Below are 288,358 nucleotides of genomic sequence, written 5' to 3' on the forward strand. Positions count from 1 at the left end.
TTTTTCTCTTTTTTCCCTCTTTTGCAAAGCAAAGAGTTTGTAGAGGAAGAGAATGAGCAGGCACACAATTTGGAAATCCAAGATGTGAAATTGATTAGTGTTATCAATTATTGACAGGACCAGTAGATCTTGCTATCCCAGTTCCAGGGTGAGGATTCCAAAGGATAGGGAGTGGGAAAAGGAAAGCACAGTTGCAATCGTGATTTTCCACTTAGCAGTCATTTAGCTTAACAATATAGCTAACAGTTTCAATTGTGCTTGCTAAGTGAGGACTACCTCATTTATCTGAACTAGATTTATTTCCTTTTCTCTTATCTCATTTAATTCCTTTGACATATTACTTTTTAATTGTTTTTATGAGCTTTGGACAGTATCACCTACCCAAAAATGAATCAGCTTGAACAGTATCTATGTATAATATTTTAAAAATAATAAAATCAATGCAAGTTAACATTAATTTCTTTCTGAAGTGACATTGGGGTCATCCTTACTTCCCTTTATCACCACGTGAAGATATCCTGTTCACTATTTTTAAATGAAATCTCAGGATGTTACCTTCATCTCATTCCCAGTCCACTAATGCAGGCAGGTTAAATAATTCACTTTTACCTGTTCAATTCTAATGTTTTTCTTCTTCCTTTGATACAATTTTGACTATGGATACAATCTACAATACTTCTTGATGATTGACAACGATTGCAGTCCAAACATGTGACCTGTTTACAGTGGTGAGTTACGACTGGTACGCCCTGGTGCAGGCGTCTTGGTGCCTGCCGGGAGCACTGGATACCATTCCGGTATGGTGCTCCGGAGGGCCCACCCACCCGCCCATCCACTGTCCTTACCTGCATTTGAGCTCTTCGGAGCTTCCGCACACGGAATGTACGAGGCCTGCGCAACACTCCACCAAGCAGCTGGATTGTTGCCGAGGCATTGCGGAGCGTTGCAGACGGTAAGTACACATGCACGCGCACTGTGCACATTCATGTGGTGAACACCAAGCCTCGTTGCATTGTATCAGTTGCAATGGGATCCGGAACCCACCACTGCCTGTTTAGCATTATTGGCCACTTCAGATTGCAGTGGGTCATGCCCCTTCCCCTCAATTTCTGGGCTTGTTCTTCTGTGGCCCATTAAAACAGCACAACTGGCTTCTTTAGAGGCACCTGCCCTCATACTGTTGAGGACAGATAATAATAATTCTTTATTGTCAGTGCACAACACATGTACAATGAGATTGGTTGAGCTCCCTCAGTGCATCCCCCCCAACACAGTACAACTAACAGTGAAGACAAAGAAAAAAGAAAAAAAAATCCCTAACCCAATAAATCATATTAACAAACACCCAGTCCCATTACACCAGTGTGAACATGTTACACGTTGCTCCAGCCCTGCAGTCCATCGTACTACTTAGTTATGATGTTACTTCACATTCAGGAGTCTGACAGCCCATAGATTAAAAAAAAAAACTGTTCTTCAGCCTGTTTGTGCGGCTGGCTATGCTTCTATATCTCCTTCCTGATGGTAGGAGGATAAAGAAGTGCTGACCAGGGTGTGAGTCGTCCCTGAGGATTTTCCTCACTCTTCTAAGGCAACAAGCCCTAGAGATCTCATCTAGTGGTGTCAGGGGGCAGCCCATGATGTTTTGTGCTGTGCTCACCACCCTCTGTAACGTTTTTCTATCCATGGCTATCAAACCGGCATGCCATATCGTGATGCAATAAGTGAGGACGCTTTCTATTGTGGACCGGTAAAAGGAGGTCATCAGTTGTTGTTCCATCCTGTTTTTATGCAAGATCCTAAGAAAATTGAGTCTCTGTTGAGCCTTCCTGGACACCTGGATCATCTTGTTTTTCCAGGTGAGGACTGCCAGGAATTTAAAGGAGACTCTCTCTACACAGCCCCCCTCGATGCACACCATGTTCTTTTAATATGATTTATCAATATCAATAAAGCACAATATTGTGCTTTATCACTCTTCTTTTTCCTTCCTATTTCCTTCCTATTTTTTCTTAAAATCGTCTTTATTTTATCATTGTCAACTATACTTTCCCACCTACATTGATCAGTTATGGCAAAATTTACATAGTGAAATGCCAAAGAAGGCAACAACACTTGTCTTGGGTATGATCATTAGAAATCAGTTGGTTTGCTTTATAAACAGCTGAATTGGGGGGGGGGGGATTTGTTTTTCCATCCACTGAAATCTACCCGGGCTCCCTTCCCATAAAATTATCTTTCCCACTTCACCCTGTCTTGATTGCATCCTTGAATATGTCAGCCAATTTGGGGGGGGGGGTTCTTTTAAACATAGGTTTTACTACTGTTTCAGATTATAAATGTTGTGGAAGAGTGCTGTTACAGATTAGCACTAAATCCATGTCAAAAAGGAAGTTAACACTTGTTCAAACCCAGATCAAATTTTGAGAGATGGCTAAACTCAACAATCTAGACATCTGTTAAAACTCACTCCCTTTTCAACCCTAGCTCTATTCTATATTAAGGAAAATGATTGGCCAGTCCTTCTTTCCCTGCCTCTTCACGCCTGCAACCAGATGGTGATATTGGGTAGCAAGGCAAATGAAGCCAGAAGAATTTACCAATTGCTTTCCTTAATGTATCCTGCATTAAAACCCTTCCTGATGTCTTTTTTTGGGGGAGGGGAGCAGAATCAGACTTAGTGATGAGATCAATGCAAAGTTACCCAGCTTATTTTTCTGCTGCTTCAAGGACTGGAAGAAAGCACAATAATATGGCCATAAGCACATTATCATACGTTCTATCACATACTGATTATTATGTCTTAGGTATCCAACTATGTACTTTAATTAGTTGGAATAATATAAGTGATCAAATGATGCTAGAATAAATAAGTTCATTCAATTATTATAGATAACAATACTGGTGTGCCAGGTGACACTTTCCAGGCACTCTGCTGCACCTGGTTTAATTTTATGTTATATATTTCTTTAATTACAAATAAATAAAAGGGAAACTAGAATGTGGCAAAGCAAACTTCCAATTTCAAGCATAACCTTTATAACTAAGGATGTTTCTTGGCTCCATTCAGTTCCCAGAGGCATTCTTAAAACATAAAATACATACTGTCTGCAGCTCAATGTTTTCTTTTGAAAGTGTGCTCCTCTTCTCTCCCAAAAGGCAGAGTTAAACTAAAATAAACTAAACTAGTCTCAATAAATTATAAGGAAATAGCAGGAAGCCAATTCACCAATTTTATTTTTATTTATAGACCACTACCACCACCACCCTATGTCATATTTGGCCTTTTGATCTTATTGATTCGATTAGTATAATTAATCCTATTACAATCTACAATTATAGAAATTGAAATATTGAAATATCTAAGAAGATCACATAATTTTTGCTTGCCCTGTTGCATTGTAGATTGACTAGATGATTGACTAGAGACAGATAGTGTGAACCTCTTTCCCTATGTGTGCTGTAGATAAAACTCAATATGCTTTTATGCTTTCACATAATGGTTCAGCATTGTAATACAGATTTAAGGAAATATATTTTTTGAGTCACCAAAGGGTATACTTGACATGTTTTCTTTTTCTGTCCTTGTTAAAACATCTGTGTAGAGTAGGATGATTTTTCTCATCTTCAATCCAATTAACCTTGAGAAGCAGATACTCCTTAACTGTGAGATGGTGTCATCACCACCTGGTATAAACAAAGACTCCTTAGCCTTTACAGTCTCATTCTTGGCAGAAGAGCAAAGCGTTTCAAGATAAGGTAGACTTATCCTCCTTGTCCTTGGTGAAATCCAGTGAGATGAGACCATTGAAAAGCAGATGTGCTTAATTACAGTTCAGAGACTATATAAGTTAATAAAAAGTCTCAAGGTATGAAATTTTGATGCAGACCTATCTTGGAGGATGCTACAAGTTTGCTGGTTTTGAAGAGATCGATGCTTTGTCATCTTTCTGGGGTTCCCTGACTGACAAAAGGGATGTAAGGGCTTTGTTTTATTGTATTCTTATATTTGAACATTTTAATTGCAATATTCTTTGATTGCTGTCTCATGTAATGTTATATTCTTTCTTACTACCTTGGAGTAAAATTTTAAGTACCCGTATTTTTCAGACTATAAGACGCACCCCCCCAAAAAAGTGTGTGGAAATGTCTGTGTGTCTTATAGAGCGAATGTTGCTGAAGCCCCCCCCCCGCCCTGCTCCCCTCATCCTTCAGCCTCTGCCTCCCAGCAATTTGCCTCCTTGCAGCAAGCAGAAAACAGCCTGGTCAGCTTCAGCACAGCCCGATTTAGCAGGAGCAGCTGACTGACAGTTGGATTGGCCTCCCGTAATACCACCGATCAGCTGTTCCAGGCTGGGGGGAGTGGCATCATCCATTGGCGTCGGTGCCGCCCAACGGTGCCTTCACAACCCCATTTTCTGTCTCTGCACTCCCCATTTTTGATCTCTGTGAAACCTGTTTTTGGCCCATTCCAAGCAGCGGAGATAGGTAGTGGCAGTGATCCCACCCCCAAAAAATTGCTGTGAGGCAGAGGCAGGTTTTTTTCTTCTTTTCCTCCCCAAAAGCTAGGTGCGTCTTATAATTCAGAGCATCTTATAGTCTGAAAAAAACGGTACTCATTTTATGTGGTCATTGCACCCAAATCCAATGACAATCTTGTTGGGCTGGAAACAGAGCAATAGACTATTACAAACCAGGGTCTTTGCTCTACAACCAGGTAAAAATTATTTTGCTTTGCCATGTTCACTTTTCTATTTGTTGTCTGCCGTCCTCTAGGCTCTTCCACTAATCTGTGTAAAGGACCTTGACACTTCTACAACACGTTTTACATTCTGCTGAGTTTCATTCATCCTGCTCCTTCTGTGTTGGTTTTTATTGTACATTAAAAGTTGCACCTTGTATCTTTTTTACTTCTTTCTAATTTCTATATAATATCAGTGACTTTGTACATTTTCTACGCTATTTGTTTGATAATTAAAATAAGTTATACCTGACAGTTATTTTGAGAGTGCCCATAACATGTTCCTAAAATTCCAAATGGGAGCCCTGGTTGATTACAATAGTGACTGGTGTAGGAAGTTCTGTTAATGAAATATCATTGAATGGATTAATGATATTGTAAAGAATAAACCCTATTGCTCCTTAATATGTATTTTATGAGCATTTAAAAGTTTATAAGGTTTTTAAATTAATTTCTTCAAATCTTTTAGTTTCTTTGTCTCCAACTCTAGCAGGAAAAACTTGACCTCAAGAGCCTCTCAGACACTTACCACGTTGAGGCTGCCTAATTTTGGAAGCCAAGTTAGTATATGACAGCCAAAAGGAGATTCATTTCAAAAGCTCCTGAACTCCCTATTTTCTCAGACTAATGAAAAAGTATACTATTTCTAGAATTTCTTCCTTAAAAGTTGGCCTATAGGTATATAATATTCCCTCCATCTTCCATTAGTTTAATGTGATTTCTATAGCAATGTTTTCATTTCCCCTCAACTATTATCTATCCTATCTATCTATCTATCTATCTATCTATCTATCTATCTATCTATCTATCTATCTATCATCTATCTAATCTCTCTCTCATCTATCTATCATCTATATCTATATCTCACACTTCTTACTGCTCCTCTCCCACAGAGGTGGGCTCTGGATGGTATACAATTTAATCAATAAAATTAAGCATTAAAATCAGAATAATTTAATATTGCATAGGTTGTGCATTAAGAGTAAATTATTTTTTGAATTTTACTAATAGTCTATGGCTGGGAGTGACCTTGGAACAGGGTTTTCTCTCCAGGACAATATACTATTTGCTTCTCTCTGATAGCAGGAGTGTTGAAGGTCCTAGATGTTGCTAATGATCACACATGGAGATATTTCAAGGACAATTTAATAGCTATGTTTAAGTATAAGTATTTCCCAGACAGCCTTTCTAATCATTTAATCTAAACAAACAATGTGAGTAGTAACTGAGACATACCTATTCTGAAGTAAATACAAAGTTTAATGGTGTATCCTTCAAAGTGAATAAATAGAACTTGGACTTCCTTGAGGGTCCTATCCTTTCAAGTCAAAATAAGAAAGAAAGAAAAAACATGGAAGAACTGACTGGAATTATTGCCCAAGGGTTTGCATTGAAACAAACATACTGATGAATTAGCTATTATATGGTTATTTCTTTCATCTTTCATGTCTATATGGGTATTTCTTTCTGAATCCTGCCACCTGGGCTTCATCACACAAAAGGTAAGGGTGGGGGGATTCAACTTGTGGTTAAATTCACCACATCAAAAGTAATTAACCTCTTGGACCAAGTTGTTTGAGTTATTGACATTATTTTTAGACTTCCTTGTTCAAAATGATGAATTCCTGCTGCTAATTTTAAATATGAGCTCATGAAGCAGAAATAATTATAACAATGAAATATTTTTAGAAGCTGAAAAACTGATTTTTTTTCTTTGTCTATTACACGGTAAAGTTATTCCTGCTTTCTAGAAATAATTCTTTGGATCTAGTTTCACATTTGATAACACAGATACACCGGAAAGGCCTAACCATCAGCTGGGACCCATTGCCAAGTTCACAGGAAAGATACAACACGTGCACTGTCTAAAAAGGATGTGTTGCATCCTGTTATTATAGTAGCCCTCAACAGCTTTGCTGAAGTGATGGTTGACAAGCTATTATGAATGCTTCCTTAAAAGAGTTCTAATCCTCTGAAGTTATCATGCACAAAGCCTCACATAAGCAATAGGAACTGCACGGTGGGGTTAGTGTTTGTTTTTGGTTTTGCTTTTTGCTTCTTTGTTTCAGTGGGGATATGTAGGAAAATGTCCCAGTGGATTATAGCATGCACATTTTTATGGCCTAGATTTCCCTAACCAGGTGTTTTTCATATGGATTGGACTGTTATAATTCTCAGTCATCCTGGGAACACATCTGGAGAGCACTAGGTTGGGGAAGCCTATTAACAGCCAATAGAAGATTGCTATCTCTGAATATAGGAACATTGAGTCATTTCATTGCATCACCAATGATGTTCTGATTTCCCTAGAGCTTTGCCTTATGAGTTAAAGTACTTTTGTGAAAATCATCTGCACATCTCCATCTGGATTCTTGGCTTTTAAAACCTTCATGAAGATAGAGACTCTCCATTCAGCTCAATGGAAATTAACATGTTTATCCAAATATGAAATTGTAGCAATGGATCAGTAATTATATTATTTCACAGAGCAATACTCATTTTGCAACCTAATTCAGTACTTTTCTGGAGGCGGGGGATTACAATGTCTTCAGTGTGACTCAATTGCATTTGTGTGCATAGGATTAGGTGACAATCTAATTTCAATCTCAGATATATTTATTAATTACTTTAAATAATAATTTATAATTATACACAAAGCACACTAACATTTATGCACTTAGGAACGTTTTACTACTTTGTTTGTCTATTTCAAAGACCTCTGATCTAGTTTGCATTTTATCGGCTAATAGATGTATGAGGGCAGAATTTTACTTTGAATAATTTCCTAAATTTTGGAATATTTTCTGTTTGCATGTTTTCTTGTTTGTGAATAGTTTGTGAAAGTTGGTACAATGGTACATTTTTCATCCATTTTTTTCAATGGCAAGAATGCCTACTTTTCCCTTTGATCTTTAATATTTGTTTCAAGCCTCCTGCTTGTGCTACTCAATAAGATTATAATTATAGTTATATAATTATCATAATACAAATTAGGCTTATACAAATTACATTTTATTATTTAACGTCTGATTTTCATGCCTTCCCTTCAAAAGTTTGAAAAATGTTTTAAAAATCGTTTCATTAATTAATTAAGCAGTTATCAGTTTAGCATTTATTATGAATAGCTATAACTACGCTTTTATTCTGTGTGATATATTGAAGATAACCAAATAAGAATAAAAATATGTAAGATATCTTTCAAAGTCAGCAGATGGCAGTCTTTTAATTGCCTTTTGGTCAAAGTTAAACAACTTGTAATATGGACACATTTCCTGGAATGATAGTAAATTTTGCATAGAAAAATATATGTAATATGTATCTGTAACATATTTTCATACAAGTAATATAATGATTTGAAAAAATATTAAATTATTAAAAATTACATATATTTTTAAAGCATAATTTGAATTAGGGAAGGAATACTTGCTTTTCCAAATCTTGAATTATGCCATTTTGCATATTTGGCAGGTTCCAAATTTTGAAGGACTCTCTTTTTTGAAACTTCTTCCTTTGGTCTTTTAGAATAATTATATATTGTATATTTACTTAGTTATATTGCCTTTAGTTACTTGTTGATTTGCTCAGTCAATTTAGCCAAGACTTTACTCTTATATCTGGTTCAGAATTAATATAAAACTATTATATGAACATTTAAATGGAAACCAGGATTTGCACATTGGATCATTTAATAAATGAAAATGATGAATGCTTATTAGGTTTCACATTAAAAGACAAATCTTACGCTGTCCAATGTCCAATCTTACTGACATTCCAATTTGGGCTTTGGGCATCTTTGATTTTGGTAAATTTAATCTGATACAAACAATCATGACATCCTATGACACAACATCTCTCTGCAACTATAAAATTTGGTTGATGATGAATCAATTTGATTTGAAGTCTTTAATGGCTGAATGGAATAAAGAAATTTTTATTCTGCTCAGGCTATGGGGAAATATGTGAAGATTGATGCCGAAAAAACCTCAGTAGAACTTAGATTACAAAAATATAATAATATTGCAGTCTTAATGTATTTAATAGAAAAGGCATGAGTAAATGATCATGTTGGAGATGTTGTAAGATTAATTGAATGATTGAAATATACAGATATTTCTGTATACAGAAATATACAGAGAATCATAATTATATGATTCATAATTATAACAGTTTGGAAACAAGTTTATATATATATATATATATGTGTGTGTGTGTGTGTGTGTGTGTGTGTGTGTGTTACAACCCCTGGTATGCCTAAATATGTAACACAAATACATACCTATTTCCCTGGCTCAACTGATAAGGAGGAGAACCTGTGGCTTAGTGGCTAAGACTCCTGCCTAATATATAATACAGCCCAGGTTCAAATCCCAGTAAGGGTATGGCCAGGTGATGAGAGCTAATTAGCTCGAAATAGATCTATACTAGTCTCCCTTTATTTATTTATCAGTACAAATACAACACAAATATAAAAAGGCAACATTAAAAATAAAAATATGGTTTTCTGCCTGCATGGTCTTCTGTAATGAGCCGAAGGACAGAAAGAGGGAGTGGTGAGCTTCCTCCCATATTTAGGCATACCAGGGGTTGTAACACAAATACATATACATATACATATACATATACATATACATATACATATACATATACATATACATATACATATACATATACATATACATATACATATATCAAATAATAATTTATCAAATTTGATAAATTATTATTTGATATATATATAAAACTCAAATTTGATTTAATAGATAATATTCTCAGGTGGTCATATTTTTTAAATTGTTTTCCTATCACATGGAATCCTTGACTTCTGGACAGGTAAAGTAGATTTTTCATGCTCTCCTTATAATACTTGTTCTTCAACATTGCAAAGATAAAAAACAGAAGACAGCAGAACTGACTATATTAAAATAAATTAATGAAAGTCTGATCAGTTTAACTTAGTTATGATTATTACAATGAGAAATGGCTATCGTGCATTGAAAAGTTCATGTTTCTTTTTTTCTTCGGTTCTCTTTTTTATTATTACTCCTTTTTCTTTATAATATTATCTCTCATTTGTTTCTCATTCTGGGTTAAAATTGGTGGTTTTTATTCATTTAATTAAAACATAACCAAAAAATTTTCAAGGAAACAATGTAATTGTAAGATATTTTGTCAATCTTAGAGAAATTTTTTAAAAATATTATGGATTAGAAAGCAAAGTTCAACAATGAAATATACTGAAATCTGAGCAACTCCTTAAAAATGCCATTTGTAATCTGAATGGAGGAAAAAATGGACAAAATCAGAAGTCTACATAGATGAAAAGGGTAGAGTCAATACAAAATGGTTTTCTGAGATTACATAACTGATTTTTCTTTCTGACCAGTTCCTTCCTCCTCTCTGTTTGGCTGCTAGGAGGGTTATTTGTAACTTTAACACATATAACCTTTCTTGGACATTAAGTTATTTATGTTGTTGACATTGTGATAAACTTGCCCATTGAAACTCCTCTCTGACAGAACAAACCCAAAGTTACATTTTAGGTTCCGTCTCCCCCCCCCCCCCCCCCAAAAAAAAAAAAAAAACCATTGCAGGCCTTCATTTTTGAATGTAATCAAGACAACATGCTCAAGACTAGTTTGTCCTTAGAAAGCAAAGTAAAAGCAGATGAAGGGTATTCATAGACTCATCAGCAATGGATGGATGAAAAGGAAATAAAAAAATTAATGGGTATATATCAGCAGAAAGGAGGAGGTTTTGGATATGTGAAGTTCATGTCCAGACCAACTATAGAGTTAATTCCACAGGCAGAGGTCTCTTGATTTACAAAAGAGGAAGAAATGGCATTTTATCTGCAATTAATTTTAAAAATAAAAGAAAGGAAAAGCCAGGCTGGTTGAGCTTTTAAAATCAGAGCTGCAAAGGCTTGAAAAGGAAGGTAGCGATTCAGGCTGGCCAGCTAAGCATATGTCTCTTTGATCTGGCGTTTTAACATTAAAAAGCTAGAAATAATTTGAAATGAATTGTAGTCTATTTGCATCATACAATATCAATGAAAAAGAGAATGGGGGGAAAGAGGGGGGGGAGGCTCAGTCAGTCTCCACCTGTCAGCAGGAAGATAAACTTAGTTCTGTCTTATTCTGTAAATCTTTTCCCCATCATAAGCCAAAATAATTTCATATGTGAAAACACTTTTGAACCTCTCTCCTGCAGTTGGTGTGCATGTGTGGGAGAAATATAGTTTTGAATGCACTTGTGTCAGTTTAAGCCTACATAAAAAGAAAGCATTCATGAAGTTTGGTGTCAAGAAAGAGTAACCTTTCTTTTTGAAGAAAATTAAAACACTAGTAGCTCTAATAATATTTCTTCCATTTCTAAATCCAGAATAAATGGGATAATGAAGAAATTTGTAATGAATGAATGGACAGGTAATACAGAAAATGGATTAATGCACATTGTCATATTGTTCCTATTCTGCATACTAATGAAACTCTATATGAAATCTGGTCTTTTCTGGCTGGAAAACAGAAAATAAGAGTGCCAATTTGGGAAATTGCTGGGTTTTGGCTACTTCCCTGTCTGTTATCCCATGCCAGATTACACCACCGAAATGGGTCCATGGACCTTCAGAAACACTTTGGGAGTGGGGGTTGTGACATGAGAGGCTAAAGCCAGATTGAGTATAAATGTAACACCCTACTCTTTTATGCTTGCATATATAGTTCTACTAACATTCTTTTTACATGCATAACTTATTCTACTCTGATGGCTGCATTGAATAGATATTATCTACGTATATTTGACACTAGTCTTGCATCTACAAAATCTAGAATATCACCCTTTTAAGTAAAGACACGAAAAATCATGATCTTGAATTCTGCCTTTAATATATATAAGTTGCTGTCATGTGCTCTTTCTTCACAACTATAACATGGACAACTACTTGGAGACTAAACTAACTTAGATTATTTTCTAATCACCAGTAACAGTAATCTCTGTAATTTAAGCAGAAGTCTTTTGTCATTGAAATGTAAGTATGTGTTTCAACTGAAAGCTACTATAGCATAACTCCTAAATACAATGAGCTGCATAATTGGGTTTAAACGTATAATATGTGCAACACAAATAGTCCTCCCTTAGCAATCACAATTGGGACCAGCAACTCTGTCCTTAAGCAAAGTGGTCACTAAGTGGGAAATCACGTGACTCTCACTATGCTTTCCATTTCCCCACTATCAAATATTCATCCTGGTACTGGAGAGCTGAAGAAGCTCCTTGGATGAGATGTGAAATGTCTTCAAAGAAAAACCAGAAAGTCCAGTTGCCTCTTGAAAAGGGACCTTTGGGACAACCATGACCCGGATGACTGAGAATCTCCATAGACAAGAGATTCAATGTTTGTATGCATATTGTTTTCGGAGGAAGGGATTACAAGAGAGAAGCCAGCATATAATAGAGTATACACATTACAAGGGACCCAGTGTCACTGGCAGCACCAAGAATCATATAGCTCAATGTATTTCTCACTGTGCAGCAGATTACTCTCTCATAAACTTTTGCTCTACAATCTATTTGCTGTGCAATGGGGGCAAAAAAAGAAAAACAATAGATCAGGCACAGGACAATTCCTAATTATAATGGTGATCACATGAATGAGGGATACTGCAAAGGTTGTACATGAGGGTATTGGTTGTACATGAGTTATTTTTTTCAGCATCGTAACTGAACTATCTTACTGAATGAAGCAGTCAGTAAGCAAGGCTTATTGTATATTGTATCATTTATTTAATACACTGCAGTTGAGTTATTTATGTAAGACAGATCGCAAGGAATATATTTTTAAAACACTGTCCTGCTGTGTTACTGCTGCCTCCTCAGGTAAGTAAGCCTATGCCTGCGACTTCGTGGGGTGGGGTGGGGGAAGCTAGTGGGAGCGCCATCCGGTTTCCCAGTCTACGCGAGGCCAGGGAGTCACTGAGGCCTTCCTTGCAGCAGCTCCCCAGCCCTGCGTAGAATGCAGAGCCGGATGGCACTCAGTGGGCAACTTCATGGGGCACGTGGGGAGGGAGGCGGGAAGCTAGTAGGAGCACCGTCTGGTTTCCCAGTCTACGCGAGGCCAGGGAGTTACTGAGGCCTTCCTTGCAGCCACTCCCTGGCCTCTCGTAGACAGGGAATCTGGATGGCACTTGGCTGGGACCTTTCTTGCTGTCCCCCCATCCAGTCCCCAAACTCGCCTGGCTGGCTAAGCCGCCTCGGCTCCATGCCAGGCAGGCCTAGCTGACTGGGTTATCCAGTCCAGCTTACCTGCCTGGTCACGTGCCTGCTGCATGCATCCATCACATCGAAGAGCAACTGATTCTGCCTGCTGGTTAGTGACTCGGTTTTTTTTTCTCTTTATGCTTTTATTGGTTTTTTACAAGGATATTTTATTGTTAATTTTTTTGAGGAAATGTTTTTTTAATTGTTTTTAGGGAATGTTTTTTAAAATTGTTTTTAGGGAATGTTTTTTTAATTTATTGTTTTCAGGATTTTTTTAAAAATTGTTTTTATTGAATTTTTTTTATTTATTGTTTTCAGGAAATGTTTTTTATTTTTTTATTGAATGTTTTTTATTTATTGTTTTCAGGAAATTTTTATTACAAGAAATGTTATTGCTTTTTGGAAATGTTTTATTTGTGATGCTGTAGGTCATTTGATGATGCTGTGATGCTGTAGGTGATGCAGAATAGTCATTTGCAATAAGGATAACACATTTCATGATATGCTAATTCAGGGACCAGTTAATAGCATTTTAAGTCAAAGCTGAGAAAAGGCCTATTCTGTGCTAAATTCAGGCTAAAGAACTAAAATAGTTTTCCCTAAAAGCAAATTAGATGATGTTACAATTCTGCAATCCCAGCTCTTTATATTGTAGGAAGTTATCACCCAGCCCTCTCCCAGAAAAATGAAATATCCTAGGAAAATTGAAAAGGCAGAATATTATATTTTCCTGGATGAGAAAAAGGGAGAAACACATTTTAAACACAAAGTAAATTCCTGCAGCTTCCTGCCCATCCCCACTTTGTCAATGGGCCATTAAGAAGGCCAAGCTAGTCCACTTTACATAATAAAGAGTTCTCCCCATCAGCTCCAGGGGGATGGGATTAAGGCAGGATAATATTGCCTTTTACTCAACTGACCACATGGCATCTGAGAACTCAACCAAACCTGGATTCAAAACTCAGCCTAGAGGGTTGCCCTTGCACGGGCCCATGGGAGTCTGGCAACCAATCAGAATACATTTCTTACACAGGAACAGGAAACAGATAGATGGGGCCGAACAGATTATAAAAAGCCCTGCAAGCCCTTCTTCACACTCTTGCTCTTCTCTTCCCTTCTCTTCTTCTCCACCAACATTGAAGCATGTGATCACCTTTTCTGTTCAGGACTCAAGCCATGTGGTCCTGTCCACCATTAAAACCATCTTTCCAAGCAGCCTCCATGTCTCCCGTGTCTTTTTCCCCACTTGGAGCCAAACCCAGAAGGCCATTTCTTCCAACAATGCAATATGTTGCTTTTAAGTGTGCATGGTTTGCGAGATTTTGTGTGTTTATTTCTGTACTGAATTCACTACAGAAAAACACAAAATCTGGCAAACCATGCACCAACCTGTCCATATAAAAGCAGCCATTTTGAGGCACATAATTTTATGTGCCTCAAAATGGCTGCTTTTATATGGGCAGGTTAGTGCAAGGCACCTTTGCAAGATTTTGTGTGTTTCTGTGTGATACCTGGTTTTTGAGGTAATTGTGAAGTGGTTGCTTCTTGCAGCAATCACCTTTTATGTGACTCCATGGCTGCTTTCATATGTTGAGCTGTGTGCTGCTTTGTGAGCTTCTGCAGCTTGATGGGTTTTGATGGTTTCTGATTGCCCTGCTTTTGTTTTCCTGTTTTCCTGGGTTAATCTTGGTCCCGGGTCTTTTGTCTTTCCTTTCCTGGGGATTAGTCTGCCAGGAAACAGGAAAAGGGGAGTTCCAGGTGAGCTATTTTTAGCCTTTGTCTTAATGGGTGTACTTAAGAATATACCTTTCAGCTGGTGTTTTTGTCTGGTGTTTTCTGAAAGGGGGGGGGACCACTGTTTTCTGTGGTTTCTGGTTCTGTGAGCTTTCTGGCACTGTCCTTTATACTTCCCACAATTCCTTGATGGTTTTTATTCCAGTGGCTTTGTCTTTCCTGTCCTTGGGAGTAGGGGAAAAACTGGTTTCATCGGCAGTCTTTTGTGGGGGAAACTGTTATTCTTTTGGTGTTTTCCTGGCACTGTCATAGTTTGTGTGTGTGTGTGTGTGTGTGTGTAATGCCCTGCAGTTATCTACACATTAATAATGATCAAGTTCTAATATTTGCTTATACATTTTAGTGATCTTTCCTTACATAGTTGATGTTTTCTTTCATACTTTTAGATGTCTAACTTTGGTTTCTTTAGTTAGCCCATTGGTAAAACAAACCCCATGTGAAAAAGTATTCAAAACCTTTTCCTTGATTTTAATTGTCAATTTATTCATTCCTTAACATTCTAATATTTTCTTTATTCATTTTCATATCTTTGCTTTTCCACTGTTGTGCAAACAAAATTCCAGCAGCTATTAACATTGTAAAATTAAATATGTATTGTATTCCCTTTGAAATACCCAACAAAATATTTCAGGTTTTAAATCCATACCTTGCTTTACCATTACTTCTAACCACGACACCACTAACTCTTGAATAACTATTTGGTACTGAACCTAATTACTGAATAAGTACTGAACCTAATTCATATATTCCTGTTTTTTGAACTGAGGAATAAATTTCAGAAAAAGAAATCTGTATTACTCTGTAAATCTACCTATGACAGTCATTCTTCTTGATCTAACTTCTTAGATGAAAAACTATATATTTCCTGTTTGTTGGGGGACATCCTTCCTGAAAAGACTGTTCATTGTTGGGTGAAAACAGAGGTCCCTTTTGTTACCTGTAGTCCTCAGCTTACAACCACAATCAAGTCCAATATTGTTTTATTTCTTTTTGCAGTTAGTATTGTTTAACAGGACGAAGAAGAGGCAACAGAGTATGACCGCTTTCTTCTCCAAAGAACCAAGACAGGAGCAATCAGCTGACCCACAACAGTCACCGGCACCACCAGCACCACCAGCACCAGCACCACTAGTTCCAGCACCAGCACCACCAGCACCAGCACCAGCACCAGCACGACCACTTCCACCACTTGAAGTCGGAGAAAGCAGCAAGTCAATCTCCTCCATTGAAGTTCCAAAACTTCCTAACTGGTGGAGTTTGCAGCAATACAGAAACTTCAAGGACTTCAAGTATGATGGACTGACAGTATTCAACAAAAAATTAGGTTGTGAGTACTGTGCGAAACATGGGTTCTCATTAGAGAAAGATATTCATGTTTCTAGAGAATGGAAAAATTTCCAGGTTGAGGCAGCAGGGACAAATAAGGAGAATCAGCAATTATCTCTCAGAAAAAAATGAAGGAACATTTTCAATCAAAATCATACATTATTTGTAGAGAGAACAGTAAACAATGGGAGCAGGATGCTGTAACCAAATCCATAGATAAGTCAACTGACAAACATTTATCCAGTACTAGCAAAATATTTTTTACTGTTTACAATTTGACACAAAGATGCAAACCATTCTAAGACATTGAAGGGCAGGTAGATTTGCTAACTGTGATTGGAGTAGATCTGGGAGTAGGCTTGCATTCACAGAGATCTGCAGTGAAGATAGTTGAATTCATTGGAAACAAAATTAAAACCACTGTGTTTGTCAGCATTATTGCAAAGAATCTGAAAGTGTGTTTAATAATTGATGAAGCCTCAACGCTATCAATGAAAGCAGTCCTGATAGTTTTTGTTAAAGTTGGGGATTCAGAATGCCCAGCAACCATTTTCGTTGAGCTGGTGGAATTGGAGAAACAAGATGCGGAGACCATATGTTCTGCAGCGATGGGAAGCTTACATAAAGTTGGGTTTACCACCAAATTTCTGCAGAAGAATTTAATAGCATTCTGCTCCAATGGTGCCAGCATTATGCTTGGGAGAAAATCTGGAGTCAGTACTAGAATAGTTAAAGACTTCCCAAACGTTGTAATCTGACACTGCTTGAACCATCACCTCCAACTTGTGCTGGATGATGCGATAAAAGAAATCAAACAAATAAACCACTTCAAGATATTCCTTGACAAGATACACACCACTTTCCATAAATCCTGCAAGAGCAAGATGGAACTTTTCCAAATCTCTGAACAATTGGGCATTGAAATTGTGAAGATTGGCAGAGTTTTGGGACCAAGATGGGCTGCCTGTAGTTTAAGGTCAACCATAGCTGTGTGGCGTGCTTATCCAGCACTACATCAATTTTTTCAGGCATGCCTGCCCTTTTTGAAAATTTAAATTTTTTGAGTGATTTGGCCCTCATGATTGATATTCTAAATGAGATTTCTCTTCTGTCAAATGCCCTGCAGGAGAGAAACACAGATATCATCAAGGTTGAAAAATTGGTTAATAATGGTTAGAAAGGGCTCATATGAAGAAAAGGTTGACAGGTTCAGAAGCCTTCAAAAACATAAACTTAGTTCAAAATCAATGATTTGTTGCCCTTCCTCATGAAAATATTTTGGCAAGCATCATCACCAATTTGAAGAAAAGGCTGATGGATTGCGAACATCTAAAAACAGGTAGCCAATTGCCAGATGCAAACAAATTACAATTTCTCACATATTTGGAACCAGATTACTGGATCATTGAAGATGTAGTCGTTCCATGGGTAAAAGCAGAGGAAGGATTGATTGAATTTGGTGAAATGTTTAATTATGAAATTGATTTGAATGACTACAGAGTTTTTTTGGAAGATGTACTCAAAGATCCAAAGAACTACAAAATTCCTGACAGTATCAAAAAAGCTAGAGATATTGTCAGGACAATTGCTGTTAGTTCAGCAGAGGCGGAAAGAGGGTTCTCAAAAATGAACCTTATGTGTTCAGAACAAAGAATCCGCCTAACTGTTCCAAACATTAGCAATCTAATGACAATAAGCATTGTTGGTATGCCTCTTAAGAGATGGGACCAAATTCCTACAGTCAAAAAGTGGCTCAGAGCACACCATCACATTACTAATGATCCATGAATGAAAAGCAAGAAAAGTGCAACTGGGGAGTCTGGAAGCCTAAGAACATCTGGAAATGTCTTCAACCACAAAACCAATAACACAAGTAAGTACTTGAGTGTATTTTTTTTCATTTGAACTTTCCTGTGGCTGGTGATTGGAGCTGCTGGCTGGAAGGGGGGGAAGCAGAGAGACAAAGAGGAGTAGGTAGTGGCCCTTTAACTCCATTTCATTTGAACTTTCCTGTGGCTGGTGATTGGAGCTGCTGGCTGGAAGGGGGGGAAGCAGAGAGACAATGAGGAGTAGGTAGTGGCCCTTTAACTCCATTTCATTTGAACTTTCCTGTGGCTGGTGATTGGAGCTGCTGGCTGGAAGGGGGGAAGCAGAGAGAAAAAGAGGAGCAGGTAGTGGCCCTTTAACTCCATTTCATTTGAACTTTCCTGTGGCTGGTGATTGGAGCTGCTGGCTGGAAGGGTGGAAGCAGAGAGACAAAGAGGAGTAGGTAGAATCATATGTCCATAAACCAAAATAGTAATAATACATTCTGGATTAGTACGCTTAAAATTGTGGTTTTATTTATTTCAAAATGACTGGTTTAGTAATAGCTATCTTGCACCTGTCTTTCGCAGTACTCTTTTCAAATTTGGATACTGTCCCCTTTAGTCTACATAGACAGATTACCTATCTAGAATCTCTAATCTGTGCTCTCCAAGCAGAAATTAGGTGTCCAATTCGGCCATTTCACTCTACGGAGATGCCATGCTACCAGCTCCCCCTACCGCAAAGATCCTGCAGGAGAAGAGCAGTCTGGACAACCATGGGATCTGGCAGGGTGAGAGCTGTGAACCATAAACACAAAGCTTTTGCTGTGACCCAGCATAACAGATATAGCACCCTTGCTGACTCTAATGGGGACACTAAAGAGACAGGTCAAGGTAGTTGTGATAATGATGACTCAAATAAGCAGGGGATCATGGTCCAAAATGAAGAACTTACTTCGGAAAGGCGAAATGGGGAACCAGGTATCACACATCAGTTGCACAAGAAGACTAAAGTATGCAAAAAGAGAAGTCACCTTCTGGTTGGTGATTCAATCGTAAGGGATGTAAATTTAGGAAAGGATATGGAGTTTTAAAAAGAGGTCAGGTGTCTGCCAGGTGCTACTGCCAGCAGAGACAAGAGGCGTATTCTTAAGATAGTCAAGAATGCAAGTAAGGACTGTGATGTTGATGCTATTATTCATCTTGGCACAAATGATCTACCCCAAAAAGATGTACTTTCTGTGAAGAATGATTTCCAGAGCTTGGGGTATGAATTTAATAGTATAGGTTGTAGGCTTATCTTTTCAGAGGTTTTACCAGTATATAAGGAACAAAAAGGGAAGGGCCAGTGAGTAGCAGAGTTTAATGTGTGTCTAAAGAAGTGGTGTAAAAGAGAAGGCTTTGGTTTTATTAGTCATGATGTCTGCAGCTGGTCCAATGAAAAACTGTACAAAAGACATGGTTTGCACCCATCCAAGAAAGGGACTGAGTTACTTGGCATTAAATTCACAGATTTTCTGGATAAACATTTAAACTGAACAGCGGGGACAGAAAATTAATTGATACAGAACATTTCTGTCCCCAGCAATCTAAAATTCATAGGGTTATCAGTGCATGTAAAACAGATGTTTGTGCGGGTAAGATTATCACTCCCGCTGTCAAGCAAAACCAAGCATTTAATGGTGAGTGCCATACCATGTGCATGAATCATACAGGTGGCAAGAAAATGTGGGCAGTCAGGCATAACACAGGTTATGTAGACAGTAAACACAGGGTCAATCAAAATGGACTCAAATGTCTATACACCAATGCACAGTGTATGAGGAATAAACAGGGCAAATTAGAAATTCAAGTAAAAGAGGGCAGACACCATATTGTTGCCATTCCAGAAACTTGGTGGGATGAAACTGACAAATGGAACATACAGCTAGAAGGATTTAAATTATTTAAAAGAAATAGACCAAATAAAAGAGGAGGTGGAGTTGCACTATATATAAGAAATAATTACCTCTCTACAGAAATAGAGCACAACAATGATGAGAACTATCTTGAATGCATTTGGGTCAATATTAAAGGTTGGGGGGGGGGGAATGACATTGCCATAGGTCCATATTACAGGCCACCCAACGAAGCAGAGGAAGTAGATGAACTTTTTGCTAGTCAGCTAACTAAGGTATGTAGGAAGCACACCACAATAGTACTGGGGGATTTTAACTAACCTGACATCAACTGGGAAACAAACTCTGCACCAAGTGGAAGATCCAACAGGTTCCTAACAAATCTAGCAGACAACTTTGTTTCCCAAAAAGTAGAGAAGGGAACAAGGGGATCAGCCATATTGGACTTAATTCTCACTAACAGAGAGGAAATGATAGAAGGTGTTGAAGCCACAGGAACCCTGGGGGCAAGTGACCATGCAATATTGGAATTCAACATTATGCAAACACAAGTAGTAGAACAAAGTGAAACTAGAGTCTTGGACTTTAAGAGAGCTAATTTAAATAAACTTAGAGCTTGGGAAAATTCCATGGATGAGAATCCTCAAGGGGAAAACAATTCAAGAAGCTTGGGAAATTCTGAAAAAAAAGATTACAAAAGTTCAGTCTAGCACAATACCAATGAAGAAGAAAAATAACAGCTCCCAAAAGAAACCAGCATGGCTGCATAAAGAACTCTCTGACAAATTGAAAGACAAAAAAGATAAGTATAAAAAGTGGAAAGGGGAGGACATAACTAAGGCAGAATATCAGCAAATAGCCCAAGCATGTAAAGATGAGGTGAGGAAAGCTAAGGCTCACAATGAAGAAAGGCTTGCCACAAAAGTTAAAAATAACCAAAAAAGCTTCTTACAACATGTTAAAAACAAGAAAAAAGTTAAGGAAACAATTGGTCCATTGCTGGGAGAAAGTGGCAAGAAGGTGACAAGCAACAGGGAAAAAGCAGAACTATTTAACTCATGTTTTGCATCTGTCTTTACACAAAGGGATAAAACAGTCCAACCTATCAAAAGCAGCACCACAAAAATCAGATTAGGAACACAAGTTGAAATAGGGAAGAAAATGGTAAGTGAGCACATGTCTACCCTAGACGAGTTCAAATCACCGGGACCAGATGGATTACACCCCAGAATTCTGAAGGAATTGGCAGACGAGATCTCAGAACCACTGAACTATATCTTTCAGAGATCCTGGAGCACTGGGGACTACCAGAGAACTGGAAAAGAGCTGATGTGGTTCCCATCTTCAAAAAAGGGGAAAAAAACAGATCCAGGAAACTACAGACCTATCAGCCTGACCTCAATACCAGGAAAGATTCTGGAAAAGATAATCAAGCAATGAATTAGCAAACACCTAGAAGCAAACAAAGTAATAGCCAAAAGCCAACATGGGTTTGTCAAAAACAGCTCATGCCAGACTAATCTTATAGCATTCTTTGACAAAGTGACAAAATTAGTGGACCAGAGGAATGCCGTCGATATAGTTTACTTGGACTTCAGTAAGGCATTTGATAAGATAGACCATAACCTACTACTAGATAAAGTAGAAGAATGTGGGTTAGAAAGCATCACCACCAGATGGATTCGTAACTGGCTGACCAACCGTGCTCAATGTGTAGTCCTCAATGGAACTGCATCTACATGGAGGGAGGTATGCAGTGGAGTTCCCCAAGGCTTTGTTTTGGGCCCAGTACTCTTCAACATCTTCATCAATGATTTGGATGAGGGAATAAATGGGGAACTCATCAAATTTGCAGATGACACCAAGCTGGCAGGAATAGCCAATAGTCCAGAAGATAGGCTAAAGATACAGAAGGATCTTGACAAACTTGAAAATTGGGCACTATCTAATAAAATGAAATTCAATGGTGAAAAGACTAAGGTTCTACATTTAGGCAACAAAAACGAAATGCACAGGTACAGTATAGGTGGTACTTTGCTCAACAGTAGTAATTGTGAAAGGGATCTTGGAGTCCTAGTAGACAACCATTTAAATATGAGCCAGCAGTGTGCAGCAGCTACCAAAAAAGAGAACACATTTCTAGGCTGCATCAACAGAGCGATAGAATCAAGATCACATGAAATGTTAATACCACTTTATAATGCCTTGGTAAGGCCACACTTGGAATACTGCATTCAGTTTTGGTCACCACAATGTAGAAAAGATGTGGAGACTCTAGAAAGAGTGCAGAGAAGAGCAACAAAGATGATTAGGGGACTGGAGACTAAAACATATGAAGAACGGTTGCAGGAACTGGGTAGGTCTAGTTTAATAGAAAGAAGGGAGACATGATAGCAGTGTTCCAATATCTCAGGGGTTGCCACAAAGAAGAGGGAGTCAAACTATTTTCCAAGGCACCTGAGGGTAGAACAAGAAGCAATGGATGGAAACTAATGAAGGAGAGAAGTAACCTAGAACTAAGGAGAAACTTCCTGACAGTTAGAACAATTAATCAGTGGAACAGCTTGACTCCAGAAAATGTGTCAATGCCCCAACACTGGTAGTCTTTAAGAAGATGTTGGATAGCCATTTGTCTGAAATGGTATAGGGTTTCCTGCCTAAGTAGGTGGTTGGACTAGAAGACCTCCAAGTCCCTTCCAACTCGGCTATTGTATTGTATTATATTGTATCTCTTTCATTGTGTTATTCTTATGTAAGGTGTAAGAGCATGCAATTAAAGTCTTCCTTTCTGTATCTCTTCTTTGTGCAGGTCATTGGAGCAAGATAGTGAGGTGGTGGTGTTGAAGACCCGCAGGATAATCATCTTTCCTTCTGTAAGTAGCTGTTTTATTGTTTTGTATGCTTGTTTCATCCTAATGCAGTGCATGCAATTGAAGAGTTCATTTCTGTGTCTCTTCTCTGTGCAGGCCATACATTGGAGCAAGATGATCATTTGATGGTGTTGAAGACCGGCAAGGACAGTAATCTTCCTTCTGTAAGTAGCTGTTTTATTGTTTGGGTGCTAGTTTTATCATAATCCAGTGCATGCAATTAAAGAGTTCATTTCTGTGTCTCTTCTTTGTGCAGGCCATTCATTGGAGCAAGGTGGTCAGTGATGTTGAAGACAGGCAAGGACAGTCATTGTCCATCTGTAAGTAGCTCTTTTTTTGTTTTGTATTCTTATTTAAGTAGTAAGTGCACAAAATAATACATACTTTTTTTTATATCTTCTTTTTGTAGGTCATTCATTGGCGCAAAGAATTCAGTGACATCAATTTGGCCACTCCCAGCCAGTCACATGACTGCCAAGCCACTTCCACCCGGTCACATGGCCGCCAAGCCACTCCAACAAAACAGGTCACACCCACAGAATAGGTAGTAAAATCTTTTGAAACCACTGAATCTAACATCCCAAAGGAGCTTTTTCAGGAGCCAACTGGACTTCTGGTTTTTTTTCTTTTCTTTCTTTTCTTTTTTTCTTTTATCTAACATCCCAAAGGAGCTTTTTCAGGAGCCAACTGGACTTCTGTTTTTTTTTCTTTTTCTTTGAAGATGTTTTGCTTCTTATCCAAGAAGCTTCTTTAGCTCTGACAGGATAGTATCAGAAAAAAACAAGGAAATCCAGTTGACTGCTGAAAAAGCACCTTTGGGACAACCATGGCCTGGATGATTGAGAATCTCTACAGACTTCCAGTAACTGCAATATGATTATAAAAATTACATTGCAAATTTCTATAAATACAAGCGGAATTTTGCAAACTGCTCAAACTGCAAACTCCCTGTGGCAGAACTAAAGTAATTTTGGAGATAGAAAAAACAAACAAATTGCCAATTTTTTGCTTACCATGCGCTTTGTATAATATTTTTTAAAAATTGAAATGCAGCATAACTGCTTTATCCTAAAGGTGAAAATTTGATGACAACTGTGGAGAACTTAATTTAAACATTTTAATCTGATCCATAAATTTAATTTATGAGCAAATGTTTTGATACAGTGTTATCTGATGCCTTTCTATATGCACATTTAATTTGTCACAGTAACATTTTTAAATAAACAAATCTTCTAATTTCACAAAATAAACCTTTGTTAATACAGCTGACCAAAAGATGAGTGATGACGGCCCTACTTGGGAAGGGCAATTACTCTGCGCCCCCCCGTAATAGATGAATCTATTATTTTCACTGGAAAGCAATATAATTACACATTAAAATATAATACTAGGAGTTATTTCAATGTAATGGCTTCCCCATACATTTCCATTTATTGTGCCATTGATATCAGTAGGAGAAAGGGGAAATTATATTGACAGATATCCAACTAGAAGAAAATGGAATGTGGGGTGGGAATAAAATAAACATCTATGGTATCAATATAACCATTTAGTTTTAATGCAGTTCATTGTTTTGGCCTAATTTTCTCTCTGTATTTGTATTTTATAATTTGGAAATAATCTAACCTTAAAAAAATATTCACAGTACCATAGATAATGCTTTCAACATTTTACAATAATTTGCATTATTAATTAACACATTAATAATTGCACAGAGCAGAAAGCAAAAGCTTCACACCCTGTTATTGGTGAAATAAGTGTTAGAAAACACTGCCAAAAAATTAGAGGCTAGATAAAACCCAAAACAAAAGAATGAATAGTTCAGTCAATGATCCTCTTTTAGTATAGATCCTCAAAACCCGTCATACATTTCCTTTCCTTTCCAGCAACATAAGCATCTTAGAACCTCAAAATATAGGGCCCACTGAGATGTCAGCTGAGTGGGAAATGAGATTCTCCTTTAGGGATTGCCTCACTTAGAGCCATTTCACATGATAATCAGTACTTTGTAAATGTATGTTAAGAGCCACTCTTGGTCTTCCCCTTTTAACCCTGACTTTGGGAGGGAAAAAAAATCCTGATTTATTAAGGATCTTTTGAGTTTTATCTTTGGATTTTATGGTAAGCAAGTCCTGTATTTCCTTCTGTTATACAACAGCCATGTTGTGAAGTATAATATATCAGATTGGTAGTTTTTAAAAGAAACCACAGTTTGAACCCAGGGAAGCTGCCTAAGGGCTCTTCCTCCCAGCTGAGTTAAAGAGCTATCCATCAGTACATTAAATAGGCGATACAGTTTGTCCCAGTTGGGTGACCAGAATTGGCACCAGCAATGTAGAGGCTAAGTGAAATGGTGAATATGCTTATTATGGTACTTCAGCTTTCCTTTGATTCAGGATTTGTGATTTGATGTACCATATTATAAAGATAAATTTGTCATTTATAGACTTTTTCATATTATTGTCAGAAATCATTTAAATAGTAGCTTTAATAAGTGTGACTATTATCTTTTATAATATTCTCTTACACAATAACAGAATAATGGAAGCCTGAAGTTTCTAGGATTCTTTGATGTAAATTCTATTTGCCACATGTATCCTCCCTTTACACATATCCCTTGAGGATCAATTGCCTGCATAATATATGAATGTGCTGCAAATAAAAATACTTAGATTATATCATTTCCAGTGCATGGAGCTGAAAGAACAATGTTTTTTTCTATCCAGAATTGCCAGTTTGGTGGCATTTTTGCTTCATAATAAATTCCAGAGTGCTTCTCATGGTAAATCTAAGTCTGCTGTAAAGTGATCTTATGGACTGTAAAGACTGTTGGAATTTTGTCCTTGACTTGCAAGCAGAAGCTTTTAGAACGTTTACGTTTTCTTTGTTAAATTGTTTTGAAACTGACTTTTCTTTTGTGGAGAAGAGCCACGCTGTGTAGGAGACTCCTCAGCGCTAGACTCAGGTCAGCATGAGCCGCGGTCCCCTTCATGTTGGCTCAGGAAGGAGGGGAATGGGACCGCGGCTCGCACTGACCTGAGTCTAGCACTAAGGAGTCTCCTGAAAGAGAGCTGGAAGGAGAGAATGGGAGAGAGGGAAAAGAGAGGGAAACAAATTAGAGAGAGATGGGGGAGAGGGGGAAAGAAAGGAAAGAGAGCTGAAGGGAGAGAATGAGAGAGAGAGAAAAGAGAGGGAAACAAATTAGGGGGAAAGAAAGGAAGAGAAAAGAAAGAAAGAAAGAAACTAACTTTCTCAGACCTATGACGAAAGCAATGGCAAGCTAGATCTCTTGCCAAGAAAACTGCACTTTGCCAGAAGGCACAAATTGGAAGCAAGTCTGATTTTTTAAAAAGAAAATAACAGATGGCAAAAAAGTGCATCTGAAAATAAGATTACGCTCTTTCCCACCACCCCTTCGAAACGCGCAAGGATGGGACAAAATGGCACAGATCCTTTTATTAAAAACCCCTGTATTACAAAGGCATTTTAATAAAAATATTGTGATGACATCAGTGCCTCACCAACCATAAAACTCACCGCACGTCACTGCTTCCCCTGTTATGCCCACCAAGCCACACCCACAGAACTGGTAGTAAAATATTTTGAATTTCACCCCTGGTCTGGTTGTCTTTGAAAATAAAGCTATGCTTCTCATTTAAGTTTAGTTACAAAAACAATACGTATATATCAGATTCATATTGAAAAGTTAGTACAATGATCAAAGGTATTTGCAAGGGAAGAAAGAAAAGTCACGTAGCATGAAAGGCATGTAAAAAATGATGTGCCCGTCTAACTCTTTTGCAGACCACATAATAGTGACTTAGGGCAATAGTGACATTGGTATCTTGATTGCTTCATTTGTAAGAGGTTTTTTAAAAATGTAATGGGATCCAGAAAATATTTAGGGCGTGTCATTTAATGGGATGAAAATTAATGTTTGCATTTTTTTTCAGATAGTGTTTCTAAAAATATATGCTTTTACACCAAGAATTCAAATTGCTGTTATTTTTGCATTTGCACAACACTTAGCTTGGTATGGTAAATCCAAATCTGATCATATATCCCACAAAAGTATCTTGTAACCCAAATATTGTTCACTTATGTTCTCAAAATTATACCTTGTGCTACAAAAAAAGTTCTGCATGAATCTTATCTAGCTAAGCAAAAAATAAACCATGCAATTATAAGATAAATTCAGAAAGCAATTCTGAGTTACAAAAATGTTTAAGTGAGTTTCATCAAGTCTTGTTTTGATTTGTTCTTTGACATCAGCTGCTGACTTGCTTCTTGGCCTCGGATATAACCCTCATGTTTCTCATGTGTATAAACTCTGCTTGTTGCCTCTGTGACCTGTTTCACACACCTCTTTATTGATTGAGCATGACAGGGCCACTGTGGTACTTGCATTGGTTCGTCAATGAATTTCTTTATTTCTGTTGTAATCACTTTGCATGTAAAAGTTGGCTCATATACACCTTAAGTCCAGTAAATTGAGAAACATTCCATTAGCACTGCAATGAGACAGACTGGAGGGACCCGTGGAATCCAGGGCTGAAAAAACATTGCCTGGGGGTCTTTTAGACTAGAATCTTCTTGGAGAGAAGGTGAAAAAAGAGCGGCATCTCAAACAGCCTAGAGGGAAGACACTGGTTCCTCGAAAGCCAGAGATTAGTTCTATGACCAGGCGATGGGGGAGGCAAACATGGCAAAATGTCTGTCATAAAGTTGGAGGCAACTGGGTTAAGCACAAGAACAGGAGTGATGGCTGGACAAAGTGACAAGATCGGGTGAGAAGATTTAAAACCCATCAATAGAATAAAAGTGGAGTTGTGATTAGGAGAGAATTCAAATGTAAACTAGTATAAATGGAGGAATTGGGAACTGCGTGGCAAAACAAAGAGAAAGGAAAAAAGATGCGGTTTAAAAACATTAAAGCCCAAAGAGTACGGAATGTTTATCCAGCTTAGGAGGTGGAATTAAAAGAAGGACTGAATATTTTATTAATATCGGAGGAAAAATCTTCTCTCTAGTTGAACTTGAAACCTGGAAAGTCTTTGGATTAATAGCGGGTAATTGATAAACCCCAAACCCCACAGAAATGTTACAAAGGAGCTGAAGGGGAGGGGGAAACAACAACAACTACGATTTAAAATTGAAGAAAAATATCCCCCTCCTGCTTCTCTGCTACAATTTCTATTCTGTGCTCCTGTGGAGTTAAAGATTAAAGATTAAAGTTTACATTTAAAACTTAAGACATCTGACTGTGGGGGGGGGGGAACCAAAGCTAAGAAGCGGAGGTACTTACCAGAAAACAACCATTACTAGGCAGAGATGAAATTGGGAACTGAAGGAGCTGGCAGCCAGAGTTTAAAAACAAGAGCCAAGAGACTTGTTTTCAACATAATTTCAACACAATTTTAAATCTAAAGAAGAAACCCCCCCCTCTCTCCTACTCCTTTGTTACAATTTGCATTTTGTGTCTTCTTGGAGTTAAAGGTTGCATTTACATTGCTACTAGAAAGAACTCATTTGGAAGAACAAAAGAAAATGAAAGAGCTGATTTTGACAGGTAGGATTTTGGAACTTTGAATTGAGCACAAGTAGTTTGACTACTTTCTTTTACAATGAAACCCTTTTCCTTTTTTGTTTGAAAGGGGGAGGTTTGAAATGTAAAGAATTGGGATAAGACCTGAAGAAGGAAAATAGCAAATTAAAAGTTGGGCATTATGGAGGGGTGGGATCTTAAAGAAATATGGAAAATGTTGAAAAATATGCGTGAATCATTTGGGTTGAAAAAGGATGATAGCTTGGATATTATGGAAAGAATTGAAAATAAAAACCCAAAGATAGAAAAAGCAAGAGAGAGCCAGGGAAATAATAAGCAGATAAAGGATCACATTGGACTTAATAGGGGCACAAAGAAAAGGGAAGAACATGTGCCAATAAAAAAATAAAAGAAAGGAAAAGAAAAGAATGGAGCAGACAGGCAGCACGATGAAAGAAAGAAAAGAGTTTATTACAGGGGGGAAATATAATAAGAAAAGAAAAAGGGAAACTAGACTGAGGACACGAAAGGAAATCCTGAAGAGGGCACCACAAATGGTACAGCAAAAAGCTATAAAAAATATTGGGAAGAAAAGATATATAAATAGCAGAAAAAAGGAGAAATTCAGAGATTGGGATTTAAGATACTTTAAAAATAAATGGAAGGGAAAATAAAAATTAGTAGATGAAAGGTGGAGGAAAAGTGGAAAATGTTTGTAAAGCATATTCTATTGTGAACTTTAATTAACTGCAACACTGAAATGTAATATGTGTGTATGGTATAGAAAGGATTGCAAGCAAAAAAGAATTAAAGATAAATTAACTAAGATGATTAAAGATAATAGGCTAGCTGATAAGTATTAATAATGGAAGGTGAAATGATTAGGCCGAGTTACAAATAAGAAAAACATTAGTTGGGAAAGTTATTAGAGGAGGGGGAAAATGGAGGGAAAAGGTGGAAATACACCTAATAATATATAGTTAAAATCATAAGATGAGATAAAATAGGAGTGCTTAATGATATAAAAGTATGTAACAGCATTATGAGGATAGCGGAAAATTTGAATCCGTCTTGCACTGCGTCCAAAAAAGAGGTTGTTACGGGGGGTGGGGGGTGGAAGAGGAAACAAATGATATTCATATAAAGGTATACCTCTAAAAGAAAAACTAGCAATATGGAAAATATTTTTTTCTTTGGGAATACAATTATCAATGCCATTGATACTAAATGGGGTTTGCTAAAAGGCGGAAATGCACCATGTAAAATAGAGAATGGATGGGGGATAAAGAGAGGGAAAGAGAGAGAAAAGAGACAGGAGAGAGGGAAGTAGAAGGGAGGGAAAGAGTAACAGAGAGGGAAGGTGTGGAAAGAGAGGAGAGAAGAGGGAGAGAGCAAGGGGAAGTAGAGAAGAGAGAGAGAGTAGAGAGAAGAAAGAAGGTAGGGAGAGGAGAGCTGAAGATGAAATAGACTAATATGGTGTATGAAAAGCAGAAAAACAAATAAAAATTGAAGTGGCTTAATGGCAAAAGGAATTGATATATTATTGAATACTCAAAAATGCTTGTTAAGATGTATTGGTATACTTTGGATTATATTATATGTATGTTAAAAATAAAAAACTTTTGACAAAAAAAATCCAGTCAATCAGCTACAGCAGAGTGTACAAGTCCTGTATTTCCTTCTGTTATACAACAGCCATGTTGTGAAGTATAATATATCAGATTGGTATATCTGATATCTGGCCTTGATTAAACTCATTTTTCTTGCATATACAGAAAAATCTCCCAGCGCGTCATCATCTGTACCAGGGGTGGGTTGCTGCTGGCTGCTGCTGGCATCTGCCACATGTTGCTTGCTCATGTGTTCAATCATCTGTTTTGCGCATGCACAGCACTTTAAAAAATGACTAAAAATCATTCCGGCAAAGGCATGGGTGACCAGGGGACTGGTTTGGGTACTGGGCCAGTCTGCCATCCCTACTGGTTTAGCAACCCATACCCAATTTCCACTATGGGTTTGCCCAAACTGGTGCGAACTGGTAGCAAGCCACCTCTGAACTGCACCCTTCAAGTCAATGATGTTTTGCACACCAGCTCTCCTCTCTTGAATGGCATCTGAACACAAGAATGTCTGGATTGTAATTTCACTGAAAGTGTACCATGCTGAGCTCTGAATGATGGCAAAACAGCATCTACTACAGCCTTTAGTCAGTTTGCAGTCTGACTTGCTGCAGCTGGAACAACACATGATGTGGGCCTTCAATCCAGGAATGTTTTACTTTGATGTTGAATCAGCAGTGTGCAGCAGCTGCCTAAAAAGCCAACATAGTTCTTTGCTGCATAAACAGAGGGATAGAATCAAGATCACATGAAATGTTAATACCACTTTATAATGTCTTGGTAAGGCCACACTTGGAATACTGCATCCACTTTTGGTCACCATGATGTAAAAAAGATGTGGAGACTCTAGAAAGAGTGCAGAGAAGAGCAACAAAGATGATTAGGGGACTGGAGGCTAAAACATATGAAGAACGGTTGCAGGAACTGGGTATGTCTAGTTTAATGAAAAGTAGGACTAGGGGAGACACAATAGCAGTGTTCCAATATCTCAGGGGTTGCCACAAAGAAGAGGGAGTCAAGCAATTCTCCAAAGCACCTGGGGGTAGAACAAGTAGCAATGGGTGGAAACTAATCAAGGAGAGAAGCAACTTAGGAGAAATTTCATGACAGTTAAAACAATTAATCAGTAAAACAACTTGCCTCCATACCTTGTGAATGCTCCAACACTGGAAGTCTTTAAGAAGATGTTGGATAGCTATTTGTCTGAAACGGTATAGGGTTTCCTGCCTAGGCAGGGGGTTGGACTAGAAGACCTCCAAGGTCTCTTCCAACTCTGTTATTTTATTCTATTCTATTTCAATGAAACCTGCAGATCTTCTAGTTATTTTGAACAAACCGATAAAATATTTTGGGATGTTATTTCATTACATGCAAGGATTGTTTATTCTAAATATTGTGAAAAGGGGACACCAACGGTTGAAGAATGGACTTTAAAATTGACCAAACTGGCAGAGATGGAGAAATTAACCACATTTATTAGAAACCATGAATCTGACATGTTTATAAGAGATTGGAAGCCATTTGTGGACTTTATACATGTTAAATACAATAATAAATGGCTTGCAGAGGACTTTGAAGACAAATTTTACTTTTCGGGTTACCTGTTGATTGCCTTTTTAATATAGTGAATAGATGATGGGTCGACTTGATTGGCAGATAGATTTTCATAGCAGTGACATCTTTCTATGTAACATAATATTTGCATTAAATACAGATGGGAAAGTCCATTCTTATTTGTAGACGTGTTGTGTAATGGAGGGGGGGGGGGAGAATGTACCAGATACTTTAGATATATTTTTTAGCATTGAACCTGGTGGACATTTTATGTTTAATGTTAATAATATAATTGTCATTTGTTATTTTTTGTACACACTTCTTAATACTATTCTTTGGTTGCTCTGTTTGCAGTTGATGGTTTTTTCCCCTTTTCTTTCTTTTTCTCTATTATGTATTTTAACTTTTAAATAATTTTTTTTAAAAAATACTTGTTTCATGTTCACCTAGTCTACCATTCTTGCCATCTCCTTCAATCCCATTCTTTTCAATTGCTACATGGTTTTTTCCTTGTATGGAATAGTATGAGCTGCCTAGAGCTGTTGGAAAATGGGTAGCATACCAGCCTGCTAAATAAATACATTAGGAACTCTGCTACTAGGGATTTTATTTTACATTTGTTGAACAGAAAGCTATGGCAACGCACTCTCAGATAATCACTTGTCTTCTGTACCTCTTTTATATAGAGTGATTTGTAGTTTATTGTTTTGAGATCCACAATGGCAACAAGATTGAACTTAACATATATTCTGTTTGATAATTGGCTTGATAATGGGTTTTAATAGAAATGACCAAGAATGGATTTGGGACAGGCAAGCCCTTGGAAAGTACCTAAACAATTGAAGATTGAGAACTTCTTATCAGTCCAAGAGTTTACAACTGTAAGTGACAATGATTCATTCCCTTTAAGTAATAAATACAATTTATTAAAACAGCTTAGTTCATCTGGGCTTGAGGACATTAGCCCTCTTTAATCACTGCAGCCAGGTTTACTGACACAAGGGTACGAACTTTCATTAATGGAGTCACAACAGATGGCAAATTTATCAGTCCATGAGGTTATGTCCAAGAAGCCCATGACAGAAATAATTTCAGTTGATTTTATAGCAAAAAGTGCCTCCCTGATGGCAGAAACTGACTTCAGTTTCAAAAACTATCTGTTATCACAGAAAAGCTAGATAAGCTTCAACACTCTTTTAATTGCTACTATAAAAGAAAAAATAGAGGGGATATAGATGACATAAATAGAAAGGATTACAAGTTGAATCACAACAAAGAAACAGATCCTTCGGTGATAAAGTAGTTAGGGGCCACTCAGATGTAAGGGGTATCTCATTTTCATGTATTTCAATCCGCAATTAATGTTTTTCCCCAAATATAATAACATTAACAATGGAAATTGGTTTACTTACAAAGCAATCATTTTTAACTTAAGTCAGCTTTTAACAAATGTTCCAGGTTGACTTGGAAAAGATGGAATGGTTTCCAAGGACAATAATAGCAACAGAATGCAATTGAAGTTCAAATGTTCAGTTATATCCTAATGTTTTAGAAATGAGAATATTCTTGGGTCTTCTTTAATTGTATCTAACTGGATATTCCAAGGTATTGGTGTAAGATCATTCTTATCCAAACTGTAAAAGAAAAATGGCAGGTTTCAATGACCCATAAAGAGGTAAATAATTCTGATTATAGTTAGATAAGACCTTGAGGGGGGGAAATTAGCAGAGCTCAAAATAATCTTAAAATTGTCCCTATGTAAAGTTTTTTCTGATGATATGCTAATAACTTGTATTTTATCATTGAAGGACAAAGAAGCTGATCCTTTTTGGAGACTGGAAGATTTAAAATAATCTCTCACATTTCTATACATGGCCTTTATCATACTAATACCTTGCTGCATTTCAGAATGCAAGCAAGGAATGTGGAAGTACAAATATAGCAAAACACAAGATTACAAAGCAGTTAGTGTCAAGTTCAAACTGAACCTGGCAGAAGCCATTTTGTTGGTTCTCAGTAGCCATTCAGTATGGATGGGGGGAGAAGAGGCTGGAATGCACTGCCAGACACAACACCGATCTTTCTCTTGGGAACCAAGGTCATCTCCACAGGAGTAGGATGAGAATAGAGGGGAGTGCCTAAGGATGCCCTAAGCCATCCAGGCATGTTCACCAGCATGAATTCAACATCAGAAATCAGAAGGAGGGCAAGTTGATTAACGAGTATGTTGCTGCGCTCTGCAAGGCCGCAGCGTACTGCAAATTCTGAGACCTAGACGAGCTGATTCTGAACCGCATAATTTGCGGCGTATGGGACATTAACTTACAGAGGAGGTTACTCGCTAAATCTAACCTCACTCTGCAGATTGCCTTGGACGAAGCCAGGACGTCAGAAGCGGCGGGCTGGCGGGGGCGGCACGGGCGGTGGGCGGCAAGCCTCCACAAGGAAAAGCCTTTGGGCCTTCCCTCACTGAAGTGGCGGGCTGGCGTGGGCGGTGCGGGCGGCGGGCGGCAAGCCTCTGCGAGGAAAGGCCTTCAGGCCTTCCCTTGCCGAAGAGGCGGGCTGGCATGGGTGGCGCGGGCAGCGGGCGGCAAGCCTCCATGAGGAAAGGCCTTCGGGCCTTCCCTCGCTGAAGCAGAGGGCTGGCATGGGCAGCGTGGGCGGCAAGCCTCCGCGAGGGAAGGCCGAAAGCCCCCCGCCCCCCCCTCTCCAGCCTCGTCTGGCTGGCTAGGCCTGCCAGGCGACCTACTTAGTGACAGTCTTACCTGTCCTGCTGCCTCTCTGCCTGTCTGCTGCCTCTTGCATCCATCCATCACATCAGAGTGCTGCTGATTCCGCCTGCTGGTAAGTAACCCGTTTTTTTTCTTTTATTTTTTTAATGTATTTTAAAATAATATTTTATTTATTGTGCATAGAATTTTTAAAAATAATTTTACTTAAAAGTATTGAGCATAGAATATTTGAAAATGGTTTACTTCAGTTTATTGTGTGTGGGTTCTTTTTTTAAATTGTCTTAGACTATTTAAAAAAAGATTCTATCCAAAATAAATTAAAATAAACCATTTTAAAATATTCTATACTCAATACTTTAAAATGTATTGTGCATAGAATTGTTTTAAATCATTTTATTGTAATTTATTGTGTATGGAATATTTTAATATTTTTAATATTTATTTCATTATAAATTATTGTGTGTGGAATAGTTTGAAATGGTTACAGTATAAATTATTGCTGGTGGAATAATGGTTACAGTATACTATGGCTGGTACAATACTTTAAAATAGTTACAGTATAAATTATTGCTGGTGGAATACTTAACAATGGTTTTTAATGATTTTTTAATTTATAGAATATCTTTTTTAAATTATTTTTTTGGGAATATTTATTTTTTAATTGTTTATAAAATATATTTACTACAAGAAATGTTATTCCTTTTTGCAAATGTTTTCTTTGTGATGCAATATATTGCTTAAAAGTGTTCAGACCAGGTTTATGTATCTCAAAGTGGCTGCTTTTCTATGGGCAGGCCAGAGTGATGCAAGGCAACTTTGCCAGATTTTGTGTGTTTCACCCTCGTTTATGTAATTCTGAGGTGGTTGATGGTTCTGTGAGCTTCCTGGCACTGGTTTCATTTGCAGTCTTTTGGGGGGGGGGATTCTTATTTTTTGGTGTTTTCCTGGCACTGTCATAGTTTTGTGGGTGTGGGTGTGTAATGTCTCGCAGTTATCTACGCATTAATAATGATCTAGTAATATTTCATTATACATTTTAAGGACCTTTCCTTACATAATTGGTGTTTTCTTTCATACTTTTGGATTTCTAATTTCTGTTTCTGTTAGCAATTGCTAAAACAAATCCCACGTGAAAAAGTATTCAAAGCCTTCTTGATTTTAATTGTCAATTTATTTATTCCTGCACATTGTAATATTTATTCATTTTCATATCTCTGTTTTTCCACTGTTGTACAAACACAATTCCAGAAGCTGCTAACATGTGTAAAATTAAATATATATTGTACTCCTTTTCAAATAGCCAACAAAATATTTCTGGTTTTAATTCCATATCTTACTTTACCATTGCTTCTAACCACTAACTTCTGAATAGCTACTTGGACTGACCTAAGTACTGAACCTAATTCATATATTCCTGTTTTTCGGAACTGAGAACTAAATTTCAGAAAAAGGAAATCTGTATTGCTCTGGGAATATGAAATTCATTCTTGAACTATCTTCTTGGATGAAAGACTATATCTTTCCTGTTTGTTGGGGGAAAACAGAGGTCCCTTCTGTTACCTGTGGTGTAGTCCTCAGCTTACAACCACAATTGAGTCCAATATTGTTTTAGTTCTTCTGCAGTTAGTATTATTTAACAGGATGAAGAGGCAACAGACCGCTAGGACAGTCATCTTTCCTATGTAAGTAGCTCAACCTTCGCTGGATTGTTCTCACTTGTAGTTAATAAAGAGCTGTTGTTACCCTTAAGCCTGTGTGCGCCTATCCATTACCCAATCTAACAGGTGTGATGCTATTATACTTTCCCAGATAGTTTGCTTGGTAGTGAAAACTACTCAATTAGCTGTTTTAATGCTGGAGATATTTTATATATTTCCAAGATCTATTAAGATGTTGTCTATCAAATAAGCTTTTGAAATTATTATTTTTATGACAGCAGTGTATGAAAACATGATATTTTAAATGGAAGACTTTATAGGCAGCAAATATTTAAAGAGTCTGTGAATGGGCTTTGTATATATGTCTTGGTATTTCATGAAGTATATACATATTTTTATCTCAGTGAGTGAAAAGGTCAGTGGTGAAGTTACAATAACGAAGGCAGGATTTATATGAAGTTTCTATATCCATGCTTTTGTTGGGTTATCTAGGAAATTTTCCCATGCAAAATTTGTTCTTGGTCATTGCTTTGGCTAATTAGGAAGGTTTATTGTGCTTTGAATCTCATCAACTAAATGAAAATGTCTCCACATACTACATGCTATTCCAGGTCTTTCCTGGCATATTTTATATATAATAACAAAATGATTTGTGCAATTGGCATTGCCATTGTTTTTCAAAGCAAGCCACCACTGGGGGTGCGCATTCCTGAGGTGATATAGAACCATGAATATATTTATAATTTAGAGCTTGGAAGATGAAAAGAGTACATTTGTATTCTGAAACCCACAATACACTGTTTTGAGAATGAGGAAAATGTAGTGCTCAAGGACATTTTTTCCCCAGGTCAAGGATAATTACTAAAATGACTGGGAACAACTCTGAAGTTGTTAATGGAAAGCAGATAGAATAGTGTAAATGTTTCCTGTGTTCTATATAAAATGAAAAAAGTACTATATGTCTTAAAACATATTTCCTTTGGAACTCAAGAGATGCATCATATAACTTTATGTGTCTGCAAAGGAAAAGGATTGGCTTCATATCAACTACATTTGTGTTACACCTATTTTCTAAGGAAAAAATATGGCTTTTGGAAAGCCTACTACATCAAGTAGTTGCTTGAGGACATTGTTATTAATACAAACTGAATTTAAACACATTTAGTTGAAAGAAAAATCTTCTGATTTAAATGAAAGGTTCATTTGTACTTATGATTGCATGCGTGGTGCATTTTCTAGACATTGCATATGAATGGAGCTTTGTTTGCAACTTCTAATATTTTATTTAAGCATGAAACGTAATGCAAATAGTCCTGGATGAAATAGAAGCTGCATTCATACACTGTATTAGGCTATAATAAAAAAAATTGCATGACAATGTGTGAACGCAGGCCTTTTTGTTGGTTAATTTAATTTAATAAACCATAAGTAATAAACCATGGTTTAAATATATGTAAAGGCAATATTTTCAGAGTTGAAAATGGATGAATTGAAAGAGAGGAATCCCAGGAGATGAATACAGGTTAAGAGCTGAAACAAAAGAAAATTCAGAGTATATCATCAAATGTACCGAAAAAGTAATAACCATAAAATGAAAGTTAGAGAAGAAAATTAAGCAGAATCATCAGAAAATGAGGTGAGGCCTCATGTCATGAAAATAGAAAAAAAATATCAGTTATCTTATTGTAGAAGAAAGCAATATACTCTATCATAATAAAAGCTGGGAAATAGAAACTTTCATTTTGATTTAATAAGAATAACATGTGCCTAGAAGCACAATTAGTCAAACTCACCGTTTTCTGATAACCAATCAGACATGGCAATAGTTGCTTTGGGTAGGAGCTCCATGTGGTTTATCCCTGCTGAAGATTGTTGTGTTAGGCCCAATCAGGTCACTTGTTTTGTCTGTAGTATTCTGCAAGATGACAATTGGGGTTCCTCTTCTATCAGAACAGATAATTATTGGGGAATTCCGGGGTGGAGTCACGCTGGTGCGGAGCAGAAGAACAGGGCTCTGTTCTTTCTGCCCGATTTTCCATGCCAGGAGGCTTGCAAAGGCAGAGCTGGGTCTCGGAGGGACCAGAGACAGAGAGGGGAAGCTTGGAGGACAACAGGGAGAGGTGCGGTCCCCTGTTATAGTAGGAGAAACCTCTCAAATCTGATGCGGGAGAGACTGGCCTTTATGGCCAGATCTGGAGGCGTGACAGCCCTTTAAATGGAGAAGAAAGCAAGAAGAGGTAAACAGCTGAAAGTATTGGTGGATTTTGAGGAGTTGGAATGAAGTACTGGTGTGACTCTCAGGAAGTGTAAAGCTATAGCCTAGTAAGTGAGTGAGTCTCCAAGGCAGAAAAAAAGGGGGCACTGTAGCGGTGGGAGCGGAACCTTGAGAAAACAGAGTTAACATTCAGAGAAGGAATGGAGGAAATTTACTGAAGGCTTGAACTTAGTGGAGAATTACTACAGGCAGAAGGAACATGAGCTGAGATTATGATTAGACTGGGACTAAACATTGTGGATTGCAGAAAAGGAAAGAAAAGCCAGAAGAAGCTTCTGCCTGGGAAGAATTCAGTGGAAATTTGATCTGGCAGGGGAAGCAAGAGAACTGTGATAGTGATTGTGCTAAATAGATAGAAGGCAACATCCTGGACTTTAAGAGAGGAGAAGCTGATGGAACAGTAAGAACAAGGAAAAATAACTTTTTAAGTTTCCAGAAATCTGTGCAATCTAAGTAACCTGATATAAGTATATAAGATCCCGTATAGATATTATTTACTGTATAGCTGTTCGTTTAAAACTAGAATTGGAACTTTACATAGAATACCTTAAAGATCTTCATATTTTATACTCTCTGACATATATATTCTCATATATATATATTCTCATATATTCTCATAGATACTTATAGATAATACCCAGTGGACATATGCATATGTGAAAGCAAACTTATATAGATTTATATAATATACTTATATATATTTATATAGTATATTTATATATCTTAGATATTTTTAATAACATAATCAATTTAATAATCAAATTAAAAAACCATTACATATATTCATTAATATTTATATTCTTATAAGTAGACTTAAGGTATTAAACCTGCAATATAAGTATTATATTATAAGTATTACTCATAGTAAATGCAATATCTATAATTTTTATATTTCTCATAATTAAATAAAAAATTGATTAAGATTAGTATAACTGTTTATGTTAGTAGTCAGAACTGTTAGACCATCATTAGATTATTATTAGATCATTAATTGTCACAACAGTTACCAAAATAGGGGAGGGAAATAACCACGACGATAGCATCCTCATCAGGACCACGTTCAGTGGAAAGCATGCTAGGAGGTGAGAAATCAAGCTCCACTATAAATCTACAGAATGTGCAATCAACCCTAACATCAATTCAGGAGACAATGATGAAGATGCAGGAGGTAATTACAAAAAGTCTTGAAGAACAAGAGTGATATGGGGGAGGTGAAGGAAGAGATACGCAAACTATATGTTAAAATTGGTACAATGCAGGAAAAGATAATACAAAATGAGCAAAATATAAAAATAGTGAAAACTAGAATGGAACAAACGAAAAAAAACCTAGATAAAACAGAAAGTAAAATGATGGCGGTAAACAAAGAAATGGAAGAGGCCATTATAAATTTAGAGGTGGAGAGATCAATGTTTTATCTTAGATTCCAAAATATAGTGGAAACTAAGGAGGAAGATCTTTCAAAGTTAATGGCAGAACTCCTGAATGAACTTCTGCAAAAAAGCAAGCAGGAACTGGAAAAAGACTTGGACGAAGTGTATAGTGTTCACACAAACTATGCACAGAAACATAAACTTCCAAGAGAGATACATGTAAGATTTACAAGAAAAAAGACAAGAGATGAAGTCTATAGCAAAACAAAAGAAGAGTCTTTGGTTTATAAGGGAAAAGAAATCATAACATTAAAACAGATACCAAAACAGAGAAGGCAACAGAGAAGAAACTACCATTTCCTATCGATCCAACTGCTCAAATATAGAGTGATGTTTAGATGAGGGGATGCTAATAACCTGGCAGGAAAAAAAATCCTTATTGACTTGCTGGAAAAGGCACAGGAATTTTATGATCACTATATAATAAGAAAAGATGAACAAGATAGTAGAGAGGAAGCAGAAAATAAGAGTCAGGAAGAACAGACATCAGAGGAAAAACTTATGGGGCAGGATATAAGGGACTGAAGGGAAACAGAACGACAGGAGAGAGAAGGAGCCAGGACAAGAACACAAACCGAGACAAGAACAAGGAAACCAACATACAAATAAGATGGAAGACGAAATAAAGTTGATATCCTTGAACATCAATGGTATCAACTCACCGGCCAAGCAAAAACAAACATTAACAAGACTTAAAAGACAGAATATGGATATTGTCTGCCTACAGAAGGTCCATATCAAAGAAAAATATGGTAATATTCTAGAATGCCCCAAATTAGGAAAGCTGCATCTGGCGTTAGCACAAAATGAGAAAAGAGGGATTGTAGTATACATAAAAGATTGTGGTATACATACATTCGAGGAAAATATTTAGCAATAGAGAAGGCAGATTTTTAATGACAGAAATAACAACAAATAAAAAAAGAATTATGTTGGTGACAATTTGTGCTCCAAATATAAACCAAAAAGAATTCTATAATAAATTACACAAGAAAATAATTGAATCAGATTGGGAAAATGTCTGTATAATAGGCAATTTCAATGCGGTGGCAGACAACAAAATAGATTATAGGAATACAAAGAAGAAGAAGAAAAAGAAAAGACGATAACTACCAAGTACCTTCTTGGAAATGGTGCAAGAATAAAATTTAAGGGATGCATGGAGACAGATAAATAAAAAGAAAGACAGTACACTTTTTTCCCCATCTGCAGAATTCATGGTCGTGAATTGATATGGCTTGGATGAACCCAGAATTGATCAATAACATAGAAGATATGGAGATTTTGCCAAATACATGGGCAGACCATAATCCACTAATGGCAAAATGGAAAGGTCAGAGGAAAAAAATTCAGATGGACTCTAAATCAGAGAATTGTAAAAGAAAAATCATACATACAAATGATGGATAAGGAATTAGATATTTTTTTTAAGGAAAACAAGAAAAATCAAACAACACTACAAAACCTATGGGATACCACAAAAGCCTATGTGTGGGGTGTAACATATACGGCAAGGAGAAATAAGGAAAAAAGGAAACAGCAAACATTATTACAGGAAAAGCTTAAAGAGTTGGAGACGGTATTGCAGAAAGAACCACAAAATATTAAAATCAAAGAAGAGAGAGATTTGGTGAAGCACAAAATCAATCTAACACTTCAAGAAGAAATGATATGTAATATAAAAATGGTGAAACAAAACTATTTTGAAACAGCAAATAAACCAGGTTAGGTGGCTGGCCCACAAATTGAAGAAAGAAAAAACAAAAAAAAACCTAATACAGCAATTACAGGAGGAACACGGGAATTTGTTCCATAAGACAGAAGAAAAAAAATGTATAATCCAAAACTTTTTTCAAACTCTATACAGTCAGGAAAACATCTCAGAAAAAGAAACCCAAAATTATTTACAAGAGAGAAACCTTCCAAGTATTTCAGAGGAAGCAAGAGAAATGCTAAATGAGAAAATAACTCTAAGAGAGATAAAGGAGGCAATTAAGAAAAAAAAACAATAAATCACCAGGACCAGATGGTATCCCCGCAGAGATATATAAAAAATTTCAAGAAACTTTTGAGGAAATCATTTTAGAACTGTACAATGAAGTACTAGAACAAGCAAAAATGCCAAGTTCATGGACTGAGGCATTTATAACATTAATTCCAAAAGAAGAAACAGACAATCAATTGATCCAAAACTATAGGCCAATCTCGCTGCTAAATGCTGAAATATTTATATAAAATATTTATGATGATCATTGCAGAAAGACTTAAAAACATATCAAACAAAATTATTCATTCGGATCAAAACAGATTCCTACCCAAGAGATAATTAAGAAATAATACAAGAATTATAATGAATGTATTAGAACACTATAAAGCTCATCCAGAAAAACAATTAGCATTAGTATTGGTAGACGTGCAAAAAGCTTTTGATAATTTAAATTGGTAGTTTCTTATCACACAATTAGCTATTATGAAATTTGGAGAAAAATTTAATAGAATGATTAAGGCAATATATTCAAACCAGATAGCTAAAATAATGGTAAATGGAGATCTAACAGACAAAGTCAATATAAATAAAGGGGTCAGACAATGATGCCAACTATCTCCTCTTCTATTTATCCTCTCATTGGAGGTTTTAGTAACACGGATTAGGGAAAAAGAGGAAATAAAAGGGTTAAAAATTAAAAAAGAAGAATACAAAACTCAAGCATTCACAGATGATATGGTTTTTATAATAGAAGACCCTCTTGAAACAGGGAAAGTATTAATTCAAGAAGTAGAGGAATTTGGTAAAGTTGCAGGCTTAAAAATAAATATAAATAAAACAAAGATAATTACTAAAAATCTCACACAAAGGCAAAATGAGGAATTAGAGACAGTATTGGCAATGCAAATAGTTAAAAAGGTAAAATTTCTTGGAATCTGGCTAATGGCTAAATGTTCTACCATAAAAGAAGACAATTATTCAAAATTATTACAACAAATGCGAAAGGACTTGGAAAATTGGGCTAAATTACAATTATTGCTGATTGGAAGAATTGCGACAATAAACATGAATATCCTACCAAAAATTTTATTTCTATTCCAAACTGTACCAGTAAGATTAGGGATTTTTTTTTCATGGAACTAAATAAAATAATTTTAAAATTTATTTGGCTGGGGGGGAAAAGCTAGGATAAAATTAAAATTACTACAGAACTCTAGAATCAAAGGAGGATTTGGCCTCCCAGATTGGGAGCTTTACTATCAAGTAGCACCAGTAACATGACTCAAAGAATGGATAGTACTTCAAAATAAAAGAATATTGACGATAGAGGGTCATGATTTATAGCTGGGCTGGCATGCTTTTATCTGGGAGGGAAAGAGTAAAGTCCATAAATATTTCCAGAGACATCAGGTAAGAGGAGCCTTACTAGAAATATGGATGAAAATCAAAAGAAACTTCTACACAAAAATTCCTAGATGGATATCAACCATGGAAGTAATTATCTACCCCAATGTAATAGATTTGAATAGGATATTGATATATAAAGAGTTATTGGATGGGCAAGGAAAACCTAAAACAAATCAGGAGTTAAAATTACAGGGAATTGAATTAGGCTGATGGCTGTACCTACAAATTCAAACAAGACACAAAAGGGACTTAGAACAGTACAGATTTCAAAACGAACAACAAGGACATGGACAAAATATTAACAGGAACAGAAGAAAAAATGATTACAAAAACATACAATTGTCTCTTAAAATTCAAAATGGAGGAGGAAACCGTGAAGGAAACAATAATAACTTGGGCTAAAAACTTCAGGTATATATTGAATTGGAGCATTGGGAAAAAGTATGGGGAAAAATTATAAATTGACAATGTTGGCATCCTATAAGGAAAACATTTACAAAATGTTTTATAGGTGGAGAGATCACTTCCGGTTCCTGTAGGTGATGGACGTGTTGTCCACTGCTCGTGTCCCCGGTGAGCTCCTTTCAGGGCGGCTTGCTGGAACCCCCCAGTTTTGGCGGCAGCCAGCGGGGATTTTTCCAGCCTCGCCTCAGATGCCGGGGAGCGGAGTGGGGGCATGAAACAGCTTCTGGCTGTCTGCCCTTTCGCTGAATGGGCTCTGGGAGGAAGGAGATAATCGAAGGAAGAGCAGCTGGAATGCCGGTGGGGAGAGATCCGTCCTAATCTCCTTAATCACCGTTAACGAATAAGCAGCAGAATATTGTAAGTTTCTGTTCAATCTATTTGAAACTGGAAGATTAGAGGGGAGTGTTTCTTTCTCTTTATCCCCCCCCCCTTGGACAAAGTGCCATTTGAACTATCTCTCTCTATATCAGAATGGACAGAGAATAAAGGCTGACTTGCCACTTGTACTAACTATGTGAGAAAGATCGATATCACAGCTGCAAGAGGTGATTGCCGAGCTGTTTTCTTAAAAGGAAAAAACTTTATGGAAATCCTTGTGTCAGGCCTGTAGTTATGTTTCTTTTTAGGATCTTTGGCCTGCCACACTTTTTATTAATTTCCTATGCTGTTTCATTAGTGTAGTAGTTGGGAGGGGGGAATAGAAAGGAGTAGGATTGTGGAATGTATTGCTGACATTCTTTTATAGAAGCCAAGGTCATCTTTTGTCTCTGCACCTCGACACCTGACCGGAAGCAGAGGGGTGTAGATGCCAGCGTGGAAGATGATGATTGGAACATGTGATGGATTTGTGGGTGTGGGGATAAGATCATGAACGTTCAACTGGGTGGAATTCCAGGAAGAACATTGGAATTCCATAGACATGCTAACTTGCCTGCATGAATAAATTGGACCTTTAAGGATAACTTTGCCTTGGACAATTATTTAATTCTGCATGGTATTTAGAACGCCTGACACCTTGTTCTTCTCCCTGTGAAAGGAGGAGCCAAGATGGTGCCCCTCCATCTTCGTTTTTGTACTTATAAATGAAGCCTGCCTTTTGAAACTACCTTTGAAAAAAAAATCTCTGGTATTAATACCCCCTCTGAAGGTGCTCTGGACATCTCCTGTTATGTGGTCTTCCTGATTAATTTGATTATTTGACTCTTTCCCTTTCTGGGGTACCTCTGTGCCTTGGAACTGTGAAGGAGAACTAACTTTTCACTTTTGGATTTGCCTGCCTCCTTGGACCGGCACAGCTGCGCGCTCCACTGACGCCATTCTCTTTGTAAAAGACTTATTATCCCTGAACTCAGATAAATGGGGCCCAAAAAAACCACCAAAGGGCAAGTCATTCTTGGCTCCTGCTCCTGCCACCTCCAGTCCAAGCATGCAGCAGATGAAAATTACTTCATTGTTACAACAAGAAGGGACTGGAGAGAGCTCAAAAGAACTATCTGTTAACCAAATGTTTCAGGAAATTATGAGGGGTCAAAATGAGCTGAAAAAAGAGGTGACAGATCTCAAAGATGAACTCAGAGGTGTACAACATCATATAACAGAAAATAAACAAAGAATTGGGGTGTTGGAGGAGGGGGAAGCTGGATTGGGGGAGGGGGTTAAGGCAGTCCAGAAGGGAAATTTAGAATTGGAAAATTTTATGGCAAAAATAGAACTCGAAAGAATGTCCTTTTTTCTCAGATTCGAGAACCTACCAGAGACAGAAAATGAAGACCTTAAGGATATTATGAATACAATTTTAGCAGAATATATTAAGAGAAACAAAGAACAGTTGTGGTGGGATATGGATCTGGTTTACAGGATTAATTCAGCATATGCTAGAACACACAATGTTCCAAGGGAGGTACATGTTAAGTTTCTTAGGAGGACCATGAGGGATGAGGTGCTAGGGGCCCAAAGGGAGGGACCATTAAAATACAAAGATAAAGAAATTACCATTCTTAAGCAAATTCCGAAAAAAATAAGGGAAAAAAGGAGGAAGTATTCCTCCTTATCAAAGAAATTATACAACAAAGGAGTTTGGTTTAGATGGTTATTGCCAGAGGGAATGTTGATTTTTTGGGAGGGAAATAGAATTAGAATTAATACAGTGGAGGAGGCAGAAGTCTTCATTAAAAAACATATTTCTCTCCTAGAGGATGAAAATAGGGGAGGTGGTGAAAAAGGTAGTAATGTACAAGATATGAAGGAGGGGGGGCTGTGGCTCCATCTGGGGACAGGGAGGAGGGAGCAATATTGAAAAGGCTCAGGTCACAAAAATAAAGGTATTTGAAATATTATGGTAATTGTTGATATACTAGAAAGTGACAAAGAAAGAGATGATTGAACACATGGTTGATATAATGTAGAACAAGACTCTGTTTATGTTTATCTTTTATACGTTGTTTTTAACATTGTAAAAATTGTGAGATTTGGAGGGATTTCTACCACTAGCACGGGAGCTGCCAAAATTTTCTATATACTTGTTTACCTTTCCCCATAAATGCTTAAAAACTAATAAAATTCTTTTTTAAAAAATGTTTTATAGGTGGCATTTACCCCCTGTGAGATTGGCCAAAATGTTCCCAAATAGATCTCCAAATTGTTGGAAATGTAACCACCAACAGAGGACCTTCTATCATATGTGGTGGACATGTCCGAAAACCAAAGAATTTTGGACCAAAATTCAAAAATGGTTAGAAGAAATAATAGAACAAAAAATTGACATGAACCCTGAGCTGTTTCTTCTAGGAATAATAAAAAAAATATTAGTAAGGATATCCATTATTTAATGCTTCATATAATCACTGCTGCCAGAATTTCATATGCCCAAAGTTGGAAACTAAAAACTATTCCATCAAATGCAGAAACCATAAAAAAGGTGTTTGAATGCTCAGAAATGGACAAACTAATGATGGAACTAAGCAATAGAGAGGAAACAGAGTACTACAAGATATGGAACAGGTGGTATAACTGGCTTGAAAAGAGATGTAAAATCAATGCATAAGAAACACATAGCAAACAGAATAAAAAGAGATGGCATATATTTAGAAAGCAATAGAGAGAGACAGAGAGAGATAGAAAGCAATAGAGGTGGAAATATTGTATATAGATACATATATTGTAAAAGTGAGAAAGTATGAAACAAAGAAGAATATGTATGAAATAATAGAATGGAAAATGGAAAACCCGAAAACAGAAAAAAGAAACAGAATAACCAATAACAGAAAGCTGTAAAAGTGTAAATGTGATTTTAATGTTTGGAAAATGTCAAATAAAAAAGATTAAATAAAAAAACAGAACGGATAATTATTGTAGTGCTGTGAACTATTTGATTGATGAGAAAGTTTGGAAGATCAGATAATTCTATTTGTGATTTAAAATTCACAAACAGCTAATAGTGACTGGCTGGGAAATTCTCAGATTTGAAGTCCACAGATCTTAAAGCTGCCAAAGTTGGACATCCCTTGTCTAGATGGTAGACGGAATGGAAAGTCAACATATATTGTTTGAAGTTCCATGAAAGAATGATGAACTACTAATTTAACTACACCTGTCTGTCATTTATCATTTCACACTGTCTCTCATTTGATTAGGATCAGCACAAAATCAATGAAACTGTACAAAATGAGTGTAGAAAAAGCTATGGTGGTGCAGTGCTGTGATGGAAGAAAAGTAGCATTATCATTTCTATTGAAATTTATGATAATAATGTTTTTAAAAACTGTATTAAATACTCTATGTGTACTGTATAATAATTGTGCTTTCTGACATACATTGGAAACTGGCTTTTTCTATGTGCCAGTAAATAGGGTTAGGGTTTATAATGACTTAGGCAACAATGTGGCAACATTTGACTTCAGAACACCGGATTGATTTTTCTGTGGCATAAATAGTTGTAAATGGAACCTTCCTCTTCATGTTTATGTTTGTACTAAATAGCAGTGACGTGCAGTGAAGTTTATGGCTGGTGAGGCACTGACACAGTGGTGGGTTTCAAATATTTTTAGACTTGTGGACTTCAACTCCCAGAATTCCACAGCCAGGCATGCTCAGTTCCGATTTAAAATGACAGCATTTGTTTTCTCCTTTGCGAAATAAGTTTCCTTTTTTCATTTTCTTTTTCTTCTCCCTTCCCCTCCTTCTTCCCTCTCTCCCTTCCTCCCCCTCTCTCAAACACACACACACAAACACACACACGCAGAGAGAGAAGTTGGATTAGACTATCTCTCCTACCCCCTTCCCTCTCTCACTCACTCACTCTCAAACAAACACACACACACAAAAGTTGGATTGGATATCTTTTCCAGTGGCTTGAAAGCAGCTCCTCTGCCATCCCCCCCATTCCCCTGCTGCCTTCCCGAAACACCTCCACCATTGCAAATGCAGCCTGCTGTCTGGGTGGGAAATGCCTGGAACGCAATAAAGCCCACCCACTCACTCCTGCTGGCAGGCTGGGGTGAGAGGAGAGCAGTGGTGGGTTTCAAATTTTTTTAGAACCTCTTCTGTAGGTGTGGCCTGCTTTGTGGGAGTGGCTTGCCGGCCATGTGACTGGTGGGAGTGGCTTGCTGGCCATGTGACTGGGTGGGAGTGGCTTGCCAGCGGTGTGACTGGGTGGGCGTAGCCAACTTGTAAAATGTGGTGAAACTCACTTAACAACGCTCTTGCTTAGCAACCCAAATGTTGGCTCAGAAACTCTGGCATTTGAAGCACACAAGTCTTAAAGCTGTAAAGATACAAGACCCTTGCACCCCTAACCCTTTAGAAAAAAAACCCCAGGGGTGTTCAAACCTGACAGCTTTAAGACTTGTGGACTTCAACTCCCAGAATTCCTCCTCTCGCTCTTCATCTTGATGATGTGCAGACGGGCAGGGGGGGAGCTGGAACCGGTTCTAAATGGCACTGTAGATTTCTGGAACCTTTTCTATAGAAGAGGTTAGAACTGGCAGGAACCCACCCCTGGAGGAGAGGCAGAGAAGCCGGAGGGGAGCCGATCTGAGCCTTCCAAAAGAAAGAGGCTGGGGGAAAGTTTGTGTGCTACAGCATGGCTCTTTGCCTGGCTTCCGTGGATGACTCTGCTTAACTGTTTAAAAAAAGCCTCTAAAAAAGCGCCCTCTACTATGAGGCAGGGGAACTGTGTGCCTCACCTACACCAGGAATTTTTAGGCTTTTAACCCTTGCTTAACTCTGCTCGAGTGATCATAAAACACCTAAAGTCAGACTAGATGAGGCATGCAGTTCTCCTGCCTCATAGTAGAGAGCGCTTTTTTAGAAGCTTTTTTTTAACAGTTAAGCAGAGTCATCCACGGTGAGGCAGCAACTAGCTCAGCTTTTTCTTTTTACATTTTTTTTCTTTTCATGATGAGAGTGGTAAGGCTGTGCCTCACTTGCCTCACCTAACTGCATGTCACTGCTACGTAGGCTGGGATTCTATGGGATGCTGAACAGGGCTTGACTAATTCTTAGCTATTCAGAAACCGGGGAAATTCTTACAGGGAGCTGCCAATTAAGATGAATGCTACTTTGATATGGGTGGTGAATTCAGTAAACATCTAAATAGTAAAGCAAGTCAGCCAAGTACCCATACTATTCTGATAGCTGATAGGTAATAAGAATTTACTACTAACCACCCTGGGGTATTATCAAAATATCTCAAGGTAAAAATAGATTTGGGGGGGAGGGGCAAAACTCTGACTTATAACCTTGCACCTGTCTTTGTGGGATGTCTAATACCTGTACTCTCCTAAAGATTTTATAGGGGGGGGGAGGAAATATAGAGGGTCTTTGGTTAATTGGTGGAATGCTTGTGTTCTATATAAGTCTCTGTCATGTGACAGATTGTATAGACTGAAAGGAGAACTCCACTTCATTGTCACTGTTCCAAAATTCCAATAGACTGATGACAAGCAAACATAAGAGGCTGTGACAGTGATGAAAGACAGTAAGCTATTCATTTTCTTACATTCTAGTTAAAGCCGATTCACTCATTATGTTTGGCTGTTAATACAGTTAGAGAGATATACTGTAATGTATTTGGATCCCCAAACTGAATATGTTTTGTAATCCATCCTCTCCAGGTATATAAAACAAATGTTTTTACAAAGGTTTCAGCCTGTGGGGAGAATTTTAAAAATGTTCAGTGGAGGTCTTGAAATCTTCTCCCTGCTATAGGGTGTATGTCAAGCCAATGTGTTAGCCAACAATAGTAATGCAGTAGGAACCAAAAATGCTTAGAAGCCACAAAACAACTTTACTTTGGAAACATTATTCATCATCACGTTCTCATATTGATGCTACTGTAAAAACCACCCCACAGCAATCACTGAGACAATATGGTCATTTTTACGAGGGTTACTAAGAATAATTTGTGTTCAGACATTAGTTTTTGGTTAAGTATATGATCTGTTCTAGGATTTAAGATTTAAGAATTTGGAAACAGAGAAGATGGGACCACCATAAAGTGCCAACTTTAAATGGCAATGCAAAGCAATAGCATTTGTTGAAGAAAAACTGGTACAGCTACTTCATGTCCTGTTTTTCCCTCCTGGAGCATCCCTAAGCAGCTATGATACTTAGCTGTATGTCTCAGCCTGTGGTGAGTTAAGTGATGCCAAGTCCTCCCTTTCACAGTGCCTGGAGGCTGTTAGGGGCTGGATGGGGAGCAACGGGTTGAAACTAAACCCTGGCAGGACGGGGGAGGTGGCGGTTGTGGCCAAAAGGGCCTTTGCCCAACTGCAGGTTGTGCACCAGTTATGCCCTTTCCTGCACCAACAATCCCTACTCATGGTCACTCATGCCCTAGTCACTTCATGTCTTGGCTATTGCAACATGCTCTACATGGGGCTGCCCTTGAAGAGCATCCGGAAGCTCCAGTTGGTGCAAAATGCAGCAGCCTGCATGGTTTTGTGCAGACCTTGATGTGCACATGTATCACCTCTCCTGCGGGTGCTGCTTTGGTGCCAATTTGCTTCTGGGTGCAATTCAAGGTGCTGGTTGTCACCTTTAAAGCCCTTCATGGCTTGGGAACAGGTTATCTGAGGGACCATCTCCTGCCGGTCACACATACCTGACCCACCAGAGCGGGGAGGCAAGGAATATTGTGGGCCCCAATCCCCAGGGAGATACACCTGTTGGGACACAGAAGAAGGGCCTTCTCCATGGTGGCTCCCTCTCTCTGGATCATCATTCCCCCAGCAATTAGAATGGCCCCCACTCTAACACTCTTTTGGAAGGCACTGAAGACCTGGCTCTGCCTACAGGCCTGGGGAACACAGAGCAGTATGGAACCCATTAAATGGCTCATGTGATGTGTTGTCGCCAGAGCAGGGGGTTATTTTATTATATTATGAATCTATTATATGATTCTCTCTTTTATTAGTTTTATTGTTTTTATATGAGATATTTATATTCCTGTAAGCCACCTTGAGTCGCCATGTGTGAATAGGCAGCAATATAATTTCATAAACAAACAAACGAACAAACAAACACTGTTTTGGGCAGTATAATCATCACTCTTTTTGTGCCTTGTTAAAAAATAGTTGGCTTTATTGTAGAAGGTGGCTATTGGAACTGGTCCAATTGTTGTCATCAATTTCGAGGCTCCATTTTTGGCCTCAACAGCCTCATGCAGCCCTCTGCTAGTGAAAGCAGAGCTTGAGGAAGGCACACATCCCCCCCACCCCGGGCTCCATTTTTGGCTGTGATGGCTTCCTACACCCCTCTGCCAGTGAAAACAGAGCTCAGGAGACTGCACATGGTCCCTCCTGATCCCATTTTTCCCTGCAGAGGCATCATGGGCCGGTCCTTCGCTGTTCCCAGGGCAGACCCATGGGCCTGATCTAAACACCCCATTGGCCGGATCCAGCCTTCAGGCCTTGAGTTTGACACACCTGTCCTAGATCTTGAACGATTATGACAATTTTGTGACTGAATTGGCAATTAGAATGCCAGTTTGGTAGATTATCTGAATATGCTCAAGCATTGGAGGAAAAATAAATTTTATCTTGCAGTGGTGATGGTGACACCTTTGCATCCACTTAGTTTCATTCAATTTAGTAAAAAGTCAAATGAGCAACCATCAGTCTAGGTCCATGATGGCAAACCTATGGCACGCAGGGCTATTTCTGAGGGCACGTGCGGCATTGCCCTGTCAGCTCCAGCGCACATGTGCACCCTGGCAAGCTGATTTTCAACCTTGATTTTCGGCCGTTTTTCCCCCTCCCCAGGCTTCAGGAGGTTTCCCTGAAGCCTGGGTAGGGCAAAAAACAGCCCAATGGGGCCCACTGGAAGTTCGGGAACAAACTTCCGGGTTGCCCATTGGGCCGTTTTTCTCCTTCCGGAGGCTTCAGGAGGCTTTTCTGAAGCCTGTGGAGGGCAGAAAATGGCCCAATGTGCCTCCTTGAAGTCCAGAAAGTTCAATGAGCCCTGCGCGCATGAGTGGTGGTGGTGGTGTTTGTGCGGGTATGTGGAGTGCGTTACATTATGGGTGTGGACACATGTGCGAAACCCCCCCCCAATGCTCCCCACGCTTTTGGCATGCCTCGACAAAAAGGTTAGCCATCACTGGTCTTGGTTGTGGAATGTAGCAGCTTGAAACCTTAAATGCCCGTTTTGATTTGTTTCTTAAATACTAGGTAACATATATAATAAACTGCTGATACCAGTACATCTAGTATATCCATGCTGTTATGGATTGGATATTTTTATTTTTGTGCATTCTGAAGCATGGAGTATTACATGCTTTTTTGACTTTGGCTTACTTTTCCTTGTTAGTGAAATTTCACAGGTTTTCTTGGAAGTGCTGTTAATAACTAAGCATCTTTATCTTATTTTTTAAAATAAAATGAATGCACTTTTAATTATAATTGCAATTATTCTAAGGTGTTTTTATGGTGCTTGCATTCTAATTACTATGTTTCTTGTGTATCAGAATGGATAAAATTACATTTCACAGACTAAGCAATTACAAGTTTTTCTGCCTTTATGCAAATTAGAATGCTTTAAGTAAAATTTCCATTCAGGTGAACTAGTTCCAGCAAATCAGCAAGTTCATTAATATACCCATTCAGGGTTGTTGTTTTTTTTAGTAACAATATACTGTCGAAGTGGTATGACACATATTTTTCTGAGATGTTCCTTCCCTTAAAAGTCAACCAGTTGCTACCAATAAGGTAAAACACCTTAACAGTCTTCCTTGTGAGTGTTACTTTCTGCTCTGAATACAATCAATGCTATAAAGATATTTATGTGGGTATCATTTATACATTACCTTTCTTTATGCTATTTTCTGATTATTCTACAGATAATTGAATATGCATATGAAATATTTTCAATTCTGTATATCTATATTTTTCTTTAACCACTATCTGAATGTTTATATCATTCAATTGAAATAAAAATTAACATTATTTGGGAGTGTAATTCTTTATAAAAATTGCATTTCAATTGAAGAACATAATTACATTATTGGAATGTGATTTATAATCATTTTCCAGTTGACTTTACTATTGAAGTTCTTTGAATTGCTGGTATCAAAACTGTCTCTGCTTAACTATTTTGTTATTTTTATTTTGTTCTTTCTTGAAACAGTTCAGAAAAGTATACATCCTGCTGCCTCACTTTTATTATTACTTCAGTCTTGTGAGATAAGTTAGGCTGAAGCAATGAGTGTAATTTACTCATAAAGATTAGAAATTAATTGTCTACAGGTGCTCTGCAATATCCTTATCATCATATCATTTTGGCTGTATTCATGTTATCTATTGTTTAATACACTTAAGGTTAGAGATCCTTACCGCCACTTTTGAAAGCCAGGCTGAAAAAATTACCATCTACTCATTTGAGATTTCATAATTAATATCCTTTACCTTTATCTAAATAGAAGGCAAGATTAGAGTAACTAATTATTCTCTCTGTATTGATAAGAATAGAATAAAATGCATAACATTTAACTGACTAATTTTCATCAGGCATTTTTTTTAAAAAAGAACCTAAAACTTAAATACAAGTTTATGGCTCTGGAGTTTAACATTTTTCCAGCAAGTTATCCAATTTCTGTTGGATAATATGTATCACTTAACATTTCTTCTAGAATTAAGATAAAAGAACCCATAAATTCATGAAATTTATATCTATATCTATATCTATATCATCTATATCTATATCTATCTATATCTATATCTATATCTATATCTATATCTATATCTATATCTATATCTATATCATCTATATCTATATCTATATCTATCTATCTATCTATCTATCTCTCTCTATATATATATACACACACACACACACACATACATACACACACACACACACACACACACACACACACACATATATATATATATATATATATATATATATATATATATATAATGTCTGATTGAGTACTTTCAACAAGGACACAGCAATTTCCTTTTCAAAACAATGGAGAAACCAACAATGGTTTCCACTTTTTGCTATACTTTGATCATTACATCAGATAATTTAGAAACAGCAGCAAGTACAACAGATGGTACAATTCTGCTCACAATGGTTATCATATGTACTTAAAAATCATGTTGGGACTAGAACTCACTCTCTCCTGGTTTCTAGCTTGGCACCTTAACCACTAATTGGTTCTCCCTTTCATGTGTCATATATAATATGTAGTTTGAATGCAGTAACATTTGTACAGCATTTTAAGTATTTTTTAAAATAAACTTGAATCACTAAGACCAAACTTTATTGCTTAATTATGAAGTATTGACAAAATACTAGCAATTGAACATGAAGATTACATAAACTATGAGTTTATTGTGCTGAACAAACTGTGATAATCAAGCAAAGTAACATGCAAGCAATTCAAAATCATAGACAGCAACTCTATATGAATAACAAAGCAACGAGCTAGAAAACAGTTGAGGAAAATAGAAAAAAACTGTAGGTTTTTGCAAGTATATCAATTGCGCAGAAATGGCAGAAAAAATAATGTCCAGTCTTATTTATGAGCGACCAATGACAGCAAAGAACAGTCCTATAAAATTTATCTCCCATAAAAATAAACTATATATAAAAAAATTTTATGATGTTCCTTCTGTTTCAATGGCCACAAAGTTATTTTCAGTCTGAAAAATGAGGTATAGAAGACCCTGAGAGGTAGTAATGTGTTTTGATTGTTCTACAATATACAGAAAATGTAAGATTTCATCAAACCTGTCAATAACATTTAGTTCATCTCACATGGTTAAACTGATTCAGAAACTCCATTATAAGGATACTGAGGTTCACACAGAGTTCTATGTAGGTAAAGTTTACTTGATTTCCTTCAGTAATTCATGGTATATTCCTATGTGCACAATAGGGATTTCCTAGTAGATCCACACCATTCCTTAAGATTAAATCCCTTTAATCTAATTACATCCCTTTTTCTGGATGGAGCTTTTGTACGTACTAGAGCCGTGGAATTAGGGAGTATGGTCTATGTCAGGGTTTCTCAACCATGGTGACTTTACAACATTTAGTCTTCAACACCCAAAATTCCCCAACTGGCAAGGCCAGTTGGGGAATTCTGGGAGTTGAAATCCGCACATCATAGTCACCAAGGTTGAGAAACACTGGTCTATGCTATTAAAATCCATAGTCTAAAGAAGCAAGGCACTTTTGGAATCTTGACCAAGTGTTCCTTATCAGTCACTAAGCATTTTTCCAATAATATTCCTTATGTCTCATGACTTTCTAAAGGATTTGTTTGGGAGGGAGGGAGATCAGTTGGCTGCACCCAGAAGGAAAAATCTGTGCACTCCCATTGTAGTTTGTCTTTCAGGCCACAGCTTGAATGGTCATGACTAAGTCCCATATGCAGTTGTTGAATAATTATTTACAAATTAGGTAACATTAGGACACCTAAAATACATTTTTCTTATATGCTCTTTTTCATTGATCCCTAACGCAAGGCACTCATGTTACTGGAGCTGGTGTTTGTTCTTAACAGTCAATATTGTGAAGCAGCCAGTAAGTAGCTCTCCTTAGTTGCATTTGACTAACACTAAAGTCATACCAAAGAATGTTTTCCTGAGAATCTACCCCTGGCCCAAATAATAAAACAATGTTTACCAACAGATATATCCACTGAGGGTGAGATAGACAGACAGACAGAGGAAATAAAAAGAAAGAAATCAAATAAGTCAGAAAGTATTAATCTAATCATAAGAAGCATTTAAAATAAATCTGGTTGACACATATTTTTAAAAAAATCACATTTGTGAAAAAAATGAAAATACTTGAGAGTATTGTCATATAATCTACTAGTTTTTTACACACAATACACACACACAAACATACGCACACTTATTTGTGATTGCATTATGCAAAAAGCTGAGCTTGTTGCGTCCAACCTACAAAGATTCAAGTTTCTTTGAGGGGTGGTTTTAATATGAAACAAATTAATATGTGTTCATTTCCCACAAAGCTCTTTTACAAAAATAATTCTAATTGGGGGTTTTTTCTTGCTTGCTTTTGTTTTATGTTTTTGCAGTCCTAAATGTTTCAGTCTTCCCCAAAACAAATGTTGACAGAAACAGCAAGTTCATCCATTAATAGTCTGGAGGTAGGTCTTGTCAATCGACTAGTCTATTTCTTTTTTTAAAAAATCAATTGAGGTACAAACCTGGACAGTAATATTTAAACACTGCAGTTAATTATTTTTATGTCATCTAGTGTCAATGAAGGAAATTATCATTACAAACCTTATGAGCAATTTGGTACAAAATATATTCAAGTTAATGGTACATTATATAGAAATTTAGCAGAGAAAGGCATAGCGTACTTTAAAAAGAAAAAAAATGTAATGCTGAAAAACATTAACAGTATTGTGTTCTTAATTGCAATGAAGTGACAAAGTAAAAAAAGGATTGGGGGGAATGCAGAATTTATGATTACTTATGCAATATCAAGTTCTTGCATTGAATGATCATAGCAGCAAGTGTTTATATGATTGTTGAGTTCAATGTAAATAACAGAGGTAGTACTGAAAAGTGGGGTAATATTGCAGTTGTTGTTAAAAGTGCTGCTTTTTAGTGAAAATAAAAAAATAAAAAATGGGGACATATAACTGGACCAATCTGCCCAGATAAATATCCTATGTCAATGTATATTGCTTGAAAGTAATAAGCCCACTTGAGGTACATAGTATTGGCTCTTGAATGAAGATGTATTAGTGAAGATGATAATACCATTCCTTGAAGGAGTAGAATGGGCTGGCAGCACAGTAATAAATCAAACTAAATATCTAAATTATTTCCCTTGGTTCCAGTATGGTATGATTTAAAATCATTCTGAGGTATTGTTTAAAATTCACTAAAATCCAGATTTTAGTTGCTAAATTTCAGTCCTGAAAAAGAGTCTGATGTAAGTCATTTCTAAACAACATGACGATCTATAGAAAGCAGATTCCACCTCAGGGTGTATGAACATGTTTCCAGAGAGGGTGCTGTTGAGTTCCATTTGGTATTACTTCAGCAGATACAGTATGTGTATTGCTATTATACAGAGTATCTTTGTCATTTTTTCCCTTTTGTTGCAAAGTACCTTTTTTCTTTTGACTTTTGCTTCCTGATTATCAGCTGAATTAATTGAAAGAAATTAAACTTTGATGTGTCTCAAAAGAACAGTAACACAAGAAACAAATAAGCACAAATCTAGTCCAAGGCTAACAAAATAGTATCTTATAGGGCTGGGCATACTTCAAAAATTATTTCAAAGAAGCACTTCAGACCTTCCAAAAATAAGCTCTCTGCTGTTCACTAAAGTTACCTATTTCTTTTTGCAGATTTCTACTCAAGCCTAAGAAATTATACAGTGCTTTAAAGACCCGACTCACTGAAATTAGTGTGAGACAAGCACAACACTAATTGGGTAGTCATTAAAGACATTTGCATTTTGCTTTCAGGCTGCTTTAATGAACAGCAGAGAGGTGCTGGGTTTGCATGAGGTGTGAAACCCTCCTGAATCATTCTGAAGCATACACAATCCTAGCATCTAAATCCTTATCTTTGGTGTTCTAAAGAGAGAATTCACTAAGATAGGGAGTGGGTTGTCAGAGATGTTGTAAAAACTAGTGTCAAACACCAGTCCTTCCAATTAAAATGCCCATGGTAATTAATATTTTAAAATAGTCATATATAGGCAGTGCAGTAAACAACTTGAAACCTGCTTCTGAGATTTACTGACCCATTCACCCTTACTTAGCAGCTTAAACTATTAGTAGGTTAAAGAAAAATAAGAGAAAACAGTAAGAATATGTTGCGTTGTTAATCTGTTCCCCCTGTGTTACAGCAGTTTCAGGAAACCTGGGACAATGAAGGGATTGCAATAACAATTATTAATAAGTCCTTTTTAAGGTTATGTGGATTCCTTCCCTCCTCCCCACCCAGGCCAAAGTAGAAGATTGTGGAAACAGAAGCAAGTGGTCATGGCAGTGTCTTCTCCCTTCAAAAGATCCAACTGCTGATGAGGTAGAAATAGAAAGGTGTGGTTTTCTAATCATCTTCTGCTGATTCTTGTGAGGATGTCTCTTCAGGCTGATCCTGGAATGATCAATCAGAGTAGTAAATTAATTACAAAACTATTAAAAATACTTTAAGTTGAAGTTAGTAATGGAGTCAGTTCAAATAAATAAATTTTAACAATAGCAATAGCACTTAGACTTATATACTGCTTTACAGTGCTTTTTAAGTGGTTTACAGAGTCAGCATTGGAAGGGTGATTTGTCTTAGGTTGTTGAAGAAGTCACAATGATTGAATTCATGTAACAAACTGCATTAAGATTGACAAATTGCATTGTGGATGAACAAGGAATATGATATGTGGCTACATTTTAAGATGTGAGCTAAACTGGAACTGCTAACAATGGATTCTCTCTTGGGAAGGGAGGAAAGGAAACTATGTTTGAATTAATTCCTTTGCTCATGTTACACAATTCAAAGAGGCTGCAAAGTCATTAATATTTTAACTCATTAGGAACTAGTTTATGCTGTTTTTAAGCTGTTTTCCATAAGTACCAGAACTTAGAGACATCTTTCACAATTAATTTCTGCAACTGGAGGTGCTGTTTCAATTGTAAACTTTAGGTCATGCCATTCACATATTTCTCCTTTTAAAAATATTTATGATTCCAAATATATAAATATGTAACATGTCCACAGAGAAATGTAGGTGGCAAAAATGTGTTAAAAACTTAAGTTTTCCAGTTAAAGAAAAGGCATGTGCATCTCATGTGCATTGTTCTCTTGATATTAATCACATCTTCAGGACTTTTAAACATACGAAGTACTTTACTGAGCTTATCTCATTTATCCACTCAGCTAAGAGTCCTTGGAAGCAGGTTATGCTGGGAAATGAAAAGCTGCCCAAGGCCACCCAACAAGATGCAGAGCTAAGTGTGGATTTGAACTTTGGCCTCTCATAATCCCAACCTATCACACCACACATGACAGCACAATAGTCTTCCAGTTCAGCTATTACTGAATTTTTTAACCAAATAGCACACTAACATTCTGTCTGAAGCTTAAAACACATGTAAGCATAACTCTGTTTTGGGAGGCAATGTCTAAAATCTAGGTTAACATACAAAACCAGAAACTGTCGGAGGTTTGTTTTGCTATGTCCTTCATTCTTAGCCCCAGTCTCCCCCTGCCCCTTTGGTCTTAAAATACGTAGGTCCATCTTCTGACCTTGCTCCACTGTGCCATTCTTTTTACACTCCTTATTCAATTAATGTGCAATACCTTTCAGGATATGGGTGGTAAACTGGAGACAATAAACACTGCTGATAAAAGGGGCTGTTAGGGAGAAGTTGATTTTTATCAAATTCTGCACATCATCTTGTAAGACAGCATGTGAAAAAGATCTAGGGTGAATAGGTAAACATTTACCCGTATAGCAAACTGAGCCCTTTTAAGAATGACCAGCTTATAACAGTCTTCATACTTTAATAGATTTGATTTTCCACATGGCTTCATTTTGTCTGGGTGGCTAGCTGACACAATTTATAACTCTCTTCCTTTCCCAGGCCACTGCAGTACACCACTCAGCAAAGCCTGAGGTACAGCTTGTCTGCATTATGTGACCAAACTTCCATTCATTAGTGTTTGAAACACTTCAGCTGTGAAGGGGATGCTAAATGCTACCATGTGTGACACTACTGCACAAGAGCAGCATGGCCAGAAAAAAACAACAGTAGGCTTTAATCATAGGCCACTGCTTTCTGCAATCCCTTTTCAAAAGGTTTCAAACATTCACCCCCCAAAAAGGCTTGAAAAAAGCTGTAAATCCAGGGAATAAACACAAGTACAAATGAATGGATGACAGCTTAAAAAATATAACCATAGCAGCATCAAGTCATGAGATTTCACACTGGTTTTGTTTAGTCTGCTCTGGGTTATGTGGGAAATGGGGAAAGCATGAAGCAAAAAGGCCCCCCTGCTAAACTGTGGGCCTCAAATATTTAAGCCAGTAGGTTTATACCTCTTGACTAGGAAACAGGCCATGACCCTGAGATGGTCTCTGGAGAATGAGGCAGAAAGAAAGATGTATCACGATCAAAGCCATGGACAGGCGAAAGAGAGGGAAGCCAAGTGTCAGCTAACCTCTGGCCTTATTTTTTCAATTAATATTTAAATTACAAAAAGGCACTCAACTATTACAAAGATATAGCATTTTCCACAATCTCATTTCCAGTCACCTTCATGCTCCCAGGCTGCACAATTACAGAGGATGTATGAATACATAGAAACTGTGGTTGGTATGAATGTTATGAGTTACTGTTTATTATTTCAACTTATTTCCTAAACTTTTCAAAACATTTCACAACTATTGTTCAAAGTATTAAGTCGGGAATTTTTGATTTGCTGTGGTATAATCTAACAACTAAACTAAATTACTCATTACTTCCTCTCTTTTTCTTTATGACACTGCTAGCTGTTCTGTTGTATGTTTCAGTTTCAGCTGTTCTGATCTTTTCAACTGCCTCCAGACATCAATCTTATGCTTATGCTTAGCCATTGGATTACTGTTATTGGATCTGGCCTACAAAAAAAACAACAGATCATGGCTAAACAGGGGCAGGAAGTTAGATATGTTTGTATCTCTTTGATACCAATTAGTGGTCCTCCAGATTTTTGCAACCCAGAATTCCTAGCCGGATGAATGGTCACCAGCACCTATTTTCAAATACATGCAACAATCTTTCAGTCTATTTATCTTGTGTGCAGAATCTAAAAAAAAACCTTAGGTGACAAAAATATGAGCAGACAGTTGTTCACATACTAGTTCTGGGGTTATGTTGAAGCACTAATATACATTTAATTGATGTACAGGGAATCTCAAGGTTCACAATATGAATTGTTTAAGAATTCTTGAAATAACTTTGGCTCACAAGAAATCCCTAACTTCCCCACATGTAGGTGAAGCAGAAAGAACTGGCAGCTGGTATATAGACATGTTGTTTTTATGATCCAGGAGTTAGTTCTTTTAAGTATTATTCAAACAGAGAATTTAAGCCCTGTCTGTAGACACCCACATTTTCGCATTGCTGTTTGCAACAACAATTTAAAAAAACCTTTGCATGACTTGATACAGATTCAAATTGTAATCTCTGCAATCTCAAATGCAATCTGTGAATGTAAACTGTAGTCTAATTTTGTCAGCCAATTATAGGTATGCAAAAATATGCAAGTTATCAAGGTTTTAAAGTTGTTTCGTTAGGTAAGAGGTTCATGCATCAAAAGGGTGGTGATCTAATATTGACTTAAAGTCATGATTTTGGACTCAATGGCCTAAACAGTCATTTTTGAATTGTACAATTATTCAAAACTGTATAATTTCTAAAAACAATTCATATAAATGATTCAGGAAGACGATATGTCTGAAACTTGCCCTGAGGTCAAGAAGAATAAACACAATTGCATTCTGCCTATCTAATCCACAACACAAATACTGGGGCAACCAAGCTTACTTCCATCCCAAAATAAAGCTTTACCCTGGATTAACATCTCTGTGTGGGATTCCCTTTAATTCTTAGCTGCTGCAGCTATCTTTAGAAAGTAGATGTTTCTAATTTGTTCTTACCACATCTGCTCTCTCTATGGCTGCTGCAGGATTATACAACAAAATGGGGTCTTTGGAAAGATATTTCTAATGATCAAGGGTCAGACTAGATGGGGAGAAAAGGCTACAAAGGTGGTTACTGCTCCTGTGTATACATGACTAGGAGTGTCTATGGAGATTCTCAATCATCCCGGTCATAGTTGTCCCAAAGGTGCTTTTTCAAGAGGCAATTGGACTTTGAAGAGGTTTTGCTTCTTGTCCAAAAGCTTCTTCAGCTCTGATTGGATAGTGGGGAGTAGATTTATATTCCTTGCAGACAGCTGGTCAATTGCATTGTTTTACAGAGTTGTTGAGGCCACTTGGAGGTTTATCTGTGTCCTCAGGGTCACCTGAGTAGTGCCTGCATCTCAAACTGAACTGCAAATGGTTCCTGTAGTCTGCAAATTTTCTGGAAATCCATTCATACTCCTGCACCATTTGAAGGGTGTTAGTCCCAAAGTGCATAGCTAATCTCCATTGTTATTTAGCTATGCACTTTGGGATGAATACCCTTCAAATGGTATGAGAGTATGAATGGATTTCCAGAAAATTTGCAGACTACAAGAACCATTTGCGCTTCAGTTTGAGATGCAGGCACTACTCAGGTGACCCCGAGGACACAGATAAACCTCCAAGTGGCCTCAACAACTCTGTAAAAGAATGCAATTGACCAGCTGTCTGCAAGGAATATAAATCTACTCCCCACTATCCAATCAGAGCTGAAGAAGCTTTTGGATGAGAAGCAAAACCTCTTCAAAGAAAAACAAGAAAGTCCAGTTGCTCTTGAAAAAGCACCTTTGGGACATAGGACTAGGAAAAAGATCTGTTGAACGCCTACTATTTACTTGATGGTAAATATACTTAGAAATGGATTTCAAGATTGCTGTGCTGCATGTAGGAAAGAGGTGGAAGGCACATTTTATGCACTAAAACCCTCACTACATACCTCCCGTCAAATGTTAAAGGAATTGCTTTGAAGTTAAAGAGAAAGAGATTGAACATCTAAATCCAAATGCTGTGCACACCTCATTAGGACCTAGCTATGTGAAGACCAAACTGTCCCTTCCAAGTCAAGCATGCTTACCCATTGGAAAGGGGGATCAGAAATGTAGATAAAAGAGCCTTTCAAAGTGGAAATGCTTAGTGACATTATTGTGAGTCAAGAAAAGTTTCCTAATACTGAACAGCTCACAATGCTACATACTCTACTAAACATGTAAAAATGGAGAACTGCTACAACAGGCTATAATCATATTTTTGCTGGTTGAAGAAGAAAAACTGTTTTTAAGTCAGCGCAGTATAAATTATGATCATAAATACAACTGCTTGAAGAATGATCAGGGGAAAGATATATCCGAGGTCCAAGACTGCCTCAAGTGACATGTTCATGAAGAATTTGGATAGTGTGTTGTGGTACTTCAACTTGGAAGGGGGCAATGTTTTTGATGTCAAAAAAACCATACAATGTCAGCACCACAACAGATCACAATAAGAATAATGACAAATATGTGAGATATGCTCATGAAAACACTGCAATTAAGCGTTTTGATCATAAAGAGAGAAACAAGTACACAATTTGTTGCATATAAGTGATATTGTTATGTATGTATTATTATTCACCACACCTTCAGACCCCTAAATGCTTTTTAAAATAGCTGAGTAGCTTTGACATTTGTCCCACAGACATTTGTCCCAGCAAGAAAAAAGCACCAAAGTATGTTTTTGTCCTACTATAAACTATAGTGAAGCATACACATTTGCTAACTAGCCCAGCACTATTTACTTTTTTAAAAAATAAAGTGTGTGACAAGAAAAGAGATAAGAACTTTTCCAGTGCCTACTAGATGATCCTGTGTGAAAAGATTCTGGGGACTCAACTTGAGTCCATTTATGTGCAAAGTAAATAATATCCCAGAGCAATGTATCAGCTCTTGATTTTAAATTATTGCTGATGGGCAGAAACGCAGCCCACTCCTTCACATAATTTCCTTCCAATAGTTTGTTGGGTTGGAAAGAACTGGTTGATAGCCTTCAGTTCACTGAATACTACTCAGAGTAGTAGTGTTTTTTATCAATAATGGAAAGAGGTTTCAGAATAACTACAGAAGTCAAAACACCTAAACATTGGTATTCCTAAATGTTTTGATGTATACTAAATTAAGACTTTAGTCTTCCAGATAATCAAGACTATTCATTTATTTACACCCAAATACCAAAATAGTGTCCAGTATATAAGTGATATAGATAAGACTTCATTAAAAATCATAATAAAATAAATTGGAATCACCAGTGGAGACCCAGCGCTTCCTGATGGAAATTCCATTATAACAGAATTTAGCCCTAATGAGAATAATAACAAGTCAATTGTGTAATAGAAATTATGATTGATTGACCTAAGTATTTAGGAGGGAATAGAGTAGCTTAGAGCTCCAGCTACCATAAACAGGATAATGCTGCAATATATGAAAAACTGCTACCATAGCATTATCTAGGCACAGGCATAAATATTCCAAGCTGGAGCACTATATTTCTTTCCTGCAGCATCCCAGGAGCGAAATATTACCAATTGCTATAATAAAAGCACTTCTGTAAGGTCTCTCTCTCTCTTTGTGTGCATGTGTTAGAGAAAGGCCTGCAAAAGAGGTCTTTGTTGCAATGGCTTCAGGCCTTATGGCTGCCTTTCTTCAGATCCAAGTCAAGGACTATTTGACCATCATTAAGGCCTAGGAAAGGCAACATGATGAGAAATTCTACAGAGAAGCCACAATAGGCAAAATTCTTGGCTATATTTGTTTCCCACAATACAGCTAACAATAACAACAGCAACAAAAGAAGACTGAGCCAAGAGCCCAACCGAAAGACTAGTTATACTCAACATTTTAATGACAGATCCTCATGCAAACCTTAACAGGGGCAAAACCAGATTCCAAGCAGTGAAGTGCATTAAGCACCAAGTAAAAGTCTTAAAGCTTTGACTGCAGTGCATTCAAGTCTTTACAGAGACAGGCTTTTTCTGTCTATAAAATGAAGTCAGTATCTTTGCTTACAAGCACTTGGTGGCAGCAGCTAGGAAGAATATATTGCTGTTTCATCTGGCAGAACTCAGTGTAGATTTGAAGGCTTCTGGGAACAGGTTGAGGGGTAGAAATTGATATCACCACAGAGTGAAGGATTGAAAATAGATTCCCAAATACTTGAATAGCTTTATTCATGTTCCACTTGCATTAAGAGTTTGCACAAAGGTTAATAAATAAGACAATTTTTGTTTTAGCCTACTTGATTTCAAGTTCTACTTCAAGACAAGGTGTCAACTGAATTGCTCTTAAGTCTCTTGACATTTATGTCTCTTCTTTTTTTTACATTACTCTCCCCCAGATGGAAATAGGATTGTTGTTTAGGTTTGGGGGAATTAGGATCAACCTACTTAGAAAGAACATGTTTACTTCCATTGTGGTATTCAAATATCTTATAAATGTACACACACACACAATTAGTACCTAGCATTCTGAAGGCTTTCAGCCTTTTTTCTGCACCGGACTTCAAACTATCCTAACTATTTCTTAAATGCATATTTTTAAGTTTTAGAAGTTTTAAAAATTATCACTTTGTTAATCACCATGTTTCTCTAAAAAACAGCTAAAACAATTCCTTTTGTATTATTTTACAATGTAATTCATCCATATAGTATGGCACTTTGCATATGGAACACAGCTGTTGTAAGCTGCTTGTAAATGAACAAACTGACATTATTTTCTCTTTGTTTATAATTTAACTAAGAAATTAACTATTGAATTCACTTGATAGTATCAGTTCAACTTTAGTGACTGAGAGAACAATGATATGGGTATCTCCTACTCTAAATCCCCAAATAAGTAAGATTCTTTTTTCTATCTGGATGAATTTACTAGTGAGCTATAAGATGATATGGTATCTTTTCTAACATAAGCTCAGTGCTATTCTTCTGTCATTCTAAATCATTCCTCAGCTTTCATGTGGATGTAACATAATTTAACAGTTTGTAATAATACAAATAAGGAGAACCTGTTATGAAATTCTCCAGCTACAAGGTGGAAAATCTTCAGGTTCTGTAAAGGTCTGAAGGCAGATTTAATACAAAATCTCCATGTCTATAAATAAGAAAGCATACGTCCCTAATAGTAAATAATTTTGCTTTCTGCATGTGAAAACTGAAATATAAGATCTGGAAGGTATAAAGGCATTTCAAATATTTTATCATCCTTAGCGGACATATAAAAAAGTTAAAAAATTGGATTCACATATATTCAAATACAGAGGATTTTATGATATAAATGTCAACAATTTACATATATGCAACCCTCAGAAAGATTTAATCTTGATCAAAGTATTTCTGGTTTTGAACAAGATAAAACTACATTTGAAACTGAGTTATGTACTAATGCTGTGATGGCAACCCTATGGTACATGTGCCAGAGGTGGCACGCAGCACCCTCTCTGTGGGCATGCAAGCCGTTGGCCCAATTCAGCTCCACTGCGCATGTGCGCATGTGCGCATGCCTCCCGCCTGCCAGCTGACCTTCAGGTCTCTGCCACACATGCGTGGGGGTGCATGTGGGGTATGCATGCACACATGGGGGTGGGGCACATGCGGGGACTGCACGCACATGCATGGGGGGAGCATGTGGGGGGCACATCACATTTTGGGGGTTCGGATGCGCACACAAACATTTGCGCGTGCTTTGGGCACTCGGTCCAGAAAACGTTAGCCATCACTGTACTAATGGCAAATATAGCTAAAATGAATATTTCTATTAAGATTGGACACAGAAAATGAACAAATGTAAAACTATATGTATGATAAGTTAAAATTAAACTTTTTGAATATAATGAATAAATGCAGCAACAGGAAAATATCTGGAGCAAAAGCTTGAAATTTATAGTTTGTTAAAATCTAAAGGAACAGTTCCATAAAATGATGTGTGGATGGCATACATCACCAGAGAGATTTTGTGTGTGTGTGTGTGTGTGTGTGTGTGTGTGTGTGTGTGTATGAGACTTTTAACAAGTAGGAACTTTTTATTATCTTGATGGACTTGTAAACAAGCTAAAGGTTTTTGGACTGAAATACATATACATTTTATTATGCTTGGTGAATAATGAGGATTTAAAATATTAATATTTTAAATGCCAGAACTTTTCCTTTTAAGGACTAATGGATAAATAGTTACAAAAGAATCATGGAAGATTATTTCAATATTTTATAACATGATGACTAGATTCATAATTGGCTTAACCTTATCAGAGCTCCTTTCTTTTGGTTCTGGCAACCCAGAGTCATAGTAACTAGACCAATGGCTACTATTTGAAGGAACTCAAGAGTCCTTGCACATCTTTTCCTATTTTTCCTGTATCCCTTGATTCTACATCAGCAAAGAAATGGAAAGAGGTCAATGGCTTCTTTCTGATCGCAAGGCAAGGCCATAGTGAATGTGACCTAAACATAATATTTGAATGTGATGTTTTATGTTGCCAGGCCTTGGCAGTGAATATTGTAACATAACCCAACTGTATTTTCAGCCATGTCATATCTCTTTCTAATTTCTTAGAAAAGTGACTGGGCAGAATTGTTTTACTATCTCGCAGATGATTCTTTATTTTAGTATGGTACAACATAGCTGTCTGGGACAAACTAATTTGACTTGCAACTGCCTTAGTATAAATTGGATCAAAATTGCCCTAATCTTGTCCCAATAGTGATAGGCTTAGTAAGTTCATACAATACATTGAATTACATTACAATACATTCTTAACTAAGGACAAATTGTGTGGATGCTGCCAACATATATATTCTTGCAACAGCTGCTAGAAAATGGTGCCAAATCTACTTGCAGGGCATGTTAAATCAAACTGTACAGAAACATGCATATGTACAGTATTTTATAATGGCAGAAACACAGGAATGTACTTTGGTGGCTGGTTAATTTAACTAAATATTTTTCCTCAGTCATCTGCTTTCAAATTTAAACTATTCTTGGATTTGTTTTTTTTTCCTCCAGCTTGATGTTTTTCAGATAAGGAGGATTCAGCTCCTATAATCCTATAGACACCACAGGTGGAAACTGAAGTCCAACATTTTCAAGTGGTGGAATTGCGCTCTAGACTATTCTAGCCCAATAATTAAAAGGGCAAAAAAAACACATTCTGGATTTATGAACACTGGGTATATAACACCTCAAAGCCTCATTGATGTCAACTCATTGATGAATATATATTTCTGACTTAATACAAAAAACATTATGGGGAAAAACATCTGTGAAGATATTAGAAGGAAACAGATGGAAAAGGAAGTGACTCGTCAGAAGGCAGCAAAAGATTTACATTATTCTCCATGAACTTCCATGAGTCCTATGTTTATATTTTATCACTACTTTCTCAGATAACTCAGATTAAGAAGTCTGCATGAACTCATCTTCTCAATCATTTTGAATATGAACTATATTTGCCTTTAAAAAGTATTTTGATAGTAGGAAACAAAAGGGAGTAGTAAAGCACTTTAATGTAAATTATGGCAGGATTCACATCCCTCTTAGGTATGTCATCCCTTTCAGGCTTATCCTGTTCTTGTCTATAGAAAACAGTTATGACTGTTTAGGGGCCCAGTTGAAATTCAGAAAAGTAAAAAAAAAAGATTAAAAAAAACAGAACACATTTGTCAGAGTCTGACATCTTGACAATTTGTTTCAAGGTTTTTTCTTTCCTATGCATTTTTGAAAAATATTTCTAAAATGTGTCTTTTTAGTGTTTTCTTTTCTATTATACTTTTAACAGACAGAACGTGTGATGAAAAATGCAGAAGAAAGCAGGAAGTAAAATGTAAAATGTCCCTTGCCTTTTGATACTTTGCTCTGATATTAATCTTTTTAAAAAATGCTGAGAAACGGTTTCAAACTTGATATTTTGGGCTAGATCCTATGGTCTTAATATTTTGTCAAATGGTTTTCTATTTCTACATACTTTCTACACGATTATTATTTCTAGTAATTGTGATTAGAATTGACATTTCAGTTCTCAAAATAAGGAATGTGTTTGGTCATAAATTAATAACTAGAACTATTTTGAATTATTGGATTTAATCATTCAATGAAAAAAAGCCCTATCATTACTAAGCAATAGTACAGGCAATTCCAACGTTATTTTTGTAGCAAATTATTTTTAAAAAAAAAACAGTTTGTGACAAATTGAAATAGTAATTTTTAAAAATGTTTTGCTCGTGAATGTGTGGTGAAGGGAAAACTCCAGCCTTCTTGTGAGTACACCAGAGTAGTAGAATATGAGTATCTGTATACATTATAGAGACATATGGTCTAGTGGTTAAGATACCAGGCTAGAAAGTGGGAGACCTTGAGTTCAAGTCCTGAAAGTCAGCTAGTGACTATGGGCCAGTCACACTCTCTCAGCCCATCCCATCTCACAGGGTGGTTGTTATGGGAAAAATTAGAGGAGAAAGATGTGTTGGATATCTTTGTCATCTTGAGTTGTTTCTAAAAATAATAAGCTAGAATACTAATTAATTATATAACTAAATCTTTATGCCTGCTAAGCAAAAGGCTGCTCTCATGAAGGAGCAGGTGTGGAGCTGTAGAAGGAGAGGATAAATGCTAGAGGACAAGGAAAGAAATTTCTACATGAGAAAACACCTGTTGGATTATCCTTATCAGGCTTGTGCATCCCTTCCTCCCCTCCTTCTTTATTGCTTGTCCTTGTCTCAGCTCATTGTCCAGGCAGAGAAGAAAGTTGTTTCCTCAAGGTCTTTCTCAGAGGAAAAAGAGGACCAGAGTCTACTCAAGTAAGGAGCTGCTTATGCACCCACAGCTGAGGCTAGATGGCTTATTTTGATTGCTGCTGATGGAGCAGGAGAACAAGTTTCAAATTGCTACTCCAGAAGGGTTTAACTTCCTGGTTAGGCATTTTATTTTGAATGTTACTTTGAATTCTTAGTTTGGATTGAGGAGATTCCAACAGCCTATTTTTATTTTCAGGCCCATTCTGTTCAATATTCTGAACTTAGTATGGATGCCAGAATAACTGAGGCTCAGGCAGGAATAAAGGCTAACAATTTTATTCCGTAACAATAACAGCTAACAGTCAAACGCACCAGTTTATTGACAGGCAACAGCTGAAGCTGCCTTCCGACAGCTTGCTTTTATATGAGCTGTCAGATGGCTCCACCAATCAGCTGTTAGCTGCATTCCCACTGAAACTACAATGTGCTGAACATGCTCAGAACACAACATTCCTTCCCACCACTTTTGTGCAGTCGTAGTCCTGTAGATAGGCCGGTCTGCACCTGACCCGGCCTGATCGACGCAGTTCAGGCGTCGTCTCTGGCGCGGATGGACAGGCCTCCGGGGATTCTGCGTCACAGGACACCAACGGTGGCTCAGGATGAAGACGGAGTTGGCCCGGCTCCACAGGTAGGTCGCTGTCCGTTGCCTTGGGGTGGACCTCCACTCTGCCAGGCCATTACTGGCCGGGTGAAAGGGGGAGATAAGCGCATGCCGAATTCCAAGAGTTGCCAGAAACCCCTCGAAGGTGGCTGAAGTAAGCTGGGGCCCATTATCAGACACCAGCAAGTCAGGAAGGCCATGTGTGGCAAACAGTTGCCTGAGGGCCCCAATGACAGCCCCATAGATGGTGGATGCCATTCTCACTAGCTCCAGTCACTTTGAGAACGCATCCACCACCACTAAGAAGACCTCCCTGTGGAAAGGTCCGACAAAATCTATGTGTATTTGAGCCCATTGGGCACTGGGGCATTCCCACTCCATGGATGGTGCTTTCGGAGGCATTGGGCATGATTCTTGACATTGGGGGCAGGTGGCAACCCAATCCGCTATGTCCTGATCACGTTTAGGCCACCAAAAGTAACTTCTTCCTAATGCTTTCATGCGGACAATGCCAGGGTGGCCGCAATGGAGTTTCTTCAACACTGCCGTTCGGAGTGGGGGTGGACCTATTACCCAGTGTTCCCATAGAAGGCAGCCCCCCTGAGCGGAAAGCTCCAGTTGACAGTTGGAACTCCGCTCCTAGGGAAGAACCTGTGGCCAGCCTCGCTGAACCCAATCTAAAACCTGGGCAATTACTTTGTCCTTAGTCGATTGCCGCGCAATGTCTGCAGGTGACTGGAAGCTCTAGGTCGTCAATCAGGAGGACCGATGATGCTGGGGCAGGGTCTTCAAGCACCTCAGGAAGAGGGCAACAACTTAACACATCAGCATGGGCAATTTGCTTCCCTGGGCGGTGCAGCAAGATGTAATTGTACGCCACCAAGAAGACTGTCCAGCAGGTCATTCACGGGGACATCACTTGTGGCATTTGTTTGTCACCAGCCAACAGGCCCAGCAATGGCTTGTGGTCCATAACAATGTTGAACTGGTGGCCATAGAGGTAATGGTGAAAACAATTGCCAACGCCTCTTTGTCTAGTTGTCCATAGTTTCTTTCAGCAGCCGACAGAGTTCTGGAGAAGAAGGAGACTGGCACTTTGGTGCCATTGGGTAGTTGATGACACAGTACTGTGCCCACTCCATAGGGAGAGACATCGCAGTTGAGTAACAATGGCAATGGTTCATTGTATTGCGAGAGGATTGCATTGGAAGTTAGCAGTTGTTTAATGTTGTTTGCTTTGAAAGCCGCAGCCTCTCTTTTGCCGCACTTCCAGGTAGCTGACTTGTCAAAGAGATGACGGAATACAGCATAAAAATTAAGAAGTCCAAGGAGGGCTTGGAGTTCAGTTTTGATAGTAGGAGCAGGAGCCTCCAAAATTGCTCTGCTGTTTGCAGCCATGGGGCATAGACCTCCCGTGTCGACGAGGTACCCCAAGAACTCAACCTGGGGCACTGCAATTTGGCAGTTTCACACTTTACCTTCAGGCTGGCTTGATTGAAGTGTTGGAGCACTGCACGCAGTCTGGACATAAGCTTGGAAAGGCTGGTCACGGAAATGAGGACGTCATCGAAATAAGGGACGACGCTCTTGAGTCCATGGAGCAGCCGCTCCATTAACTTTGAAATAAGCCAGGGGCAATGCTTACCCCAAACTGCAACCGCTGACATTTGAACGCCCCGCGATGCGTGATGATGGTCTGGGCTTCCGCTGCTGCGTCGTCTACCCGCAACTGCTGGTAAGCCTGGTCCAAGTCCAATTTTGCGAAGATGGTGCCTTCGCCCAAGGTGTGCAGCAGGTGATGAACGACTGGCACTGGGTAGGCATTGGATGGCAAGGGACAGTTCAAAGAGCATTTATAGTCAGCGCACATCCTTACGCTGACAGTCTGCGAAGGGCAGTCTGTGCGGCTTCAGGTGGACCGGTGGAACCTTTGGATCAATATTGGATCAATATTGAAAGAGACGGGAGTGCCTTTGTAGGTGCCCAGCTGGCCGTCAAAATTGGCGGGAAACTCTTTGGCTAAGATGTTCAGTTCGGCTGATTGCACACAATTGATGCCATTTATCTGGAGGCCCAGGGCGGCAAACCAATCAAGTCCAAGGAGGCGGGGCAAGGCTCCTTTGACCACAATCAAAGGCAATCGACCATTGAAACCATTAAACTGTACTTGTACAGTTCTTGTGCCAATTATGGGGATAATATTCCCTTGATAGTCCCTTAAATTCAGGTTTCAACGTTGCAAACGCCACTTGGGCAGCTTTGGCAAAACATGCTTAATGGTGCTCCAGGACACAATAGAGATTGCAGAGCCTGTGTCCACTTCCATCATGCAGGGCACCCCCTCTATTTGGACCGTCAGGTTGATTTTCTTCATCAGAAAAACTCGAAATGCATAATATACATTTCCCAAGACTCAGTGCCCTGGGCGAAAGGCGGAAACTTTAAGGTAGCCATTCCTGTCAGCAGCAATCACAACGTCGCGTCGTGAGTGACTTAGCTCAGTAGCAAACTTCAGCGACAAATAGTGACCAACAACCTGGCCTCAGATCGGCATCCCATCCTCGTCGCCAGTGTTCAATATTCTGAATTTAGTGTGGGTGCCAGAATAACTGAGGCTCAGGCAGGAATAAAGGATAACAAGTTTATTCTGTAACAATAACAGCTAACAGTCAAATGCACCAGATTACTGACAGGCAACAGCTGAAGCTGCCGTCTGACAGCTCACTTTTATACGAGCTGTCAGATGGCTCCACCAATCAACTGTTAGTTGCGTTCCCGCCGAAACTACAATGTGCTGAGCATGCTCAGAACACAACACATTCACTGAATGCTCAAGAGACTAGGGAGAATAAATTTTAACAATTTATCTATATTGTTGGAATCCAGAGTTTTCTTTTTGTTACTTGCTGCCCACTTCTCTGACTATTAGGTCTGCCATATTGGGGATCAGGAAACAACCAAGTAGCTGACCTATGAATATCAGAGGAGATCCCTTGGGGTTCTACCTACCTACCTACCCTCTCTCTCTCCCTACCTATCTACTGTATTTCTCTCTCTCTCTTTCTATTTCTCTCTCTCTATCCCACTCCCTCCCTCCCTCCCTACACTCTCTCTCTCTACCTATTTACCTACTGTATTTCTCTATCTCTTTCTCTCTCTCTCTCTCTCTATCTCTCTCTCTCTCTCTCTGTCCCTTTATCTCCCTACCTACCTACCTACCCTCTCTCCCCACCTACCTACTATATTTCTCTCTCTTTCTATTTCTCTCTCTCTACCCCTCTACCTACCTACCTACACTTTCTCTCTCTCCCTACCTACCTACTGTATTTCTCCCTCCCCCTCTCTCTATCCATCTATCTACCTACTACCTACTCTCTCTCCCTACCTATCTACTGTATTTCTCTCTCTCTCTATTTCTCTCTCTCTCTCTCTCCCTACCTACCTACCTACCTACCTACCTACCTACACACACACACACACACACTCTTTTCCTACCTACCTATTGTATTTTTCTCTCTCTATTTCTCTCTCTCTCTCCCTTTATCTACTTACCTACCTACCTACCTACCTACCTACCTATTCTCTCTCTCTCTCTCCCTGCCTACTGTATTTCTGTCTCTTTCTCTCCCTCTCTAACCTTCTATCTACTTACCTACTTTTTTAAAAAAATTGCCTCTTCTAAACCTTGGTGCGTCTTATACTCCGAAAAATACGGTATGTCCTAAAATCCAGGCTTATTCTCAGTTGGTCTAGCAAAAAGATTAGCCACAATTGAGAATGTGAATGGAAATGTGAGGTCCCCACCACTGAAATTCTGCCAAGCTTCTGCTGGGGTTGGAGTTATCTACAAAGTATCTGGCAAACACAACGAGGTAAAGCTTTACATATTCCTTAGCAGACTGAATTTTGAATTCCCCACATATTTTTTTCCTGGGAATTGAAGGTGTTACCAGGATTTAAATCAGTAAAACATATAATATAAAAATAATCAATGATATTTCATAAGATTATTCCACTGAGAGCCCTATCTTTCTTAGCATTTCACCAGTTCTGGTACAGAAAAGGCTATCAATTTTTCATTCAAAATGTTACATTTTTTCTTTTTTTGCAGCTTTATTTCAACATACATTTCCAAGCTAAGCTTTATCAGGGAGTTCCTCACTTACAATTAATTACTAATATTCTAATTTATATTCTATCCCAGCGATGGCAAACCTTTTTTGGCTCGCGTGCCACAAGTGGGGGGAGCGCAGGGGGGTCGTGTGCGGGTGTGCTGCACCCATAATGCAATGCATGACCCCCAGTGCGCATGTGCGCACAACCAGCCGCCCCCCCCCCCATTTTTACATGCTTCTTTTGCCCTCCCCAGGCTCCAGAGGCTTTATAGGAGCCTGGGGAGGGCGAAAAGAGCCTCCCACACACCCCGGAGGCCCTCCGGAGGCTTCAGGGACCGTCCGGAGGCTTCCCTAAAGCCTTCGGAATGCTTAAAACGACCCTCCGAGCAAACCAGAAGTGACTTCCGGTTTGCTTGGAGGATCGTTTTGAGCACTCCGAAGGCTTCAGGGACCGTCCGGAGGCTTCCCTGAAGCCTTCGGAGTGCTCAAAACGACCCTCCGAGAAAACCGGAAGTCACTTCCGGATTGCTTGGAGGGTCGTTTTAAGCGTTCCAAAGGCTTTAGGGAAGCCTCCGGACGGTCCCTGAAGCCTCCGAAGGGCCTCCAGGGGGGTGGGGGAGGCTCTTTTCGCCCTCCCCAGGCTCCTATAAAGCCTCTGGAGCCTGGGGAGGGCAAAAACTTGCTTTAAAATAGTGTGAAATCAGCTGGCCAGCGCCTCGCGTGCCCTGACAAATGGCTCGGCGTGCCACCTGTGGCACGTGTACCATAGGTTCGTCATCACTGTTCTATCCTATGCCCTTCTCATCAATTTTACTTCAAATGCACACATATCAAATATTTTTCTATTCTAATTTTCAGTAAAGTGAAAATTTTGCACGAAAGTGTAAGCTTTCATGACATTATGCCATGTTAGTAAATGGCCAGAAAAGGTTCACGTGCTGACTGGTAATTAAATTATATTTATTTTGAAGGTGACTGTAGTTTTGAGTTTTCTGATTTCTCATTGCCCCTGGAAATGGAAATAATTTGATTTTGAGCTTCTCTTCCCAATTGTACTTTAAGACAATCAAACCAAAGTAACCATAACCTGCTTCTCCATTTCAAAACAATTAAATGGAACAGAACATTTTTTGCATATTGTTTGAAAATATGGTTAATGAAATAATACAGCAAAAAGAAGTGATTAGGAATCTAAACTGATAAATTGGTGAAATGATATGGTATATTTTTAGTCTTTGCAAAATACATTTTAAAAATATGCATAGAATTATTTGGTCATTCTGTTGTAAGTACTTATAAAATATATATTTCCATTCATTTTATATCAATGTTACAAGTAAAGAAGCATGACAAACAATTACAAGGAACTGAATTAACTATCTGGCAAAATAATTCACTTTTTACCTTAGTTGGCTTCTTCTGGACCACTTGCTGTGGCTGCAAAACAATAAAACAAAATATTTATTTATTTATTTATTTATTTATTAGATTTTTAGACCGCCCCTTTCCCAGAAAGGGACTCGGGGCGGTGTACAGTCAATACAAATAAAACCAGTCATAATAATAAAATACATTTAAGATACATTTGGAGGGGGAGATAGGCTGTACTAAGAAATAAATATATTCTAATCCTAAAAACATCACAATTAAAACCCCAAACCCAATTAAAATAAAATAAATCCCCGGGAGGTAAACTAAGAAAGTGCCAGGCCAGCTGATTGAAATAGGTGAGTCTTTAACTTTTGCCGGAAGGAACGGAGGTCGGTGGTAGTTCGAATGTCTGGGGGGAGGTCATTCCAGAGGGTTGGGCCCATCACAGAGAAGGATCTACTCCTAGGTGTCGCCCGCTGGCATTGCCTAGCAGACGGCACCAGGAGGAGCCCCTCCCTGTGTGAGCGGATAGGTCGCAGGGACGTGTGTGGTAGGATGCGATCCTGCAGATAACTAGGTCCTATGCCATGGAGCGCTTTAAAGATGGTGATCAATACCTTGAAACGCACCCGAAAGGCCACAGGTAGCCAGTGCAGCTCGCGCAGGAGAGGTGTTACGTGGGAGTAACGTGTACTTCCCATAATAACCCGCGCGGCTGCGTTCTGAACTAGCTGCAGTCTCCGGATGCGTCCCAAGGGAAGCCCCATGTAGAGGGCATTGCAGTAGTCCAGGCGAGACGTCACCAGCGCATGAGTGACCGTGCACAGGGCACTCCGGTCCAGTAGGGGGCGCAATTGGCGCACCAGGCGAACCTGGTGGAACGCCCCCCTTGCCACGGCTGCCACATGGTCCTCCATTGACAGCCGGGCATCGAGGAGGACGCCCAAATTGCGCGCCCGCTCCACGGGGGACAGTTGTTCGCCCCCTATGGCCAGCGATAGAGTCAGCTGGCTGAACCGAGGTGCCGGTACCCACAGCCACTCGGTCTTGGAGGGGTTGAGTTTGAGTCTGTTGTCCCCCATCCAGACCCCGACGGCTTCCAAACACCGGGACATCACTTCGACAGCCTCGTTGGGGTGGTTTGGGGTTGAAATGTACAGCTGAGTATCATCAGCGTAAAGATGGTACTCAACCCCAAAACCACGGATGATCTCACCCAGCGGCTTCACATATGCGTTGAACAGGAGAGGCGAGAGGACCGACCCCTGTGGCACCCCACAAGTGAGTGGCCTCAGGGACGACCTCTGCCCCCCTGTCAACACATTGCTTCCGGTCGGAGAGGTAGGAGCCGAACCACCGCAAAACGGTGCCTCCGACTCCCATCCCCTCCAACCGGCGCAATAGGATACCATGGTCGATGGTATCAAAAGCCGCCGAGAGGTCTAATAGGACCAGGATAGAGGAACAACCCCTATCTCTGGCCCTCCAGAGATCATCAACCAACGCGACCAAGGCTGTCTCGGTGCTGTGCCCGGGTCGGAAGCCGGACTGGCGTGGGTCTAGATAGTCGGATTCGTCTAGGTGTCGTGGAAATTGCTGCGCCACCACATTCTCAACAACCTTCGCCAAGAAGGGGAGGTTGGAGACTGGACGATAATTAGCTAGCTCCATTGGGTCGAGCGAAGGTCTCTTGAGCAAGGGTCTCACCACCGCCTCTTTCAAGGCGGTTGGTAAGTATCCCTCACCCAATGAGGCGTTCACCAGGCCCAGGAGCCAGCCTCGTGTCACCTCCCAGGCTGCCAGTACCAGCCAGGAGGGGCACGGGTCCGTTAAACATGTGGTGGGTCGCAGCCGTCCACGCAACCTGTCCAAATCCTCGGGGGCAACAGAGTCAAACTCCTCCCAGAATGGTCTCTCAAGACTCGCTGTTGGCGGCTCGTCTGGTCCACTGACGGAGGTCCACCCGCTCCGGATCTGATCGATTTTGTCCTGAAGATATTCCCCAAACTCCTCTGCTCTACCCTGTAAGGGTGCCTCCCGCGCCCCCTGCGATAAAAGGGAGCAGGTCACCCTAAACAGGGCGGCAGGGCGGTTATCCGCGGACGCAATAAGAGCAGCACAATGTCTACGTTTGGCCGCTCTTATTGCCACAAGGTAAGTCCGCAAATAGGTTCTTACCTGTGTTCGGTCAGATTCGGAGCGTGAGGACCTCTACCTGCTCTCTAGACGTCTCCTGTGGCGCTTCATCACCCTAAGCTCCTCAGTAAACCAAGGAGCCCGGGTGGGTCGATGCCGCAGGAGAGGTCGCAAAGGCGCAACCCGGTCCAAGGCCCCAGTCGTCGCCCTATTCCAGGCAGTCACTAGGTCCTCGGAGCGGGAGCGGGACAAGGCTACAGGTATTGGCCCAAACTCCGTCTGGAATCTATCAGATTCCATCAGGTGCCTGGGGCGGTACCAGTTTATAGTCTGGTTCCGCCTCCTCGCAGTGGGGGATAGCGCCAGGGAAGTCCAGCCGGAGGGATGAGTGGTCTGACCATGACAGGGGCGTGATGACTAAATCCCCTATTCCCAGATCACTCGTCCACTGTTCAGATACAAAAATGAGGTCCAGTGTGTGGCCCCCTTCGTGAGTGGGGCCCTGCACTAATTGGGTCAGGTCCATGGCCGTCATGGAAGCCATGAACTCCCGAGCCACCTCGGAAGCCGCTCCCGTTGACGGCAAGTTGAAGTCCCCCATGACCAAAAGTCTGGGAGTCTCAACTGCCGTCGCTGAGATTAGCTCGAGGAGCTCGGGCAGGGCTGCTGATGCATAGCGAGGAGCCAAGTATACAATCAGCAAGCCCCACTGCCTCCCTGGGCCCCAGTTCACACCAAGGGACTCACACCCGGGTATCTGAGGGACAGTGAACTCCCTCGGCTCTAAACATTCCCGCATAACCACCGCCACCCCACCACCCTTACCCAGGGCCCGAGGCTGATGGAATGCACGGAAACCCGGTGGGCACATTTCCACGAGGGGTAAACCACCCTCGTGGCCCAGCCAGGTCTCCGTTATCCCTGCAAGGTCTAGCTCCCCCTCTGAGATCAACTCATTAATGAGGGGGGCCTTGTTGGTGACAGACCTTGCATTGCAAAGCATCAGCCGCAGGCCCTGGCTCTGTAGCACCTGTCCACCTAGACTGCAGGGGTTGGTACAAGCGACCGGGCGTAACCAGCAGCCACGGTCTCCCAAATAAACCCAGGTCATATATATGTGTATATTAAAATATCATTTAGACAATTTACATGAATAAAATGTGCTCTATTTTCTAATGCAATATACATAGAAAAATGCTATTGTAGCATAATATGCAAGATGACTTATTTATCCTTGCTTACAACTTACACGTTGATGCATTTACAGCACTGAGTTTTACATTTACAATAAAATAAATAGAATGTCAGGCAATTTGCATATTCTAAACCTGGGATGACGAACCTATGCCACGTGTGCCACAGGTGGCACATAGAGCCATTTGTCAGGGCATGCGAGCATTGCCCTGTCAGCTGGCCAGCTGAGTTCAGCTTTTTTTAAAGCCATTTTTCGCCCTCCCCAGGCTCCAGAGGCTTTATAGGAACCTGGGGAGGGTGAAAAGAGCCACCGCCCCTCCCAGAGGCCCTCTGGAGGCTTCAGGAGCTTCCCTGAAGCCTCCGGAGAGCAAAGAAAACGGCCCTATGGGTAAGGTGACCAACCGTCCTCCTTTAGGGAGGACAGTCCTTCTTTTGTAAGTTCTGTCCTCCCTCGAAAAGTGTCCTCCTACATGTCCTCCTTTTCGATATTTGAAGGCTAATCTGTTGCGCGTTATGTGACGTATTTTATTAAACAGTTTTTAATGGTGTTTTTTTTACTTCATCGCAAGTATATTGAACAGATATTGAATCTTGTGTTGAATTTTTATCTAAAGAAATGCTAGACATTAAAATAGACGACAATTGTCTCTTTGAAGAAATTAGAAGACTGAATGTATATTTAAATTCTGAACAATTAATACAATGGGAAAATCAACACGTTGAAATTGATAAAAGATGGGTGGATATTTTCAGCCATTTCAAAAATGAACATATTCCATGTGAACATTTATTTATACTTGTTCAATTTACGTTGTGCTGCCCTGGAACTAATGCAGCAGTTGAAAGAGTTTTTTTCAATTGCCAATGATTTTTGGACAAGTGAGAAATCGAGATTGAATGTTGATACTCTAGCTGCAGCACTTGCCGTAAAATTCAATATGAAGGATATTTCTTGTTCAGATATTTCCAATATATTGTTAGAAGATGATACATTGACAAAAAATATTAATTCAATGGAAAAGTACTCATTTAAATAATATTTAACAGGCATGTAAACATAATTACAATATAAAATGTTGCAAATGTTTTTATTATGCATATATCATATTTTAGTGTATTATTGTTGCAATGAATAAAATATTTCTTTTATTTACGATATATTTTTTCCAATTTATTTGTCCTCCTTTTCATTGTAAAAAAATTGGTCACCTTAGCATTTTGGACAATAGAACGTGTTTTGTCCTCCTTTTCATTGTAAAAAAGTTGGTCACCTTACTATGGGCAAACTGGAAGTTCGGGAACGGACTTCCGGTTTGCTCGTAGGGTCAATTTAAGCCCTCTGGAGGCTTCAGGGAAGCCTCCTGAAGGTCCCTGAAGCCTCCGGAGGGCCTCAGGGGGGGGACGGGGAGGCTGTTTTCGCCCTCCCCAGGCTCCTATAAAGCCTCTGGAGCCTGGGAAGGGCAAAAAAGCATGCAAAAAATGGGGGGAGGGTCGCGCCTCTCATGCGTGCATGAGCACTGGGGGGATCGTGCATTGCATTATGGGTGCAGCACACCCGTGCACTCCCCCCCTGCACTCCCCCCCCCTTATGGCACGCAAGCCAAAAAAGATTCACATGGCTGTTCTAAGCCATGTCTAATTTAGCTGCAAACATTTTACACACACACACACACACACACACTTCAGATATGTCATACTTAACTTTTGCATCTCATTTGGAAACCAAGGACCCAGAGTATGGAGGAAGAATGGAGAGGCCAATCAAGCACAGTAATCCCACGGTCATTGAACCAGGTTTTAGTGCTTTTGGCAAAAGTTGCTCTCATCAGAAAAGAGGACTTTGGACCACTGAGCAACAGGACTTTGGACCACTGTGCTTCATTAAGACCAGGGTCAATGCAGCTGTCTATCAGGAGATTTTGGAGCACTTCATGCTTCCTTCCGCAGACGAGCTTTATGGGGATGCTGACTTCAAAACCTGGTTCAATGACTGTGGGATTACTGGGCTTGATTGGCCAGCAAACTAATCTGACCTGAACCCCATAGAGAATCTATGGGGCATTGCCAAGAGAAAGATGAGAGACATGAAGCCGAACAATGCAGAAGAGCTGAAGGCTGCTATTGAAGCATCCTGGTCTTCCATAACACCTCAGCAGTGCCACAGGCTGATAGCTTCCATGCCACGCCGCATTGAGGCAGTAATTGCTGCAAAAGGGGCCCAAACCAAGTACTGAGTACATATGCTTGCTTATACTTTTCAGAGGTCCGATATTGTTCTATGTGCAATCCTTGTTTTATTGATTGCATGTAATATTCTAATTTTCTGAGATGGTGGATTTGGGGTTTTCATAAGTTGTACGCCATAATCATCACAATGATGACAAATCACAGCTTGAACTATCTTGCTTTGCATGTAATGAGTCTTATCTCATATATTAGTTTCACCTTTTAAGTTGCATTACTGAAATAAATGAATTTTTGCACGATATTCTAATTTTTCGAGTTTCACCTGTATAATATACTAGTAGCTGGATACCCGTGCTTCACGATGAAACTATGTGATCGAGCTATGCAGGAGAAATTTGGTTCACAATCCATTGTCTCAATGGTGGTCGGTGATTGAAACACATAAGGAAATATCGCTCCCGCTACCTTGAGTCTGGAAGCAGTTCCATTGGTGGAAGGTATAGACATTTTGGTGAGGTACTGATGTTTAGTACTGTAAGGAGCCCCAGACTGCTCCTGAGTGAAGGAGTGGAATGTCTGCCAGTTTGAATGTGAGGCAACTGATAACTGGAACAGAGTTCTTTTCAGGTGGGGAGGGGAAGTAGAATGTCTAACTGCTTAGCATCAGAGCATGTTAATATAAGGCAACTGGCGGTTGGAACAGAATTCTTTTCAGGTGTGGAGTAGAACTCCTTAGCATCAGAGCGTATTAATTACAGTATAAGAAATACTAATGATCTGATGGTCATTTCAAAAAATCCTTTCTTAGCGAGCACCTAGAATCCAAGAGGAACATACGTGCCAAATTTCAAGTTTGTAGGCTTTACGGTTCTGGACATTTTGCGATAAGTGAGTGGTACTTGCCTTTTATATACATAGATAATCAATTCATTTTTGTTTTGTTGTTTAGCTCTCACTAACTTGTTACTGATTAAGCTTCAGGCTTGAGCATCAAGCAAAATGTTCTGTATATATCAAGTTCATGAAATAGTGAAACAGATCTCTAAAGAGATACAGCGGATACTATTTGCCATATGTATACATTTATGCTGAGGATATCAAAATAGTAAACTATTTTCCAATACAATCTCTTAGAATATGGCCAAATCTCATAAAAGTGTGGGTTGATTTTTTTTCTATATGAATGCCTAAGTTTTTAGTGGAAAGTTTAGGACACAATGAATTACGGTATGGGAATAAGCACGAGGAATAAGCATCCACTGCCATAATAAAAGGAAATGTTTGATAACTATTTTGAGTACTCATTTGTTCATGACAAATTTTCTTTAGCAGTTAATATGTAACCAACATCTATATAATCCCTGATTTTCAATTTTTACAATGGAATCTTGATCATAATGTTATCAAAGACTAAAATTTAAATTATTATGTATCAGCAGCAGCAGCTAAACAATTTCTCCTTATCTGACAGATACCATTTTTCTTTATAAAATTAGACATATGTAATCTAAATTTAGAAACATATTTACCCCCTCCCGGGCACATACACAAAATCTGGAAGCTTGCTGAAAATATGAAAATGAAACTGTAAAAAAAAAAGTGAACTTTCCTCAAAGTGAGCAGGAGAAAGAATAAAAATGCAAACGGGAAAAAAAAGAAGGCAGAACTAATTTATAGAAGAATAACCAAACCATCTCCAATCACAATTCTATGCTTTCTAAATCATAAACAGTAATCTAGTTGGCAAAGCTTTTATCGGAGCTGTTAGGAAAAGCCCTGCATGAGTAAGATTCCTCTAAACTTTTGTCTGTATCCAATCAAAGTACAATGTTTCCTTTTGCTTTTTTTCCATGAATGGCTGCAGTATTGTGCCTCGGTTCAGTCAGACTCCTCTTCTGCAGTCATTCATAAAAATAAAAACAAATCAAAACAAACGCCTACAAAAACTTTCTGAGCCCAGTCTGGAGCCAGTGGATGCCAGAGGCTGAGAAAACATACTGGCAGCTCCGAGCCTAAACAGCATTTAAGTAGTCAAGGATCTGCTTGGTGGTCTGTAAAGTATGAAGTGTTGTGTGGAAGGGCAGCTGGTAGAATTATGTGACACATACTAGGCAGTAAGCCAGAGCTGGCCTTATTTCAAACATTGTCTTTCCTCTCATTGAAGTGTCAGGACCTAATTCATGGAAAGTTTGGTGAGTTGGCAGCTGTTTCAGAGGATTTCATTGAGTTGCAGTGTGCAGGAGTCACATGAATGCCAGGAAAACTGCCAAGAAAAAGGGGATTTCTGAGCAGTAGAAATCAGTTAGCCTACAAGAATGTACATGGGTTTGATGTGGTTTTGCAGTAAACATGTCGTGTACAGGTGTAATCAGCAGGAGAGAGGCAAGAGGCAAATGGGCTTGTATGATCAAGATTATTAGAAAAGAGCTACAGTACTCATATGACAGCATCTCTTAGGTCTCTCGAAGTGATCAAAGTCATGGTTTGCAAAATACTTACGGGCAGAACTAGTAAAAATTCTGGATCTGCATATGGCTCATTACTGAGATATAACTGGATTATAAAAATAAGCAGTTTGTTGGGATTTAGAAATAAAACATTTATTTTACCAAACATGTTGTTTATACTTGCAAAACTATTATGAATAGATAGTACTTTGAATTAGCAAGTACTCTAATTTTGTGAAGGTCATCTTTCATCCTAGCTATTCTGCATTTTCAGGTATGAATAATAAATCATTAACGCTCAGCAATTTAAAGGGAAAGTGAGATCAGTTCCTTGTGACTTAGTTCCAAAACTGGACATTCCAAAATTTAGTTCCAAAACTAGGCAGAAGTTGGAAGATGAATAAGATATAGATAAAAATGAGGAAAAAAGACAAGTTATGACAAAGGACCTTTAGAGAATTGAGAAAGGGCATATTCCAAATATTGCATTGCTCATAAACATTCACTTACAAAAATACTTGAAAAAATAATATAAAGATATTTTATAACACATTTCACATACAACAGTCGTTTCTTATTATTACATTTTGGAAACAGAAACTATATCCCTTGAATGCCAAGTCCATAAGATGAATGAGGAGAACATTCTCAACATGCTTTAAAACAGTTTATTCATACATGCATGCTAAGGAATAGCAAATCAAAAGCACTGGTGGATATGGTAATGTATCTCAAATAGAGGAGTTTACTCAAATCTCCTCAATAATCTGTTTTAGATTTGGATTTTAGAGTAGTATTTTTCCTAAATACTAAACAGCTACAAATTGTAAAACAGCAGTCTTTAATCATCATCTTCCCTTTTTAAATTTGTAAGCATGAATGTAATAGTATACATGCAATAGCATCCATATAATAGGGAACTTCAAAGATGAGGTCAAAAAGTAATCCACCACTTAAAATTCTCTTGCCCTAAAGACTGAATTGCTGATCTTTCTGCTGATTATTGTCATTTATCTGACGAAGTAAATCACTTGCATTTTACACCAGATTCTAATAGGAGCTACACCAAAATGGAACTGGATGTCAGAATTCCCAATTGCCAAATCATTCAGGAATGGTAGTGTTTTGTTCTGCATAGCTGTAATTAAAACCAAATGGTGTTATTCAGAATTCCAAAAAAGTTTAAATGTGTAGTCAGAATCTTTTTTAACCTGAGCTTGCAGTGGCTGGATATAATACCATACTTAACGAAAGATGTATAAAAGAAGGGTAGCTATGCTCCAGACATTTAGTAATTCACAATTAGTTTTATTTCTATAGATTTCATTTTGTTAAAAAAGTACTGCTTTCTGGAACAAGTGGTTGCAAGTTCTGCTCAAATTCTATTTTTTCAGTTTACTACCCAACCTAGTATTCATAAACCATCACAAGCAAGCATAATATATTGTGAATTAATTTTTTTCTATATTTTCATTCTACTTTGCATTATTTTCTAGGTTTTAATTAAGGCAAATGATATAAAAGAATTGTACAACTTATCTTAGTGAGTTTATGAAATCACTTCTTCCTATCTTTTTAGGACAATTCATCATAAAATGGGAAGCCATGGTGGTACAGTGGTTAGAATGCAATATTGCAGGCTGACTCTGCCCACAGCTTGGAGTTCGATCTTGATGGGGCTCAAGGTTGACTCAGCCTTTCATCCTTCCAAGGTCATTAAAATGAGGACTCAGATTGTTGGGGACAATATGCTGACTCTGTAAACCACTTAGAAAGGGCTGTAAAACACTATGAACTGGTATATAAGTCTAAGTGCTATTGCTATAATGTCTGGCATTGCACAGTGGAAATATGCCATTGTTTGGTCAATTACAATATAAATATTATAGTATGTATGCAACTTTTGGGGAGAATAATATTATGGAAAACAATACACCTCAAAATTATTTGTAAGGATACTCTTTACAAATTCAAGTGCATTCAAGTTCAAGCAAATAGAAGAAAGTAACTAATTGGTATTGGAAAATACTGTCTATAAATTTTTATTTCTTTCTCATTTCAATTTATATAGTTGCCCTCCCACATACATGACCTTGGGCAGCTTACACAAAGTTAAAATAATACAGAACAATCTAAAATTACAAAACGATACAAAAATTCACAGCTGAGGTAATTACATCTTTAAACAACACTAAATATAACCACTATAACAGTGCTACCACATTCCCTGGGGCCCATGCTTGTTGACAGAATCATCTTTTCAGGTTCTTCGTTTTGGGCAATCTATGCCACTCTTGCATATTGTTGGAATCATGTCTTTGGTCCAGGGTTGAACAAAGACTATTCTTACTGCTTACTGCTATTCTTACTAAAACAAATCTTCCAATACAGAATTATTCTTTTCAACTGCATTCACAATGTAGTTGAACTGTCCAGCTTTCTTCCAGTAGAAACTATGTGCAAGTACAATAGTTTAGAATACATGTCTGCCTATATTTTACTAATGCACTCATCACATAACTTTCTTTTGGCAAAGTAACCACCATTAAAAAATGCCAAACATATTTAATGGATTAGTTTGATGTTTCAGATATATCAAAAACAGATACTTCTTGAGGATTCTTTATTATTATTTTGTTCAGAGAGAAAGGAGAATAAATAATTGAATGCTAAACACACAATTATTTGAATGCTGCAAATATTTTGGGATTGAGGAAGAATTATTTTACAGAAAAATATGAACTTAACTTTGTTTCAGTTTTATCTTTTGGAAAAGTGGATACCCGTTAATGATTTATGACTATCTCCTTGATGTTGGTTATAGATGAGAGCTGTAGTTCATCTAGAGGGCACCAGTTTATGGAAGACTGGTTGATGGCATCATATCTTTCAAAACAATTCCAGTTATATCTGAAATTTCTCATGGGACTATCATAAATTTTATTTTTTATTGGTTTGCTTATTTTAAATAGATCTATTAGGTTTTAGGAGTACTTTATAGCTCCAAACATCAGTATCAAATGGTTTTATAACTTTTCATAACGTTTTCCACATTTCCTTAAGTGATGAATTAAATTGTCTTTAGATGATACATGTAATTATTGTTTAGTTTAATTAAATAGAAGGAGAGATCTAGCTTAGATCCTTGATTTTTGCTGTACTTTGTTCCCATTCCTGTCTTTATGAAGCTGTTGGGAGTAAAGGCACCTGCTGACACAGGATGAGATATTAGTACACTGACACCCAACTACACCCCATGGACTCTGATCACCCAGGTTATATTATCAAGTAGTCGCCCCCCCCCTCCAGTTTCTGTAGGCCATCGGCTTGAATGGGCTTAAGCTCACTCCTCCACACTGAATGGCTGTAGATTCTGAGACCTCCATGAAGACTTTCCATCTTTAACTTTGAAGAGGCTGGCACTCATCCAGAACTTATGGATTATGATTAAACAGCATTAATGGATGGGAGCCCTTTGCCAAGTCCAGCTTATGTGACAGTCGTACCTATTTCTGGATTGGAATGATCTATTCATGGCTGTTCATGCTTTAGTCGTGTCCCTGTAACTACTGCAATGTGTTGTACACAGTGCTGCCCATGAAGATCACTAAGAAGTTGTAACTTGTCCTTAATCTTTCCCCCCTTTTTTTCAGTAAGGTCAAAGAATTTGAAAGAATACAATGAATTTTGTAAATAAAAATGGTGACAGTTCACAAAGATTACTAGGTGCAAGTAGAAATACACATTATTTCTATAGCAGGGAAGATAAAGCAGGAATGATTAAATTGATTGTTTAATTCAAAGAGGAAAATATGCTTTCATCTGGATATCCCTTCTGGAATTTGTGCTTGTGAAGAAAAAAAATGAAACTTTGACTTCGGTTTTGTTGATTAGAAGGATTTGATGTTATAGGAATGGCTAGTTATATTAATGTGTAAAAGCAAAAAAGTTGAGGTTGGAGTGTGTTTATCTTGTAATGTGCTATGAAGAGTTGGAAGTCAATGCCCCTTTTCTTTCTTTTTTCTCTTTCCCCTTATGTCTCACATCCCCTTTTTCCTGCTCCTTTTCCTTCCTATCTTTCCCTTCTCCTCTTTATAGTTTATATAATTAAAAAATAAAAAATATTTTGGAGATAAAGAAAAAAGAAGCTGCCGCTTGTGGAGGGCAAGGCTTATCAAGGTGTTATCTACAAAACCTTACAAGGACTAATAATTGAAGACCACTTGTTTTCAATTAATTCTTTTTACCACGATCTAACAGGGTGGACAGGAATTCCCTGGTACCAAACCATATAAGGCTTTTGGAAATTCAATAAGTAACTTAGGGCAAATCACTTTCTACCAAGTCAACCACATAAAGTCAAAGGAAAAGAGTGAGAGGATATCCCCATCTAAGCCATCCTGACCTTATGAAAGAAAAGTGAGACATGAAAATCATCATCATCACCATCTATTTCAGCCTACCAAGACTGTACAATACTGTGTCTGTTCAAAAAAAAAATGTTGCCAGAGTTCACATTCCCTGCAAAAGAAGTATGATTCTTTTGCACCTTTTAAAATTTCATTTAGGTATTCTCAGGATGTTGCCTAGCTGACCATCTTAATGCCCTCTAGTACAATGGAATAGTATCCATATGGTAATAATTTTTGCTTTCTGGCAATATAAACCACATTTGAATTCAGAGACCTAAGCTGAAAAGGGTGGTGTCTTATTACCACCCTCTTTCCTTATTTGCTTAAACTTTTGTATTCTTTGCTTCAGGCTTCCTTCGTAAAAAGAAAAGATGTGTCCCTCCCGTCCCGTCCGTCCCACCCCATCTCCTGTGGTAAAATCAGAACTGAATTAAATTCATGCAATTATCACATTTACCAGAAAGAAGAAATTAAATTTAAGACAACCCTCCCAGCCTCACAAAACAGGGAAAAGAATAAATTTGATTGACAAATGAATATACATATAAGAAAAGACAAAAACCCTCTTCAATACATCTTTCCTACTTATTCAGTTTAGGATTGCCAATACCAACTGCAAACAATCCTGAAGATCTTTCTCTTCCCAGTAAATGTGCAACAAAGCTGAGCATGCATACGTTTACATGCTTGTATGAACGTGCAAGAGTTTGCATTAAAAAAAAGTATAGGGCTAGGACATCCTGCCAAATAACAATAATTGAATTAATATATATTGATTAAGAATGAATTGCTATAAAATAATATGTTCCATACTATAAAATTAATTCCACATCGATAGGTCAAACAACATAAATCTTTCTCACACAACCAGATTTCCTTCCCTCTTTCAACAAAGAAATTGGGATTGAGTTTCTTCATGGGGAAGAGGAAAATGAATAGGGAAGGGGAGAGAAAATTGAAATTAACTGGATGAGATAAGGTAAAAGAAAGAGATAAGTAAGGAAAATGTTCTTTATGGTGTTCCAGAGACAATTACAACAAACTAAGAGAGAGAGCGCATGGGCTAATTTTGCTTTTGTTTTTAACATCTTCCTTCAATCTTATCACAAGATAATCTTCTCAGTTCATAAAATGATTTGGGAGAGAAACATTTAATTGCTCTCACAGTGGATAAAAAAAGTGTTTTATATGTGTATGTGAGCACACATACAGAGAGAACATAAAATGGCTTCCATTCTTCTTCTGCCATATTTAATTATTTGGGGTTTAAGGTTGAGTGATAATAATAATGGAAAAATTGGTATTTTATCAATTTTTTCTTCAAATTCACCTGTTTCAATTCAGCTGCTCCTACTACAAATACTCTACAAAATGGCATTGTAGTTTGTTTTTTTTAGTGAAATTTTTTCTTAACAGATTTCCCAGGGGAGGAAAGGCCAGAAGCATCGTACTCAAAGAACATATGTGATGTACAACAGAGCAACATGTGGACAGATCCTATCCAAAGTAAAAATGTTTAAATCAGCCTATACTATAATAATTTCAGTTATTTAAACATAAGAAGCAAGACATTAGAAATATCTTTTCTTCTTTTAGCAGATTAGAACATGAAAGACACAAAAATCAAAACTCATGTTAATCACATGTTGGTTAAGACACTATCTGTTTGAAATGTATATGTTTGTTTAAATATATGCCTACATTGAAGAAAAGATATGACTCGTCAGTCATATCTGAATAGTAGACATTTTTTGTCTCATCTACTATTACAAACTGCTGTTTGTCTGCCTTACCAATTTGGGGTTAATCACAAAGAGGTTAGCTGTATCTCAAGCTGCAATTTGGTCCACAGATGGCTGTTGTTGTCCCAGCTATGACCTAATGAGGAGCTTTTTAGTTGCAATGAAATATGGTTGGCTTACTAGCATGTGTTAGAGATGACGCAGCCTTTGAACAAGATCCAGAAACTCTTGGTGGTTCAAAATAAATGTATGTTTTAATGGGTTTTAGTAGCTATTATCACAGTATACACAGGCTTTCAATTGATTTTTGAGCCCAGTTCATAGTGCTGATACTAAACAATAAGGCCCTAATTGCATGAAGCCAAGATATCTGAATATGACATCCTTTTCTTAAATAGGTGCAATTCCTTTTCAAAGTCCTGTAATTTAAAAAGGTGGGTAGCATTTACATGGAAGGCCTTCTAAATTATGACACTCAAGTTAGATGATAGCCTATCCTTTGTGCTTTTTGTGGCATTAGACAACTCCTTTAAAAGTTTTGTTTAATTTTTTTTTTTTTTTGCAATAGTGCAATGCCAGGTTTCACTAAGTATTATGCGCAGTAGCAAGACCATATAAAATATCAAGCTTCCCTTCTCTGTTTCTTCCTTGTATTTAAGGAGGAAAAAAACCCCAACTAATAATTTTAAGCACATTTCTGAATTGTGTAACTTCATTTTAATGCCACTGTAAGCTAATTTCAATCCTTATACTCTTTTTCTAGTTTATTTAGTGCAAGAGGTTCTTAAGAGAGAGGGAATAGCTGGTTAGCCTGTTTGCTGGCACACAAATCTCCTATAGATAAAATAAGTACTATAGATAGTCCTCAACTTGTAACTATAACTCAGACCAGAATTTTCATCACTAAGTGATGCAATTGTTAGGCTATCTTGTAAGTGCACCGCTTAATGATGTCAGTTCCAGTAATCCCAGTTGCAATTGTTAGTCTAGGAGAGTGCTATTGTTAGATGAGGACTTCACATTTATGTCTGCTGTGCTTGCCTTTGACCAATTCTCCCAACCCACCCATTTCCGCTGATCTGTGCTCTTTTGGTTGCCCTGCACTTTGGCTGCCTACCCTTGCCACCACTGCTGCCCAGAGCTGACTTTCACCCTGTTCTTCCTCCTGCAGCTGGACCGGGATCCACGTGATGAGAAAGGAATGCACAAGGTGAACAAGGTAGGACATGTGGAGTCTCATCTGCCAAAGGGAGTTTGCCAGGCCTGGCCAGGGAGGAGGCAGAGACAGAGAGGCATAGCTGAGCAAAGCAGGAGAAGGATGCAGGTTTGGGGGAGGTGCAGCACATACTATGCAGCTCAGGTTGGAAGTGCTTATGGAAAACTGGCCTATGGACTTAGTGATGGGCTCAGTCTCATTCCAGATTTACTCCTGCAAAGCCACATAAACCATCAGTAATTTCCAATACGCTAAAGCATGAGACCAATTCTGCTGGGGCATATCCCTCAGTTCTGCCATCACCCCAAACAGTGTCTATCACACAGCCTTCACCTTTGCCCAGGGAGCAGCTATTAGCTCTGCTTCTCCATCCAGTAAAAGTGAGTGCCATATCTCACTGTTGCATTGTCTCCTTCATAGCCAGGCCTGGCACGCTCCCTTTGGCAGACAAGGCTCTGCTTCCCTCACTGTATATATTGTATGCTACACTCTTGCTTAACACATAGATCTGGGTCAGAAGACAATGACGTTCACCTGGGAGAAGTGTTGTTGGCAGGAGGGCATGTAGTGGAGTTCAGGGCACTCAGAAAACAAAGATGAAAGGGAAGATAGGTGGGCAGGCGAGTTGAAGCAGCCCTGAGGTTATAAATGTGGGTAGACTGCCAAGCAACTGAACTTTGATCACATGACTGGGGAAGCACTGCAAGACCCGTAACTTTGGAGATTGGTTTTAAGTCCCCATATTTAGTGCCTTGAATTCTGAACAGTGGTTGAACAAATGGTGGTAAGCCAGGAATTACCTATGCAGCAGTTTATTCTTTCTCCCAAGCACACAAATACACTTTCTGGGGTAAAATATTGTTTGACCGTTGTAAAGCAATTTAGAATAGATGAGTTACAAAGTTTATGTTAGATATAAACAAGATAAATGTTTGCATTCAACAGGAATAATTTTCCCCCCACTTCCAGCTATTGTTTCCCTTTGATAGCATATTGGCGTACTTTGTGGCTCATATAGAAGAAATACAAAAGAGGGTTCAGCTTGTTTCCATTTATAGTTGAGTAACAAGAGAGCCTAATCATGTTCTTTTTTTCTAATGTTCATAATATTTTTATCACTAGGTTTATTGTGGCTGGATCTGATTTGTTATTCAAGGGAAGGACATTAGTATTTTTTTTAATACACTGCTTTATTTTTTCTTAGTTGGGGCAACACTTTTTGCAATCAGATGTTTTAAGATTCTGTGGGAATGGACAGATTTTGTCATCTGTGCACAATCTGTTGCATTAAAATTAGCTACTAAACTCAAATAAACTGGTAGGTATTATGAATTAACAGGTGCTGCAAGGACCATCCATCCACAAAGCATCTACTAATGATAAGCTAATTTATTCTTTATTCTTGAATAATGAAGGTATACTTTACACCTTTACAGCCTATTCTTTCAATATCCATTTTAATGTCCATACTAAATTTTTGTGTTTAAAATAAAATATAGTTCATCAAAAATTGTCAGTCTTAATCTTGACCATATAAGAAACAAGAAAGGTTCAAATAACATATACAGGAAATAAAGTTATGGTAAATAAGTAACTGAAAAAAGCATATTCCTAATTATGGAGAAGTGAAAATTTATCAGAATCTTATACTTTTATTATTTCAACTTTTGAAATAAAATTCTACATTTTATGAAGCCATATCAATTTTTGTTACATAAAATGAAATATTTAGTTATTTCAAATGAAATTATCTTTCTTTAGATTATTTTCAGTGTATATTCCCATTTAACAATAGGACATGTACAATTTTTGTTATTTCTTCCTGTGCATTCATGGTTATTTCCTTTGTTACAGAGTTATGAAGCCTTAGGGAAAAAAAGTCAGGGAAAAGGGCATTTTTATGTTTATTTCTGTATGTTTCTGGATTTTTGAATGTCCCCCCCCCCAAAAAAAAGTAAAAAAATTCTTACGAATATTCCTTAACAATTTCATTTAAAATCAACATAAAAGGTTTAAGATGTACAAAAAGTTTATGAAAATTGACATATGAAATGAAAATATAAATTAGCATGTAGTATAATAGTTTCATCAATGCTTCTGTTTTTATAACTGAATAAAACTGGCAAAATGATTAAAAATATAGAACAGAATATCTCAGCGGTGACTTGTGGGGTCCTTGATGCTCTCTGAGCTTGGTTGTTTTCTTAAAGATGTTTTATTACCAAACAAGTAACATATTCAGTGCTAGGAGGGAGGGAAGTTTGCTCTCATTTTAAATACTAGTGGCTTTGGTTCGTTTATTAGTCTGTTGTTTACTATTAAGTGGTTATCCAACTCAAGACAAATTCTGAGAAAATAAATTACGGGAAATAAATCCTAGTTTTTGCAATACACAATGAAGACAAGACATTTTATGATATTAAAAACTGGATACTGGGCAGAGGGAGAAAAATATAAGCCTACTTTTTGTGTTAATTAACTGGGACCGAGAGAATAATGAAAAACATTTTGACATTGAAAATACTAAGAGACTTTTAGAAATATTGTCCATCAAGCAATATTTTACTTTGAATAGATTTAAATCTCCAGAGTCAAATGCATTACATTCTGGGATATTGAAGGAATTTGTCCCTAACTTCAAAAAGGAGGAAATCTAGAAAACAACACAGCAAGCACAGAGAGACCTTGACATAACTATATGTTAACAAATTATTCCTAAACTACTACTGACAGATTTTTTATACTTCCTTGGAGAAAACTCCTTCTACCTTTAGATATTAATCTCTTCCTCTGCTAACTGCCACTTAGCTACCAACTAAAAATAACATTCTTGCACTGTTCACCAATTATGAAACTTCTTTTTTTATCCAAAAAGCATGAAGATACTTTTGTTTGTGCTTCTTAATTCAATAAAATAATAGGTATTTTCAGACCTTAGCTACTAAATTCTCTTCCCCCTTACTTTGTTTTTTTTCTACTCAAAGCGTTATTAGTTGAAAGAGCTAAAAACCAATTCTAAGCCATTTACAGCAACCTATTATTTCATTAATCAATATTTTATTGTCTCTTTGCAGTTAAAGCATACCATCTTATGTTAATGTCAAAAGAATATATACTTTTTTTCCTGACCCAGGACTGAGGGCAGAAATAATGCACAACAGTTTCTTAGCATTTGTCATATTTAAAAAAAGAAGAGGAGCATTTTCAGCTAAAAATGCTCCTCTTCTTTAAGCTGTGACTATTTTTATTATATGAAAGTGATACGTTTTCAAGTATCTGAACTTGTATACATTTAACTTTCTAGGGCAGGGGTGTCAAACTCAAGGCCTGGGGGCTGGATCTGGCCTCTGGAGTGCTTAGATCTGCCCTGCAGGGCCACCCTGGAAACAGCGAAGGACTGGCCACAGTGCTTCTGCCAGCCAAAACTGGCTCCCGAACTCCGTTTTCAGCTGCCACAGCCTCCTGCAACCCTCTGCCAGTGAAAACGGAGCTTGGCAGAGTGCTCTGCCAACCTCCGGGGTACGTAGATCTGGCCCGCAGGGCTGCCCCAGAAACAGCGAAGGACTGGCCCACCCTGCTTCTGCCAGTGTAAACGGGCTCCCGGACTCCATTTTTCTTCCTCTCCTAATACATTGCTTTTTGTTTTCTTTTAGTCTTTTCTCCACCATCTTAATTTTGGTGGTATTCTCCATCTGGGACTTGTTTAAATTTAATTGATTATATCCAATTTGAGGAGGGATTCTATGAGGGATCAACTTAATGCATAACGTTGTTGCTACAGAGCCAGGGTGACACAGTGGTTAGAGTGTAGTACTGCAGGCTACTCCTGCTGATCACAGGCTGCCAGCAGTTTGGCGGATCTAATCTCACCAGGCTCAAGGCTGACTCAGCCTTCCATCTTTCTGAGGCTGGTAAAATGAGGACCCAGATTGTTGGGGCAATATGCTGTAAACTGCTTAGAGAGGGCTATAAAGCACTGTGAAGCAGTATATAAGTGCTATTGCTATTGCTTGCTCTGTTACAGGATGGAAGCAGGCTAGAGATAGCTTAATAGCTTAATTCCAGAGCTCTTCTTGAGTCTTTTCTATTAAAAAATAAAAATCTATTCCTGTTTATCCAGTATTTCCTTACTTCTACAGAATGTAAAAAGGGAGAAATTAGCCATTTAACTGATATTATTTCAATTTGGCCAAAAAACATTTTAATGGAAAATTAGCTGATACAGGTAGTCCTTGATTTACAACCTCAATTGAGCCAAAATTTCCATTCCTAAGGGAGACAGTTGTTAAGTGAGTTTTGTTCCATTTTAAAGCTTTCTTGCCACCTTTGTTAAATGAATCACTGCAAGTTAGTTAAGTTAGTAAGAGGGTTGCTAGGTGAATCTGGCTTCCCCACTGACTCAGGTTGTCAGAAGTTGCAAATGATGATCATATGATCTGGCACACTGCAATATTCATAAATATGAGTCAATTGCCAAGCATCTGAATTTTATCAAGTGACTATGGGGATAGTCTATTGGCTGGCATTTAATACGTGCGTGAAGAAGAGCTGATAGTACACATGCCATGATTAAAGAGTTTGGAATGTCTAGTTGCTGATGTTGCCATGCAGGTAAAACAACCTACAAAGCTGAAAATGCAGAATCACAGTGGGAACATGGAGTGTATAAGAAAAATGAACATGAGAAAGTTCAACATTGTGAAAGATGAACAGAATCAACTTCACATTGACAACAGGCATGAGTAAATTTCATTTTCATTTAGAAGATTATACTGTTTCAGAACATGAAAACTAAAAAAGAAATGGCATTGCTTATATAATCAGAAAGAATATTGTAAAGACAGCCCTGGGACACAATAAAATCAATGACAAAAATATTAATTAGATTTCATGGGAAAAGACTAATGAAGAGGAGGTTGATAAATTTGAAATTGACAGAACACGCAAGCAAAAAGTTCTGACTGTGGTTGAAAGATAGAATTCCAAATTTCAAATTTGTAATGAGGAAAATGCAATTAAACATGACCAAGAAACAAAAATGAAGGAAAATATCAATTTTTGCCAGTGATTACTAGCACATTCTTCAAGCAACCAAAACAGTGCTTCAAACATAGCAATCAAACTGACTATATTAGTGGTACAGAGAGGTAGAAGAGCTCAGTTATAACAACAAAAATGTGGTCAGATCAATAATTGCACATATGCAAATTTCAAGTCAAGCTAAAGCAGAAGACTAAAGCCAGCCAGTTTTCACAATATGATCTTGAGCACTGCCCATCATTTTCAACATCAGGAAACAATTTGAAGTCCTGAACTTCATTGATAGGAAACCAGAGAAACTGTGGAATAAAATCAAAGATGTTGTAAAGATGAATATAAAACAGAGTGCCAGAGACCTTGAAACAGAAGAAAGTAACCTGGATATCAGAACAGATGATGGAAATTGCCAAGAAAGAAAGAAAAATGGAAGGAATTTAAAAAGAATTTTAAAAAGGTTAAAAGAAACAGGAAGCAATATTACATCTACAAAGACATTGAAAATGGAAAAATAATGGAAAAAATAAGTAAGTCTGAGAAGATATTTGAATTCTGAAGGAATTTTCAACCTTGAATTGGTAAAGAATGTGCTAAAATAGAATAGAGATATCAATATCCAATAACCAAGATACCTTAGAATATATTCCTTTCTTATTTATACTAGAAGATGAATTTTAAAATTAGAGGAATTTGTGGAATATCTGCAGATGTAGGGCAAGAAACTGAAGCAGAATCAGTAAAGACTCTACCCAAACTGTGCCAGTAAATCCAACACAGTGGATGAATATTTGGGGAGATTCTCAGTCATCTACATCATAGTTGTCAACACAGAAAACAACACAGTGGATCGTATATTTCAAATATTACTCTACAAACCAATGCCAAAGAGAATCAAGAGAGTATGCAAATAATTACACAGGAATATGCCTAATAATGCCGTAATCCTAACCCAACACAGATTAGAATGCTACAATAAAAATGAGATTTCAGTTGTTCAAGCTAGATTTAGAAAAGGCCAAGGAACAAGAGATATTTATAAAGATGTACCCTGGTAATTAAGAAAGCCAACATCAGAAATACTGTAAGTCAGTTTTTATTTCATAGATTGTACAGTAAAAGCCTTTGATTGTGTTGACCATATTAAGATGAGCAGGTGGCAACCAATGACTAGGAGGGCCTTCACACACCTTCAGTTAATGTGCTGTTTGCACCCATATTTGGATCAAGAGGCCCTGCTCACAGTAACTCATGCCCTTGGTACCTCTCATGCACTGTAAGAGGCTCCATAGGGGGCTGACCCTGAAGATCACTTGGAAACTTTAACTGGTTAAAAATGTGGCTATGCTTTCTGCACCAGTTGAAGTAAATGGTGCCAAGTACACAACACACGTAACACCACTTCTGTGTGAGCTTCATTGGTTACCAGTATTTTTCTAGGTGTAATTCAAGGTGCAGGTGGCTTACCTTTAAAGCCCTACACAGCTTTGGGTCAGGGTACTTGAAAATCACCTTTGTCCAAAAGTCTTTACCCATCCCACCAAATCTAGCAGAATGGGTATGCTGCAGATCCTGTCAGCCAAAGAGCGTCAGCTGATGGGGACTAGAAGGTGGGCTTTTTTTCACAATGGAAGATCTGCTCTTCGGAGATTACAATGCCCCAACCAAGTTTGCCTTTTATAAAGCCCTAAAAACTTTTATATTCCCATGTCTGGGATGCTGATGTGTCAAAGGCCCCATTTCCTAGCTGTACTGCTAATTGGCCACCCCAAGTCATTGATTATGATGAGCAGCTACAGAAGTTGAATGAATGAATGAGCTGCATGAATGTCATTAGGAACATCTTATTTTTCTCATCTGAATTATAATCATAGAAGAGGTGGCCACAGTCCAGGTGGAACATGGTGACATCCACTGATTCCAGAAATCGAGATGCTTGCTATCTGTATATTGAGGTAGGTTGGATTGGGAGAAGTTGAAATTGGATAAAGAAATATCAGTAATGCACACCATGCTGAAATGCAAATGATCTAGTAATCAAAATCAAGAAGCACAGTGATACAGCGTAACTGTAATTAAATACAGATACAGCAACCAGCCTTAGATCTGACAATATAGATATTGAAGTGGTGGACTGTTTCTGTTTTATAGGATGGACTAGTAGCAACCATTCAATAAATATACCACAGACTACAGTTGGGAAAATAGCATGGGGGGCTTGGAAAAAAAATACTCATATGGCATTATGTGCATATGCCTACACATTTCAGAATGGTGCAGTCAATGGTTTTCCTTGTGACATTCAATGGAAACAAAATTTGGATTCTGAAGAAAAACACTTGTCAGCTTTGGAAGCCATATTAACAGTATTGATGCTTATGAACTTTAGAGTTGAAGAATACTATGGATAGCCAAGCAAACAAAATAGTTGCCTTGAATCACAAGATGGGCTGCAAATATATTTAATAAATAAAAATGGACCAAATCAGCAATGTGGACTGAAAAGAATACAGTAAATTATTTTTATGTTACCGAATAGTGCAAATGATTAAACACTGTGCTCTCCTTCATGGATCAAAGTACTATTTTAAAAATAATTTGCATTATTATTTATTTCATCGCAATTTTTATAGAAAAATTGCAAGGTAAAAAAAAAAGAAATATGTGAAAAATTGTTTTATTTTTGTAATTTTGTAAAAAAAATCATATTTCTTTCCTTTTTTGTATTTTCTAATCTTTTTATGACATTTGTTAAGAAACAAATAAAAATAGTTAAAATTAGGCAGAGATCTATTGAATTAGCCCATTATTTAAGATCTAATAGTGGCATAGAATGCATTTTATCAACTGTAGGTGTAATCTAAAAGTTCTATGAGTTAGCCATTATACTGTTATTTGCACACCACTGTCAGAAGGACAAGTCAGACCTTTTCTAAGCAAATTGTTTAAAATGGATCTGTTCAAAGAGAAAGAATAATTTACCATGGATCAAAGTAACAAAATGTTTAAAACTTAACATATTTTACATTTGGAAGAACTTACCTATGTTTCCTATTGTGAATAATAACAACAACAGCAACAAATACAAATGCCTACAAATAGAAATAGAACGACTATTTGCAAAGGCAAGCAGGGGTAGTACCAATAATAATAGGTATGTTGGGTGCAGTCCCAAAACAACGGGAGCACCACTTGAGCACCATAGGCATTGACAAATTTGCCATCAGTCAATTGCAGAAGATGCCTTTACTTAGAACTGCTTCCATCCTGCTGTCGACTTGTAAAGCATTTCCATGACTATTATCAAGTTGCCATAGAAAAGGGAGGGGAATTCCATGCATATCTTCGACCAGAGTCGGATCTCATATTTCTACAACTGGCATGTGGGTGCAAAGTTCACAGCCTGCTGCAGCACCTCGTTGCTGGATATGATTTATGACACAGACTGAGGGGAGGGGAGACACAGGGATAAAGTGCAAAGACCATTAGCCGGAAATCAGTTTCGGCTCCGCATAAGTACATGCCAAAGAGAGCCAAAACTGACTTTTAAAATCTATCAAAATTTCCGGGTTTCCTGAATCCCGGGCTCTCCAATCACTTCCCGATATTTGGGGTGCTTGGAGGGAACTTCCATGCATACCATCGACAAGAGTCGGATCTCATATTTCTACAGCTGGCGGGTGGGGTGCAAAGTTCACAGCCTGCTGCAGCACCTCGTTGGTGTATATGATTTAAGACACAGACTGAGGGGAGGGGAGGGGAGACACAGAGGTAAACTGCAAAGACCATTAGCTGGAAATCAGTTTCGACTCCGCAGAAGTACATGCCAAAATGTTGATCCTAATAAATGACTGGATTCCTTTTGAAAGTTGTCTCAAGGCTCGTAAATTAATTAGGTCATCTTTTGGAAACTTCACACCTGCGATGATATCTGTAACGCTGTCAAACATCCAGATTTGCCTATCCCAGGTCCTTGGTAAGGACTCGAAAGGTAGACAAAAATGGCAAACTCAGTCTGAACATCTGGCTGACTGTGCGATGACTAACAATAGTTTAATAATTTAATAGTTTGATAGTTTGATAATTTGATAGATGGAAAACCAAAGCTTTGCATGGACAGCACTTGAAAAACATTGAAGGAAAATGTGATGACAACTTGACATGGACATGGCTTAAGATGGGAACCATCAAGAAAGAAACGGAAGGTTTAATACTGGCTGCTCAAGAACAAGCACTACAAACTAATGCCATGAAAGCGAAGATACAAAAATCCACTGCCAACCCAAACTGCTGACTTTGCAATAACAAAGTCAAAACTGTTTCACATTTAATATGTGAATGCAACAAAATTGCATAAACTGATTACAAATCTTGGCATGACCGAATTGCTAAATTAATCCACTGGTCATTATGTAAAAAATATGACTTACCTGTATCCAAAAAATCATGGGAGCACAAAGTTGAAAAAGTTACCAAAAATGAGAATGTGAAGATCTTCTGGGACTTTCGAATACAGACAGATCATCGTTTGGAACACAACATGCCAGATATCACAGTTGTTGAAAACTGAAACATACAATTTATTGACATCGTGGTACCAAGAGATGCCAGAGTCGAAGAAAAAGAACTGGAAAAAATCATGAAATACCACGACATGGCCATCAAAACTATGCGATTATGGATGAAACATGTAACAGTGATACCGATTGTCATCAGGGCACTTTGCACCATGTCCAAGAATTTTATAAAATACATCAACAAATTGCAGCTTCCTGCAGTAACACCAGTGGAACTGCAAAAAACAGAACATCGTATATTTTAAGAAGGTACTTGGTTGATACCTAGAACGCTGGCAGCAACCCATATCAACCATTAGCACCAGTCAATGGTATTTGTGATGCATTTTTGAATATTCAGCTGACTGAGTTTCATATTTAATAAATAAAGTATAACAACAATAATAACAATTAAAAAATAGCTCCTAGTGATAATCTTTGTATAGTTGAAAACTAGAATCAGAAAAATTAAAAAATGTGCTGGATCCAACCACAAGGTTATCTAAGGAGTATTTTGTTCCAATAGAGGCCAGATAGATCCCTGTGGAAAACTGAGTGCATCAACACCATCCTATTAATATTTTCCTGGATTTGGAATGGGAGATGAAACAGCCACTAATTCTGGCTATAATAAAGCCACCAGCTTAGTCTTGGTTTTCCTTTAAAACTCTCTTGTGAAACAGGACCATTTTAAATGGAACTTTAAACAATTAATTATTTTTATGTTCAACTTGCCTGAAAGGAAAACTAAAAATAGGCACTGCTTTCAAGTAGATTCTGGGTGTAATTTGAACATATGCTGGCTGAGCCACTGTTTAAACAGACAAATATTTTATGAGTTTACTCATATGGAATGTAAAATGACCACTGGGGGGAAAGATCAAGTGAATCAATGACTACTGAGTTCATTTCATAAATAAATACTTTAAAAAAATGACTGAATAATTTCTATAATTGCCATCTAAAGTGTAATTCATGCTCTCTAAAGAAAATCCAACTAATCTAAGATTTTATTGCTATGAAAATATATTGTAACTATTTTATAAAACTATTTCACTCTTTTGCCTATAAAAAGTTATTGAAACTATCTTACTTGTGAAGAACATTTTAGATATTAATTTGTCTGATCTAGATTGATTCAACCTATTTCTACTACAGGTGGTCCTCAATTTATGACCACGATTAAGCCCAAAATTTATATTGCTAAGTAAGAAATTTGTTAAGTGAGTTGTCCCATTTTACAACTTTTCTTGCCCCAGTTGTTAAATCAATCAATGTAGTTGTTAAATTAGTAACATAATTGTTAAGTGACTTTGGTTCCCCATTGACTTTATTTGTCAAAAGGTCATAAAAGGGGATTATCTGACTATGGGACACTGCAACTGTCATAAATATGAGTCAGTTGTCAAGCATCCTAGGCTACATCACATGACCATAGGGATGCTGCAATGGTCATAAGTGTGAAAAATGGTCATAAGTCACTTTTCAGTGATGTAACTTTGAACGGTCACCAAATCAACTGTTGTTAAGTTGAGATCTACCTATATATCATTCTGAATATAAAGAGCTATAATGGCTGGTGGCAGGGTTTTTTTTTCCATTTGATTTGGTTTTGTTGCCTATGTTGGCAAGAAGACTCTGAAGACTAATCTTTTTGTTTTGTTTTCCAAACTAGGAAGATGAAAATTGTTTATTGCTTTACTCTAAAGGAAGGCTGAAAAATCTAGACAACTACAGTTAGCTTTAATCCTCTCTTGCCTCTGACCACCAATTGTATGACTGGGGTTGACTGTAATTCATTGTTAAAGTTTAGAAGGCAACATGTTTTTCACATTTTTTGCAAATACCATTTTGTTTTAAAGTTGTCAACAGTGTAACAGGAAATGTCATATTCTGTTCAAAGATGTTTCAGGAATATTGTGTTTTTATATTTTATATACTTGCTATTTTGAATTAGCAATATCACATCAACATGTTAGAATATTTGACAACTACAGAAAAAAAAATAGGAAAAATGATGGCTAAATTATTATACAGATCAAGTTGTATGCACGAGATGACAGTTGATTGGAAACATCTCTATATTCTGATCATTGCTTTTAAGTTTTTTTAAAAATATGGTGGAAAGCCTGCCTATTCACTTCTTAATGTTCTCCATGAATAGGTTTTTGCTGAGAGCTTTACTATGGCACAGAGTAAGTCATCCCACACATTTATGGATCATATGGTTTAGGAAAACCAACTGGGTTACATGGTAGTCAAAATAGGAAAATGGCATTATAAAGCAGCCACTGCCACTAGAGAAATAAAATATATCCAAAGATTTTCATCTATGTTTATGTGACTAATAATAATACATTTGTATTAAAATGCATATTTTGGAAGCAAACACAATTTCGTGTGATGGAGATGGTCTCTGAGACTGACAATCATTTTGATAACTCACAATCTTTAAAGCAGACAGGATTAAAAAGCATCTCATCACAGTTATTACTCACTAATCTAGTGGCAGGTGGAAATCAAGGAGCTATCCCAAAATGCAAACCTTATATTTTGGGTAGGATGAAACCTTATCCAAAACTTGCTTCATTGCAGTCTCAGACTAGCCTCCCCATTTCTTTATCAACAGTACCTGAAATCTGTCTAGATTTAATTACAATTTGCTGTTTTCATGCAGACTACTATTAAGAGTATGAAACACTTATACCTACCCTATTTAACATTTATATGAAGCCACCAGGACTTTAGGATAGGAAGTTCTCAATGTCTTATTCTAGTAGTTTTATGTACAGTACATGCTAAACAGCATACATAAAAAGATAGAATCCTGAGGAACACGGGAGATCACTTCCGGTTCCTGTAGGTGACGGACGTGTTGTCCGCTGCTCGTCTCCTCGGTGGGCTCCTTTTAGGAGCACAGGAGGCCCTGGAGGGGTCTTCTGCCGCACGGCAGCTTGCTGGAATCCCCCAGACTCGGTGGCAGCCGGTGGGGGTGTTTCCAGCCTCGCCCCAGGTACCGGGGAGCGAAGGGGGGCATGAAACAGCTGCCGGCTGTCTGCCCTTTTGCTGAATGGGCTCTGGGAGGAAATAGTTAAGCGGAAAAAGAGCGGCTGAAGTGCCGGTGGGGAGAGATCCCCTCTAACCTCCTCGATCATCGTTAACAGATAAGCAGCAGACTATTGTAAGTTTTTGTTCAACCCATTTGAAACTGGAAGATTAGAGGGGGGGTGTTTCTTTTTCTTTATCTCCCCCTTGGACAAAGCAGCATTTGAGCTATCTCTCTCTATAACGGAATGGAGAGAGAATAAAGGCTGACTTGCCACTTGTACTAGCTATGTGAGAAAGATTGATATCACAGCTGCAAGAGGTGATCGCTGAACTGTCTTCTTAAAAGGAAAAAACTTTATGGAACTCCTTGTTCTTTGCCCTGCAAAAGAAGGAGCCAAGATGGCATCCCTCCGTCTTCATCTTTGTATCTATAAATGAAGCCTGCCTTTTAAAACCACCTTTGGAAAAAAAAACCTCTGGCAATCATTTTAATACCCTCTCTGAAGGCGCTCTGGATCTCTCATGTTACGTGGGCTTCCTGATTAATTTTGACTACTTAACTTTTCCTCTTTCTGGCGTACCTTTGTGCCTTGGAACTGTGAAGGAGAACTAGCTTTCTACTTTTGGATTTGCCTGCCGCCTTGGTCCGGCACAGCTGCGCCCTCTTCTGACGCCATTTTCTTTGCAAAAGAATTATCATCCCTGAACGCAGATAAATGGGGCCCAAGAAACCACCAACGGGCAAGTCATTTTCCACTCCAGCTTCTGCCACTTCCAGTCCAAGTATGCAGCAGACAAAAATTACTTCATTGTTACAACAAGAAGGGACTGGAGAAAGCTCAAAAGAACTGTCTGTTAACCAAATGTTTCAGGAAATTATGAGAGGTCAAAATGAGTTGAAAAAAAGAGGTGACAGATCTCAAAGATGAACTCAGAGCTGTACAACATCATATATCAGAAAACAAACAAAGGATTGGGGTGTTGGAGGAGGGGGAAGCTGGACTGGGGAAAGAGGTTAAGGCGGTCCGGAAGGGAAATTTAGAACTAGAAAACTTTATGGCAAAAATAGAACTTGAAAGAATGTCCCTTTTTCTCAGATTCCAGAACCTACCAGAAACAGAAAATGAAGATCTTAAGGATATTATGAGTACAATTTTAGCAGAATATATTAAGAGAAATAAAGAACAGTTGTGGTGGGGTATGGATCTGGTTTACAGGATTAATTCAGCATATGCTAGAACACACAAAGTTCCAAGGGAAGTACATGTCAAGTTTCTTAGGAGGACCACAAGGGATGAGGTGCTAGGGGCCCAAAGGGAGGGACCATTAAAATATAAAGATAAAGAAATTACCATTCTTAAACAAATTCCGAAAAAAATAAGGGAAAAAAGGAGAAAGTATTCCTCCTTATCAAAGAAATTATACAATAAAGGGGTTTGGTTTAGATGGTTATTGCCAGAGGGAATGTTGATTTTTTGGGAGGGAAATAGAATTAGAATTAACACAGTAGAGGAGGCAGAAGCCTTCATTAAAAAACATAGTTCTCTCCTAGAGGATGAAAATAGGGGAGGTAGTGAAAAAGGTAGTAATGTGCAAGATATGAAGGAGGGGGGGCTGTGGCTCCATCTGGGGACAGGGAGGAGGGAGCAATATTGAAAAGGCTCAGGTCACAAAAATAAATGTATTTGAAATACATGTAATTGTTGATATACTAGAAAGTGACAAAGAAAGAGATGATTGAACATATGGCTGACCTAATGTAAAATAAGATTCTGTCTATGCTTATCTTTTATATGTTATTTTTAACATTGTAAAAATTGTGAGATTGGGGGGGGGATTTATACCACCGGCCCGGGAGCTGCCAACATTTTCTATTTACCTTTCTTACCTTTCCCTATAAATGTTTAAAAACCAATAAAATTCTTTAAAAAAAAAAAGAATCCTGAGGAACACTACAAATAAATGACAAAATAATACATTTCACAAAGGTCAGCATTACAGCAAAATGGTGGTTTTAAGATACACCTTTTCCAGAAAATACAGACTGAATCATGGCTGATGGCATCAAAGGCTACTGTCCAAAAGAACGAGTATGGCTGTATTCTCTTATCTAAAAACCAGCCTGCAGTTATTTACTGACCAAAATAGGTTAAATACCATATCATGAATTCAATTCCAAATGAAACTGGGTTTGCTATTTGTCTTTAACTAAACCTCTATTGCTTAGCCCATGCAATTCTCTCTGTTCGTCTCCTTCCACAGGTGTAGATGAAGTGAAAGAGGGAATCATCTTTTCAACCTTTGTACTAAAATTTCCAAGTATATAGTTTGCATGCTTTCAATGCCATGGAAGATGACTGTCACAGGTCCCAATCTGCAGCACAATATCACTTTTCAGAAATGGCTGGATATCATTTCTTCATTGGCATCAGAGGAATTATTGCCAGCACCCAAACATTTATTATAACACTTAGTATATAAATAGCTTCTATATTTATAGACGTTCAGCTGTATCATTTACATAACGCCCTCCTATATTAAAATATATTAAATACATAAAACTAATAGTAAATAAAATATAATTAAGGTTCACATGGTTAAAGTTATTACATTTTTATGAATTTAGTCACACTTTGCAGATCTTTAATAGATCCCAGGAGGTTAGCTAAGGAAAATATTCTGAGGAATACATACACACACACACGTAACTGTTTATGTCTCACTGATTCAATTATATGGTCATTAAAATAATGTAGTTTTTGAAAACCAAGTTGGGAACATGTATTGTTCAAAATATTGTCCAATTTTCAAAAAGTTCTCTGGGGAAAATGTATTTTTATATCTCTTCTTCAATATATAAATATGTATGATTCAGTCTAAAAGAACTTCCAGGATGCCCAGAAATCTGAGTAATAGGAAATTCAGCAAGGAGAACCCTTAAATGTCTTTCTATACTGGCCAGAAATGTTCTTCAAAATGATAAAACCACAAAAAAGTATGTATTTACAACAAATGTCAACATTCCAGCACAAAGCAAATCAAAACGTATATAGGACAAAATGTTCCAGTTCCTTTTCTTACTCACCAATTATTTAGAGGAAGTGAGGCCTCTAGAAGCAACAAAAATATTGACATTCTACAGTAAGTTTGAGCACTGAAGATTCAGAATTTACACTACAGCTTCTATAATCCTTACCCATTACCATATTGGTTAAGACTGAATGTTAAAATTTTGAACACATGGAAGTCAACACTTTCAACCATCTTCTTCAAATAGTTCATTCCTGTTTACTCATTTACAAAATATTGATTTTGACAGAATGCAACAGTGTGACAAAGGCCAGAATACATTTGCACATGTAGTACAAAATGTTTGCATATTGTTTATAACAGGGGTCTCAAACTCAATTTCATTGTGGACCACATCAGGGTTGTGCTTGACCTCAGGGGGACAGGGGTAGGCGTGGCCAGCTCAGCTTCACTCGCGTTGGGGGTGCCTGTGGTGGCCCGACTGCTCTGCCAGCAAAAATGGGCTCCCAAGCTCCATTTTCGGCCGCAACGGCTTCCTGCAGTCCTCTGCCAGTGAAAATGAAGCTTGGGAGCGCTGCCCACGGACCTTGCGAGATCCATTTTTGGCCATGACAGCCTCCTGCAACCCTTTGCCAGCAAAAACAGAGCTCAGGAGAGCCATGCATGGTCCTCCTGAGCTCTGTTTTCAGCTGTGATAGTTTCCTGCAACCCTCTCCCAGCGAAAATGGAGCTCGGGTGAGCTCCATTTTCACTGGCAGAGGCACTGTGGCCTGGTCATTCGCTGTTTCAGGTCAGTCTCCGAGGGCCAAATCTAAGCACCCCATGGGTCAGATCTGGCCTGCGTGCCTTGAGTATGATACCCCTGCTTTATAAGGTGTTTTTTATGCTATTCTCAAAACAAGGAATTTAGATAGCTTACTCTAAATTTAATTTCTTTTTTTCTTACATTTTCCTATCCATCTTTGTGCATGAGGGCAAGGTATTTGACAAAAAGAGACCCAAATTAGGGATTTATTTTAGATATGGACTGATACATGGCCCAACATATTAATAGCTACTCTTGTAAGAATAACCCCATTCCCTTTTAGCACTGATGATGGTTTGGTAATGAAATGTCTGCAAGAATAGAATTCCTAGACTCCTGGAAATTTACAGAGGAGGAAAGGAATATTTGATACCTGGTGACTGTGAATTTTAACTGTTTATTGCCTTACGCTTACCAGAAGTGGAAATAATAAAGACATTTTATAAAAGAGACTCTGGGAAGCTAGAAAAGATTAAAACAACAGAGCACAACTTGGAAAATATCTTGGACTATCAGAGCATTGAGTAAATGCTGGAACTGGCTCATCTACATAATTGACTTTGTTTTGAAAGAAATGGATTTTGATTGAAATAAATACCTGCTGGAAAAAAGGCAGCATGGAAATCTACTAATCTACTAATCCCATCTACTAATGATTGGAAAATAAACCATACTACTATAATTTTGGACTCTTTCTGAACTAGATTGAGACTTATTGTTTATTCTACTTTTATCACTATTATGGCTGTTGAAGGAATAGCTGTGGAAATGAGAGAACTTTTTAATGAAATGTTCCAAAATATTTGTTGTTCAAAAAATATTAAGGATTCAATTGATGGTATAGATGAGAAAATGGAAAACATTTTGCAAAGAACAATGAATAAAGATCAATCGGCCCATGAACTGGTGGAAGCCAGATTAGATGAAATGGACTACACAAGCCAACAAATTGAATACAATCTGGGGGAAAATATGGATCAGAAAAATCAACAAATGAAGCAAAAGCTCAATGAAGAGGAAGACCAGATAAATGGCAAGCAAAAGGAGCAGAAAGAACAGATGGATTGGCCACATCAACAAATAAATCAAGGACTGGGTCAAAAAACAGGACTGACAAATAAGCTGATAAAGGAAGAAAGACCAAAGAGAACAAAACAGACAAATCAATAATTGGAGAGACAGGAAGATACCTTTGATAAGGAGATTGGGACAAAAGACATCTTTTTTAAAAGAATAAAATAGAATAGAATTCTTTATTAGCCACATGTGATTGGACACACAAGGAATTTGTTTTTGGTGTCAGCATAAGATTGTACTGGGAGAAATGTTTAGATTGAACAAGAAAGAAAGAGATGAAGATAGAGATAAAGATGAGGAGTGTGGAAGGCGAATTAAAAATGGATAAGAATTGAAGCACCAAAGAGGAGTAGATATGATGGATAGAAAGAATTGCCCTTTAAATATTAAAGCATCTTGATTGTAAGCGGAAAGAGGCAGAAATAAAATTAGATAAGGGAAATATTAGAATATAATTTTTATAGAATAAAAAATAATAATAGAAAGATTAAAAGTTTACAGATGTTAGACACTTTTTAAATGTATGTTTAAACAATATAATGGGATTACTTAAATTTGATAAATGTGAGAGAGATTACTAATATTGTTATCGTGAATTGGATTAATATGAATGATACCCAGAACCAACTTTGTTCATACACAATAGAGCAGTTATGGCAAACTTTTTTTGGCTCACGTGTCAAAAGTGGGGGGAGCGCAGGGGGGTCATGTGCAGGTATGCCATACATACACATGCTTCCCCCTCTGTGTGCATGCATGCATGACAAGCGCTCCCCCCGCTTTTGGCGATCTTTTTTTGCCCTCCCCACACTCCAGAGGCTTTCTAGGAGCCTGGGGAGGGCAAAAACAGCCCTCCCGCCTCCCTGGAGGCCCTCCAGAGGCTTCAGGAGCTTCCCTGAAGCTTCCAGAGCACAAAAAAACTGGCCCTAAGGGCAAACCGGAAGTTTGGGGATGGACTTCTGGTTTGCTCATAGGGCCGTTTTTTGCGCTCTGGAGGCTTCAGGGAAACTCCTGAGGGTGAAAAATGGCCTCAAAAGAAGGCTGAAGTCATCTGGCCAGCGTGCGCATGCATGTTGGAGCTGACAGGGCAATGCCTTGCGTGCCCTGACAAATGGCTCTGCGTGCAACCTGTGGCATGCGTGCCATAGGTTCGTCATCATGGCAATAGAGAAACGTTTATATTTAACAAGAAAGATAGAGATGAAGATAGAGATAAAGATGAGGAGTTAGGCATTTTTTGTTTGTATGTTTAATCAATATAACGAGGATTACTTAAATTTTAGAAATGTGATATAGATAACTAATATTGTTACTTTAATTGGATTAATATGAATGATACCCAGAACCAACTCTGTTCACACACAATATGGATGTATATATTTTTTTAAATAGTAATAGAAAAAAGAATGCAGTATTAGTTAATGAATATCTAACAGTTGGGACCTTCATTCTATGTCAGCTATGCAAGTTGTGTGTTTTCAACACAGGGCTCATCTCATGAACGAATACATAAATACAACCTTAGAATACCTTGTTAGCAAGCTCCTAATTGTACATTTTCAACTGAAGTGCCACGGTGACAGAGGTGGTCTCTATGGTTGATAATCTCAAACCATTTCAAGATTTATAGGCTCATGCTAACAGCTTGCATCTAGAAACCCATTAAAGCCAGTACAAAGTATAATGTGCTCCATATGGGAAAAACTGCTAAGTGCAAAAACAGGCATATCCCACGGAAAGTAAATTTTCCAAACGGACACTCTAGAAAATGCACTTGACAGTGACCTCACTATGGTCACACACAGCTAGCCACTTCAAACCAGAAATGGATAACTGTTTTCATCAAACAAGGTTGATGCCAAGTTACATCAATAAATAAAGTACAAACCCCTTTCCACACGTTATTTTTCCGAGACATGAAGTAATGATTGCACATGATAATTTTTCTTTGTGAATGTGCAGGAATTCTGGCAAAAATTATATTCAACTGTACAATCTGATTATAATTTTGAAGCTGTTTACAATTCTTAAGTAATTTTAATAAGATGTGTTAAACATGGCTCACATCCTATTTTGATTGTTGCCTGTATAAGAGGGTGAGACAAGTACCTCGGTCTATATACTAAAGGGATATTGGGAACCCACATCAAAACATCTTACTTTATGTGCAGCCAGAATTTGAAAACATTTAATACAGTACAGTTGTTGTTGCTGTTGTTGTTGTGGTTATTCATTGCAAAGTCATGTTCGACCCATTGCGACTCCATGGACAATGTTCCTCCAGGCCTTCCTATCCTCCTGTCTGGAGTCAATTTAAGCTCACGCCTACTGCTTTGGTGACTATCCAGCCACCTCATTCTCTGTCGTCCCCTTCTTCTTTTGCCCTCAATCTTTCCCAGCATTACACTCTTCTCCAGTGAGTATTTTCTTCTTATTAGGTGGCCAAAGTATTTGGCCACAGTACAGTTCTTGAGCAAAATGGTTCAGTTGAGATCGGCATACATGGGACTGATTGGGGTAGATTGTAGGGGTGATGCTGAAATATAATTTTATCATATTTTATTTATCCATATATAAATTATTGTATTTTATTCCAATCATTTTAAATTTTATTTTATTCCAATTCCATTTTAAATTGTTTTTATTGGATTTTAGTAATACTTTGTGTTTGGAATTCTGCACTTTGATTTAGCCCGTGGGATAATCAATAAAGTAAGTTAAAAAAAATAAGATTTGTTATTATCTAAATATGTGGATGAATGCTCTACAATTTTAGAATTACTTTAACATGAATCTTTTGCATACTGGATGCATTATGGCATTCAGAGCACACATCTTAGATCCTCAATCTACGTCACAGGGAATAGCATAGCATTTTTTGACAGGTATAATTTGCTTGTGTTCCATCAGTATTCCTTAGAAAGACATTAACGTTTTCCTGTGGGCTGCCAATACCCATACTTGTAATAACAATATTCTTTTGAAGCGTAAGCATTCCATGAAAGTCTTGATACCTCAGATATATTCTGCCACATGTGCAATTAAGTGTACATATGTGAAGAATATATGCATTATATCAAACAATTAGTATCTTAGAAACTATTAAGATGAAGTTAAAGATGCCAACGACTTTTAAAACAGATTTATATACCATTTTCATGAGTTTATTCAATACTAGTTTATTTAACTATGTATTGTGGGATATAATTTTATCTGCAGAGTTTTAATGTTTTAATTACTTTTCTATTTATCTTTTTGTTACCTGTAAGCCTCCCAGAGGAAGATGGGCGCATTAAGATTTAATTTCTCTCTCTCTCTCCCCTCCCATTCCCTCTCCCTCCCCCTCCCTCCCTCTCTCTTTTGTTATTGTCTGTGAATCATCCCAATGTTATACCTGTGAATGAGAATGCTAGTTTGCAAAACTTTGCTAGCTGCCTAGTGGGAAAGAAAGGTTGCATTGTTCTTGTCTCATTTTTATATATTAGGACCTAAATGGCTAACCTAAATTTACAGAGTTGGGTAAAAATGGCATTCTGAAAAATATATACTATAGCAGTGTTGGTGAACCATTTTGGCACCAAGTGCCGTAACAGGAGCATGCGCACCGGGGGGGGGGGAGCACCAGAAACTGGAAGAGCAGCTCTCTGGTTCACAAGCACAGAAGCGCCAGAAACCAAAAGAGCTTCCTGGCGTACATGTACAGGAGAAATCAAAAGAGCAGTTTCATGCATGCCGGGAAGCTGAACTTCCAGTTTCCAGCGGTAGCATGTGCGCTGCTCACCTGGTTTTTCGGTTACTGATGCGCATGCATGCGTGAAGACCAGCTGGCTGGCATGCATATGCATGCTGGAAACTGGAAGCTCAGTTTCCCGACGCAAACATGCACTCCAGGGAGCTGCTTTTTTGGTTTCCAGTGCTCCAGTTTCTCACAAAGTCAATGGAGAAGGCAACAGGAAGTAAGAAGTCATGAACACATGAAATCCTCACTTAACCACCCACACAGTCCTTACTTTATGCTGGCAAGCAGGACAGCTGGAATTGCTGTCTGTGTGCAATGTGGTCACCTGATATCACACTTTATGACCATGCCACTTAGCTATAAAAAGAGATTATTAAAAGGTAATGACTTCTTTTGAACAGTCCATCAAAGTTAAGCAGGCTAAGGTAGATATATAAGCATCAAGACATTTATATTACATTATTCCTTCTACTATATTATTTAAGGATTTACATCCTACAATTGCATGTGTACCCCTCTTTAAAGAACTTCCATATTCCTGTTATTTATAATCTAACTTATTTCTGTCTTTGACATACAAATCTTTTTAAACTTTAAAGTGAATCATGAACTACTGTGAATCAAAAGCATGAAACAGCAAGAATAAAGAATCTTTTTTAAAAAAAGGAATATAAACCCTGCACTTTGCTGTTTCAAACTGAAGTAATACTTTAACACATATTCACGCATCCAAAGTCTGCTATCTTTTCAGTTTTAGTGCTGTGATTAGCTCCATTTCCCTATCACTAAAGGTTAACAGAATTTTTTTCTCTCTGTAGGATATCGAAATTAGAATTCCTTTCATTTCTGAGAACCCTGCTGTGCTAACCTTTTTTTAATACACAATTGCTGCTCTGTGGTCTTATGCTAATTAATACAGTTCAATGTTTTCTCTGTGTGTAATGCAATCAAGGGCTGTACATTAACAGTTTAATGTATTAAACAAGAGGAAGAGTTTGGAAGTTATATACATATTTATTTTCTATGTTACAACAAAAGTGCATATGCCACATGGATCGTGCTGCAGTCACAATAAAAGTAGGTCATGTATATCGTTTCAGATTCCTTTACATTTTAAAAAGCAAATAAATGTAGTCACATCTGTGTAATACAGAATTTCAGTTTTTAAATTAAAATTTGTGGTTATTCACAGCTCTACAGCAATATGGGTACTATTTGCTCTTGCTCTCAAAGGAAACAGGACACTGACAAGATAGCTACAATTCCTTAAATATCCGATGCAGGAGAAGGAGTGGCAGAGCCAAAAGAGGAATCAGCCTAGAGTCTCTACATTGCCACAAGCAGAGTAGGTCCAACCCCTTTTGAAGTCCATCCAACCCCTTCCCCTTGAATTGACTTCATCTTTATCTGGCGCCAAAGGTAGCGTTGTTAACAGAGAATAAATTCCCATGCATAGGCATGAGCAATAAATCATTTTAACTTGAACTTAGCATGTGACTTATAGCCCTGGTCTTTTCCACAGAACATCTTCTCTCCTTTCACCAAAGTGAAGTTGTGTTAAAGTTCAAAAATAATTTGACCACCTTGAATATACACCCATAGGAAGTATAATACCACTAGGTTAGATTCAGTGGTCAACGGCAATCAACTTTATTTTTTTTTATATAAAAAGAAAAATAAAGAAAGCAAAGAAAATAGAGGAACAATATCAAGAAAAGAGAGTAAGATATATAGTGAGCCAAATCCTACACTTTTATGAAAAAAGCAGGTGTTTATAGGAATAGTCATTTTTTAAAGGACAGCTTTCTACTTATGATTTTTGTACCTGCTTTTATAGCTATTTTTAAGGAGAACTACCCTTTTACACATACTAAAGCTTAGTCCACACCTCCCTAATAATTCAAAGTAAATTGTAGAAGTAGACAGATAAGTGCTAGTCTGGCAAGATTTTGTCTATAGTTATGAAATAATAAAGAATTCAGCTTGAAAGAATCACCATGTGACAGTAACAATGCTACCTCTGACAGATGCCACAATCATTGAGGCCAAAAGCACATTAAGACAACAGTTTTTACATAGAAAGGATGAGATAAATCATGCCTTAGTTGAGCATATTCTCAAAATCCCCCCACTAGTCTCACACTGCCAATAGGCTATCTTTAGATGACATCCATATTCAGTTCTTGTGTTATCTGGTGACTTCCAGTGTTAAATAAAGTGTATAATTGGCATCCAACCCCAAATGCTTGCATTTTTCAACGAAGTCATTTTTCCACTGCCATGCTGCAGAAAACTGGATCCAATATGCACAAAATCCAAACCTAATAATGTTGAACTCAAACAACATGCCAACCTACCACAACAGTCCATCATCAAGACCTACAGGTGACACTCGAAAAATTAGAATATTGTGCAAAAGTTCATTTATTTCAGTAATGCAACTTAAAAGGTGAAACTAATATATGAGATAAGACTCATTACATGCAAAGCAAGATAGTTCAAGCTTTGTCATAATTGTGATGATTATGGCGTACAACTCATGAAAACCCCAAATCCACAATCTCAGAAAATTAGAATATTACATGCAATCAATAAAACAAGGATTACACATAGAACAATATCAGACCTCTGAACAGTATAAGCATGCATGTGTACTCAGTACTTGGTTTGGGTCCCTTTTGCAGCAATTATTGCCTCAATGCAGCGTGGCATGGAAGCTATCAGCCTGTGGCACTGCTGAGGTGTTATGGAAGACCAGGATGCTTCAATAGCGGCCTTCAGCTCTTCTGCATTGTTTGGTCTCATATCTCTCATCTTTCTCTTGGCAATGCCCCATAGATTCTCTATGGGGTTCAGGTCAGGCGAGTTTGCTGGCCAATCAAGCACAGTAATCCCATGGTCATTGAACCAGGTTGATTAGAGTGGGACACTTTAAGCCTAGACTATTGCACCTTTTCACAATATTCTAATTTTCTGAGATTGTGGATTTGGGGTTTTATGAGCTTTAAGTCATAATCATCACAATTATGACAAATCATGGCTTGAACTTTCTTGCTTTGTATGTAATGAGTCTATCTCATATATTAGTTTCACCTTTTAAGTTGCATTACTGAAATAAATGAACTTTTGCACGATATTCTAATTTTTTGAGTTTCACCTGTACCTCATCACTTCAAATTAATGACACTTTTAAAATCCATGTCAATGAATGCACAAAACCTACCCTGATACTAAGAACAAGATTATCACACCTTCCACAGAGATGGCACGCCCACTAATTACAAAAGCAATAATAACATTTTCTTAGAAATAAAGGAATTTAAATAATTTCAGAACAAACTTCTACCTCACCCTAAACTGAGCTGGTAAGAGATCAGTCCACAGCCTCATTACTGGAAGGAAATGCAACAGATTCTGGATTCAATTGTTTATCTTGTCTTCCAAGTGGTGTACTTAAAGAGTATATGAGCCACTAACATAATCCTTGCTCACAGTAAGTTGACAATATCTGTCAAAATTAGCATTTCTTCCCATTACCAAAAAGGTAATTAGAAAAAAAAAAGATAAATGTCAATAAGGAAAATGTAAATTATTTTGCAGGACCTGTTTGTCATATGCACCTCAAAAGAATTAGTGGATGAGACAATAGAATAACTACACAAAGTACATTGTGAAACAGTGCCTAGAGTGGAATACAAATGCCACCACTGTTGTTTCTCTTTTTGAAAGAAAGGAACAATGGCTGTTTAAAAAATATTCACAAACGAAAAAAGACAAAGGAAGAGGAAAATCCACTCATTGCTATTGTATGAAACTCCCAACTGCTGCGGGAATCTGAGGGGAAAAAATGAAAGCCTTGCTGTAGGCATGCTATATAACATAATCTTGCAAGTCTAATTGTGTTCCTTCTCCTGTCTCTTTTATAACCATGTAAATTAGGGAGATGATGGCCAATGTTCCCTCTAAGGTGCGCGGGTGCGTGACCACGCACGTGGCAACAAAACACAGCAGAGCAGTTTCCAACTGCCGTGCAGTGGTTTTTGTGAGACGCCTTCCACGATAATAGGAGACGAGAGCCAGCCTGGAGACAGTAATCAGTTCTAGGTTCACAAGGCAGAAAGTAGCTGAGAGAAGGGGTGTGGAGGTTGGGAGAAGGTATGGGACGGGCTCCCAGCAGCGGCTGCTCGGATTTGCCATTTGCCACAGAGAGAGACAGAGAGAGAGAGAAAGAGAGAGAATCCCTCCTTCCTTCCGCCCAACACTCTCACTGGCATCCCGGCCAGACGAGAGGGACTGCAGAGAGGGTCTCCGCAGCCTAGAGCAGTGAGTCATTCAATGGGAAAGTTGCCTCTTGAAAGGAATGACCCGGCTTGGCTCCCACTTCGTCTCTCCTGCCTCTTCGCTTCTCCGTTCGGTCGTTGGGCAGCTGGTTGAAAGCGAGAGCCAAGCCAAGTCATTCCTTCCAAGAGGCAACTTTCCCATCGAATGACTCGCTGCCACAAATGGCACACAGAGCCATTTGTCAGGGCACACGAGGCGCTGCCCTGTCAGCTGGAAGCCTCTGGAGTGCAAAAAACCGCCCCTACGGGCAAACCGGAAGTTCAGGAACGGACTTTCTGTTTGCTCGGAGGGTCGTTTTGACTGCTCTGGAGGCTTCAGGGAAGCCTCCTGAAGGTCCCTGAAGCCTTAGGAGCGCTTAAAACGACCCTCCAAGCAAACTGGAAGTGACTTCCTGTTTGCTCAGAGGGTTGTTTTTGACTGCTCCTGAGGCTTCAGGGAAGCCTCCTGAAGATCCCTGAAGCCTTCGGAGCGCTCAAAATGACCCCCCGAGCAAACCAGAAGTCACTTCCGGTTTGCTCGGAGGGTCATTTTGACTGCTTAGGAGGCTTCAGGGAAGCTCATGAAACCTCCGTAGGGCCTCCGGGGGGGGAAGGCTGTTTTTGTCCTCCCCAGGCTCCTATAAAGCCTCTGGAGCCTGGGGAGGGCAAAAAAAGCATGCAAAAATGGGGGAGTTGCGCCTGTAGTGCACGCATGCGCACTGGGGGTGTCACACATTGCAGTATGGGTGCGGCACGCCTGCACACTCCCCCCCTGCACTCCTCCCACTTATGGCACGCGAGCCAAAAAAGGTTCGCCATCACTGGCCTATAGAGCTTACTTTACAATAAATAACTACTTTAGAATAAATAAATATGTACTGAACATTTTAAGTTCCCATTTTTGTTCATTTTAAGTAACAAAAATACTCGTGAAATTAGTGTAGCACATATGCTTGCAATGCTAAATAAAATTATCCAATCACATAACTCACAAAAGCCCTTACATATAGAACAAGGCACTCAATATTAGCACCACAATTGTTATGTATTGCTACACAAAGGAATGCCAAAAAGAAAGAATTCTTCTTGAGCTCAAATGAATAGGATAAGGCAATAAATTAAACAAACTGCTAGATATAAAAAGATCTGAGCAATTTAAAATTGGCTAAACAAAAGTAGAACCACATCCTTTCTCCTATTCCTATGTTGTCCTGAAGCTATTGCTTATCTAACTGGTAAGATGGTATTTTGTTGACTGTTCATATTAAAGCATTGCATTTATTTTTATTTCAAGATTCAAATGCACACCTACAAAAATTGAGCTTGTTCTTGAAGTTTCTGACCTCTTGATTCCATTCTGGTTTCCAACAGAACACCAGATGAACTTCACTTCAATCATCTAAATGTGACCTATAGGTGATGTTCCTTGTATGAATTTAGCTATAGAGTCATTATCTTAATGTTCAGACAATAGAAAAAATAGATTATTAGATGCAATCAAGAATTTCAAAGCTCTATTCTCTGTCATTTGAAATGAATACATCAAATAGCAATTAAGCAGTGACTGGCATTTTATGGCATTAATCTTTTGAGAAGAGTAACTTTTAATGGAACTATAATAAAAAAAGACTGCTCTTTTAAGTGAGCACTACATTCCAAACGAGTTATAAATCAGCTGAATATAATTATAGAAATGTTGTGGATAATACCTTATGGGAGAAATTGGAAATAAGATGATATGTACCATAAGAAGCCCCTCTGAGCTTCTCATGGGTTGCTGTCTAAGATCGTACTTAGACCGGCTACACCCAAACTACTCTGCCACATCGCCCCCAGACTCCACAAGCAAGATTCGAAACTTTAGCATAGGGGACTCAGTATACGCCCACAACTATGCCAGGGGAACTCTGTGGATTCCTCCTATCTATTAGAGCTAGAGGATGGTAGAAATTGGAGGAGGCACATTAACCAACTCCGTGGTCGCCTCTCCCACTCCAATCTTAGGGCACCAGATGAAAATCCGAAACAAGGCAACCAAGGCTCTACCCAAAAGGAGCAATCATTCACTTCTTCCACAGCCAACTCAAACCCGCAAGGTCCAGAAAACTTATCTGAGTTTGTTGCAGGCCCACAGCGAGCTCCAAGCGAGCAAAGCCAGGGAACTCCAGCCGCGGCCTGGGGTAAGTTCCAGCAGGTTCCACAGAGCGGAGCTGGAGAGCAGACACGTCCATCTGACCTGCCTGAAGAACCGGTTCCAAATGAACTGCGCAGGTCTGGTAGAGTGAAACAAAGACCCACCTACCTCAAAGACTATGTGACCAATAGGAACATACCAACCAAGAGGGGAGGGGTGTTAGATATTAATACTAGCTACTGTGGTTTCCACTCTAGTCCTCTGTTCTGGCAGGAGCAGAGGTTTAATCTGATTGGCTAAGAGGTCTGACAGCTCCCTATAAAAGGAGAGCTGTCAGACTGAACAGTTGCTGGATTGTACATACTTGTTCCTCTGTAATAAAGAGCTGTTGTTGCGTTAAGCCTGTGTCTGCCTTCTCATTGCCCTATCTAACAGAAACCTTATTGGACAATTGGTAATTTGAATGGAAGTGTTACTAATCTGATTCTTCAAATTATGCATACTGTCAAGCCGTTCTCCCTCAGCAAACAAGAAAGAAACCACTTAACTCCGTTTTGCAGGATTAAGAGTACTTTTACTGGTTATGAAAAGATAGCAGCTAAGCAAAGCAAGATGTGAGGCAAAAGCACTTGAAATCATACATATCAATATGTGACCAAATCCCCTCCCCCTGGTAATCCTCATCCCAGTGTCCAATCTGCAAATCCCTTAGATGTCATGTGAGTTCCATCTTCAAGGAGCATCATCAGGTTGGTATGCAGGACTGTTGGCCTTGACCTACACCAAGCACTAATCTCCAGCATGCGCAATAGACGGTGAGACCAAAACTCCCTTTTTACAATCTCTCCTGTACTTACATTTCTCCTCCCAAATACCAGCCCCCCCCCCTTCAATGGCAGCCGAAAGCAAATAGCGAAACAGAGGCTGATACATACATTGTTTGTTAACTGCTGGCCTTTAAAAGGGTGTTAAACTTGGGATATTCCCCTCGACTTTGGGGTCAGACCAAGTAAGTTCCTGCTGGGAGAAAATATCAATGTGAACCAGGTAGCCTATTACTTATTATTGGTTACTGTGGATTATTTTATCTAGTTGTTTTCTGTTTTAAGCCACCTAGAATCCATCATTCAATTTTGGTGGCCACCCACCCACCTTCTTTAAATATATGAATAAACAATCAAACTTGACATGAATCATTCTGCAATATCAAAAAATAAGAAAACTTTAGACAATCTGATTTAAATGTATACTACCCATTATTCATGTGTCCAATACAAATTAAGTTGTTAATCATAGGGCCTTTGTCATAGGACAAATGCCTTGCAAAAGGGAATACACGGTCATGAATAATCAAGTATACAGTCGATCAGGCATCCTAGGTACTATGCACTATAATTCAGTTAATTTTACATTTTTTCAAGCATTCATAAAACATTAATTCACTCACATTTATTTTAATTAATATGACTTTGAAGTTGCAGCTGAGCTATTTAATTCATAATTCAATTTCTTCCCAATTTTCAGTCAGCTAAAGACATTTCTGTTCTACATCAAAGTGACAGAATACTGTTTCTCCCACTAGCCTAACCTCTAATCTCTAGTCTACATGAGAAAACAAGATAATGGAATTCTATGTCTAGGAAATATTTTGATTATGATCAAATTTAGATTTCAACATCAACTCTTTTTTCACTTATAAAAATGATTATGATTTGTCCTTATCAATTATAATTAGGTAAGCTAAATGAAATAGGTATCAGCAACCTATTTGGTAAATACTATTACCGTATTTTTGGAGTATAAGACGCACCTTTTTCCCCAAAAAAAGAGGTTGAAAATCTGGGTGCATCTTATACACTGAATACAGCATTTTTTGCCTCCCAAAATCCCCCCCTTCACCAAAATGGCTGTGCAGAGCCTTTAGGAGGCTTTCAGAGTGCTCCTGGGATCTGGGGAGGGCAGAAATGAGTGAAAAACGGGCCATTTTTTGCTCAATTCCCCCCCCCCCCATCCCTCAGGAACACTCTATAAGCCTCCCAAAGACTATGCATGCCCTTTTTTTGACAAAGGGGCCTTTTTTGCTCGTTTGGGGGGGGCATCCCCCCAGGTGCACTCTAAAAGCCTCCTAAAGGCTATTCATGCCCTTTTTTGAAAAAAAGAAACAGGCCCGTTTTCACAAAAAATGGGCTGTTTATGGGAGGTCTGCAGAGTGCAAATTTTTTAAAAAAATTTGCCTCTTCAAAATCTTGGTGCGTCTTATACTCCAAAAAATACAGTAATTTGATTCTGCTTTACACTAACTAGAGAATAAAAATAAATAATCCAATTTCCGTGCAATTATTTTTTTAGTATTAGATTCTGATATAGTATTTAAAAAGTCCTTAATTGAGATAACATTTCAGCTATTAAGGTATTTGATGCTAATTTTAGCCAGACAATGGAGTCAAGAGTATTTTTTTATTAAACCCGTTTGTTTTTGAACTTGTGGATTCCAGCCTCCTATATACAATACTTTTAACAAAACCCAGGAATTCCATCAGGATTGTGGTTGACGTTGAAGGATCAGAAGGGGTGAAGTGGGCGTGGCTGGGGTGGGCATGGCCAGCTTCCTGCCTTCCTGCCTCCTCATTCCCATCTCCCTCCCTCCTTCCTCTCCCCCTTCTTTCCCTGCCTTCCTCCTTCTCATTCCCATCTCATTCCTTCCTCCGCACTCAGGAAGGGATGAGGGGAGGGGGAGAGATTGGTAGCATTGCCAGTGGCCGTGCTTACCACACCTGTAGCTTTCCCCGCATGGTGGTGGAACGGGGCCGGAAAGGGAAGCTGCACAGGCTGCAAGGCCAGGCCAGTGAGCAGGCCAAGGAGGCTCTGGTGGTGGTCTGGTGGCAGCCATCCAATGCCTCGGTCCCGTCCCTGCCCCCTGGCCATGCACACAGGAGGCAACGAGCACCCAAAGGGCAGGGCTGAAGCAGTGGGATCTAAGGCTGGCCTATTCCACCCTAGATGGCAGCCATTAAGTTATAGATTAGTGTGTGGCTGGGTTGGGCTGGGCTGGGCTGGGGCTGAGGCATTGGGGGGCAGTCCTTTGCTGTCTCAAGGGCAGCCACCGGGGGCCAGATCTAGCCATGTTGCAGGTTGGATCTGGCTCATGGACCTTGAGTTTGACACCCCTGCTTTAGAGTGCTAATGGTGTTTATGATTGGCTAGATTTGGAACTTGAAGATGCCATGCTGGAAAAGAAATGTCAAAGCTCCAAGGCAGACTTACAGAGGGGAACATGGAACATAAGCATGAATATGTGGAAGCTCAGTGCAGTGAAGGCTAAATGAATCAACTACACATTGGCATCTTCATCATCTGTGAACTGAGATGAACTGTAATTGGATGCCATCAGTCAGAACATCATATTATTTACCACTAAGAACATGAAAACAAAGATAGATTGGTGTTGCTTCTATCATTAGGAAGGGTATAACAAAAACAATATTTGAAGATTATCCAAGTTTATACTACAGCCTCTGGCACAGAATAAAAGAATGTTAATAAGTTTTATGATCAATTTCAATTTGAAATCGATACAAAATGCAAACAAGATATTCTGCGTTGTAGTTAGAGATTGGAACACCAAAGCTGAAAATATTAAGAAAGAAAATGTTGTTGGATTATATGACCTAGGTCCTAGGAAACCAAAGAGGGGCAGGAAAATGGCATCAATAATTGGATTAACAGAAACAAAAACTGATAGATCGTTTTCCTACCAATCCAATGATTTTGTCATTTCAAGTCTAAGTGCTCTTGCTAGCACCATTTTAAAACAACAAAAATGATGCCTACCTGGGCATTGCCAAATGGAGTGCACTGAAATCAAATTGTTAGAAAGAAGGAGATAAGCTCAGTTATAATACCAAAGACATGACTAGTGTCTGAGTGTGGAAGAAATCTGTTCCTATGCAAATTCCAAGTTAAAGCAGAAGAAAACCAACCAGTTTCCAAGATATGCTCTTAGCTGTAAACCCACAATTTTCAAGGATATCAAAAATTACTTTTAAATCCTGAGCTTCATTGATAGTGAACCAGAGGAAGTGTGAAATAAAAGTAAAGAGGTTGTTAAGTAAGAATGTGAAAAAAGACCACCAAAGATAAAAAAAAACAGAACAAAGCAAATTGGATCTAAATACAAGCCATGGAAACTGCCAAGAAGAGAAACCAAAATCAAGAAAGACAATGGCCTCAAAAAAGAAACATAACAAATAATTTCAGACAGCTTTTATAAATGGCAAGAAGCAACATTACAACATTTGTAAAGATACAGAAGGAAGTTAACATGGAAAATCAAGGGAAGTATTTCAAAAGAACTCTGAATTCAGAAACAGGTTCCAATTTCAAATTGGTATGCTAAATGATTCCAGCGGACAGGTGGTAACTGATTCAAATAAGATCAAACAAAGACGGAAAGCGTGCACTGAAATTCTGTACAGTAAAAATGTCAACATCCAAATGACTACTCATTGGAAAAGATCCTGATATTGGGAAAAATTGAAGGCAAAAGGAGAAGGAAATGGTAGAGGATGAGATGGCATGGATGCAATGAACATAAAGTTGGACAAACTCCAGGAGGCGGTGGAGGACAGTGAAATCTGGTGCTATGGTTCACGGGGTCACAAAGAATCAGACAAAACCTAGTGACTGAACAACAATTAGAAGATGAAGCTAGATCAGCATTACCAAATTGGAAGGCTACAGGAATTGATGAAGTATCTGCAAAAATATGGCAGTCAATAGAAAAAGAAAATGTAAAAAGAATATGACAGCATCAATGAAAGTCTATCCGCAAATCTAAAGAATGACATAGTATCCAATGCATTGGAAGAGTTAATCTATATATCACTGCCAAAGAAAAGAGACTTAACAGAGTGCACAAACTATTGAACAATGCTTTTAATTTCAATTAATGTTTAGAATCATTCAACACAGAGAAGATCCTTAAATGGAAAGCAGATGCCAGATGTTCAAGATGTTTTAAAATGCCAAATAATATAAGACATTATTGCCATGCTGTATAATTGAGAAAGCCAAAGAATAACAAAAACAAGTCACTTATATGCGTCATTGATTATAGAAAAATATTTGATTGTGTCAAGCACTTGAAACTGTGAAAAATGCTCAGTCACTGAAGCACAAATGATCACATTCAAATTATCATACTTGGGGCACACTACTCAAATGCTTAGCTCTCTGGAAAAATCCATAATTCTTGGAAAAATGAAAAGAAAGAAGAGGATCACCAGCAGCAAGTTGGATAATGGCAATTTGTACACTGGTGAAAGTAAGAAGTAGACTGGAGACAGATTATCTTGGGGAACATTTGTCTATGGGGTTGCTACAGTACACCAATGTGATAGTATACAATAAATCTATTAAAATTATGTAATTTAAAAAACCATACTAGGTAACCACAATTCCACTTCCCTTTTTAAAAGGGACAAAAGCTCCAAAACAGACTCTACCCATGCTTTGATAAATTTCATTTGGAGAAGGAAACAAGGAATAAAAGAAAAAGATTTATCCAAATCTTTTATATGAGTTTGTAAATCAAGAGGATACTGATCATTGCTTTTAAATTTTTCATTTAATTAATAATAATAATTAAAATGAAATAGAATAAATTCTCTGCCTAACCTAAAAATAAAAAGGAAACATATTAAGCCAGTTGAGAGGTCTTAGCTATTTCATAGAGCTAATAATAACCAACAAGTCAGGGAGCAAAGATAGATTATTCCATTTAATCTCAATAAAGACAATTACTTACATTATTCCTTCTCATTTCCAGCTGGGAATCAAGTCACAGATTCAGTGTCTTCATTTATCTTTTCAAATTTCAGCTAGTAAAATAATCCATTTTTTAAAAATCCAAATCTAATTCTATATAAAGCTAAATTCTGAGGCTACAATACTACGAAGTAAACAATTTCAGTATTTATCATGGATCCTTGTATGCACTGAAGATACCACTGTCACGTTTTTAATAAGTTGTCCCAATGTCTGCTACTCCATGTGAACTTAAAACAATATATTCAGTAAAAACAAAAACAAAAAAGCAGAGATAGATTGAGGAAAGAGGAAAACATGGCCCTTCTCTGAAACAGAAAATCTGATTCTTTCACTAAGACTATTGTTTTATTTATGGTGAAAAGTTTCCATTAAAGCCTCAGCCCCATCAAACAGCAGACCAAGACCATGAATGACACCTATCATAGGCCAGACCAAATCCATGATTAGATGAAATTTGCCAAAGGGCCTTTGTAACTGATAAAATGCCTACTCCAGAGAGGAATGCAGAACATTCCTGGAAGCACAGGCCTGCCTTTGTTGGCAGTCTGTGTTATTCAGAGGAAAATAAAAGCACATAAAAAAAGAACTTAGATGCTATGAAGAAAATGTCCAAAGCATTATTCAAAACTTGCTATTTTATAAAAGGGTTCCAATTCTGTTTGGAATCAATTTGAAAAGTATTTTCCTCAAATTGCCATCCATTAATTTAAATGTTTCTTTTGCAAAAAGAACGTATTTCCTTTTCTTTCTATTTGCCTAAATTAAAATAATGCATTAGTCTAGTCTTTTAATTACAAGCCACAGATTGTCTGCCAAGTATTAATTCTGCATCTATGCTGCTTTCTAGCTATCTATATCAGGTTAACATCAAAGTAATGTGTGACACTTCTTTACACCAATCAGATGCAACAAATATTTTAGTGGGGTAGTTTAGTCTCATCAAACAATATAGAACTGAATGTGTAACTAACAAAGCATGTGCAATCATTGAAGAAAAAGAAAAACTTCTCCTTCAGTTGACCACTTAGCCTTAGAAAAGCAATAGATTTTCACTTTTTGTTTTACTAAACTCTGCGATAAAAGTATTATAGCTATATATTTAAAATATGGATTTGCAAATTCAATAATTACTTTTTCAGAATAATATAAAAGATAGTGTGTGTTAACATATTTCAATCAAATTAAATACTTTTTAAATCAATTTGATTGTTTGAAATCTGAAGTGGGATTTCTGAAAAGCTATCTGAAATTTTCTTAATCCTTTAACTTTGTTTATTTCAATTCACTTGACAGGCAATTTTGCATTTTTCTCCTAGATATCTAATACATTTGACAAATCAAACGCAATTATGTGATTATTCAGCTACCAAAATAATGCTATCAAAATGTAAATTGAGAATGAAAAGAGATAGAGATACAACAGTTCATTTAGTGACCATTAAAAGTTACAACACTGAAAAAAGTGATTTATGTGATTTACATTTGGATGCTTGACAACTGATTCACATTTATGACGTGTGCAGTGTCCAAGGTCATGTGATCACTTTTTGCAACCTTTGACAAGCAAAGTCAATGGGGAAACCGGATTCACCTGACAATTGTATTACTAATTTAACAACTACGGTGATTCACTTAACAAATGAGGCAAGAAAGGTCATAAAATAGAGCAAAACCTAACAAAGTTATCATTCGACAACAAAATTTTTGGGCTCAATTGAGGTCATAAGTTGAGGACTACCTGTAATTCTCCAGTTGATGTTTTGATATTTTGTTCTATCTCTATTTTAATAATCCCAGAAGCAATAACCCTGCTAGATAATATTTCAAGGAAACTAGATGTTCTTACACCTGAACCATCTTTTCCTATGTATCAGTATTCAATAATGACATATTATTTCTAAAAGAAATCCTGCTCAACTAAGAACAATTCTTACTCTAATAATATGAAGTGATATTAACCTTTCACTTTCAAATGAAAAGAACACCAAATGCAGAGCACAGTTAATTAAAACCAAGCATATTTAATTTATTTAGTTTGTCAAATATGTACAAGATAACAGATTTAAGTATAAACATGGACATGAACACAGGAAATGGGTAGGAATAAATGGAGACAATAGGAAAGGGATGGTAGCAGTGGTGGGTTTCTATTTTTTTCACTACTGGTTTGCTCAAGCACAGAAGCATCCAAGAGGGTGGGCGGAGTCTCCTGACGCCGCCACTACTGGTTTGCCCGATCCGGGATGAACCGGGAGCAACCCATCTCTGGATGGTAGGCACGCTGGTGCGCTTATGCACGCCCCTTACAGACCTCTTAGGAAAGGGGTGAGGTCCACGCGAGACAGTTTAAGGTTAACATTATGGGGGTTTGAAGATGTAACGACAGTCGGGTAGTGCATTCCAGGCACTGATCACTCTCTTGCTGAAGTCATATTTTCTGCAATTGAGTTTGGAGTGGTTTACCAATATAGTAGTATTAATTCTGCAATCATATTGCTATGATTGATTTATTACTGTTTCTGAATAACTCATTCTATTGAAAGACTGAGCTTCAAGCAGATCAATCGATAGCTGTGGTGGCTCAGTGGTTTGAATGCAGTGTAAGGTTGAGTCAACCTTCCAGCCTTTCGAAGATCATAAAATTAGGATCCAGATTGTTGGGGGCAATATGCTCACTCGGTAAATTGCCATTCACTGACCTAGGGGGTATCCCTAAGGTGCCAAACCATGTGGTGCTCTGCCCGCCCCCCCAGCTCCCGCGGCTTGGCACATTCGGGATACCCCCTAGGTCAGTGCATGGAGCTCTGCCCAGATGGAGAAGGGGGTTGCGCGAGTGCCTGTTCCGCCTGCAGCCTCACCAAGCCCTTGCGCAGCTCTCCCAGGCCACCGCCGCTGGCCGCTGCTGCCTGCCACCGCCCCGCTCCGAGCATAACTTCTAAACTCCACAACTCGGGGCCGAGTCTTCCAGCATCGGACAGAGAGTCTTCCAGCAGCCGGCCCATCATAGAGAGCACTCCTAGAACGGCCGATGCTGGAAGCTTTCAGATTTGGGTTTTCCCAGATGTGCCATCATGACATCTCTAATAAAGTGGAACTTTGAAGAAACTCAAGCCTCAGAGTTTTATTTTAATTAAAAAAAAAGAATTCACAGAATTCAATGTTTCAAAGGTATTCATATCATTTTAGCCATTTTTGACATAAAATTGCCAGATTTAAAAATTCTGAGTGTTTAAACATTTCATGGAAAAGTCTTTTTATAATACTACTATCAAGCATTGTACATTAGGCTTATCAAATTTCTTGTTTCTGATCAGATTGCATTTTACAATGTTTCAAGTGTATAATGGCTTATTTAATTATATTAACAGAATAGATATCAGTAAAATTATACCTTTATAGAAAAAAAGTAAGTAATCCATAGAAAATGGGGTGGGGATGAGCAAGTGGACTCCAAGATGCTAGCAAAGCAGCTCCAGTCTGTGGAGATCCAGTGGAGCAGGATGGGATGGGGGAAGCAATGGTGGGGACCCCAGGGAAGCATGATTGGGGGAGGTCTTGGATGGTCTGCTTTAGCACTAGGCCCCACATGCTGTTTCCCAGCTTGAAATATCTCTTGTGCATTTAAAGACCTGCACGGTCTATTAACAAATGCATTGGGGAAAGCAGGGAGTAATCACATTCACTTAACGTGATTCAATTAAACAAATCCCTAGGTTACAAATGTAATTGGCAGGCTATATTACATTTGTAACTGGAGGATTACCTGTATGAGAGTGAGTGAGGGTCTCAGGGAAGTCCTGCCTTAGCACCACACAAATCCTGTGTCATGCCCACTCTGGACATGCCCACCCAATCACATGGCCACCCAGCCACCTCTACCCAGTCAGTCATTAGCGCAGAGAACCAGTTGTTAAATTATTTGAATCCCACCACTGGTGAAGATCATATATAACTTGAAATACCAGGACAAATTTTTGCTTAGAGATCTATAGTGGCAAGATATTAGTACTATCTACTATTAAGTACAATATATTTTACTACTATTATTTGATAAACACAGCTGAAATGGATGCTGATTAAGCAGGCTTAAGACTCTCCAAATGTGGTGAATTGTGTAGACTCCTTGGAAGAACAGTTGCTTATTTTTCAGTTAGCAAACATTATGTTTTTATGGGGGGAAATATTTATAAAAGAAATGTACAACAGAAAGAAAGAATTCTAATAATGACAACTACTAAGAGGATAGACTGCCTGCATGCAAGATATAGCTTCAATAGGTAACAACACTTAGCTAACCATTACCATCTCCAGAAAATTCAATAAGGTCTGAACTGGTTAGTACTTGGATGGAAGATTATGAACTATCAGGGCCAAGACAATTTGAAAAAATCTAAAAAACAAACAAACCACAGTAAGCCACTTATATCCTGTTGCCCAGAAAACTATATGCAGGCACCCATGTAATCACTAGGAGTAGAACTTAACTCAAGGGAGTTTTTAACCTTATCTCCATTTCTTGTTTTATTTAATGTAGCTAAGCTGTATAAATACAACCATGTAATATCAAATCAATTATTTAGTAATCAGACAAAAAACATGGTGCCTGCATGTTTGAGTCGGTTGGGTTTTTAAAAATCTAGTCCCAGCAGATAAAATTCTTTAAATAAATTAAAGCCAATTTTAAAGGAGATTTTATTAAAACAATTAAACTCTATATGGCTGTTTTAAGAACAATCTACATAGGCTCATTTGTTTGTATAACAAGACCTAAAGCCAAAAATCTACTCAAAGAAAAATTTGCCCCTTCATTCCATTAGAGAAAGAATAGCAAGAACTGGTATGTCTCTTCAGTACAGTTTGTACTGAAAAAAATTCTTTTTAAAGGTTTAAGGACTATCTACCTCTAAAGAGCCAATTGCTTACATTTCTAGATACCTTCTACCACTTAAAATAGGTTGCTAGTGGTAGAAGGCGCAATGATGCACAGAACTCAGATCAACCAATTTCTTGGAAAGAATAAGAGCAATTGGTGAATTTTATGACAAAACAGAAGACTTGAGTGGAGAAGATCCTATATACCATCCCTGCCATTTCAAAGTAAAGTAGTATATGATAGGAATAATCTTAGCATTCCACAATCTGGTGTCCTTCATGTCTGCCAGATTACACCCTACAGTATCTTCAGCCAGGATATGAAGATCATCCTGTTGGTAAAGCTAGATGAGAGAAATATTGTTATTCAGATCTGACAGGACTGCGATTGATGGCAAACCATCTGACTTGGTAAAAGGCAACTTCCTGTCATCAATTAATGTAAAGATGTGACACAATTTAAGAAAGAGAGTAGCTCAATTCATACAGAAGCACATTAGGCAGTCAACTGAAAGTGTGGTTTCTCTGGGCTCCAAAATACTTATTTTCCTCAGCATACTAATGTGTCTTGACACAGAACTGGGGAATTTCTGTCGATAACTGTAAACAAACGCAATCTAAAATTATGCTAGATTTATGCATGAGTCGTTTGACTTCATATTTGAGATAGGCAAGGTCCCATTTAATAAAGAGCTTAGACACACCCCAGAACCCTTGCATCGGACAAAGCTGAGCTTACAGGCTGTTAAAAAATGTTCATAGCTTCACGCAGACTGGTGAAAAGATTGCCAAGGTAGCCTTGAAAACACACTAACATACCCAACACAAAGAGGTCCTACTATATTTCTCAAAGGTTTTCCTGTGCTGACAGCAATTAGAAAGTTCAACTGTAATTTCACCCCTTGTTCAGGCAGGACCTTGTCTCACTTTAAACAGGAAATGGGGACTGAGCTAGCAGAACCTGAATATAATGGAAGTCTGTGATGGCAGTGTAGGTAGCACAGCCATCAATATAAATCTGTCATAGACATATTCTTGGAGGCAGAACTTACATATGCTACGGACCCAACAATTTCTGATGGTGCTAGATTTATGGCCTTTGAGAAGTAAGAAGTCTTTGAACCACCACTGCCTTTGAAAATATACAGTGTGTGTGTGTGTGTGTGTGTGTGTGTGTGTGTGTGCACGCACACATGCAGAAGTTGGTATTATTAGAGACCATAACTCATATCGTATTAAAGGATTTCAAACAGAAAAATAGATGGTTTCAGTGCTACTGTTATAAGATGAAATTGCTTTGTTGTTCATGAAAAGAGACCAGATGAAAACATCATTTTTCCACATTTCTGATTAAGGCATTAAAATAGCTAAGAATTTTTAGGAGAATTATGGTCTTGGAATTTCCTTTGTGAAGTTCTCATAGGAAGAAATGAAGGAAGGAGGAAGGAAGGAAGGAAGGAAGGAAGGAAGGAAGGAAGGAAGGAAGGAAGGAAGCAGATGTTTCCTTGATGCTGTCATTATTATTTTTTAATTGTACCAGCTGAAAACATTGTTTATATTATTTGCTCTTACACTGGATGTTTAAATCAGATTTGCTGTGGTTTGTTAACTTGTCTGGTATTTTCTATTATCTTTTTAGATTTATTGTATTTACCTTTCTTCTTTTGTTTCTGCCCATTCGATTAGGTCAAAGAAGCACATGCTCAGGCTCTAGCCTGAAACACGGGACCTAGGAAACAGGCCCTTTTTGATTGTTTTGAATATTGGAGTTATCTTTTCCTGATGCACTGTATGTATTATGGGTTTTTGTTGTTGTTTGTATTACTTTTATCCACTGTTTTTAACATTAATAGTTGCCTAGATACATTCCAGTGACTCTAATTGCATATATGTCAATAAAGAAAATAAATTAAACCAGCTTTTGAGAGATTTACCATCTGAATGTGTACTACACAGATGGCTCAGGTATGTCAAGATTATACCTAGCACTACAGCTTACCAAATGATGATTTATTTGGCAGACCCAGCTTGTCTGCCTTATCTGAGAAAAAAAAGATTTTCCTAAATTTATTTAGCATGTATTTAGCAGGTTCAAACAGCACCTGCGCGATGCTCCGCAGAGCAGCTGGAGTGTCGCGGAGCGTTGTGGAGGTGCTAAGACGCATGCTCATGCTACGCGCATCCATGAGGACGCTGCCAGCCCCGTTCCAACCATACGGTTGGAACGGGATTTGCAACCCACCACTGATATAAACTGATATTTCTGTACATCTTCTATAGCTAGTTTCATATGCATACTGCAAATACTTATAAAGCATCATGATTTTTTTTAAAAAACAGCCATCTATAAGCCACTCCTGATATCTGTTATCAAAGACCCTCATATTTTGTTAGATAAATATTTTGTGGCCACAGCATTCAAAGCTAAATATTAATTCTATATACTTCAGCAAAACAATAAAACAAGTAGAACCAGTACACTGCCATAATATAATACAGAATATATTTCTATTCGCTAAGTAAGGATTACTAGGGTCAAGGACTAAACAGAAGTTGCAATGGCTACTTCCATAAACAAAAAACAAGTGCTCTCCTCTTTTAAATTTCAGCATATTATTGGAAATGGTTTAGAATGAATGAATAAACTGCTCAGTGTCACTATTAATTAATTTTAAACCATTTTTCAAAGTTTGCCTTAATAAAAGGTTTCCTATGTTCTACCACTAATTGATTAACTGAATGACTCAAGCCCGTAAAATCACAATTGGGCCTGCTATCTTCCTGCTGGCAGGACATGTTCAAAAAAAAGTATGCGAGAAATGACTGTACTATAAAAAGAATGTGATATTTGAGTGTGTCACTTCTCTCTCGTTATTGGCACTAACTTCTCTCCTAGGCCTTCTGCCATATTTCAAGAGTACTGTATGAATCATACTCATGTGGGACACCTCACTGCCAAATACTCTTTTCAGCAGCTACCAAGGCAAGTTTTTCTCAGGTCTTTGCCAATTGTGATGTCCTTCAGCCAAGGCCCTCAAGTGTATGTGTCAGTAGGAGTATTTTCCTGCATACCTTTAACCCTCATGTAGAAAATAAGCAAGCCACTTGCTATAAAATGGTAATTATGTTACTAATCAAGTATATATGAAAGCATAGTTTTAAAGGCAAAAAAATGAGACAAAGAATAGAGAAGCAGATATAAATATAGAACCCTTTTTATTCAGACTTGTTTCATGTAAGATGGTTGTCTAATTTTCATATCTGTGTTGCAAACACCCAGCTGACCATTAGATGGGAGCAAAAAGATATAGAATTCTAATGTTTTTTAAAACATGTTTTATTTGCAGTTTTCTTTTCACACCATACATATTTTGTGGACAGTGTATTGACTGGGTCAAATCTTTTTTAAACAACGTTAACAATAATAATATGAATAAGTATGTGTAATCCTAATCTTCTAAATTCAACAATACTATTTTCTCGTTATAATTCTTTATCATTTTCCCCCTTAATTCATTTAAACATAGATAACATTTCTTTCTGCCATGTATTTGTTATTCTCTACTAAATTACTAATATTTAATATTTTAAGAATTACTCATTATTCCACCATAACTTCAATATTCCAAATGTGTAGGATTACTAATAAAGCCAAATATTAACAATGTTTAATCTATCCTGCGAGTGTATCTCAAAATTCCCACAATTTCTAATCCTTAATATTTTAAATTCACAATATACTTTAACACACTATTAATGTTGATAATACAATTAGATTACCTAATCCTAAATTTCCATCTACTAAGATTAATTTATTTTTAATTATAATGAGTTTTATTATCTGTTAAGATATATACTACAATTTTCCCTATTTGTATTTTTCCATTTTATTAATATATTTTCTCTATCCATCATCTCTTAACCTTTTTAAAATTCCATCATTGATTGACTTTTTAGTCAGCCTTTTATGTCTCTCTCTTGGAATCTTGTAGCTCTTTTTGGTATATTTGTGCCTACTGAACATTCCCTTCTGGGCGCCCTTTGTCTCTTTCTGCTGTATTATTTGAACACCCATCAACAAAAAACTTTTTTACAAGAGATTTTTATTTTCCCCCTCTAAATCTTTCCTGTTCTATTATAAATCTTTCAGGAGTTATCTAATTGATTCCTACTTATTAATCCTTTATCTTCTTTATTTTTATCTTCTTGCATCTCTTTTTGATTTTCCCTTCCACTGCTTCTTCTAATTTCTCATCTATTTCCTGAATATCATGTTGCTCTACCCCCCACAATTGTTGAGTGACTTCTACATTCATTTCTGTGTCTTCAAACAATTCCCTTGTCCTCTTATTGTTCTTTATAGATTCACACATACTTTTTAACATCAAGAATATTTCTTCATATGCTTCTATTGTCCCCTGTAGATCCGTTTTATAACAATTTAATAAAAAATACTCAGTATATTTCTATGGTTCCAATGTCTCAATATTTAAAAACTCCTGCTTAATAAAATTTCATCAATCCCATAATTATACCTCCAAAACTCCTAAATTTATAATCTTTAAAATTCTTACAGCCTTATAGTTTTCCAATTATATATCTTCCCAATTGTCCAAATATTAAAGTCTTATTTAACTTTCCTTCTGTTCTCTTTTCTTCTATGACCTTTCTTCATTTGTCTCATAGAATATTCTGTTAACTAACATTAATAGTCCAAATCCAAATTAATCCACTAGATTCCTCCAATCTTTCAGATCCATAATCCAATAGCCAATTTTAATAAAATATAATTATTTGCAAGTTAGTTCCTTTTATAAATCTTCAGAAGGGGAAAAACTGTTTAAGTATTCTCAAATTATCCAAGTCATCTTCTAACATAAAGACAAGATCAGGTCATCTTTCCAGATGTTGTTACTTCTATTCTATGTATTAGACTTTATGTGTATTGCGTTCACTTTCACTGGGTATACTGCAGCTAAAGTGCTGTAGTACTTCTCTTCTTCCAGGAGATGGCTCTCTTATGCTAAACAATCTGTCAAAAACAGATTCTCTGATAAATCCAGGGGGGGTTAGAAATACAAATAAACAAGACAGTTTCTCCCGAAAATCCCCTTTCAAATTGTTTAAGCTTTTTAAGCTTTTTTCAGGCTTTCTGTGTTTTAAAGCTTCCCTTGGGCTTCTTTTGCCTCTTGATCTTCAGTTCCCCTCCATCTGTGTATTTAATCGCCGCTTACTTTAGCCTTACTTTAGGCTTGGAAGTTCTCTTTTAGAATTCTTGTACTTAAATCAGGTCTTTAGAGTAAAAGTTGGTAATTATCTCACCCAGTTTCAATGCTCTGTCCATGGACTGCTCCAGCACAAATCTTACAGTCCCAGTTGTCCCAGCTTTGTGACTGCCCAAAATGGCCGTCATCCCTGCTGCTGTCTGGAAGAGCTTGCTTTGGACCTAATGAGGAAATTGCGAGTTCCTAATGGTTAGCGAAGCACCTCTCCTTCCTTCACTGCTCCTACAAGGTGGCTATGACCCTATAGGATGTCCTGACAGCGGCTAAAGGGTGGATTTTGCAAACCGCATCGGAGCCCATTATTTTCTAGCCATTCTCACCACCATATCAACCGGAAGCCTTCACTGTTTAAATTTTAGCAGGCCAGTATACATATATATGATAAGTATATATAGATATGGATACTATATGTATGCATATTACTGATTCATACAACCTGCTTTCATTAACCCTGTGATTTCCATAAGAATTGTTACACAATTTTTTTAAAGAGAAAGCCATGAAAAGAAGAAAAATTATAAATATGGATGGAGGCATCTTTTAATTTATAAGGAAATTCAAAGCTTTTTCTTAGATAAGGTAAGGATGCATATGAAAGATACTGTGTTGCAGTTGTATGTAGACTAGAAGGAATCAAGCATTGTAACTATAGTTATTTCTCTCCTATCTGTGGATAAAGCCTTCATTTCTTAAAATTGCTTCTTGAATAACGAAAACACAGTAAACCTTCCCCAAGTAATAAAAGGATCTCAGTCTACACTACAAGAAAAAAAAGATGACTATATTAGTTATGGCAATATAATAAGCATTTGTAGGATATAAACTAGCTTAATGGTTATACTGCTGCAACAGGAAGAAAGATGGAGGCAATATTCTCTTCTATTGGAATAATTGTAAAACTATTTTTAATTCATCATATCCACACTTGGCAAACACTAAATCAGTCTGAGACCGAATATAAAGATTAATGCACAATTTATTCAAAACCAAGGAAGTGAAGAAGTTGCTGTGAATGATTATCCAGGCTCACTTTGCAAGCTGACAAAAAGATTTGGCTACTTCCTGCAAATTACCTTTTGCAATCCTTTTGAAAAGCTAGAAATATGGAAATGTAATACTCTGAATAACCCCTTCCGGTCATGGTTGCATTCCAGGAAGAATGAAAGGGAATGCCTATGTTTTCTCTCAGTTTAACCTACTAATGTGTTCTCAAAGAGAACAGTGTTGTCTAAATACCTAAAAAATCTGAAATTTTAGATCAAACTAGAAATAGGGCAAATTATTTTCTATTTTTACATATAAAACAATGTATGGTCAATGATTCTTCCTTTCTACAGAACCATCTGTTCATTTGCAAAAAAAGCAATCTAAAATAACTAAAAGTGCAAAGTTTTATGTTTTAAGGTCAACCTGTAAATTAAAATGAACCACGGATTTTGCTTTAAATATAAATGGCAAGCAAACTATTCTCAAAAACATCCTTTTTTTTAACAGGCCAACCAGCCTGATTTATTTTTATTGTCTTAGCTAATAGCCTCATAGTAAACCTGATTTAAGCACTCATACAGTACTTTTTCCTGTGATCAAAATATAGTCCATAATTTATCTCAAGTAATCTACTGCTGATGTTGGAGCAATCCTTAACTTTGTTCTTACAGGACCATTGTCTATAATTGTCATGGATCATCACAAAATGGCAAGCTGGAGGGAACCATCCCACATTTTCATTCATTTCAAAAATGGAAACTACATTAACTTAGAAAAAAAATACAGAAAGAGCACAAAAAATGTAACTATAATATCAAGATGAAATCAATTCTCTAAATAATCAATTGCAAATGTCTTCATGTTTATCTGTCCTTAAAAGCATCATAATAAACTGTTCAATCCTTCTGCTTTTTCCATTTTATATTCTAGTATTGCTCCAGATCACATTTAGTTGCAAGATTAAATCTACAACTCAAAGAAGCATTTAAAGCAGCGGTTCTCAAATAGTGGGGCGCGCCCCCCTGGGGGGGCGCGAGGCTCCATAAAGGGGGGCGCGAAGGCTCCCTTTCCATCTGGGTGCAACGGCGGCGGCGTGGGCGAGGCATAATATATCCCGCCTGGAAGTGGCAGCACTTCGGACTGTGGATTTTCATTGGAGCCGCAGGCTGGAGCTGTGCAAGAAGCCTGCTCGGGAGGGGTTGGGAGGGAGGGAAGCATGGCTGTCCCAGGCTTCCTTCCCTTCCCCCCCCCCAGCCCAAGCAGACTTTTTGCACAGCTCCAGCCCGCGGCTCTGATGAGTCTCTGAGCAGTCCCCAGCGCTGCCACTTCAAGCCGGGATATATTCTGCCATGCCCTCGGCGGCGTCTTTATGCAGGTAGCTCGCCTCCCCGCCAGCAGCTCCACCGCCAGCATTCCGTCTGGAAGCGGAAGCGCAACAGCCGCTGTTGGGGAAGGGACAAAGGGGCGGCGGTCGCCCGATCTTGCCACCGCCACCCCTTCGCCCCTGGTAACGGCGACTGTTGTGCTGCTGCTTCCAGCTGGGATGCTGGAGGAGCTGCTGGCAGGGAGGGAGGGAAGAAAGGGAGGAGGGAGTAAGGATAGACAAGCAAGAGGGAAAGAGGAAAGAAGGCAAGCAGGCAGGAAGGAGGCAGAAGGAAGGAGGGAAGAATGGAACTGGAAGGGAGGCAGGGAAGGAGGGAGGGAGAAAGGAAGGATAGGAGGATAGGGAAAGAGGAAAGAAGGCAGGCAGGCAGGGGGAAAGAGGAAGGAGGGAACTGGAAGGGAGGCAGGAAGGAAGGGAAGGAGGAAGGGAGGGTGGAAGGAAGGATAGACAAGCAAGAGGGAAAGAGGAAAGAAGGCAAGCAGGCAGGAAGGAGGCAGAAGGAAGGAGGGAAGAATGGAACTGGAAGGGAGGCAGGGAAGGAGGGAGGGAGAAAGGAAGGATAGGAGGATAGGGAAAGAGGAAAGAAGGCAGGCAGGCAGGGGGAAAGAGGAAGGAGGGAACTGGAAGGGAGGCAGGAAGGAAGGGAAGGAGGAAGGGAGGGTGGAAGGAAGGATAGACAAGTAAGAGGGAAAGAGGAAAGAAAGCATGTGACTACGGTGGGAGACGAGGAAAGACCGGTGTGCTATGTTATGCAGAGGTGTACTTATAACAATTTTATAGACAAATTATACTATTTACAGTCGCGCGGGGGGGGGGGCGCGAAATGTTTTCTTCTTCCTAGGGGGGGCATGACAGAAAATAATTGAGAAGCACTGATTTAAAGCAACACAGGCAATAAAATCACCCTACTTAGTTTGGGAAATATGAATGTAACTATGAAATCTATAATTTGCAAATCTATTAACAGTTCTTATCTATATTTAGTCAATACTACATGCTGACTTCAAGCAAGCAAAGAAACAAAAATCAATAGTAGCATTTAACTTTTACTAAGCTAAACAGCTAAAACATAAACATGAATTATTGTAAATTCTGTTTTTGGTAAGAACATCAATCAATTGTGCCACATATAATGCATCTTATTATCTGTGTTATACTGTAAAGTAATTAAATTGAAAAATATGTGGTTTAATAGTAATAGATGACACACACCAAATTACTTAACTCTAACAGATATCATTCAGTATTAGTGCACAACAGTTTTTTCATGGCTGCTCCATATGTACTGTATTAAACATTACAGATAATTTGACAGAAGACACAAGCAACCATCTTCTGGTATTTTTAGTTACAAGTGAACATAAATGTCAATGGTTTATATTTTAGAAATCATTCCGTTATAATACTGTAGATCTTTAACTTGTCACATATTAGAAACTTGGGTCATATAGTATCTAGTAATCATAGAAAGACACTTTCCAATGAAAATGGGTAACAATAGAACACAAAGAAATACCATCAGTTAAATATAATTTGGCAACACCAATTAATTAACCCTGCCTTTAAAAAGTCAAAGTCCTCAGCTTTTGACCACAATTGAGTCCAAAAGATCTGTTGTTAAGCAAGACAGTTCTTAAGCGATTTTTGCCCCATTCTAAAAAATTTCTTGCCAAAATTGTTAAGTGAACAGTTTTAAAATTAGTAACATGGGTAATTAAATGAATCTGGCTTCTCCACTGACTTTACTTATCAAAAGATGATTACATGACCACCCGTGATGCTGCAATGATTACAAGTGTGAAAGATAGCCATGAGTCAGTACCACTTTAACTTTTAATGGTCACTAAATGAATGGTTTTAAGTCTAAGACTATCTGTATACAAGGCATCTAAGGTATTTCATATTCATGGGTAACCATTTCTAATTTCAAAGGAGAGGTGGGCTGCTCCCGGTTCTGCCCACCCGGCTGGACACTGCTGCACATGCGCATGCAAGCAAACCGGTAGCCCCAAGCTTTGAACCCACCTCTGCTCCAAAGACATATTTCATCTCTGTTTCATAGCAGCCCTACATGAAAGGAGGTTCAGACTTTTTTTTAAATTGTTAGAATTTAACATTTCACACTATAAAAAACCAAAACCAAAATAAAACCAGCAACCGATTTCACCTGCTCAAAAAAACAAACAAAACCCTGAATTTGTCTGACTCGGGGCCTTTAACAAAACTATACAAAAAGGTGGTGCTTTGACTTAGCAAAATAGCTATTCATATTTGTTAAACATATGCATACCTTTAGTTTAAAATTTTAATTCAAAATTATTTTCTGGCTGCTATTGAAATACTCCAGAGAGAAGTTAATCAGTCTCGTTATAATATAATGAATGTTTGTAGAGTTGTAAAGCAGAAGTCTAATTAACTTCAGTGAGAGAGATAAAAACTTTAATTTCAATGAATATATTGAAATTATATTTTTATAATTCAAAATTATTTACATTTTAATTTAAATCTTCTACACTGCATTCAATATGCCAGAAAATTTGGAAAACACAACAGTGGCCATAAGATTTGAAAACTTCAGTTTATGTTCCAATCCCAAAAAAAGGGAAATGCCAAAGAATATTCAAACTATTGTATGATTTTGCCTATTTCACATGCTAGCAAGGTTATGCTAAAAATCTTACATACTAGGCTTCAGCGGTATGTGAACCAAAAACTACTAGAAGTATAAAGCTGGATTTTGAAGAGGCAGAGAAACTAGAGAATAAACTGCCAACATTTGCTGGATTATGGAGAAATAGTTTAGATTTATATACTGCCCCATAGTTTTTTAAAGCACTCTCTGAGCGACTTACAGTTTCAGCATATTGCCCTCAACTATCTGGGTTCTAATTTTAGTGATCTCAGAAGGATGGAAGGCTGAGTCAATCTCAGATTGTGGGCGGAGTTTGCCTGCAATACTGCATTCTAACCACTCTGCCACTAGGACTTTTTGGAAAAACCTCCTGCACAAGGGGGTTCCAAAAAAACATCTACTTCAGCTTCATTGACTATGTTAAAGCCTTTGATTGTGTTGAGCACAACAAACTATGGCAAGATTTAGAGTGGGAGTACCAGACCACCTTATCTGTCTCCTGCAAAACCTGTATGTGAGTCAAGAAACAACAGTTAGAACCGTACATGGAATAACTCATTGCTTCAAAATAGGGAAAGGAGTGCAACAACTCTGTCAACCTGCTTATTCAACTGATACAGACTACTCATGCGAAATGCCAGGGTGGATGAATCATAAACTGGAATTAAGATTGCTGGGAGCAATATCAACAACCTCAGATATGCAGACGATATCACTCTGATGGCAGAAAGGGAACTAATGAAGAGGAACTAATCTGCCTTTTGATGAGGGTGAAAGAGGAGAGTGCAAAAGTTGGTTTGAAACTCAACAATAAAAAATTAAGATCATGGCATCCAGGTCCATCATTTCCTGGCAAATAGAAATGGAAGGAGTGGCAGGTTTTACTGCAGATATTGACTGCACCTATGAAATTAAAAGAAGCTTGCTTCAAGGGAGGAAAGCTAAAGCAAACCTAAAAGCATATTAAAAAGCAGAGGCATCACTTTGCTGACAAAGGTCCATATAGTCAAAGCTATCATTTTCCCAGTAGTAATGTATGGCTGTGAGAGTTGGGCTGTAAGGGTGGCTGAGCGCTGAAGAATTAATGCTTTTGAATTGTGCTGGAGAAGATTCTTGAGACTCTGTTGGACTGCAAGGAGATCAAATTAATCCTAAAGAAATAAATCCTGGCTGTTCCTTGAAAGGACAGATACTGAAGCTGAAGCTCAAATGTTTTGGCTACTTAATGAGACTGAAGGCAAAAGGAAAAGGGGACAGAAGAAGGTGAGATGGTTATATAGTTGTCATCAACACAATGAACATAAATTTGGGCAAACTCCAAAAACAGTAGAGGAAAGGAGAGTCAGAGCCATGGGGCATGAAGATCGGACACATTTTAGCGACTGAACAACAAACAGCAGCATTTTAATTATTCTAATACTTTTAATCTAATCTTGGTTTAAAAGACAATCAGAATTTAATAGTAATTCTTTTTCTTCTACAATTTTTTTTCAGATTTCCCCTCCCCCCTCCCCCAAAGCAGAAGAAAATCCCATGTGAAATTCTCATGAATAGGATATAGTATTTATGTATTGTAAATACAAGAGAGCTGATATATTAGATTAATTCCTTCTAGTATTCAGTCCAAGACCAGAGTCATCTTTTTTCCATCAAGATCCGCTTGATTTTACCTATTAGGGGCAATACATCATCTGAGCCAAAGTTATTCTTTTTTTTTCTTTTTTTATTCATTTGTACTTTTCCTTCTTAAGGAAAGATAGATTTCTGGTTTATGCCAGAAGATTAAACTGATTTCCAGTAAAAACACTTGGATATTAAGTCAAGGATTTCAAGTTGTCCACATGTTCCAAAGTTTATTCAATTTAATTCCTATGGAGGTCTGAGAATTGGAGTAACCAAAATGAAGGTTCATTAGACTAAAAACCTAATAAAATCATCCTTGGTATCTTGCCCTGGTCAGTTTTTTTTTTAAGTTGCCTTAAACCATAGATTATTCATTTTCCTGTAATATGGAAGACTGGCACATTCTTCTGCATACATACAGAAAAGTTGGGGTAGTTTAGGCAAAGATAAGAAAAGCAGCTCCTTTAAGGGGTTTATGGCATTTTTCTGCTATTGCCTCATTCTACTATTCTGATACATAAGAAACTCCTTTTAAAACTTCTTTGTTTTGAAAGCAACTTGTCAAGCAGCATGGACAGGAAAGGCTTATGATTTGTGTTAACAAGCCACAAGTTTAACTCATTATATTTTCTTTCAATTATGGCATTGATGTTCATGTTAATTATTTAGAGAGTATGCTGGATGCATAGAAGAAGCTGAAGCAAAATTTAATTAAAGAAACCCCATGCTTCTTCTGGATTATGATCCAATATATTATAATCTATTGAGCTATAAACAGGGATGATTTAATTGCCTGATCCAGTGGTTAGTAAACACTTTTAAAAGTCCAGAAAATTCCACAAACTAGAAAAGAGAAAATATATTTTAATCATTGTTATTTTCCTATAACTTTAAATACTAGTTTAAAACTTGGTTGAGACTGTTTTGTTTTCAAACAATGCATTGTTTTCAAACTAAAATTATACGAATGAAACTTAAAAATGCTTACCTTTGGTTAGAACATTTTGATTATTTTCAATATGTTTCTACTGTGTTCTATTTCTGACCAGCTGATTCAAAGGACTGATTTGTTTTTGTTGCTGCATGTACTACATATTTCATTTCAGTCAATGGCAGAGCAGCTACAAATATCTGAGTAAGGGCTTCCTCTTTCACTGTACTTGCTGACTGTTGGAGCATTAACAGAAAAAATGGCTCTAAGCCAGTTGGCAAAAACAAGAAAAATAGTGCAGGATGCTAATATAAGCAACTAAAAGGCCAAGACACGCAGGCACACAGAGGCACACTACTCTCTTTCTCTAGCTGAGTAAGGTTTATTTGTTTATTTATTCATTTTCTATGCCACCATCCATCTACCTAGCTCCTGCCCACCTAGCAGTTTGAAAGCATGAAAATGTGAGAAGATAAATAGGTACCACTTCAATGGGAAGAAACAGTGCTCTGCAATGTTATGCTGGCCCCATGGCTGCAGAAATGTCTTCAGACAACACTGGATCATGGCCTTGAAATGGAGTTAAGCATCACTTTCTATACTCAGCAAGGACTAAAATCCACAGGGATACCTTTTCTTTCCTGCCTTCCATTTTACTAATTCAACAATTCTGAATGGCTTACAATTTAATAAAAAGTTAAAATGCTATCTTTTATAGGTACCCTACACCTTTCTATGCTAATAACCTCTGGGTGAAGAAAGAAAAGTATAATTAGGTAGGTATACAAGAATCAATAACATTTGGCTACCTATATTTTTTGGGTGCAATACCTATAAAGGACTTGCAAACTAACTGATATATACTACATGAATATACAGAATATTCTGCTGAAAGAAGTCTGTGTGTGTGTTACAGACAGAGACTCAGCGATACCAAATAATTTATGAAACATAGGCTCATTATAGTTTTTTACCTAAATAGATCTTTAGTAGTTGATACAAGTATGTACACCTTTCTAAATACGCAGAACCAGAAAGAGAAGGATATGCAGAATGATATAATTTGTTGCTTTCATCAAAAAACATCACTCAGAATGGTTTTAATAAATATTAGTAGTAATGGAAAAAATACCTTAATTAAAAGGCAACTGGCTATCTTGCAAGCCGTTACTTTTTGGGTACAATGACTATGAAGGAGATGATCCAGGCGTAGCGTAGGTATTTCCCAGTTGCTAGGAGACAGGAATACATTTTATAAAGTATCATGCATGATTAATCTAAGAAATGGGGCAAGGCATTTAAATGCCTCTTTTAAGCAGGAGAATGATTAATGCAATAGTAACAAAAATGCTGGTCTTCTTTTAAGTGAAAAATAGATGTAGATTTTTGAACCAATTTAGGTCTATCGAAGGCACATAGTACAGCCCTTACTGTGCAAGATTACTGCATCATATGAGGGCGACAGTGTTATATGTCACCTTACAAGTGGTTGCTTTAAAAGTTAACTGTTTTACATCCTTTTTATAAGATGTCCTCCTTCTGAAGGTAAAGTTCACAGTAAACCTGTCTGTCTCTTTCTGATATGCATTTTTAGAAATACCCCCCATCAGAAACACACTTTTTAAAGTATTAACAGATGAGTTTTTATTAAAGTCCATATAAAATATTGCTCTGTTTTTCTTTTGTGCACTTTTTCCCACTAAAATAAAATACAAGTTATGGTACTTTTCCCTGGGAAATGCTTCTCTTTATCTGTAGTGACCTTAAGTCAGTGTCAAAGGTTTGTGAATGAGTTTCAGATTGAGTAAGTGGCACCTCCCATCATTAGCTGTCTACATTGTTTATAACCACTAGAATACTTTTGGTCAACCACCATAAAACAAACATTCCTTCCTAAGCGTTTTCTGCTTTTCTTTGACAGCATATAACTAGTTCAAACAAATGCTGAAAAATACAACAGCATTTGCCTGCTGCTATAAAGTTGACCTTTAAATTAATTTATGTCCATGAGTTTGCTTTCAGTCATGACACCTGGTTTCTATATATTTATATATGTTACATGTAGCTAGAGCTGTGCTTAATCTGCAGAAAAGGTCTTATCTATGGAATTGGGGGGGGAGGGGGAAGAGATAGAGGAAGTTTTGTTTTACCTATAAAGAGCCACCCTGAGCCCTAAAAATTCAGTTATTTTCTGGCAATGACAAATTTCTCAGTATGAATAAATGAAATTGAGCTGAGACTCCCAAGTAAAACCTATCAAATGTTATTCCTTAATAACATTCCTTAATCTGAAGTAAATTAATCTGATAAATTCCATCATCATTAGAAACAACCCTTTCTCTCTCTCCATTTTAAAAAGAGAAGATAATTACAATATGTTGCCTACGATAACTTTAAAACTCTATCATCCCCTTATAAACTGTTATATATCTAGGAAACCTGATCACTACCTACCCACTAACATTACTATTCTATTATGTATTTACATTACATTACATTGCATTGCATTACTGTTAGATACTTGTTCTAACTACAGTGGTTTCCACGAAGGTCCTGTTCCGGCAGGAACAGAGGTTTAATCCTATTGGTCGAAGGGTCTGACAGCTCCCTATAAAAGGGCTGCTGTCAGACGCAACCTTCGCTGGATGGTTCTCACTTGTTGTATTGAATAAAGAGCAGTTGTTACCATTAAGCCTGTGTGTGCCTATCCATTACCCAATCTAACACTGGCGACGAAGGTGGGATTGGAAGGCAACTAGGCGAACCAAAAAGAACGAGGCAATCCAGCAAGTACATCCAGCCTGGAGCTCAGCGCGGCTTCAAGCAGCCATTGTTGAGCGGCAGATTCCAAAATGCCCTCTGAACACAAAATGGCCATGCATGCCGCACCGACTCCGTATGACCCAGTCACCGATCACTGGGACTTGTACATGCTACGATTTGACTCCTTCCTCGAGGGAAATGACCTCATGGGCCTTTCTGAAAGCCGCAAGAAGAACATGTTCCTCTGATACTGTGGCCGAGAAGTGTTTGAGATGGTGAAAGACCTCTCTGAGCCAACACCGCTGCAATCAGTCACCTGGTCCGTGCTCCAGCAAACGCTGAGGACCCATTATGCCCCCAAGCCATCCAAGCACATTCATCGGCATGAGTTTATCATCAGGAACCAGAAAGAGGGCGAGTCAATTAATGAGTTATGGTGCTTCGCAAGGCCGCATCATACTGCGAATTCTGAGACCTGGATGAGCTGATTCTGGACCGCATAATTTGCGGCATGCGGGACATTACCTTACAGAGGAGGATACTCGCTAAATCTAACCTCACTCTGCAGATCGCCTTGGACAAGGCCAGGGCGTCCGAATCAGCCGTCAAATCTACTGAGACTCTGCAGCACCAAAGCATTCCACAAGACACGCGAAAGAGTATACACGTACATCACGAGGCTGCAGAGCCCGAGAGCTCAGAAGGCAAGGAAGATGACAGCTGCCACATGCGCACTAGCCGTGCTCAGCTGGCGCGCAAATTCAAACTGCATCTCCTGCCTTGCACCAGCTGTGGAGGAGACCATGCCAGATGAGTTTGCTGTTTCCGTGATGTAACCTGCCAGCGCTGTGAGCAAAAGGGGCACATCACCAAGCTGTGCCAGAGCAAATTATCTGCCACTGCCTGACAGCCTAGAAGCACACCAAATCACCAACAGAGGCCCAACCAAGGGGCCAGACAGAAGCCTCAGAGGGCCACAATAGAGTCACCTACCACACATCAATCGGCCAAGTCCGCACCAAGCGGCCCCAAAAGCTGAAGGTCACAGTCCTCATCAAGGACTCTCCATGTGAGATAGAGACCAACAACGGGTCATCACTGACCATCATGCCGTGGTCTACCCTAAAGCAGGCTATCCCTAGCCTAAAGAAACAGCATTTTCGCACCCCTGACATCCACCTACGCGATTACCAGGGGAACCGGGTCCCCATCGTGGGCCAAGGCACCTTCCAGGTGAAATTCAAACAGTTCAGTGGAAAACTCCCAGTGACAGTGGTCAGCGGCAACCTGCAGAACCTCCTAGGGCTAGATTGGTTCCAAGTCCTGAGCCTAGAGGTGACTGGTACCAATGCCTTGAAAGACGACGACGCTAAAGCCATCTTTAAGGAGTTCAAGGATGTCTTCGGCACCAGTCTGGGTAAGTATGTGGGGACTCCAATTTCCTTAAGGTTGGACCCCAACATAGCCCCAATAAGGCTAAAACCCAGGAGAGTACCTTTTGCTCTCTGCCCCAAAATTGACAGGGAAATTGACAAGCTCGTAGGCCAGGGAATCCTAGAGTCAGTCGATCACAAACGCTGGGAGACCCCTATAGTGACACCTGTCAAATCTGATGGGTCTGTCTGTATCTGCGCAGACTACAAGTGCACAATAAATAAAGTGCTACAACAAAGTGCCTACCCTGTACCCATTGTACAGTACCTACTTCATTCACTAGGCCCCGGAAATTTTTTCGCAAAATTGGACATGGCGCAAGCATACCAACAATTGCCTGTAGATGGCACTATGGCGGAGGCCCAAACCATTGTGACACACAGGGGTGCATTCAAATGTCACCGCCTCTAATTCGGCGTTAGTATCGCCCCTGGACTGTTCCAAAGTGTCATGGAATGGCTTCTGCAGGGGATTCCAGGAGTTGTCCCCTATTTCGATGACATCTTAGTATCGGCTGCAAATGAGGCGCAACTTTTGAAACATGTACGAAGAGTTTTGTCTCGAATTAGAGACAAAGGCCTCTGTCTCAAAAAAGAGAAATGGCAAATTGCCGTGCCAAGGGTTGAATTCCTAGGATACCTAATCAATAGTTCTGGGATTCACCCGACCACACAAAAAATTAAAGCTATTCAGGGCACCCCCACACCTCGCAATCAAACCGAGCTGCAGGCGTTCCTCAGGCTCCTTAATTTCTATAGCATCTTTCTCAAACAGAAAGTCACTGTTGCTGAGCCCTTACACCATCTCCTGGCTAAGAACACAAAGTGGTCCTGGGGCAGAGCCGAGGCTGCTGCATTTACCGCAGTGAAATGACTCCTGCCGGCGGACTCCTTTCTAGTACAATACAGCCAGACCCTGCCATTGGTGCTGACCTGCAACGCTTCCCCATTCGCTGTCGGCACCGTCTTCAGCCACCGCATGCCCAATGGAACCGAAACCCCTATTGCATTTTACTCCAGGACCTTGTCCGCCGCAGAGCGGAACTACAGCCAGCTGGACCATGAGGCTTTGGCTGCAGTGGCCAGAGTAAACAGGTTCCATGAGTATCTATATGGATGGGACTTTGAACTGGTTACGGACCACAAGCCATTGTTGGGCTTACTGGCTGGGGACCGACCTACCCCAGTGTCATTATCACCTTGCATGACCAGGTGGACCATCTTCTTAGCTGCCTACTCCTACCGCCTCATCCACTGACCAGGTTCCACTTTGGGGCACGCTGATGCGTTAAGCCGCTGCCTGCTTCCGGAACTTCTCGCTGACCCTACCCCCAAGATGCCAGTCCTCCTCATTGACTGCCTTGACTGGGTCTGTCTCGTCCAGTGACGTTGCCCGTCACTCTGCGAAGGACTCCACCATCAAGCAAATTTTGAACTGGGTGTGGAGGGGTTGGGCCTGTTGGGGTTGATTTCAAAATATATTTTACCAAACGCGATGAGTTATCGGTTGTTAATGGCTGTTTACTGTGGGGGGACTGGGTAATTTTCCCACCCAAACTGCGCATTGAAGCATTAGAGGCTTTACACGTAGGGCATCCTGGAATTGTCAGGATGAAGTCTTTGGCTAGGAATTACGTGTGGTGGCCTAACATGGACAGGGAGATCAAAGAATGGGTGGCTACTTGCACACCATGCCAGGAGTCCAAACCAGCTCCCCCAGAGGTGCCCGCTAAGGAGTGGGAGCAATCTCAAGTACCATGGTCTAGGGTGCACACTGACTTTACTGGCCCAGTTCACGGCCAGACATTTCTCGTATCTTGTGGACGCCTACTCGAAATGGTTAAAGGTAGTCCTGATCACCTCCACTATGGCAGAAGCAGTCATCAAGGTGCTACGGAAACTCTTCTCCATGCACATCACACCCAGTGCCACTACAGAGAGAAGCCCCTCCGAGCTTCTCATGGGTCGCCGGCTAAGGTCCCACTTAGATCAGCTACACCCCAATTATTCTGCCTCATCGCCCCCAGACTTCACAAGCAAGATTCAGACATTTAGCGTAGGGGATTCGGTATATGCCCACAACTACGCCGGGGGAACTCTGTGGATTCCTGCCACAGTGATAGGCATCACCGGCCCTCGTTCTTAACTCCCAGAGCTCGAAGACGGTAGGAATTGGAGAAGGCATATTGACCAACTCCACAGCCGCCTTTCCAACTCCACTCTTAGACTCCTGCATGAGTTAGCCAAAGCCCTATCCAAACAGAGCAAACACTCACTCCTTCCACGGCCAGCTCAAGCCCAAGGGTACTGGGAAACTTATCTGGTTATGTTGCAGGTCCGCATCAAGCTCCGAGCGGACTGGCTCTAGAAGCTCCAGCCGCGGCCTGTGAAAGGTTCCAGGAGCTTCCATCAAGCGGAGCTGTGGAGCAAACAGGTCCGTCCAACCTGTCCAAGGAAACCCCTCCTACTGAACTGCGCAGGTCCAGCAGAGCTACCCAAAAGCCCGCCTACCTGCCTGACTACGTAACAAGTGGGATTGTTCCATCCAAAAGGGGAGGGGTGTTAGATACTTGTTCTAACTACAGTGGTTTCCATCAAGGTCCTCGGTTCCAGCGGGAACAGAGGTTTAATCCTATTGGTCGAAGGGTCTGACAGCTCCCTATAAAAGGGCTGCTGTCAGACTCAACCTTCGCTGGATTGTTCTCACTTGTTGTATTAAATAAAGAGCTGTTGTTACCGTTAAGCCTGTGTGTGCCTATCCATTACCCAATCTAACAATTACATTCTTATATACTGTTACTGTTATGGAGAAGATAGTGACCTTTTGTGAAGGTGGCTATGTTATTTTATTAATCCTTCTTACTAAAAACTGTATCTCCAGGCTATATATTCAAGACTCTGAGTTGTTATTTCTGACAAGCAAAAATACATATTTGGTTAGTCATGTTCATGACAACTCAAAGGTTATCAGCTCAATCTTCACACATGCCCTTGTAAAAGCCAACTAGGAGATCCAAATAAGGCTTTCATGGCTCAGAGTATTTCCAGCAGAGTGCAGTGATACACTGCTGAGTTTAAGTTCAATATTAGAAAGCTAAGTAAAGCAGCTCTCACAGGAAGAGGGAAAATGAAGAAGAGGGAAAGAAGCAAGAGCATCCACGCTGCCAACCTTACTGAGATTTTTACTGATAAATCTTTTTAACAAGAAACAGGATGACAAAGTAAGGTTCTACATTTAGACAAGAAAAACAAAATGCACAGGTACAGAATGGGTGGCACCTTGCTCAATAGTAGTAACTGTGAGAGGGATCTTGGAATCCTAGTGGACAACCATTTAAATATGAGCCAGCAGTGTGCAGCAGCTGCCAAAAATGCCAACACAGTTCTAGGCTGCATCAACAGAGGGATAGAATCAAGATCACGTGAAGTGTTAATACCACTTTATAATGCCTTGGTAAGGCCACACTTGGAATACTGCATTCAGTTTTGGTCACCACGATGTAGAAAATATGTAGAGACTCTAGAAAGAGTGCAGAGAAGAGCAACAAAGATGATTAGGGGACTGGAGGCTAAAACATATGAGGAACGGTTGCAGGAACTGGGTATGTCTAGTTTAATGAAAAGAAGGACTAGGGGAGACATGATAGCAGTGTTCCAATATCTCAGGGGTTGCCACAAAGAAGAGGGAGTCAAACTATTTTCCAAGGCACCTGAGGGTAGAACAAGAAGCAATGGGTGGAAACTAATTAAGGAGAGAAGCAACTTAGAACTGAGGAGAAATTTCCTGACAGAACAATTAATCAGTGGAATGGCTTGCCTCCAGGAGTTGTGAATGCCCCAACACTGGAAGTCTTTAAGAAGATGTTGGATAGCCATTTGTCTGAAATGGTATAGGGTTTCCTGCCTAGGCAGGGGGTTGGACTAGAAGACCTTCCAACTCTGCTATTGTATTATTATATTAAACAAAGAACAAAAACTGGAATGTGAAGATATCTTGCAGTTTTGGGGGAAATATTCCTAAACATACTTACATTCATGCTTAGGTTTCTTTGGCTTAATTCTGTAGAAAAAAAATACATACAATCACATTTTATATTAATAGTCATTTAATTACCACTACCATTGTTTTTGCAATGGAAAAACATTTTCCAAAAGAATTTTGTACTCAGATGAAGGTTCCAATCTCAATCTGATATGCTAAAGGATGTCAGTAGGCAGAGCATTGATTCTCTGAAAATCAAACAGAGATGGAATACTAAAAGCTGTTGCCTCTTCAGCACAACCTCTAAAAACTAAAAGATGAAATCAGATCAGCATTACCGAGTCAGAAGGCTAGAAATACATCAAATAACAGAAAAATAAGATTCTAAATATGCTAGCAAATCTGAAGAATATCAGAGAGTTCAAAACATTTGAAAGGTTCAGTTTATGTACCTACTTATTTATTTATTTTATTTGTTTGCTGCCCATGTCATCGCACAATGACCAATTATATTTAGAGAATATACAAACTACTGCACAATATCCTTAATTACACATGCTAGCAAAATAATGCTAAGAATCAATCTACATAGATTAGAGCCCTTTATGTAGAGAAAAATCCAGATATTCAAGCTGATTCAAGGTGTAAGGAACAATGCTGATGCATGATGGATATTCAAAAAGCCAAAGAATATCCAGAAGAAGTCAATATAGGTCCTCAATTTATGACCACAATTGAAACCCAAAAAATTATGTTGATAAGCATAAGTGAGTTTTGCCCCATTTTATGACCTTTCTTGCCATCGTTTTTAAGAGAATTACTGCCATTGTTAAATTAGTAACCCAGTTGTAAAGTGAATCTGGTTTCCCATTGACTTTGCTTGCCAGAAGATCGCAAAAGGGGATCATGTTACCCCAGGCTACTGAAACCATCATAAATATGAACCAGTTGCCAAGAATCCAAATTTTGATCCCGTGACCATGGGTTGCTGCAATGATTGTAAGTGTGAAAAATGATTGTAAGTGATTTTTTTCAGTGCAGATGTAACTTTGAACAGTCACTAAATGAATGGTTTTAAGAAGAAGACTACCTGTATAATTGGTGTCCTTCACCAATTATAGAAAGGTCTGATTGTGTTGATTGTGCTTGGAATGTACTTAAGAAAATGGGACTTCAAAACAACTCAGGAACCCACAGTCCAAAACAACATGGTAAAACACACTGGATTAAAATTGGTAAAGGTGTGATATAAGAGTATATACTCTCTCTTTAGTCAACCTATATGATGACTATATATTGAAGGATGCAGAATTTGAAAAACATGACTCTCAATAACCTGTGCTGTGTTGATGTAGTACTATGAAAGCCAAAAATGCAAATGATCTGGAGGGTCTTATAACAAAAGTCAAGTAACACAGTTAAATATGGGTCTTCAATTAAATATAAAGAAGATCAAACGAATGTGTGAATTTATTCTTATGTTCAGCAACCAGCCTTTGAACTGACTGAAGATATTGAAGTGATGAATAGTTTCCCCTTTTAGGATTGTATAATAAAAGTAAATGAATCAGCAGTTAAGAAATACACTGCAGATTAGTATTTGGTAGGTATTAAAGAAAGCCTTTGAAAGGATGGTGATATGTTTATACTTACAAAGATCAAATCATGTAGGCAATAATTTTCCTTGTATAATGCATAGAAGTAAAATTAGAACTTGGAACAAGAATGATAGAAAGAATATTGACACTTTTGAGAAACATCCCCTTATCCAAGATTCTTGGAATAGCCAAGAAAAAAAACTAGATCATATTGGGGGGGGCGGGGATCATTCAAGGCTTAAATGACCAGGTTCTAATTATAATATTTTGAGCACATTATATGATGATCCATGCCCTTATGAGGTCAATATTCCTGGGTTAAATCGAAGGAAGGAGAAGATTACAGGAACTGGCAGGAAGATGGATAGAAAATGGATGGATCTAACTGTGATGGTAATCAATGCACCAACTGGAAGATCTGAAGGGCCAGGGTGGGGACAGATCTTTCTTGAGGAGGTCTGTCTATATAGGGTTGCTAAGATTCAACAGTGACTTGATGGAATATAAACAATTGACCACTGCTGCTTTTTATTTTAAACTTGTCATATAACTTACAAATTTATTGTCACCATTTCAGAACTCGCTTAAGTTTCTTGCCTCTTATATAGTGCTTTCCACAGAGAGAGCAAGAAGGGTGAACTGGCAAAAAACAACATTGTAAAAATTGCCCCTTTCTTATATGCATTAGACAGCCAATCTAAGTGGAACTCCAGGAGCCCTTTATTCTGATAAAAACAGCAGGATCCTGCAGGTGTCACTAGTCTTCCACAGTCTTCCACTTATCCCATACTCCTTCAGTACAGGAATCAATGTGTGATTGAAATTCAATCTAGAATTATTGTAAGACATTTTTAAGGATCTATAGAGAGTTTAGAAAACAATATTTCAATTATTTTTGATGATAAGCTTAGATTTCAATTTATTTTAGCATCTCCTCTGCTTTTATAGAGAAGCACGTATTGTGAAACACTGAAAATCAAGAAGTGAAAAGGGGTCACTAATTTTCAGCAGGGAAATTTAACTGGTTGCATTTTTTTTGCTTTTTAGCTAAACATGTCTTCATACAAAAAGTCAACCCTTCCTGAATAAATGAATACTGAATGTTTAGAAGCTAACAGGTGCTGTGTACTGTGTTTCAATGTATCTATTCAATACTGCTCTAAGTAGGCAGGCTTGCAACATTTATGGTTATAAAGTCTTCCAAAATACCCCTCACTGTGACAGCTTGAGCCTGTAAGACAAACATTGCTATTGATAATCTTTCCAATTTGTTTATTTATTTAGTTGATTTATGTAGCTATCCTCTTAAAATGACTCGGGGCTATGTACAATTAAAAGCAAGCAAACAAACAAAACCCTAAAGGAAGCTCTTGCACGTTTAATATTGGCACATGCTTAAGAATCTTCATACAGATTAATTAGAATTTAGCATATATGAAGTATGCACGTGGAAAAAGTTGAAATTCTAACTTAGAGATTGTAACTACAGTACAGAAACAGGTGGTGGTAGTTTATTAAAATATTGTTTTTCATAAATTAATGCAAAATGCAAGAATAAGTTCTTTTATATCTAGGATGATGCAGAATATAAAATGGCACCTGACCTTTTAATATACATATTTTTAAAATCCTCTAAAGTGTTAAATTTATGATGCGACTGTTACATAATTGGGTAGATTTGTGAAGGTCTGAATATGACAAGGTAGCCATGCCTAGAAACAGACTGTTCTGTTGTGTAACCTTTTGACCCTTCCTATTATTCTTATTGCTTTCCTTCTGGTCTGTTTCTTACCTTTAATGAAGTCAAATGTAAAGCCTTCTTTAAGTCATCTTAAGTAACAATGACAAGTGTTGATTGTTTAACTACTGCAGTTTGCTGTAGGCTAAATATAAAACATAGCTAGTCTAGAATCCTTATCTTAAATGTTGATTACTTCAAGCCATGACAATTAATCTATAAGTGGAGATAAAACTCCTTTTTTGATGGTATTGTAAGAACATTAAACATAAACCTGTTTTCTGTTTATTTGACAAACCTGAATGCCTCCTAAAAATAATTATACAGCATGAAAAATGGGAGACATAACTAAGACTGGCTTTACCAAAGTATCATGTGATTTATTTATTTATTTTGGTTTTTGCTTAAGATGGTATATGAATTTATCCCACTGTAATAATAGTGTTATGTGTAAATTAAGATAGCTGTAACAAACCATGATTAAACATAACATGGCTTCACAAGTTGTCTATGCTTACTCAGTAAATGATTCTACATTATAGGAGGAATTAAAAGCAAATCAATTATATGTAGACACATTTTATCAAAGCTTTGTATCAAATGGCACATGACAAGTCTAACAGCACAATCCTGTATCTACTCTCCATTATTTTCAAATCTCACCAGGCTCAAGGTTGACTCAGTCTTCCATCCTTCCAAGGTCAGTAAAATGAGGACCCAGATTGTTGGGGGCAATATGCTGATTCTGTAATCCACTTAGAGAGGGCACTATGAAGTGGTATATAAGTTAAGTATATAAGGATAAGTGTATAAGGATAACAGACAAAAACAACTTTCTTTCTTTTTCTGTCTCTGCGTATATACATATGTATTTTTAGCATTCCGATTAAATGATTGGAAGATAAAGGTTTGAATTTATTTCCAGAAGCATGTCTTCCTTTATGTTTTGAATAATTAATTTTAAGGTGAAATAAGCCTTAGAGTAAATTTGGAGATTTGTTTTATTTGACCAATTTGACTTATTAGGTTGCAAGTTTTATCTGTCTTTTCCCTTTTGTCTCCATAACACAGCAAGTCTTGGGCTGCCCTACAACTTCCAGACCTAAAAAAGAATCAATGTAATCTTCATTTGTTTTAGCATGCTAAAGAAAACTTGTGTATTTTAACCTGTCCTTTCACCAATGAAAACAAGCTTTTATTAAGGGTGAAACTGAAAACACCTAAGATTGGTGGTCTTCTGTTTGCTAAAAAAAAAACACCGAAAGGCTTGGGAAAGTGCAGCACTGCTATTCATGTCAACATTCCACCCCTTCTACTTTTCCCAAGGTCTCAGGCAGAAAATCCTTTTTTTTTTTTGTTCTTATCAGTTCAAACAAGAACAATGAATTCCTCAAACCCACAAGAATGTGACAAGGTGCCAACAAAGCCAACCAGGAAGGTGATGTATGGTCTATAGGCTTTAGCAGCTCTAATAAATCACTTCTTGATCTAGCACTACAAGGATTGAGTTCAAGCAACTTGCAGCCCACATTTTTGTTTGTTCACCAGAGATTTCTTTCACCTGCCATCATCCAAAGAAAACCAGGAATACTGATAATTACGTTTGTGCAGCAGGAGTGCAATGCGTTTTAAGTCAAGCAAAATTGATTAATTTTCAAATTTCTGTTTTTGTAGATGCTAATTTTTCACTAGATCAACTTGACAAATCTATATATTTTACAATTTTTAAGACCTTTGTTTCGGGATACATGATATTGTTTCTTTAAAGTTAAATGGTTTTTTTAAATAAATTTAAGAATCTCCTGAAATGTACTATAATTGAATACTTTCATTTCCAAAAAGTAACTTCAGCAGATTGTGAATCTTATTATACAGACTGCGAAAAAAAAATTGATTAGTGCCATTCATCCATTGGAAAGTTCTCAGGTCATAATTTATAGAATTATATATTTAGGTTTTGTGTACAAAATTACAAAAAAGGTTGCATTTATAGAAAGATTATTAACATGCAGTGAAATTGGTCACCACTTCATTTTTTGCATTTACTGAAGAGATGACTGCAGCTAGGAAAAGAGGAATTGAGTTATTTTTGCTTTGAAACACCAAGAGATGGATTTTATTCACTTAGTGAGTGGGTTTTCATCACGTACCATAAAGGTGGGGCACCTTATATGATATATTAACACAAAAGTAATATTTTGCATGAAGACATCATATCACATTGGCAATCATGTGAGTGAATGAGAGCAGGGTGTTCTCTGCCAGTTTAATTCAGCGTATGGAGGTAGGTAGATGTGTTTATATGTGTAAACACACCCATACAAGAACAAAGATTCTACAGAATTTGAATTCAGGTTCTGATTAGCATCAGTGGGTACATTACTGAGGAGAGGGAATATTATTTCAGCTATGCAGAGAGAAGATTCACTGCTGTTTTGGCAAGCACATAAAATAAACCATCTTTCTATTTCCGTTTAAACTCTGGATGAATACATTTTTACTAATCAAAATCAGGAAACATTAGTAAATTGTATCCATTATGCTGGTCCATGAAATTAGAAGGAAGATAGAACGTATGCTTCCCAGGAGTAATGTCATAATAGTATTCTACTAGTGCACCTTTATTCCAAAACAATTATCTATGAACTGGATGTGTGTAAAATCTTCTGAAATCTGCCCAGGAAGTTAGTTTCTAGTTAGTTAACCACAGACAACTGGAGCTGAGCATCATTTAAACAAAAAAATAATAATAAATAGAATGAAAGTGATATATGAGCTTGAGAATTCAACCCTATGAGCATAATAGCCAACCTCAATATCTGGATATTAATCGCCTTTTCTGTCTTCTCTTCCTATTTACTATAATTTAGACATTCATAAGTTTCCCCTTCATGGATTACTACCTTGTCGTGGCGAAGGGGCTTCCATAGCTCAATGAAGCTATGAGCTATGCCGTGCAGGGGCACCCAAGACGGATAGGTCATAGCAGAGAGCTCTGAAAGAGAGTTTAGTTACCTGATAGAGTAACAATTAAATTATAAACATAATTATGCATCGATTAAAACCAATAAAAACTGCATCAGCATGAAAACAATATGAAATCAGAGTAAAACCAACAAAACAACAACAAAGCAGTGCAGAGAGCTAAAAAGGCTAGGCAATTCCCCCAATAAAGATGTGATTTAGGCAATTCATAAAATATTTATGAAAAATTATTTAGTTAGCACCATGAAAAGCAAGCAGACTTTTTTTTTCTGACAAGTAAGGATGCCTAAGATATTTGAGTTACTGTGAAACTGTAGAAATAAACAGTGTTTCACCTATATAGAATTACAAGTCTAATTTACTAGGACTTACTAGCAACTTACTATTTACTAGTATTTACTAGCCCGGTCACCTTGAACAAGATGGGTGACAAACAAAGTTAATAAATTAATACCCTGTTTCCCTGAAAATAAGACCCCCTGGAAAATAAGCCCAACTGGGCTTTTGAGTGCATGTGCTAAAATAAGCCCTCTCCCAAAAATAAGCCCTCCCTGAAAATATTGCAACACAGCAACAGCCATGTGGTGACCACGCTTGCCGCCTCCTGCACCTCGGTAAGGACCTCCCCAAAAATAAGGACAAGTAGTTATTTCGGGGATCAAAAGAAAATAAGACCCTCCCTTATCTTCAGGGAAACACAGTAAATAAATGTAAGCGCTTGCCAATGTGATGAAGCAACCAGGCTAATGGTGTGTGAGTGACTGACAGAAAGTTTAGAAGGTTTAGATATTTTATATCTCATTGTAATCCTGCATATGTTAACTTAGAAAACCAGCTTGAACAAAGAGATAGTGAACCAAATAACTATATCAGCATGATGTTTTAGATTATTCAAATTGTCAATCACCAAGTTATGTATTCCCAAACAATCCACTGGAGGAAGATTTCATTATTACCACCTCAGTTATTTCTCTCACTTGAAATAGTTTACGTTGACATAAGTATTTTAGTAAATGGTTAATTTAAAAATACTGATTCTTTCAATTTCCTGACAAAGTGTTCAGGAATGATTCAGTATTTCCTTTGTTGGCAACTGCTTAAAACACCAAGGTCATAATGGCTGTGGAAGATGAAAGGCAGAAGAGATTATTCAGATGAGGGGAGACTATGCCTATGGTAAAAATCAAATTATTATACCTTTATTCTCCTCATTCTCCACTGATGCTCCATAGCAATACCTATTAATACATTCTTCCACAAATACAGTACATTCAAAACTGGTACCTTAAACTCCCACATGGATAGCATTTATCAATTGGGATAAATCTGTAATTATTTTTATTTACTGTGCAAAGCATATACAATAATTCTAAGTAACAGTGATTAAAGAAATTGTCTCTATAGACAATTGCAGAGGGCAAGGGAAGACCGATGACATGAGGTCATGATGTAAACCAGGGGTCCCCAATCCCACTGAATCACAGCATGCCAGAAACTGGGCTGAGCAAACAAGCGAAGCCCCATCCATGAGATGCAGGTAACATGCAAAATCACACCTTCCCTTTGGCCCATAGAAAAACCTTTCTCCACGGAACCAGTCCCTGATGCCCAAAAGGTTAGGAGCCACTGATGTAAATCATAAATTTCATTCTTACATCTGACATCAGGATACACATACAGTATAAAATGTCAGGGTTGGCTTGCGGATACGTTTTGTCACTACTATTATACTCAGCACCTAATTAATTGTCTTTCAACAGTTTGAGATCTACCAATACTGATACATTAGGCCTCTTTTGTGACCACAATAAAAATAAATAAATGCATTACTCCACCATGCACCTTAAACTAGAAATGTGAATTAACTCTGTCAAAAACAAATAGCTTTAAGAGAAATAAGAGAAGCAAGGAAGATGGCAGGTTAGAAATGAATGTTAAGAAAAGTGAATTAAAAAGATTCTACTTTTTAATTCACTTTGGCAAAGTAAAAGGCCAGCAGAATTGCATATTTTGTAGGTACTGGACAAAAAGAATAACAGTTGCGAAGAAGCCATTCTGTTTCATTTATATGAAGCATTCATTTAAAAATCCTCAATTTTGTATCTTGCCCAATAGATCAGAACAATTGAGTAAATCATTTATAAACATATTCATTTTGTAATTCAAAATGGATTTCCTTTCTCATTTAGCAAGAGTGCATTAGATTATAAGTTTTCAAAGACACATCCATAACCACCTGTTTTATTTTTACTCAGTTATTTATTACATGTAATGTATGAATTAGTGGTAAAGAAATATTTAGCAACTAGTCTCTTCCTTCTCCTACTTTTTAAATTAACAAAACTGTCTCTGTGATTTGGGTTGTCTGTCTTCATAACATGTTTATCAAAGAACTGCAAAATAATTCTGGAAAAAAAGAAGGAAGTATTGAAAAGAATATCTGTGTGGAAAGAAACAAAAAAAATGTTAATTATTTCACAGAATCCTTGTAAATGATATTATTAGACTTCAAAGTAAATATAACATTCAGACCATGATTATTTTTCAAAATGCTTCCAGTGAGCTTGAAATAAAAATGAAATCCAAAAGTAAAAGTATTGTAACAATGATTTCAATTGCCACTTCCATTACACATGGAAAATAATCTGATAGCATCAAATTTAGCAGTGAGAGTTCAACACAGAAATCAGAGGGAAAGAGATCAATAAACACAACAATAAAAAGCTTTGCATGCAATTACTTTGAAGAAGAGTAGAGCCAGCGTGGTATACTTCAGTGATCCCCAATCCCCGATCTATGGACCAGTACCAGTCCGTGGCCTATTAGGATCTAGGCTGCGCAAACAGAGGTGAGCAAGCGAAGCTCCATCTGCATAGGTGTGGGATCTAAGTTGTGCATGAAATCATCATCCTCTCCGATCCGTGGAAAAATTGTCTTCCACAAAACCAATTCCTGGTGCCAGAAAGATTGGGGACCATTGGTATGGCCGATAAGACATCAGGCTAGAAACTGGGAGATTCTGAGTTCTAGTCCCACCTTAGGCACAAAGCCCGGCTGGGTGACTTTAGTTATGGACACTCTCTGTCAGCCCTAGGAAGCAAGCGATGGCAAGCCACTTCCAAAAAACTTGCCAAGAAAACTGTAGGCACTAGTCCAAACAGACACCAAGGATCAACAATCATTCAATGGCATCAAACACAAAGACAAACTTTATACTGGAATTAATTAGGAAAGGAATTAAAACATGCAACTGCCAATATATAATGTCTTTGTTCATTTCTGATCATCTCATCTCAGAAGGATATTACATCTAGTAAGGTACAATTTTAGAATATGTTTGCATATTAACCAATCACACATTCCTTAGGATTAAATTACAGGCAAGGACATGAGTCTTGATGAGGCAGTTTCCATGGATCCTAGACTGCATGGCTAATAAGTAAAGAATGGCAGAATTAAGAATTTAACAATCTCAGGAGATAACACTCTGAACTAGATCTATTCATATATGTAAAGGAACATGATAAAGGTGTACATAATTCTATTCCAATTTCAAGAAAAAATAGTCTTCAATTATAGTTGTAACCTGAGCCTATCCAGCAAGTCCTCTACTTGTTCAGTAGGTAAAGAGCGAAACATGAACTCAGAACCCTTTACATTGACACAAACTGGTCACATAAAGCCTGCCCAGATATCACGTTTTTCAAAAGGCAGTAATGTTAAACCTCTTTTCCAGGAAATCGACATATTTTACCAAAGAATTATTAAATTATTCGGAAAAGAAGAAAAGTATTGAAAATGGTATTCTTCTATACCAGAAAGAAATCAGAAACTTCAAAAACTACAGGTAGTCCTTGACTTGCAACAGTTCCAAATTGTTCGTACCAAATAGTTGTTCTGGATGGAAACATGATCGGATGTTACACTTTTTGCTTCTATAGTATAGGGTCGTTTTGAGTGCTCCGAAGGCTTCAGGGAAGCCTCTGGACAGTCCCTGAAGCCTTCGGAGCGCTTAAAACGACCCTCCGAGCAAACTGGAAGTCACTTCCCTGATGCCTCCGGAGGGCATTGGGGGAGTGGGGGGGGCTGTTTTCACCCTCCCCAGGCTCCTATAAAGCCTCTGCAGCCTGGGGAGGGCGAAAAAAGCATGTAAAAATGGGGAGGAGCCTGTAGTGCGCGCATGCACACTGGGGGTCACACATTGCATTATGGGTGTGGAACGCCCGCACACGCCCCCCCCTGCGCTCCCCCCACTTATGGCACACGAGCCAAAAAAGGTTCGCCATCGCTGTTCTATACCATGTTTACCCAGTGTCTTATTTTCTTTTGACTCCTGAAATAAGGCACTTGTCCTTATTTTCAGGGAAGTCTTATAATTTTGAGATGCAGGAGGCAGCAAGCATGGTCACCTCATGGCTGCTGCTATGTTGCAATATTTTCAGGGAGGGCTTATTTTCTGGGTAGGTCTTATTTTCAGAGAAACAGGGTAGAAGTTTTTATGACCACTCTCAAACTGAATTATTCAGAAAGATCAATGTATCTTTGCTGCAGCTACCATCTTCTTTGCTTTTATTGTAGGATCATAAAATGATGGGACTAACATGCCAAACTCTTGAAAAAGCACCTTTGGGAAGCCAAATTCTGACATTCAGTGGGAATATCAATGGCCACATCCATTCTATTGTTTCCTTATTGCTGGAGCAGATAGATGAAGGCAGCTTGAGCAAAGTTTTTACAGGGTGGAACTTACTGAGTCCTTGTGAGGACAAAATTCATATTTCATGTATTACTTTCTCTTTACCTCTTCTATTTGATTTTATTTCAATTTTTAGCACAGCCATGAGATAAGACTAAGTAATTTTGCCTAAGTCCTATTATTATCTCTCCTGATTTACCAGTCCATTTGTTTTACTATGAAACAATGTAAACAGCATAATACAGTAATCCTGAAATGCAATTCTGACTTCTGTTTACTTCCTTTTTTCCCCAATCACTGGCCAAATTCTACAAGGCATTTTGAACACATCATCTTTTCTATACCTATCCTTTTCTTAAGAGTTTTGGGAGGGGATAGGAAACCCAAAGTGTAATGTATATGCAACTTTCACTATAAAATGGCACAAAAGAAAAAAATTAAATCCTTCCCTTCCAGCTTTCCTTTTAACATGTCGGAGGCACTGCCCATGTAGTTACATTTGGGGAGGGTAGAAAGGGTGATCAATCACAACCTTCCTGTGAGGTACATGGTTTGGCTCATAGACTGAATTTGAAAGTTGAAAAGCCTTGAACTTTTTATTTATTTTCAATGGGGAGCTCAGGAATTCGATCAATGAATCACCCAGTATTTTAATGGAAATATAATAGCTTTACTTTAAATAGCCACCTGGTCCCTACAATCACTTGAAGGAAGTATGATAAAACCTGGCAGATTCCATGAGCAATAAAATGGTCAAGTAAATATTAACTAAGAATATAGCAACTATTTAGCTATTGTTTCTAATTCAATTTCGTTCCTCAGCTATGCTGTATGGATGCATAGAAAGGTTGCTAAAGATTTTTCTTAAGTAGAAAAACAATAGACTGGTACTATAATACTGTGTTTTCCCGAAAATAAGACAAGGTCCCCCCGAAATAAGCACTTGCCGTATTTTCAGAGAGGCCTTATTATTTTTGAGGTGCAGAAGGCAGCGAGCGTGGTCACCTCGTGGCTGCTGCTGTGTTGCAATACTTTTGGAGAGCTTATTTTGGGGGGAGGGCTTATTTTAGCACATGCGCTCAAAAGCTCCATTGGGCTTATTATCTGGGGAGATCTTATTTTCAGGGAAATAGGGTACTATATTTATAGATAATCCCTAGATACTAACCTTCTCATTTTGCAGCTATTGATGTGATTGACTACAATTCCAGAATTATAGAAGGGCACCTAGTTGTAGAAAACAATGCTAATATTTCCAATATTTTCTAAATTATTCTGATTAACATGCTTAGTTATTTAATTTATGTTTAATTTTATATTAACTCTAAAATTCAAGATCGTACAAGTTGAGCATTGTGAACAATTGTTTAATTAGAACCTACTTTTATTATTACTTCCTGAAACATGAAATGTTTCTTTATCTGAAGTCTGAAATTTATCCTATTATTGCATTATATTATATGCTTATAATCATTTAAACTTATTGTGATATACATTCTTACCTTGCTGCTGTTCCCTAATATTTATATGTGCCAATACTATGCTAATGAAGTATATATATATAAAACAAAATATTTTATCCCACCCCACTCCATGATTCCTACCTAAAACATATAATTCCTGAACAGGCAAAGGAGTGCTTTGAAGTTTGAATGTTAAAAATGTACAATATATATAAGGAGGAATACAAACTTTGCCAGTAAGGGTTTTTTTTTTTTTGCATAAAAACTATTTGCAAGCAGTTCTAAGTGGTAGAATCAAGTATTGAGATATAATTTAATTGAAATTTTGGATGTTAGTTCAACAGATTTTGTTGCTTTTTTATAAATCAGCAAAAAATACAATACTGATACGGTATGCTGTTTATGCAGAGACTTGGCTGTAGCTTCAATATCATTAATATTGGATGCTAATGTTACATTTAGTTATTTTGTTTCATACTTTCTTGAAAAAACATTAAACTCTGTAATCTAAGTCTACCCTAATACCTATCTCTATTACTAAGCTTAGTACAGGAAAAGCCAGAGCCCCCTAACAAGAGTTTCAACTGAAATCAAAATGTCAAATACATCCATTTTTCTTAGAAAATTCCTATGCAAAAAGGTGAAAAGCATATCCTTTTAATGTTTAGACACCAATCTTTTTTAATTCTGTATTCTTTCTTTAACTATGTTGTTATGAATCCTGATATATATTTTATTGTTTCTATGTAGTAATGTTTATATAATGTTATTAAACATTATTTACTTTTTATTAGATAGCTTAGAATATTGAAGAGAGAGAAGAGAGAAAACATATTCTTTCAATATTAATTACAGTTTTTCTGGAACATTCAAAGAAGGAAAAACATTCAATGGATCCACAGAACATGCTATCTTAATAATGACTTCATATGTTCCATTGTGAAGTTCTGGCATGGATTGTAACTTTTATGGCAAAGTCCTCCTGAGTTCTGAAATAAACTGAACTCAACATTGACATAAAATAGTTCATGAAAGCTATTTAAGATGTTCTCCTTTTAAAAAAATCCAGGTGGTATGATGCCTAGTATAATAATTTTTAAGTTGAGGTCTTCCACTTGGAACCCACACAATTTCCTGCAGCATAGTCAAATGAATTTTTATTTTCATTCTATTTATGCATATATGTAGCCAATAAAAACAATCTAAGAGACATTAAATGTGCGCACATACAAAAAAGCCCTTACTGACATAAAATAAAAGATCAAATATAAATTCATAGAAGCCAGGAAATTCAAAGATATAGGAAGACTTTCGTGGTTGGAAAAACCTCATGCCACATATTGAGGATGGTTTCAAAAGAAAGCCATAGCATGGCTTTCATCTATCTAACTGCAGCATATCTGTTAACCATAGGATATTACTACACAAGTTAAATAATACCACTGAAGCTAATAAGCTTACCAGGGCCATTGACAGCTTCCTCCAGAACTGGAATTTTATGTGACACTGAATGGTAGGAATACTCAAGCAGTCCCTGACAACACACGGCTATTCATCTATGTGGACAATACAGCAGTGGTTGCACAAGGATCAGCTTTTGATGAGGTAGCAGGAAACGTATGGTAGCACTTGAAGAATTAAGGACAATATGACACCATCAACAATTTAAAGCCCAACCCAAAGAAGACCCAACTGTGCACTTTCCACTTCTGAAATCAAGATGCAAAGAAAGAGTTGGATATTATGTGGCAAGGAAACCAACTACAGCACTGTCCAACATTGAAGTATCTTGGCATGATACTTGACAGGATGCTGCCTTTTAAATACATTGCCTAAATACTAAAACTAAAATCAGTTCAAGGAACAATATCATCCAGAAGTTGATAAACTACACAGCGGGACCTCAACCATCTATGTTGCACACATCAGCTTTTGCCTTCATGGTCTCCGCAGCAGAGTATGCTGCTCCGGTATGGTGTATATCTGCACTTGTGAAACAAGTTGGTATCACCATCAATGAAGCAGTATGCTTAGTGACAGGATGCCTCAAACCTACAACAATTGAGAAAATATATATCTCTCTCACTGGCATTGCCTCACCTAAGATCAGGAGAGAAGTTGCAGCAGATGCCAAGAGAACTAAGCAAGAGAATGATCTTTGGCATCTGTTCTCACCCAGCCTTAGCAGAAGCAAGAAACAGATTTCTTGTCACGAAAACCCCCTCTTTATTTACCTCTTGTGAATTAATTGCATTCACTCACCGAAAAGTCCAGGCAATAGTCCTTCAAGGAATTAATTGCAGTAACAGACTTTATCAGTTCCTTGTGATAATTGCAAGGCTGTGAGCTCTCAGCTGAAAGGCTGCAAATTAAGTTCTACCAAGCAGTTTTTGTGACACGAAACACAATGAGCAAAATCTTCAGAAATACAAACTGTTATCTCCTATGACAACCACTCCCCTTTCCTTCTATTTTCAGGGAGGGGCCATTCAGCATCCACATGTGCTTTGCTTCCCAAGTCAACCCCTTGTCCTTTGTTGTTCACCTCTCCTGATAGCTCTGCACATACGTGCATCTGGAACAGCCCCCAGCTGTTCTTCTCATTCATATCAGCCTCCAAAGGCAGCTTCCTCTCCAGTGGCTGGAAAATGTCGGATGGTCCTGGCTCTATCTCTGTATCCGATGCATAGCATCCATCAGAGCCTTCCCCACACTCCAGAATTGGCCCAAGTTCCTCCCTAACCACCTCATCATCTGAGTCTGCTGCCAGCTCCTCTGGCAGCTGATGGACCACAACAGCATCCTCTGAATGGATATATGTCCCAAGCCCACTAACTCAGATCTAGAAACAGTTTTATGGCAAGAAAAAAACATTCTTGAGGGGATACAAGAAGAAAATCAAATTAAAAGATGGAGGAAGGAAACTGTTAAGCAAGAAATAACATTAAAGGAAGATATGGCTGAAGGATCTGATCTCCCTTATAGGTTAAGAGTTAGAGTGTCTGTAGTAAAACCAATATCCTCATGTGGAGGCCCTTAACAGATAACAACATGCTTTGTGAATGTGGAAAGATACAGAGCCCAGCCCATCTGCCGATACGCCAACTTCTACCAGAAACATATACCAATAATAACTTGTTTTTGGCCAACGACAAAGCCAGGACGGTGGCTTCATTCTGGTAGTTTAAAGTTTGATCTAGACATGGAAGAAATAATTATCAAAGTGACATTTTACCAATAAAATGTGCTTTTTTCCTGAAAAAGCTTGCTACCCTCCTAGATGAACCTTTGTGTACAATTTTTGAACTATTGTTTCAAACTAATTCCCTGCCTGATCTATGGTCATCAGCTATAGTTATACCAATTTTTTAAAAGGGTGACCCTAGTTCAGTTGAAAATTATAGATCAATTTCTTTGTGTTGTGTTACATGCAAAGTTATGGAATCAATTATAAACCAATCCATCGTTCACCACTTAGAGACAAATAATTTGTTATCCGACAAACAGTTTGGCTTTAGGAAAAACTCGTCCTATAATTTACAACTTTTGCATTGTAAAAACATCTGGGCTACATGTCTTGATCAAGGTAAAACTGTTGATGGAATTTACATAGATTTTTGTAAGACTTTTGATATAGTGATACATGATAAACTGCTGTTGAAATTAAACTCTTATGGCATTTCTGGACCTTTGCACAAGTGGATTGCTGCTTTCCTGTCTAATAGACTGCAGAAAGTCAAAATAGGGAGCTCACTGTTTAATCCTGCATCAGTTAACAGTGGTGTTCCACAAGGCAGTGTTTTAGGTCCCACACTTTTTTTTCTCTATATCAACAATTTATGTGATCAACTTAAAAGCAATTTTGTTCTTTTTGCTGATGATGTAAAATTATTCAATTCTACAGATCATTCTGTTGTATTGCAAAGTGATTTCGACTATGAATCTGAATGGTCATCTATTTGGCAACTTCAAATTTCGATTAATAAATGCTGTCTTACATATTGGTAAACGTAATCAGAATGTCAAGTATAAGCTAGGTGGCAATTGATCTAGCAGATGACCTTCACTTTGTCAAGAACCTAGGTGTACTTATCTCTGATGATTTATGCTCCAAAGCTCACTGTAACAGCGTTGCTAAAAAAGCATTAAGAGTCGTAAACTTAATTTTGCAAAGCTTTTTTTCTGGAAACATTGTATTGCTAATTAGAGCTTATAAAACTTATGGTAGACCAATTTTAGAGTATTGTTCAACTGTTTGGAATCCCCCCCATATGTCAGTACAATTGAGCAGCTTCAGAAGTCCTTCACGAGAAAAGTCTTGCACTCTTCTGTACACTAATTCCTTATGCCACTAGGTCGAAATTCTCAGTTTGGAGAACTTAGAACTGCATCGCTTGCGGTCAGATCTAGGTATTGCATACAAAATTATACATAATGTTTTATCTGTAAATTACTTTTTCTGTTTTAAATCGCAATAATATGCGTCTGAACAATCGCTTTAAACTCAATATAAATTGTTCTAAACTTAACTGTAAAAAAATATGATTTCTGTTAACAGAGTTGTCAAAATCTGGAATGCCCTGCCTGATTCCGTTGTCTCAGCTACAAATGTTTACAGTTTCAGTCACAAATTGACTTCCATGGAACTTACTTCATACTTAAGTGGTCAGCAGACGGGGCGTGCATAAGTGCACTAACATGCCTATCGCTGCTGTCATTGTATGTTTATTCTCTTATTCTTCTTGTATTTGTTTGGCAATAATTTGCCTTTTGTTGTTATTGTTGTTGGATCCAAGACTAAATCTTGTGGGACCCCATTCAAATATCTCTCTCCAGACTGATGAGGAATTTTGAACTATCCTTGAATATAATTTTGAACCCAGCTATGTATTCACTTGTCATGCACATATTAAGTTCCCTAGCCAAATGCCATGGGATATTTTGTTAAATGTAAAATCAAGACAGCAAGAACTAACAGATCAAATGAAGATTATTACCATATTTTTATAACTGGTATAATTATAATACCAGTTATAATAATATAAAAGTATGGTATAATCAATGGAACAACTTGTCTCCAGAAGTTGCGAATGCTCCAACACTGGAAGTTTTTAAGAAGAGACTGGTTATTTTCTGAAATGGTATAGGATTTCCTGCCTGAGCATGATTAGAAGACCTCCAAGATCCCTTCCAACTCTGTTATTACTTTATTTGGGGGGGGGCTATTGTTGTTATATTATTTTAATTTAACATCCCAGATTACATTTATCGTGTACTTTTATAGTTTCAGTATAAAAGAATGTCCATGTGTATCAATAATATACTGCATATAAAGATCCCAGTACTGAACATTTTTAGTACTATGTTAGTAATATTACTTTTATAGCTTTTATATTATATTATTAACTTAGCCTGTTCCAAACCTGCCTACCTTTGCTGCTTGCCGGCCAGACTTCAGTCCATCTGAAACCAACCTCGCTTCTACACCTGCCTCGTTCTTGCCAGACGATGTACCTATTTTTCCCAGTAGTCCGGTGAGGGCGGAGTCCGCAGAAGGCCTCGTTCAGCAAACACCAACAGCAGAGGTGGAGCCTACACAACCTGTTTTCCTGGCAGCCAATCCAGAACTAAGACGCTCGGGTAGGACGCACAGGAAGCCTGCCTACCTCAAGGACTACAACTGCGCAATCTGGGGGGAAGGAGTGCTACGTCGTCATGGCTACGGCCGCCAATGTCAGTCAATCTGTCTGCAAGAACTGATTGGTCCAGACACAACTGCAGTCTGGTGGGAAGAATCCAGGCTTCCCATTGGTTAACTGTTTTGATAGCTTGACTATATAAGAGCTGTCAGGTTAAAAAGTTGTTCGTTTGCTGTTAGTTGTTAATAAACAGTTGTTGCGGTTAAACTGTCTCCGTGCCTTCTCTCAGGACTCAGGCTACAGCAATGAGAAAGGTGGGGCTAGATAAATCCAAAATTGGAATTAAGATTGCCGGGAGAAATATCAACAACCTCAGATATGCAGATGATACCACTCTAATGGCAGAAAGTGAAGAGGAACTTTAGAGCTTCTTGATGCGGGTGAAGGAGGAGAATGCAAAAGTTGGCTTGAAACTCAACATTAAGAAAAGTAAGATCATGGCATCCAGCCCTCTCAATTCCTGGAAAACAGATGGGGAAGAAATGGAGGTAGTGACAGATTTTATTTTCCTGGGCTCCAAGATCACCACAGATGGGGACTGCAGCCAAAAAAATTAAAAGACGCTTGCTCCTGGGGAGGAAAGCTATGGCAAATCTAGACTGCATACTAAAAAGCAGAGACATCACCCTGCCAACAAAAGTGCATATAGTCAGTTGCAATGTATGTATGCGAAAGTTGGACCCTAAGGAAGGCTGAGTGCCAAAAAACTGAGGCCTTTGAACTATGGTGCTGGACCAAAGCAATAAGCGTGAGCTTAAATGGACTCCAGAGGATGGTAGAGGACAGGAAGGCCTGGAGGAACGTTGTCCATGGGGTCGCAACTAACAACAACATAGTGAAAATTGATTGGCAATTGAGAGAATCAGAGAGAACTGAGGAACTGGAGAATGTTTTTGAAGGTATATAAATGGAAAGGGCCTTACTCCCTTTTTCTGCAGTTTTCTGGTAGAATATATATTCTGTAGGCAAGAAGTTCCAGTTTTAAACTCTAACATATAGTATTCAGGAATATTTAAGAAATATTGGCCAGAAACTGCACAACCACTCCTGTCAAAATAGTCAATACTGTGCTAGGCTGACTGACAGAAATCTGCTTCCTTTGGTCAACTGTAACACAACTTCCTCTGTTATTATAACATGCCGAAAATCTGACTGCTAGTAAGAGTTGAGTGGGAAGAAAGATGAATGGATAAATAAGGCTAACAGGAGGGGTCTTGCCATCTATGTTCTGTTCCACTATAATAGCACAGAATGACTGACAACTTATAATACACTTCTTGACTATGCTTTAAGAGACCAGCACACCAAACAAACACTGAAATACCACAGCTCTAACAGTTATATTATTGCAGTTCCTATCTTTTAAAGGGATATAGATGTTCAGACTGCAAGATAGATACAGTAGTCAGTTGCTACACTATTTATATTGTCAAAGTCCATTCAAAAGGATGACAACCAGTTACATTTGAAAGAAACTAGATAAAAGAAATGACTGAGGCCTTCATCCTGAAGTGGTAAAGATGCATACAAGATGGATTTTAAAAGGCATAGTGCTGAGGTATTTCATGTTATTTATTAAGGGTGAGCTACAAAAATTAATAGTGCTTTCCTGTAAACACAGGATTATAAGTACTTTTCATACAGGACATATAATCTGTGTACATATTTTAAATGCCTTTAAGATTAAAAAAGAAAAAAAGTTTCATTTGATGAAATAGGAATTAATATGTACATGCCAATGCTATTCCATGGAAGATCTAAAAGAAATCTACTACAAAAGCATAGCAAATTATGTAATTTAATTGTTTAGAAGGTAATAATTTTTCACTTTCAAGTATAGTCCTCCTACTGTACTTTTTTTTCCAGAGGAGAATCAAGGCAACTTTCAATTGCAAACACAACAGACAAATGTGTTTCTCAAATGTGTTTTTGCTAGAATTTATATGATGTTGATACAATGGGAGAAAAATGAACATACATACATACATACATACATACATACATACATACATACATACATATATTGAAACGTCATGAATATACTTCCAATTCTACGCGGGGAAAAACCCGAACAACGAAAGACGTACATATAAACACCCACGAAAACCTCAAAAATATATAAATATATATATCGACCTTACACGGGAAAAGACCCGAATACAACAAAACCAGCATACCTACACCCGCGAAAATGTACGAAAACAAATATATATAATTCAATTGCTCAAGATCAAAGATTAAGAAAAAAGAGTAATAAGGAAAAAGAATTATTTCTATTCTACTCCGTTTGGGAAAGGGGGTATGTACAAGAAAATTCTTATTATTCTTACCTAGTCCTCAACTTACGACCACAATTAAACCCACAATTTATGTGGCTAAGTGAGAAATTTGTTAAGTGAGTTTTGCCCGATTTCACAACTTTTCTTACCACATTTGTTAAGTGAATCACTGCAGTTGTTAAATTAGTAATACGGTTATTAAGTGAATCTGATTTCCCTGTTGACTTTGCTGGTCAGAAGGTTGCAAAAAAGGTGATCACGTGACTTTGGGACACTGCAACCATCATAAATGTGAAACTGTTGTCAGGCATCTGGATGTAAATCAGGTGATCATGAGGATGCTGCAATGGTCATAAGTGTGAAAAATGGTCATTAGACACTTTTTCTCAGTGCCATTATAATTTTGAACGGACATTAAACAAACTGTTCTAAGTCGAGGACTACCTGGATTAGCCATATTGAACAAAAATGAGCTCGGTGCATTATTCCGACAATGAGAAGGTATGTAATTAGGTAGAAACCCAGTCTTTCAATCAAAGTCTAACAGAAGTAAACTAGCTGCGAACCTCCATTACAGAGACTAAAAATTAACATGTTCTGAAAATAACAGATAAAATTTAAAAAATATTTTTAACCACTATCTTGCAGCTGGAATCCAAGGAATAATGAAGAGTTAGAATGCTAGCTAATCACTGATATTAAGGATAGTATTAACTATTAAAGCATCACAAAGTACATACCATAGGATAAGTGATTAATAATATTTCATTCTGTATATCCTTTTCATTTTTAAAAAACTGAAGAAAATAAAATCATGCCTTCTCCATATGACATATAGGAAATAATTAAATATTTCGTTGTATATGTGTTTAATTGTACAAGTTTATATTACTGTCATTTTATGCACTTAGTACATCAAAATACCTTACAAAAACTAAAATATTTGTATTTTATGTAATCTTTAAGAGACTCTTCTTCAACCTTGCTGTTCATTCAGACACTTGCTGGAAATTCTAGATTTAATTAACATTTCAAATGGATCTAAATCACATCAGATTAGAGAACATTGTTTTAAGTTGCATCTTTGTTCTTTACTGCTATTTATTTAGGTTTTATTTATTCTGATTTTTCCCATCTTTATTATTTTTATAAGCAAGTCAAAGCAGCAAACATACCTAATATTCTTTCTCCTCCTATTTTCCTCACAAAAAACATGTGCATTGGATTGGGCTGAAAGACTTTGGCTGGCCCAAAGTCACCTAGCTGGCCTTTATGGCTAAGGCAGCATTAGAACTCAGTGTCCTTGTTTCTAACCTGATGCCTCACTAGCCCAAGCTGGCTGTCTTACCTTGTCTATTTGTACTGAACTAGAAACAGAACTCCATATTATCTATATATCATCTACTTTAGTAGATATCGCTTATACTTGGAAACTATCAAGCTCTCATGAATTTTTGTGCCTAACCTACAAGAGGTATTTTTGCCATTAAAAGAATAACCATTATAAAAGAAATCCAACACTGACTTTCAACATATGATGCTAAAAATGTGTTAATTCCCAATAAATTATTAACATAGCTTGAATGTCACATTTGGATTTATAAGTATAGAACACAATGAGTTCATGCAAATTGTTTTTTGATTGTAATATAACTGAAAACAGATCTCTGAACTGAAAAGAAGGAAGGAAGGAAGGAAGGAAGGAAGGAAGGAAGGAAGGAAGGAAGGAAGGAAGGAAGGAAGGAAACAACTCCTAAAAAAACCTTTGATGAGATATGAACAGTTTTTCCGTTCAGACAATTTAGGTACCAATGAAAATTAGCACTGGCTATAATTTACTACTGAAGGTGAAAAGACACTGTCAACTGACCCACTAATTCAGCTGCTTTAAATAGAGGTAATAGAACTGCAAAGGAAACAAAAATGATATTTTTACATTAGGATAGGTAAACCAACCCTCTATATAATTTGAACAGTAATTGTTGAAAATGCGTAATATACCGTATTTTTCGGAGTATAAGACGTACCGGAGTATAAGACGCACCAAGGTTTTGAAGAGGCAATTTTTTAAAAAAGTAGGTAGGTAGATAGAGGGATAGAGAGGGAGAGAAAGAGAAAGAAATACAGTTGGTAGGTAGGGAGAGAGAGTAGTTAGGTAGGTAGGTAGGTAGATAAAGGGATAAAGAGAAAGAGAGAAATAGAGAGAGATAGAGAGAGTGTGTGTAGTAGGTAGAGGGATAGAGAGAGAGAAATAGAAAGAGAGAGAGAGAGAAATACAGTAGATAGGTAGGGAGAGAGTGAGTAGGTAGGTAGGTAGGTAGGTAGGTGGAGAGAGAGAGAGAGAGAAATACAGTAGATAGGTAGGGGGAGAAAAAGAGTAGTTAGGTAGGTAGGTAGGTAGGTAGGTAGGTAGGTAGGTAGGTAGGTAGGTAGGTAGATAAAGGGATAGAGAGAGAGAGAGAAATAGAGAGAGAGAGAGAAATACAGTAGATAGGTAGGGAGAGAGAGAGTAGTTAGGTAGTGTTGTAGCCCAGCAGCGGCCAGCTGAGCTGTTGGTGGACTCTGACAGTGATGACCATTATGGGACTGCTCTGGAGGATGAGGAAGACTCTGGAGGGTGTTTGGAGTCAGAGCAGGAACTAGAGAGGCCTGTTGGCCACCAGGTGGCATCTGAGTCAGGAAGCAGTGAGGAGGAACAGAGGGAGGTTGTCCCTGATGTGCATGTGCCCAGAGCTGAGAGGAGCTGTGGAGAAGACGTCATAGAAGGAAATAGGGACAGCTGGCTACGATTGTGGCCCCTTCCAAAGAGTTTATAGGTGGAGCGACAAGAGGGGACTCTTTGCAGGAAACAACAGTACATTTTACTAGCCATTGAGAAAGCATTCCGTAAGTTTAATCTAGGTTTCTTGAAGATAGCATTCTAGGCTCCTAGCCAAGGGGTGGTTATATCTCCGTAATTAGTCGTGGCAGACAGCCAAGCCTGTGTCTGCATATTCATTAGAATCACGGGAGAGAACAGTTTGTTTCCTGCCTTAAAACAAAAGCTGTAAATATCATCACCATGGAGCAGCTTTGTGCCGAAAACACGCAACTTTTGCAACAGGTGGCTATGTTGGCTGCCCAGGTGGCACAGCTCCAAGCTCACCCTGCTCAACCCCCACCTCGGAGGAAATGGCCGGTTGTAGTGCCTGATAAATTCGATGGCAACCAGGCCATGTTTCCAGCTTTCTTGGGACAATGCCAGCTATTTATCTGCTTGAGAGCATAGGATTTCCCCACTGACTGAGATAAAGTGGGGTTTATGATTAGCTTACTCTCCAGCTCCGCAGCTCGTTGGGCAACACCACTGCTGGTCCAGGATAGCCCTTTGCTGGATGACTTCAGGGGATTCTGTGACCACCTCTGGTTAATGTATGAGGACCCCATTAAGACAGAGACAGCTACCCGACGTCTGAAGACTCTGAAGCAGGGCAGGGGTTCCTTGCAGGACTACATCAGTGGATTTAGGCTATGAAGCAAGGAATTAGGTGCAGTCAAACCCCGCTTGTCGATAACGGAGAAAGACAGACAGCGCTTAGGGGGGGTTGTGTTTTTATTGTGGGGAACCTGGGCACATGGCAGCCTTTTGCCCCAAGAAGAGATGAGGGGCGTTAGTTACGGGACCTGTACCCCAGACCCAGAATAATTTGTCGGGAAAGGCCCCCAAGCCCGATCTAAGAGAGATCTCCGGTCAGGCGCGCATCAATTCAGAGCCATGTTCAGTGACAGTGACTTGCGGGCCTCCCCGACACCTGATCCTGGCATCATAAATAGTCCTGTCTGGTAGCCCACAGGGGATTCCAGCGCATGCTCTCATCGACTCCGGGTGTACCACAAACTTCATGGACAAGGCGTTTGCGACCAAGTATGCAGTTCCTCTGTGTCCAGTAGATCCTCCTATTCTTGTGGAGACCATTGACGGCCGGGTGCTTCTGTCTGGGCCTATCAAGGCAGCCACACAACCCTTGCACCTGGTCATCAGGGCTCATGAGGAAGCCATCCAGTTCTATGTTAACTTTGGCCTGCATTTCCCTGTGGTCTTGGGCTTGGCTTGGTTTTGAGCGCACGACCCACAGATCTACTGGTCCCAGAACCATGTCACCTTTCCAGCCTTGCAAAGTGTGGACCACACCCATCATGTCTGTGCAGGCCAGCTGCTGAGTCCACCTGGGGTGTCCTTGCCTTCCAACATAGCAGATTTTGCAGACGTGTTCAGTGAACAAGAAGCAGACCAATTGCCACCACAACAGCCATATGATTATCCCATTGATTTGATTCCGGACTCGCTGCTCCCCGTGGGTCGTTTGTATTCGATGTCAGACCCGAAGTTGGCTGCATTGCAGGACAAAAACCTAGCTCGGGGTTTTATCAGACCCTCGTCTTCACCATTGTCTGCCCCGGTCTTCTTCATCAAAAAGAAGACCGGAGATTTGAGACTCTGTTGTGACTATTGTAGGCTCAATGCTATCACAGTGCGCAACGATATCCTCTGCCCTTATTCCTGAATTGTTGGAGCAGCTCAGAGAGGCTAAGGTGTTCACCAAATTGGATCTCTGTGGAGCCTACAATCTTGTCTGGATCCGACCCAGGGATAAATGGAAGTCGGCATTCGGCACCAGGTACGGACATTTTGAGTACATGGTCATGCCTTTTGGGCTGACCAATGCCCCTGCCGTCTTCCAACATTTTATGAATGACATCTTCCGGGACCTTTTGGACCAGTTTATCATCATTTATCTCGATGACATCTTGATTTACTCGTCCTCCCAGAAGAGCCATCGGCAGCACCTACGCCTGGTCCTACAATGGCTCCGTGAGAATCGCTTGTATGCGAAACTGGAGAAGTGCCAGTTTTGGCAGTCCACCATTGAGTTCCTGGGACATCGTATCTCTCCCAAAGGCATTGCGATGGAGTCGGGCAAGGTGGAGTCTTTGTGTAGTTGGCAACCTTCTCAGAGAGTGAAGGATGTCCAGTGACTCCTTGGCTTTGCCAACTACTATCGGACCTTTATCCCCGGCTTTGCTTCCCTGACTGCACCCCTTACTCGGCTCCAGCAGAAAAAAGTTCCGTTTCACTGGGGGGGGGGCTGAGCACCAGGTGTTCCAGGCCTTGAAGCAGGCCTTCATGAAAGAGCTTATTACTCGCGGAAACTCAATTCTTCCGAGCGCAATTATACCATTTGGGAGAAGGCGTTACTAGCCATTAAGATGGTGTTTGAGGCTTGGGGGCATCATCTAGCGGGGGCCAGGTATCGGATTGAAGTCCGGACGGACCATAGGAATTTGGAATTTCTGAAGACCGCACAGAAATTGAACCAGCGCCAGATCCGGTGGTCTCTTTTCTTTGCATGGTTCAATTTCCGAGTGACGTACATCCCCAGTGCGCACAACTAGGGGCGGATGCTCTATCAAGGAAACCCGAGTATTCGTGTACCAAAGACCCGATTCCACCCCGGACAGTTTTGCCCATAGAGTCCTTCTCCATGGTTCATGAGCATGTGGACTTACGGCCCCAGATATGGGAAGCGCAGCGGCAGGACAATTGGGTGGAACAACAGAAGGCAGAGGTGGGTCCTGCCTCCCCATGGACATTCACCAATGAACTCTTGCGGTACTGAGACAGATTTTATGTGCCAGCAGGGCCCCTTCGGGGACTTATTCTATCCCAGTGCCATGATAATCCTGTGGCGGGGCACTTTGGCCTCTTCCAGACCTTGAACCTGGTCTTTCGTACCTTCTGGTGGCCCCGATTGTGACATGACGTACAATCTTATGTCATGTCTTGTGTACATTTTCAGCAGGGCAAGTCAGTGACAGGAGCCCCTCCAGGGCTGCTTCAGCCATTGTCGACCCCGGAGAGACCCTGGGGGGCCATTTCTATGGACTTTCTGACAGACTTCCCTCTGTCTTCTGGATTTACCATGGTGTTCATGGTGGTAGACATCCTGACGAAGATGGCACATTTTATCCCGTTTATCCAACATGTTTTCAGGCTCCACGGCCTACCTGACAGAGTCATGTTGGACAGAGGAACGCAATTCACAGCCCAGTTTTGGAATGGGCTGATCACAGCCTTGGATGTCAAGATCTGCTTGTACTCAGCGCACCACCCCAAAACTGACGGAGGGGCGGAGATAGTGATCGGGATCTTGGAACAGTACCTGCGTTGTTTTGTGAACCAGCAGCAAAATGATTGGGCGGACAACCTGGCAATAGCGGAGTTTGCATTCAATAACTCACAGCACACATCCACACAGACGATGCCCTTCTTGGCCAATGTGGGGTATTATCCTCGGTTCTTTCCCCTCACACCCATCGACTCACTGGTCCCCGCAGCTAAGGATTTCCTGTCGGAACTACAGGTGGTACATCAAGTGGTGCGGCGATATCTGGATAAGCCAAGGAGGACTATAAGAGAGTTGCGGACAGGTCTTGGTGCGTGACGCCGGCATTGGCTGTGGGTGATCGAGTGTGGCTGTCCACTAGACACCTTCCATCAAACCAGGCGGTCAAGAAGTTAGACCACCGTTACCTTGGCCCGTTTCGTGTTGAAGCAGTCATCAATCCGGTCACCTATCGCCTGACTTTACCACATTTGATGTGAGTCCATCCGGTCTTTCATCGATCTCTTCTTGTTCCTGAATGGCCGGCTTGTCCTCTTCGCCAACCCAATCATCCCCAGCCAGAACCCTGTGCCAATGAGGCACTGGCCGAGTAAGAAGTTGCCAGGATCTGGGATTCCCGATGGCTGATAGGATGGTTCCAATATCTGGTGGAATAGAAAGGCCGAGAGTCGGAGGATGTTACCTGGGAGGATGCATTCAATAACTCACAGCACACATCCACACAGACGATGCCCTTCTTGGCCAATGTGGGGTATTATCCCCGTGCACACACCTACTTTGGTGCAGGCCTTCCATGAACAATTCCCAGCTAAGCCACACCCTGAGCGTCAGACCCGGGGAAGGGCCCTGCAGTGAGGGATAGTGTTCTGGCCCAGCAGCGGCCGGCTGAGTTGTTGGTGGACTCTGACAGGAAACAACAGTCCATTTTACTAGCTGTTGAGAAAGCATTCCGTAAGTTTAATCTTGGTTTCTTGAAGATAGCATTCTAGGCTCCTAGCCAAGGGGTGGTTTTATCTCCGTAATTAGTCGTGGCAGACAGCCAAGCCTGTGTCTGCATATTCATTAGAATCACAGGACAGAACAGGTAGGTAGGTCGATAAAGGGGTTGAGAGAGAGAGAAAGAGAGAGAGAGAGAAATACAGAAGGTAAGTAGGGAGAGGGAGAGTGTGTGTAGGTAGGTAGGTAGGTAGAGGGATAGAGAGAGAGAAATAGAGAGAGAGAGAAATACGTTATATAGGTAGGGAAAGAGAGAGAGAGAGTAGGTAGATAGGTATAGGGATAGATAGAGAGAAATGCAGTAGATAGGCAGGGGGAGAGAGAGAGAGAGAGTAGGTAGGTAGGTAGATAAAAGGATGGAGAGGAAAAAAGAGAGAAATACAGTAGATAGGTAGGGAGAGAGAGAGAGTAGGTAGATAGGTAGTTTCCAGGTGTATTTATCCATGTGCTGGAGAAGGAAATACCTGACAATCTGCAGCACCTAAGACCTTGTTTCTGCTGGCACAGCACTTGGATCAGTGTAATTCTCATCAATCAGTTAAAGAGCTTTCCAAAAAAGGGGGGGTTGCACTCTGCAAACCTCCCAAAAACATTTTCACGAAAACGTCCCTGTTTTTTTTCTCAAAAAAAGGCATGAATAGCCTTGGGGGGCTTGCAGAGTGCTCCTGGGGGGTGGGGGGGCAAAAATAAGCAAAAAGCAGCCAGTTTTTCGTGAAAACGGGCCCTTTTTTTGTCAAAACAATTGCATGCATAGCCTTATGTAGGCTTATAAAGTGCTGCTGGGGGCTGGGGAGCAAAAAACGACCCATTTTCCACTAATTTCTGCCCTCCCCAGCTCCCAGGAGCTCTCTGAAAACCTCCATAAGGATATGCACGGCCATTTTGGTGAAGGGGGGGGGGGCTTCAGGAGGCAAAAAATGCTGTATTCAATGTATAAGACACATCCAGATTTTCAGCCTCTTTTTTGAGGAAAAAAGGTGCATCTTATACTCTGAAAAATATGATAGGTAAATCATTCTATATTATATATAACAAACAAAACACAGTATTGTAGTTTATTTCCAATTATTATCCAAAATTAAACTACATGCCACTTAATATATATAAAACAGGTCTAATCTTTATGTATGAAAGTCTACAAAATGTGTATACAATTGGCATTATTGCACAGAGATAAATAATTGTGAGAGGAAGCATGGTTATCATTTGGATCTATATATTTGGATCTCACTGAAATAACAGTTAGTATGAATCATCTACTCTGAATTAAGACAAAAATGTGTACCTTTTCAATAATATAATAATTGATGTATATGAAACTAATGTACTGAAGCCAAATGTTAATACAATATTGGTTCTTCATGATTAATTAACACTTTAATTTTTGTAAGGTCCTGATATTCTTTAGTCAAGCACAGAAACCAAAGAACTCATTCATTCCCATAGCATATTTTCAAGATATATTATTTTACTGGAAAAATAATACATTTTACAATACAATTATGAATTTGTTTACACTTCTACTATTAAAGCAAGGTAACAGAGGTGCAATATTTCGTTTCACCAGGAGATTCATAGTTTTTGGAAAGTTAAAATATTTCATTTGAACTAACCGTGACCTGTTAGATAATGCATGTCTTTATGTACATAGTGAAGGCAGAGCAGAAATAATACTTCATGCAGTTTGATAAACAAAATACAGTATAATTCATAAATGTAGCAAAAACAAATTAGGGAGTTATTAAAAATGCATCTTTTGTATTTTCTGAACTATAATTTTAAGAATTTTATAAACCCTATTATAAAAAATATTTTGACAAATGTTTGTTGTAAATATACTTGATTAAACATAAAATAACTCCAATGTCATTTTAAAGTTTAAATGGAACTTACGGGACAGAGTTCCCTGTAAAATGCATAAGGCCATATGGCTTTAGATAACACATGTCATTGATTTTTGTCTTGCTATACTTTGCTCTTAAGTACAGAGCTCTTGGTATGGTCTAATGCAAATAGGGAGTTCCTTCATAAGCTCTTTCAGCAGAGAACAGCTCTACCTACACATATTTCTCATCAGAGCTCTGACATGCATAATGAATTACTATATCAATGAGATTCACTCATTGATTAAGCTACATGCCACTTATAGAACCCTATGGTTGTATGTCACAGAACATAGAACCATAGGGCTAGAAGGAACCTCAGAGATCTTCTAGTCCAGCCCCATTCAAGGCAGGATCACGTAATTTACATGTTATATATTCAGGCTAACATTTACTATTACATTATTATTTTATCTTCATATTCTCTGGGTGCATCATAATATTTAAGAAATAAAAAAGATAGAATACAACTCCTCAATTATTAATATATATCATGTTAGCCTAGCTTGAGGATAAGCTATTTATATTCTATAGTGTAGCAACAAGAGCCAGTTTGATCTAGTGGCTAAGGCACTAGTCTAAAAAGCAAGATACTGCAAGTTCTAGTCCCATCTTAGCCACAGAAGCCAGTGATCTTGGGTGATCTTGAGCCAGTCACAGTCTCTTAGCTCAACTCACCTCGCACAGTTGCTTTTGTGGGGAAACTATGAGAAGGAAGGTGATAAATGTTTTACAAGTTATTTGTAAAAATAATAATATAAATTTGTTTGCGTATGTGTATTTCAAAAAGGTAATCCACTCAAATAATTGTTCAGCATGATTGTTGAGGAAAAATATGTTATAAATTGAGTAGCTCACAAAGGATTTTCAAGATTACAGCTGACTAGACTACAGCAGGTGTTTCATCTTTTATCCATTTATTGGTACAAACTAAATAACTACAAATTATTACACAACTCATACATTGTCTTTTGTTCTCCAGAGAGAATATTTCTTCATCTTAGACTGCAATATACTGTTAAACATTATTTTTAAAACCAGACTGCTATTAAACATTATCATAGTGGTGAGGCTGTTATGTAAAAATTAAGGCTAAAATGCCGATCCCAGTGCCCACCTGGACATCTGGGCCAGTCACTAAACTACTTTATAAGATTGTTGAGGTAAGAACAAAGTAGAATAGTCCCATTCTATATGTGCTATCTAGAGTGCAAGCACATAGGGGTTTTTTTAAGGCTGGGAGTTGCACTTCCCTTTGAATAACATAACAAGGACAGTATTTTCAACAAGAAATGCATTGGATTTAACCTAATTTTAATTAGTTTTATATGTATCTTCTTAAACTTTGGTAAATATGATTAATAAGTTAAAAAAAAACAATTGCTGAAGTCTTGGCAGAAACTTAACAATGATTGGGAGTCTACACATTAACAAAGAAATTCTTCTCCCAGTGATTTCTAATTCGTGGTTCAATATGGAAGAAAAATAGCAGCATTTTGACTTTTTGATAAATCAAGTTCTGACATGGAGATGTGCTTTTGCAGGGGAAAGCTATGTGTATTGTCATTATCTGTCCAATCACTTTATCTGGTATTCTGAAAAAACTTTCTCTTTTAGGAACTATAAGCTCCTCTTGGTTTTATAAGAGAATACGGGAACAGTGGAGCTGTTATATGCCTGTTGAGACGTTATTTTAGCTCTCTTCACACTACCTGGACAGTGGCAATAGTTTGTGCTACAAAAGAAGCTACAGTGATAGGAACGGCACTGACATGATTAATATGCCCTGAATCAAGCATCCACAAAGCAAAATTCTGAATTCTGAATAGGATGTTAAGATGCAGGTGAGAGAATGACCCCAAACTAATGCTTAATCTATGCATCTGCTCTAGCTACACTATATCTACTTTAAAAATTATACAACAATTTCCACTGTTGTTAATATGTATACCTTGATTTGAAAACTGGCTTGAAAACCCAAGTTTATTTTGGTTAAGCCATTTTTTTCTGTGACAGCCCAAAGAGGGTAAATAATATAAACCACTGAGTTGTTTGGTATAAGTTTCTTAACTCTGAGGCAGAGTTGTCCCTGGCCACTATGGAAAGAAACAAAGAAGTTTTGTTTATTAACCTTATCTTTGCATACACTGTTTGAATTTTATCCTCTTTCATAATCACTTTCCGATGCCTGATAAACCCCTCTTTAACCTTTGTAACTGAATTACCCAACAAACTATCTCATTCTCTTTTTTTAAAAGCAAGAGCTGAGGTTCATTCATGCTGATAAGGCTCACACAACTATTTCCACTCAATAAATAAAGAAAAGTCTCTGAGCAAATTAGAGTCTAAAGGTAGGAAACCATTTACTCTTCATGAGCCTTCTTTCAACACTTTCATTGAGCAGTACTTGCAGTTTTCAGAGGTCCAGGCAAAAAAACATTAATCAGCTCCTACAGCCTACTTTATGTACCTATATTTACGCATACAATGACATGTGTAATCTAGTATCTATTACCATAAAATCAGTATACTACTTATACTATGCCCTGAAGTGGTAACAAAAAATCCAGTCCTTTCCTCCCACTACCAATGCTGTAGCCAGAAAGAGGAGCAAGGTTTGGCTAAAGAGCTCTAAGAAAGTAAGGGTATGGTTGGGGAGAATGATGAAGAGAACAAGTGATAACAATCAGGAGCACAAAATTGCTGCAACATCAGGCATGCAGGACATCTGTTTGTGTTTCCTACAAACATCTATCTATAGCCATCTTTCCTAATCGACTATACTCAGATGTATTTGAATTACAGATCCTGGGTTTCCCAGCCTGTATAATTAACAGAGGTTGTCTAATAAGGTTGCAGTTATGATATAACACAAACTAATGAGGTAAATTAGGCAAGGTTAACCTACAAATATGGAGAAGGTGCCAGTCCAGACACCCTGACCGGTCCAGGTGAGGGGGGAGCGGCACTATGAAATAGACCAAATATTGGACTCTCGTCAGCATAGGGTCTCTTACAGTAAGAAGTAGGTGTTGTGGAAGGGTTACCCTCTGTGAGAGGCCTCATAGGTGCAATCTTCGGATGTGAGTGCATCCCGCTTGGTGGCTCGGTTCCATCGCTGCTGTCCTGGTAAACCGGAGTGGAATGGTGCTAACAGTGTGCTTTGTATTCCAGATGTCATCCCAGTGGTAGGAGGGCAGCATGTCAGCCCTTGGGTCGCCAGGGCTGCCATTTGCGGCGATCTCTCTTCTCTTGACATGCCGCTGCCTCCCTCCTCCTCTCCGATGCCACTAGCAGTCACCCCGCACCATCTATCACCTCCTCTTGGTCCCCATCTCATTGGTTCTTCAGCTCATCAGTTCCCACGCTTCTGGGCCACTCAGGAAGCTCCAGCTGATTGGGGCAGTTTTGCTAACATGCCGTGCCAGGGAACTCCCAGGTGGCTGTTGAGTCTCTAGCGTGCCAATTCAAGGGGTGTTGCATCATCAACAGCTTGTCACCCCAGGAACTCTCGGATGGAGAGAGAATGCTGGCTGCTGCTAGATGGCCATGGGTTACCAGCTGGCTGGCATAGAGTTACTGGTGGGAGACTGGGTGCTAGGATGTTCCCTACCTGGTTCCAGTCGATAGGGGCTGATGGGTACATTTGGGTAGCTGGGTCTTTGTGCTAGGACTCTGTGTTAGTGTCATCACTAAGGGACATGAAGTGGGGTGGGGCCCATGGGTGGATCCAGGTGGGAGGAGCAAACACTATATATACGGTGGAGGGATTAACCATGTTAGAACTGACTTTACTCCAAGCTTGGGACTACCATTCTCTCTTCGACTTCAGATATTATGAATCCTGGCTATTAACTAAGTATATCAATCATTAAAGCCAGGTTATGATCTGCTAGAAGATAAATTAAGTAGAAAATAGCAATGAACTTAAACTAACAAAAATGAGATAACTATCTATATTAATGATATATTTGGGGAATGAAATAACCATACTTATAAATGTAAAGTAGTATTTACCCATTTCCTGGGTCGGCCTCTTGGTCGTTTTTCTCCAGTGGCTTCTGCTTTCTGTAAAAACAAAGAAACATGATATAGATCCAAATTATTTGTAATTACATTATTAGACAACCCTGGTGTTGGGCTAACTAGTGCATACTTCCTGCAACACTGTTCTTTTATTTATCTACTGATTAGATGGGAGCCAGCAAGAAAAAAAACTGCTACTATCTATCTTACTCTTTCTCCCCCACCCCCATTCTTTCTCTTTTTCCCTTATGGAGAAAGGCTGTGCCCATCCTTTCATAAACCAGAATGAAAAGTTCATTGTTTAAGGAAGGAAATGGTTTTTAAAAAAATGATAGACTATTCACTGTGATCTTCATGTGTCTAGACTATTGATAAGAATGTATGGAAAGCAAATCAACATTCTTGACAAAAACTATCTTTGGATGTATCTGTTTAAAGAACTTTTCTTTGTTTGTGCGCCAAAACAAACTCAAAATGTTAGCAATGACTGCTAACATAAAAAAGCTGTGACTAGAGGAATGTAGGAAGATCAGGAAACATACTGTCTATACATACATTAAATGTTACACTATTCAGAGCATACTCAAAACGTACATTTATTTAAAAAGTTATTTCAATCAATTTTCCTCCTCTCCAATTCTAAGTATGATTTTGGTGCTAAGCATTAATATTAATTCAAATCCTACAAATAAAAAAAATATTGTATGAAGTTAAATTCTTGAATGAATTTAACTGAATTAATATGGTATCTTGCATGAATACTTTTGTTTTTCTTAGCTTTCTAAGTGATTTGCAAAAGTGGATGAAAAGCAGTTCAAAATGTTGAATACATATCATTTCTATTGTTATTATTCAAAAGGAAATTTCCTTGAATAGGTTAATGCATTGTACAAAACTGTAAGTATTCCTTGTTTGAATAAGAGCTCTATCTGGGTTCACACATAGCACATTCGCATAAGCCATGATTTAACTTCTATAATGGATGTGTTCATAAAACATGCTAAGCCATAGCTTGCTTAGCTGCAATTCAATAAATAATAATTTGGTGAGTTCATATAAATTGTAAGACACGTTTAAAAAAAACAAATTGGTTAGATTGATAAACATATCAAAGCAAAACTTAACTAATTGTATTATGACTAAGGGAAATATATGAAGCCATCTCCTGACTCCAATGATAACCATTAAATATCCACACAAGACTGCAGCCTCAAGATTTAAGCAGCACTTTCCCTGCATCACTTAATAAACAGCAGTCCTATAAGTTAATATTATTAACTCCAGGAAAGGTGATATGAGGTGGTGGTCATTGCCTGGGATACTAGGAAGGCATCCAGGGTCCTTGCTCCACAGATTACTTGATGTGAGATGCTGTTTGTTGTGTTGGGTAGCAGGAGGGGTCAGCTGGATCTGTTGCTATTGTACCAGCCTTCCTGCTTCCCTGCCTGAACTCCTCAATTCTGTGGCTGGACTGGTGGTGGAGTTTCCTGGTCTCTTGATCCGGGACAACCTCAATCTGCCATTCCTGGCTCAGGATTAGAGGTAGCTCAGGAGTTAGTAGCCATTTGTTGAATTGTCAGGGTCCAACTCATCACGATGGTAATATACCAGATCCGGTTTTATGTCAGAGCAATGTCAGAACTTTATGGATTTGGGGGAAATATTGATTTTCCCCCTGCAGTAGTCAGATCACTATCTGTTATGTCTCTAATTCTCAAGTGCCAACCTCCCCTGTTATCTGGGCCAGTTGTGGTTGAGCTGCGGCAGAGTCAGACAATGAGGAGGTTGGGAAGGAACATGAGCCAGTCTCAGAGTCTGAGAAAGGCTCGGATGAGGGCTCTGCTTCGGAGGCAGAGAGGGGGCCAGAGACATCTGGTGGTTATGTGCTGCCTCCAGAGTCTTACATCAGCGAGGAAGAAGAACAGTGTGAGCCTGTTCCCAGTGTGCACATGTGCAAAGCTGCCAGAAGGCAAGAACAATTAAGAAAAAAAGGGTGACTTGGGAGTAAGGCTTGGAGATGATTGGCCCCTCCCATAAGACATAAAAGAGGAGCAAAGGGACATGAGCCTTTGCAGGAAGCAATTAGTTCAAGCTCTGAGAAGTCCTGTTTGACTCTGTGCTACGTTTGGCCTTAAAAAACTAATTGGCAATTAGGTCTCTGGCAGTGTTTCAAGGGAGAAGGTGGGTGCTTATCAACATTACCCTGAAAGACTATGGCACCTCGAGCAGATATCTGTCGGAATCTTCACAAACTGTTTGTGAATCGTTACAAGCTGTGAATGACCATAATTCACAGCTGTCTAAATAAAAGAGGGTTTTGGGGACTAAGATTGTGATTTATGCTTTCTCAGGAAGCCTAGGTCAGAACAGGCCCCACCCCAAATAACTAATGTATCCAATTATTCTGAAGAAGATGCTATTCAGTCCAACTAAAGCCTTAGTGACCAAATAGGATAGTAGAGCAGATTCAGACTCGATTGTGGCTGAATGGCCTCTCCATGGTTCCTAATATTCCCTACCATATATGATAGAACTGAGGGAACTAAAACAGGTAGAGTGTTACTGATGAAAGATAAAGAGCAAAGACAACTAGATTCGGCCTTATGGTGGTAAGGGTGGTGAAACGTAATTATTTCTTCACCCTTATTGGGTCTCCCGATAGTTGCCACTGTGATTGATTTGCTGGGTACACCTCTATACATGCCTCTAATCTCCTTTCCAGACTTACGTTTGGATGAAGAGGGTGAGAATCGAGGCTGGGGGCTCGTGGAGATGCAGTTCAGGAAGCAGCAGGCTCAACTCGACAGAGCAACTGCAGCTGGAATGACTGGATGGACAGTCAGCTGAGCTTGGGCATCACAACTGCAGCAAGATAGCCTTGAGACTCTAGGAGGGGAGCGAGCACAGCTGCCAGCAGCGATGAGGCAGAGGAGCTACACCTCTCCCCGAACCAAGAGTGTGCAGGGATGAGAGGTGACAGGAACACCAGTCAGCCAGGCTACTCACAAGACAGCAACCTCACCCATCATGAGGGGCTGTACCAGCATTAATTATTTAAGCCTGCCCAAAGAGAAGAACATTGCTGAAACAACGTATCCAGTTGTATTGCTTCGTATCCCGGCCTTGTTGTATTTCTTGTCTTGGACTTGTGATTTGGATTTCTGGTTGGTGCCTTGATCTTGTGCCTTGCCAGGTGGACTAATTCAAGCCTTTAGATCTCTTGCCTTGTTGAACGTCCTTGTTCTGGCTTCTGCCTAGCTTCAGGGATTGAGACTGCTCCTCTTCCCAGCTCCTTCGAGCCTCTGGGTGGAACTCAGAGGGGTGTGTGAGCTTTTGTTTCTCAAGAACTACTTGGGACTATATATTTGGGCAGCTCAATAAAGACTTTTAACATACCGCTTTGTGTGCATGTGTGAGCAGGGCAGCACACTCACCAGCCCTGTTACAGGTAATTCGGTCCCTTCTTGGAGAATATCAAAGTTTGCCTACAGGGTTGTTGTGAAGAATATGCTGTACATCTGGCAGATAAAGTCACTTGCATTTGTTCTGTGTTAGACTTCAGCCTTAAAACAGAATCAATGGAAGTAGAGAGGGCTACATCTTGCAAGGTGGAGGAGGAATTTGAACTTGTGGAACCTGAGGATAGGATTCAGCTGCTAGTTTGGCCGTCATATGCAGAAGACACTCAGCTTTATACCTCTACCTTAGGCCCTCTGACAGATATTGTAGATATCCTATTCTAGTGGAACTTTATGACAAGCTCTGACTTAACCCTAACAAGACCGATTGGCTATGGTAGTATTCGGACCCTTCTAAGACAAGGTTCTTCACTCGTTAGTTCTAGATGGGTGGTACTATTCCAGACAGACCCAATACGCAATATGTGATCCTCCTTTACTTGCAGCTCCTGTTCAAAGAGCAGGTGGTAACAACGGCTAAGAGAACCTTTGCACACTTTCCAGTAGTGCAACCAGTTGCACCCATTCCTGGACCGGGAGACCTTGTTCACTATCACCTATGCCCATGTAAGCTCTTGTTTAGATTACTGCAATGTTCTCTACATAGGGTTGCCCCTGAGGAGCGCTTGAGAACTTCAGCCAGTTCAGAATGCAGTTGCGCAATAATAAACAGTGCTGGACATACAGCAGATGTAACATGGCTACTATGAGAATTGTATTGGCTAGCGGTATATTTCTGAGTACAATTCAAATGCTGTTTGTCACCTTTAAAGCCTTACATAGCTTGAGACCAGTTTACCTGAGAGACCATCTTTTTTCAAGACTATCTGTCCAATTCTATTTAGCTGCCAAGGCATGCTGCAATGCCCATCAGCCAAAGAAAGTCAGCTGACGAGGAATAGAAGATGGGCCTTTTCTGCAATAGCCCCTGCTGGGCAGAATATTTTCCTCTTAGAAATTAGAATGGCCCCAACCCTGTCAAGCTTTCGTAAGGCTCTAAAAACTTGGCTATGTACAGATAGTCCTTGACTTATGACCACAATTGAGCATAACATTTCTATTGTTAAGTGAGCCTTTTGTTAAGTGAGTTTTGTCCCATTTTATGACCTTTCTTGTCAGAGTTAAGTGAATCACTGCAGTTAAGTTAATAACCTAGTTGTTAAATCAATCTGGCTTCCCCATTGATTTTAATTATCAGAAGGTTGCAAAAAGTGATCACATGACCTTGGAACACAGCAAAGCTCATAGGTGTGAACCAGGTGCAAGCATCTGAATTTTGATCATGTGACCATGGGGATGCTGCAAAGGTCGTAACTGTGAAAAACCGTTTATAAATCGCATTTTTCAGTGCCATTATAAATTTGAACAGTCACCAAATGAAGTGCTGTATGTTGAGGACTACCTATCTAGCTTTGGCCTGCAAATATGTTATAGGTTCCATTATTAGCTTTGTTAATTATCTTGGCTGCTGTATATGTGCATTTTGAATGTTTTTATTGTTTAAATGTTTTATTGTTTTTATATTTTTAGAATTTTAAGTCACAGAGTCACTGGTTGAGATGAGAGGCTATAGAAATAAAATAAAATAAAATGCAATCCCAGTAGTGCCTATATTCTGTAATTAATAGAATGCCTATTTATTTGTTTTTCTTTTAGTCCTGTAAACACTCCATTCTTTCAGTTCCTTGCTGAAAATCTTTGTATAAGACGATACTTTGTAAAAAGCATGTGAAAATACTGCAGTGGTTTTCTACAGTTCCTTAGACTATAAATACAGATAAATATCTATATCCCATTATAGGGAAGAAATGTGTGAAAATATAACAGCACAAAATTAGAGAATAAAATATCATTTAAAAATTTTTTTATAAAATCTTCATATTTAATCATAAATATCACTTCATGATATAAATGCCATTTTCTTAAGATACCATGTTCAAACAAACTGCATAAGAATATATATATATATATATATATATATATATATATATATATATATATATATATATATATATATATATATATATATATATATATATATATATATATATAACAAGCTATCATATGAAATTTAGTGAATATTACTTAAAATATTTCAGCAATGAGTCCTCTTTCACTATGGATCCAATTTTCTGTACATGACGTCTAAAAACAAGTTAGGTAGATTAATCCTGAAAGCATTTTTAAGGTACATCTCAATTTCTATTCAAAATCTGAATTACTATCTTTTACTCTATATAATATGGAAAAATATGTGTAGGCTGTCCTAGAGGATAATTCCAAAAATCTGAAAGATCTGTAAATGGTAGGAAAGAGAAAAAGAAACTGTTCCTATCTAATGATCAGCAAAATTTTAGCACCCAGATTTGATAGCTCATCCTTGACTATCCATTTCAGTACAATGGGATAACTCCTAAATTAATATTTGTCAACACTAAATTGCTTGTACAATAAGGTTAGGCTTGCTTGAAAACTATGTTTCTTTATTTAAAAAATGTGTTTATTTTCTGTAAATGGTGAAATGGTGGCCTTACAGGAGAAATCCTGAAATAACTAGTCCTTTGAAATTAAAATAGAAATATTCAAACCACTTGCTTTTTCTAGTGAAGAAAAAGTTATTATTTATTCTTCAATGAAAAACTATGAATGGAACACAAGCACGCTATATCAGCCCAAGACTGCTTTGTGAAGCCATGCATCCTTGAGAGAAAAGGAATGCAAATAACAAATCTAACAGTGTTGCATTGCATTCCATTACTATCAAAAATACTGAAGTTAAAAACTGAATATGAACACAGACAGATAATCCAAGTCTCTCTGATTCACAGAAATGGAAAACTAAAATGTTACAACTTCACTTCAGGACAGCAACTGGATATACTAAATTAATTTAATTCATTGCAGTACAGATATTCTCAAAAACATTTAAAGCATCTAAAAATGTTATGCCAAATCAGATAATTCATCTGGCCCAAACCTAACTTATATTTTCATATAAGTAAAAAAAAAGTTTCTGCTGAGAATGCATGTATTTTTAAAAATTATTACTTTTTTATTACATCTCTTTTCCAGAGTGATAATTGTGCTATCCTTTTGCACAAATTCCCAAGACTTTCCTTTAATAGTCAAAAAAGTTCTTCAAATATAATGTATTCATCTGTCAAAGTAGACTTTAGAAATCTTTGGAGCTTCACCCTAACTAGTATTTAAAACAAGGATTGTAATAGAATCATGACTGAAAAATAAAAGTATCTAAAAAGAGAGAGAGAGTTTGGTCGTAGTGGAATAAAATAATCATAACAGCAATTTCCTACCACTGAATAGTCTCTTGGTGGAAAACTCTTGATTACAGGATGTAGTTTTCAGATTAGACTTTGTTCAGGGGGATAAGAAAGACAATGATATATTCCAGTTCAAAAAGAGAGAGAGAGAAAAGGACAAAGATTTCACAACAGAGTGATAATATCTTTCCAGCAATCATATTGGTGTTACCTGAAAGTAAGGCCCAATGAATTCATTGAACTTTATTCTCAAGTGGCCATAGATACAGGACAGTCAATGCAAATGTTCTTAAAGATACATTAAAGTAAGAATAACAAGCACCCAAATAAATGTTCTTGAAACCATATATGTATATTCCTCAGTGGTAGCATTATAATACAACTAATTGATATACAGTAACTGTATTAAGAAGAATGAGGATGAGTTCAAAGCAATTAGCCAGGCAAAGGTGTTCATTAAGATTTTTCTCAATACTCTCAATAAGATCTTAAGACAAAGATTCACAGGGGAAACTTGAAGTCAACCTAAGCATGTTCCAAATTTCAAACCTCTTTGAACAAAAAGCCTACATGTATTGCTGCACATCTTCTCTAATGCTGCAAAACTGTATAACTTCAAGGGCATTTTTTTTGCCATCTCCTACTAAGGATGTAGTTTAAAATCAAAGATAGATACAAGAAAGCAAGCACTTCAGAAAGTTCATATGGCTAAAGCTAAAGTATAATTGAAGACATTTCACTAGCAAAATAAAGGTAGTCCTTGACCTGCGACCACAATTAAGTCCAAAATTTGTTGGAAGTGAGACAGTTGTTAAGTGAATTTCATCCCATTTTACAACCTTTCTTGCAACAGTTGTTAAGTGAATTATTACAGTTGTTAAGTGAATTGACTTTGATTGTCAGAAGATCACAAAAGGTGATCATATGATCCCGGGACACTGCAACAGTCATAAATAAGAGTCAGTTGCCATGTGTCTGAATTTTGATCACATGCCCATGGGGATACTACAATGATTGTAAGTGTGAAAAATGGTCATTTTTTTCAGTGCCATTGTAATTGTGAACTATCATTAAATGAACTGTTGTAAATCGAGGATTATCTGTATCAAAAATTCCTTTTTCATTGCAAATGTATTACAACTAAACTATCAACACTTCTTCAGTCATATTCAATGTTTATCTCAAATGTAGAAACATAGTTTCATTAATCATTTTTCAGGTTCTAAGATTTATATCTTCTTCAGAGGTTTAGTCATAGAGTAATCATGATTTATAGTATACCTGCATAATCAATTCACTGTATTTTCTGTTCTTTTAACCCCTTGTTAAGGTGAGTTACATCCTCAAATATGGGTGAACTAGATGAAGCTTGTCTTTTCTCAATATGTAAAATAGTTTCCCATTAACAGCAGAAAGACAAGAGGAAAACATTATTAATTAAATATATTGTTTACCTATGTTTTTCTTTTGGAAGCAACGAAGATGTGATTGATGTTCTTTTAAACCATTCATAATTCTCTTACAAAGATTTAGTCTAAATCAGAGGTGTCAAACTCACGTCATCATGGCGGCATCATGTGTTGTATCGGGATTTTCCCCCCTTCGCTTAACCAAGCGGGAGCGGGGCCAGCACGTGACGTATCTGGCCCGCGATTCATGAGTTTGACAACCCTGCTCTAAATAATAGTTGAGGTAATCACCTGAAAATTACTGCCATCATTTAAACATGTTCAGGTGGACAGAATACTAAAAATGACATGATTCCAGAGTCTGCAATCATCATCTATTAGTAACCTATATTATAACATTTAGAAGAATAATGTATTTACCACCAAATTTGCCACTTTGAATCCTCCATTACTCTGTAGTCAGTAGGATGACCATATGAAAATATTTTGCATGAGTCAGTTCCACTGACATCCAGCTTCAAGCTTCAGAATCATGGTAAAGAAGTATACTGTATTCTGTCTATTAAAAAAAAAACTGCCTCTTACTAATAAGCCTATACCTAAGTTACTAAGAACAGAGTAGCACAATAGCACTTTAGTAGACTACCAATCACAGTCAAATTGGAATGGAATGAATGCTGCCTGCATGGTTTCAAACAAATCAGCACATGCTAAAGAAATCAAATCACTGCTTTAGCAGACATGGGTTGCTTTGCTTTATAAGATTACATTTCTGATTGCTTTTAACAACTATCTTCAGTATGTGAATATGATTATGAACTATGACAATCTTATTTCTTTATGGCCCCACCATTTTCTATTTACCAATATGGTCATAACTATAGTATTATGTCATTTTTAAGAGCATACTTAAATATTAAGTATTGTTTAGTTTAGTAATAGAGGAAGAATTAGTATCTGCATAGCACCCCAAGAATTATCCTGCCATAAGCCATAAATTACAGGCACTTTGGAAGTAAAGGAAACATGCTAACAAAATCAGCCTTAGAAGTGTTTTGCTATTGGGAGGGGAGGGAGAAATCACTGTTCAAAAAAAAAGCTGAAACCCTGCATCTTTCTTCACTCTATGACCACAAAGGAGGAGATTGGTTTCTTTTCCTGGCCCAAGTAAAAATAAATGACAGTCTACATACAGATGTGATCTATGCTTGCAAATTAGGCTTCTTGCTCAGTGTCTGGATGATACTGTCTGAAGAATGGAAAAGATAATGTTGGTGATATTCACACAGTTTAGGCTGTTCGTTTTAATTGACTGGTGAATGAAAGGCATATACACATTTCAGAGACATATGTCCATTGTCTCGTTTTTTCTCAAAACAGATTTTTTTATAGTTAATAAGCAACTTATTTTCTAGCAAACTACAATTTAAGCTGGATTTATATTTTTTAAAGTAGGATGAATTTGATTTGTCATTTCATCTAACATACACTTAAGTCCCATTAATATCATGTGAACTCGCTTCCAAAAAACAATTTGTAACACAATACCCCAAATATATATATATCTTCATTCTAAAAACAAAATCAACTGTATTTTATCAAGTATAAACAAAGAATATGAACTGTAAATCTAAAAATCTAGACTATGACCCATAAGGTATCTATCCTTGTTTTAAAAGCTACTAAACAATTTCCCTCAAATATTTAAAAAAATCATTTTCAAACAGCAACATAAGAATTTGATCAGTGACAGAAACATCTGAATTAGAACAGTACTATCCTGCTTCCGATCTTTCTTGTTTTACCTCTTATTTGATTCCTTTGTGAACTTAAAACTTTAAAAGAGCTAATACTGCTGCTGTTGTTTTAGAAAGCTCTGTTAATTATACATTCATTTAGTTGTGGGTTTTATATTACTGTTTTTATGGCTATTCCCTGGAATTTCAGCAGCAGACATGAAACAAGCTACTCATTAGATCCTGCAGCATTTTTATGTATTGTCAAGTTTCACACTACTAATTTCCTAACAAGCTCAATTTGTTTTAAATGCCTCCCAGGCCCGATTTTAAGTCTACCAGAAGCTGTGTAAGCTTTTAAAAAATGCAGCAATAGACATCATTGAGCATTCCAGGACATTCCCACTAGGTTTAATGGAATTTTCTCTAAAATATAACAAAGATCCACATCATTCACACATATATATCATATAGACATTGAGAGAGAGATTTTTAATTATGAAGTGTAAGCGTTTACAAGAGAAAATCTTATCAAGTAATCATGAACTTCTTTATTTGCCTGTCTGAATTCTAAAAGTATAAATTTATCTTATAATACATTACAATTACTTTACTTTGAGAAAGAAGCTACCTATTATATATCATAATTTTTAGCAATATTTCATTACCTACAGAATTCACTTTTATGGTAAAATAATTTTAGCAGTGACAACTCCTGCTTTCCAATTGGAAATAAATCTAGATATCTGTGTGTGTGTGTTTTAAAATTATTTAATAGCATATCTCAGACCAATACAAAGCGTAGTTACAGTTAACAATAATACATTTTTCCTAATAATTCAATATACCAAATATGCACATTATGTTACTTTGTATACATTGAAATTGCAAAGTGGGTTATAATTCTTAAAGGATAAAGCACATCTATGATTTATACACTTTGTATACTAATTAATGGACAAATTATACTTTATAATTTGTCCATTACACTTTAATTTTTTTTATTAGCTACTTTAACAATGGAGAGGCACAATATAAATTATTTAAACAATACATATATACAGTTTTCCCACTGGAGCAAAGAAACTGAATTCGTATGAATACACTTTTATTAAAAAAAATCTATTTCCCCAATAGAGTATGGTTAGGATAGAGAATTATGCATATATAAAATTAATTATCTACACCTTAGAAATGATTCTCCAAAAATAGGCAAGTAGTCCTTTTATTAAGTAGATATTTAACCCACATAAAGAAAAACTTAACCAATAATCAGTTCTGTACATTCAATAATTACTGCAGGATATATTTTAGAATATTTTTGAAAATCTAGATATTATGGGCAGAATCCACTTAAAACTTCTTGCATGCAATGTTTTTCAATCATTGTAAGTTGAAAAAGCTGCCTCTTCTATGACAATCATTATAAACTCCTGTGTTTGAGAGCCACAGCATGTAGCAAATGGTATATTTTTAATATAAAACTGGTAACATCTGCAGAGTAAAATTATTCTACCCTTAAAACAACACTTTTAAGAATATTATCTTTGAATTATGAACAAAAGTGTAGCCATTCCTTTGTGAACATTTCTAAATAAACCCCTAATTCTTTCTAAATCAGTTTAATATTATAAAATTACCATAGAAATATGTTAATTAAACCTATTTGCTTTGCAAACTGAATTAAATAGAATAAATAGTTAGGAACACCCTGAGAGTTGATTAATTATCTAAATTTATAAATCTCAAATATTGCTTGCTATAAACATGATATCTGCTTATTACAAAGACTAGCAGTGTAAGTTTTGTGAATAAAAGATTCACTATTTGGGTTAAATTATTATTTAAATTATTGAGGTTGAATAAACTATTATATATGGGTGTTAAAAATATCACTAAGCCATCAGTGATTTACAAAATCAGAGAATGATTTCACACATCACACTGAACCAAAATCAAACACACTGGAGGTAGTTTTGACTTACAACTACATACTTACTGATTGTTTAAGTTATGGCAGACCTCCCCAGGGATACTTACAACCTGATTTCAAGTTCCAGCAGTCATGTGACATTTTGGGTGCTTGATGACCAACCTACATTTACAGGTATTTGTAGCTTCCTGAGATCATATGACCACATTTTACAGCAGTTTTGCCCAAAACTGACATTTAGTTCCAGTTTTTTTCAAACCTGGCCCATAGCAAATCACTGATTCACTTACTTAAAAATAATCGCAAAAAAGGTCGTAAAATTGGGACAATAGTGTGGATGTCCCAAATTACAACCATCACAATGTACAAGCATAATGGGCAGGCTCCTTTACAATATTAAGTGGAGGACATTATGGCTCAGCAAGATTTGTAAACTTATATAGTTCAATTTTCTGTTTCCATAGTGGCCAGCTATGGGCCTAAGGAAAGCCTATAGCAGAATGTGAAAACCCTCCAGAAATTGTCATGAAATCTCTGGGAAATCCCGGGGGAGAGGAGGAATTATAGTTGTACAGATTTACAAAAAAAATGAGTAATTTACACCATGGATAGCTGTGTCCTTTTGTAAGTTCAGTCTTTTCCCACCTGGTGCCCTCCATATGCAAAATAATGGCCATGAAATTCTGGGAAGAAATAAAGAAGGCTGATTTAATTTTTCATTAAAGCTATTCTCATTAGTAGTCACTGCTACATCTTGTTAGAGGAAACGTCACTGGCTAATCATTGCTTTTCTTAGATTGCCTTCTTTCCATTTTATTGGATGACTGTGAGATTAAGACTTTTAGCAGTATGAAACATTAATTTCCTTGATACCATCTTTAATTTTATAAAACCCTAGCATATCACTTTACCTGCACTCTCTTTGGGGGGTGGATTAAAGTTACAGATTATTTTTGTTGTGTTCGTTTACACTCTTTCTACATTTTTTTTAAAAAAATAGATGTGCCAGTGAAATACATATTTGTATTTTACATTCCATTTGCAAAAATGGGGAGGAAAGGGGGATGGGGCAAAGGCAAAAGAATAAAGTAAAGTTTTCTGTATTGAAACTCAGAGGAGCTATATTAAACAAAGAAAAAACATAGTCAGTCCCTAAATTTTAACAAAAAGCATTTATCATAGGTTATTATAATTCATAATATCACATTAACAATATCAAAACTGATGTGCATATATAAAAAAGTGCCAAAACAAGTTTTAACTAGAAAAATTCCACATCTGTATAACAATAACAATATCTATGTTTTTGTTTCTGATGTATTTGTAAATGAAAACTGCTGATGGTAGCAACTGGTCTACCAAACATGATTCATGACGTTTCAAAATTACTTAAAACTGAGGTCAGCAGTATTCTTATAAAAAATCTATAAATAGCAAATCACTATGCTATGCATATGTCCATGATTGTTTAAATAAAAAAGTGCTTTTTTGTGGTATTGTCTTGGAATCTGTTAAATTAAAAAAATATTGTCTGGAGACAAAGTGGATTATTTCAACGAACTTGTCAATTCATGCTTCCTTTCCTTGACAATATTCAGAATGCAGCAATTGTTCAAAATGTGGTGTTTCCCCCCTTCCAAAATATACTTCCTAAGTCAAGCAAGGAATATAGAGGAAAGCCTGGTATTCAACCCTGATGTCTGATAATGAAGATAACAATAATGATGATGATGATGATGATGATAATGAGTATATAAACAAATATCCTGATACCCATCAATGTATTATTGAGCTTATGTTTAGCTATATGGTTAACAAAACATTAGAGTAATAATTTGCCTAAGTATATTTAAAAAAATTCAGAATATGAATATTTAATGTTAGATATTAACAATAGTAGAATTTATTTAACAGTAGTAAACACAGTTCATATATCGTGAAATTCTGAATTTGGAAATTAAACATATGTAGAAGTTATGGGGGGGGGGAGGATTGCTTCTCATATAGTCAAGATCCTCCTCCAACATTCCGGCCTGAAATATTATTACAATGGCCCAAACCTCACACAGTTCAAAAGTTAAATGTGAAACTGTTTAGACAATAGCTAAAAAACTAGGAGGTAATGAAAGCAAATCTTTTGTTATGGACTACTCTCACCTTCTGAGCTGCTTTAGAGGGACTCTTGTTTTTGCTTCCTTTAGGCCTTCCTCTTGGTCTTTTGGGAGATGGCTCTCCTGTAGGTTCCTAAAAACAGAAAACACACTGTTGTCCCCCAAAACTCAACAGAAATCTAAACACAAACAACAGAACTTAAAATACACACCACACTTGTTTTATGTCAACAAGTGACTGAACTTTAATAGTGAAAGAGAATGTTAAGCAGGGAAATAACAGTATTTGTTTATCTGCATTATTTAAAATGTTTCTCCATAGCAGCTTGAGCTCCATAGAAAACAATGAAAAAGTATGTCAAATATTATAGCAGAGATACATTTCCCCCAACCAAATACACCTAATAAGATTGTGTTTTGTCATTCTAATCAGTGGAGACTCTTCCCATTCACCTGATAATTGTTTCTTAAATATACATTTGTAACCACTTGAGACTGGTATTCTAACCTTAAAGAACCTTTAAGGCATATTTTTTCTCTTGTTATGAAAGTTACCAAAGTGAGCTTTGCTTTGTTCTGTAGTTTACAATCCACTTTGTCTAGCTTAATGGAATCTATATATTATACAGTATGTGGGGGCTTTGCATGTTCTGGCCTGATGAGAAAACAATTTAAAGTTTATAGCGTGACTGAGATTCAGAGTATATAAAACCAGTTTTTGTTCAGATATCCCACCCCCCCCCCAATGGTTTCTGTTTGATCACAAACAGAAGACTGCTTAAATGTGTAGGATTCCAGTTTTCAGAATTCAAATGTTTATTCAATGAATCATATGGACTAAAAGAAAAAAAAAATCACTTTCAAATATCGAACATTTTATTTGGATTACAGGATGAAGTTCAACTAATTAAGTGCAGTTGTGAATGGATCTTAAAACTCTGCTGCATTCTTTAGGTTGCAAAATAAATTAAGTCCCTAATCCTACACACGCTTACCTGGGACTAAAACCCAGCATTCAGTGAGGCTTACTTCTGGGCAGGCATACATAGAATTTCACTGCCCTATAACTGACATAATTTCAAAAGAAAAAAAGTCAAGCCAAATACATTATAATGTTCAGCACCGACTTGGAGAGAAGCGATTTTTTTCCTGAGTACAGTGTATTTCATAAAATATTCCATTTTCAAACAAGAATCTTCCAATGTCAACACACTTCTTTCAAAAATAAACTGATACTGGTGATGATGGGAAATTTTGCTACAACTGGGGGAAGGGAAATCAGGATAGTTTAACAAAGGTAAAACAGGAGGTGTGTGTGTGTTTATACTGTCCTTTCTCAAATATATTTATTGCTTTATTGTTGGGGATGTGAAGAGAAAAGTAGGGTAAGTGTGAAGTCCTAGCTAATGATCATTCAACAGTGCCGCAGATTTAAGGAAAGCCCTCACTTCGAGGTATTTTACATTTCAGGTTTCAAATCAGGAAGTGGTTTGATGCTAATGAATGAAAAAAAATTATGCCGCGGAAGTCAGCTTTAAATGCACTTAGTAGGCAACTCCTAATGCTGATAGCTGCCTCGGAGGAAATGGAAACCAACCCAAACAACAACAGAAAAAGTTCTCCATGCGGCTAGGCAGCGCTACAACGGCAACCTTAATTGGTTGCATCCGCAGAGAATCTTACTCTCTCTCTCCATTACTTGAAGCGAGGACGACGACCCGGGTATCCCCGTAGCTTGTTTACTTTGCCAAATGTACCACATAGTACTTGTGGATTTCATTTCGTGGGGGGAAAAGGGAATGCCCAGGACTCAAATGTCCCACGGGGAGCCCTAAACCCACATAGCCCTAAACCCCGAAACACCCTTTCCCATACAAAGCAATCAGTTTCCTGGAGGGGAGGCGGGAGGGGGACCAGACTAAACCCCGAGAAAGTCAAACAATCCTACAAAATGCAAAGTAAACACGCAGCCAACAATGGCTCCCCCTTTGAACCACACAATTGGGGAGCCTGACCCCCTCCCTCCCGACCACGATGGGAGGGGGTGAAGTCGGATGGGACCAAAGGTGGCAGCAGCCACTGCGAGACGAGCTAGCAGACACATGGCACAAAGATTGAGACGTAGCGAAGACAGCCCTGACTCCCATTCTTCTTTCAGTCTGCTCACAGGCTCAGATTTAAACTTTGCTCGAAACTAGCCCGCGAGCGCTGGTTGGTGGGACCGGAGCCGAGTAAAACCACACAATAAAGGCAAAGATAAGTTTTTGCCAGTTCAAAAGAAGCAAACGCAAGCACTCGCGCGCACACACATTTCTCCCTCTTTCATATGCGCGCGCGCACACATACACTAGTCTCTCTCTCTCTCTCTCTCTCTCTCTCTCTCTCTCTCTCTCACACACACACACACACACACACACACACACACACACACACACACACACACATTCCACTCCTTCCCCTTGCCAGTGTGATTTGCAGCTCCGAGCCGCTTTGTTACAGTTGCAAAGAAACCCGTGTGGCCGCCACAAAACTTTTACATCTACAAACACACACCACCAATGCCGAGGAGCTTGCAAGGCACGTGCGCGCCCGATTCTCACATCTCTCCGCTCTGTTCTACGTTAGCTAGAGGAAGTACTGACTTGTGGCTGTTTCCTGGGTCTCCCTCGTCCCCTCTTCGGCGGTTCGGCGGTGGCAGGTTGTTCTTTGGCAGCCGCTGAAGAAGTCGAAGGCTGCCCGGCTCCGTCACCTCGTGCGCTCATCGTGACTCCTAGCTGCCTTTCAGCCTCTCCGCGGGCTCTCAGCTCGCTCCCGCTCGCGCTCTGCGAGGCACCTTAGAAAAAACGGGAGGATTCAAAGGCGACCCCGTCCACTCGCAACCCCACGGCAGCACCGCTACCCCTACCACCGCCACCACCACGCCGGACGTCCTGGTGTTGCCAAAAGGAGAGGAGAAAGGGAGGAGGAGGAGAAGCAGAGGAGGAGGGAGATGATGGTGGCGGCGGCGGCGGCGGCAGCAGTAGCGGGGCCAGTGGTGCTGGCGGTGGCGGCTGCAGAAGGAGGCGGAGTGGGAAATCTCCCCTCTTTACAATTTAGCGCCGGGATGGAAATGCAGGAAGATCGAGCCGCTGACTTTTTTTGTTTTGCGCAAAACTGGAGGGAGTGGAAAGAGATAGAAGCGCTTGAAATGCTAGGAGAGAGCAGGAACGGCGGGTGGGTGAGTGGGTGGGCGGGCCGGCGGGAACGCTCCTCTTACGAGCGCAAAGCAAGTGGGGGCTCCGCAGACTTCGGTGCGTTCAGCAGCAACCCGAGTTAGAGAAGGCACTGGGGAAAGTGTATAACCCAGCGCGCCTTTCGGCTGGGCTGAAACCGGATCGTTCACGATGGGAGTGAAAGAGATCACACGGACACGAGAGGGAGAAAGAGGGAGAAAGAGAAAGCCTCCGAGACGTTCATGTGTTTGCCTCTGTAAGGATATGCCGAGAGAGAACGGCCGGCAAGGGGATGGAAACACTAGGAGATGACTGTCCTCGATAGTAACCTGCCTTTAAAAAGAAAGAAATCTTTTGCCATGGGTGGGAAAGAAACAGGAGGCAACAAGAGAGGAGGGGGGGGGGCTATTATGAGGACAAGAGGAGGAGGAGACAAAACCAGAGAAAGTGGGGGACACAAATGAGTACTGGACTTATACCAAATTCTGGTAAACCATTAAAAACAGCAATCACACCTCAAAAAGGTGCCCTTCCAAGATGGCACCTGTCCAAAGTTGATGCTGCCCAATTTTCAAGTATAAAATAGCTGAATTGGTTGAAGTGAACCAAATAAATCAGGTTTCCTCATGCAGATGGCTTTTCCCTCCAAATTGCTGCCAGGATCATTTTTCTTACAAGAAATACTCAACTTTACTAAAACCAAGTTCAGTATATATTTCCAGAAAAATAATTCGAATGTGAAATAATTAACACATAAAAATGTCATTTGAATACGTGCCACCATCTCGTCTTTGCCTTTGTTAAATCCTTTCATCCACTTTTTCTCTACTGATGACATTAAGTTATATTCATCTAGTACTGATTTTTTTCCCAATAAAATCATCAAAACCAAACAGCTAAAATGGTTGAATGAGTTCAGTCCCAATCTGCAAAACTCAAATACAAGCACAATTTTATGGCCTCCCTGGCCAGTAGTATGATGATAGCAGAAGCCATAATAGCAACATTTCCTTTAGAAATGTTTTAGATAAAACGCTTAGATCAGGGGTGTCCAAACTTGGGAACTTTAAGACTTGTGGACTTCAACTCCCAGAATTCCCCAGCCAGCTTGCTGGCTGGGGAATTCTGGGAGTTGAAGTCCACAAGTCTTAAAGTTCCCAAGTTTGGACATCCCTGGCTTAGATAAAGCAACTAGATATCCACCTAGTTTCCTCCATTGCTTGTCCATTTCTTTGGCAATAATTTGCCTCTCTGTTTTGAACTCCTGAATGCATTTGGTCGTTATCACCCTCAGCATGTTATTTTTCAAATACAGGCCTTGAGTTTCCCTCTTTAGTTTTTGTAGACTTCTACTTTCAACCACCTCTTTTGCGTACTGATCAATTATTCAACATTTTATGTCCAAAAAATGTTTTCTTGAGCCAGAGGTCTTTTGGGATAGCTATTCAGTTGCCCTCCATGCACCGCTGTGGTTTTCTCTGTATTCTGCCACATTAGAAGCAGGACAATCCAGCCTCCATGCTGAAATAATTTAACAAAATCTACCTTCCTGTTTCTTATAACATTTAGCTTGATATATGGCAAAATAAGATACGAAAGGAGAGGCAGACAAACTAGCTAGAAAAGTCTAGGCAGCGCCAGGCCCTTTACATTTCTGTGGCAACCCTACGACAGATTAATATTTCCGCACCTGTATAGTCATGGACTGAAAAAAGAGAGCAGCAAAACCAGAAGAGAAAATCAGAACATCACTCAGAAAGGACCCATTGGGTGAGTATATGATTGGCAATGGGCATAGCACTATTTTGTGCCAATTTAGGAATAGCACTTTAACTCAGCAATAGGACAAACCCTTGGTGTTGTTCACTGGCATCCAATTCTTTGTGGCACAAATTACACCATTTTATCAGGATTGTCTATCACTAATCATTTCTTTCTTGTAATTCATGTTTATGCCCTTAATCACAGCATCTCATCACAGTGACAGTATCGAGCAACTTTGTCCCTTTTTTTGCTTTTGATTTAATCTCGAATCCCCCCCCCCCCAACACACACTTTAAAATATTCAGCAACATCCTGGCTTTTTCACTCTTCATTTTCAACCAATTATTCCTTAAGTCTTTCCTATTTCCTTCCATTAAAATGGTATCATAACATATCTGAGATTGTTCACGTCTCTCCCATTCTGACATTTCTTTTATGTTCTTTGTGTAAAATAAATAAGGTAATCGTATACAACCCTGGCTATTCCTTAATTTTGAACCATTTAGTTCTGTTTTGTCACATCCTGATCATTATATGCATTCTTCATTGGGCAGATGGAAGTGACCCAGTAACTTATTTTTGAAGAGCTATTCACAGTTCTAGGATATATAATTGAAAGCCTTAGTATAATCAAATAAAGAAAAATATATACCTTTCTGGAATTATGTTACCTTTTCCATTGTCCATCAGATGTTAGCAATGTAACATCTGCCTCTTCTCAATCTAACCTGTATTTCTGGCTGTTCTTATTCCGTATATTCTTGAAATCTGGATTGCAAAATTTTGAGCATTTTCTTGCTACCATATAAGATAAGTGCAATTATTCAGTAGTCCAAGCATTGTTTAATACAGGTCTCATTTAGTATTGGAAAATAAGTAAACCTTTTCCTAGTCAATGGCCATCATTGATTTCCATATGTGGACTACCCACACTAGAATATTCTTTGATATAGATCAGGGATGTCAAACTCAAGACCCGGGGGGCAGATCCAGCCTGTGAGGTGCTTAGATCTGGTCTGCGGGGCCGCCTTGGAAAGAGCATCAGACAGGTTGGTGGTACCTCTGCCAGCAAAAACCGAGGCCATTGCAGCTGAAAACGGAGCTTCCGAGGGCTGCATGTGGCCCTCCTGGGCTCTGTTTGTGCTGGCAGAGGGTTGCAGAAGGCCGTTGCAGCTGGAAACGGAGCTTGGGAGTCCGTTTTCACTGGCTGAGCACTTGAGCCACCAAGGGTGCCCCCGACACGAGTGACGTCTAGCTGGCCACACCCATCCCGCACCCTCTCAAAGTTGGCCCTCAATGCGGCCCTCAATGAAATCGAGTTTGACACCCCTGATATAGATGAAAGATTCTAATGACAAAGAGTTTCATTATGACTTACGTAAAAATAGTTCCACTCCCCAAATTATAGGTTCATTTTTTGTTTGTTTTGCAAGTCAATCTTGATTCCAATCAATTGCCTAAACAAGTCCCTGCAGGTTTTTTGACATTTTCAGGTGTGGTTTGCCCTTGTCTTTTGAAAGTGACTGATTCAAAGTCACCCAACTGATTTTGTGCCTAACATGGAACTAGAACTCCTAGTCTCCCAGTTTCTAGCACAATGTCTTTAACTCCTATATGAAACTGGCTCTCACTATCTTAAATTTATACTACGTTATTTAGGGATCATTATCTCAAGTCTGAATCTACTTCCCATGAAAGTTTTTATATTATTTTTTTATCACAATAGGTCCTAATGTTCCTGTACAAACTTAAAAGTATTTGTGTAGGCTCTACAGTCTCTGTAGTATGAACTGTATTAATCGCATATTTAGCCTGAAAGAAACGTGATGCTCTCTTAACATTTTAGTCAAATATCTCACACCACAGAAACAAATATATTAAGAAATAAAGAAGCACTTTCCACACTAGCAATTTAGATCATGTTTTAACATCACTAAACCATCACTTTACTGATACAAAGGTGTGAAATCACCTTTTCAATACAAATGAAAAGGCGTGTGGAGCACTAGTGTGTAGATGACAGATCAGTTTAAATAAACCATGCCTACTAAATCTATCTCTCTTTGGCATCCATAGAGATATATTCCAGCAATGCCAGCTTTTCACACCAAACAGAAAAGTTCTATGCTTCCACTATTATGATTTTTGGCTACTTAGTCTATAAGGAATAAAAATAAAGTATCATCTCATGTATTGTTCCCAAATGCAGTTGGCACAAAATAGATTCAAAACATATTTCTACATAAAAAGACCTTGCACACAATATTCTTCGAAATTATATGATAATTTGATTAAAGTGTTATGTAAAGCAGATTGCAAAGAGGAAAATGTATTGTTCAGAGAGAGGAATGAAACTGATATAAAAATAATTTTATTCTCATTGATGTCATATTAAAAACAAAGTTATCCCTCTTTCTAAAATAATTGACATTGGCAGGGATTATAGTGGAAGACTTGGCATCAAAACAGTAATAAGCAGATAGTGGGTCTTCTGGTGCTACCAAGTGACATTATTGGTACTATCTATGGCAGCGATGGTGAACCTTTTTTGGCTCGCGTGCCATAAGTGGGGGAAGCGCAGGGGGGTCGTGTGCAGGCGTGCCGGACCCATAATGCAATGTGTGACACACACACACACACACAGTGCCCATGCGCACACTACAGGCACGACCCCCTCATTTTTTGCATGCTTTTTTCGTCCTCCCCAGGCTCCAGAGGTTTTATAGGAGCCCGGGGAGGGCGAAAATAGCCTCCCTCCCCCCCAGAAGCCCTCCGGAGGCTTCAGGGACCTTCAGGACGCTTCCCTGAAGCCTCCGGAGCAGTCAAAATGAACTTCCGGTTTGTTCGGAGGGTCATTTTGAGCTCTCTGAAGGCTTCAGGTACCTTCAGGACGCTTCCCTGACGCCTCCGGAACAGTCAAAATGAACCTCCGAGCAAACTGGAAGTCACTTCTAGTTTGCTCGGAGGGTCGTTTTGAGCGCTCCGAAGGCTTCAGGGACCTTCAGGACCCTTCCCTGAAGCCTCCGGAGCAGTCAAAATGAACCTCCGAGCAAACCGGAAGTCCGTTCCTGAACTTCCAGTTTGCCCGTAGGGCTTGTTTTTTGCGCTCTGGAGGCTTCAGGGAAGCTCATGAAACCTCCGTAGGGCCTCCGGGGGGGAGGCTCTTTTTGCCCTCCCCAGGCTCCTATAAAGCCTCTGTAGCCTGGGGAGGGCGAAAAATGGCTTTAAAAAAGGGTGAACTCAGCTGACCAGCGGGCGTATGCGCGCTGCCCAGCAGACAGGGTAGCGCCTTGTGTGCCCTGACAAATGGCTCCGCGTGCCACCTGTGGCACGTGTGCCATAGGTTCGCCATCACTGATCTATGGGCTATGTATAAAAAGATAGGGAGAATCCAAGTGATTTATACCATTGGAGCATTATTCTTTCTTGCTGAACCAATGCAATCCCTTAATTTACAAGGGAGCTGAGAATAATCAAGTGGAATGATAGCTGGAATGACAGCTGGAGTGCAAAAGGGAGAAATACTCAAGACACATCAGATCAAGCAGGGATTAACTCCTGACTGAAGTCCTTCTCCATGATAATGGGAGTAAGAAAGAAGGCTTGTTTGCCTTCATATAGCCACACAAAGCAGGCCAGCATCTATCTTCTATATGGTAATACATCTCAATCACCCAGATGTGATGAGACGGTAGCTGGCCAGTGTTGGTGTCTGTTTTTAAGAAGGCAACCTCAGAAACTGCTTGTCCTCTTATTTGGGGGTATTTTTTTTTTACAATGTGTTGATCCAAACAAGGTGTGAATAGGTGTGGAAAAATTACAGTCTGGTTTTTGGCCACTTCTTTCTTAATGATTATCAGTTACTAATCTTATCATAATTAAGATAATTGATAGTGTTTTCTTGATCCCTATGAATGTCTAAAAGAAACAGTTAACAAGTATTTAATGAAGCAACTCTCCCTTAGTTGGGGAATTCTGTGCAATTCTAAACCAGACTTAAACATTGCATTTTTGAGAAGGATGTACTAGACACCTCTGGCTAATATTGATTGTCTGATCTATTTCAAATAGGTGTTCTGCTGTGATATGATGCTAACTTTAATTAACTACACCTCAGAATGGATGGGGCAGAATATGGTTCCACTTGTTTTCCTGGTTATCCCAGTTTGTTTCAGTGCTTTCTAGATCATGTGGGGGGATTAGGTTTGATTTGAAGTGGTAGTGATCTTTGTTGGACCATATCCAGAAACTGATACTGGGGGACTAGGACACCTAGGTCTACAAGATTCCATCTTGTTCCTCTATCCCATTCAATATCTACATCAATTATTCAGGGGATATCATACAATATGAAATTCCACTGGCATGATGATTACTAACTATTTCATCCAATGCCAAAGAAACTATCAATATTCTAGCATCCTGTCATCCTGAAAAAGAAGAGACACCATCTGGGACTGTTCTTGTATCATCAACTATCACTGGATTAAAACATGCCTGTTAGGGCATTTGTACAATAATGAACAATAGCCAATTTCAATTTTTCCTGCACAAGTCAAATATGGTGTCAATATATGACCATGTCTTGATTACTTTTCTGTCTTGAATATTCCAGTATGATCTACATGGGCTACATTTGAAAAGTGTCTTGTGCAAAATGCACTGGTTAGGCTACTAACCATTGTAAGTTTTTTTTTAAAGAATAGCATTTAATTTTTAGTCAATTCTGGTATTACTTTTAAGAAGGTTGTACCTTATTAAATATTTTAAAATGAAAATATAGATTTCCTTGAATACACAAATGAACAGAATGTGGGAGGGAAGGAAGGAAGGAATTCTGAACAGGTTATTCAAGTTGATAATGAAAGACAGCATTCTGCTATTTCTATTTCCAATGATGATATAGGTATTTTTTGAACTATTATATTTATAGTGAGCACAGAATCAACATATAGTGCCAGCCCCAAAGACTCCAGTCCCTAAAAAGGTATTGCTCTTTCCTGTTCAGTTTTACTGCTGGAGATTACCTGGACATGTCTATATAGTTTTCTAGAAATGATTCAACATTGCCTTCTAGGTCTATGCTTAATTTTTAAAAAAAATTGATGGAGATCTTCCAGAGTTTTAGGTTAGCAAATTACCAATACCAATATCGAGTGAGGCTTAATGCCCAATTTATAAAAGTTCTGAAAATATTTTTTTCTGATGTCTAATTTCCTTGGAACAAACAAAGTGGTTTTTTTGTTCTCAAGAAATTTTTAAGTTTTGAATTTTGAAAGTGAAATCTTCCATTTTTAATATTGTCTGTTTTCTTGCTTTTTTCAGTATTGTTGCTTAAAATACCGAGCTCAGTTTTTGTTGTTGAATGAAGCTTAATCGCATATGTTGTTTTAGTTATTATGCTAGGCAAAATATGTCAAAGAAGGGAACCGGAGCTGGTGGAGAAGTTAGATCAGCCTCCAGTTGCTTAGGTTGGCTGACTAAATGGATGAGGCTAAATGCAAGGAATTCCCAGTCTCCTCCATAAGCGCCATCCTATGATAATCAATATTTTTCTGTGCAGAAGGACGTAAGAAGCATTTTTCTACTTCTTTCTGCATAAAGAAAAATCATGAACTATGTAGACAGTATTTCCTAAATAGTCCACTTGGAGCACTTTTGTCCAGTTGGTGGAGACAGCAGTCAGGATGGGTTGTCTCTGTCCATTGACCAATTGGACTGAGTCTACAGTTGTGACATCACTGGTACCACTAGTGTTCCTCCCAGCTTTAGACTCAGTCCGATCAGGACTGGACGCACAAAAATTTTTCTCCTCAAAATTTACTAGTATTTAGGCTATTTTTCCAAATTTAAGGTTTTTCCATTTCAATTGGCTTGTCTAAAGGTTACTTTTTTTTTTTCCTTTTGCGAATTATGGCTGGCTGCTGTCCTCCTCACCGCGGGTGCCACAAGGTAACTCGGGAGCACCCTGTGACTCTGTAGCATCGGGCAAGCCTGCGGGTGGCAACCCAAGGGCCTCTGCCCATTCTGAGACCACTGCTGACATTGTGGTCCATGGTGACACTTGTTTTTCTAGCATTATGGGCTTCTCAATGGAGTCTTCAGTAATATGTTCAAAATATGATAATTTGAGCCTGATCATTTATACTTCAAGTGGAAGCTCAGGATTGATTTGGTTATCTGTGTGTTTGTTTGTTTGTTTGTTTGTTTGTTTGTTTCCTTGACTATTCATAGTATTCTCAAACATTTTCTCCAACACCAAAGTTGAAAAGAGTCACTATGCTATGTATCTTACTTGTTGAAAGTCCAATTGTGGTCCGCTCGTCGGCTGCCTCTCCTCTACAGCTCATCCAGCACCGTTTCAGCTTTAAACGGCCTCCGGGGCATTTTTTTCTCTTTGCCAAAGCTCCAGTGGCCATTTTAAAGTGTGCCAAAGTTCCAGCAGCCATTTTGGCAGCTTCTTCAGCCATAGGACTTGGCGCCAAACCGCCATGCAGCTCCAATCGGCCATTAGCTCCAGGACTGTGCCGGAATGGCCAGACTTGCCGCAAGCCTCTCATTGGGAGCTGCAGGACTTGGGACATCTCCAGGGCAGTGCATCACTGAGTCACCAATTATTATGGCCTCTCCATGTGGGGATCAAAGGCCAAATGTCTCACCACCTGACAGCCCAGTAGCAGACCCTTCAGGGGTTACAATTCCCAAGAAAAGACCAGCTCCAGAGCCTCGCCCAAAAGGCAGGCCCCGTAAGATTTCCAAGGCCACCCAGAAGGCTGAGGATCGGCACTAACGCCTGCTGGACAAAGAGTTTGAGAAAGCCCAATGCCTAAATGCCAAGCCTCAGGCCCAGGCCCCTGTGGAGCGCCCTGCCAGTCCTCACCCATTTCAACCATTTTTATACTTAACACCGTGCGTCAGTCTACAGATCTACCTTTGTTAAAGCTGGGAGGAACATCAGTGGTACCAGTGATGTCACAACTGTAGACTCAGTCCGATTGGTCAATGGACAGAGACAACCCATCCTGACTGCTGTCTCCACCACCCAGAGAAGGGGCATCTCAGGTAAGAACCAATGCCCATTTTGTACCTTCCAAGAGATTCCAGAGTATAAACCCGGAATCTTTCATTTCAAAGCAAGTTCTCTTCATTATCTTTTTTCATTATGTTCAACAGTCAACTTTCTACTCCCTGTTTGCCAAAATATTATATTGGTAGATAATGAGCTTTCTCAGCATGTATTCATTTCTAGAATGAACCTGATGCTATGAAAATGATTATTCTTTCTGATTCTGGATTAATGTTCTTCAGATGCACTTTCAGTATCTATATAAAGAGACCTTTCAAGGATATATTTGAACACTAAGTAGTCTGAAGATATTTAAAACAGTAACTCTGGGGTCTTACTAAGTCAGAAGAATGTAATGAGGAGTCATTATAAAAATAGATGATATACATAAGGCTTGTATGTAAGGGATATTCCTAAATGTTCATGTACTTGAAAATGAGAGAAACCTAATTATCTAAAAGTACAATTTCATAAAAAATTGCTTTATCACTAAAAATATCTCTATTAATAATTATTTTGCTTTTGAAATTAAATAACTGTTATTTTAGTATAGAGAACAGGTTGACATACGATCACAATGGAGCCTGCTCATCACAGTTGGCCGTTGTGATGGTTGTAAAACTTTACCATCTTTTTTTGCAACAGTGGTTAAGCAAGCCAATCATTCACTGTGGGTGTGACCAGCAAAAGTGCTGGTCATAAAAGTCGCTTAGTGACTGCGGGACACTGCAGATAAATGCAGTGTGGCCCGGCTAGCAACCAGGAAAGTGTGAATTCTACTTCTCCTTTAGAAACAAAACCAGCTGAGTGTCCTTGGGACAGTCACTTTTCCTCCGTCATAGAAAGGAGGCAACTGCAAACCATTTCTGAAATATTTTGCCAAGAAAAGTGCATGGACTTTTCCAGACAGTCTCCAAGACTTGAATATGATGGAAGGGGGGGACGGACCACTTCTGCACAAACATATGAAGCAGCCTGCATTGTACTCTAAACAATTTATACTCCTACATATTTTAAAAGAAACATTAGACTGTTCATACAACACACATAAAAGTCTTACGTATTTAGGGAATATGAAAATAATTACATTTCTATTAACATTTGTTGTATCATATACAGTATTTTAATTTGTGGATTCTATGCCATTAAGTCAATGTTGTCTATTAGATACCACATAGACAGACCTTCTCGTGATGAATTGTCCTCAGGGTGACTGACAGTTTGGTTTAGTGGTTAAGGCATCAATCTAAAAATAAGGAGACCATGAGTTCTAGTGCTGCCTTAGACATGAAAGCCAGCTGGGTGACTTTAGACCAGTTGTTCTGTCTCAGCACAACTCATTTAATAGGGTTGTTGTTTTAAAGAAAATAAGAGGAGGGAGTTATGTTGGATATGTTCACTACCTTGAGTTATTTGTAAAAGTAATAAAGGTAAAACACAAATTAAAAAAATGTGGCCCTTCAGATCTTCCAACAGTATAACTATTGGAATTGGAATTGATTCCATCCATCTTGCTGCTTTGACCCTTGTTTTACTAGTATTATGGGCTTCTCAATGGAGTCTTCAGTAATATGTTCAAAATATGATAATTTGAGCCTGATCATTTATACCTCAAGTGGGAGCTCAGGATTGATTTGATTATCTGTTTGTTTGTTTCCTTGACTACTCATAGTATTCTCAAACATTTTCTCCAACACCAAAGTTGAAAAGAGTCACTATGCTTTGTATCTTGCTTGTTGAAAGTCTAAATTTTGCTTCTGTGGTGTGTCACAGGGGGAAACTCTTACTTACTCAATTGTTAAATTATTATTACATTGTCATTGAGTTATTGTCATTTAGTGGTATATAATACTGCCATTATGTTAATTATGACTATGTATTTTGATTTTTTTCCCCTCTTTGCTATGGAGGGGGCACCATTTAGTCAGAAGGGAATTTCTGAATATGAACAAATCTGGTCTTGAATCAGGAACTCCTATCATAAATTGAGACCAGAATAGTATCATGTCATTTCAGGTCTGTACATTCAATTCTCCTGTTTTTAGCAGTGGAAAAAGACAGTACCACCCAGATCATATTTAACTATTGTCAATAAGCAACAGAGTATTGCCATGAATTCCAAATTCCAGTCTGCAGTGCTTAGTTCAGAGTTTCAGTCTAGAATCAAGATCTGTTCACGGAAGGTTTCAGGAGAAGGAGAAGCATTGCTTTATTTTGAAACCTTCCTCCACTGTGCAATATTGCCCTGAAAACGTCAGTTCAGGGATTTATTGCTACATGGCTGAAGAGAAGGTTTTAGATGCCTTGGGGAAACTGCAATATGCTAGTTTGGGCAAGTCTTAAGTTGTATTTATTCATTGCATAAGAAATTGCCAAAGGGGTGGGGGCAGGAAAAATGGCAGGTTCTGAGAAGTGGAAGTGCAGGCATTATTTTTTAACAGCTGGCTAGTGCAGCATGTTGCATCAGTGTGCTGCATAGTCCTGGAGGACATTTTCCCTTGGATCTGAATGTGTCCGTAAACCTGTTCCCCTCCACTTCACCAATCATTATCTGGTAGCTGTGATGGACAAGTATTAATTGCACCTATGGCAGCAAAGAGAAGGAGAGGGCACCCTTTCTCCATTTCTTCATTACTCTGCTGTCTCCCTGGAATGTGCAAGAACACTGTGGTGCATGTCAATAAGGCTCTCTCCCCCTGCTATTTTCCTTGTGACCCTCAAAATCAGGTAAGCAGGTGCAGCTATCATCATTCTTTAGCTTGGATTGTAACAAGATTCAGTAAAGAATGATGAAAGAGAGGAATGATTTCAATTTGGAATACACATGTGCCTTACCAGTGTGCCAAGTTTGTATTTTGAAGTAGTTAAGTTGCTTTGGAAATTGGAAGATGTCAAAATTTCCTGTTTGTATCCAAGGGGACTGTGTGACGGTACTAAGTAAATATGTTAGAACATTCTAACGCAATGATTGGTTTCCAAACTTGTGCCAAAAATACCATTTCTACTTCTTAATATAGCTTGGAGGCATCCCCACATCACCATAAAGGCTTCCTGGGAATTCAAATGCAGCTCCTTCATTATCTGTACTTCCAAAGACTCATACCAACAAAGGTAAACATATGGCATCCATTTGAGCTATTCAATAACGCAATGTATTTTTTCTAATATTTACACTAAAAATACTATTTCTGTGTTTTACCAGTAAACAAGAGGCAACAATAAAGCAGCTGCTTATTATAATTCAGTAGTTGTTAAAATACATTCTTAGGAAACATGCCTACTATCATATGCCCACTTTAAAAAGTACATCTTGTACTATAACAACACAATGTATCATCTTTGTGATTTTAAAATAATATGAGCAATACATACTTTGAAGTATACAGATGTGAAATAAATACGTCATTATTATAGGCTTAAGCAACAAAACATCATTGAGGTGTGGCTCTAGTACAAATTTTGCTTCAGGTTCACTTTGTACCTTTATCCACCCCCTTTAATTACATAACAAGGGTGGCCCCACACAGTGGTTGATTTTCCTTTTATTTTATCATGCCTTCTATTTAACACCCTTGCAAATAAACTGCTTTGGGATAAACAGCAGCTTCTGCTTGTCTGTTCTAAACTTACTAGACACAGGCAGCTATAGTTTAAGGCAAAATTTCTAGAGCAGAGTTGTTTAAGAACGTCACTTTATGGATATATAGACATCTTTTTCAGCTGGCTGGAATGGAAGAACTAATGACAGAAAAGCAGCAAAGGACTGTGACTTAAGAAAAGGCAAAACATGGAAGCAGGTTTCCAGAAGCAAATCTGTGCTGTATACACTTGCCACTTATACCAGAGATAAGCAACAATAGTTCAAGAGACATGTCTTTCACTGTACTTTTACAGACTCAAGAACTACAGTTTTTCCTACCAAAATATAGTTGCAAAATGGTGACTGTCTCACAGTGTTTATCATTTTTAATTTGAAATAACTCCCCAAAGAAGTATTAAGCTTTAAGCAGGTATAATACAACTATTGGCAATAAAACAAAATCAGAAACCAATTCCTGCTCCCCATATGGAACAAATAGCAATGTCAGTACCTAATCTACCTTCTGTCTTAACTGTCCATTAAAAAGGGTTCTCAGCCTGCTTTACATATCCATTTATTCTACCTATTAACAGTTAAGAAAAACTATTTATGAACTTATTTATTAGAGCCACAATTCATTTTTTTTTAATTATTTGTAATATGCCTTTCAGGAGTCCCAGGCTTGATTGGAATTGTATTTTTTCTCCTGCTGCATCACCATGTTGTCTGTAAACATGAAAACAATTAAATCAAAATAAAGTTTTTGAAAACGATGAATTGCAGCTGCATCCTGTAAATGATTTGTGACTGCTTATTACTCAGTTTCAGTTGGTTGTTACTTAACAAGGCATGCAAATCTGGCAAACTGAAAACATTGTCTTGTGTATAAAATTAAAATCAGTTCCAAACAATAATTATTTATCATGAATGTAAAACTAGCATTTTAATCATTCCTATTTATATTCATATCTTACCCATCAAATAGTTATTATCATCCCAATCACAAAGGATTTTAGATGGTGAAAAACATAGGCTGTGATGATCATTGGTTATTAACTAGAACTCAGGAGATTGACAGTTCTAGTCCTCTCTTAGGCACAGAACCAGCCATGGTAAATTTGGGCCAGGCATTCTGTCTCAGCCCTACCTGCATTGCATGGGAGAAAATAGGAGAGAGGAACCTGTAGGCTGCCTTGAGTGGTACAAAATAAAGATAGTATATAAATACAATAAATAAATTAATGGCAATCAAGTGTAACGATTCTGAGGTGGATGAATACAAACAGCTCTGAAGTCCTTACTAACTTTTGTAAAATCCTATGGCCTACCCTGACCTCCAGCCTATTCTTTCAGAGGAGGGGCCTCTGCATAGAAAATATTTGTGGTTCACTTTCCCTCTCACAACAGAACACTGAAAGGGAGTTTCCAACACACTCTCCCCAATTCTCCAAGTTAGTGGACAGAATCTTCATGGAAGAAGCAAGCAGTCTCTTCAACACCCAGGCCCCACCTATCTAAATGTAGTGACCATCATTTAAAGCTGTATTTAGAAATACACACAAGCCAAATGCAAATAGATGATCAGGGAGGTTTAAAGTAAATCTTAAAACCAAATTATAAATAACACCCATACAACCACAAATACCTTCCCAACTGAATAATCCCATAGAAATATATGGAACAATGTACTGAGTTTTTGAAAATATATTCAAAGTGTGTGTGTGAGAGAGAGATATAAAGTATTCCACACAAAATATAAAGTATTCTTTGAAAGTGTTCACCCCATCTCTAGGATAAGGTTTAAAGACTCCTAACTAAAGAAATCTGTTTATTTATCATATTACTATTCAATGTAGTTCCCAAGTGTTGTTTCGATGCTGGATAAACAAACCATAGAACAAGTATTTGAAGCACGAATAATGAGGCTCAAATTATCATATTTTGGACACATGTGAAGATACAACTCCCTTGAGAAGTTCATAATGTTGGAAAAAGTGGTAGGAATGAGAAAACAATGGATCACTTTTGGGAGACCTGAAAGGCCATCTGGGCAAGATTATCCCAAACAAGGTTTTATATTTAATGTATGTTTTCATATTGCTTTGAGCAGCTTAACAATTGAGTACCCATAGATTAAATGTCTTCTAAAAGTAAAAAAGAAATGTAAAAAAGATTACCATAAAGTTCCAAAATCTAGGAGCAAACCACAAAGAATGCCCTACAGATTTCCTCAATCAAACATTAGCCGTATATTGGACATACTGTATTCTAAAACAGTGGTTCTCAACCTGTGATCTCTTGGGGGGGGGGGTTGCAATGGTGTTATGATTGAAATCTTGAGATAGGTCTTGGGGGACTATGGCCACAAAAAGTATTTAAAGGGGGGCATAGTGAATAAAAGGTTGAGAACCACTGCTCTAAAGCATTCTTCCTGATCTTCCCAACCTGATTTCTTACAGAACCAGAAATCTTTCCAACCTGATTTCTTACAGAATAACAGAATTAGAAGGGACCTTGGGGGTCTTGTAGTCTAACCCCCTACTCAAGCAGAAAACCCTATAACATTTCAGACAAATGGTTGTCAAATCTCTTTTAAAAAACCTCCAGTGCTGGAACATCCATAATTTCTGGAGGTAAGTCTCCACTGATTAATTGTTCTAACTTAGTTCTAGGTTGGTTCTCTCCTTGATTATTTTCCACCTATTGCATCTTGTGCTGCCTTTGGGTGCTTTGGAGAATAGCTTGACTCTCTCTTCTTTGTGGAAGCCCCTGAGATATCGGAACACTGCTATCGTGTCACTCCTTAGTCCTTCTTTTGATTAAACTAAACATATCCAGTTCCTGCAACCATTTTTCATATGTTTTAGCCTGTGTGGTGGACTTCTCACAATAGTAAAAACATATAGTAGGGGAATTGAACTTATCCAACTTCACTCTATAAGAGCCAGGTAATTCACCTGGCCTGTCATGGAAGGCTTGGAGGACAAACTAGTTAAGAAGTAAGATGTAAAAATAAAGAGACATGGTAAAGTGTAAATATACTTATGATGGCTGTTAGGATAATTGAAACTCACTTTTTTATTTTTGTTTTTTTTCCTGTTTCCTTTTCCATCTCATAAAAATATATACATCTACACCCAAGCACAATTTACACACATACAAACAAATGCATAAAAAAGGAAGTAAGACTTAAAAAGGAGCAGCAGAATAGTAAAATAGTATTAGTAAAAGAAAAATCCTTTTGTCTCCTCATAGTTTTACTTGTAGCTTTATACTGTTAAAAGTATTAAACTTTCAAAAAACGTTAATGTGAAGAGTCAACAAATATTAATAAACAAAATATATTTGTCTAAAAGAATATATAATACTTTTTACCAAGAATAAAATATGAACCAGAATATGTGTGTGTGTATGACTTATCACCACAATTGATCCCAAACTTTCTGTTGTTAAGTGAGTGAATCACTGCAGTTGTTAAGTTAATTATAGGGTTGTTAAGTGAATCTGGTTCCCCTCCTACTTTACTTATCAGAAGGTTGCAAAAGGTGATCACATGACCTTGATGGGATTTATCTCATGTACAGTAGGCAAAAAGAATGATTCCACTTTCCCCATCATGAATAGCAAAGAGGAGAGTAATGTAAACTGGGAGGGCTCTAAGGGGTAGACAAGTACCGTGTTTCTCTGAAAATAAGACAGGGTCTTATATTTATTTATTTATTTATTTATTTATTTATTTATTTATTTATTTATTTATTTATTTATTTATTTATTTATTTATTTATTTATTTATTATTTATTTATTTATTTATTTATTTATTTATTTATTTATTTATTTATTTATTATCAGGGGCAACGTACACAAGCAACAATCAGCACAATGTCATACAGAGGAGGTAAAAAATAAATAAATAATTACAATACTAAAAAAGGTTAAAACCCCAATAACATTAATAGTTTAAAAACTAAAATTAACAATTAAAAAATGACCTAGGGGTGGAAAAGTTGTTGAGTTATGCCAGGCCGGCTAGCCGAAACAGGTGGGTCTTCAGTTTACTGCGGAAGGAGCGGAGATCGGTTGTTGTTCTAATGTCTGGGGGGAGGTCGTTCCAAAGGGTAGGGCCCGCCACAGAGAAGGACCTACTCCTGGGCACCGCCCTCCGACAATCTCTAGAGGACGGCACCTGGAGGAGACCCTCTCTGTGTGAGCGAATGGGCCGCAGGGATGTATGGGGCAGGACACGATCCCGCAGGTAACTAGGCCCTATGCCATGGAGCGCTTTGAAGATGGTAACTAACACCTTGAAGCGCACCCGGTAGACCACAGGAAGCCAGTGCAGCTCGCGCAGGAGAGGTGTTATATGGGAGAACCTCGATCTCCCCATAATTACCCGCGCGGCTGCATTCTGGACCAACTGCAGTCTCCGGGTGCACCTCAAGGGGAGCCCCGTGTAGAGAGCATTACAGTAGTCCAGGCGAGACGTCACCAGCGCGTGAGTGACTGTGCGCAGGGCCTCCCGGTCCAAAAGGGGTCGCAATTGGCGCACCAGGCGAACCTGGTGAAACGTCCCCCTCGCCCCGGCTGCCACATGATCTTCCATAGCCAGCCGGGCATCAAGGAGGATGCCCAAATTGCGTGCCCGTTCCACCGGGGCTAATTGTTCATCCCCGATGGCCAGCGATGGAATGTGCTGGTTGTACCGGGGAGCCGGAAACCACAGCCACTCTGTCTTGGAGGGGTTGAGCCTGAGCCTGTTGTCACCCATCCAGACCCGCACGGCTTCCAGACAACGGGACATCACTTCGACAGCCTCGTTGGGGTGGTTTGGGGTGGAAATATGCAGCTGAGTGTCATCAGCGTACAGATGATATCCCACCCCAAAACCACAGATGATCTCGCCCAGCGGTTTCATATATGTGTTGAACAGGAGAGGCGAGAGGATCGACCCCTGTGGGACCCCACAAGTAAGGGGCCTCGGGGTCGACCTCTGCTCCCCTGTCAACACACATTGCGTCCGGCCAGAGAGGTAGGAGCGGAACCACCGCAATACGGTGCCCCCGATCCCCAACCCCTCCAGACGGCGCAATAGGATACCATGGTCGATGGTATCGAAAGCCGCCGAGAGGTCTAATAGGACAAGGATGGAGGAACAACCCCCATCCTTTGCCCTCCAGAGATCATCCCCCCAAATAAGCACTTGGCCTTATTTTCGGGGAGGCCTTATTATTTTTGAGTTGCAGGAGGCGGCAAGCGTGGTCACCTCATGGCTGCTGCTGTATTGCAATATTTTCGGGGAGGGCTTACTTTTGGGGGAGGGCTTATTTTAGCGCATGCACTCAAAAGCCCGATTGGGCTTATTATCTGGGGAGGTCTTATTTTCAGGGAAACAGGGTAACAATAATAATAAAACAATAATTGTTTGAACTGCCCAGAGTAGCCCCATGGTAAGATGGGCAGCAAATAAATCCAACAAAGAAATAAAGAAATGAAGTATACAGAAAGGGAAATTATATTTATCTAGTTGTTCCAAAAAGAAATAGATTATTCTGAGAGGGTAGAGGAGATCTGCGAATTAAACAACTTTGATGTACTATTATCTGCTTTTTCAAAAATGTTCAGATATCAAAGAACTAACGGTGCATAGGCTTTACATTGCAAGCATGTAACCAACATAGTTAACTTCTTGGATTCTTATTTTCTACTTGTAATAATTTTTCAAAAGTTCACTGTTGTTTGATGTTACAGTATTTGACAACTGCAGTGAGTTGCTTTGGAACGCAGCAGATGATAGTATAAAATAATTAATTATATACCGTACATATGCAAACATTTTTTTTGCAGATTCTTATCTTTTCTGATAATATTTTCACTCGGTTCTTTTTTCTATGCAACAGTGGTCATTTTGGTTGTTAAGCTTCACAATCAAACTTGTATTCTTATTTTATTTATTTATTTTCTATTTCTAAGAGTTGTGGTATTACTGCAATTTTGTTTGACAGATACTTAGCATTTCAGTCATTACTACTTTCTTTGGATTCCTTCATTTGTTTACAGCAAGTAAAAACTTCCCGCTAATGCTTTCAGGTGAATGTGTGCAAAGGCTTCTCAAGACATCCATGAAATTTTAGGTTTAACATTTTTATTGAGATATAAAATATTATAAGATACAAAATACAAAAGGCATCCATGAAATTTTAGAACCCAGCAATACTATGATTCTACAGCTGAACTGCAACATCAAGCACATGCTAGGATGTTTAGTCTTTAAGATGAGATACCATAAAACATAATTTATTTCGGGGAAATGTTGCTCTTTTGGTTGACTTTTCTTTTTACTAGATCGTTTTTGAATTGTTTAGGAGTCTAGTGGTCCACTTCAGTAAACTCAGTTTTGCAGCTCCTTCTCAACCCCAAGCTTACAATCAACAAGTTTCTCTCTCTCTCTCTCTCTCTTTCCCTCCCTCCCTCTCTCTTTCTGTCTCTGTCCCTGTGTGTGTGTCTTCTCTCTCCCTCCCTCCCTCCCTTTTTCTCTCTGTCTCTCTTTCTCTCTGTCTCTCTCTCTGTCTCTCTCTCTCTATCTTCTGGAGACGGGGAGGTAAAAAAACAGGATGCGTGGACATCCCAGGGGGCCTCTGCATGTTCTGTTTTTGGCCTGCGGAGTACTACTGGAGGCAGGGGAGGCCAAAAAGAGGCCCGTTTTGGCCTCCCAGGGCTTCCGCGTGCTGTTTTTGACCTCCCCTGCCTCCAGAAGCACTCTGCCGTGACCCGTTTTTAACCTCCCCCACCTCCAGTAGCACTCTGCCAGCCAAAATGTTTGGCCTTACCTTCCAGTTCCAGCCTGTGGGCTCATGAAGGTAATTCCTGTGCTCAGCCGGCAGGTGGGGGGCTGGTGGGTGGGTGGGGCCATGTGGGCAGGGCAGCCTCGTGGTCCTGCACAGGCTGGATTAATAGCTTCGTTGGGCTGTAGTTTGAGGATTCCTGATCTATATATTTGCAATTTCTCTTGAGAAATTTACCAGAGTTAAGAAAAAAAATCAGCTACAAACACAAGTTTTGAATTTAAGGACCTTAAATTCCATTGAGGGCAATATTCTCTTGGATTTAAAAATACCCCAGATTCTTATAAATAAGTTGAAATCCACTAGACCTAGAGAATTCCCTATTTGATAATATGGAATTATTACACTACAGACATTATGGTATCTTTTAACGTATATGATATTTATTAGTAGTTTTGATATTAGACTACTTTTTGGAAGTTCCATCTTCCACCTCCTGGCAAACATTTTATTGGGGAATTTTTAAGGGAATTTTAATATTTGTATTTTAACTAAGAATTGTACAGTATATTTTTTACCTCCTCCGTCTACGTCCACGTCTATGTCTATGTCTATGTCTATGTTCATGTCTATGTATTTGTATATGGTTTTAACATGACTGTACACCGCCCCGAGTCCTGCCTAGGAAAGGGTGCGGTCTAGAAATAAAAGTTGTTGTTGTTGTTGTTGTTGTTATTGTTGTTGTTATTATTATTATTATTATTACTATTATTATTATTATTATTATTTGTCCTTGCAAAAATCTGAGGCTCTACTATAGATATGATGAAAACAGTTCAATATAAAAATGAAGAGTTTTATATATTTGCAATATTCTTCCATAATGCAGGTGGGGGCAAGAAAGCCAGCTGAAGTATGTCATTTGTATTTCTAAAACAGAGGAAATGTATTGCCCAAACAAAATAAAGCAAGCTATACACTTGTTTACTTAACCTGTATATAGATACAGTGTATATTTTCAGCGCTAAGAGTAATTTAGAAATGTGAGTGTCAAATAGAATAGGGGAATTTCAAAGATTACTTCCTAATGTGAGTTTCAGGAAAGTAAATGTGAATATGGATATAAATATTTCACAAATATTCAGTTCAAAAACATAATCCAATCCAGTAAGGGTACTCTTTTATATAGATCAGGGGTGTCCAAACTTGGCAACTTTAAAGACTTGTGGACTTCAACTTCCAGAATTCTGGGAGTTGAAGTTTACAAGTCTTAAAGTTGCCAAGTTTGGACACCCCTGATATAGATGAAAAAAATCTATAAGCACAATTTTTCAATTAAATTTTTTCCTTTCCTCTTTTTTTTTTTACTAGTATTTACTTTACCACACTTTTCCTTAACTTGACAGCCTTTCAATATCACATTAACCAGCACCACAGATCAGATTTGAATTATGAATGGTTATACTTTAATAAATTTTGAAGGAAACAAGTTTCAGAATGCTATCTAATTGATACTGAAATAATTTTGTGCATTCCCACAAATGGGGTATCTAAAAACTTCAACAATTTAACAGTATTTGTATTTATACAGAGTATGTGTATATAGCTTCCCTAGAACTGCATTAACTGATTTGCATTAAATCTACATGTCTATACATTTGATTAATTGGAAATGATATATTTCAGTTTGCTTGCTTTTTTATATATTACTGTAGGATTAATATTGTTCTAAAAGTGTAGCATTCTTTGGCTTTTTTGTGGGGGGAGATAGACTTTAATAAAGACCTTTTAACTTCAGAGTATAGCTGCAGCTGTAGGAATAAGCATGCAACCCATGTTTTATTGGGATTTTTAATAACTTACTATGAAAGCACTATTCTAAAGATATAGATCTTTCTGTATTAAAGAAGCAAGTTTGGAGCATTTGGTCACAAGAATGAAGTCTAATAAATATACCCACTTAATTAACCCTTTCCTTTTTGAGGAGATCAAAGTGTACTCTTTTGTAATAACCATTTCAGAAATTTGCTTTTTGCAAAAAAAGTTTACTGCACACTCTCCAGACCTTTGACAGAGATGACGCTTGTTGTATATGATATGAACAAGCTGTCCACAGTACAGAGATGAAACATTTTCTAACAATGTGGTAGCATGTCTTGTATCATAAAGAAAGAATTGAAATCAGGCATGGTCATCACATTGTTTCCAATCCAATTTAAATCTATCAGGTGGTATACTAACTAAAAAAAACATTACAAATGTTCATTTGCATAAATTCTAAACTGGTATGTAAATATGATATTAAAATGAAGAAAATTATACTTTATTATTATATTACAACTAAGATAATTAGGTTAGTGAAGCTTGGTTTTTATCTAGGTTACATCAGGCCCCTATATTTTCCTCTGACACATTTGCAAATAATGTTATCATAAACTATTTGGCTTAATAGTACTTGTGTTTAAGCAAAATAGCAATAGCACTTAGATTTATATACCATTTACAGCCCTCTCTCAGCAATTTACAGAGTCAGCATATTGCCCTCAGCAATCTGGGTCCTCATTTTATTAACCTCAGAAGGATGGAAGGCTGAGTCGGTCAGAATCGAACTCCTGGAGTGAGCAGTGAATGCAGTATAGCAGCCTGCTATACTGCATTCTAATCACTGCACCTCCATTGAATTTTCAGACAAAGATTACTAGGGCACATATACCACAACTTGTACCAGCCTCCTCTGCAGCATCACACATCCTGGACTGCCCTTAACTATTGTGCCATACAGATAGACCTCGGCTTACAACCATGTTTTGTAACTATTTCAAATTACAACAGCACTGAAAAGGTGACATGATCGTTTTCCACACTTACGACCATTGCAGAATCCCAAGGTCCTGTGATCAAAATTCAGATGTTTGGCACCTGGCATGCATTTATGTCAGTTGCAGTATGCCAGGGTCATGTAATCACCTTTTGCGACCTTCTGACAAGGAAAGTCAATGGAGAAGACAGATTTACTTAACAACTATGTTACTAACAACTGCAGTGATTCAGTTAACAATTGTGGCAAGAAAGATCGTAAAATGGGGGCAAAATTCATTTAATATCTATCTTGCTTAGCAATGAAAATTTTGGACTCCATTGTAATTGTAAGTTGAGAAGTAAATAATACTATTATCCAAATGAATATTAATTTCTTGTGTATTTGGACAGCTCTAGTCATGGTCATCAGCCTATGATGAGATAAAATCTGAGCAGGTGAGATTGAAGGGGGCTTGATTATCTGTGGTGGCCCATTAAGATATTCTCAAGGTTCCCATCAATGGCAGCAGTGAAGTAGCCAGATAGAAGAAATATTCTAATTCTGGTTTCATCTCCTTGAAGAAATGGCTTTATAAGCTCTGCACAGTTACACACCATGACGGAACAGAATGTCAGGGGAAATATTTCACCCTGAACTAAATGAGGCTTAGACCGCGGCTTTTCCAAACAGGCATATTCTTCAAGAAGCGAAAATGAAGTCCAATAGCAAGTTCTAATTAAAAACAAGCTTTAATACAAAAATAAGAAAATAGAAATAAAACAAATCTATCTAATTGTTACATTTTGGCAGAAACAGTTTGTCTCCCAGCTTCCTGGCAGATGGACAAAGATCAAAAGAAAAAGAAGTCTCTGGAATGTGTGATGAGTATGCGCAATACATCACTTGCTGATAAAAGCTTATGACCTGCACAATAACTCTTTCAGTTCAGCTATTCAGTTCAGCTCGGCTAGCAAACCAATTAACGCAGTGACACAGAAGTCACAACTTCCTAGATCAGCGATGGCAAACCTCTTTTGGCTCGCGTGCCATAAGGAGGGGAGCACAGGGGGGTCATGCCTGGGTGTACCGCACCCATAATGCAATGTGCGAACCCCCCTGTGTGCATGTGCGCATGAGAGGCGCTCCCCCCATTTTTTGCATGTTTTTTTCACCCTCCCCAGGCTCCATAGGCTTTATAGGAGCCTGGGGAGGGTGAAAACAGCCTCCCCCTCCCTCCCGGAGGCTTCAGGGGAGGACTAAAAAGGACCCTACAAGCAAACCGGAAGTGACTTCCGGTTCGCTCATAGGGCCGGTTTAAGCCCTCCGGAGGCTTCAGGGAAGCCTCTTAAAGGTCCCTGAAGCCTCTGGAGGGCTTAAACCGACCCTGCAAGCGAACCAGAAGTCCATCTCCAAACTTCCAGTTTGCCCATAGGGCGGGTTTTTTGTGTTCTGGAGGTTTCAGGAAAGCTCCTGAAGGCTCCAGAGGGCCTCAGGAGTGAGGGGAAGCTCTTTTCGCCCTCCCCAGGCTCCTATGAAGCCTCTGGAGCCTGGGGAGGGCAAAAAATGGCTTTAAAAAAGGCTGAACTCAGCTGGCCAGCGCGCATGCATGCTGGCCAGCTGACAGGGCAATGCCTCATGTGCCCTGACAAATGGCTCTGCGTGCCACCTGTGGCACGTGTGCCATAGGTTCGCCATCCCGGTCCTAGACATTTAATCTTTATGTCAAAGTTGACTAAGACTGGTGAAGACTCTCAGATATGAGTTGGTTAGATTACCCATAGTCATAAAGTAAATGCCATTGTTTGGTATGGGGCAGTTTTTGCTGGAAACCAGAAGTCAACACCAGTTTCCACAAAAAATACTGTAAATGACAGTTACAGGACCACATGACACTACAAATGGCCATAATAGTTGTCAAGCATCCAAAATGCAGTCATGTGACAACCAGGGAAATTTCAAATCTGAGTTGTAAGTAGCTTTCTCAAAATCTGTCGTAACTTGAAACAATCACTAAGCGACCGATCATAAGTCAAGTAGTACCTGCATACACTGATGAACAGTATTTTTTAAACAGTAAATTACACTATACCAAAATATTTATATCTTGAAAAATTAAATTATCTAATACATATTAAACATACACTCAAAGTGTAGAGTTGCCAATTTTGTTCTAAAAATGTTGTAAATACTTACTGGGTCCATACAATTTAAGTAGATAGCAAATGCTTGGAAAATCCTCACTACTTTCCCCAATTTCTTAGATGATCCAGTTTCTCAAAAATTCTGCAGTCAGAATATTACTGACCTATCTCAGTTATAAAACTAATGATCCTTCTGAATTCTGAACTGAAATACTATGATTGCTGACATTTCCAAAAGCAGTGTCTTTTAAAAAGTTGTAGTGGCTCAAACACTGATAGAGCAGGGAAGAGTGGAGGAGAAAGCCCAATTGGTTTCTTGTTTCTGACACCTATATGGTGTATAAATATGTATCCAGCTGTAACCCCATGCTAAATACCCTATATAAGCTTTACGCCAAGACAGTTGCCCATTCCTGATTTATACTTTTATTATTGCATCCAGAGGAGGATAAATATCTTTCCCATTACTTAGTTAATTGCTGTTTCATGAAAGAAATTGAAACAACTCTTGTTTAATTAAGGAACAGAGCTATCAAGTCAGTCTACCAAAAGAAATTGTTTTCTTTTTGAGAAGAATATCAACATTCTGAGAAAGAGTTCTCTTTTTAAAATAGCATAAACCAGACTAATCTAAATTTTTTAAGGCTGACATTAAAATTTAGTTAAAGTACCTTACTTTTTATTATCAGTTTACACATTTCATCCTTAGTTCACAACAAATCATTAGTTGATAACAGAAGTCAGAGTAGGACAGGGGTCTGCAACCTTAAACACTGAAAGATCCATTTGGACCTGTTTCCCATAGAAAATACCTGGAGCCACAAAATCTGGATGGGCATGGCTAACTTGACATCACTCACTCCCACTCAGTCACATGAGCCCCCCTAGCCACACCTACCCAGCCAGTCATTAGGGCAGAGAACCACAAAACACTTGAAATCTCTCTCTCCCCCATCTGCCTCTCTCTGTATGTCTCTCTCTCCCCCATCTGTATCTCTGTGTGTCTATGTTTCTGTGTGTCCTTCTCTCTCTCCCCTCTCTTTCCCCCTCTCTGTATCTGTCTCTCTGTGTCTATATCTGTGTGTGTCTGTCTGTCTCCATCTCTCTGTCTCTCTGTGTGTATCTCCCTCTCCCTCTCTCTGTGTGTCTCTGGGTCTCTTCTCACTCTCTCTCATGGGGCTGGGAGGATGCACACAAGTGGGGAGACCCTCCTCAAGCAAGTGGCCGGGCTCGGCCAAAGTGCAGCAAATGTGCACATAGGCAGGTTGACTGGCTGATGGGCAAATATCTTTGGAAAGGGAATTCCAACTTACTCCAAGCCTGGCCCCTGGGGAGGGTATGCGAGGTTCAGCAGGGCCAGCACCCTTTTTCCACTGCCCTGAACTTCTTTACTCCTTCAATGAAGGAGTGCCACCACCAGCTTTGATTGAAAAGCGTCCTCCAGGTGGTTTAAAGCCGTGGCTGAGCGCTGCGGGCCCATCCTCCTTTCCGTCGTCCTCTCCTTCCGGATCTCATTCCCAATCCACCAGCCCTCACGTTAACAGGCTGATGTCAGATGTGGCTGGGTTGGGCCAATGTCTCAGGGAGGAGAGCTGTTGCATGTCTCTCCAAGTGACCAAGGCACGCCCAGCACCAACAAGGGCTGGAAGAAGCGCCAACAAAAGATGAGGTTCCAGAGAATCAGCTCCGGCTGCTTTTCCATCCCCCACCATTGCCCTTACCTTCTCAGGCCAGGTGGAGTGACTGGGAGGGGAGGGCAAGGGGCAGGGCCAGCCAATTGTGGGATCACTCGATAGGGAGCCACAGCAGAGGGACAAAAGAGCCGCACGTGGCTCCAGAGCCATGGGTTGCTGACACCCAGAGTAGGAAAAATTTATATTTAATTTTAATGTTGCAATCTTTTAATTATTTAATATTTTTATAAACTCATTTGCCGTATATTTTATCTGCGACAAAATATATTTCATATGGCATCCAAACAGTAATGTCATATTTGTGTCATCAGCATGTTTTATCTGCCATACTTCCATTTGCCTCTAACCCATTTAACCCCAAAGACCCATAAAAACCAGCAAACTTTACAAATGAATAAATATTAGAAATTATTGGGTAGATAGTCAATTAAAGGTGGTCCCAATATTATAGTAGTAACTAGAGATTTAATATGGAGGGATATAGAGTTGAAAGAGTTAAGGGAAATAGGTGATCCTATAGAAACATATTGGTTTAAAAAGGATATTAAATAGTTAGGAGGATACAAAATCCCATTTTTAAAAACCTGGTGGAATTATGGAATAAATGGAGATACTGGCTAATGCCAAGAATCTCTCCTTTAACACCAGTGGTGGAAATGGAGAAATTCCCTAAGATTGAATTGAAAGAATGGATTAGTAAACTAAAAGAAAATCAGATATATAAATGGGAAGACTGGAAGGACAAGATAAAGAATATAACACAACTAAAAATGCTTTAGCAGATATTAAATTAAATTGGTTGAATTTAATACAATTAGAGAAGTGTGTAAAAGTGGAAGAAAGATTCAAGGAGGAAGATAGACAATTAACAAAATTTGAAATGATTATAAAAGAATGTGAGATGAACGAAGAATATATAGGGAAAGAAAGAAGAGGGAAAATATATAGAATATTAACTGAATTAGAAGAGCAGACAAAAGGTTTAAAATTAATTTGGGAATCAGATTTGGGAGAAATAAGTGATGATTGGAAAAATATTTAGAATAGAAGAGTATATAAGAATATGTCAGTTAGAGTTAAGGAAAATGGATATAAAGTGATATGAAGGTGGTAACTTAACACCACGTAAATTAAATCAAATAGATGGTAAATATACAAATATTTGTTGGAAGTACAAGAAAGAGGTTGAAACATATAAATATATGTGGTGAGATTGTGATAGTGCACAAAAATACATGGTGTTTAGAGAAATTAGAGGACCGTTGAATGTAAATCTAGAGATGTCACTGAGGATTGCATTATTGTTGCTGGTGGAAAAACGGGATATAAATGAAACAAAAAAGGAAATGATTGTAAATTTGATAATGGCAGCAAGATTAGTGATCGCTAAATATTGTGGATGAAATTGGGATATTCAAAGAAATGAGTGGTATAATGAAATTTGGAGTATGGCAACAAATGATAAATTAACAACAGAAATTAAATTTAAAGAAAGGATGATTAAAGTAAATAATTATAATGAAATATGGGGGGATTTTATAAAATCAGTGTTGGTGGAAGGCAAAGGAACAAACCTATTCAAAAATATATGTTGTTTTGGAAGGTATAAGGGCACAATTGGAATATAAGAAATATAAGGGGGAAAACGGTCTCCAGGGGGTGGGAGGGTGCACTGTAATATGTGGGGTTTTTTCCTTTTCCTTTTGTCTTTCTTTCTTTTTTTTGTATTCAGTTATATATGTACTGTCTGTATTATTTGTGTTTTAAAAAACAAATTAATAAATAGTGTGAATAACGAATGTTTTTGACATTTTGACAATTTTTGTCTTTCCTTCCCATCATAGTTCTCCTTCCAAAACCTTCTACTTGTCATGACATATGTACAGTTGTTTCATATCAAGGCATATGTTCTCTCTAAAAAAAAAAAAACCCAATGGAATTCAGGAATTTCAAAATGCTAAAATTAGCCTTTGGAAAATTGGTCCACATCATGTCTCTCCTTGCCTTTTTATCTCTACTATGAAATAGCATTTCAAACCGATAGTTCCTTGTTTGAAGTCTCTTGCAGGGAGTGCATTCACAAGCATTTGCTTATTAGGTCTACAGAATCAGAGGACAACTAGAGTGAGTTTTTGAATGAAAAAAGCCAAAGCATTGCTAAAATTGACAGTGCTGAGCACTCACAAGTACTAGGAAAAATAATGGGAGTCCGGAGCAGAGTGGCTGGGTCATCTTAGTTGTACTCCAAAGGGAGGCAGGGTATAAAAGGGAGAAACTAAGTTTACAACACTCATCAGAGATGGAATCTGGAAGTGTGGATATACAAACCTGGAGTAAAGCTCTGGGTTTCATCCAAGGATGCCTTTTAGTAGTTGCCTGTTTAAATAACATTAAAGGAGGCTAGACATAGCAACAGAATAACCTAGAATGATTAATTTGCCAGAAGGCAGATAACTACTTTGGGTAGCTGATCTCTAAAAATTAATGCAAGTTGAAACACTGTACATCAATATTAGTATTCTATTTAATACAGTGACATGCTTACGTAGCTGACCTTAAATTGAATAACAATTAATTTAGTCTTATTTTTTAAGTATCAGACCATTGACTGAGCCTACCTATACTTTCCCTAGTTTCTACTAGGTGGCTCAGTGGCTAAGACACTGAGCTTGTCAATCAGAAAGATCAGCAGTTCAGCGGTTCGAATCCCTAGTATATGTCTCCTGCGTGAGCAGGGGGTTGGACTAAATGACCAACAAGGTCCCTTCCAACTGTTACTTTAAAAATATATATTATTAAAAACAACAAGAACAGAAAAGTTCCAAATCAGGAAAAAGATTTGGGGGTTGCAATCCTATAATGAATACATCTCCCTAGAGGAATATATTTCTCATTATTCTTTAAGGAATACTACTGTTTCTGGACAGGAGCTTATAAAAACAGTAAATGTGTTTTTAATAATTTTAAATATTGTAAAGAATATGCAAATATATATATTACTTTATTATCAACCCACTACAATGATTCTTTGTAAACACATTCAAAATCTTTAATTTGGTCCATTTGCCTAAGCTGACCAGCAATGGGCAATTATATCCAGATTTGTGTTAAACGTTAGTCAATTTAAATTGTATACCTCCTACAGCTGAGATAATCATAGTTTTTCCAAGTTTATCCTTTGTAAAGCTGGGTACAATCATAACATCTGCCCATGTAACTGAATATGATGCAATGCATATAATAAAGGAAACGTGGAGGCTGCAGTTCAGTGTTTCGAAATGTAAGATCATGCACGGGAGGGTGGGGGGGGCGAGGAGAATCCTCTGGCAGAGTACAGTATTGGTGGGTAGAGTGTTAGAACTACGTAAGAAAAGGATTTAGGCGTGCTCAGTGTAGCCAGGCAGCTGTGAAGGCAAACAAAATTCTGGGATGCATCACTAGAGGGATCACCAGGAGAAAAATGGAAGTCCTAATCCCACTATAGTCAGACCCCATTTAGAATACTGTATCCAGGTCTGGAGACTTCACTTTAAAAAATATTGATTAGATTTAGCAAGTCCAGAGTCCGGCAACAAAAACGGTGCAAGGTCTGAGGAACAATTTTTTTTAGTGTAAACTAAAAATTTCAACATAATTAAAATAATAAATTAAAAAGAAAACAGAAACAGAAACTCAAAGGGAAGATTTAATGGAGCACGGGGTCTTTTTCTGTCATCAGTTTCTATGTGTCTATATGAGACCATGATATCACTAGGTACTAGGATATTGGAACCTAGTTTATTGATGCCCAAAATAGATTAAAACATTTTTTAAAAAATATTTGTACTTTATTGGTTCAGCATCTTTAAATTTTTAATTTATATCCCATTTAATTTTTATGGAAGATTAACAATGAATCACGAGTGTGAGAGTAAGTAAAGTGAAGAAAGTAATAAAAAATCATTCCACACTGTTACCAAAAAACTGTTGAAAGTTATATCTGGTCCATGTCTTATTTTAAGCTGGAGAAGAAACTCAGGCAGAGGAAAATAAGTCTGAGGTAGGCTGCAATTGGAAAGGAGATGTATTGGCCCAGAGACAGCAGTGACAACAGCAAGCTTTTCTGGGGGCAGCTAGCAAATTTGTCTGATGAGTAGATGAGTTTTTGTTTTGGAAACTTTGTAATTGAAATGTCTGCATCTATGTGTCCTTTATTATTTAATTGTGTTGCAAGAATTCTTTTATGGTCTGCAAGGTCCTGATCAGCTCTTAAGGCCATGGTAGTGAACCTATGGCACCTGTGCCAGAAGTGGCACATAGAGCCATCTCTCCAGGCACGCCAGCCGTCGCCCGTTGCTCTTCTGGGCTCTGGTGTGCGCCAGCCAACTAGTCTTTGCAAGCATGGGAGCACTGGAAACTGGAATAGCAGCTCCCTAGGGGCACATGCTCACTCTGGGAAGCTGAGCTTCTGGTTTCCAGTGCTCCCACATATGTGCACCAGGGAGCTGCTCTCCCGGTTTCTGGTGCTCCCATGTGCGTGCGCCTGCGCACTCCTGTTTCAGCACTCAGAGCCGAAAAGGTTCGCCTTTACTGTCTTAAGGTAAAGGGGAAATGCAAGTCCTAAATATTTGTCTCCTTCATCTAATCCTGCCAGGCTAGTCTGGTCAATTTCAGCTCTTGGTCTATTCTACCATCCATTTGGAGATCACTTTATCCAAGTCCAGTTTTGCAATATAGACATTGTTTTATGAATGAAACTTAAGTTTCCTTAAGCTTCTGCCTGCAGGCTGTTTTAGTGGAGGAAAGACTGGGGCTGCTGTCTGTCTTTGTTAAGGAGATATCTCCTCCTCATTTACGGAAAATATTCTATTCTGCTTCTTTTCTTATTCTGTGGAATATTTTATTCTGGGGATGGGAGGCCTTCCTACAAAACATTGCGTGGATTGGCTAACAGAGGAAGCCTTCCCCTTATCTGTTTAATAATTTTTCCAAGATTGCTGCATATAAACAATAAATCTTCTGGCATCATAAAACCTGCAGTGGTGGCATAAGCTTTTAAATGCAGTATCTGAAAAATAGAACAGAAGCGAATAAGATCGCTGAGATCAAAGAAATTGTGGGGATTTCCTCAGAAGAGCAATGAGTTCTTAGTGAAAAAAAGGTCAAGATAATGAAATATAATTTCACAAAATTGAACCTAACTCAGTAGTACCTAACATGCTGATGTTTAAACAATGACTGGTTTAAAAAGGCAAAATAATAAGTTATTTTTTATTGAAATTAGCCAGTCTACCCATGTTTCCAATTCGTTTAAATTACGGAATCCAACACTTACAGTAATAATTTGTGGTCATTTTCATATACTTTGATTTATTTATAAAAATTGCAAACTTAGATCCATAAAGGACTGTCATCTGGAAAGGAAAAAGAAGTAAACTCTGCCCAATTGCTGACACCTTCACTCGGAGATCCTTTGAACCTGCATAAGAAGGAACGCCTACATCTTGCAGATGAGTATTCAAACAGTGACAAAGGACAAGTTTCAATATGGGCGGACACCGCGCCATTATCTTGATTAGTTCTGTGGAACAACAATTACTTGTCTCCGAATGAACGGTTACTTTAACAGCTACTTCCGCGGTCCCTCCTCGATAAAGTCTGCCTGCTAGCCGGGCCCGCCTTCTAGCGACGAAATTACGACGTCCCGTCGGGGGAGAGGCGAGGAGGGATGCCGCGCGGTCCCGTCTCCGCGCCAGAACCTATCGATCTCTCCCGGCGGTTGTGTGTCAAGTACACCGAGCAGCCTCCAGTTGGCGCCAGGCATCTGCGTTTTTTGCGTGGCAGTGCCAAGTAGGCCACTGCGATGACGCTGAAGGACTGCTCCCCGCTTGCCTGACACGGAAGACCTTGTAAAAGGGCGCGGGGCGGACGCCTCCGCCGCCTCCCAGACGACGCTTTAAAACAAATCTTGGCTCGGAAGGCGGGTGGGCTTCCTTGGGGCCAACCACTGATCCTCCTTGCCCCCTTCTCCGAGGGGAGGGAATGCTAGGAAAGCCGAGGGGGTTTAACTGAGCGCCCTGGAGGCGAGCTGAGGCGCTTCTCGCCTCGACCCCCAACAGCCTCCGCGGCCTTTGAAGTGTTCAGCCCCTCCACTTGAAGAGAGATCGATTACAGAACAGGCACAAAGACTCCGCTGCCTTACAAACTATTTTCCCACGATCGGAGCGAGGGAATTTCGCGCCAGCAAAAAAATGGACGCCAGTTTTCCACCCACCTCTCCTCCATTAACAAAATCAATATATTAGTAGTCCTCTAATCATGTAAATGGACGCGGAAAATATCAATCACTATTAGTTAAAAGGCGTAATTACGTTGAACAACGGTCGCCCGGGAGACCGAGAGAAAGACCGATCTGCTTAATTTATAAATCCAGCCCAGGGTAATCAATATGCAACGTCACAAAAAATTCTTCAGAGCTCGGAAAAGGCAAAGTTAAATTAAAATGCAAACTCGTTCTGCCTCTTTCCTCGCACCACTCAAAGCGCCAAGTCACGTGGACGTAATAGAACACACACCCACACGCTCATTCATTCATTCCGTCGCTCGTTCATTCATTAATTCATTCTTGGCGCCCGATCGGATTGGGGGCGCGGAAAATGATGTTGAGGACAGGCGGTCGACTTATCAGAAGGCGAGGGCATGTTGTTCGGCCGTGCTTGGAGGCCAGGGACAGGACATGCAGTTTTCCTTTTTGCCGAGAACAGCATTTGTGGCCACGGTAGTGCTAATGGTATTTGGATGGGCTTCAGGAGGAGCGGCGGGGTTTAGAGCAGATAAACGGAATGAAAAAAAAAAAAAACACCCGAACGCGCCGACAGGAAAATCCTTTCACATGGGCTACTCTCTTTCTCTCCCCCCACTCCCCATTATGAATGATTGAGTTTGAATGATTAAGCGTGAGGCTGCTTCCTGAGCAAGTCTACAAAATTCCTGCCCCATGGAGATGATGGGAATTTCATCAGATAGAAACAGACACCCTGATCCCAAGCACAGCTTTGCAGATGATTGATGGCTATTTTCCAGCTTTAAGTTAATTAAATTGCAATATAGATCCAGAATTTATTTAGCTTGAGTTACAGAATAGAAGTTCTCTATTTTAGACTGCAAAGTTAGGTCCCAGCAATTTCCATTGTAATGAGTAAAGACACCATTAATCCTTACTATTTTGTGTTAATTAATGTTATTCCTAGATTGCAGTTTAAAGCAAAGTGCCTGGTTTGCATTTATCCAGCATCTTTGCTGCCTTTCTCAATATTTTATCTCAATTTGGAATAAAATATATGCTGGGCGGGGGATTAAAGTGGAAGGTAGCTGCTTTTGCATTGCATTCAGTCATCTTTAGACTATTTATATCTAGTTAGCTGTCGTTTATCTGGTTTTCTGGATTCCAGTCACACTAAATCATAAACCATACTGCCTGGATTTATACTAAGTGCTTCACTCAAATTTGGTTATCTAATTTGTAGTTTAGGGTGTTCTGCACGCATATATGCATATATCATATAAATTGAAATAAAAGCTGTCTTAAGACAGAGAAAAAAAGTTTTATGTAATGTACATCTTCTTAGGTAGTATGACAAAAGCTACACTTAAAAAAAACCCTATGGGTACAGTGCAGCTGCCAAAGCAAAAAACAGGATATAAATGTTTTGATAAATTAAGCAATTTAATAAAATAGAATTTGTATTCTGTAGTTGTGCTACCAACATACCCAGAAGAAGGAAATAGAGCTCTTAAAAGTGGGGGGGAGGACTGAAGGATGGAATAGATGAACATACTATTCCTATCAGACAGGAAGCAGCAGGTGAAGCTAAGCAGAAGCACATCAGATACCTGTACAATTAATACAGGGCCTCCCAGGGCGGTGTGCTCTCTCCACTTCTCTCTCTATACCAATGACTGCATCTCAAATGATCCATCTGTTAAACTACTGAAGTTTGCAGATGATACAACAATGATTGGTCTCATCTGAGGCAATGATGAATCCGCATACAGATGGAAGGTTGAACAACTAGCCTTGTGGTGTGACCGGAACAATCTGGAACTGAACACACTCAAACCGTAGAAATGGTGGTAGACTTTAGGACAGTGGTTCTCAACCTATGGGTGAGGACCCCTTTGGGGTTGAACTACCCTTTCACAGGGGTCGCCTAAGACCATCGGAAAACACATATTTTCAAAAAAATGCGGAAAACATAAAATAATTTTATGATTGGGGGTCACCACAAGTTGAGGACCTGTATTAAAGGGTCACGGCATAAGGAAGGTTGAGACCCACTGCTTTAGGAGAAACCCTACCATACTATCACCTCTTACAATACTAGACAACATAGTATCAACAGTAGAGACCTTCAAATTTCTAGGTTCTACCATATTTCAAGACCTAAAATAGGCACCTAACATCAAAAAAGCACAACAAAGAATGTTCTTTACGTACCAACTCAGGAAGCTCAAACTGCCAAAAGAGCCGCTGATTCTGTTCTACAGAGGAATTATTGAGTCTGTCATCTGCACCTCCATAACTGTCTGGTTTGGCTCTGCAACCCAACAAGACAGACACAGACTTCAACGGATAATTAGAACTGCACAAAAAACAATTGCTACCAACCTGCCTTCCATTGAGGACCTGTGTGCCACACAAGTCAAAAAGAGGGCTGTGAAAATATTTACAGCCCCCTCACATCCTGGACATAAATGGTTTCAACTCCTACCCTCAAAACGATGTTATAGAGCACTGCTCATGAGAACAAGTAGACACAGGAACAGTTTTCCCCTGTACACCATCACTCTGCTAAAGAAATAATTCCCTCAACACTGTCAAACTATTAAGTCTGCACTACTACCGTGTTTTCCCAAAAATAAGTTGACCCACAAAATATGTTTTGGGCCTTATTATCAAGGGAGGGCTTATTGTTTTGGGGTTGCCGGGCAGCTGGTCCCTTGCAAACGGGCTCCTGAAGAGCCGGGCACAGCCTCAGGGGTGAAGCAGTCATGAGGTGACCACACTCACAAGCAGCTGCCCAGCAAACCCCCTCTCCAGCCGGGAGGAGCGCTATTCATTGACCTAGGGCAGTGGTGGGCAACCTTTTTTTTCAACTGAGCCAAATCTCGCCAAAACCACGATTGAAATTTATTTTGAGAGCCACATTTTTAAAACCGAAAATACATAGGATGGTATTCTAAAATTCTAAAAAATTCTAAAAAATGTCTAAACTCCATACTACTTGCAAATTAAATAGATTGTTAAAATGGCTCTACCATAACAAATAAGAGGGAAAAAAACACCTTCCTTTTGTTTATAAAGTAGTGATTTTAATTTACTCCAAATGATTTAACATTACAATGTGGGTGGGACTGGAATTTTTATTAGTCAGAAATGTGGTCACAAAGCATGATGTCATGTCATGTGACCGGGCTCTCCAGGGATCTGCAAAATTGGCTCTTAAGACTGGTGGACTTCAACTCCCAGAATTCTGACAATTGAAGTCCACCAGTCTTAAAACAGCCAACTTTGCAGACCTCTGTGTTAGCCCAAAGCCTGGCGCTGGGCGGGCCTTGCTCCCCCATTGGTGGAGCCCCAAGAAGCGAGAAGGGAGAAAAAGAGACGGAGGCCAAGGAGCTTCCCCCCCCCCCACAAAAATCTTATCAGGGAACCGGCGGGCAGTAGCAAATTAGCTGATCACGCGGCATACACGGAAAGTGAGGTTTGACCGGGTGGGCCAGTGAAACTCCAGGGCTAATTCCCCATGAGAACTGTTGCCTCTGAAGCGATATTTTGCTCCAATATTTTGAAACTTTAAGCACCCCTTTCCCTTTTTTCTTTTCGACCCACAATGATTAGGGAGGATCCTGAAGTTGGGCGGGGCTGAGAAGCGAGGAGGCAGAAAAAGAAATGGAGGCCAAGGAGCTTCCCCCCCGCCCCCTCCCAGCAAAAATCTAACCGGGGAGCCGGGCGGGCAGTAGCAAATTAGCCGATCACGCCGCGTGATCGGCTAATTTGCTACTGCCCGCCCGGCTCCCCAGTTAGATTTTTGCTGGGAGGGGGCGGGGGGGAAGCTCCTTGGCCTCCATTTCTTTTTCTGCCTCCTCGCTTCTCAGCCCTGCCCGACTTCAGGATCCTCCCTAATCATTGTGGGTCGAAAAGAAAAAAGGGAAAGGGGCGCTTGTTTTGAAGTGCCCCTTTCCCTTTTTTATTTTTGACCTACACTGATTAAGGAGAATCCTGAAGTCACAAGTCAGGCGGCAATTAACTGTGTTTAGCTGGAGCTGGCTGGAGACCGCGTGTGCACACCAAATACGCGACCTGGCGCTGCGCGGCAGTTAGAAATTAGTGTGCGGCATACTCTAGGCACGTGCGCGGCCGTGCAGGCGCGCACCTTAGTGAGAACAGTGCACATGACCCGACTGGAGCTGTGTAGAGCCGGCCGCCGGGACTGCACACAGGGCGCGCACTGACAGAGGCTAGCTGCAGAGTCCTGACTTTTGGGGCGGCCGCAAGAGAGGAGGGAGGGGAGCGGATGCCCGGCACACAGAAGAGCCGCATTAAAGTGTGTAAAGAGCCGCATGTGGCTCACGAGCCGCGGCTTGCCGACCACTGACCTAGGGGGTATCCCTAAGGTGCCAAGCCATGTGGTGTTCTATGGTTGTGGGCCAGCTGCCATAGGGCCCACAAACATAGAGCGCACTTCTAGAGCGGCCGCTGCTGGAAAAATCGGAAGCCGAGTTCTGGAGTTTGGAAGCCGGAGAAGAAGTTATGCTCGAAGTGTGGCAATGGTGGTGAAAGCGGCGGTGGTGCCCTGGCCCTGCAGGGAGAGCTGGGCCAGGGCATGGTGAGGCTGGGAGGCATGCGAGCTGGGGGCGGAACAGGCACCCGCGCAACCATCCTCTCCAGCCGCGCAGAGCTCCATGCATTGACCTAAGGGGTATCCCAAATGTGCCAAGCCGCGGGAGCTGGAGGGTGGGCAGAGCGCCATGTGGCTTGGTGCCTTAGGGATACCCTCTAGGTCAGTGAATGGTGCTCTGCCCGGCTGGAGAGGAGTTTTTGCTGGGCGGCTGCTTGTGAGCATGGTCACCTCATGGCTGCTTCACCCCTGAGGCTGTGCCGGTTCTTCGGGAGCCTGCTCGCAAGAGAGCTGCCGCCCAGCAACTCCCCCCTCCAGCCAGGCAGAACACCACTCCCCAACCTAACAATATCCCGAAGGTTCCAAGCAATGTGAGCGTCTTCCCCCCCCGGCTCCGGCGGCTTGGTGCCTTCGAGATACCGCTAGGTCGGTGAGCGGTGCTCTGCCTGGCCAGAAGGGGGTTGTCCAGGGGGCTTATTTTCAGGGGGGCTTATATTTTTGCCCACGTGAAAAATGTGACAAGGCCTAAGTTTCAGGACAGGTTGCATTTTCGGGGAAACACGGTATTAATCTCCTCATTCCTATCACCCATCTCCTCCCACTGTATGACTGTAACTTTGTTGCTTGTATCCTTATGATTTATATTGTTTCTTAATATGATTTCATTGCTTATTTGTACCTATGACTATCATTAAGTGTTGTACCTTTTGATTCTTGGCAAATGTATCTTTTCTTTTATGTACACTGAGAACATATGCACCAAGACAAATTCCTTGTGTGTTCAATCACACTTGGCCAATAAAGAATTTTGTTCTATTCTATTCTATTCTATTCTATTCTATTCTATTCTATTCTATTCTATTCTATTCTATTCTATTCTATTCTATTCTAAACAGTTATACATCCAATGTTGAATGAATGAGATTTGTAGCCTGGTTGGAACTCTTAATTTGGGACCTGTGAGTTGAGAAATTGGTCTGGAGTACCAGTATACAGGTAGTCCTCGGCTTACAACCACAATCGAGCCCAACATTTATGTTGGTAAGTGAGACATTTGTTAAGTGAGTTTTGCCCCATTTTACTACCTATCTTGCCACAGTTGTTAAGTGAATCATTGCAGTTGGTAAGTGAATCTTGTTTACCCATTGACTTTGCTTCTCAGAAGGTTGCAAAAAGTAATCAATGACCCTGACACACTGCAACGTTCATAAAGGGGAGTCAGTTGCCAGCTGTTTGAATTTTAATGACATGACCACGGGGATGCTACACCCCCGGTCATAAGTGTGAAAAATGGTCATGTCACTTTTTTCAGTGATGTTGTAACTTTGAATGGTCACTGAATGAACTGTTGTAAGTTGAGAACTACCTGTATAAGTACTTGGACATGATCAGGAAAGCGCTAGAGTTTTGAGCACTAATCCTGTCTCCATCCTTTTATCTTGGGTGTAAATAGGTGCATTTGTCCTCTCTGTGTCAGGGTTCCAAGTAACACCTCCAACGGAAGAAGACTCCGAGGCTTGAGTTTCCTCAAAGTTTCATTTTTTTAGAGATGTCATATTGGCTCATCTGGTAAAACCTGAATCTGAAAGTTTCCAGGTTTTCCCCACCCAATTGAAAGTTCAAGTCCCTGCCCAGCACCCACAAGCCCATCATATGATCCAATTACGCACCATTCAAAACTGGAGATTTCTCCCAGTCACACCATCGCAGCAGCAGGGCAAGGTGTCCTTGACTCTCTGAGAAAGGAATGTTATTTTGACTATATATTATCCTTACTCCGTATAATCCCCCCTCCCATTTTCCCACAGTAGAAAATGTGGCAGGCCTGAAGACCTAATGTAAAAGATGGTTTCCAAGTCTGACACTTTGTTTATTGTGGAGGTTATGGCTTGCATGTAATTTGAGAATTAATTTAAATGGAGTCAAAAACCGTTATGGTTTTGCTGAATTAAAGTCCTTCATCTCATTGGAAGATTTTGATCCAATGAACAGCTCTAACCATATTCAATCAAATTTTGTAAAACCACCTTCCCCTCAAACATTCCTAGTACCAATCATCTTTCTGTTTATGATTTGATAGCACCACCTGGAATCTTTCTATAAACCTAGAAAAATGTTAAGGCAAAGGAGCAGCTAGGGAGAATGTACACCCCATGCTCAAACTCTTTGAGTGTTTGAAAAAGCTTCTTTGAAAGTATGGCCTGTTGAAACAGAACTGTCCTCAAAGGCAAGGTTTGTTGATATGCTGCAAGGCTTTTCCACCTTTGCCTTGTGTTTACAATCTTGCCTGAATTTTCTTTATTTTTTAAGTTTTATTTCTTATCCTTTTGCTGAAGTGGCTTCATAATTCTCTGCTTCTCTAAAAAGATGGAGGATTACTCTTGATAGATACTGTATGTATTAGTTTCTTACCTACAAGTAAATTGTACTGTTGGAATACAAGCAGCGTCTGATCTACTTAATCATTTTGCTCAGAAGAGCCAAGCTTACAACAATCAGGAATTTGAATTGCAGATTTACTTGCAACTAGATTTCAACCTAGATTTACTTGCACTGGCTAGCATTTAGGGAACATTAAACCATGTACCAATCTTGGGGATAGCAAGGGGCATCTTTTAAGAGACTAATTGTGTCATTTTGTTGAAGGCACATACTCCTTTTTCAAGAGAGCATTTCTTACAAGGAGATCAAATTGCCTATTGCCAGAGGAAGATTAAACAATTGGAATTTAGGGATAGCAGAGTGGAGAAAGGAGTGTATGCTGTCTGGAGAATTCTGGGAATTAAAGCCCATACATCTTCAGGTTGTCAGTGAGAAACACTGCTCTAGAGTGAAAAGGATAATTTTTAACTAGTTACAGCAGTGGTGGGTTTCAAAATTTTTGGAACCTCTTCTGTAGGTGTGGCCTGCTTTGTGGGAGTGGCTTGCCACCCATGTGACCGGGTGGGAGTGGCTTGCCACCCATGTGACCGGGTGCGAGTGGCTTGCCACCCATGTGACCAGGTGGGCGTGGCTTACTGCCCAGGTGACCGGGTGGAGTGGCCAAGACGATGTCACTGAATTATTTGCCCCAATGGATAAACTACAATAATATTAAAATAAGTACATAAAACAATAAAAGAGCTACTTACAGAAGGAAGATGACTGTCCTTGCCAGTCTTCAGTATCACTGACTCCAATGAATGGCCTGCACAAAGAAGAGACACAGAAATGAACTCTTCCATTGCATGCACTGCATTAGGATGAAACAAGCACACAAAACAATAAAGACAGCTACTTACAGAGGGAAGATTACTGCCTTGCCGGGCCTTCTGCACACCACCGCTTCACCACCTTGCTCCAATAACCTGTACAAAGAAGAGACACAGAAAGGAAGACTTTAATCGCATGCACTGCATTAGGATGAAACAAGCACACAAAATAATAGAAAAGAAAGGTTACTGTCCTTTTGTGTGTTGAAGTCACCCACTGACCACCTTGCTCCAATGATTGGCCTGCACAAAGAGATACAGAAAGGAAACTTTAATTGCTTGCACTACTATATTAAGGATGATACAAGCACACAAAGCAGTAAAACAGCTACTTACATAGGAAAGATGACTGTCCTAGCGGTCATACTCAATTGCCTCTTCATCCTGTTAAGTAATACTAACTGCATAAGAAATAAACAATATTGGACTCAATTGTGGTTGTAAGCTGAGGACTACACTACAGGTAACAGAAGGGACCTCTTTTTTCACCCAACAATGTACAGTCTTTTCAGGAAGGATGTCCCCCAACAAACAGGAAATATATAGTCTTTCATCCAAGAAGTTAGATCAAGAATGAATGTCATAGGTAGATTCACAAAGCAATACAGATTTCTTTTTCTGGCCTGCCCATAGAAAAGCAGCCACTTTGAGACTCATAAACCATGCACCAACCTGCACACTTAAAAGCAACATATTGCATCACAAATAAACCATTTGCAAAAAGAAATAACATTTCTTGTAATAAACATATGCTGCAAACAATAAATAAATAAATATTCCCTAAAATAATTTTAAAAAAGATATTCTACACACAATAAATTAAAATAAAACCATTAAAAATATTCTATACAAAATAAATTAAAATAAAACCATTTTAAAATATTCTATCCACAATACTTTTAAATGTATTGAGTATAGAATATTTTTAAATGGTTTATTTTAATTTATTGTTGATAGAATATTTTTTTAAGCTGGACTGAAGGGGACAAGGGACAACCGGGTCAGCTAGGCCCACCGCCTGGCAGGCTTAGCCAGCCAGGCGAGGCTGGAGATGGGCGGGGCATGGGGGAGTAGCAAGAAACCCCCTTTGGGCCACGTGGCATACCCTAGCTTGCGGCTTTCACGAGGCAAGGCTTGAAGGCCTTCCCTCGTGAAACCCGCAAGCTGGTGTAAGTTAGCCTCCCGCCACTGCTCCCCCCGCTGCCCCCTGCTGCTGCCCCCGCCACACAACAGCTCGCCCCCCTCGCTGCTGCCTACCTCCTTTCAGCCACGCCACCGCCCCCACCGCATGCCAGCTCACCTCCTGCTGCCACTGCATGCCAGCTTGGCCCCTGCTGCAAAAGTCACGAGCCGCCACTGCCCCCCCGCCCCCCGCACCGCCACATGCCAACTCACCTCCTGCTGCCATCACACACCAGCTCGGCCCCTGCTGCTGCCGCCACTGCCGCCACCCACCTCCTTTTGGCCACATGGCAAAAGCCTCAAGCTGCCACTGCCCCCTGCCAGCCCCCCCACCGCACGGCAGCTCACCCCCTGCTGCCACCACACGCCGGCTCGTGCCACGCTGCCACTGCCGCTGCCACCGCTCACCTTATTTCAACCACGCAGCAAAAGCCGTGAGCCGCCGCTGCCCCCGCCGCCTCACGCCAGTTCACTGCCACTGCCCACCTCCTTTCGGCCACATGGCATACGGCAGCTTGCGGCTTTTGCGAGGCCTCGCGAAAGCTGCGAGCTGGTGTAAGCTAGCCTGCTGCCGCCCCTGGTGCACACCAGCTCGGCTCCACGCTGCCGCCACTGCCACCACTAGCTCAGCGCCTGCCGTTGCCCACCAACTCGCCTCCCACCACCGCCACCAGCGGCGGCACATGCCAGCTCATCCCCCCCCACCGCTGCCCACCTCCTTTCAGCCGCAAGCTGGTGCAAGCTAGCCTCCCGTTGCCCACCTCCTACTTTCACCTCCTCCTTTTGGCGTACACCAGCTCGTGGCTTTCGCGAGGCAAGGCCTGAAGGCCTTCCCTCGCGAAAGCCACGAGCTGGTGTAAGCTAGCCTCCCTCCACCTCCGCCGCCCCTCCACGTGCTTAGTTACTTACCTGAGGGAAGCAGCAAGCTACTGGAAGGCGAAGCGAAACACAACGAAATGAAGTGAGGACCCGCCGCGCTTTTAAACGGGTGTTAAAAGTGGGCAGGTTGACTCCAGCCTGCCCGCTGATTGGCTGGACTCCAGCCAATCAGTGATCGGCGGGCTGAGCTAGTTTAGTGCGGACGGGCGGGGGAGCAAGCGAGCTTCGACGGAACAGGCAGGGTGAGCAAATGAGAGGGCCGGGGCAGGCGTTCCAGAACTTACTTCCGGGTACACTGGTGGAACCTACTTCTGGGTAGAACCTCTTCTAACCGGTTCGGTAGATTTGACGAACCGGCTCTACTGAACCAGTGCGAACCGGTAGGAACCCACCTCTGAGTTACAGCCACTCTTCTCTAGCTACCCACTCAAAGATGGTTTTAGGAGAAGGTTTGTTATTTCACTTAGTAAGGAAATACAGCACTCATAAGTGAAGCAACACATTGTCACAGGGCCACTCATCCACTTAAATTAACCCCCCCCCATTCAAAATGCAAAGGCTGCCCTTCCAACCACTACCATAGCAGTTTACTTACTAGTGGTGACCACACCCACTTCTTCTTTTTCCCACCCTCCAGACAGTTTGGTGTCAGAATGGTGGAAGAAATCATGTGAACCCAGGCAATAAGCCCCCGCTGCAAATTATAGGAGGAAGTACTAGCTATAACCAAGCAAGAGTCATCACTTCGTGTTGGTGTTACTCTGCTATTTGTTCTTAACATTTATATCTCATTAGGTTATAGGTAAGCAAATGTTTTATAGATATTTTAAATTTAGCCAATATACCCTTTGAATATGTGAAAAAAAAGCAGAAATATGTACATTTTTAAAATATTTTTTTTTTTTTAAACAAACAAAAACACAAAAAACATAAAACACATATAACCTTCTTCCATTTCATATAGCGTGTCATTTGGTTATAAGATTTTGTGCGTCTTTCCCATGGTCACCACTTACAATTATATATTGAATCACAAATTGTTCATTAGATAAACATAAGTACATTATTATTAAATGTCAATTTTTCAACTGTAATTTTTATTCCTTAATTTTAAACAAGATATTCTGAATATTGAATCCATACATACAACATCATTTTGCATCAATAGTTCAACTCCAATTATTATTCCTACGTTTTAAACAAAATATTCTATATATTGAAATCATACATACAACATTATTCTATTACATCATTCTAATCTGTTTAACAGTGCTAAACCCTTATAGTATTGCATATATCATTCTATTATTCTTAAAATATAAAAAGTTCTCCCACTTTTTCCATTACCATGATTTTTTATCTAACCATTGATAAAACAAATCCCAAACCTTGTAAAACTGTTCATCTTCTTGTTCTCTAATTTCAAACGTCAATTTACTCATTTCCGCACATTCCATAATTTTTTTAATAGTTTCCTCCTGCGTTGGTATTTTCTCATTTTTCCAAATTTTTGCAAATACAATTCTAGCTGCTGTTAAAACATTTACAAACAAGTATTTCAAGTCTCTATTATATATTTCTGTTATAATTCCCAATAGAAAAGTCTCTGGTTTAAAGTCTATACGTTTTTGTGTCATTTTCTCCAACCACGTGTGGATCTTAGTCCAATATCTTTTAGCTTCTACGCAAGTCCACCACATATGGTAATATGAACCCGGTATCTGATGACATTTCCAACACTTTTCTGATTTATTCTTGAACATTCTTGCTATTCTCATCAGAGGTAGATGCCACCTGTAAAACATCTTATACAAATTTTCTTTATATGCTGTTGACATTGTCATTTTGTAATTTTGGACCACAATTTCTGCCACTTCTCTAATTCAATCCCATGCCAAAAGTTTTGCTCCCAAACTATCATAGTTCCTTTAACTTGCTCTTCTTCTAGCTTAACCTCTAGTAAGTGTCCATAAAGTTTTTAAATTACTTTTTCATCAGTACCCATCAAAGTTTTATCTAACTCAGTCATTTTATCATAAAAACCTTCCTCTTTACGGTCCATGTCATATCTAGATTGTATTTGCACATATGAAAACCAGTTCATCTTTATACCTTCCTTTTCCAGTTCTTGCATAGATTTAAGTTCACCCTCTGCATTCAATATTTCACCATATCTAACTGTTTGTTCCTTTTTGTATAATATTGCGTATGAAAAGGCCTTCAATAGTTGATAGCCAGACTGGAATTTTAAAATAGTATTGTCTTTTAATCTTCTCCCAATTTAGTAGCAAAGCCTCCCATAGGTAATGTCTTCTAAAATACCCCTGTGTTTTAGTTCCCTTGTACCATAAAAAGGCATGCCATCCCAACAATAGATCATGTCCTTCAAGAATCAAGAATCTGGTATTCCATAGTGTTAACCCACATCAAACTTGTTGCCTGGTGATATAGTTCCCAACTGGGCAGAGAAATGTGTACATTTTAAACACAATAAAGTTACATTTAAAACTTAGAAATTTATTATTAATCTGCCTATAGAGAAAAATCAGATGAGAAGCGGAATAGATGTATTATAATGCATAGAACCAAACAGAATAGAATAGAATAGAATAGAATAGAATAGAATAGAATAGAATAGAATAGAATAGAATAGAATAGAATAGAATAGAATAGAATAGAACAGAACTCTTTATTGGCCAAATGTGATTCGACACACAAGGAATTTGTCTTTGGTGCATATGCTCTCAGTGTACATAAAAAGAGAAGATACATTCGTCAAGAATCATAGGGTATAACACTTAATGATAGTCATGGGGTACAAATAAGCAATTGGGAAACAATCAATACCAATATAAATCGTAAGGATACAAGCAACAAAGTTACAGTCCCACAGACATAAGAGGAGATGGGTGATAGGAACGATGAGAAGACTAATAGTAATAGTAATGCAGCCTTAGTGAATGGTTTGACAGATTGAGGGAATTATTTCTTTAGCAGAGTGAAGGTATTTGGGAAAAACCTGTTCTTGTGTCTTGGTGTGCAGCGCTCTACTGTATAGCATCGTTTTGAAGGTAGGAGTTGAAACAATTTATGTCCAGGATGTGAGGGGGCTGTAAATATTTTCACAGCCCTCTGTTTGACTTGTGCATTACACAGGCCCTCAATGGAAGGCAGGTTGGTAGTAATTGTTTTTTTTTTTTGTGCAGTTCTAATTATCCTCTAAAGTTCTTGTCTGTCTTGTTGGGTTGCAGAACCAAACCAGACAGTTATAGAGATGCAAATGACAGATTCAATAATTCCTCTGTAGAACACAATCAGCAGCTCCTTGAGCAATTTGAGCTTCCTGAGTTGGTGCGGAAATAACATTCTTTGTTGTGCTTTTTTGATGTTAGGTGCCTATTTTAGGTCTTGAGATATGATAGAACCTAGAAATTTGAAGGTCTCTACTGTTGATACTGTGTTGTCTAGTATTGTAAGAGGTGGTATTATGGTAGGGTTTCTCCTAAAGTCTACCACCATTTCTACAGTTTTGAGTGAGTTCAGTTCCTGATTGTTCTGGTCACACCACGAGGCTAGTTGTTTAATCTCCCATCTATATGCGGTTTCATCATTGTCTCGAATGAGACCAATCACTGTTGTATCATCTGCAAACCTCAGTAGTTTAACAGATGTCTAACACAACGAACTCCGTGGTAAATCCAGAAGACGGAGGCAAGTCTGTCAGGAAGTCCATAGAAATGGCTCGCCTGGGTCGGCAATGGCTGAAGCAGCCCTGGAGGGGCTCCCGTTGCTGACTTGGCTTGCCAACACTGTACACAAAACATGACATAAGATTGTATGTCATGTCACAATCGAAGCCATCAGAAGGTACGGGAGACCAGGTTCAAGGTCTTGAAGAGGCCAAAGTGCCCCGCCGCAGGATTATCATGGCACTGGGATAGAATAAGTCCCCGAAGGGGCCCCGCTAGCACATAGAGTTTATCCCTGTACCGCAAAAGTTCATTGGTGAATGTCCATGGGGAGGCAAGCCCCACCTCTGCCTTCGGTTGTTCTACCCAATCATCATGCTGCTGCACTTCCCATATCTGCGGCCGTAAGTCCACAGGTTTGTGAACCACGGAGAAGGATTCCACGGGCAAAACTGTCCAGGGTGGAATCGGGTTCTGCCTCCAAATTCTTGTGGTCTGTCCAGGCCTCGAGGGGCATTCCTCCCCCTTCTAGTAAATGCCACCACATCAACAGGGCCCACTGTAATGTTTAAGTATTGGCTCTTGTGCAAACAAGGACTTCAGACGCTCAAATATCTGCTAACATGCTGTCATTCACACAACTGGGCTTGCCCGTCAAGGGTTTGTCATGAGATGTTTTATACATAAGAGGTCAGTTAGTGGAAGGGCCAGTTGGGCAAAGGACGGGATGAACTGGTGATAAAAATTGGCAAACCCTAAAAAACTCTGGAACCGCTTGCGGGTTTTAGGGGCCTGCCAGTCCAACATCATCTTTACCTTCATGGGGTCCCTCTCCACCCCATTAGGTGAAATATGGAACCCAATCCTTTTGTGTCCTGTGGAACTCACATTTAGACAATTTGATGTATAAATGTGCTTCCAGCAGCTTTTTAAGAACTTGACGTACAAGGGTTACATGTTCCTCCATGGTCTTGGTATATATAAGGATATCATCTAAATAGACGAGTACCTCTTGATATAGGTGCTCATGCAGCAGCTCGTTAATTAGCTGCATTAACACCATCTAGGCTCATTGCAGTCCAAAGGGCATGACCCAGAACTGGCAACTGCCTAGAGAACATTTGAAGGCTGTCTTCCATTTGTCACCAGCCTGAATGCATACCCTATAGTACACCTCCCTGAGATTTAATTTCATGAATATGCGTCCGTCCGTCCGCTAACCTGGCCAGCATGTCTTTCATTAGAGGGAGAGGGTATAGATGTTCCACACAGATGCCATTAATCACCCTTGATCTAGCTGGCTGAATAAAGCTCCTTTTCAAGTTCTTTTTTATGTATTCCCTCATTTCTGCTAGATCTTGTGGGTCATAGAATACATTTGGGGCTTTGGCAGTTTAGCCCCAGGGAGTAGTTCCACAACACAATCCGTGGGGTGGTGAGGGGGCAAAGTATCACATTCCTGTTTGCTGCATACATCCTTTAAGTCTGCATATACCCAAGAGAATCACTCCCCCCCCCCCAGCTGCATGTACCGACAGCACTGTAGCCTGTAATCCCACCGGCCCCTGGGCCATGGTTTGCACCTCATGAGGAGGGGGGTCAGGACCGAGCCTATTCTGAGATGCCTACTACCATCACCCTACCATATCATGGGGGCCCATTGAGATATGGGCTCACCGGAGCTGACAGGCATGAAAGCCAATTGGGTGACTTTGGACTAGTCACTGTCTTCTTTAGCCGAACCCACATCACAGGAATTGTTGATGTGAGAAAAATAGGAGTCTGGAGCATTATGTTGTTATCTTAACTTACTTATAAAATAATGGATGTAGGATAAAAATCAAATACATATACATCCCAGGGTCAGAGTTCCCTTGTTTTCTAATGAGCCAAAAATTACTTGGGATATTACTTGGAACCCTGACATCAGGCTCAAATAAAGTTTGTCAGGGAATGGCATCAGACAATGGACTGTTTATACTTGTTTTCTTTCCCTCTATAAATCCTGACATCCTGAAAGAACAAACCATCTACTTCAATGGTTCTCAACCTTTTCTTCACCATGGACACCCTTTAAATACTGTATTTGTTTGTGTATAAGATGCTACTTTTTCTTTAAAATATTTACTTGAAAATGGAGGGGCATCTTATACACAAGAGGCAGAGGAGAAGGCCACACATGCTGGATGAGCTTCTATGTCAGTGATGGCGAACCTTTTCGGCACTGAGTGCCCAAACTGGAACACACATGCAACAGAGGTGGGTTGCTCCCGGTTCTGGTGAACTGATAGTGGCGGTGGCAGGAGGCTCTACCCATCCGCTTCTGCATATGCACAGAAGCGTTGCGCATGTGCATGAGTGAACCAGTAGCACCGGGATTTGCAACCCACCTCTGGTATGCATGTGCATGGGCACATGCGCAAACCCAAAGACCAGCTGGCCAGTGCGCATGCCTGTTGTTTGGCTGTTTTCAGGTTGTTTGCCAGGCCTTTTTGCAGCCATATTCAGGCCATTTTTCAAGCCTGAAAACAGCCTGTTTTTTTGGCAGTTTTTCGGGCTGTTTTCAGGTTGTTTTCTGGCGCTCTGGTGCCCGCGAAGACCAGCTATCTGGCGCACATGTGCGCACTGGAAACTAGAAGAGCAACTGGCAATGGTGCACGTGGCCACAGAGAGGGCTCTGAATGCAATCTCTGGCACGCGTGTCATAGGTTCGCCATCACGGTTCTATGTTATATGCAGCTCTATCATTCCTCTCTATTGCAGTTGTTTCCTGTATCACATTGCCACTCTAGGTTTCATCTCTATTGTTCCTGGGTGCACTTCTTGTTCTTGTTGTATTACTCACTCTAACAAGATGGCTTTTGCACAGTGATGGCTTATAGTGTGCTTACTACAAGAAATTACATGAAACATTGGGGCATTTTGTAGATGGAAAAATACGGTACCTTTCATGGCAACAGACCATGACTACGGACCACCAAGACTTAAGATTGAAATAACATTTCTTCAAGCCTTCGCAGACCCGCTGTGATGACATTGTGGTCCCCCGGAGTCTGTGAACCACAGGTTGAGAACCATTGATCTACTTTATAGAAGACAAGCAGTATCTAAGCTAGAATTGGATCTGGAAGATACTTTAATAGGCATTCTAACTAACCAAATTGTTTGCTTGCCAATGTGCTGAAAGTATTTTTAAAACTTGCAAATTATCTTCTGTTGACATTGGTAAAGAAAATTATAAAATTAGTAAATAAATATATCAGGACTTAAAGAGAAAACTGCTAATAAAACACTTTTTAAAGTATATCTAAAATCAAACAAGTTAGGGATGACTTTCGACAAATGACTTAACTTAGAATGTTTCTTCTCCGTATGGTCAAAGCCCAGAACAATAAAATGTACACCACACTCTTTTGAATTATAATGAACAATTTCTATTGGGGGGGGGGCATTTTAATCTTAAGGCATTACCCACAAGTGAGTTTTGGAATTCATCTGTTTGTTTTTCCTTTATTTCTCTTGTTGTTCCTATAAGTAGTGTTTATTTATTGATTAAATTTATATGTACCACCCCATCTTATGGACAAGGTGACTCTGAGTGATACGCATTCTGTGCACCACTAACTGGATAGAATGGGATTGTTTTGACTGTTTACAACTTTAAATTCTACAAAACTGGCTTCTAGAATTCTTCCAACTTCTTAGCAATAGCAGTACCAAGTGCTCATGTAGCTTGGAGGGAGGGAGAAAGAGGGCTTAAGAATGGAGCAGTCAGCAGCATTCTGAGCCACTGTTCAATGCTTCTCCCTTAGGGATGCAATTGGAGGGTTTTTCTCCTAAATTGTTTTCATTGCAGCCTCTAGCTAATTTGGCCAGTTTTCAAACTCAATCTATGTTTGCTGGCTTCTGCTACAATATCAAAGTTTGTCTTTTCTGAAAGTGATTATGCTAACAGACAGGGAGTCGCATTCTAGTTGGATGTTGTTAAAATAATATGGTGACTATACCCTTTTTCTTCTCTTAAAAAGCCTCTTTTTATAGCTACTTATGCTCTGTAAGAATTTTTTCTCGCATTCTGCTGAGTGCTAAGTCACAATGGGCAGGATTTGGTTTTCACTTAGTACATTGTGTTGAGTTTTGTAGCCCAGGCTTTATGACTTAGAGCATTGTTAAAAAACATCCATTTGTCAAGAGTCAGTGAACCATGATTATACACATTAACTGAGAATGGTGTTGAATCAAATTTCATATGCACGCAATTAGGATGGTGGTACAAGTTCCTTGTGCCTATCCAAAGAAGCAGGATGTCTTCTTTGCACTGGGACCACCAGTAGGTTGTGAGGTCTTTACCTTGAGAAAATGCCATTTTTATTAAATGCACTCCTATTAAAATGCTGATTTTCTTAAATTTCTTAAACAGGAAATACAGATTCAGCAGTCCATCAATTGCCTTATTTGAGCACTGATAAATAGCTAAGAAGAAGGTAAGAAAGTATCGCACTTAACTTCAAAACTTAAAAATGAAGACTTATTTACCTAGTCTTTATTCCATATTTATTTTCTCTTGAGAATTTTTCTTTTGGCTGCACTCATATACACAACCCTTTCAAATCTGGAATTTGTCCAAACTGATAATTGGCTATAGGTGATGAGTTTTGTAATCAAGAGGGAAAGGCTGCTATATATAGAATTAAAAACTGTATTAAATTCATTGGGACTTTACACATACATATAGTGGATTTATATTGAGTTGGGACTCCCTGTTTTTAATTGTATGGATGCCCACCAGGACCTATTGATTATTCTTATTATGTTCCAGTTCAAATAATGTTAATGTATTCTATCATTTGCCTCATTTTCCTTAATTACAATTTTTGATCATTTCAATAGCTATTTCTTCCAGAGCAATTTACTGTTTCTCAAAACTTACAAAATTACATTTCCATTCCATTCCTTCTCTTCTCCAGTAAGTAAAAAGTTTAGTTTTTGTTGTCTTTTGCATAAACCTCATCAGCATCTTAGCGTAATCTTTGATTTGTTTTCCTTTCTCCTTAAGTCCAGTCATTTTCTAAGAGGGCATTCCAGTTACATTTGTATGAAAAAATTTCCATTTAGCTTAATTTGTACTAAGTAGATATAATCATGGAACAGACAAAGATATTTGCAAGGAGAAATTAGCAGTATTTCAATTTAAGCATTCATTTTAAAATTTTTAATTATTTAAATTTAAATTAAATACAGACTATACCCGTGATGGCAAACCTATGGCATGTGTGCCACAGTGGCATACGGAACTATACTTGGTGGCATGCAAGCCGTTAACTCCGGCATGCATGCGGCTAGCTGATTTTTCACCCTCCCCAGGCTTCAGGAAAAATGAACGAACTTCCGGTTGGCCTGTTGGGGGCGTTTTTCGCCCTCCCCAGCCCCCAGAGGCTTTCCTGAAGCCTGGGGAGGGCGAAAACAGCCTCCCCTGGTCCCTTGGGGGCCCTCTGAAAGCTGAAAATGGAGCATTTCTGAACTTCCGGTTGGCCCGTTGGGGTCGTTTTTCGCCCTCCCCAGCCCCCAGAGGCTTTCCTGAAGCCTGGGGAGGGCAAAAAAGGGTCCCAAAAAGCCAACCGGAAGTTCAGAAATGCTGCAGACTTGGGGGGCGGGTGTCACGTGCACGTTCACACATGGGCGGAAGGATTGAGTGGGCATGCACGTGCGCGATAGCACGTGCGCAATTTTGGCACGCCGTAAGAAAAAAGTTCGCCATCACTGGACAATATGATTATAATTTATATTAGTGTCATTGTGATAATTCTCTGATATTTCATTTATTTTCAAAGCAGATAATAAAATTATCTCATATTTTAAATTCAAGCAGATTGTGCTTTTCTATAACTTAAATCCATAATTTTGGGGCTCCAGACTTTCTTATATAAAATTGTAACAAGCTTTTTACTACTTGCGGATTACAGGTGCTTGATATATTGATAAATGGAAATGTATTGCACTATATTTCCATTTAGTCTTCTTTTCTCATAGCTAAACTTTTTCAGTTCCTTCAATTTTTCATAAGACTTTTTTAAATCACTGATCATCCACATTGTCTGAATATATTTTCAACATTGTCTGAATTCATTTTAAAGTACAATCCCCAGAACTGGACACAATACTGACCTGATGATCAGCTGAAAGTAAAATCATATTATTAGTTCATATGATTTAAAAATTTCTTTTTGTGCTTTACAATTTACAGATGGAATATGAATCAATAATATGCTCAAGCATTATTCCAAGTTCTTTTTTTCCATGGTATCATTACCAAGTCAGGAAATTTCCATATTTTATTTCTGTTTTCTTAGTGAAGGACTCTGCATTTAGAATGACACAGTGGGAGGGGATTTTGTAGGTTATCTAGTCTAACTCGCTGCTCAAGCAGGAAACTCTGTGCCATTTCTGACAAGTGGCTGTCCAGTCTCGTCTTGAAAACCTCCAGTGATGAAGCACCCACAACTTCTAAAGGCAAGTTGTCCCATTGGTTGATTGTTCTCACTGTCAGAAAATTTCTCCTTATTTCTATGTTAAATCTCTTCTTGATCAGTTTCCATCCATTGTTCTCTGTCTGACCTTTGGCTGATTTGGAAAATAGGTTGTCCCCCTCTTCTCTGTGACAGTCCCTCAAATATTGGAACACTGCTATCATGTCATCCCTCATCCTTCTCTTCATAGACTAGCCATACCCAGTTCTTGTAACCGTTTTTCATATGTTTTAGCCTCTAGGCCCCTAACAGTGACGTGCAGTCAGTGGAGGCAGGGGAGGCGGAGCCTCACCACTCTCATCATGAAAATAAAAAAGAATTACTCCAGGAAGCCGTGAAAGTGGCTGGGAGAGGCGCGCGGCTTGGTTTAGCCTCCCTGGACATCTCAGCAGCAGCCGCAAGTGTGCCGATCTCGCCATTTTTTACATCGGGCGAGCCCAGGATCCTTGCAAGGGGAATGGGACGTGTGCAGGAGGCTCCTCAGCTCCAGCCTCAATCAGCGCAGCCGCGGTCCCCTTCATCTTGCCTCAGGAAGGAGGGGAATGGGACCACGTGTGCAGGGGAAGGGGATCGCGGCTCTGCTAATCTGAGGCTGTGCGCTGAGGAGCCTCCTGCACACGTGGTCCCATTCCCCTTGCAAGGATCCCGGGCTCGCCTGATGCAAAAAATGCCTAGGTACCGTGTTTCCCCGAAAATACAACCTGTCCCGCACTCACTGACCTAGCGTTATCCTGAAAGCGCCAAGTTACAGGAGCCGGGGGTGGGGGGAGCGCTCACGTTGCTTGTCGCCTTCGGTATACCGCTAGGTTGGGGAGTGCCTGCTGCCGCCGCCCGCTGCCGCCCCGCCCCGGCGCGGGGCGGCAGCGGGCGGCGGCGCGGGGCAGCAGCGGGCGGCGGCACGGGGCGGCAGCGGGCGGCGGCAGCAGGCACTCCCCAACCTAGCGGTATACCGAAGGCGGCAAGCAACGTGAGCGCTCCCCCCACCCCCGGCTCCTGTAACTTGGCGCTTTCAGGATAACACTAGGTCAGTGAGCGCGGGACAGGTTGTATTTTCGGGGAAACACGGTACCTAGGCATTTTTTACATCGGGCGAGCCCGGGATCCTTGCAAGACAAATGGGACTACATGTGCAGGCGGCTCCTCAGCGCACAGCCTCAGATTAGCAGAGCCGCGATCCCCTTCCCCTGCACACATGGTCCCATTCCCCTCCTTCCTGAGGCAAGATGAAGGGGACCGCGGCTGCGCTGATTGAGGCTGGAGCTGAAGAAACTTCTCCGTTTGGGCTGCGCCCCTGCGATCAGAGCAACCACGTGGTTTGATGACGTCACCAGCCTCACCAGTCATAAACGTCACTGCACGTCACTGGCCCCTAATCATCTTTGTTCCTCTTCTCTGCCCTCTTTCTAGAGTCTCAACATCTTTTTTTATTGTGTGGTGACCAAAACTGGATGCAGTGTTCTAGGTGTGAACTTATTAAAGCCTTTATAGGGCAGTACTAGTGCCCTCATGATCTTGATTCAATTCTGTTAATCTAACTTTGGATTGCATTGGCTTTTTTGGTTGCTGCCGCACGTTGCTGGCTCATATTCAATTCATTTACCTCTGTTAAATGTTAGTGTTAGCCTATTTCTCTAACTTACAATAATGTTCTTATTTTTTTGTCTTCTTGAATATTAGCTCTCACCCAATTCTATGTCATCTACCAAAGTGATAGGCATTTCCTCCCTCTTCTGACATTCATGACAAGTTGTTGATTAGCACCATTTGAGTGCAATTTTCAAGCCAACTTTATCTCTACCAAATGAAATGAAATGAATTCCGTCCCTCCTTGGCCCTTATATCTGCCCTGGAATTTAGACCTTCCTGAACACTTGCCTAACAATAGATTTATTTATTTATTTATTTATGTATGTATGTATGTATGTATGTATGTATGTATGTATGTATGTATTTATTTATTTATTTATTTATTATTTACTGTGCTTCTAGACCGCCCCCTCTCCCAAAAGGGACTCGGGGCGGTGTACAGTCCAAGTAGAGAATACATCACAATATGGAAAATAGATAAAATTAAATATGCAAAGTTAAATATGGAGGAGGTTAAAATTAGAGTTAAAAGAACTGTACAGCTAAACAGTATATATAAATATAATTTTAAAACCCCTAAAAATATAACACAGATTAAATTAAAAGCAAATTAAATTAAAAGATGTAATCAATTAAATATATCATTGATTAATTTCACTTTAACACAATTAGTTTTGTATCTAGTTTGTAATAACTTCTTAAAAGTTCATTCACCATTAAATATATTCAATTTATTTTCTCCACAACTAAAATATTTGCTTTAGGAAATGGCATGCATCATATTGTCATAAAGGAATCTTAGCATTTCTTCACAAAATCTTTTTGTTTTAATAACAAAAAATCTACAGAATTGATAAATGTGTTTCATGTGTTTCAGAATGATGCCAGTTTTTGCAAAAAAAGTTAATGAGTCCTTCATTCAACAATCTGTGTAATAACATTACTTGCTACATTTTAATGTATTTTTCATAAATGCATCACTCATGTATAGATAAACATTGAGATAACTTTTAATAGTAATGTCATTACAGTTTTGCTTAGCAAAGGTTTAGATAATAAAGTGTTTATGACAAACACTGACCTTTAAAATTACCCTAATAAAAAAAGAAAACAAAAGATACTGATGGTATCAGAAAACTGTACTTTGGTAGCATACTGTTTCCAGTTACTTACTTATCAGCATTGTTTAAATTAACTGTGACTAAAATATGCTATATCCTTTCCTTCAATTAACTTTCCGTTCATTCAGAAATTCAGTGGGGCTCACCCTGTAATGGGACTCTTCATTCTTCAAAGAGTTCAGCTTCCCTGCCAGAGTTTTCAACCAGTCAGACAGGAAAAGACTGAGATTAAACCCCAAGGAATTGTAATAATCACCAGACTTACTTCTAACCATAACACTTTTGCACTTATAGAATATGTACGTAGATATTTTGCAGACCTCAGGATATCTAGTGCCGCAAACATTCTTCGCTTGATTTCCTATATTATCCAGGATGATTATCTTACATAATTCCAAATCAGTAAATTGGCATGGATAGGGGACAAAATGACATTTGAACATGTAAATGTCCCAACTCATTAAGAAGCCAGAATGAAAAAATAGTATAATCAGTAAAACTAAGCAAGTATCACTTAGTCAATAGCCATGCAATTTTGGTATGAGAGTAGCTAAAGTTCAACAGATTTGGAGGTCACCAGGTTAAAGAAGGCACTATCATTAAAAGACAAGCTAATTTATGACTTCAGTTTTCAGAAACAGATTGCTTGTTACATTTTATCAGGAAAACTAATATCACTCTGAATCATTAGACTTTTTTTCAATTTTGGATATTTTTCATTATTTTTTAAAGAAAAACCTACATTAAAATTATCAATTTACCTCTAACCCCTGTCTCCGATACACTCCCTTTTAAAATTAGTTTCCAATAGAGACTAGGCTTTTAATGGCAAATACATTTTTCCAGGATTTATATTAAATAAAGTATCTATAGTTTATTTGTTGCAATATTTTTCCATAATGCTTACAAAAGCAAAAGAATTGTCCTTGGATTCATTTAAGGATGAGCCAAGAGCAACTACTGTTGCTTCTCTTTGGAACCTAATACAGCTCAATAAAGCAATATTGTTTGTTCGAATTTGGCTTAACATTATATGTGAATTCAACCAATAAAATACATTCTCCAACCTGGAGACCCCCAAATGACCTGTCCCAACTGACCCATGTAAGAGGGCAGCCCCAGAACATGGGAGGGGGGTGTTAGTTTAAGAAATCCAAATGTAAAACTTTATTATGTTGAAACATCCTAGTAGTATACAATTATGGAGGTGTATATTAAATAAGATATAGTAAGCCAATGTATTTTATGCAGTTGCTGATGTCTCATAGGGACTTCCCCCCGCGCTTCCCCCCACGCATGCATGTGCGTGTGTCTCCCACATGTGCCCCACCTGCTCTCCGTGGCAGAGACCCAAAAATCAACCATCTGGTGGGAGGCATGCATGCATGTGCAGTAGAGCTGAGCTGGGCCAATGGCTCATGTGCCTGCAGATAGGACTCCGCATGCCACCTGTGGCACGCGTGCCATAGGTTCGCCATCATGGCCCTATATCATTTCAGACAAATGGTTGTCAATTTCTTCTTTAAAACTTCCAGTGTTTGGAGAATTCACAAATTCTGGAAGCAAGTTGTTCCACTGATTTATTGTCCTGTCAGGAAATTTCTCCTTAGTTCTAGGTTGCTTCTCTCCTTGATTGGTTTCCACCCATTGCTTCTTGTCCTGCCCTTAGGTGCTTTGGAGAATAGCTGGACTCCCTCTTCTTTGTGATAGCCCCTGAGATATTGGAACACTGCTATCATGTCACTGCTAGTCCTTCTTTTCATCAAGTTAGACATACCCAATTCCAGCAACCACACTTTATATGTTTTAGCCTCCAGTCCCCTAATCATCTTTGTTGCTCTTCTTTGCATTGTTTTTAGAGCAGGGGTGTCAATCTCACGTCATCATGATAACATCATGTGATGTATCAGGACTTTTTTCCTCTTTGTTAAACTGGGCATGAGTATGGCCAGCGCATGACACATCTAGCCCGCAGGCCGGGAGTTTGACAGCCCTGTTCTAGAGTCTCAACATCTTTTTTACATTGTGGTGACCAAAACTGGATGCAGCATTCCAAGTGTGGCCTTACCAAGGCATTATAATGTGGTATTAACACTTCGTGTGATCTTGATTCTGTTCCTCTATTAATGCAGCCTACAACTGTGTTGGCTCTTTTGGCAGCTGTAGCACACTTCTGACTCATATTTAAGTGATTGTCCACTAGGATTCCCAGATCTCTCTCACGGTTACTACTGTTGAGCGAGGTACCACCTATAATTTACTTCTGCATTTGGTTTTTCTTGCGTAAATGTTGAACCTTACTTTTTTCACCATTGAATTTCATTTTGTTAGATAGTGTCCAATGTTCAAGTTTGTCAAGATTCTTCTGAATCTTAAATCTATCTTTCGGAGTGTTGGCGATTCCTGCCAGCTTGGTGTTGTCTGCAAATTTGATGAGTTCCCCATCTATCCCCTCATCAAAATCATTGATGAAAATGTTGAAGAGTTCTGGGCCTAAAACAAAGCCTTGGGGTACCCCATTGCATATTTCCCTCCATGTAGATGTAGTTCCATTGAAGACTACTCATTGAGTGTGATTGGTCATCCAGTTACAAATCCATCTGGTGGTGATATTGTCTAACCCACATTTTTCTATCTTATCAAGTAGTAGTTTGCGGTCTACTTTGTCAAATGCCTTGCTGAAATTCAAGTAAATTATATCCACAGCAGTCCTCTGATCCACTAATTTTATCACCTTGTCAAAGAATGCAATAAGATTTGTCTGGAATGATCTGATTTTGACAAACCCACATTGGCTTTTGGTTATGATTTTCTTTGCCTCTAGTTGTTCACTGATTCATTGCTTGATTATCTTTTCAAGAATCTTCCTAGTATTGAGGTCAGGATGATAGGTCAAATAGGTCTGTTGTTTCCTGGATCTGTTTTTTTTTTCTTTTTTTGAAGATGGGAACTACATCATCTCTTTTCCAGTCTTCGGGTAGTTCCCCAGTGCTCCAGGATCTTTGGAAGATATAGTTTAGTGGTTCTGAGATCACATCTGCCAGTTCAGATGGGGTGTAATCCATCTGGCCCCAGTGATTTAAACTCGTCTAGGGTGGACAAGTGCTCACTTACCATTTTCTTGTCTATTTTAACTTGTGTTTCTAATCTTTTTACTATACTATTTTTGATAGGTCGGAAAGTTTTTTTTTTTTTGAATAATTTTTATTGTTTTTGTCTTTTTATCACATATTACATTCTTTATATCAACAGTTTGTACAATGTTACATCGTCGTATCTATGTATGTTTTCCTCTCTTTACCATATATTACAATCCTTATGTCATTTTATCTATACATTTTTATGATATTTAACATATTTACCTATTTTTATATACAGTTCTATGTTTATTTATGTATATTGTTTTCGGCTTAAATGTTTTTCTTATTATCCAACCATTCATACCACTTATTCCAAATTTCGTAGTATTCCGATTCTTCTTTGTCCTGTAATTTTTGAGTTAGTTTGTCCATCTCTGCGCACTCCAAAGTTTTTTTTATCACTAATTCGTCTGGCGGTGTATTGTTTTGCTTCCAGCATTGGGCGAAGGCAATTCTAGCTATAGTTAATATATGTGTTATTAAATATTTAATTTTTTTTGTATAGTTCCCTTTAATTATTCCTAATAAAAAGGTTTCAGGTTTATACTTTACTTGTTCCCCCGTAATTTCTTGTGCCCACTTCCAGATTCTTTTCCAGTATTTTTGCGATTCCGGGCATGTCCACCACATGTGGTAGTAGGTCCCTTCTTCTTTTTTACATTTCCAGCATATCGATTTCAGTGTTGGGTACATTTTTGCTAATCTTGTTGGTGGTAGGTGCCAACGATAAAACATTTTATATATATTATCTTTCAGTGTCGCTGATCTCGTTAATTTATAATTTATATTCCAAATTTTTTCCCAATCCGCTAGATCTATGTTATAACCAAAATTTTTGGCCCATGCTATCATACATCCTTTAACTATTTCTTCTTCTAAGTTTATTTCTAACAAATATTTATACATTTTCGTTATAAATTTGTTTTCTGGGCCAGTTAAGATTTTGTCTATTTGTTGCAATTCCGTATATATTCCATATTCTTTTATATCTTTTTTATATCTTGATTGTATTTGGAGGTATGGCCACCAATCTATATTGATATTATTCTCTTTTAGTTCTTGGTTCGTTTTCAAATTCCCCTGGTTATCTAATATTTCACTATATCTAACCATTTTTGATAAATCTAGCGTATTGGGGTGTATCATGGCTTCCATGGTGGAAAGCCATGCCGGTATTTTCATATAGTGTTTTGCTTTAATTTTATTCCAGACTTGAATTAATGCTTCTCTAATGTAATGTCTATGGAAATATTTTTGCTTCTTTTTACTCTCTTCCCATAAGAAAAAGTGCCATCCTGTTTGTAGGTCGTGGCCTTCTATTGCTAATATTCTTTTGTTTTTTAGATTTATCCAGTCTTTAATCCAAATTAGTGCTGCTGCATTGTAGTAGAGTTCCCAGTCAGGTAGTCCCATACCACCTCTGCTTCTATCGTCCTGTAATGCTTTCAGTTTTATCCTAGCTTTTTTCCCTTGCCAGATGAATTTTAGTATTATTTTATTCAATTCAGTAAAAAAAGTTTTCTCTAGTTTTATGGGAATCGTTTGAAATAGATATAGGACTCTTGGTAGTATGTTCATTTTTATAGTTGCTATTTTCCCTAATAGCAATAGTTGTAGTTTCCCCCATAATTCTAGGTCTTTTTTTATTTGTTGCACTAATTTTGTGTAATTATTTTCTTTTATGGTTGAGCACTTTGCAGTTAGCCATATTCCTAAATATTTGACTTTCTTTACTACCTGGAGTCCTATTGTTTTTTCTAATTCTTTGTTCTGTTTTTCCTTCAAATTTTTGGTTATTATTTTAGTCTTTTCTCTATTAATTTTTAGTCCTGCCACATCTCCATATTTTTCTAGTTCTTGCATTAACCTGTTCCCTGTTTCTAATGGATCTTCTATGATAAATACTAGGTCATCCGCAAAGGCCTGTATTTTGTATTCTTCCTTTTTAGTTTTGGTTCCTCTTATTTCCTGGTTTTTTCTAATTCGTATCAGAAGGCTTTCTAGCGTCAGAATAAAAAGCAGAGGTGATAGTGGGCAGCCTTGTCTCACTCCTTTCGTTATTTCAAAAGACTCTGTCTTCTCCCCATTCAATAGTATGCTTGCCTTTTGGGTGGAGTATATTGTTTCTATTAATTTTTCAAATTTATTTCCTAGATTCATATTTTTAATTTGTTGTTTCATGTATTGCCAATTTAAATTATCGAATGCCTTCTGTGCATCCAGGAATACAAGTGCCACTTGTTTCTCTGTATGCACCTCATAGTACTCCAAGATATTAGCAATTATTCTGGTATTATTTCTAATTTGTCTTGTTGGGAGAAATCCATTTTGATCTGGGTGTATGTAATCATTTAGTAATCTTTTTAGTCTCTCCGCTATTATTGTTGCAAATATTTTGTAGTCCACATTCAGCAACGAGATTGGCCTGTAATTTTGAATTTGGTTGTGGTCTGTACCTTCTTTATATATTAACGTAATGTATGCTTCCCTCCATGTGTTTGGTATTTTTGCTTTCGTCAATGTTTCGTTGTACATCTCCAACATTAGGGGTTCTATTGATTCATTCAGATCGTTTATCGTTTTGTACCATTCTGCTGGGAATCCATCTGGACCTGGTGTTTTATTATTTTTCTGTTTTTGAATTGCCTGTTTCAGTTCAATATTTGTTATTTGTTTCGTTAGCATTTCTTTCATCTCTTCCGGTATTACTGGGGGTTCTTCTTTGTTCAAATATTCTTGTATTTGTTTGTCATCTACTTGTTCCCCCTTGTATAACTTCTCGAAATATTTATGTACAATCTTTTTTTTCCCTTCCATTGTATGTTGTAATTCACCCGTTTCCTCTTGGAGTTGATATATTAGTCTTTTTTCTCTTTCTTTTCTCAATCTATAAGATAACCACCTTCCTGGTTTATTTGCTTGTTCAAAAAAATTTTGTTTCGTTAGTTTTAAGTGTTTTACTATTTCTTCCTGGACTAGTATGTTTAATTTGTGTTTCGCTAGCATCCAATCTTTTCTAATTTTGTCACTTTGTGGTTTGTTTTGGAGTTCTTTTTCTAGGTTCTCAATTTCCTTCTCTAATGCTTTCTGTTGTGCCCATTTTTCTTTATTTCTTTTTGCTGCATAAGCTATAATGATTCCTCGTATGTAGGCTTTCATGGTATCCCATAGATTTTGTATTGATGTCTGTTCTTTTGTGTTTTCTTTGAGAAATAGTCCCAACTCACTCTTACACTTTTGGATAAATTCTTTTTCTTTTAATATTTGCAGGTTTAATGTCCATCTTCGTCTAGTTTTTTTTTCCCCTTTCCAGATTATTTTAATGGGGTTATGGTCTGCCCAGGTGTTTGGTAGTATTTCAATTTTATATATTTCTGCCCCGATTTCCTTATTCATCCATGCCATGTCGATCCGTGACCAAGATTGGTGTGGATTTGAGTAAAAGGTAAATTGTTTTTATTTGGTTCCATTTTTCTCCAGATGTCTATTAGATTTAGCTCTTCCATCATCTCCATACATGTTGTTGGTAATACTTTTTTTTTGTTTTTGGTTTTTTTGTCACTTACATAGTCTATTTTGCTATCTACTATGGCATTATAGTCTCCTATTATACAGATGTTTCCCCCTCCAATTTCTCTGATTTTTTCATGTAGTTTTTTATAGAAATTTTTCTGGTCTTCGTTTGGGGCATAAATTGCTACCAGCAATATTGGTTTTTGGTTTATCCATATCTCTAAAATTAATATTCTTCCCCTTGGATCTGCATAGATTAAGCTTGTCTTTATTCTCTCTTTAACATAAATTGCTAATCCTTTTCTTTTTTCTTCTGCCGATGCTGTATATAATTTCCCCAATTTCGGACATTCTAAGTATTTTGTGTCTTGTTGTTTGATATGTGTTTCCTGTAGACATATTATGTCTGCTTTTTGTTTTATTAATTTTGCCCAGATGTGTTTTCTTTTTGTTTGGTCTGAAAAAATGCATGCTTGGAACTAAGATTAGCACATTTTCAATGGTGGCACCAATACTTTGGAATTCCCTGCTAGTTTTGTCAGACTTTTATTTTATTTTTATATTTTTATTTTCTTTTATTATTTATGGCTGCCCCTCACACAGCAATAGCATACAATATTAAAACAACAATTTAACAATCCAAACCATAACATTCAAACTCAAAACAATAATACCAACTTCTTTGAAACAGCCTTAACCAGTGAAACATGTCGAACTGCTAGGTAAGATCATCCATCACCATGGTGCACTGTATCACCAATATGTTGTTGATACCCAGCTATCTATGTCTGTATTGTCAGGCATGCCTCCATCAATAGCCAATAAAGAAAACTCCCAACTCCATTGTTCGAGGAATTTAAGATACTTTTATTGGTTATAAAAAGATAGCAATGAAAGAAAAGCAAGATCTGAGTCAAAAAGGCACGAACAAGTACACATCAAATGATTACCCAGCCCCCTCCCTCCAATTACCCCAGCCCAGTGTCCAATCTGCAACTCCCTAACATGTCATGTGGGGTGCATCTTCAAAAGGCCTCATCAGGTTGGTATACGAGAGGGTTGGCCTTCACCAAGACCATCAGCATGCGCAGAAGATGGTGAGAACAAAACTCTCTTCTACATACTCCTCCAGTACCATATAATTCACTTCCCAAATACCATGCCCCCACCCTCCCTGTTTCTATGGCAGCCTATAGCAAGCAAGCGAAGCAGAGGCTGACATCCAGCCCTCCTTCAGAAAGGACATCACCCCTGGAGAAATAAAAAACAAAACAAAAACAACAATAACAACCAATAACATATATCAAATTTAAGGCTTATCAGGATACCTGGCATAGAATTTTCGTAAAAGTCTGGGAGCCCTAACATTGGATTTGTTCACCCATTCAGCCTGTGAAGGGGGGAAATGTTTCCAGGACACCAAATATTGGATGCGTCCTCTATGTTTCCTGGAATCTAAAATTTCTTTAACTTCAAAATGTTGCTCTCCTTCAATCAGGAGGGGAACGGGGGTGAGGGTTGGGGTGGACGCATGGCAGAAGTGTGTTCCAGTTTCAGTAAGTTTACATGAAACACAGGATAAATCCTCCTAAGGGCCTGTTAAGTAATTAAGCTCCCCGTTGGGAGAGCAAATATGCAGAGAAGCGTAATGAGAGTGATATGGAATAACATGTACAAACCAGCATACAGAGACACTGAATAGTATAAAAATATAGTAGTTTACTATGTAGAAATATAGAAGTATTCAGAGTCCGGTTATCAGTCGGTTCAGTAATTCAGTTATCAATATTCTCAGTTTAACACACAACACAGCTAAACAGTAGCAAGACTCAGTAACTCACGAGCAGTATCAAGCAGTATCCACGATCAGCATCTAACAAAACAGAGAGCTAACAGCCATTCTGGCTCCCTCTTATAGCTGCTTGAGGTAACAAGCCAATTACATCTCTGAATCGTTTAAAGTAACAGTAAAATAATCATAGCTTATCAGTGACGTGCAGTCAGGGGAGGCAGGGGAGGCGGAGCCTCACCACTCTCGTCATGAAAATAAAAAAGAATTACTCCAGGAAGCCGTGAAAGTGGCTGGGAGAGGCGCGCGGCTTGGTTTAGCCTCCCTGGACATCTCAGCAACAGCCCCAAGTGTGCCGATCTCGCCATTTTTTACATCGGGCGAGCCCAGGATCCTTGCAAGGGGAATGGGACCACGTGTGCAGGAGGCTCCTCAGCTCCAGCCTCAATCAGCGCAGCCGCGGTCCCCTTCATCTTGCCTCAGGAAGGAGGGGAATGGGACCACGTGTGCAGGGGAAGGGGATCGCGGCTCTGCTAATCTGAGGCTGTGTGCTGAGGAGCCTCCTGCACACGTGGTCCCATTTCCCTTGCAAGGATCACAGGCTCGCCCAATGCAAAAAATGCCTAGGTACCATGTTTCCCCGAAAATACAACCTGTCCTGCGCTCACTGACCTAGCGTTAACCCGAAAGCACCAAGTTACAGGAGCCGGGGGTGGGGGGAGCGCTCACGTTGCTTGCCGCCTTCAATATACCGCTAGGTTGGGGAGTGGCGTTCTGTCCGGCCAGAGGGGAGAGTTGCCGGGTGGCTGCTCTCTTGTGAACTGGCTCCCGAAGAGCCGGGCACAGCCTCAGGGGCGAAGTAGCCATGAGGTAACTATGCTCACGAGCAGCCGCCCGGAAAATCCCCTCTCTAGCCGGGAAAAGCGCCATTCACTGACCTGAGCAGCCGCCCGGCAAATCCCCTCTCCAGCCGGGAAAAGCGCCATTCACCAAGCCCTTGCGCAGCTCTCCTAGGCGACCGCCGCTGGCTGCTGCTGCCCGCCGCCGCCCGCCGCCCCGCCGCTCCGCTCCGTGCATAACTTCCAAACTCCAAAACTTCCAGCATCGCCCGCTCTAGGAGTGCTCTCTATGGAGGGCCGGCTGCTGGAAGACTGTCCGGAAAACTCTCTGTCCAGCAGCCGGCCCACCATAGAGAGCACTCCTAGAGCGGCCGATGCTGGAAGTTTTGGAGTTTGGAAGTTATGCACGGAGCGGAGCGGGGCGGCGGCGGGCAGCAGCAGCCAGCAGCGGTCGCCTGGGACAGCTGTGCAAGGGCTTGGTGAATGGCGCTTTTCCCGGCTAGAGAGGGGATTTGCGGGGCGGCTGCTGAGGTCAGTGAATGGCGCTTTTCCCGGCTGGAGAGGGGATTTGCGGGGCGGCTGCTGAGGTCAGTGAATGGCGCTTTTCCCGGCTGGAGAGGGGATTTGCGGGGCGGCTGCTGAGGTCAGTGAATGGCGCTTTTCCCGGCTGGAGAGGGGATTTGCGGGGCGGCTGCTGAGGTCAGTGAATGGCGCTTTTCCCGGCTGGAGAGTTTCCCGGCAACTCTCCCCTCTGGCCGGACAGAACGCCACTCCCCAACCTAGCGGTATACCAAAGGCAAGCAACGTGAGCGCTCCCCCCACCCCCGGCTCCTGTAACTTGGCGCTTTCGGGATAACGCTAGGTCAGTGAGCGCAGGACAGGTTGTATTTTCGGGGAAACACGGTACCCAGGCATTTTTTGCATTGGGCGAGCCCGGGATCCTTGCAAGGGGAATGGGACCACGTGTGCAGGCGGCTCCTCAGCGCACAGCCTCAGATTAGCAGAGCCGCAATCCCCTTCCCCTACACACGTGGTCCCATTCCCCTCCTTCCTGAGGCAAGATGAAGGGGACCACGGCTGCGCTGATTGAGGCTGGAGCTGAAGAAATTTCTCCGTTTGGGCTGCGCCCCTGCGATCGGAGCAACCACGTGGTTTGATGACGTCACCAGCCTCACCAGTCATAAACGTCACCGCACGTCACTGTAGCTTATATACATTGCCAAGCCAAGCCTAGGGCTACATCCCTAACACTCTCCCCTCTTGGGTTGTCAATGTATTTACATACAACTTCACATTCTTAATCCATAAACATCACAGTAATGATTTCTGTATTTCTTTAACACACAATACAGTACATAATGTAGGTTCAAGATACATTGCATAATGCATCCCTTATCAAACATAGAACCTTGTATATCAACATTATCTAACTCAAAACAGAGATCTAACAGCCATTCTGGCTGCCTCTTATGGCTGCTTGAGGTAACAAGCCAATTACATCCCTCTAGCATTTAAAGTAACAGTAAAGTAATCGTATCTTATATACATTGCCAAGCCAAGCCTAGGATTACATCCCTAACACTCTCCCCTCTTGGGTTGTCAATGTATTTACACACAACTTCACATTCTTAATCCATAAACATCACAGTACTGATTTATGTTTTTTCTTTAACACACAATGCAATATATAATGTAGGTTCAAGATACAATTCATAATGCATCTCTTATCACACATAGAACCTTTTATATCAACATCATCTAACTCATCGGGGTTTACATATTTTCCACCCATAATGGTTTACATAATTCCCATTCACTCCAGTTTTACGCTTCTGTAACCGTTTGTGTCCCCTTGCATATTTACCTGAAGGTAAATCAGTCTTGTCAAGCACTCCCAAACCCTGCAATGACTTAAACTCACTGTTCATGTCAGCTTGCTCTACATTTTTATCCTCAGTTGGATACACAGTCAGTTTGTGGTATGTAGCAGGTATCTTATCAACCTTACATGCAACAGATGCCTGATACCTATCAGGTGGCCGCGTTACACAGGTTGACCTTCTGGGTAACTCAGGGCTTATAGGTGGACTATCCTGAACATCCTCCTGCTTTATCACTTCATCCTGACTTTTCACTTCCTCCTCCTGAGTAGACTCCTTCCCTTCATAACTCGTTTCTGGTATTCCTGATACATTCTTTTGGTCTACTCGGGTTTCAATTATTACCTCATTATTGCTTATTTCCAGTTTATCCCAACCAACATGCTCTAAAAACTTCGCATTTGCACTATGATACATACTAATTGTCCCACATTCCCAGAACCTATAAGATCTATGATTTGAGTCATAACCTATAAATATTAACTGCCTTGCACGAGTTTGTCCCTTTAACCTAATCTGTGCAGGAATATGCACCCATGCAGGAACTCTAAACGTGTGCAAATAGCTCAAATCAGGTTTCCTACCATGCCAACGTGTAAATGGTACCTCTCCAGTAGAAGCCTTTACAACATTGTTCAGTAAATGATTAGCACACATCATGGCTTCACCCCATAATGTTTCAGGTAATCCTTAATCGGCTAACATGGTTCTAGTCATAGGTTGTAACGTTTGCTCTCTCCTTTCCACAAATGAATTATGTTGAGGTCTATAAGGAGCAGAACATTTATGCTCAATACCAGTTGTTTTTAACATAGTTTGGAACTTATAATTTGTAAACTCCGTCCCATTATCAGTAACTACAGTAATAACCTTGGCTTTTATCTTTCTTTCTGCAAATCTCAGCCAATTAAAAAATTGTTGAAATGTTTCTGTCTTGTCTTTCATTAAATAGCAGAAACCATATCTTGAGTAATGATCTACAATACTCAAAACATAACCGGCACCTCCCAAACTGGGTTTTATAGGTGCAATCAGATCAGCAAAAACAACCTCCAAAAGTTCCTTCGTTTTAAACCCATTATATCTGTTTGCTGGAGTAACCCTGCTCTTTTCCTTACTAATACATTACAATTTAAATACTTACTGCAAGGTTTTAATTTCACTCCCTCTGACAACTTTACAGTTTGTTGCAGCGTTTTGAAATTAATGTGCCCCATACGCCTATGTAACAAACGTATGCATTTATCATGCTGTTTAGCATTTGTATACACAGAATTAACTACACTTTCATCAGACATTACATACAAACCATTCTTTAAATTAGCAGTAACCATTTTACCTGCTTTCTCTATGAGACATTTATCTCCCCTAAAGATTACATACCCAGTTCCTGCAACCGTTCTTCGTATGTTTTAGCCTCCAGTCCCCTAATCATCTTTGTTGCTCTTATCTGCACTCTTTCTAGAGTCTCCACATCTTTTTTACATTGTGGCGACCAAAAGTGGATGTAGTATTCCAAGTGTGGCCTTACCAAGGCATCATAAAGTGGTATTAACATTTCACGTGATCTTGATTCTATCCCTCTGTTGATGCAGCCTAGAACTGTGTTGGCTTTTTTGGCAGCTGCTGTACACTGCTGGCTCATATTTAAATGGTTGTCCACTAGGACTCCAAGATTCCTTTCACAGTTACTACTACTGAGCAAGGTATCATCTATACTGTACCTGTGCATTCCGTTTTTGTTGCCTAAATGTAGAACCTTACTCTTTTCACCATTGAATTTCATTTTATTAGATAGTGCCCAATGTTCAAGTTTGTCAAGATCCTTCTGTATCTTAAGCCTATCTTCTGGAGTGTTGGCTATTCCTGCCAGCTTGGTGTCAGCTGCAAATTTGATGAGTTCCCCATTTATTCCCTCATCCAAATCATTGATGAAGATGTTGAAGAGTACTGGGCCTAAAACAGAGCCTTGGGGTACTCCACTGCATACTTCCCTCCATGTAGATGCAGTTCCATTGAGGACTACACGTTGAGTGAGGTTGGTCAGCCAGTTACGAATCCATCTGGTGGTGATACTGTCTAACCCACATTCTTCTACTTTATCTATTAGTAGGTTATGGTCTACCTTATCAAAAGCCTTACTGAAGTCCAAGTAAACTATATCGATGGCATTCCTCTGGTCCACTAATTTTGTCACATTATCAAAGAATGCAATAAGATTAGTCTGGCATGATCTGTTTTTGACAAATCCATATTGGCTTTTGGCTATTACTTTGTTTGCTTCTAGGTGTTCGCAAATTCGTTGCTTGATTATTTTTTCCAGAATCTTTCCTGGTATTGAGGTCAGGCTGATAGGTCTGTAGTTTCCTGGATCTATTTTTTTCCCTTTTTTGAAGATGGGAACCACATCAGCTCTTTTCCAGTCCTCTGGTAGTTCCCCAGTGTTCCAAGATCTCTGAAAGATATACCGTATTTTTCGCCCTATAAGACGCACTTTTTTACTCCAAAAAAGAGGGTAAAAATCTGAGTGCGTCTTGTAAGCCGAATGTAGCCACCTGGGTCATCTAAAAATGGGGCAGGCAAAGCGGGCGTTGCAGAGATCGTGATGGCTGGAAAGGAGAGAGGTTTCGCTTTCAGAGCTCCCGCTCGGCTGGGCTCCCGGGAGGGCTTAGGCGGGGGCGGGGGGCAGCGGCTCCTCACATTGCTGGGGAGTGAAGTTGTTATGGCCATTGTCTCCCCTGAGCTGCCCCCCCCCCCGAATCTCTGAGGCACCTTTCGCTTGCAGGAGGAGGAGGGTGAGCTCCGAGTATACCAAAGCCTCTGAGTAACTGGGAAAGAAAGCCGCGCTTGGAACCTGCTGAAAACTGCCGCCCGAAAAGCATGCCTTTCTTTCCCAGTTACTCAGAGGCTTTGGTTTAAGGAGGCGCTGCTTTAAGGCTCCTGAGAATCCGGAGAGATTGTGGGTGGGGGAAGGAAGGCAAGGGAAGAGGAACGATCTCCTTTTTACAAAAGCTTTTCTCAGAACGCTAGATTGGGAAGTTAAAAACCTAGAAAGGGATACGATCAAGCTTGATTCAAAGGCTTTGCTTCCTGAGAATCCGGAGAGATTGGGGGTGGGGGTGGGTGGGGGAGGAAGGCAAGGGAAGAGGAACGATCTCCTTTTTACAAAAGCTTTTCTCAGAACGCTAGATTGGGAAGTTAAAAACCTAGAAAGGGACACGATCAAGCGTGATTCAAAGGCTTTGCTTCCTGAGAATCCGGAGAGATTGGGGTGGGGGGGTGGGGGAGGAAGGCAAGGGAAGAGGAACGATCTCCTTTTTACAAAAGCTTTTCTCAGAACGCTGGATTGGGAAGTTAAAAACCTAGAAAGGGACACGATCAAGCTTGATTCAAAGGCTTTGCTTCCTGAGAATCCGGAGAGATTGGGGTGGGGGTGGGGGTGGGGGAGGAAGGCAAGGGAAGAGGAACGATCTCCTTTTTACAAAAGCTTTTCTCAGAACGCTGGATTGGGAAGTTAAAAACCTAGAAAGGGACACGATCAAGCTTGATTCAAAGGCTTTGCTTCCTGAGAATCCGGAGAGATTGGGGTGGGGGGGTGGGGGAGGAAGGCAAGGGAAGAGGAACGATCTCCTTTTTACAAAAGCTTTTCTCAGAACGCTGGATTGGGAAGTTAAAAACCTAGAAAGGGACACGATCAAGCTTGATTCAAAGGCTTTGCTTCCTCAGAATCCGGAGAGATTGGGGTGGGGGGGTGGGGGAGGAAGGCAAGGGAAGAGGAACGATCTCCTTTTTACAATCTCCTTTCCAGCAGCATTCACTCAAACCAGATGCATATGAGGGGGTTAGAGACCACCAGATGAAATATTGGGTTAGAGAGCACCAGATGAGATATGAAGGGGTATGAGACCACTAGATTCACTGTTTACTGACTTTACTAACTGTTAATGAGAGTAAAGATAGTTCTTAATATGTTACATGGTTGACATAAAATTGTTCTTAAACTGCTGTTAACTTTATACAGTTGATATAAAATATTTTACTACAGTATTTGGTTCAGAATCTTTTTTTTCTAGATTTTCCTCCTTTAAAATTGGGTGCGTCCTATATTCCGGAGCGTCTTATAGGGCGAAAAATACGGTAATTCAGTGGTTCTGAGATCTCGTTTGCTAGTTCCTTCAGAACCCTGGGGTGTAATCCATCCAGTTCTGGTGATTTGAACTCGTCTAGAGTAGACAGGCTTATTGGTGCATTTCTAGAGATAGTCAAAGTAGACATACCTAAGTTGACATTAGCATTTTTCTTAGCCTTTCTAGTATTCTGTTGTTTAGCATTTTTACAGAATCTAGCTATATGCCCCTTTGCCCCACAAGAAAAACATTTTCTAACAGTATAGGCAGTTGAAGGTGACTCTTCATGTTGTGGTGGTTTCTCTCTCAGTTGCTCTCTTTCCAACCTTCTTCTGGACTCTTCCAACAGGCGTGCAGTTATATCAGTCAATGTTAGTTCATTTCCGGTTAGGACCTCGAGGGACGATACAAAATCATCATAACTCTCATCCAGTGATGACAGAATGATGTAAATTTGATGTAACTCTGAGAAAATAAGTTTCTTTTCATGTAGCTCTTGGAAAACTCCTTTCATAAAGTTTAAATGAGCTAACATATCTCCACCCTTCAGAAGTCGTGCCCTAAACAGTTTTCGGGTAAGATGGATATGTGCACCAACAGTGTCACGTACATATATCTTCTTCAAATTCTCCCAACATCTTGCTGCAGAATTCTCCCCATGAATATGAACTAATTGTTGGTCAGTCAACGTTAGACCAATTATATACAATGCTCGTTTGTTGCATCTTTGAAACTCTGCTATCTTCGTGGCATCATCCTTGTCATCTGGATCCCAAGATGTTACGTCCGGTGGATTCTGTACAGCATCCCACAATCCTTCAGTATGCAGAAGTAGACTGCACTTCATTGACCAGGAAATATAGTTTGTTCCATCCAACCGGGTTATCAGTGATAAATTTGCTGATGGTGCATGTGCCATCTTCTCCATAATAGTAAACACTTATAAACTAAACAGCTATCTGTATACGGTATTGCGTATCAACACCAACTCTCTTTTCAGCTACATCTGGTACACTCTGGGCCCATAACCAGTGTTAAGTAATTAAGCTCCCCGTTGGGAGAGCGAGTATGCAGAGAAGCACAATGAGAGTGATATGGAATAACACGCACAAACCAGCATACAGAGACACTGAATAGTATAAAAATATAATAGTTTACTATGTAGAAATATAGAAGTATTCAGAGTCCGGTTATCAGTCCAGGTCATACACGGTTCAGTAATTCAGTTATCAATATTCTCAGTTTAACACACAACACAGCTAAACAGTAGCAAGACTCAGTTACTCACGAGCAGTATCAAACAGTATCCACGATCAGCATCTAACAAAACAGAGAGCTAACAGCCATTCTGGCTCCCTCTTATAGCTGCTTGAGGTAACAAGCCAATTACATCTCTGAATCATTTAAAGTAACAGTAAAGTAATCATAGCTTATATACATTGCCAAGCCAAGCCTAGGGCTACATCCCTAACAGGACCTTTGGCAAGTCCAATTTCACTGATACAGGATTTATAATTTTGACAATGGGAAACGGACCCACATATTTCGGACACAATTTCTTTGTTTTCTGGGTGGTTTGCAGAAACTTAGTGGACAAAAATACCCTATCTTCAACCTGGTATTCTTTTGGCTTGGGCCATTTTTTTGTCAGCTTGTTTTTTGTATGCTTGGTGAGCCGCATCCAAGGCCTTGCAGGTCATCGGCCAAAACCGTTGAAGTTGATCATTCCACTCGGAGAAGGACAAAATTTGTGGTTTCTCTTGAGGCAATTCAAGAATGGGCACAAAATTCTGGCCAAACACAAACTTTAAAAGGGGTAATTCCAGTACTACTATGTACTGAGTTATTGTACACCACCTCTGCATGTGGCAAAAGGTCAGCCCAATTATCTTGTTGATAATTGACATAACACCCAAGGTACTGCTGCAGAACCGAATTAGCCCTTTCAAAAGCCCCATTAATCTGCGGATGGTGGGCGGAGCTTAGTCCCTGGGTGGAGCCTATTAATTTCAGGAACTCTTTCCAAAGGAGAGAGGTGAATTGGACCTCTCTGTCAGAAATAATGTGTTCAGGAACTCCATGTAACCTATACACATGTAAAGTAAACAATTTGGCCAATGACTTTGCTGATGGGATCTTGGAACAAGGTACAAAGTGGACCTGTTTGGAGAACAGATTGGTGATCACCCAAATAACGGTATTTCCAAGACTTTCTGGTAGCTCGATAATAAAATCCATTGATATTTCTTTCCACGGTGCCCCAGATCAGGCAACACTCTGAAGGAGTCCTTGAGGTTTTCCTGGTGGTCTCTTTGCGGCTGCCCAAAGAGGACAGCTAGCTATATAGGATTCAATGTCTTTTTTCAGGGAAGGTCACCAAAACTGCCTCTTAAACAAATGCAAAGTTTTCACAAATCCAAAATGACCCGCCATCCTTGAGTCATGGGCTCATTGAAGGACAACAGTTTTTAGGCTGGCAGGAACATAGCCAGACTATCTTTCATGGTGCACTCGTCAGAATGTTCTTTGAACCAGTCATCAGATGCGAGACCCTCCTTACGTTTGTGCATCAAGTCCATGGTTACATCCACTGCCCCCTGGCTCCTGGTGACCATTGGAGCAGCCAGGTTCTTAGCTGGGATGACTGGATGAACCACAGTTGGTCTGGTGCTGTTGTACTGGGGAAGCCTGGACAAGGCATCTACCATAAAAATTTTCTCTCCAGGGATGTACTTTAGAGTAAAGTTGAAACAGTTGAAATGCTGTGCCCAATGTACCTGTTTAGGTGACAGCTTACGCAGGGTTTTCAATGCTTCCAGGTTTTTATGATCAGTCCATACTTCAAAAGGGTGTTTTACCCCCTCCAGAAAATGTCACCAGGTCATCAGGGCCCACCGGACGGCAAAAGCTTCCTTTTCTCATATGGCCCATCTCCTTTCTGTAAGCTTACAGGAAGTGTAGGTGCAAGGTTGCAATTTTCCCTCTGCGTTTGTTTGGAGCAACACTGCCCCCACTGCCACGTCACTTGCATCCGCTTGAATCACAAATGGTACATCCATGTCTGGGTGTTTCAAAACAGGTTCAGCTGCAAACAGTCGCTTCAACTTCTCGAAAGCTGCTTGACATTCCATAGTCCAGTTCAGAGGCTTACCAGGCCTAGGTTTAGCCTCTCCTTTTGATTTCAGGAGATTTGTGATTGGCAGTGCAATGCTAGTGAATGAGGGGATAAATTGACGATAGAAATTAGCAAACCCCAAAAAACTTTGTAGTTGCTTGCGGGTGCAAGGAGCTGCCCACTCAGTCACAGCCCGGACTTTCTCTGGGTCCATCTCGTGGGAAATGCGGTATCCCAAATAATCAATTCTCTCCTGGTGAAATTCACACTTAGACAATTTGGCATAAAGTACAGCGGCCCAAAGTTTCTTGAGAACCGAGAGCACTAAAGTCACATGTTCTTCACGTGTTTCCATGTAGATAAGAATGTCATCAAGGTAAACCAACACCCCCTTGTACAGGTGTTCATGCAACACGTCGTTTATTAATTGTATGAAAACTGCTGGTGCCCCCTGAAGTCCAAATGGGAATACAATAAACTGGAAACATCCCAAAGGGCAGTTGAAAGCAGTTTTCCACTCATCTCCCTCCTTTATCCTGACTCTGTAGTAGGCTTCTCTTGGGTCTAACTTCGTGAAAAACTTTCCTTTGCCCAAATGGGATAACATATCCTTCATGAGGGGCACAGGGTACATGTTTTCCACACAAATGGCATTCAGGTTCTTACAGTTGACACATAAATGAAAGGAGCCATCTTTTCTCTCTCTAAATAATAATAATAATAATAATAATAATAATAATAATAATAATAATAATAACAACAATAATAATAATAATAATAATAATAATAAATTTGAATTTATTAGCCGCTCCCTCTCCACCAAGGACTCGGGGCGGCGTACAATAAAACATATGAGACATAAAAACATATGTGCAAACATATAAACATCCAAATACATACGTATACAAGGACATACATGCACGGACATACATGCACGGAGGAGGTAACAATTACATCACATAGAGAATGTTAAAAAACCATTAAAATACCCCATTAATAATAACACAACACAATTTAAAAATTTAAAAGGACTGTCAGGAGGAAAAAGAATAGAACTACGGTTGAGCCAGGCCAGATAGTTGGAAGAGGTGGGTCTTCAGCTGTACATGGAAGGAGCGGAGATCGGAAGTAATCCTGATGTCACGGGGGAGGTCATTCCACAGGGCTGGGCCCATCACAGAGAAGGCTCTGCTCCTGGGTGTCGCCCCCCGACACTGTTTAGTGGACGGCACCTGGAGAAGTCCCTCTCTGTGTGAGCGAATTGGTCGTAGGGATGTGTGGGGCAGGATGCGATCCCGCATGTAACTAGGTCCTGTGCCATGGAGCGCTTTGAAGATCGTAATCAAAACCTTAAAACGCACTCGATAGACTACAGGAAGCCAGTGCAGCTCGCGCAGGAGAGGTGTTACAGGGGAGTATCTAGTCCTCCCCATAATCACCCGCGCGGCCGCATTCTGGACCAACTGCAGTGCTTCCGAGTGCATCTCAAGGGAAGCCCCATGTAGAGAGCATTGCAGTAGTCCAGGCGAGACATCACCAGCGCATGGGTGACTGTGCGTAGGGCATCCCGGTCCAATAAGGGGCGCAATTGGCGCATCAGGCGAACCTGATGGAACGCCCCCCTTGCCACGGCTGTTACATGGTCATCCATGGACAGCCGGGCATCCAGGAGGACGCCCAAATTGCGCACCCGTTCCACGGGGGCCAGTTGCTCGCCCCCGATGGCCAGAGATGGAAGCAACTGGTTGAACTGGGGGGCCGGAAGCCACAGCCACTCCGTCTTGGAGGGGTTGAGTTTTAGTCGGTTGCCATCCATCCAGACCCGAACGGCTTCCAAACACCGGGACATCATTTCAACGGCCTCGTTGGGGTGGTTCGGGGTGGAAATGTATAGCTGAGTATCATCAGCATACAGATGATATCCCACCCCAAAACCACGGATGATCTCGCCCAGCGGTTTCATGTATGTGTTGAACAGGAGATGCGAGAGCACCGACCCCTGTGGCACCCCACACATAAGGGGGCTCAGGGTCGATCTCTGCTCCCCTGCCAACACACGTTGCGTCCGGCCCGAGAGGTAGGAGCCAAACCACCGTAAAACGGTGCCCCTGACTCCCAGCCCCTCTAGCCGGTGCAACAGGATACCATGGTCGATGGTATCGAAAGCCGCCGAGAGATCTAATAGGACCAGGATAGAGGAACAACCCCTATCTCTGGCCCTCCAGAGATCATCAACCAACGCGACCAAGGCCGTCTCCATGCTGTGCCCGGGTCGGAAGCCGGACTGGCGCGGGTCTAGATAATCATTCTCCTCCAGGTGACGTGGAAACTGTTGAGCCACCACACTCTCTACAACCTTCGCTAAAAAGGGAAGGTTGGAGACTGGACGATAATTAACTAGCTCCGTTGGGTCCAGGGAAGGCTTCTTGAGCAGGGGCCTCACCACCGCCTCTTTCAAGGCGGCCGGCAGAGACCCCTCACCCAACGAAGCGTTCACCAGGCCCAGGAGCCAGTCGCGTGTAACCTCCCAGGATGCCAGTACAAGCCAGGAGGGACACGGGTCCAATAAACATGTGGTAGGTCGCAGGCGTCCACGCAACCTGTCCAAATCCTCGATGGCAACCGAGTCAAACTCTTCCCAGAATGGTCCCTCAAGACTCGCCTCGGGCGCCTCCACTGGACCACTGAAAGGGGCCCATCCCATCCGGATTTGAGCGACTTTGTCCTGTAGATATTTCCCAAACTCCTCTGCTCTGCCCTGTAAGGGGGCTTCCCGCGGCCTCTCAGACAAGAGGGAGCGTGTCACCCGAAACAGGGCAGCAGGGCGGTTATCTGCGGACGCAATAAGAGCGGCACAATGTTGACGTTTGGCCGCTCTTAATGCCACAAGGTACGTCCTCAAGTAGGCTCGTGCCTGTGTTCGGTCAAGTTCGGAACGGGAGGACCTCCAACGACTCTCTAGGCGTCTCTTGTAGCGTTTCATCACCCTTAGCTCCTCGGTAAACCAAGGGGCCAGGGTGGTTCGTCGCCGCAGGAGAGGCCACAAAGGCGCCACTCGGTCTAGGGCCCCGGCAGTCGCACTATTCCATGCGTCTACCAGGTCCTCCACCCAGGGGCGGGTCAGGTCTACAGGAGGTGGCCCAAGCTCCTTCTGGAACTTATCTGGTTCCATCAGGCGCTTGGGGCGGAACCATCTAATACCTTCCGGTTCCGCCTCCCCGCAGCGGGGAGTAGCACCAGGGAAGTCAAGTCGGAGAAGTGAGTGGTCTGACCATGACAGGGGAATAATAGTTGAATCTCCTACTCCCAGATCACTCATCCACTGGCCAGAGATAAAGACAAGGTCCAGCGTGTGGCCCCCCTCGTGAGTAGGGCCCTGAATTAATTGGGTCAGGTCCATGGCTGTCATGGAAGCCATGAACTCCCGAACCCCCTCAGACGCTTCTCCCATCGACGGCAGGTTGAAATCCCCCATCACTAAAAGTTTGGGGGTCTCAACCGCCACCGATGCGATCAGCTCGAGGAGTTCAGGCAGGGCCGCTGATGTATAGCGAGGAGCCAGGTATACTATCAGCAGGCCCAACTGCCTCCCTGGGCCCCATCTCACGACAAGGGACTCACACCCGGATGTCTAAATAAGACGGGAGCAGCTACCTGTGGTCTAGCGGGTTGTATGAACCCCCTTTTTAAAATTTTGTCAATGAACTTTCGTAATTCCTCCATTTCACGTGGTGTCATTGAGTAAATCTGAGGTTTAGGGAATTTTTCCCCTGGGAGGATCTCAATGCTGCAATCAGTGGCGCGGTGAGGTGGTAGTTTTTCGGAAGCTCTTTCACTGAAAACCTCTCTGAGGTCCCAGTATTCTTTGGGGATTTTCTCCTCCCCTTCAATTTTCTCATGCACTGCGGCTGCTAGGTTGCTTTCAGCACTGGCTATGTGGGAGATTTTCCGCTCCCCCCTCTGGAGGTCCTCATCAGGTTGGTATGCGAGAGGGTTGCCTTCACCAAGACCAAACATCGACCATCAGCATGTGAGAAGATGGTGAGAACAAAGCTCCCTTCTACATACTCCTCCAGTACCATATAATTCCCTTTCCAAATATCATGCCCCCATCCTCCCCATTTCTATGGCAGCCGATAGCAAGCAAGTGAAGCAGAGGCTGACAGTAAGGTGAAATGAGTGATGCAGTAGATGTCCTTTCATGATGCATGGAGACTATGGGGATCCAGATGGGGAATGACAGATTTCAATTGAACCCTAATAAGATGGAGTAGGACCTACTGTTGATTCACTGGCAGTCCCATTCACTTTAATGGGATGGCTGGTGATGTGGTAGTGAGGGACATGGTGGGCAGCAGGTGAGTGGATGCCCACTAACAGGCGCTACCATGATGGATCTGAAATGACAGATGCTCTTTAAATGTAAGGACTCATTCTTGCTGGTAATTAGAATCTTTAATATTATTGTTTGCAAACAAAATGAAGGCTTCCTATTTAGCTTGCAGAGCTCGGATTCATTGTGTTTAAAAATGTAAATATTGCTGAATATACAGCCTCATGCTACATAACTAAGCTACATTTCATGCTTTAAAAACTAAATTATTAATGTTTCTTAAATAGAAAATTGTCTTTAGATAGATTTTTATTCCAAAAACATTTTATTAAAATAAATTTGATAAAATAAAAAAATCTGATTTAAAATTTAAACATCCAGTTTAAAAAAAACCATTGATTTTTATCCACCCTGCTTTTAATTATTTGAAGAAAAATATAAAAGTTTGGAATGAGAACCTTTTCTGTCATGGCACCCATCCTCTGCAATATCATCCTTCTGTGGATCAGATTGGCACTATCCCTGCTGATCCTGGATCCAGAATCCAGGAAATTAAATTGACATCAATACCTGGGAAAATCCTGGAAAAGATCATCAAGAAGTACATTTGTGAGCACCTAGAAATGAACAAGGAAATTAATAGAAGCCAGAATAAGTTTGTTAAAAACAGATACTGACAGAAAAAAAGTATTGCCTTCTTAGTAACTTAAGTTAGTGGAAAGGGAAATATAGTTTACTTACTCAGTAAGGTGTTTGACAAAGTAGACCACAGCTACTTCTTGGTAAGATAAAGCAGTGCAGGATAGACAGTACCATCACCAGATAGATTCAAAATAGGCTGATCAATTGACTAAGTGAGTAGTTCTCGGTGGAACTACAGTACATCTACATGAAGGGATGGAGGGAAGCATGCAGTAGGGTACGCCAAGGTTTTATCTTAGGCCCAGGTTTCTTCAACATCTGAAATGATCTAGATGAGAGCATAGAAGGGAAACTCATCAAATTTTCAGATGATACCAAGCTGGGGGTAATAGCTAACATTTTATAGACGTAAGATTCAGAAGGTCCTTTACATATTGAACACTGGTCCCTATCCAACAAAATGCAATTCAGTGGTGAGAAAAGGTCTTACATACAGGCAAGAATAACCAAATGAATAGATATAGAATAGGTGGTGCCTAACTCAATAGTAGCAACTGTCAGGGGGATCTAGGTGTCCTAGTAGACCACCACTTAATTATGAGCCTGCAGTGTGCTCCAGCTCGCAAAAATCTAATGCAGTCCTACTTTACATCAACAGAGGGACAGTTTACATCAACAGTGATAGCACTGTTTTATACTGCACTGGTGAAACCACCCTTGGAATACTGAGTCTAATTGTGTTAACCATGATACAAAAAGATGTTGAGAACCTAGAAAGAGTGCAGAAAAGGACAACAAAGACTATAAGGGTTCTGGAGGCTAAACCATATGACAAACGATTGAAGGAACTAGGTATCTTTAATCTATCAAAGAGAAGGACTAGGTGTGATCTTCCAGTACTTGAGGGGCTGTCACAGGGAAGAGGGAGTCAACTGGCATGTGTCAGAGCCCATTTCCTGAGTGTGTTAATGAATGCTTTATGATTCTGGATGCTGCTTAATTTTCATCTATTTTTATTGAAGCCTGCCTAGCGTCACAAGTACAATATGAGATATGCAGCAATATACATGTACTTAATGGACAACTCAATAAACTTCAGGGTTTCCCAAAAAAAGATTAGGGATATTTATAAACTTGGGCTTCTTCAAAAAAACTTTTTTTTAAAGATAGATAATCCATAATTCCATGCTGCCTCTGAAACTCTTCTCACTTAGTTAATAGCCTGAAGGGTTCTCCTATTGAAAAAACATTATTTCAAAGCTTCCTATGCTTGGTTGAACTGATCATGCAGTCCTTTGGATCCATGTTCAATTAACCATGTAAAGTCTAGTTGGAAGTCTGGTATGTGAGGTTTTAATTTATTGCTAGATTTTGGTTTAGACAATTATGGCAAACTCAGCTAATTCAATTCATTTACTTGCAGCAAAGCAAACCCTTAGGTTAAGATGTATTTCTAGTCTGAAAGACAGATGATTTTCCCCTGCTCACATAAATTTTCCAGGAAGGAGAACTGCTAAAGCAATTCCATGGTTTGTCACTACATTTTTAAAAAATCAAAATTAATCTACTCCTGATTCCAGGTACATTTTTTGTTTTTTATTATATTTTCATCCTGTCTTATTTTGAGGAGGGAGGAATTCAGGGCAGAGAACATACCTCTTCCCTCCTATTTCCCCCAAAATAACAACCCTGAGGGGTGGGCTGAAACAGAGTGGCTGGCCTAAAGTCATACAATGGCTTTCATTCTAAGGGGGTTCTAGAAGTTTCACAGTCTCCTGGTTTCTAGGCCAGCAGCTACACCGAACTTATTCTCATCACTGCTCATTTTCCTTTTTTTTTAAACAAAAAACTATTATTTTCTTTTTATTAAAAACATTGTGAAACTAAGATGAGATATGTTATGGTATTTTAAAATAGCTTTTTAAAATAAGTTACAACATTTTGTAAAAGGTATAATGCCCTGTTATGACCCTTTTCTTTCCATCCTCTTTACATACTGTAGTTCAGAGATAAAACTACATGGAACAGCTGCTCAGATCTTACCAGGGTAGTTTACATTAGGCTGGTTTTTCTTCAGAGACTCATAGTTTAAACAAATGGTTGTGTCCATTTTAATCATTTTTGTCCTTCTTTGAAGTATTTCCCCCCAACATGAGCATTGCCCCTTTCAGAATTAAGTTTAGCTTTATAAATTGGACAGCTCTACCCTGTCTTACTAAACACAGCTGTTTTCATAACGTAAACATTGTTTTAGAACATGGATGAAGAATTCCAAAAAAAGAGCTTCAAGTGTTTTAAACATATGGTCAGTCAGGGTTTGCTTGCTATCGAGCTTCTTGTAGCTGGTGTGGCATTGGGCAGAGATATCCTTAAAGCTCACCTGTACAAAAAGATCCTTGGGTGATCTAGGGCAGGCCTTCTCAGAGTCCACTCCATTCCCCTCCGAGGTCTCCAATCCAGGATCCTATAATTTCTTATTTTGTAATATGGTTTTGTGTAACTGACATAAATGTTGCATTGCCCTTCATGGCCAATTACTCTGTGGCCAACAAACTATCATTGAACATTCAGTGAGGATGTAAGTACCTCAGAAGCATCCCACATTAGAGGCAGGTGACAAGAGAGGGTAGAGTTCTGTACTAGAAATCCCTTTGCTGGAAATTTCTGGTATAACCATGCTGACATGTACAAGCCAACTTTGGGTACATGTTATTTGTATATTATTTTTAAAATTATAGCTTGCTCTGATGGTCAGGTCTTTTCTCTCACATTGGTTGGGTTCCTGGAGTATTATCTATAGGACAAACTTGCTTCTCTGGACAATTTTTGTACTCCTGTAGCTCAATGCATTTCTCCTCCCTTTTTTCCACTCATTAATTACACTAACAGATCACTTAAAACTCACAAAGGTTGTCTGTTCTTGGAAAAAATCAAGGCACATTGCAAAATATTTATCAGTCATATCTATTAATTTATGGTTTTGCAGGCATTGTTGAACTACAATTTCAGGTGTTGTTTTTTTTACCAGTGACTATATTGCTTAGATAAGTTGGGGGTAGTGGGTGGTGAAGCACAGCCACTCTAAATGGGTCAATAGCTGCTGTAGACTATAGGAAGAAATGGAGAGGTAAGGGGTGGGTAAGGGCAGCTTGTTTTTGCTACAGATGAGACTATTCCATACAGAAACCTGTTAAAATTGTCCAAAGGAGGTTCCTTACTGCCCAATGCCATTTCCTTTCATTTAAACATGTGAAAGATTGGTTTGAAGTCTTACTGTTCATTCCAATACTTACATTATAATATAATTCCCATGACCAAATTTGATGTATAATGTCACTATGATGTGACTTGTATGTCATTTTATATTGTAGGAAGTTAGCACCTAGCCCTCTCCTAGAAAAATGAAATATCCTAGAAAATATTGAAAAGGCAGAATATTGTATTTCCCTGGATCAGAAATAGAGAAACATGTTTTTATGCAGGAAACAGACTCACTCTTAATAGCTCCCACTTTCCTTAATGGCCCATTAAAATGCCCAAGCCAGTCTATTCTACATAATAAAGAATTCTCCCCTTCAGCTCCAGAGTGATGGGATTAAGGCATGATAGTATTAGCCTTCCACAGAAACTCACCACATGGCATCTGGAAACTCAAAACTTGGCCCCAGGGGTGTCTGACAACCAATCAGAATACATTTCTTACACAGGAACAGGAAATAGAGAAGTGGGGCCGAACAGAGGGTATACAGCCAGGCACTTTCAGCCCTTCCTTCTTTTTCTTCTTCTCCACCCAACATTGAAACATGTGATCACCTTTTCTGTTCAGGACTCAAGCCACATGGTCCTTAAACCATCTTTCCAAGCAGCCTCCATGTCTCCAGTGTCTTTTTCCCCCACTTGGAGCTAAACCCAGAAGGACATTTCTTCCAACAATATTTATACCTTTTTTGGGATGTTACTGCCCCCATGTGGAAAAGACAAAAGCTATCAAAACATTGAATTCCTCAAATATATTCTGGGGCTGTACTCCTTGAGACAGGAGAACCATGTTAATATATGATAGCCCAAAATCAGAAGACAAGTTGTACCTTTTTCAATTAACACATATATTACAGTTATTTAAGACTATTGTAATATTTACATATAGCAGTTGTTTTTTTCAGTGTGCCACTTCACTGTCAAAATGTTAGAAGCCAAAATGATGAAATTTCCAGTTGAAAAATGGCCCAAGATTTAATTCCACATCACGGTTATTTTGCAGCCTAAAACAAAGCATGTATTTCCTCTACTTCTAACTTCTATGCCCTTGAATCAACACTGGCAGTTATGTCCATTATTAGGGTGGAAGAGAGTGGGAGTGATCTGGCAAGGGCTTTAAAGAGTTGGGGGGGGGGACTGCAATGGCTCTAAGTATGCCATCCATGCCAGCCAGTGGTTGTTTTCAAAAAATTTTAGAACCTGTTCTGTAGGTGTGGCCTGTTTTGTGGGAGTGGCTTGGCGGTCATGTGACCAGGTGGGCATGGCCAACTGGGAAAATGTGGTAAAACTCACTTAACGACACTCTTGCTTAGCAACCAAAATTTTGCCTCAATTGTGGTCATAAGTTCTTTCTTTTTCTTTTTCTTTCTTTCTTTTTTTTCTTTCTTTCTTTCATCTCTTTCCCACTTTCTCTTTCTTTCTTTCTTTCTTTCTTTCTTTCTCTTTCTCTCTCTTTGTCTGTCTGTCTCTCTCTCTCTCTGTGGCTCTTTATCTCTCCCTCCCTCCCTCTCTGTCTCCCTCTGTCATTCTCTCTGCGTATCTGTCTGTCTGTCCCCCTCTCTCTGTCTCTGTCTCTTTCTCCTCCCTTCCCCCACCTGTCACTCTGTGTGTGTGTGTGTGTCTGTCTGTCCCTCTCTCTCTTTCTCACCCTCTCTGTGTGTGTCTCTCTGTCTCTCTGTCTCTGTCTCTCTCCCTCCCTCCCTCCCTCCCTCCCTCTGTGTGTGTCTCTCTCTCCCCTCCCTTCCTCTCTCTCTCTGTCACTCTGAGTGTATATGTGTGTGTGTGCGTCTGTCTGTCACTCACTCACTCACTCACTCACTCACTCACTCTATGTATGAGTCTCTGTGTGTGTGTCTCTGTCTGTCTGTCTATCTGTCTCTCCCTCCCTTCCTCCCTCCATCCCCCTCTTTGTCTCTCTTTTTGTCTCTCTGTGTCTGTCTCTCTCTCTCTCTGATTCCCTCCCTCTCTGTCTAACTCTGTGCCTCTGTCTGTCTGTCTGACTCTCTCACTCTCTCTCACACACACACAGACACATATGCTGTGGTCACCTTGTGTTCCAATCACAGGTTAAAAGTACCAGGCAGCGGTGTGTTTCCCTGGGGGAAAGTTTCCGAGGCTGTAATTTACGGGGTGTGCATACGCGCCTATGTTTTCAACGGCGTGGAGCTGCGGCGAGGCTCTGTGCAGCTGGCGATGACTCTGGAGCCCATCTGGGAAGATGAGGAACACAAAGGGGACCCTACCCCCTGCGGATGGGCTCTGGACACCACACATCTTTCACAGCCGCCTTGTTTTCAATTGGAGGGGATCCATGCAGAGGATTTCTCCCCACCCCCAAATTGGAAATGAGGCGGCTGTGAAAGACAAGGCAGCAAGAAGAAGGAACAGGAGGGGAGTTCACGCAAGCTGCCAGTCGAGCCAGGGCAACCCTCCGCCTGCCCACCCGCCCAACAAGCGGTGGCTGGGTGGTCTCCGGGCTAGCCCCTCTGTCCTGGCCAAGTGGCGCCCGCGGCCACCGCTTACCTTGAAGGTGACATTGTGGAACTCAACGCTGCTGCTGAGGGAGGGTCAGCTGGGCAGCACCCCCCGCTGTTGGCCACCCCCTCCTGGGCCATGCCTGCACTCCTGCCCTGCCTACCTGACAAAGCGGCAGCAGCGCATTGCTGGGCGATGGGCAGGGTGGAGGAGGGCATGGTGCTGCCACCCTTGCCCCTGGGGCTCTTCTTGCGGGACATGCTGGCTGGCGCTGCTTCAGGGAGCCCTGGTCACTGGCTCTTCTGCACGTAGCCTGGTTCCCAGTGCCGCTGCCATCCCGTCTGGTGCCCGTCCTCGGCAGCACGGTCGGTCTTTTTGGGGGGGGGAATCCCCAGAACCAGGTTGCCCAGCACCCTGAAGAGGTCTGCACGGGGCTGCAGTGGCTGCAAAGTATGGTATGAGGGGCAAGAAATCCCTTAACCGAGTGGGGCAATGTAGCTCCAGCAGCCCTCACTAGGGTTTCCCCCTTCCTCCGCCCAGCCCTCCTTTGCTTAGGCTTCTTCGTCAAGAAGCGGCTTTGGGGCTAATGGGGCTTGGGTTTCCAGCCCGACAGTCCCCACTGCTTCTGGACGTCTATTGCAGTCCTGAGGAGCTGAGGAGAGCACGAAGGTTCTCGGCACTCTGGGAAGCTGCGAAAGTGGCTGGGAGAGGTGCGCGGCTTGGTTTAGCCTCCCTGGATGTAGCAGCAGCCCCAAGCATGCCGATCTTGGTGTTTTTCACATCCGGGCATGCTGCAAGAGGGAGGGAGTGAAGACCTTTTCCAGCTGGCGCAAAGGAGTTCCCCGGACTTGCTTTGCTGAGTACGGGGCGACGGGCCCACACCTCCACCACCAGCAATCCAGAAAAGGTCTTCACTCACTCCCTCTTCTCAAGTCTTTGACTTTTCAAATTACAATTCTGCTGTATAAATTGCCATTTTGTAAAAGCTTTACTGGCATCCTTTACTTACATCGGTGCCTCAAGTTTGCTTTAAAAAGGTTCTCTTTATAGTTTAGTATAGTCTCTTTATAAATTCTAATTTTTCCCTTCTATGTTAAAGTCACTGAGTATCTGAAAAGGTCTTTGGCAATATCTTCACTTTTTAATATAATAATTTTTTTAAGAAATCCAAATCATATCTATTCTTGAAAAGATGTGTGTCTTTCAGAGAAATATAAATATATTCTTTGGAGTCACCATTCTTGGGTCATAGAAATGCTATATTTTTGTGGGCAAACTATTCCATTCCAATCTCCCAAGAGGCACCAATGTTTACATGGCAAGTTTGTTAATTTTTCCATAACATCTTTGAAAAATATGGCTTGTTATCATTTGGGGTATATATTCTCAATATTAGAGCCAGGGTTTCATTCAAATGAATTTCAACCCTCAAGTATCTGCCACGGTCATCAGTCAATATCAACATTGGTTATAATTGTGGGTTTATATATAGAACAACTCCATTTTTTCTTACCTGCACCTGAGGAATAAATTTTTACCTTAAATTTTAATAAATATTGTTGTCTGCTATTCTTACATGTGTTCTCTATAAACAAATTATCTCTTATTTTAGCTTTTTCAGATAGTGTAATAACGTTTAGGGTTTTTTTGGTCTGGTGTTTGCCCCATTTATATTGCACGTTAGGCATTTAAAATCAATATTTATGTCATAAACTTAGAAAAATCTATACAGATAGTTCTTGACTTACAACCATTCATTTAGTGACTGTATGAAATTACAGCAGCACTGAAAAAAGTGGCTTATGATCAGTTTTCACACTTAGAATAATTGCAGCATCCCCATGATCAAAATTTAGGCGCTTGGCAACTGGCATGTATTTATGACAATTGCACTGTCCCAGGGTCATGTGATCACCATTTGTAATGTTTCCAGCTGGGTTCTGACAATGGGGGAATCCAGATTCACTTAACAACAACACAATTCACTTAACAACTGCAGTGATTTGCTTAACAACTGTGGCAAAAAGGGAAAAAGAATGGGGAATAACTCAATTAACATCTGTCTGTTTAGCAATGGAAATTTTGAGCTCTATCCTAAATTTAGGATTACCTATACTTGTAGTGCCCAATGTAATAGTTTCTTGCTGTGTTTGTTGCATAGCTCCTTCATTTTTAATCAGTCGCATCTCTCCAATTGCTCCTTAAACCTTTCAAAGAATGTCTTGACTTTTGGACTCAGTTAAGTTGAAATGTCCTGTTTAAAAGTTAAAAACAATCCTTCCAATTTATTCTACCTGTTTTGCTTAAATTTGTGAGTCCAGAAAGTGAATTATTTTCCCTTACGCAATGTCCTAATGTGTATATCTTTGAGCAGAATTACTTCTGTATTATTAATCCCTAGTTTACTATTGAAATATTATTGTATAGATAGCTATTTTGCTTTTTAACTTGCAATCCAGAAAGGAAAAATAAAAAATAGAGATGTTTTTCCCCACTTTATCTTTAACTCTTTAATCCAGTTTAATATTTTCCAGTTCTATAATCACACAATCTTTCATAATGTTCTTTACATCTCTGTTTAACTAGATCAAACATCTTTCTTAGTAAGTTTAAACAGTCTTGTTCACATGGAGATAAATATTATTTATTTACTTAATTCTGAAATCGTTTAAGATGAATACTTTTCCACATTTGACTATCTTCTTCTATTTAAAATCACGATTCAAATTCTTGGCAAGCTTTTTGCTTTTAATTCTCTTAAAGTTATATAATTATTTCTTTATTTTTTATTCTAATCCTGCTCGCAAAATGAAGAAACACTTATCAAGTGGTTTAGATACTCACCAAGCAGCTTAGAAAATCTCTGTAACTTTTACAATTTTTCTGTTCGAACATGCACTATAAAATGGAGTTTTGGGCAAATTCAGTATTTTTTAGCAGGCACCACTTGAGATTGTGAGCATACATTTTCTTCTGCTTCTCCCCAATGCTTTACTCATGAATAACCCAGTGGTGGGTTTCTGCAGGTTCGCACCGGTTCGGGCGAACTGGATCGTGAACAGACCCGGAAGTAACGGGACCCAGAAGTAACTTCTGGGAACCGTCACTGGCCCTGTCGCTCGATCGCCCTTGCCATCCCGATGCAGCTCACTCGCTCCCCCGCCTGTCCGCACTAAACTAGGCTAGCCCAGCCCGCCGCTCACTGATTGGCTGGAGTCCAGCCAATCAGTGAGCGGGCTGGAGGCGACCCATTTAAAAGCGGGTCCTCCATTTCAGAACTCCCTTCCCTTCGCCTTCGCCCTCAGGTAAGCAACTAAGCGTGAGAGGGGCGGCGGGAGGCTAGCTTCCATGATGGAAGGCCTTCAGGCCTTCCCTCGCTGAAGCGGTGAGCTGGCGG

General features: G+C 39.3%; 1 protein-coding gene across 2 annotated transcripts; it reads right to left on the reverse strand.

Moving 5' to 3' along the window:
* Window positions 1–54,126: 54,126 nt before the first annotated feature.
* Window positions 54,127–200,838, reverse strand: HMGA2 (high mobility group AT-hook 2). 2 transcript variants are annotated; one of them, XM_081956727.1, is made up of 5 exons: window positions 200,340–200,832; window positions 197,744–197,830; window positions 183,761–183,811; window positions 75,479–75,511; window positions 54,127–57,974 (listed from the first exon to the last, which is right to left on the reverse strand). In XM_081956727.1, the coding sequence occupies exons 1-5, from the start codon at window positions 200,457–200,459 to the stop codon at window positions 57,927–57,929; spliced, it is 339 nt and encodes a 112-aa protein (XP_081812853.1). In that variant the 5' UTR covers window positions 200,460–200,832; the 3' UTR covers window positions 54,127–57,926. The 2 variants fall into 2 exon arrangements, with proteins under 2 accessions (XP_081812853.1, XP_081812854.1); XM_081956728.1 differs by lacking the exon at window positions 183,761–183,811 and having other exon boundaries at window positions 200,340–200,838.
* Window positions 200,839–288,358: the final 87,520 nt, after the last annotated feature.

This window comes from Natrix helvetica (assembly GCF_964273705.1).
Source record: "Natrix helvetica genome assembly, chromosome: 6".
In the NCBI taxonomy this organism is placed as follows: domain Eukaryota; kingdom Metazoa; phylum Chordata; class Lepidosauria; order Squamata; family Natricidae; genus Natrix; species Natrix helvetica.

Bases quoted from the DNA above. Each gene is read 5' to 3' on its own strand.
- HMGA2 (XM_081956727.1), bottom strand. From the start codon at position 200,459: ATGAGCGCACGAGGTGACGGAGCCGGGCAGCCTTCGACTTCTTCAGCG. The intron at 197,831-200,339 runs GTCAGTACTTCC...TTCTGTTTTTAG, and splicing joins GACCCAGGAAACAGCCACAA to GAACCTACAGGAGAGCCATC. The intron at 57,975-75,478 runs GTAAAAAGTGAA...TGATCATTCCAG, and splicing joins TCCAGAAGAAGCCAACTAAG to GATCAGCCTGAAGAGACATC.